This window comes from Dysidea avara, chromosome 11, assembly GCF_963678975.1.
Source record: "Dysidea avara chromosome 11, odDysAvar1.4, whole genome shotgun sequence".
In the NCBI taxonomy this organism is placed as follows: Eukaryota; Metazoa; Porifera; class Demospongiae; order Dictyoceratida; family Dysideidae; genus Dysidea; species Dysidea avara.
This window is the reverse complement of record NC_089282.1, coordinates 14,834,568-15,122,925: the sequence shown is the minus strand read 5'-3', so window position 1 is coordinate 15,122,925 and position 288,358 is coordinate 14,834,568. Positions and strand designations below refer to the sequence as shown.

At 38.2% G+C, this 288,358-nt stretch overlaps 14 protein-coding genes, 5 long non-coding RNA genes and 1 pseudogene across 26 annotated transcripts in view; 11 read left to right on the top strand and 9 right to left on the bottom strand.

Moving 5' to 3' along the window:
• LOC136238527 (probable serine/threonine-protein kinase PkwA) overlaps positions 1–664 on the bottom strand; it is a 1,152-nt gene extending 488 nt beyond the window's left edge. Inside the window, exon 1 of the mRNA XM_066029071.1 lies at positions 1–664. This exon is cut by the window's left edge and continues 488 nt beyond it. Within this exon, the coding sequence (XP_065885143.1) occupies positions 1–611 (611 nt within the window). The 5' untranslated portion in view covers positions 612–664.
• Positions 1–3,536, top strand: part of LOC136238522 (uncharacterized) — a 3,743-nt gene extending 207 nt beyond the window's left edge. The window contains exons 1-16 of the mRNA XM_066029063.1: positions 1–954; positions 1,005–1,116; positions 1,171–1,230; positions 1,280–1,381; positions 1,432–1,557; positions 1,609–1,654; positions 1,702–1,754; positions 1,832–1,994; positions 2,048–2,100; positions 2,149–2,323; positions 2,378–2,526; positions 2,580–2,689; positions 2,738–2,866; positions 2,917–3,003; positions 3,137–3,247; positions 3,295–3,536. The exon at positions 1–954 is cut by the window's left edge and continues 207 nt beyond it. Coding sequence (XP_065885135.1) covers positions 713–954; positions 1,005–1,116; positions 1,171–1,230; positions 1,280–1,381; positions 1,432–1,557; positions 1,609–1,654; positions 1,702–1,754; positions 1,832–1,994; positions 2,048–2,100; positions 2,149–2,323; positions 2,378–2,526; positions 2,580–2,597 — 1,299 coding nt within the window. The 5' untranslated portion in view covers positions 1–712 and the 3' untranslated portion in view covers positions 2,598–2,689; positions 2,738–2,866; positions 2,917–3,003; positions 3,137–3,247; positions 3,295–3,536. The remainder of the gene's footprint in view (positions 955–1,004; positions 1,117–1,170; positions 1,231–1,279; positions 1,382–1,431; positions 1,558–1,608; positions 1,655–1,701; positions 1,755–1,831; positions 1,995–2,047; positions 2,101–2,148; positions 2,324–2,377; positions 2,527–2,579; positions 2,690–2,737; positions 2,867–2,916; positions 3,004–3,136; positions 3,248–3,294) is intronic.
• Positions 3,199–4,380, bottom strand: LOC136238528 (actin maturation protease-like). The gene has a single exon (XM_066029072.1). The coding sequence runs from the start codon at positions 4,335–4,337 to the stop codon at positions 3,483–3,485; it is 855 nt and encodes a 284-aa protein (XP_065885144.1). The 5' UTR covers positions 4,338–4,380; the 3' UTR covers positions 3,199–3,482.
• LOC136238521 (protein SHQ1 homolog) lies at positions 4,361–6,650 on the top strand. Of its 2 annotated transcripts, none has more exons than XM_066029062.1 (15): positions 4,361–4,498; positions 4,543–4,610; positions 4,661–4,725; positions 4,798–4,977; positions 5,027–5,205; positions 5,253–5,362; positions 5,410–5,497; positions 5,547–5,563; positions 5,614–5,639; positions 5,689–5,742; positions 5,795–5,895; positions 5,946–5,999; positions 6,050–6,176; positions 6,234–6,350; positions 6,399–6,650. In XM_066029062.1, the coding sequence occupies exons 1-14, from the start codon at positions 4,424–4,426 to the stop codon at positions 6,302–6,304; spliced, it is 1,215 nt and encodes a 404-aa protein (XP_065885134.1). In that variant the 5' UTR covers positions 4,361–4,423; the 3' UTR covers positions 6,305–6,350; positions 6,399–6,650. The 2 variants fall into 2 exon arrangements, with proteins under 2 accessions (XP_065885134.1, XP_065885133.1); XM_066029061.1 differs by having other exon boundaries at positions 6,230–6,350.
• Positions 6,651–6,818: 168 nt separating this feature from the next.
• Positions 6,819–7,367, bottom strand: LOC136238529 (histone H4). Its single transcript, XM_066029073.1, has one exon. The coding sequence runs from the start codon at positions 7,314–7,316 to the stop codon at positions 7,005–7,007; it is 312 nt and encodes a 103-aa protein (XP_065885145.1). The 5' UTR covers positions 7,317–7,367; the 3' UTR covers positions 6,819–7,004.
• Positions 7,368–7,442: 75 nt separating this feature from the next.
• Positions 7,443–8,797, top strand: LOC136238526 (uncharacterized). Its single transcript, XM_066029070.1, has 4 exons — positions 7,443–7,610; positions 7,686–7,796; positions 7,895–7,954; positions 8,020–8,797. The coding sequence occupies exons 1-4, from the start codon at positions 7,493–7,495 to the stop codon at positions 8,670–8,672; spliced, it is 942 nt and encodes a 313-aa protein (XP_065885142.1). The 5' UTR covers positions 7,443–7,492; the 3' UTR covers positions 8,673–8,797.
• LOC136238523 (tryptophan 2,3-dioxygenase-like) lies at positions 8,683–12,729 on the bottom strand. 2 transcript variants are annotated; one of them, XM_066029065.1, is made up of 15 exons: positions 12,573–12,729; positions 12,474–12,522; positions 12,325–12,418; positions 12,199–12,266; positions 11,473–11,538; positions 11,357–11,418; positions 11,022–11,097; positions 10,941–10,975; positions 10,691–10,862; positions 10,569–10,631; positions 10,285–10,339; positions 10,174–10,231; positions 9,661–9,740; positions 9,290–9,380; positions 8,683–9,035 (listed from the first exon to the last, which is right to left on the bottom strand). In XM_066029065.1, the coding sequence occupies exons 1-15, from the start codon at positions 12,599–12,601 to the stop codon at positions 8,795–8,797; spliced, it is 1,239 nt and encodes a 412-aa protein (XP_065885137.1). In that variant the 5' UTR covers positions 12,602–12,729; the 3' UTR covers positions 8,683–8,794. The 2 variants fall into 2 exon arrangements, with proteins under 2 accessions (XP_065885137.1, XP_065885136.1); XM_066029064.1 differs by having other exon boundaries at positions 10,679–10,862; positions 12,573–12,728.
• LOC136238519 (long-chain-fatty-acid--CoA ligase ACSBG2-like) lies at positions 12,698–20,449 on the top strand. Its single transcript, XM_066029059.1, has 17 exons — positions 12,698–13,245; positions 13,301–13,389; positions 13,444–13,564; positions 13,611–13,691; positions 13,777–13,878; positions 13,928–13,975; positions 14,026–14,136; positions 14,185–14,253; positions 14,304–14,362; positions 14,415–14,537; positions 14,587–14,890; positions 16,907–17,023; positions 17,072–17,105; positions 17,154–17,293; positions 17,346–17,540; positions 20,091–20,145; positions 20,193–20,449. The coding sequence occupies exons 1-17, from the start codon at positions 12,811–12,813 to the stop codon at positions 20,267–20,269; spliced, it is 2,160 nt and encodes a 719-aa protein (XP_065885131.1). The 5' UTR covers positions 12,698–12,810; the 3' UTR covers positions 20,270–20,449.
• An 8,187-nt stretch (positions 20,450–28,636) lies between these two features.
• On the bottom strand, positions 28,637–30,037 carry LOC136238568 (uncharacterized). Of its 2 annotated transcripts, none has more exons than XR_010693039.1 (3): positions 29,942–30,037; positions 29,457–29,710; positions 28,637–29,374 (listed from the first exon to the last, which is right to left on the bottom strand). It is a non-coding gene; the product is annotated as an uncharacterized lncRNA (long non-coding RNA). The 2 variants fall into 2 exon arrangements; XR_010693038.1 differs by having other exon boundaries at positions 28,637–29,368.
• Positions 30,038–30,932: 895 nt separating this feature from the next.
• LOC136238467 (histone acetyltransferase p300-like) lies at positions 30,933–68,673 on the top strand. The gene is made up of 8 exons (XM_066028997.1): positions 30,933–30,963; positions 31,015–31,213; positions 46,517–47,274; positions 47,321–47,813; positions 47,999–48,115; positions 67,465–68,140; positions 68,192–68,243; positions 68,296–68,673. Exons 2-8 carry the CDS (start codon positions 31,162–31,164, stop codon positions 68,605–68,607), a joined length of 2,460 nt encoding a protein of 819 aa, XP_065885069.1. The 5' UTR covers positions 30,933–30,963; positions 31,015–31,161; the 3' UTR covers positions 68,608–68,673.
• Positions 49,736–51,957, bottom strand: LOC136238470 (uncharacterized). Its single transcript, XR_010692997.1, has 3 exons — positions 51,862–51,957; positions 50,558–50,629; positions 49,736–50,042 (listed from the first exon to the last, which is right to left on the bottom strand). It is a non-coding gene; the product is annotated as an uncharacterized lncRNA (long non-coding RNA).
• A 50,159-nt stretch (positions 68,674–118,832) lies between the features above and the next one.
• Positions 118,833–190,232, top strand: LOC136238465 (uncharacterized). The gene is made up of 14 exons (XM_066028994.1): positions 118,833–118,915; positions 118,971–119,103; positions 125,140–125,225; positions 125,280–125,475; positions 125,533–125,775; positions 134,256–134,360; positions 148,928–149,603; positions 149,655–149,706; positions 149,759–149,978; positions 170,491–171,035; positions 180,204–182,384; positions 182,748–182,787; positions 188,732–188,785; positions 189,892–190,232. Exons 2-14 carry the CDS (start codon positions 119,049–119,051, stop codon positions 190,164–190,166), a joined length of 4,728 nt encoding a protein of 1,575 aa, XP_065885066.1. The 5' UTR covers positions 118,833–118,915; positions 118,971–119,048; the 3' UTR covers positions 190,167–190,232.
• LOC136238472 (uncharacterized) lies at positions 160,503–161,039 on the bottom strand. The gene is made up of 3 exons (XR_010692999.1): positions 160,932–161,039; positions 160,819–160,878; positions 160,503–160,743 (listed from the first exon to the last, which is right to left on the bottom strand). It is a non-coding gene; the product is annotated as an uncharacterized lncRNA (long non-coding RNA).
• Positions 190,233–193,151: 2,919 nt separating the features above from the next.
• Positions 193,152–194,418, bottom strand: LOC136238469 (uncharacterized). Of its 2 annotated transcripts, none has more exons than XR_010692995.1 (5): positions 194,382–194,418; positions 193,827–193,888; positions 193,678–193,769; positions 193,428–193,620; positions 193,152–193,378 (listed from the first exon to the last, which is right to left on the bottom strand). It is a non-coding gene; the product is annotated as an uncharacterized lncRNA (long non-coding RNA). The 2 variants fall into 2 exon arrangements; XR_010692996.1 differs by having other exon boundaries at positions 193,436–193,620.
• Positions 194,419–197,661: 3,243 nt separating this feature from the next.
• On the top strand, positions 197,662–208,717 carry LOC136238468 (uncharacterized). Of its 2 annotated transcripts, none has more exons than XM_066029000.1 (3): positions 197,662–198,213; positions 207,553–208,075; positions 208,171–208,717. In XM_066029000.1, exons 2-3 carry the CDS (start codon positions 207,598–207,600, stop codon positions 208,641–208,643), a joined length of 951 nt encoding a protein of 316 aa, XP_065885072.1. In that variant the 5' UTR covers positions 197,662–198,213; positions 207,553–207,597; the 3' UTR covers positions 208,644–208,717. The 2 variants fall into 2 exon arrangements, with proteins under 2 accessions (XP_065885072.1, XP_065885071.1); XM_066028999.1 differs by lacking the exon at positions 197,662–198,213 and adding an exon at positions 199,747–199,979.
• A 275-nt stretch (positions 208,718–208,992) lies between these two features.
• LOC136238471 (uncharacterized) lies at positions 208,993–211,409 on the top strand. Its single transcript, XR_010692998.1, has 3 exons — positions 208,993–209,097; positions 211,065–211,159; positions 211,222–211,409. It is a non-coding gene; the product is annotated as an uncharacterized lncRNA (long non-coding RNA).
• Positions 211,410–212,347: 938 nt separating this feature from the next.
• LOC136237709 (uncharacterized) lies at positions 212,348–215,836 on the top strand. The gene is made up of 6 exons (XM_066027922.1): positions 212,348–212,493; positions 214,127–214,247; positions 214,304–214,629; positions 214,772–214,919; positions 215,165–215,369; positions 215,428–215,836. Exons 1-6 carry the CDS (start codon positions 212,348–212,350, stop codon positions 215,748–215,750), a joined length of 1,269 nt encoding a protein of 422 aa, XP_065883994.1. The 3' UTR covers positions 215,751–215,836.
• Positions 215,837–224,473: 8,637 nt separating this feature from the next.
• LOC136237708 (uncharacterized) lies at positions 224,474–226,279 on the bottom strand (annotated as a pseudogene).
• Positions 226,280–227,538: 1,259 nt separating this feature from the next.
• On the top strand, positions 227,539–255,627 carry LOC136238466 (CREB-binding protein-like). 3 transcript variants are annotated; one of them, XR_010692994.1, is made up of 22 exons: positions 227,540–227,757; positions 227,814–227,962; positions 237,997–238,127; positions 238,397–238,819; positions 238,887–239,010; positions 239,079–239,197; positions 243,663–243,749; positions 243,810–243,962; positions 244,022–244,110; positions 244,187–244,264; positions 244,418–244,474; positions 244,535–244,612; positions 244,886–244,953; positions 245,016–245,163; positions 245,222–245,362; positions 245,657–245,770; positions 245,826–245,991; positions 247,132–247,272; positions 253,305–253,442; positions 253,498–253,776; positions 254,460–255,160; positions 255,515–255,627. XR_010692994.1 is itself a non-coding variant. In XM_066028996.1 (21 exons), the coding sequence occupies exons 2-21, from the start codon at positions 227,836–227,838 to the stop codon at positions 255,102–255,104; spliced, it is 3,303 nt and encodes a 1,100-aa protein (XP_065885068.1). In that variant the 5' UTR covers positions 227,539–227,757; positions 227,814–227,835; the 3' UTR covers positions 255,105–255,449. The 3 variants fall into 3 exon arrangements, 2 of the variants coding, with proteins under 2 accessions (XP_065885068.1, XP_065885067.1); XM_066028996.1 differs by lacking the exon at positions 255,515–255,627 and having other exon boundaries at positions 227,539–227,757; positions 238,400–238,819; positions 254,460–255,449; XM_066028995.1 differs by lacking the exon at positions 255,515–255,627 and having other exon boundaries at positions 254,460–255,449.
• Positions 255,628–284,788: 29,161 nt separating this feature from the next.
• Positions 284,789–286,162, top strand: LOC136237707 (zinc finger MYM-type protein 1-like). The gene has a single exon (XM_066027921.1). It carries the CDS (start codon positions 284,789–284,791, stop codon positions 286,160–286,162), a length of 1,374 nt encoding a protein of 457 aa, XP_065883993.1.
• Positions 286,163–288,358: the final 2,196 nt, after the last annotated feature.

Genomic DNA, 288,358 nt, shown 5'->3' with positions numbered 1-288,358 from the left:
TCATGTGAAAATTGACAGGTAAGAATTCTGTTTTTTGGATCTACCAATTTGTTGATCTTTTTGCCAGAGCTGCGGTTCCAAATTCTGACACTTTTGTCATCCGAGCATGTAGCCACAGTGACATTGTCAGGACTGAAGCACACTTGAAACACAACTCCTGTGTGCCCTTCAAATTTTGTCTTTTTCGGTCTCCTTGTAGACTCCCCAATATCCCAGAGTATAGCAGTTTTGTCTTCAGAAGCTGATGCAAATTGTACTAAGCTGTCTGGTGCCCAAGAACAGTGCAAGATTGGAGCTGCATGAGTACGAAACTTTACAACATAATCTCCAGTTTTCATATGCCATACAATCAACCTGCAGTCCCTGCTGGAGGTTAAAAGCATAGTCGAGTCAGGTGAAAATGCACAAGCGGTGACATCCCCTTCGTGTCCTTTGAAGTGAAACTTTACCCGCGAAGTTTTCATTTTCCAAAGTAGGACAGTGTGGTCTGCAGAACAAGTGGCTAAAAGCTTTTCATCTGGAGAAAACGCACAAAACAAGACCGTATCTTTGTGACCTACTAAAGTTCTTGTTTTTTCAGCCTTGAATCCACGCGATTCCTGTCCTCCCATTGTTCACTGCCCCTCCCACATCACGAGGGCGTGGGCTGCTTTCGGTCGCGTGATCATGTTGTTAGCTACTAAGGTGTGAGTGTAGCAACGTTAATTTTGCGATGTCTTCGTGGACGATAGAGAAATCTGGCCTCAATCGGGACCACCGCTTTAAGGGTTTCCATAAAAGCAACTTCTCCGAGCCCACGCGTGTCAAACCAGATGCGAATCGCCACAACTATCGCCACGGCTTGGTGCAACACTTTGTTGAGCCAGGTATAGAGGCGAAGGGTGAAGGGAATCAACTCGCTTACGGCTCTGACACAAAGTACTCTTATGAGATACAAAAGAGAGCGTCATTCAGGTAGCTTTTCTTTTAACAGTGGATGTATTTAATGTGTGTGTTTGGTACAGTGAAGAATTGGAGAAGAAAAAGAAACAACAAAGAGAATTTGAAGACTTTATCGAAACTCACAAACGGCAGAAAGCGTCCAGGGAAGCTACCATAGCTGAACAGAAAAGAAAGGTTAGACCTGCATTTTAATAAGTCAATAGTTTTGAACTCACTGATCCCTCCCAGGACCTAGAAATGTTACAGAAGTACCAGCCATGGGGACAGCCCTCTGGTGGTGCACCTAGAGTGAGTATACAGTAAGAATATACTCCAAGTGTCTGCCATATATCCACAGGTTGATAATGATGGGGAGAGACACACAAGAAGACACAGAATAGAATGGGAATCAACTTCACAAACGGAGAAGAATTTTGATGAAGATTACAACCAAACATTAGTAAGCAGTTAGCAGCTGCCTGTGTTTTACCTATTGATGCTGTTTTGTAGCCTTTAGGTAAGCCGGGAGGTGGTGCACCCAGGAGAACAAACTCTGGAAAATTGCAAACTTCAATTGCTTCTGATCCGACCATAAGATTCCAACGTAACTTCAAGAAAGATGTTGATCATGTTCTGGTATGGATTACATAATTTACAGGCTATTAAATCCCTTACTGTTATTCTTAGAGATACAAAAGTCCTGAAAAAGCTCAAGAATATGCACAGTCTTTGGGTGAGGATTAAGTGTATCCATGCTGTTTTATTTGTGTGATTACATAGAGCAACAGGTGCTTGAACAGTATCCAAAAGAAAGACATCCATTTCCATACCAAGTTAGTTGGTTCATTATGAGAAATGAAACCTAATATCAAATACAATGTGTGTGGCACATGTGTCATGTGTAATTTAGGATAATGATTATCACCCTTATGGCAAGCCTGGAGGTGGTGCTCCACTACGAGGCCATAATGGAGGAAATGGATTTGTAGCAGCAACAAAGAACCAATTTGAAGGCAGTGATGAAGATACAGATGAGAAGAGACAGAAGGCATTAAGATATGCTCGCAGACTTGGTAATTGATGGAAAAATTATTTTGTAGTGTAAATAGTAAGCACTTGTACATAGAGCAACAAAGAATTGAAGCGATGACCAGGAAAACAAAGGAAGCAGATGAATTGGTAATTAATATCAACGTACTGTGAAGTTGTAAAAAGTACATCGTCTAGAAACAACCAACATCATATTATCCATGGGAGAGATCCCACCCTAGGAGAGATAGCAGTGGAAATGTGGCTAGACATCGGCAAACATTACGATCCAAGATGGCTGTCGAGTTTGATGACGAATCAACCAAAACAACCCCCAAAGCACGTCTCCCCAGAACATTTGGTATCCATGGAGGTATTAAGTAATGCACAACATGAGTGTTTTGTAACCATGAGATTTTCTTACAAGATGGAACAGTTTTGGACTCTTCAACAGTGACACATGCAGAGGAAGAAATGTTTGATCCATGGGGTAGACCAGGTGGTGGTGCCCCGATCACTAATGAAAATGGTAAAGTTGTTACAGCCTCACAACAGCACTTCAACGGTAAAAAAGAAGTAAGAAATTGCAGCATGTTTGTGTGTTAGTGTGTATACTGTATATTTTATAGCAACAAACTGGTAAGTGACACCACTTATAAGAGTACCTTAAAGTTAAGAACATGGTAATACAGAGAAGATTGCACACTCACCTCGAAACACTTCAGACGTAATCACAGAAGTAAGGAGCAATGTAATATTTTCACATCTTCACTTTTCCTTCTTGCAGAGACTAGGAATGAAGAGGCAGTTAGATGCTAACAGTCGTGAATACCACAACGAACTTGAGAGGCAGGCAGAAATGAGATACAATCAAAGACAAAGAGAAAAAGCTGAAGAACAAAGACTAGCATTAGAGGCGAGACATCTAGTTTCTAATAGCATATCATTCACCTTGTCTTTTTACAGCATGCTACAAGGGAAACACAGTTATGGGGAACCAATGCAAACCCAGATCCCATACGTAGAGTGATGGTAGATCCCACAGAGGTACAGGTAAGAAAATAAGTATTGAGAATTTGAGACATATTGTGAAGCCTCTTTTTAAAATAAAGTACTCACTAACAAATAATGATTTTGGTCTCACCATGCTAAAATTTGTACCTTACATTCTGTGTATTTCTTGTAGGTCAAAAAGGAAAAGGCAACATCTTACCATTCTGAGCTGACTGAGTTAGCCAACAGAAAATATGAGGAAAAGAAACAACTTCATAATCAAAACTTTATGGAAGACCAACAAGTAATATTTACACAATACTGTCAATACGTACACTACTATTGTTGTAGCATCATATGACATTTTCCAGTCAGTGGGGTCGTCCTGGAGGTGGGGCACCTAGGAGAGATGAACTGGGGAGACTAGATGCTGCAAGACATTTTGCCCCATTGGAAGTTAACAACTCTGTTTACAGCAAGAGACGAAGCTAACATTCACTGACATAAAATCAGCAAGCCAATCACTTGTAAAGAACATATCATTTCATTTCTGTTGTATATTTCTTCTGTAATAACACAGCTTTGCCACATAATCCTTCTACTAATCCTCCAGCAGGAATTATGCAGTCGTCCACGATGCGTGATGGTCCAGGTTCCTTCAAGTTGGCATTACTTTGTCTAATGTTGCTCAGTGACCACATTCCTAAATGACGACTCTTCCCATGCCGACACAGCAACCAGGTATTAGCCTCTGTCACAGATTCTGTGTATCTAGTGACAAGCTGCGGTATAATTTTTGTCCTGTCTAACAAATAGTACTCCCCTTTGTTGTCACAAAATGGGATGAAGTAGTCAATGTCTTTCTTACTCAATAACATCACACAGCCAACTGTCACAGCCCAGTGAGCTTTATGCCCATTTAGTTGACAAGGGGAATGATCTTTGTCAGCATCGTAAGGAAACAATAGAGATGACCCTGTTATAGTCGAAGATATGATGCTCTTAATGTTGTCAAATGTTAGCAACACTCCAGAGCATTGCAGCTGTTCCTCTGAGAGACTTAGTAATTGCTCTGCTGAAAACATTTCACCTTGTTTGGAGTAGCCCTGTTGTTGGGCTTTTAATAGTAACTCATTTGGACTGGCTGACTCTAGAACTTTACCATGAAGGAGACTACACGCCATGCTAATAGCTACCAGGCCACACATTGGACCGTCTTGCATCACTGGCTCTGAGTCGTGTAGACAAACTATGAAATGTGTGTCAGGAGAATTATTTATCGCTGTAAGAAGGTAAGGAAGTCTGTTATCAACTCCTGTAACACTAGTTCGTTTAACTGGTCGTGAAGGAGGTTGTACTTGAGCAGCATTAATAGGTGGAGGAACTGGAATCATTGTAGTCCACGATTCGAACTAAAGCGCACTTGTTCTAAATAAAGTGCACCACAATCAACGGTGCGCGTTATATTAGAAAAAGTAACATGTTGACACCTTCCTTTGATACAGAACAAAACGATGAGTTTGTGATCATCACAATAAGATGTCCCTACATTAAAGTAAGTTACCATAGCTTTAATGCATGGGTTATGTTGTATTTCAGATATCTGATGTTGATTTCCACATTTCTGGAAATGAATTCAAATTTCACTGCAATCCATACTTTCTAAGGTGATGTTAGGTGATGTTGTGTCTTAGACTGTTATAAATGCTCATTGCAGACTCAATCTTCCTGGAGAAGTTGTGGAAAACTGTCATGCAAAGGCTAGCTATGACGTAAACACTGGTAAGCTCACCTATCTCCCTGCAGTTGTGCATATATTGTCGCAGGTTTAAACTATGTGTTTGATCTATTTAGGAAGTATTGTTGTTCATCTGCCAAAGAAGAGCAGTGGAGAATTTTTTGAAGGGTTGGGACTATTAACAAAGTTGTTGTCCAGTAAAGGAGCTACCTGTAGCAGTAGTGTTGATACCAAGAAAACTAGCAGTACTGATGTCTCTAAACTGAACTACAAGCCTCTAATTGAAGTATTAGATGGTAGGAACTAGTCACTTAGCTATATTTATTAGTAATGTGTGTTTACCAGCAAGCTCAAGTGGTGATTCTAAAGGGGCTTGTGTTTGTGTTGATGATGAAGATGATGAATTTGATTGGAGCATAGAACAAACTCTACCTGAAGAGGACACCACTGTTTCTTCTCTGCTTAACAATAAAGTCCATTATGGTTTTGCTAACCAATACTCAGGGGTACTCAGTAAACTACAGGTTGGTACGTAGATTAAAGTGAGAAAATAAGTACTATTTGCCTATAGCAAGAGATGCCTAGTATTGTTGATGTACCTAGTGATCAACTGGAGGTTCATGAGAGAAGAATTGCTCGAATCACACATGAAGAATCATCTTTCAGTGAAGACCACTATATGTTAGTTGTTATACAGTCTTAGTAGTGGGTTAATATTGTAGCTATAGAGCTGATTACATGGAAAATGAACAAATTAAAATGACATTGAAATACAAGCCAGAATGGGTGACACAATTGAAACAGTGGAAAGAACAAGTACAACATATTATTTTGTTATTGAAGTATATTTGAACTTTGTACGTAGAATGATCTTATTCACAAGTGAGTTAACAATAAAGTTTTTGATTGTGGGTTACACCATCATGCTTTAGTCATACTGAGCCGGACAATACTGCAAGTAAGGTACCATCCTAAAGCTTTATTTTATGTAAGTGTATGTGACATAGTCCCATTTACAAATGAAGAAAATTTTCAATTGAAGAATCTTCCTAATCGAGAGTATATCCTTTCTGTATTTTATATCCCTTGTCAGTCGCCCTTAATTCATTTCACTCTTGTTGGACAAAGCGACATTACATTCAGTTTATCTCGGTCTTGTGGACATCATCTATTCATTTGCCTACAACTGCAGAATAAATGAAGGAGAAAGCAATGTAAGAAATAATTGTGTTGAAATGATCATTAAGGATTACTGCTATAACAGGTTGAAGCTGCATGGACAATCTGTAAACTCAGTGCTACTTTGTCGTGGCTAGAGGTACCTACCAAGTTATCTATTGGAAAATGATTTTTAGTTTAGTTTTGTAGGTATATTCAGGGTCTGTGAAAGAAGTGGTGTACTGTTGTATAAGACGGAGTCTTTGCTATCCACTGTACCGACACTGGGAACTATCACAGCTTGTCTTAGAAGACACAAGACAAATATTTCACCTGGGTAATGTATTACACTGTATTCCTGTGTTTTTTATGTGGTGCCATTTTCTGTAGGCAGACGAAAACTGTTACAATGCTTGTTATCAATTCACCAGATCCTCTCAACGTCAGAACCTTACTATATTCTGAACAATCTTTACATTACTGACTATTGTGTTTGGGTACAACATTCAAGGTATATAATTATTTTATTTCTTGATTTTTTTGTGATGGTATTTTGTAGCTCTCAGCAGATACAGAAACTTACTGAAGCACTTGATAAAGTGACTATTACAAAGTCAGAAGTTGGCTGGGAATTAGATGAACTAGAATTAGCAGCTAAACTGGTAGCACAGACATTATAGCTTTGTTTGTGATGTTTAGTGGAAAATTAAGTTGAATTGATAGCCATGTGTTACCAGAGCTCTTACTATGTCCAGTCAATGAGCTCCTGGTGGTGTGTAACCAGTACAGCATACAAATCTTTTAAATCTGAGGTGTGTTTATGAAGGTAGCAATGCAGTCTTTTGTGCAGCAAACAATGCCAAGTTATAGGGGTTGGAGGTACTACATGCATGTTAACTGCTCTACAAATGCAGTCTGACGAAGGACATCTCTACATGTGCATTACTCAATTGTGCAGCATGCTCTCCCATATCAGTACTCCTATACCTGTGGTCTTATCATGTTAAAAAAGTTACGTGTACAACATACAAATCCATAAAAAGGATTATTGAACCGTTGTATTGATACAACAGTTAATCTCAGTTCAGTCTTAAAAAGGCGGGAATATTATTTCAGAAGTGGTGGCTTTTATAAAAGCCGTTGTGGTAGTGGAAGGCTAAGCAGCCTAACCACCAAATCCGTAAAGAGTACGGCCTTGACGCTTCAGAGCGTAGACAACATCCATGGCGGTGACGGTCTTTCTCTTGGCGTGCTCAGTGTAGGTGACAGCATCACGGATGACGTTCTCCAAGAACACCTTCAGGACTCCACGGGTCTCCTCGTAGATCAAGCCGCTGATACGCTTGACACCACCACGGCGGGCCAGACGCCTGATAGCTGGCTTGGTGATTCCCTGGATGTTGTCCCTGAGAATCTTCCTGTGACGCTTGGCGCCTCCCTTTCCGAGTCCTTTTCCTCCTTTGCCTCTTCCAGACATTCTGCTTTCAGCTCTTGTTCACTGTAACAGATTGAGCTCTGCAGCGTTGTCACGGATATTTATTCAAAATAATTTCGGATGATGTAGTACACATTTCGGATGATGTAGTACACACCTATTATGCGGTTTTACGCATGCGCATTGTCTGACTACGGTTGATCCACAAAGTTGTGTTGATGGCAGAAGATAGTGCTAATCCTCCGTCATACAGCGAACTAGACGAATCTCCTTACCCCTCAACTATCTCGGATCGTAATGAAACTGAGGATCCGCCTCCGTACTCCCCTCATCGCGGTAATTATATAGATAAATCGACTTTTATCTTATGTATGATTCTAATAAATGCCCATTTATACTTAATACCTACAGGAGCACCGCCGGATTACTTCAGCATAATTACCCAGATACAAGACTTAAGAGCTGAGAATTCAAACCACTTTGTATTTTTAAGAAAGGCTGGCCTGGTTCTTCTCAATACAGGTTAGCAGCCCATATTGGCATAGATAACATTCCACACATTATCTATAACTTATTTGTTATTGTCAACTTTGTGCATACAAGGTGTATTGTTTTTACAGTGGGAAGTCTTGCACTGTTATTCGTGTTAATGGCAGTTCCAGTGACAATGCTTGTCATTGGTAAGTGTTTAGTGTAAACATTAATTATGTTGTGGTAAGTGTTATTGTGTTTCTTCTCTCCTCAGGTATTGTTTTCATAGATGACTGTCCTTATGAACCATTTATACCTATCTACTTGGTTTTAGCTGGGGTTCTTGGTATGATCAAAAATATTTCACAGATTGGTGAGAGATTGTTACTACCTGTGATAAAACGGCGGACAGATGAGCAACGTTTTAAGAGTGGATATCGTGCTTGGAAGATTGTCAACATTATATACACGTTTGTGATGTTTGCTTGGCTAATTGTGGGTAGCTATTTCATTTACAGTAATTACAGCAAGTTAAATAATTCAGGTGATTTTCGGACAGATCGATGCCATGAAGGATTCTATAAGTTTGCTTTTGGTATCACAACTGCTTGTTATATACTAGCAACTTGTTTGGTGTGTTGTGTTTGTTGTTGTGGATTGTGCCAAGTACGTGACAACCAAAGGGGGACACCAAGACAGAGACTTAACAACGAAGTGAATCACACCGACCCACCAATTACAAGTCCAGAACTCAACCCTATTTCAAATCCAATTCAGAACGGCCACTGTCCAGCCAATGAAGAAATCACTTCACCAACAGACAGTGTAAATAGCAACCACATTGTAACAAACAATAATCGTACTGGTAATGGCATTACCACAGTGACTTCACCCTCTTCTCATCATACAATAGAAACACTGGTGTGACTACAAGGAATTGTCGTGTGAGACAATAATATATTTTGTATGTATAAACAAATATACGTATAGACATTGTGCATTCTGATAAATAACATTTTATTCTAGCTTCTACATTACATCTTTTAAATTTACACTGATGTTCCAATGATTTCTTCAGGGATTTCTCGTTCTGTGCTTGACCTTGCTTTTTCTCCAATCTGTTTGAGCTCTTCAAATCTTTTCCTCATTTCTTCAACATCTCTCATGGCACTCCCAGACAGATGGATGCTTAGTTTACGCTCAAGATCGTCGGTAAGTGGTGGTCGGAATTCAAGGGGGATGAGAAAACTTGCCAAATTGAAGAGATCCACAAACACCTTATATCGATCACTGCAAGAGAACAATGATCCTCACATTGTATACAGCAATACTACCATTGTGTATCAGACAACTAGGACCAGAAGTGTCAGACTAAAGACAAACTATGGACATTACATTTCATACATCTATGGATAGACCCACTTGAAGAGATTTCACTGTAACTCATTGACTATATATAACAAGGTGGTCTTATTAAAGAGGTAATTGCTAATTAAATATTCACTACACAGAAGATGTGCATAAAATGATGCTTCAACCCTTACCTTATTGTAGAACGAAGGTAGTGGTATCCTGATGAACCTCCTGTTCCCATCTTGTTTCCAATTTGACGCTGCACCAACATCACGTGTGCATCTAAAGGAGTATATGTGTTACTAGTGGTTAGTACAGTACACTTGTTTATGCACATTGATCCCATGTATGTAGACCAAACTCAGGACACCTCTCTAAAATAGGACACTATTTTACAGGGCCTGAATTTATCTGACAAATCCTGTTATGTGGTCGGACATACTCAATAGTACTGTACAAAAACAGTGTTCAGGCATTAGCAAGAAATGGTTGGAAAATGACCATAATTTCAGGCTTTGTTTTATACAATTGTACAGTATCCAGAGGTTACTGTATAACTCACATCTCCACTTAGTCATGAGGGAGTCAATCTCCTGTAGGGATATCAGAAACTGGTAGGGCTGGTGGAAACGAGGCTCCTCTCTGTTTATAAAACAATGTATAGAAAAAAATACTAGTCACTCTAAAGTACTACCACTGTATGGCAAAAACCTAGATGCAGCTCTACCAGGACAAACCATGATATGAAAAAGAATACACCCGATGTGCTTCCACATATTTTCAGTACCACAGGATGAAACGTATGACTTAGTTCAAAATGAGTGGCAAATGTGACACCCAAATAACTGCTATATATGTATGTAACTTTTTTTTCTTTGCTGCAATGTACGTGTATACAAGGGGTAGTAATAAACTTTGACAAAATAGCCACATTAAGATTTCCTAGCCCTCTGAACAGCACTGTATCTTGTCACGCATGCGTGTATAGCTAAATTCACCATACACTTCAATTTTCCCATAAATGCACATTTGGCTTTCATATTTACATGGCAGTTTAAATATATCAGTAACTCACCGGTAAAGAAATATCATGAGTGCACCGAGCATGGCCTTGTGTGATAAATTTCTGTCACCTGTTGAAAAGGAAAAAGAAATATAAACAACTAATGTGTTCTTGGATACACACCACTTGATATCAGCTTGTTGTGGAGGTCTTCAAAAATCACACTGTCAAAGCTTTCCTAAGTTGTAATACAGTGGAAATAACACACAGCAGCACCGATAACGTATAATGTGCAATTTAGGTTCCAAGGAATTCGTAATTCTTTAGTACATAAACTATTAAACTAGAAAATCAGGACACATTTTGGTTGGTCTCAATTAGGTGTCCATTGAGTACTAAATAATTTATGAATCGCCATTTGAACTTTTAGAAGATATATAGCTACCATTACAGTGGCCATACAGTACCTTGTTCTTTGTCCATTCTTTCATCAGTTCTGCTTCAGTATCAACATCCCCACCAGCTTGTTTCTATATCAATAAATGTTGGTAGTGAACATGTGAATGCAGGTGGGTACCTGGATTGAAACCTTCTCTGCCTGTAAGAATTTTTCAACTGCTTTTTTGTACTGTTCAGGAAAGTTAAACCCATTTTCTTCTAGACCAGGTGTTCTTTCTAACCATCGTCGTACCAGCTCTAACACTGAGGGCTTTTTCTCTTCCATCTCATAAGTCTGTATTTCATCAGGATTTAAAGCAGCCCTGGTAATAATTCGATAATTATAAATCTTTAGATGTAATTACAATTATGGTAATTACATATGAATTTGAGATACTCACTTAAATCCATGCTTTCCATACTGAATACGACGGTCCTATAAATATTCTCCATGACAAAAATATCTACTACAGACAATTTACCTTTGTCAAGCCAAATCGACATTCCAGTATTCTGAACTGCAAGCTCTGAAATCCAGAGGCTGGTGCCAACAAATCTCTGAGAATAATAAGGACTAGTAAATAGATACAATGACTCATGGGCTGCACAAATGCTGTAAGACAGCTTCTTGGCTGAAAGCACTTACTAAAATGACCAGCAATATTATTGTCATGGATGGAGTGGATTTACATAGCACACACACACATGGATAAATTTTCACGTGAATTTTGTTACGTAGGCTAATATATTTACTTTGTTATATACAACCCTACAAAATACAGCAATCACATATACCATATGTGTGTATATAGACTACCTGAATTCTATAAAGTCTTGAGGTGCCATTGTTTCCAGTACTCCAACTTGCTCTACTAACAACTGGAAATATGTGTCCCATACAAATTGTACACTACATGAATGATATATTCTCACCCTTAAAATCACTATGACACGATTTAGTCTTGACACCATGATAAGCATCTTCTTTTCATCCACGATCTAAGACACACCAACAACTACTTCACTACAATTTTCAGTTACTGTCAGTGCACATGTACATATTTACTTGTTTACAGATACATTGTGCACCTGCACACACACATATGCACACATGCACACTCCGAAACTAAAACTTTTGCTTTCCTTTGTTGGTACATGGATGTGAGTGTATAATGTGTACGAGTACTTTACATGTGCAATGATTCTCACTTTCAAATAGTATCTACACAAACATTGGCTATAAGAATTTCCCATAGTCCAGTATTAAGCATGCAATAATGAGATGTGGATATCAAGATGCATTCACTCATAAACTCCGTATAGCTATGGATGATGTACGTGTATAAATTTCACAATACAGTTTGCACAGTCTCCTCCTATGGACACGAGTTGGCCATTTGTTAACTTACGGATGCTATACAGCCATTCTATATTTTTAACTCTTGATATAGTATCTTCAAGGGCACCCACATCAAAAAGCAACCGCTTTCTTTATCCCTCCAGCCAGTATATAAAACATCACTATTCAACTTAGTTCTACTGGACTTTCACAAAATGTAACTAATTCTAAAATTCTATTGTGCACAAAGTTTCAATGAAGCAGTGTCCACCAATTTGTATATGTACATAGTAAACTCCACTCTTACTAGCAACACTCACATTTTCCATCAGAAATTCACAGACTGATTCTATTTCGAACAGTATCTGCTTAAACCACAGTTCATAAGCTACACACACGTACAAAGCAAATAATTACAGACAGTATAGAAAATGTAGTGTCTATACCTTGATGTATGACAATGAATAAGTGTTCATCGTGAGCCTTCTTGCCAAGAAATTTCTCACTTAGCAACAGCTGGCTATTCAACACTTTATCCAGCTGTACCAGACACAAAACGAGGATAGAAATATTCTAGAAACTTCTCTAGGCTCACCTGTAGGTAGCTGGAGTAATGTACTTCCTCTTTGTCTTCACCTGATAACCTATTAGAAATCAGTTCAAGCCAGTAATGCTAAGGCTTGCGTTGGCTCACTCTTTAGAAAGGCCCCGTGAAAAATCCATGGTCACCTTCGAGGTCACCTTTCCGTGAGAGAGCTGGGGAGAGTCCTCTCCTGTATTTCTCTTCCAAAGTAATTCGAGAAATCCCTAGCTACTTACAAAATTAAATCAAAGTGCCACCAGTTGCTGTGCACGTGGTGCATATTTGTGTAATCCGTCTAGTTTGCTTGTTTCATCAGTGCACGCATCGGTGTGGTCAGGTTGCAGCCAGGATGAGTGAGAATGAAGAAATATCGTTAGAGTCGCGTGAGGAAGAAAAATCTTCAACGGACAAACCTGAAGAGCCAGCAGTGGCCTCGACTGAACTAGCTGACTCGACAAAAGGCAAAGGTGATGAAGACGCAAATGAAGGCACCAGCCAGCCTGATACGAAGGAAGAAGACGAGCCAACTCCTAAGGCAACTGCTAAGCAGCCAAGAAAGTTGCGCTGCCATGATCCCACTGATACCGTTGACCTTGCAATCGGAGAGTCTGGCATTACGACAAAGAAACCGGTCACAATTTCCGAATTCTTTAAGAAAACCTTTGACGAGATGCCTGATGTTAAAGCCTTGTGTTGGAAGGACAACAAGGATGATCCATGGCAGAGTATAACATATGCAGATTACAAGAAACTCATCTACAGTGTTGCCAAGTCTTTCCTTAAGGTATTGTACCATTAGACTGATGTAAAAGTAATTTATTTTTGTGTGTTATGTGTAGCTTGGACTGGAACCTTACCATGCTGTTGGTATTCTGGGCTTCAACTCTGTGGAATGGTTTGCATCTAGTATAGGAGCAGTGTTTGCTGGGTATGAAGTAGTATTAGTAACAGAGTTAGCTACTAATGTGTTTACTATCGTTAGGGGACTATCAACTGGTATATACACCACTAACACTCCAGAGGCCTGTCACTACATTTTGGAGAACTGCAAAGCTAATGTAGTAGTGGTGGAAAATCAGAAACAACTGGACAAAATTCTTGCGGTAATGTCAGCTTGTAAGTGTCTATGCCATTGTTGTTTCTACCTAGATCCGTGACAAGCTCCCTCACTTGAAGGCCATAGTTCAGTACAAGGGAGAACTCAGCAAGGACTATCCTGATACCTACACTGTATGATGTTGTATTGTTGTATGTACAATGGTAGCCTATAGGTTAGTAATAGTGTGTGATTGAGTGGTTGTGTGTCTCCTTGTAGTGGGCAAAGTTTCTGGAGCTGGGCAAGGACACAGAAGATTCTGTGATTGACGAAATCATTAACAAACAACAGCCAAACCAGTGTGCTATCCTGGTTTACACTGTAAGCTGTACTCTAATGATTTGGTACGGCTGTCTATTTCTCTCAACAGTCAGGAACTACTGGTAATCCCAAGGGAGTGATGTTAAGTCATGATAATGTGAGTTGACAGTTTATGACGACTCAAATAGTGTCACGATCATTGTATAGGTCACCTGGGTCACTGGAGCTCTTATAGATACTATTGGAATAGAGAAACTAGAGACTCATGGTGGAGAGAGATCCATCAGCTATCTGCCACTTTCCCATGTTGCTGGAGCGGTATAAACACTTTAAAGTGGTACATATATTCTATTATTTTGGTTGCAGGTTGCTGATATTTATCTTCCTGTCCCTCTTGGTGGTACAATATATTTCGCACAACCAGACGCTCTGAAAGTAAGTTTATCATATCTCCAGAATTACCGTGAAGTTCCTACTACTTGTAGGGCGGCCTTGTTGCTACTCTAAAAGATGTCCAGCCCACATTCTTCTTTGGAGTACCACGGTAAACTTAAGAGTGATAAAATTCTGTTTGTATAGAGAGCCATGTTGTTTAGAGTATGGGAGAAGATGAAGGAAAAAATGGAGGAGGTTGGCCGGAACATTACTGGATTCAAGGCAAAGGTCTCAGCTTGGGGTAGAGGAATTGGCCTGAAAGGAAACCAGAACATACAGAAGGGGTAAAGTCACCTCTTTACCTTTACCAGATAAATTTATTTTGTAGTTTAGGGAATCGCTTCCCTGGGGCTGGACTGTGGCTAATTACTTGGTATTCAAGAAGATCAAAGAAGCTCTGGGATTTTCCAAGTGCAAGCACATGATAGTTGGGGCTGCCCCAATACATCGTGAAACACTGGAATTTTTCATGAGCATGGATATGCCTATTCTGGAGCTGTACGGGATGAGTGAATGTACTGGACCACACACACTGAATGTTAAAAACTTCAAGCAATGGAGAACTGGGTCTTGTGGAAAGTGTATGAGTGGAGTTGAGACGAAGATTGATAATCCTGATGAGCATGGGGATGGAGAGGTAAGCAAATATCACCAACCTTCCACAATTCATTTCCTGTTTACTTAAGGCATGTTGAGCCTTTAAAACCCACAATCAAAACCAAACTTTGTTGACTAGGTTTTAAATACATTTAATATATGCTGAACCTTTTAGTTGTTGTAGTGAACCTCTGGTGATGATATACAAGTGACCCCTGTGATGATGTAATTTGCGTCAGAGCCACACCCACTCAATATTGCCTGCTTATTGTGTGGCCAATGATGAGCAAATCTTATACTGAGGGGTCATGTGATTAAAAATAATTATTGGTATCACACAGATGAATACTAGATGAAATTTCTAAAGGGGAATAGAGATCACTTTAAAAAGCTACAAACAAGTAAGAAGGGATTTCTGGAGTGGTATTATAAACCACAAACCCTAATTTTTGATAGAGCTGAACGATAATATCGATAGTTTGATACTCGCGATCAAAAAATCACTATTGCGATACGATAATTACAGTGTACTATTGCGATATTGCTGTAAGATTACTAGAACCATTGTTACCAAGTTTATTTAACTGTTTTGGGACTCTTTAGGCTTGCTTATTTGCGAAATGTTTGGTTGCAAGGCTATAACAAGCTGTGTAGACTTATCGGCCACCCACATACTGTAATTAGTCAATCGTATTGCGAAGGGTCTAGAATTCTACTGCTTGAGAAGCTGGCTTAGCTGTTTTATAACTACTTGGCTTGCTTTATCATGGAAAAGTTTGCTGCAAGGCTGTAACAAAAACTGTAGAAATATCAGCCGCCCATGCAATTTATTAGCTAATTAATGCACTTAGAAGAAAACAGTAATCTATGATGGTGTTAATTATGCTTAGCATGTTTATTTATGCATTGAATACTTGGAATTTGACTGAAGATCATTCAAAGTGTAATTATCGTGATATTATCGTATCGTGAATAATATCTATCGTGATAGTGAATTTTCTACTATCTCTGAGCACTAGTTTTTGACTCGATTCAAACAATGGATGGAGCATATAACTGAAACAATTCTGTTGGAAAGTCAAAATAGGATATTGTGGTTTACATTACTGTATTGTAGGAAATTTTGATGAAAGTAAAAGTTGACAAATCCACGCTTCATCAGGATTGACAAATTAACTGTTGAAAAAATTATGGATCTCTACATAAACATTTTTTGGGGTGCTTATGAATGCTTGACGGATTAAAATTTGTTAACTGATTTGTCTACTTTCTTTTGTCAAAATTTCCTGTTATACTGTACCACACAGCAATCCATTTTTCAGTCCCTTTTGAAATTTTCGATTTTTTATTTCATCTAGTTTATGTACTTTTATTGATCCAGTAATGAATTTGTTTCATTGATAATAAAGATTGTTTTGGATAGCACAATTTGGCATTCTACATACAAATTAGTGTTTTATTATACACATGAAACCAATCAAATTGCTATGTATTACCAATACCTTTAATCAAATTCAGTGAGGGCTTTGTACACTCAACTGCATTATGAGAGTGTTTATGTGGCTGATAACCTGCCCATGCACAATTATCATGGAGTGAAAAGTACCTTCAATAAGGTCTTCAGCATAGATTAAGCTTCCTGGTTTGTACCGAATTAATAGAACAGATTAAATTCACAACAAGCAGCCCTCATCAAAACCCATCTCTGAGTGCAAACTTGTATGGTTTTGTGTGTAATGGTGTTTTGATGGTAAGAAATGCCCTGTGAAAACTAAATCATCCCTGAAGAGTAGTACAGAAGCCATGTAACAGTAATGTGGTGTTAAGTCAATTTTCTTCTGGTGTGGTTAAAGGAGTGTAAAATGGCTTTGATGTTGGTCAGTTTTACTTCTGTGGAAAATCTCATTGGCAACCACATACATACTTCTCCTGAATGTTAAAACCAATTTCATATGCCTTGTTTAGCTGTGTAACTAACCTTTTTGTGTATGTGATTGTGTGAACTTCTACAGATTCCAACTAGTGGTGTGATTAAAGTTTAATATGTTGTTTGTAGATATTGTTCAGTGGTAGACATGTCTTCATGGGCTACCTTGGTATGGAAGAGAAGACAAAGGAAACTATTGATGATGAAGGATGGCTACACTCTGGAGACATTGGCCGACTAGATAAAGTGAGTGGTGTAGTTTAATGTACTGACTGCTGACTTGTGTTTAAACAGGACAACTTCTTGTACATCACTGGTCGTATCAAAGGTAACTGGTAAATGTGTGGAGGATTTGTATAGTGTGTGTTGTGTGTAGAGCTGATCATAACAGCTGGTGGAGAGAATGTTCCTCCAGTGTACATTGAGGACTGTATCAAGACTGAAGTTCCCTTCCTGAGTAATGTGATGTTGATAGGAGATAAGAGGAAATTCCTGACATGTCTACTGACACTGAAGGTGAAGACATGTTTGACCAGTATGAGGCTAGTAGTGTTGTTCCTGTACATAGTGTGTTGTGGATCCTGATACTGGAGAAGCTACAGATTCCCTTCAACCACAAGTGATCAAAATGTTTGAGGAGTTGGGTACCAACTGTACAACAGTATCACAAGTGATAGAGACAGAGGACAAGGCAGTGTTCAAGTCTATCCAGGATGGTATTGATCGTTACAACACACAACATATCATCTCTACTGCTCAAAGGGTATGGAATATCTTAAGGGCAACATTGCAGTGTATTTGTATTAAGGTCCCTGTGGACATGCACAAGTGGACCAGACATGGGTCCAAGTACATGAGTACTTATACTTAAGTATACTTAAGTACAGATTTGAAAGTACTTGTACTTAACTTAAATACTTTCTTAATTTCTCCAATGTACTTGTACTTATACTCAAGTACTTGTATGTACTTGAGTACTGCACACATTATACGTAGTTTGTACACAATGGGTGTACAATGAGAACAACAAAATTGTATGAAGCAACTTCTTGCAATTATTTTAGTGCCTTCCTCAACCTTACTATGTATCGTGTAGCCATGATTAATAATGTCATAGCATTCCGGCAAACAAAAGCAATGCTGTTATTTATTTTAAGGGTTTAAGAGAGAGAATGGTTGACAAAAACCTGAAAGTACCATGTCCCTAGGCACACTTGCATACAATACACTGAATACAGTATATATTTTGCTACAGTATATATTTTGCTACAGCAAATGTACTTGTACTTTACTTAAGTACTCCCTTGATTGCTGCTGGAGTACTTGTACTTGGAAAATTCAAAAGTACTTGTACTTTACTTAAGTACTCTTAAATGTACTTGGCCCCATGCCTGAAGTGGACCATGTTCAATAGTTCAATGTTTTAGTTAACTATCCGTTGCCATTATCACATATGTATGTACTGTACGCTTTATGTCCAGTGACTGTGGGTACTTAGGTCTCATATATTTTAGTGTTGTTTCTCAAAGAGTAAGCTACAAGAAATTTTTTGGATGACGTCACATTTGTTGTGTAAAATTCTGTGTTAGTTTCGGCAATGCTTGGCTAGAGATCAGAATTTTTGGCTTCTGTGTTTTAAGGCGTAGTTTAAAAGCTGACAAGGGAGCTATAGTATATCTATTATGTTATCAGTCTATTGGAGTAGTCACTCGAGCCATGTATAGACAAAAACAAGTAGAGTTCAATACTTTAGCACTGTGATTGGTCAGGTGTTTAATACTCTAATAGCAGGTTTGATTCAGACATAATCAAGGTCTTATTGTAGAGTTACCCTAATTGATTTATGATATAAAACAGCAATTTAAATAAGTTAAGGTTGCTGTTTGAGGCTATACAACAACATGCGATTTTGTATTGTTACTTGTACTCACGCAATGTGTAAAATGAATCCATATGCTATTTTTACATTGGAAGTGCTTCCTTTCTCTTCAGTACAAACCAAACAGGATACACTGTTTTATAACTACTTGAGATTCTTTACGAAGTGCTTAAATTGAGCTAGTCCTTGATTTTTTTTACAGTAACGCAATGGAAATGACGTTGAACAAACTTCAGCTTATAACTCACAACTCTGTGTCTAGTATTTATACACAGCTTACATAGAACTTAAGTTAGCACTAAAAGTTATTACTCCATTCACTAACCTCATATTCTCATTGCCGTAACTTGGGAAGCCATAAGGCTATGCACAAAATCTATACATAGACCTCTATGCTGACACTCTTCATTGTCACCTGATTAGAACACAGCAATATTTTCGACACAGTGTCACTTGTTGCTGGATAGCAAGCATGAGGAGTTTGTCTTTTTAATTAAGTCTTACTACCTGTCTAATAATAGCTAGTTGGTATGTGTATATTTACTTGTCTAACTTTTTGTTGTTTTGTATTTGTCATTTATTTATTTATTTGTGTGTATGTTCTTTGTTTTTGTACTTTGTATGCTTTATGTACTCTGGCATGGAACAATGGCTATGCTGAATGTCATGAGTTTAAACAAAAAATCAAACCAATCTCTAGAGAATTTATCAGCGGTTCTCCCTACAAAATTTGATGCCTTCTTGACTTTTACTCAAAATACTCAAAAACTAGTTTTATTATACAACATTATTGATATAATAACCACAAATATTATTGCTATTAACCACAATCACCAACTTTTCAAAATAACGTGTCAAAAACACTGTTATAAACTCAAAGAAGCTCTTCTTCAGACACAGTAACAGTTTCTTGCTACGCCTGGAGTTGCTCTTGGATAGCAATGCACCTTGTGATTCCAGCTGTTAACATTGTCCCCTACATATGCAGGCTTATAATAACCATACAATACTAGCATACACTATCACTTGAGAAAACAAGGTACTAACACATGTTGGCTACAATCAAAACGTGTGTTCACTTTTTGCCTTAAATAACACTTTCTTTTTAAGACCTAGTATAACTCTTGAACCAGCAGACAATCGTTCATTAATTAGCCTCTTTCTCATGTTCTCTGACACAAAACACATCCGCTTAACAGGATACTGCAAGTATGCATAGTAATGAAAATTATGATGCAATAGCTGTATGCGGTTACTAGGCTGGTGCTTAAACAGTTTCAAATTTCAGCGAACACACTTAGATATACTCTAATAAAGCAGTCAGGCAATAAAAACTACTCTAATAGAACAGTCACTTAACTGTAGTGGAAACCCCTTTTCAAAATTACTGCGTACACTAGTACACATTGCTTGACAGTCATCTATTATCTACAGGTACAAAAGTGGACACTACTGGACACTGATTTCACTATTCCTGGAGGAGAGTTAGGTACGTTTTGTGGATCATGTGAGCTAATTATCATGTGATCCACACAGGTCCCACACTAAAGCTGAAGAGACCAGTGGTAGTGAAGAAATATGCAGCAACAATTGAAGCATTTTATGCTGACTAATTGTTTTAATCTGTAAACATGTATATATGTAGTTGTGACCACGAACTAACCACCTGTGGACCACATAGCTAGTGGAGTACAGTGTGGTTATCATTTCTTATCTCCTTTACCAGTTGCTCAGTTAATATTGTAGTCATTGTATATGTAATTTGGTGAGTACTAAACTACTGTGAAACTGAACAGCACATGTAGCATGTTTATAAACAATGAACCTCGTTTGTATATTAACTATAGTATGCACAAGTTGAGCTGTATCCTGAAAAACAGTTAAAAGTGGATTTTTTCTTAAGAGAGTTGACATTTCAGCCAACCAGATGATCAGTGGTGACAGCAAAGGTGTCAACAACAGACATGTACGATTTGGCTCAATTACAAGTTCGGGAAAGCCGTAATGAACACTACTTTTATGGCTTCCCCATAGGATATGTATGGTGAAAATTTTAATTGGCTGTAAATATTATGTCAGACACTTGAACATTTTGAAATATTTTTAGTGGGTCAAGCAGTACTACAAATGAGCCGAATTTCAAGAACTTGTGTAATTGCATCCATGAGTTATTAAATGTTTTTGAGGATCCAGCTCAATGTGTACATAATACAGTGTTTGATGATTTTAATAAAGTGGAGCTTGGATATACCACAAAAATAGCAATATAAAGGCTATTATAGGGTTCTTTACAGTAGGTTTGGCTACTACAATGAGCAATGTTTTATAATTATTACTATACTATAGTGTAAAAAAATTACAAGTCAAGTAAGTTTTAAAACATGATAGTCAAACCCATTAAACTATCACACTCATGCAGATCAGTATTCTAATTGAATGGATATGGTACATACCCTGTGATGATGCTGAGATTATACTGCTACACAATAATCTTATTGGCTCTTTGCACAGCACATATAGTGAATAGGCTGCCTGTATTTATTCTGTTGATGTTTTTGTGTTGGAATTAGTAGTCCAATTTACTAAAACAAAAACAGATCACAGGTCCCAATACTAAATAGCATTGGAGTCATTTATAGATTTGTATAGTCCGTTTTGTCTTTTTGAATAAATGTTTCGGAACTGACTAAAGATGGAGTTAGTAGTTGAAACACTATTACTTTTGCTGTGTTGCTTGCTAGCTAGAATATTATATAGAGCAATTGCTGGGGAATATTCTAGAATTGAATTAAGGAGCAAGACTTAAATTAATACTCTAATAGAACAGTCAACAATAGAGCATCCATCATTACTATTTTATAAAACCAGTTAAATTGTGCCTCTTTTACCTGAACTTGCACTACTAGATATCTCACTATTGTGCCAATACCTCCTGTACCAATGTAGAAAAGTCAGTTATTTACCTATCCGTATGTGTGTGTGCATTTAATTTCTCTATCATGTGATTAAATAATCCTGGCTACCTTTCAAAATCAATTTTCTTGTTGGTTTAGCATTTGATTAAAAAATGCCTTAAAAACCAGTTTGTGTAGCTATATACTCTCCTTTAATGTCCATTATATACATGTGACGTTCAGTAACTAACATGAAGTCAAATGATCCAAAGTTAAGTTCAAAAGAGTATAAATGCGTCTTAAAATCTAGTGCTTCTGTTTACCTGTAGAGGAAAAAAAGGAAGGTAGACTAAAGCCAGCAATCCCCAGCATAGCTATACAAATTCAATATCTAATCCAAAACAGCCAAGTTGTGAAAAGGGATGTAGCCCAGCTTCCAAAAATAGGCACTCAAACTGAGTGACAGTATAATATTATAGCAGCTGCCACCTTTAACCTTATTTCATACTATTTTTGGTTGGCGGCACCCTTTTTTTTCACAGCTTGGATTAGTCATAGACAAGAACGTTTCATGAAATAAAATCTCAAAGTTTCACAGTAAAAGTACAATGAGCATTTTAGGAGTCATACTATTCTATATATGGATCTCAAAAGTTTGCAATTTCCCACCAGAAATCATCAGCTTTGCAAAAAAAACTTGTTTGAGTGCAATCACGTTTGCATGTTCATAATTATAGTGCTAGTTTTTAAAGAAATGCAATTTTAATGAATGTTCTGATGATGACTAGCCAAACAGTGTATAGATAATGTGTGCTTGCTTGTTAGTAAGAAAGTCATTGGGGTAGTAACATGGTTTTCTGGGTTCTAGGAGGTGTGATGTGATGTGTAGATGAACAGTTACATATACTGAGGTTTTGAGATGAAAGTTTATGTTAGATCATGGAAGGTGTCTTCCCTATAATAAAGAGTGCAGCCAGAGTCTACTCAAATTTCTTCTGATGTACATGTGGTGGTGTGGTTGAAGGGATGTTAAATTACTGTTCACCTATAACTTTAGCTGCTATATAATATGTCACTAATTATAACCTCCTTTGCTACCACATTGCATACTGCTCGTGATAATATACATTTTCAGTGTATAGTACCAATTTCATACACCAGTTTATGTTTGGATGTGCAATTGCACATGTCTTACATCATATCATATAGGGTTAATTATGTGTCATGACTAACCTTGTGGTATATGTAACAAGCTAGGTACTGTGTACCCCTGCAGATTTTTGGTGACTGCTTTCTGATCAGGAGCATAGCTATACTTTGGTGAAGACCAAAAAAAAAGGAGGTATCTGACTGCTGAGAATAACTGCCCTCCACTAACTATATTAATATCATCGATGAAGTACATAATTTATAGCTACATAGCTTACTACACTGCTTCTCTGAATACTGTGACTGCTTTATTAGAGTGATTGACAGTTCTATTAGAATATCTCGATCTGAATGTCTTGTGCCTTTGCAAATCAATGCAAGATATATATTTAACTGCTTGAATACACTTGACTAGTTTTTGGAAACCTCACTTATGATTTCACTGTTTTACACAAGTGGACCTAGTTAAAAAATCCAATGAGTTAATGAACTATCCCTTGCTGTTATTGCATATACATACTGTATGTGTTATAACCTCGTTGGGTTTAGTGGTAACGTAGTGCTGGGGGTGTTGTGATATCAAAGTTTTATAGTGCTGTATGATGTGTTACTGTCTAAATCTGTGTATTTCAAAGAGCAATCTACACCAAAATAATGTTGGATGATAATATGTTATGATAGTTGTGCAAAATTCTGCATGGTTGGTCAATACAGAGAATAAACTTCTGTGTATAAGGTGAAGTTTTCAGATCTTGTAAAAGCTGACATGGAAGGTACAAAGTTATACAAGAACAAACCAGCATCCTTCCAATAATTTAGTGCTTTCATGAATGATCATTAAGCTGGTACACATGCATGCAGGTGTTTGAATAATGGAGGACCACCAGCTACATGGCTCTATTCAACTACTCCAATAGAGCACACACTGATAACTATATTATAGAAATGTGTATTTATATACTGTTCCAACATTTGATGATTTATTTATTTGATAAACTGGAGCATGTGGGGTACTACAAAAGTGAAATTAGCTAGGATAGTTAGATATCTTTACAAAATGTTTTAACCACAATTTTGCCAGTTACAATACTATATAAATTTTATTTATTAACAGAAACATGCGCATTACATTTATGGGGGAAAGGTGTTGGTGCCTCAATTATATGGGGCCAAAACAGTGGGGAAATGATTACCACTAGCTAGCTTACTCAAGTGGGATTACTTGTGGCTGAGGTGGGATACGATTGATGTTGCTTCTGAATCAAATCTCATGTTGCTCGGGAATGATTTAAGCAGGTAAAAATGCACCACTTTTTGCTGGTTTCTTCTCTGAGCATGTTGCATGGATTCAATAAGTCATATCAGACAATTTCTTAGTCACTTTATATGGTCTTGTCCACTGGTTAACAAGTGTGCATGTCTGCAATATAGACACCAGTGTATTATTCTCAGGACCGCCCAGAGAAATTAAGGGGCCCAGGGCAAAGAGTTAAAGTGGGGCCCTTGACCCAAGTTGTAAGGTGAAGACCAAAAAAAAAAAAAAAAAGGTCACAACCTGCTGGCAACAATAACTACCCATCACCAACCATATCTCCTTATATATAAGCTTGCTACACTGCTCCTCTGAAGAATACTGTGACTGCTCTATTAGAGTATTTAGATCTGACTGCTCTATTAGAGTATATCGATCTTTTAAACAGGTATTCAGGGGGCCCTTCATGGGGCCTCCTGGGGCCCCTTTCAGGCTGGGGCCCGGGGAAAAATGCCCCAGTTGCCCCCCCCCCCCCCCCCCTGTGGGCGGCCCTGATTATTCTTCAGTCTCATCTGTTATAACTTATTTTTGTTGTGCTGCATGTATGCATGCAGTATATGTACTTGAATGAAAATTCAGTTATGCTCAGTATAGTTTTGTCTTAGCATTTAGCCTTCATGCTTTGCCTTAAACTTGCACTTACTGAATGGATAATGGTAACTTACAATATTAAAGATATTGTTGTATTTTACTCATATGGTTATGGGAGTCTTGACTCTTCCACACAGCATAAATTTATTTATATATTTGGATGTTACATGTAGTTTTGATGGACAGCTATTTTTGGGTTCATAGAATCAGATGTGTGTGCACTTTCACAAATTCCATTCACAATTGCGGCACATGTAACTTTAGTTTCTCTAATAAAGTAGTCATATTATACATGTATAATTAGAGTATTGGTTCATGGGATGCATTTTCTGCATGGGCCATACAACAATTATTCTGTCTATGTTGTGCTGGCTTATGTTATAATGCTTCAGGCACCAGCACAACTGGTGGGTGCCTAATACTCGGTAGCTACTTACAGTTTTTAAGAGATATGTAATGTGACTCTTCTATTAGAGTAGTTGACTGTGTTTTCAAGAATTGAGAGAATTGTTTGAACCCCTTTTGTCATACTTTAATTCACAATAATGCATGAGGTAACAAAAGAGTAGGCTGTTCTACTACATTAGCTATCTAGTAATTTGTGTGTCATTGTGTGATTGCATCAGTATTACATGCAATCACATGATCAAGAAGTATGTACCGTAGTATACAGGGGCTAAAAAAGAGGGCTAGCTAGAGTTGTGGTCAAAAAGCTAGTTGTAAATGGTGATTGGACTAGCTGTAAAACTTAAAAACAAAAATAGCCAGCTGCACCACAGAAATGAAGTATAAACACAAAGTTATTATATAGCTACTTACATGTTGTACATCTTAACTCTCACAATTTACTACAGGGATTTGTACCTCAAGACATTTTCATTTCGTTGTCTATATATACTCTTTGATTAAAAATTGCCTTACAATAACAATTATAGTTTTAAATTTCTTTCTTACAGTCCACTATAAAATAAATTGTCCAATAAAACAATTAAGCCAGTTTGCATGGACTTAGTAGTGCTGGGTGGTATTGAAAAATAGCAAACGGTATACCTTCCATAAAAAATATCATGGTATTACTAAATATCACGGTATTACTTCACGGTATTAATGGTAAAGCCATTGGTATTAAAGTAACTGCCATTTACCTCAACAAAAGCACCAAATATCCATGGTAGCTCAGCAAACCTCAGGAACAAATTACCACAAACAAACTTGTTTACATAGTTTGGTTAGCTGACTACATCAACACCTGCCTACAAACATTGTCACATGTCTGGTTACCTTCTACATATGGGATGAAACAAGCCCACAGGGAGGCCAGACCATATGGTGGTATTAAAAAAAAAACAGGCAGTATTAAAAAAAACAGGCGGTATCAAAACTGGTATGACTTAAATATCACAGATTACTAACAATACCGGTATATCGCCCAGCTCTAGTATTTAGTTATTATTTTGTCCCTTCAGCTTGCTAATTACTTAATCATTTACTTACAGATTCAATCTAGCCAGCCACTATGCCCCAGACCCCACTAGTTAGTCAGAAATCCCTACAATTTTCCTCTTTACTGGCACTTTGTCACACAAGCTCTCCCTTTACTTAAATGTTTGGACTATTATGGCAATGTGCAGCACAAACAGTATGTACCTGGTCTCAGGTTAGCTAGGGCTACTTGAAAAGATTTTAGCCACTGGAAATATCAGAAAAAATTGCTTCGGTACGATTCCAAGTAGCTACTTTTGAGTTTTGTCATGATGATATCGATGAGTTTCGGATACTGAGTATTGGTGTTTAGTAGCCAATTAGTGAGCTTCACCATGGATTTAGCTATAAACCCCAGGGGTTTATAAATCTATGGCTTCACACGCAGTGCTAAAAATTTCTCATTAAGACTGGTGGGTTAAATTAAAGAGTATATTATAGACTGAAATGTTTCATTCATGTTTGCACCCATAGTACAGTCCAGTGGCGTAGCCAGACCCGGGCAAGCCCGGGCATTAAGATATTCTGCCCTACCATCAGCTTTTCCAGTTATTAAGCACGTGAGCTTAAGAACACCGGACTCGCCGTACACCAAAAGACTGTTCTAGAATACACACACGAAGTACACCAACTTTTAAATAGATCTTTGAGATTTCACACGTATTGCAAGTTGTGTCCGAGGTTGTGTCCAGCGCTCGTCCCGAGGGTTATTTTAGGGGTTTTCCCAAGGGTTTTCCTTCTGTATTTGCAGGCAGGTAATTGCGCTGTTACACGTGATATAATTAAACACGTGTTGACATCGATCGTGGAGCATAGGCCTCGTTGTGACAGTATTTTCAGAATTCCAGCTGTTCGTCTAGCGATTAATATGAGTGCTGTGAAGCAGCTATCATTGTTTAATTTTGTCAAGCAAAAGTGCACTGCGAAGCAGGCAAAAGCCACAGAAGATCCTGGGCCTTCCTCCAAAGAAGAGTCTCAACTAATAATCGATATCAGTGAGGATACAAGCAAAGTTACTAATCAAGAGTCAGAACAGTATCAGCTAATCAACTTGAGGGAGGATCCCAAAGTTGAAGGTGAGTTTTATAATGATGATGGGATTGATGATGAGATTTATGCTGCTTTGGTGAAAACGTCTAAAAGCCCTAGCCCTTGTTGTACACCTGTTATGGTGTATAGTTCAGATGATGATGAAGAAACCAGCTTTGCAACTAGGTTCTCACCTCAATTCTCACCAGGTCCTGACGAGGTTGATGGCATGAGTATGAAAGTGCCACAATCACATCATGCAATTACATGTAGTAGCGCAGCATTGGACAAATCTTTCTCCATAGGCACAGCCACTAGTAGCACGTCTCAGTTGTTTGGGGATTACCGTGGGCCCAATAATGATACCTCCAGCACAGCTGCAACTGGCTCCACAACTGAAGTATGTAGTGCTTCATCCTTGGCCTGTACAACTACACTTGAGTTTTCTTCATGCTTGCCAAAAGATATTGCTGAAACAATAGCCTTTCCTCCAGTTCAGCCTGTTAAAGCAAAGTATCCCTCGACTATGATTTCAAAAGTACCAAGGTGCTTTACTGCAGCCTGGTATAAACAGTATGAATGGCTAGAGTATTCAGTAGAGACAGATGCTTGCTATTGCTACCCTTGTCGGTTGCTTGGTGCACAGAGTGCTATGGGTAAGAGTAGACCTGAACAAGTATTTACTTTATCTGGGTTTAAAGACTGGAAGCATGCTACTGGTAAAAAGGGAGCTCTTGTTGGTCACTCAAATAGCCTTAGCCACAAAGAAGCTATGGTGGCATGGGAACAGTACAAAATTAATTCCAAGCGTGGCACTTTGCTTCCCAACCAGGTAGACAATTCCTGGAATGTTGTTATTCAAGAAAACAAACATTACATAAAAACCATAGCAGAAGTACTGTTGCTCTGTAGCAGGCAAAACATCTCAATTCGTGGTCATAGGGAAGGGATAGAATCTTCAAATAGGGGAAACTTTCTAGAAATGTTTGAATTGATAGCAAAACATGATCCAGTAGTACGGAAAAGAATGGCTATAACAAAATCTGCAAAATATACATCACCCATGATTCAGAATGAGATATTAGGCTGTATGGGTGACATAGTCCAAGCCAAAATTTGTGCAGATGTCAAGAAGGCAGGTATGTATTCGATATTAGCAGATGAAGCGAGAGGCTGCAGCAAAGTTGAACAATTGGCCATTATTTTAAGGTATGTTGATCTAGGGTCTGCAACAGTACATGAACGGTTCCTAACATACGTTGAAGCAAGGTGTCAGAATGCAGAAAGTCTAGCTGCTCACATAATAAGCACCTTAAATGAACATAAATTAGATACAAGTGCCATAGTTTCTCAAGGTTATGATGGGGCATCTGTCATGAGTGGGTGTTGCACAGGTGTACAACAGCGTATCAAGCAAGTGGCTCCCCAGGCTGTTTATGTGCACTGTTATGCACATTGTTTGAACTTGGTTTTAGTGGACACCACTAAAATAGTATCAGAGGCCTCAGAATTTTTTGCCTTAATGGAAACATTGTATGTTTTCATGTCCACAAATAAGGTACATACATTGTACATAGAGCAGCAACATCATTTATATCCCAACAAACCACCTCGTCAATTACAAAAGTTGTCAGATACTCGTTGGGCCTGTAGGTTTCTTGCTGTTGATGCAGTCTGTAGTACATTTCGGGCTATCCTTGCAACACTGCAGAAAGTAGTTGATAGTGACGACAAAGTAAAAGTAGTTGAAGCCAAAGGAATTTTGCTCCAAGTACATTGCTTTAAATTCCTGACAACTCTTGTCACATTCAGTCGATTGCTGTTTCTCACAAAACAACTATCTGATCAACTCCAGAGTTCACAAACTGACATGGCCAAAGCAGCTGAATTGGTAGAGGGAACCATGAAAACTCTTCAACAGTTTAGAAGTGATGGAGAGTGGAGAAAGTTGTATAAATATGTCAGTGATGTGGCTTCCTCACTTAACATTGAAGTTTCCCCACTAAATAGTCGGCCCCAACGTAGCCAGCGATTGCCAAAACGGCTTGAACATGGTGTTATCCTGCAATCTGTAGGATCAAGACAGCCAGTAGAGAGTCATGAAGAGTATAAGATTTCCTTATATTATCCAGTAATTGATGCCATGATGTCTGAGCTTCACAAAAGGTTTGAGGGTAACAATCTGGCACTGATGAAAGCAATCCAGTGTTGCAGTCCAGAGTCAGTACATTTTCTTGATATAGACCACCTGGCACCTTTAACTGAAGGATATAATCTTAGTAAAGATTTTCTCACAGCAGAATGTTTAGTAGCTAAACGTACATTAGATGAAAAAGACCTCACCTCCATTAGTGATGTGCTCAAAGAAATCTATCCGTTAAAGGTTGCATTCCCTACCCTGGTTAAACTTCTTCAAATTGCTCTCACTATAGTGGTAAGCACTGCAGAGTGTGAAAGGTCATTTTCATGCCTTAAGCGTACTAAGAGCTTCTTGCGATCCACAATGTCTGAGGAGCGGTTGAATAACTTGGCTATCTTGTCCATCGAACGGGACCTGTCAGCAAATATTTCAATGGATGAAGTTATCCAGAAGTTTGCTGGGAAAGATAAAAACAGAAAAATAAAATTATCGTAAAACTTGTACTGATGACACTATTACTGTCTACCTACTTCATACATGCACAACTTTTCTTTGTAATTAATAGAACATCATCACTTTCAGTATAACAGCTGTGCTGTTTGCATTTAATATAACTTTTGTAGCCAATCATGTAATTTTATATGTACTCAGTCGTTTGATGCTATTTGCAATAATTAACTTTACTTACTCTGACTATGCATTGATGGTTTGACGTCTCTGTTGTCCTGTACAGATTCCAGAACCACGAGGTGCACCACGTAAGGCAATAAATAGAATGATGAAGATCGTGTGATCGTAAACCGCACGCCGGGGGCTGAGACATCACGAAGAGTTTTAAATTTCTGGTGTTGGATGTATGTGTGATCAATATAGAAGATATGATCGTGTCCTCATCGTAGTGCAGCAAGGGAACACGCAGAATGGAGGCTGGCTGGTAATCTGACAGCTGTAGTTTGTGAAACGATTAAATGTTAGTGAGAACACCCAAGTCACCCATTGGAAATTTTGAGTTCAATGCTTAGACATTTTAATGACGGTATGGAATAACGTCTTATTTGAACAGGTTATTTGTTCTGATCTGTTGCAGGTGCCAGGTGGTTTTACGACACTACCACGTGATAGTAAGCGCCCTGTGCTATACAACCAGGTCTGACAAGGTGTGGTCAGTACAAGGTAGCGAAGGCAACCAATGTTTTAGCGTTTATGATTAGTAAGGCTGTAGCTTCCTACACACAGATATAGGATAGCTGGATCGTACAGATAGTCATCGTAGTTTCCTGCACGCAAGGATAGTTAGATCATGCAGATAGTCATCGTAGCTAGGTGTGTTTTTTGTTGATAATATATTGATGTCCATATGAAAATGTGTATGTGTGTTGCATGCTTTGGGGTCTGCCCACCCAATGCCCGGGCATGGCTAAATCTCTAGCTACGCCACTGGTACAGTCTATTTCAGGTTGGTTGTCCACATAAGCCAAATGCAAAAATATCATTGGCTACTTTCAAGCAAGTGACTTTTAACACTTTGTTTCTCTAGTCAACCAACCGGAAATACACTGTAAACACAGTAAATAATACAAGCAATACATCACGTGATCACCTGTCCGATTCCGAATTATTCGATACCAGCCTTGATACAGAGCATTAAAAATTATAGTTATCGATATTTTATTACTTGTGGCAAGGCACTTGTTATTGTCGATATACACAGTACGTAAGCTACGTTTTTCTTTCGTTATTATAATATAGTCTGTTTTATAGTATATCCGTTAAATTCCTCGTTTATATTTTGGCGAGACTGTAGCGGTGTCTCGGGATTGGAGGTGATTGTCTATCAAGTGGTGTCACAGATACTATAGTATCTGTGGTGGTGTCGAGGAGTGGTGTTACTACTCCTACTGATTTACGATGTTGCCTCCGAAGCGTACAAAGTATGATACTGTGTTTAAACCAGAAGAAAGTAAGTAGCGATGAATAAAGGGATTTTCCCTGCTTTGTGAGTAAATTTGTGATATGGTGTTATTCACTCACTCTCTTAGTATTGTATTTCTCTGACGTCGTTTTAATGTCTGCCCTGGTATCATAGGTACTAAAAACCTAGTATCTATGCTGGCATGGCGGCATCATTGGTATGGAATTTCACAGTCACTCTAGCAGTGATTACAAACTTGTCTTCATATCGAAACATTAGTTGTCAACTCAACTGTTTGTTCTAAAAATCTGTAACGTACGAAATGACACTGTCTATTAAACATGGTGCCATAACTTCTGCCTACTTTAATTTACGGAGATCTGTAATGGCTCATCAAAATCTTGGCGATTCGAGGATAGATCCTTGTATCGCCAGATTATGTGTTCAGGTATGTAATAATACAGTGGAAAAACTGTTTCTCCCCCCCCCCCCCCCCCCCATCCGTGTGTTTTGCAATGTAATTCTGTATAATAACTCAGCTAAACACTTACTTTGGATAGATTTTTAATCAGCAAGTGTTGCCACGTAGAATGATACCAAGTTTAGCAAATTCGGTTGAGGGTAATCATGCTACTTTTGGGGGTTTTCCCACCTGAGTAATTGAATTCTCCTATAGGAAATTATACGGGTGCATATTATATTGTAATCAACAGTGAATAAATGTTACTATGGTAATGTTAGAGCATTAGTTTGGGTGGCATTGCATAGAGCTATTCAAGGGCTTTAATTTTTTGCATAATGTTCTCAAGAGGTTGTAATGCTATTGAGAGCATTCCCTTCCAAATATTCTATTCTAAATCACCATAGAACAAGAAAGTGATTTTCAACCACAAAATGATGCACATAAATTACAGCTCATTAAATCACCATTCATGATCACTGCTCTTTCCAAATCTAGTCCAGAATCTGAGGTATCTATTATGTGACACTGCTATTTATTACATGACCCTGAAATGCCCAATACTAAAATGTATGGAGCAATTTACTGCACCACATTGGTTTTGGCCATCAACATTTCTGATAATTTGGCTTCTTCTAGCATCATTGTGCTTGCAGAGAGTTATTCTACATGTATTTCACCTGGAAAGTTGCTAAATGTACACAAGGTTGGTAGTACACAATAATCAATTTCATTTTAAATAATTTTTCAATAGAAATGTATTGGACATACCCAGGGGCGTAGCCAGACTTTTGGTGATGCCAGGTAAGCTAAAGACCAAACCTACTGACTAGAGCTGGGCAATATACTGGTATTGTTAGTAATCTGCTATTTAACAGCCTGTTCTTTTTAATACTGCCATACCATCTGGACACTATGGCCTCCCTGTGGGCTAGTTTCATCCCATATTTAGACAGTAACCAGACATATGACAATGTTTGTAGGCAGGTGCTGATGTAGTCAGCTAACCAAACTATGTAAACAAGTTTGTTTGTGGTAATTTGTACCTGAGGCTTGCTGAGCTACCATGGGTATTTGGTGCTTTTGTTGAGGTAAATGGCAGTTACTATATAATACCAATGGCTTTTGCATTAATACTGTGATACTTTTTATAGAAGGTATACCGTTTGCTATTTTTCAATACCGCTCAGCACTACTACTGACAATATTTCCAAGAGCGTAGCCAGGATTTTCTTGAAGGGGGTTCGGATTTTAAGTGGAATGTTCTTGGGGGAAGGCCTGGGTGCTTCCCCCTAGACCACGTCTGAACGAAAATGATACATACACAAAATGTGCCCTTAGGCAGTAACATTAAAAGGTACTGTTTGTACATCTAACTAGCTAAAACCTACACACTGCTGTTTATGCGCCCCTATCAATGTAATGCCCGACTACCACTGATACGGGCTGAGGGTGGGGAAAGGTCGGGGATGGTGGGGGAATTGATTGCCAACATAGTAGGGATTTGTCTTCACTAAAGAAATCCACTTAGACAGCAAAAGTGTATGCTTGGAAGGAGTGTCTCGGATGCTAGCTACTACGTTCGTACCAGAATCCACTTGGATTAACTCATCACTAGACCAATGCCACACGACCGTACAAATCCCCGGTATTCCCGGGGTTTGCAGGTTGAGGGGTTTGCATTGCCAGTACTTCCCCGGTAGGTGGGGAATTGTAATTTTCAGTGATGCAAATCCCCACCTTCCCCCACCTCAGCCCGTATTAGTGGTAGTCGGGGATTACATTGATAGCAACTTCTAGAAACTATAAACCTATTGTAGCAAATACTTCACTTCCAGACAGCCAACTTCAAATTTTCTAGCACACGGGAACCCTCCACACTCGAGTCCCTTAGTTGGCAATACTTCCTCCGGGTATACATTATTCTAGGTCGGCCCTCCTGTTGATGGTCAGTAACTTTAGACTTGCTTGTACTCCAATGTATTCGAGACATCACGTGCCCGCAACATGTAACAAATAAACAAACCATACATCAGATAAATATACATTAACTATTCACAGTTTGTGCTCACCTGACACATGTATAACACGACCACTCAAGTTTATCGCAGCTGCTGCCTTGTAATATGTCTGCCTCAACCAATCAACACTCCTTCGCCATTTCCACCATGCATCATATGCGCTACTGATCATGTGATGCAATAGATCTTGATGATTTGCAGTAGTTCAGCATTAATGCAATGCGACCCTCAAGAGTAGTACAGAGGAATGCTAGTGTGCAAGTAGCTACCGGAGAGCTCCAGGGCTGTAAGATTTGATGTGATTTTTAGTTTTAAAATATTCAGCCTCTGAAGGGGGGGTTCATCCAAACCCCCTTCCTCCCTTGCTACGCCCTTGATCTCCCCTCCACCAACCACACCTCCTTATTTATAACTACATACGTAGCTTGCTACACTGCTTCTCTGAGTACTGAGACTGATTTATCTCGATCTGACTGCTCTATTAGAGTATCTCAAATTATTCACCCAAGTTCTGGCTACGCCCCTGGACATGCCTGGCCTTTTTCAAAGTATAGCAAGCAAATGTCTGCAAAATTCTTCATGTGCTTGTTGGTAATTGTGACATTCTCTTTTTGAATGCAGAATAAAGAGAAATTTATTCAAAGCCAGTTACTAGAGGATGTGTTATTGAGGATTTGAGTTGCCAGTACATTTAAAATCGGTAATTACAAACTTTGTATAGAACTTTTATAGTTCTACTGGATATGAGAAGAGCCTTTGTTATTGTTACTCAGTTATGTTAGCCAGTAGAATAAAGAGAAATTTATTCAAAGCCAGTTGCTAGAGGATGTGTTATTGAGGATTTGAGTTGCCAGTACATTTAAAATCGGTAATTACAAACTTTGTATAGAACTTTTATAGTTCTACTGGATATGAGAAGAGCCTTTGTTATTGTTACTCAGTTATGTTAGCCAGTTATGTTCACCTGTCTGGCATTGTTTACTTTGTCAGCAAGAAACTCAATTGAATTTGTTGAAGCCATAAACAGACATTTTTGTAAAGGTCTTTATGGTAAGATTAAATGTTGAGGAGTGGTTTTGCTACCACATCGCACGCGTTCGTTATTGAACACATTTCAATAAACATCTATAATTCCATATTTAATGTTGCCACAACAAATAGGTAGAATAAATACCTATACAGTAGTTGTAGTTATCATACCTCAGAGTGAATGCCCCTTCCTTTAAAAATCTAATCCGTCACTGCATTTTTCATTTACACATTGTTTATATATAAAATGAAAGCTTTTATCTTTGAAGCAATTGTGTAATGTTAGTATGACTGTATCCTTCTTCCTTGTGCAAATGCCAAACTATGGTCACTGACAGTTTTAGGTCTTAGAAGTGTTGTTATTCATTTTTCAATTTGTTGAATCAACTGAACCCATACCTTCAGAACTGTCTGAAATCTGAAGTGCTGTGGTATATATCGGCCATTTAACTAATAAATATTCTCTGAAACTGATATGATGTCACTAGACACAGACAGATGCTTAATTGTAATGCAAAAACTGATAGGTACTATATGAGGCTTAACAATTTGATAGTGACCATATATATACCGGACACGTACTTGTGCCTTTTAGCATACCTCAGTATGTACAATGCATTCTTTGTGGACTTACTAGTGTCCTTTGTGCCCCATTCATCTTTGCTGACAGCGAAAGGTGTTGATTTGGCAATAACACGTGATGGTTTCCCTTTGTAATGGAGTACTCTATTTTGATTGCAGAGGTGCTTTTTGAACAATTCTTGATTCATAATGCTGTGTAATGGGTTGAACATAGCTGACAACGAATCATAATGGATATTTCACTTTTCAGGTGATAATTGGTAGCTGGGATACGTGGTGCCATTTCTTTCGTTTAATGCAGTATGCGTGGGTTCACCAGTCATACTAGTTATTTTTAAAAATCAACAAAAAAGTACAAAAAAATTTGAAATTTTCAACTAGAGTAGGGACCATAGCACATCGATAAAATGCACTGAGACAAGCTGGAGTAGTGCACGATATTAAAACAATAAGAAGCCCTACTGTGATCAATGGAAATGCACAGTAGGGATATAGCACTTCTTATTGTTTTTTCTGTGATTTAATATCGTGCACTACAGCTTGTATCATTACTTTTTATCGATGTGCTGTGGTCCCTACTCTAGTTGAAAATTCCAATTTTTTTGTGTACTTGTTTGTTAATTTTTTGTTGTAAATAATTATTATGACTGGTGAACCCACGCATACCGCATTTGAAATGGTGCCGCGTGCCTCAGCTATATCAATTATCCTCTGAAAAGCAAAGTATCCATTACGCTTCGTTGTCAGCTATGTTCAACCTGTTACACAACATTTTGAATCAAGAACTGTTCGAAAAGCACCTCTGCAATCCACGCATACCGAAAGAAAGAAATGGTGCTGTGCACCCCAATTATCGTCTGAAAAGTGAAGTATCCATTACACTTTGTTGTTGGCTATGTTCAACCCGTTAACAGCAGTACAAATCAAGAACTGTTTGAAAGTACCTCTGCTATCAAAATAGCCACTATGACAAATATGGATGATTTCCATTACAAAGGGAAGCCATCACATGCTACCGCCAAATCAACACGTTTTGCTGTCAGCAAAGATGAATGGGACACAAAGGAGGACACTGGTAAGTCCATGAAGAATGCATTGTACATACTGCAGTATGCCAAAAGGCACCTGTCGGGCTGAAGTGACGTTGAACAGTGAAAAAATCAAGCCTGTAGCCTTAGCTGTTATCGAGTTACACTTGTCTGAAGGCATCAGTCAGTCACTAAAAAATTCCATTAAACAAATATTTTTAAAAATTTTGTAGCAACTTGTTGCGTTTTGGGTCGATCTGAAAGCTTGTTTGGGTTTAGGTTTTTCCTAACCAATACTGCACCATCGTTGTCAGGGAAAATTGAGGCTGGTTTTTGGGTGATGTTATTTCGTGGGCCATGCCTACTCCTTTGTGGTCCCTACTATACAGTACTATGATAACACAAGTACAGGTGCACACTAGTTATATTTAGGTAAGTTTTTGGTCAGTTCAAGGGGAGCTAGGATTGGAGCAAGTTAAGGAAGCATCCTGGAGAAGCTGGGCCAACCCTAGCTCGCCTCAAATTCACCAAAAACTTACAGGCAGTGAAGGACATCATTATTTTTAGCAGGCAAACTTAAGGTTAGTGTTAGGGTCTTCTTGCTATATACAGATTACTTATTGAATCACATTTATAAGATAGAAAAGTAAGGGAGCTGGGTAGTAGTTAACAGTTGTAGCACAGCTGGTACCACACTGACCATTCACACCAATGGCCCAGGCTAGAGTTTTGGTAAATTTGCCAACCTTTTTGTCATAGTTTTTTTTTAATATTGTGTATAGAACCAGATGAATAGCACTTTCCATTATTGTAAGCCCATTTTACAAAAAGCTACTGTAACGTTGTTATAGGATGTTTCACAGACTGACCAATTTCAATCACAAATAATCAAGCTATAATATTATTGTCCCTCTGACCTTGAGCCTCTTCTTTGAGTTTGTTGTTTATTATATAGTTATACAACGGCCACGAGTGCTCTACCTGATATAAACGCACGAGCCTGAGGGCCGTCAGGCCCGAAGGCAAGTGCGTTTATACAGGCAGAGCACGAGTGCACGTTGTATAACTGTTATGTACCACTCACCTAATAGGTGGGGAGAGTCTCACAAGACAGCTGTAACACTTATAAAGGCCAGGTTTCTAACATTGATTGTGGGTAGCCAAGCCGGACGTTGCGATGACGTTCCCCCTGCAGTACTGCAGCCACCTGAGATATTGAAAGCTAGTACGCTATGGGTTATATTCACTAACCTGCATTCGCTGTTCGACTCTCATCATGTAGTGCTCAGCATGCCAGCGTGATCACTCAATCGCCATATAGACTAAGTGCCAGACTAATCGCCATAGTGATTCTCTCGAGCGAAAAAAATCATCTAAATAGATGGTTTAAGGAAACAAAACCTAACTACTAAACGATACTAGTCTAATTCTTACTATTCACACTGGTTAAACTCGAATCTGGTGGCATGACAAAACTGGTTACCACAATCGAACGTAAAGGTTAGTATTATTTAGAATATATTGAGTCATTGTCGAAGTGGACCACAGTTTAATCTGGGCTAAGATGGCACCAGACTAGTAAGGTGTATAAGTACGTTTATATATATGTAGACTAGAGTTGTGGCCACCCGCGTTGGCTTTTTCGATCGCCATTGGCTGCTTGTAAACATTATACGTATTGGTGACGTTATGGCCCACAATCGACATTTACATGTCAGGCTATAAAGGAATCCGAGTGATCTGTGAAGTGTCTTTCCACCTATTAGGTGAGGTGTCGTAGTGGTCTTGGCCACCGGCACTTGTGCTATGCTGCACAAAACCGCAGCCAGTGCAATATCTGTATATTGCACTGCGGTCGGTGTATTGTAACTTATAATGCACCCGTTGCGGTTTACAAAACCGCAACCAGTGCGTTATAAGTTATAATGCACTCGCTGCGGTCTGCAGCAGTGCAATATACAATTATGGCACTGGCGGTTCCTTTGAACTGCCTACGCAGAGTGGTATATAATGTATTTGATCATGACCACACACGTGAATTAAAATATATCACTTTAGTTGATCATTTTAATTTTTAACTAAGGCTAAAAATACTGCAAATACTTGTGTAATGACTTATCTTATCATCACTAATCACTCATACATTTGGTCACACCAAAAGGTGTACAGTTACAATCACACAATGCACTAGTATTATGTAGCTATTGATGTGAGTCTAGTGTGTAATGTACAATGACACACTCGACTGTACTAGGCTGCATGCTGTTAATTTATATGAACCAGCATTCATGTATTTCTTGGAATTAACTTTATGCCTCGTTATACCTCAATTATGTCTCAATGTTGATTCATCAGAAACCTGTATCAGAAATAGAATATCAGATATTGACTTTGATGTAAAATGTGGTATTGGTTACAGATGCGACTAAATACCATATTGTGTAATGTTATACATGTGTGGCTGTGATTACTTTGTTAATAGTATCACATGGTTTGCCATGTCTAGTTTTCTTTGGCAAAATCGCAACTGATTGCAGCTAGGTCATTAAGGGGTGTGATCACAGTGTGCTATGATCGTTAACGGTGTGTGGGTCTTGTTTCACTACCTTTTATCACTTGGATCCCTACTTCAATTAATTTTTAATATACTAGTTTGTTGAGTTTTTTGTTATAGCATACAGCTATACATGTGTGACTGTTCTATTAGGGTGACTGATGTATTAGAGTATCTTGAGTCAGCCAGAGGGTGTGCCACTATTTCATAGCACTTAAATAAGTTTGCGGAATCTAAATATGCTGCTCAAGAAAGTGTTGATATGGAAAATTAATGCCTCGATATGGTTTCATTGCAACAAGAAGAAGACGATGAACCTGATTGAAGATAAAAGGAAAGACAAGGTACAGAGGGCACAAACTTGTTGAAACACCATCCCATTGGTGAGTTTGTTATTGTAGTATAAAATGGTGGCTGTGCGCTGCTTCATTTGGTTTCTAGTCTTGTGGTGGTCAGGCAGTGAGGCAGGTGGGCCGGCAGCAGGCACACACGCATGCACGCATGCATGCACGCAAGCACACATGTACGCGAAGAAGTTAGCTTTGCTCTTGTCACTCTTTCCATGTTTTCATTGCCCATGTATGCTTTAGTTGCAACTGCACCTGTACTGTAGGTTCTACTATATTTCTAGCTAGCACAGAGTAAAATTTTGGAGGGGGTACTTCAGCCCCTCATGCATCCCCCTAAACCCGCCCTTGTGGCCAACACATGGCTCTGATGATTTTGGTTAGTACAGTTATTTTAACACACCTTTTTTCAACTTGGCTGTTTGACCAGTGTAAAGTTGAATTCAAAATGTTTATCTAAATGCCAATCTTGTATAGTCTCTGGTGGTTTCTTTTAGTAGCCAGAATCAAAGAGTTAATAGAAATAAATGCCTTGGTCATAATTTGAGACAATTGTATAGAAAATGGATCAAGAACTAGTGAATTACAAGCAGTTTTCAAACAAGCTACAAATTATTGCTGCACCTAATAATGGAAACACCACTTTTAGAGCTAATTGAATATTTCTACAGGTGTTGGTAAACTATCAAGATGCAAACAGTTTTAAGTACAATTATCATCAAGTAAAGAATTAATTAAGTATATGTTACAAGCGTGTGATCCAGGTACTCTATTAGAGTAACCATAAAAACATTCAAGTATATTATGTACAAGAGCAAATTAGAACAGCTCAGCTTTTAGTGTATTTTAATTACTAGCATTTAAAGGATGTAGTGTATATAGTGGTGGCCAACTGCACACTATGATGTCAATAACTTGTAATGAAATGTCACACTCTATTATTTGACTGTTAAAAAACAACTCTTATTCTGTGAATGCTATCCCACTAGGGACCTGTGAGAAGGCTTAAAGCCAGTGAATAGCTACAGAGAGTGAGAAATATGTTACTAAAACATGAATAATGCACAAAGTCTTAATGTGGTTCCCCTCCCAAAAGTGTGAAGACTATGTGGTCCCATGCATGTTGTGATTGTGGTACAGCTCGCTAAAGTGCTATAATTCACTCGTTCTTTATCGATGTCATAAGACTGAAAATACAGCCATTGAAAAAGCTATAAAAATACAGTTAAGGGTAATAACCAAAAATAGCTATAGTGAGAACGATGCCACTTATTTTCTAATATTATTACTAACATCATCGCACTACTGGTTGCCATATATTGTACTAGTACAAAAAAATTAAAACATGGGAATAGAGATTGCTGGAAAAAGTAAAGAAACAAGAGTCAAACAAGCCAGCATATTAAACACACAGGGATCCCTATTCGGACTCAATGGATATGGTAGAGACTAAGGAAAAAGCAGTAGTTACCATATATCAGGGACAAATATAATGTTTTGCAGTAGACTGGTCATAATGTCCTGTCATGTGCAGGCTTGATTGGTTGTGGTAGGACTGAGTGGGACATTTCAATTAAGAGTTAGATTGTACATGGTTATTAATTCTGGTATCTACTGTTCACATCATTCATTACTCTTGTGAGCTACTGTAACATTGGAAACAGTGGAAATTGAAAACTGAAACTGGAAATGGAAAACTGAAATCATTCAAAACTTGTGAAATAGCTAATAGTACTCACTTCTTTACAAAGACCATCTCTATGATAAGACCACCTCATTATAGTGACCACATTATTTATACTTCATGACCACTTTAAGTATCATGTAAGGCTAACTTCATTTTCTCATTATTTAGTGACCATTTCAAAGCGATTTCAAAAAAGCTGTGGTGTATTTCATGAATTTGTGTACAAGGTCATCCATCGAGATCATATTTTTGTCTCGTATGAGGTTAACAGAATTATGGTTTAATATTAATGAGATGTTAACTCAAAAGTAGCTACACCATAATTATAGTTAGACCTAGCTGAAGTGGCTTTATTAACACGATTAGCTAGCTATATAGCTACCATCATTTTTATTTTATGATCTTGTATTGGAAACAGTAGACATCTTGTGCATTCCTCTGCCCAATGATAAGAAAATCAGTCTGGCTATACAAGGCCATAAAATAAAATATATAGCCAGCTAACCTTGTTAATAAGGCCACTTCATTATACAAAGTTTAGCCCCTAAAAGCTAGCTCTAGCTATATGGTGTAGCTAACTACTTTGAGTTAACATCTCATTTGTTTGTCTCTTTTACACTAAAGTAAAAATATGATCTTGATAGATGACCTTGTACACAAATTCATGAAATGCACCACAGCTTTTTTGAAATCACTTTGAAATATATGGTCACTAAAATAATGAGAATATGATGTTAGATACTTAAAGTGGTCATAAAGTATAAATAATGTGGTCACTATAATCAGGTGGTCTTATCATAGAGGTGGTCTTTGTAAAGATGTCATTTCACAAGTTTTGAACAATTTCAGCTTTTCAGTTTCAATTTCCACTGTTTCCAATCTCCTAGCTGTAACATTGCTGAGTAGGCCTAGTACAGTACATTCATGGCCACTGCCCTTGGGTTGTAAGAATGTAGTGTCTCCTAGCAACCAAGTGGTAGTTATGATTAGCAGTACAAGCCATAATCCAAACAGATCTATATATATAAAGCTGAAAAGCTGTCTGTCTGTCTGACGGTCATGCTGCTTACTCACCAGACTTGGTGCGAATCGACATAGTCTGTGCTGATAATGAAGTGCTCATCATCCGCCTACTCTAAGATTGTTATCACGAGTTCACGCGTGCTTCCGTTCGGTCTCTACAGCGCGTAGAAGGCCAAGGTGTAGAGAAAACTTGAGCAACATTCCTTTGAAAGCCACAGCACATACTGTTCAAGTGGTAGAACGCCTGACTAGCGTGTAAGAGGTCATGGGTTCAAATCCACGTGTTGACAGATTTTTTTCTTTCTACTCAGTACCTTTTTGTGAACACCTTTTTAAAACACGACTTTTAGCTCATCATATCTTGGCATGCAAAGCACGTATCGAGGCGGGATTTTAGCGAAATTAAACGCCCATCATCTGGCAACTCGAATGTTGTTGTAGCAAATCAATACGTGCTTTTGTTCGCTCTTTATAGGGCGATGAAGGCACTGGTGTAGGGAAGGATCACTGAAAAGTTGAGCTACATTCCTGTCAAAACCACTGATAAACAACTGTGGCGATTTGTGCACCTCCCTTAACCCCAAGTTATTATAACCAGCCAGGGTTCAATCCCCGCCTAGGTCATAACTTTTTTTTTCACTTTTGGGACCTTTTTGATGCACCTTTTTGCTCTATCTGTTCCATGCAAGTCTTCATCTACAAACTCTTATGCTCAGTTTTTCACATAATAGGGACTCTTATAGCACTTTTGGGACAGGGCAGACAAATTGCCAACATATTTGTCCATCTGTGTGTTGGTCCAGTGTGTTGTATTAGAGTAGGTAAAAACTTCTTTCACCAGTATCCAGAATATCTACATCTTTGTTTTAAGCACATAGGTGTGCACTGACATGAAAAACTGTTTGTTCAGACTTACCTCAATACTGCTGTAGTAATAGGCAGCTTGCATGATTGAACAAATACTACTGTGCATCTGAAAAATGATAATACTGGAACCATGCAGATCCATAGTTTACACCGAGGAACTGCATCTGACCTGGCACAACTGTTTCACTATCCTGCTTACATGCTTTCACTCTAAAGATTCATACATTACCTTATTGGTCAATTACACTGCAGGTGTTTCAAAACTGGGTTTTTGTATGGCAAGAGGTATATGTGTCACTGCAACATCAGAACTGAAAGTGCATAGGACAAGTTCTGAACTTTTGCTTGCCATGCAGTAACTATAACTGCAAATTGTGTTGACTTTAAATTATGCTCAAGTTCATTTCTCTTTGTGACAGTCGGTAAGGTAAACATCAAAATGTAGAAACTGAAACTGTACCGTGTGTACACAACCTGTATGTAATGTAGGGTATACTGTATACAATTGCCTTAGCTCGCATGCAGTTTAACTAATTAGCTAGCCTTGCATGCATGCTTCACTATAAATTATTATGTACTGCATAAGGATCATGTACTTTAAAGCACTATCGACATACATGCTACACAGCAAATAAAGGACACTAATATTTATGCTTGGTTCCCAATATATTAATTATTGTTGCATTAGTTCTCATGTAAAGCAGCAAAGGTTTCGTTTGTTCTATACAGCACGTTGAAGTCACTGGTAGGGAAGATGCACTGAATAATTAAACTACATTCCTGTCAAAACCACAAACAATAAACTTTAGTGTTTTGCATCATTAATGACATAAGAAAACCTCATGCTCTTTAAAAAATGTTACATCACCATGTACCCAACATAGCTACATTAGCAGTGCTGGTGTTTAATGCTTAGTCCCTCTTCGTGGCATTAAAATGTTTAATGTGGAGATGGTCCTGCACATAGGGCAGGTACCAATGCTAGTAAACTATATTCCTAAGTCTCCATCCCTTAGCTAGGACATTATGTCTGAGCAAACTAAGTTATGGTCGGACACAGAGGCTATTGGGACAACAAATGTCTGGTGACCGACTGTTATATTTGTTTCTGATCAGGGGCAGATAAGTGCTGAGAATGCTTCTATATAAATGTTTATTTGAGTCCAAATAGAGATCTCTGTGTGTTTAACATGCTGGCTTGTTTGACTCTAGTTTCTTTACTTTTTTCAGCAATCTCTATTCCCATGTTTTAATTTCTAAAATTTTTACACTAGTTTGTTTACTTTTTGTAAATCCATTTATGGATTACACAGTACTAAACATGTATATCATCATTAAGATATTATCAGAGTTAACAAATACCAGTGTACAAGTATTGTTTCCCAACAATTGAATGTACTTTGTACTATACAGCTTTGATATATCCGACCATAGGTAGTTTGTGGTCAGCAATAGTGTATGGCTTCTGATTTATATACACACTTGTGTAGCTATGCGATTACAATGAGCCTCATCCGCAATTACGAAATGTGACTTCAAATTTGACGATAGTGGGGGTACTTTTTCATGCAGTCATTGAACTGAACGTTTGTTATACTTGGAATCATTAGATTATAATGGTAAGAGGTAGTAAACGTGTTGTGACAGTGCAAAAAGGGATTGTCTGGCGAAACCAGACTAAAACTAGTAAATGACCAGCAAATATGCTCATTTGTACTGGAAGTAAGTATATATAACTCACCTTGCCCTTGTGTGAATATATGATCATTATCATAGTGAAACTCCATCTCTTCCAATACCCCGTGTACAAAGTACCCCCAATATTGCTGCCATTTTTATTTTGTGACAGATAAGGCTCATAAGTCAAGTACACAGTGATTGCTGCTCTGGTATGAACTTAACATATTGCAGTTAAAATATATCGTATAGTAAAAAACTTTGGCGAATTTGGCGTATAGTGTTTAATTCGCCAAAGGTTTTTTGCCAATTATTTTATGATCACTAGTCTGGCGTAGCACAGCCCTGTCTACACCAGACTAGATGATCACATGAGCACATTGAGTAACTAAAACTTGAGATGAAGGTCAGCTCGTACCACCACACAATAGAGATTGAGCTGACTTTGGAGATCTTCGAAATGTGTCCCACAGTTGTAGCTAAGCACTCCTTCGGGATAGCATTTCCAACCGGCTTCCCGTTCACACGTCAGCTAGTTCATCGTCTCATGATGGATTTGGCCAAACTGATACTGTGATATATGTGATAACCTCTGCTACTGAAAAGTAAATACGGTCGCTCTCGGCATCACAGGAGATAGCAAAGCCCGCACGCCTTTGCTAGCACGTCGTTAGATCAGTAGTTACAAGTACTGCTACAAAAAATAATGCTAGCTACCTACACTTACTACACTACTTAACTAATGAGTTGCTTGATGAGTTGACACCTTGTTGTTATCCTTATGTACTATAGAGTAAAAACTTTGGCGGTAAAAACTTTGACGAATATTATTTCAATCACCAAAGTTTTTTCTGCCAATTTTTTCAACAGAGGGGTTTTGTCACACTTTTTTACCACCAAAGTTTTTTACTATATGATATAGCGTTTCCAAATGAATGTGTTAACATAAATAATAGGTTGGATACTTATTAACGCATTAACATCATACATGGTGGTTACCCTTGCAGAGACTAAGGTCAGTGGTGAAGTGAACCTACAAGAAGCAAATTTGCTTGAGAATGTTATCATTGTAATATGCATTTAAAAATAGGTCATGGATATGAAGAAAGACATAGGAAGGAAAGTAATGTAGTTTTTATCCCCAAAAAGTGAACAGATTTTCCTGTAGATCAGTGAAAAAAATGAACAAAATGGCATATTCAGCTTTTTTTTTGTTCCTTTTGACTTTATATTCTCCAGTAGGCCTATACTTCTTCTAAATTAACTTTTAAGGCTTTTTGTAGTCGGGGAAGCTTTCTAAGGTGGTGTTTAGGTGAGTGTTCTATTAGGATTTGGGCAAAAACATAGGTGGTCTCTATTATGAACCACTACTGTGGTTCATGATAAACACTGGCTTATTGAAGGCAGTTCCCTTTTTGCAACTGTTTTACAAAAGAACATGTGTATACAGTGTTTTGCATGTCGGTTGTCAGTTGTATAAAAATTCTGAATGGGACTCGCATGAATACCAACCAATGATAGGCGGCCAGGCTTTTTCAAATTCTTATGAAGTTTCTGACTGACTGTTTTTCACGTGATATCACCAATGAAAGGAATTGTAACTGACAACTGTCTTGCAATCTACTGTATCTATAATGGTGGATGTAGCAGATCTTTTGTCTGTTGTGATGCCAAGGCCAACAATGACAGTGGATCATATTGTATAAGGGGCTTTTATTTGTCTAGTGTGCACACTAGCTCCACACACTATAGCATGTAAAACACCTCAAGCAAAATTCATATGAATGGTATATTACTGAAGTCTTTCTCAGATTCAATTTCAGGCAGCTTAATATTCAATCATTTCTCTGGGAAGTTCCCACAGTTGGTTTCAAAATGATTGCTTTATTAGGGTATCTCAATTATGGTGTTTGTATATAGCAAGCATTTGCTTTTAATGTATTATTGATAGAAGGCCTAGCTTGGATAGTCTGGGTTTGGGCTATGCATCACATTAGGTTAAGAACAATACTATAGTGCATATTAAAAGGAAATTAAGTTTTGGAATTGGTGATTGCATGTTTTTGTTTTGTTTAGATACTCACAACATCAATAATGTGACTTTGGGTGGACATCCGACAGGTAATGACCTAATGTATGGTGGTCGGCCTCCCATGCAACAACAGGGAATGTATGGGATGGACACAGCCCAAAGAGTTGTGGATCATGGCGGCTACTCCATGAATCATTGCATGATGTCTCAACGACAACAGATAGGTACCCTTCAGTCATCAATGCCCAGGATGATGGGGCCTACTGCAGCTTCAGTTAGTCCAAATGCATTTGTGGGAGTCAATAACAATCCCCAGATGATCAGCAGTATGAATGCTTATCCTGGAATGAATCAGTTCCCACCAGGAATGATAAACAGTTCTCAACCTCAACAACAACGACATCTTCAAAAATGGATTAGAATGTCACCAAACCCTGGTGGGATGAGAATGGGTTTTTCAAATACAGGAACCCACGTCAGACTGATCAGCCCATTCCAGTCACCTGTGAATAGTGACAATTTTAGAAAGTATAATTGGCCACCCCACTCTGGGGGTGAACAGAATCCTGCAATGATGGCAGTCCCTAAACAAAGCAGTTTCATCCCATATGAGTCACCGAACAGTGAAAGGCCTATGTTGTCACTACCACCATTGTCATCACCCAGTTATAACTCATCATCTATTTCAATTCCCTATGATAGTACATATCAGTTACTTCCCCACAGATTTAATGATGCATCTTTGCCTGGACCATCAAGTCAGTGGACTACCAGCTTAGCAGCAACCTCTACTACATCACAGGTGAGCATTACATGACAAAGTCTGTACAGATTCATATCTTATTTAGGTTGTGACAAGCACTTCTTCCACTTCAAGTCCTAACACAGAACAGCCATTAGACAGTTACCATTCTCTGACCTCCAGCATGCAGCCATTATCTGCCGGGTCTTCTCTTTTCTCCAGCAATTCTTTAACTGATAGTAGTAATAGTAGTAGTACTGTGATATCAAGTGGAACCACCACTAGTGGAATTGTTGTATCTAGTACCAGTTCAACACCAATGCAGCAACTAAAAATAGCCGATTCAGAACTTTCAAAAATGGAAAACACTACTACTGGTAGAGCTGATGGTACACTCACCAATCTTCAGCCAGATCCGGAGAAGCGCAAGCTCATACAGCAACAACTTGTTATAATCCTCCATGCTCACAAGTGCCTGAGAAGAGAGCGAGAGCAAGCAAATAACCCTGAGTACCAACCATGTAAATTGGCTCACTGCCATACAATGAAAAATGTCCTTATCCACATGAACGAATGTCCTGATGGTAAAGCATGCCAAGGTACGTTTAACTGTTAACTGTTAGACTTGGTGACTTTGTCTTATTGCTTTTCAAGTGTTTGTACACAATTGTCCAATAATTACAATTGACTTCTGGTAATATATAGATTGGGAAACCCTATTGGCTTTGAAAAATGTGGTGTGCTTTAATTGGTTACTATGTGTTTTGTTTTGTTGTCACTACAGTTCCCCATTGTGCATCATCAAGACAGATCATTTATCACTGGAAGAATTGTAGTCGACCAGACTGTCCTGTGTGTCAGCCATTGAAGGATGTAGGTGGCAATAGAAGTGAGCTAGATGGTAGGATTTTAGTATGGGAGGGTGTAGGTTGTCTACAATTATGTCTCATTTTTGCATAATGTAGTGTATAGACAGGTTAACAAGAAGGCATGGCACTATATTACATCATTTTTGCATAACGTAATCCAGATTTCTGTAGGAAAAAAGATCAGGAAATTCAATGTAGGGTTTTCGAAGTGTTTCTGAGTACTGCATTACTGCATCAAGTAATCACTACCCGAAGTACAAACCTTGTAGTCATATTTACGGGGTAACTTTTCTATACAGCTGGTTCATGAATGCGAAATTTAAATTATCTCCTAAAAAATGCTTTGACATCTGAAAGGTAATTTATTTTACCATGCCTGAGTTTGTAGATAGTTTTAGTCCTCAAACTACCCATTTTTATTGTTGCTTGATTGATAAATTCCAGTTGACATTGCATTTCTTTGCCCTACAAAAATGGCTGGTAATTTAATTTGCGCATGCGGCACATTTTTATGATCAAACCTCTTCATTAAACATGTTATATGTACGTATGTAGTGCATTTCTGTATGTGCTGAGCATGTATGTATACTCTTGATTATGGTTTGGGAAATTACTGTGTATATAACTGGCTGGAGGCAGCTCATCTCAAAAAAACCCCCAAAACTGTTGTAACTAGTTATTCCACATCATTGTATCAAGACTCACGGTAGTGAGTCGCGCGGCCAGTAAAGCAGAAACGCGTGCCGCAGACAATAAATGACGCGACCACTACGTGAGGATTTTACAGGAACGAACGTTGTCAAATTCGGCCGTCCTGTAACTCACCCGCCACTTACGCTATCCCTCTGAAACTCTAGAGTTGAACTCATCGTGTCACTAGTAACTACCACACAAGCAGTGAAGCAAATCCATGCCGATTGTTTCATGATCGAGATTGCCGACATCAAAGGGGAAGTTTCATTTATTTTTATTTATTTTTTTATCGCATGCGGTTAGACGCAACCGCAGGTGTATGCCTTGCGTTCCTTTGTGCATTCCAAACATTGATTGCCCTGCTATCGCTTCAGTATTCACTCAATCGCCTCAAGATTCACATCATCGATTTCACCATACATGATTATCCTACAGTCGTAATTTCAGCACCAAACGAAGTTTCAGTCGTCCTCAGTCGACCTAGAGGCCAAATACAAATCCCAGATTGTTGTTTTCCGCAATACTCGCTTGGCATGTAGGGCAATGTGTCTTTAAACTGTTCTAAAAGTTTCGTTTAGATTGAAACATATGTTTTCGAGAATGGCTAGTTTGAAATTTGAATTTAGTCGCCCCTACGTAATTTGCTCTCTCTAAGAATTTTACTCGGAATTTAAAGAATGACGCAGAGCACAACTGCGGTCACTGGGTATTGATGAACTGGCGCTCTATGTAGTTAATCAGTGCATAAAGCCACAAAGAAGTGTGCTGCCATAGATTATAGTCCACAGATATAATCTATGCTGCTGCATACCATCGTTCGTTTTTAACAAATTTAGTCGCCCCCACCGTGACGTAATTTGTCCTCTAAGGGCGCGGCTTAAAGAATGACACAGAGTACAACTGCAGTTACCAGTTGTTGACACAAGCTGTGAGTAATTAGCACATGTAGCTAGCCAATTGTCACCATGCATTATTGCATTTTATAGCACCCCCGGCCCACACAAATATTATACATGTAATTACAACATACAGAGGATACATGAATGCCAAACACTTTTCACAACAATAATGTAAGAATTGTACAATAATGACTGTAATATAACAGCTATGAAATGTTTTCCAGTGGCCCGCCATGGTAGCAAGTCTCACATGACGGCATGTATATTCATCCAATCCAAGCACAATGGGAGTAACACGTAAGTATGATGACAAGTTGGTATGACTCCATTTGTAGAATCCAGATGAGTGGGTGTGGCTCCAGTATGTCTAAACAGTTAACAAACATTCCTGTTGTAAATACGTGCTAGAGTTGCAATATAATAGTATAGTATTTAAATGCAACAATACATAGTCTCCATTGCATCACTATCAGACGACACTAAGTGGAGGATATTGTTGCATCTCTAGTATGTACACTCTATCAGTACAACCTGTCTTAATGGCCACCAGTATAGAAAGACAACCTCTCTTGAAAAGCCAATTCTAATTGAGAATTTATACACTGTTACCTGCTTATTGAGTGAAGGTGGCAATAAACAAGTTCCACCGTAATTTATACACATGATCTGATCTGTATATTGTCAGTGGATGAGATCCACTTGGCCAGGACAAAATGTGACCCAAATGTCCTGGATGATCCATACTCAACCCACTTATGACCCAGTGGCACAATGGAACTGAGTATAGAGAATACATTTATATTTATTTCTAAGATGTGTGGATGTGTGGATGTGTGGACACATTACAACACATTACATGTACATACAAGACATGCTACATACTGTTTTAGCATTTCAAGTCACCACATTATGTACGGACCAGTCAACAATGCTTCATAGTGCCCATCAGTAAACCTGAAGAAAAGTTACGAAAAATAAAAATTCACATAAGTACAATGAAACCTCATTAATATGGCCAGCTGTGGAACCAAAAATTTGGCCTGAATAACAAGGTGACCTTATGAATGAGGTCATAAAGTACTGCTTAGCTATATTTGGGATCTACTAGAGGTGGCCAATATAATGAGGTGGTCTTATTAAAGAGGTGGCCGCTAAGTGAGGTTTCACTGTACATACAGTTCACAATAGTGAACAATATTAATGGTTAACAATATACACTGAAACCTGCAGGTCACTTGTGGAAGATTGCTCTCTACACAAAATGACACATTCAGAGATGGATGATACAGTAACACATTGTGACTTCAATACTCGTGATGTGTCACTGCTAGGCAGCAACCATATACACAGCACTGCCAATGCACAACATCGCACTTGTTTGTACACACAATTTTGCTCAAGATTTTACAAATTGATAATTAAGGGGTGTGGAACTAGCTGCTCGCTCGAAAGACTGTGTGGAGTTGTTTCCCTTCTGTACAAGTGGCCACCAAGACAGGTCCACTGTGGATGAAAGCCAGGCATTAGATATTTCATGTGTTGAAGGCATTCCAGGGCTTCCGGTAGTCTCAAAATCTCACCACAGTTTAACTCAGGCAGTGTTGTGGTCACCACTAAACCACTGGAATGCTGTGTTATGTGAAAAATATATCCTATGGATAATGACTTCATCACTTCATCACTTCATCAGGAGCTTATAAGGACCAATAGTGAAACTTTTTACACTTTGGGCTGACAGCCAACTGCCTAAGTCTGAAGCAGTGCCTTTGGTGCTCTAATAGATTGGCTGCCCCCTTGCTGCCAGCACTCACTGTCTCATACGTTGTCACACACTAAATCCATCTCTATAGCCAGTTAGAACGGTATGCTTCTTACCTTTTTTAAGGCGCAAAATGCAGCCACCTCTTTAAAAAGCTAGGTCAGAAAATTTTTGTCCCTACGGCCTGAATAATGACCAGCTTTCACTGTACTATTAGTGATTAGTGATCATGGAGGATTATTTATTAAGATACTAAGATATACAAACACTACAACCTCTAAATATAGCAGTAAATTTTTTACCCTGGTCCAATGTCTAATAATTGCGAGAGACTCTACTGTGACAAATACATGTTTATCATGATATGTGCTAACCGCCTTTTTACAATTAAGTTTTACAACACAAATACATGTATAATTAAACTCACCAATTGTGACTAAATCCCTTCAACACGAAAAGACAAGTAATGAGACAACCTTGGAGACAACAGCCTCACAAGCCTATTCTGGTGCGCTTATTTAGTAGTAATATAAATTTTAAAGGAGTTTATTTACAACAGGACATAATTACGCGCCCCTCTATTGTCTCTGTACATACTTGTCTTTTCTTTACTATTCTCATTTCATTTCACAAGATCTCTTGGCAGGGGCGTAGCTTCTTCACTTGAATTAGTCAATGCTTGAAGTAGATCGAGATACTCTAATAGAACAGTCACATTTCTACAAGTGCCATATTTTTATATTGTAAAGTGTGTAAGTAGCTAGTAATTTAAACTATACAATCCAATGCTAAGCAGAAGTTGTAACTATGCTAAATATTGATTGCAGTGTTACAGCTATTTTGTGACTGCTCTAATAGAGTATTTTGATTGTTTTAATGCAGTACAAGATGAAAGGCAAAGTGTTATTAAGGGTTTACTAGTTAAAATGGGTGTTAGTTGACTGCAGTTGCATGCCACTAACAGGGCCGCCTAGAGAAATTAGGGGGCCCAGGAAAAGAATTAAAGAGGGGCCCAGGGGCAAGGAAGGGTCTAGACCCTGACTGCTCTATTAGAGTATATCGATCTTTCTTTAAACAGGCAATTAAGGGGCCCCTTTTGGGCTGGGGCAGGGGGGAAATACCCCCCCCATGTGGGCGGCCCTGGCCACTAAGATTACAGTTATATTTAAATATTCTGTCACTGTAATCTGGGGTTTCTGTCAAAACCATGGAAACTCACCTACTGTTATCAACAGTGCATTGCTTATTCTAACAAAAAGTATTGAAATCCCATCCAAAAATAGCTTATAGATGTAAAAAAGTGCGCGTCCAAGTAAAGCAGAGTTAACTGCGACAAAAAGTAATGATATCATAATGCGGCCATGTACGAGGTGTGCAAGTTGTAAAATTCATATTAGCTAATCAGATAATACAATGTTATTGTTAAAGTGTTAATGAGAACTATGTGCTGCTAGTTTATAAGTGTGTGAGCATCTTCATAAATGCCACACAAATTTAATTCTCAATAAAGCAATGTGTATGCTACGAACAAAGGAAAGGTGGACAAACTCAAACTATTTATTGCTATCAGAGAATCTATACACATTGCTTTATTGAGAATTAAATTTGTGTGGCATTTATGAAGATGCTCACACACTTATAAACTAGCAGCACATAGTTCTCATTAACACTTTAACAATAACATTGTATTATCTGATTAGCTAATATGAATTTTACAACTTGCACACCTCGTACATGGCCGCATTATGATATCATTACTTTTTGTCGCAGTTAACTCTGCTTTACTTGGACGCGCACTTTTTTACAGCTATAAGCTGTTTTTGGATGGGTTAGAGATTTACGTGTTAGAGTACAAGAAAAAAATAGACCGAAATGCCAGACACCTTTCCTTAAGGCTTCATAAAAAAGTGAGTCATTGTTATTACAGTGGTTATACAGCCTTCCCAAGTAGCCCAATGAATAAACTTAAGAGTTGATATTATGGTTTTGGCTAATAGAGTTAGGAAGTCTGCCTTCACAAGCCAAGATTAATGACCGGACAATGATGACAGATCAAATATATAGGTCAATTAGCCTGACAAATGTCCGGTCTCTGTGCCTGCCTGCCTGCCTGCCTGCCTGCCTGCCTGCCTGCCTGCCTGCCTGCCTGCCTGCCTGCCTGCCTGCCTGCCTGCCTGCCTGCCTGCCTGCCTGCCTGCCTGCCTGCCTGCCTGCCTGCCTGCCTGCCTGCCTGCCTGCCTGCCTGCCTGCCTGCCTGCCTGCCTGCCTGCCTGCCTGCCTGCCTGCCTGCCTGCCTGCCTGCCTGCCTGCCTGCCTGCCTGCCTGCCTGCCTGCCTGCCTGCCTGCCTGCCTGCCTGCCTGCCTGCCTGCCTGCCTGCCTGCCTGCCTGCCTGCCTGCCTGCCTGCCTGCCTGCCTGCCTGCCTGCCTGCCTGCCTGCCTGCCTGCCTGCCTGCCTGCCTGCCTGCCTGCCTGCCTGCCTGCCTGCCTGCCTGATGCTTTCAGGCAAGCGTAACTCAATAATGGCTAAGGCTATGGGCTTGATTTTTTCACTGTTTGACATCACTTCAACCTGAGACGTGCTTTTTGGCATATCACAGTATGTACAATGCACACATCATGAAATTACCTCTGTCCTCCTTTTTTCCCCTTTTCTTTTTACTGACTTCCCAAGGTGTCAATTCGTGGTAGTGTGATGCATGGCTTCTTTATGTTTGTAAACAGGAATCATCTGTATCTTCCATGCTGAGTGGATTGATTGCAGAGGTGCTTCTGATACTGTTCTTCATTTGTAATGCAATGTAGTGGGCTGAAAATAGGTGAAAGCAAAGCGTATTGGACACTTCACTTTTGAGTCAGTAGTTGATAGTTGGGGTGCACGAATCATCTGTATTTTTTGTGGTGACTGGATTGATATCAGAGGTGCTTCTCTTACTGTTCTTTGTGTAACAGGCTGAACATAGCTGAAAGCAAAACGTAATAACCACTTCACTTTCAAGTTAGTAATTGATAGCTGAGGCGCATGTTCAGACAAAACATTAACTTCTGCACCATCCTTTTCTTTGATATGGTTGGGTTGCCAGTCACAATAAACTAAACAAACAAGTATGAGGAAAAATTAGGAATTTTAAGTTCGATTAGTGTCATATAGTCGATAAAAAAGTAGGGAAACAAGGGATGTCGCCTACACCTACAGATATACTAGTGAACATTTAATCCCTAATTTAGTCCCAAAACTCTTAATTTTTCCTTTTACTTGTTGTAATGTTCCCATTTATGTAGTTTATACAATTTTTCCTGACATTTGTCTGACTTCTATTCACCAGAGAACATATTAGCATGATAAACATGTAACCCTCAATGAGCAAACTGGCCATTTTGCATTCATATGCCCATTACACAGCCATATTCACAGAGAATCATTTGTGAAGCATACCTCCAATCAATCTATGTATTTACTTTGACTGTTGGAGGCAATACAGACAATTCCCCTTTAAATTTTATCACACAGTGTGATATTGTAGTGTGTGTTTACCTGTAGTAAAACTTGGCTCAAATAAATGTCAGGTCCTAAATGGAGTCCACCAAGGTCTCTTATGAGATTACAATGGGCATAATTTGCAGAACAAAAGGCTCACTACAACTAATGAAATTGTGACATGTCAAATTGATGTCAACAGCAGCTGCTACAAGATTTTTCTGCTGGCTTACAAGTGGATTATAAGAAATAAAATCCCAGACATCTATGCAGATAAATGTTGTACTGTATAATAGAGATCACAAAGGTTTGCGTTTTCCCACCAAAAAAGATCAATAGCTTTACATTTCCTCCAAGATTACTTAGTGGGATTGGTTATATTCATACTCAAATATAACTTGTACTTGTATGATTATCAACAACACATAAAGCCATTGATGCATAATTTGTAAAGCCGTTGGTGTGCTACACACTTTTGCACTACAAGCGTAAAGAATGTGACACAAAGAAAGACAATATAGAAACTTGTATCAGGTTTCTTCGAAAAATTTAAAAAAAAACTCTAATTGGTGATGTCCGTAATTACCAAGGTGCAGATAGGCAAATATTGAGATCACTGGTGGTTTTCGAATCCTTGAAGATGCTGTATTAAGTATTACAGGTGTTTAAGTGTTTTAGACAGTAATGCGTGAGTAGAAAATAATTTAGTGTGTCAGTCCCTTATGCACTAAGGTGGTTTTAGGAATATTTCCACACATTTAATGTCTGGTAAGTAATGATAACACATTTACAAGGTAAGCACAGTAAAAACTGTTGTCAAATAATTTCAACTTGATTCCAGTAAAATTACTGTAAGCGTAAACCTTACTTCTAATTCTAAGAAACCATTCATCTAAGCTATAACATTTAAGCACTTATTATCTTCTTTTAAGCATCCACATAAATAAGTCATCTTACGTACATATGTTTCTTAGTGTTTGCATCTATTTAAAAAAAATACTGTTATTTTGTAAAAGTTGAGTGAAATTGATCCCACAATGTAATGTTATGCTTGTTGATCAGGTTTTAACATTTTGCACACTGAAGTACTGCAACGGGTTAGTTGGTTATATGCTACCTTGGCTGATCACCTTGCTAGATTTCTGCTTTATAAATGAAAATTCCAGTTTAAACCTGCCTTTGTAATTTCATTGATATACCAATAGAAGTACTAGATTTTTCTAGAACATCTATGTATGTTCTATTAGAAATTCTCAAAAAAAAAAATGTGCACTGTATTAGAGTAGTATTACAATAATATCATCAAATATTGAAGTAAATCATGTAATACAATACATTTATAAGTCTGTCTTCAATAAGTATTGTTGAGTCTGTAGAAAGAAAGGAATGTGAGTAAAACAAACCCCAAAGTTGCTGGTTTTGGGGCCTTACAAAGTACAAAAAGAAGTGAAATCCATGTAAAGCTGTGAAAAAATGACCATTTAATGATTACAAATTTTATGAGCCTTGTGGCAACCAGGTCAGCCATAATGTCAGAGTGAGTTTGCTGAGTGGAGCAACACGTGTCTTGACTATGACAAATGACACTTCAGTGCCTTGTTGGAACTAAATTACTGCTCCATATGCCTTTAAACTATCATCTGTAAAGTCATGGATTTTCTGAGTGTTGCAGTCATTATCATTGGTAAAATAGTGTCTGGAGATTGAACCATGGACTTCCTTCTTAGGTTGTCAGCAGTGTTGTTCAACTGTTCCCTTATAGGTGGTTCTAGTGATTCACATTCATTTGCCGAAGTTACTGCATCGACAGTTTAACCGGAGATAAGAAGACAAGTGAATCAAAAATCTTAGATGAAAACTGTGGCATGTTTCACTTAATAACTACAAAATCAGAATCAGAATTCAGCTGTTTTAATATGAAACACACTCGGTCTGTTGATACATTCTAGTATATGTCCAACAAGTTGACTGTCTGGCTAGACTTAGCAACTTTTCCTTGTGTGTAATGGTTTGTAACTGTGGACTGTTGGATGTCCAACTTCTCAGATTGAAGTTTGCTTCAAACGTATAAGCTCTGGCTTGTCTAAAGTATAGCACTTTCCTCTTTAGGACCTCACATTGTCTATATAATAGATTTTGCATCATGTGGCTACTGAGGTGTAAATGAAGAGTAGCACATTCAGCATGAAAGGTGAGCTTGCTGATCCAAACAGCATTGCCTTAAAACGATAAACATCAAATTTACACTCTAGGCCCTGTGGATTTGACAGCCAAAAAAGTGGGTAAATTTTCAATCATCCTCATAAAGCTTAACACTTAGGAAAGCTTTCTCAGTGCCAGTGATCAAGCCAAACTTGTGGACCCTAAAACAAAGATCATTCACCAATAATGGTCCAAGTTCTAAACAGTCATTAAGACTTAAGAAATTGTTGGACATTTGACAACTACAATCATATACCACACGTATTAGTATCATACAGTACGATAGTACTGTATATTAGGGACATCGAAGGTGTGGGGGCGATCCGTGATATAATATAACCCAAAAACCTGCCGCGATTTTTCCTCACAACGACATGACAGTATTGGTTGGGTAAAACGAAGCCCAAAAGTGTCTTCAGATCGACACGAAACGTTTCCGTCAAGTTGCTACAGAATTTTAAAAAAATTTAGTCAATGGAATTTTCTACTGCCTACCTGCCTGACACCTTCAGTCAAGCGTAGCGGAAAACTGGCTACAGCTACAGCCCTAATTCTTTCGCAGAAACATTCCTAGATCGCTTAAGAAAAAACCTTTGGTATATTGATAAACATACAATGCTTGCGCTATTGTCTTACCTTTTATCATGGCCATCAGTCAAGGTTCTACCGCTAAGTGTTAATAGACTACAGTACGGCTTCCATACCAGTGTATATTGCGTCAAACTATTCGAATACACATGGTCGCCGGTTGTACCAAAAACACATGCGTACGTCAGACTCACTGTTGATATCGATCAGAGAGAGCAACTCACGGCGAACTAGTTTATTTAGTAACAATGTTAAACTGAGTCGGGTCTGCTTTACAGATTATTCGGGTCTGACCCCACATGCTAAATTAAATGTGGACGTGTTACCACACGTCATAGCGTAGCTCTGCTTCTTTCGTGAGCCATGCCCACTTATGTAAATTACAGTTTGTAGACAAATGGTAGCCACGTCCATTCATCAGTGTGTAGGTATGCACGGATCCACACCCACTTACGTAAATTACTGTCTGTAGACATATGGTAGCCACGCCCATGTAGATGTGCACGAATCCATGTCCATTATTATCTGCAGGCTTATGTAGAGCCACGCCCACTGATCAGTTGTTATTGTATGAGTCATAATCTAGTATAATAGTAACTCAGCAGATATTTAGTGGTCATGAGCTTGCAAAAAAACTTTACAAACAAGTATAAGAAAAAATTGGAATTTTAAATTAGATTAGGGATGGTGTATAATACTGCAATAAAAAGTACTGAAACAAGCTGGATCGGAGTAGTATGTAATGTCCAAATACTGTAAAACTATAAGAAGTGAATATCCCTACTGTGCATTGAGTATACTTGTAGTAATAGAATCCTCTTGATATGATGGTGAAGTATGTAATGTGCTTGGTCATTTTGATGTTGAGCTATCTTTCTCCACAAACCCTCTTCTCTCTTGTTTTTTGATAGTGTGACCATTAGTTATCATAAGTTCTGGAGTGCTAGCTAGTTGATCCTTCATTTGCATACTTCACAGTTTGATGGTAATGGAGTATAGTCTTCTTTCCAAAGAAATTTAACTAAGTAGGAGCCATTTTCTTGACGTGTGATTGTCTTCATGTAAGTGTTCATAAATTGGTCAGAATTTTTCACTAGAAGTAATGTTCCATTGGATTCTATTGCCCAAAACCTTTCAACAGTTTGATTATCATTCTGAAGATCACTGTGAATGCCAGTGTGCATGCTTGTGACTGTATTAGAGAGGGATGAGGGAGTTAGTGGTCCTGATAGAAGATAGTCTAGTTTTGAATGTACAGCTATAGGTCCATTTCCTCATATTATTATGTGGTCTTCAACAATCTTCCAATAGTGATCAATTCCGATTGGTAGAGATATATCAAAATGACTGTTTTGCTTCATTATGGGGTAAGCTAGGTTCTAAGGTAGGGAAGCTCTCGTAACATTAAAGTTGTGTAACACTGGAGGGAGGCTGGTACTGACAGAGATACCTGTATGACTTACAGTTGTAGTATCTGTTACATACACATGCTGTATCAGCTCCAAATGCAGCTAGAGAAACATTCTCCTGTCTACTTGGTGTTAACTGCAAGGTGTTTGCCAACCTCTTGGAGATTAAAGAGCGCTGAGCACCTTTGTCAAACAAAATGTTAGCAGTATTTCTGCCTGTTTTAAATACTACCCTAGCTATAACAGTCTTCAGTAGGCAAATGGAGCCGTTGCTACTGTAGCTGCTAGTTTATACATATCACTCACTAGGAATTGACTTTGTTTCATTTGACTGTGTCTTGTGGTCATTAAGAATTTAATTGTTTTGGTTTGGTACTATCAACATTACAATACTGGTGTGATGTTTACTGTTACATTTCTGCAGTGAGTTGGGATGTGCATTTACTGACTCCATGTTTACCTGAGCAATTAAAAGATAGACTTTCTTTCTTGATATGTTCTAGGTGTTTCCCTGCACTAATGCACCACATCACGGTGGTTAGATATGTTTGTGACCTTGCAATATACATATAAGCTTCTTATTGGGTTTACCTCGATCTATGGTTGCCACCTTTAGCATGGGAGAATATCATAGGTGAAGAACTATCAGTTGGTAAATGGGTAGTAGGTGTAAACACTCTCTGTTCAAGAATTTATATCTCTCTCAACAAGGCCTCACTAAGATCCTCAATGCTCCACTCTGACCTATAATGCCAGAAATAACGGTCGACCATCAGCATTTTCCAAGCAAATTCCCATTTCAACCGACCATTTGGTGATTTGTTCGGTCGAACAGCAGCAGAAGCAAAAATAGATGTCACAATAAACACAATTAACAGTAACAATTTACCATTGCCAAATAATGATATGACTAAAACTCAATCAAGCTATAACCGGTGTCACGCCAGAATGAGTTACTCAGCGTCCCAGCAATTTTGTGCAGGGATCACATGATCATGTGTAAAGCAAGGACTGTTGTAATACTTTGGTGCACACGTTGACAGTCTGTGAAGATGAAATTGTGGCTGTGTATGTTGCTTCATGAAAAACAAAGGCATAGGGTGAAAAGAGTTTAGTATACACAGCAAAGATGCACACATTTTTGATTAACGAAATTTAGTAGGAGCCCATATAAAAATAGGCTACTAAAATGTATGTGGTGGAGTCAGAAATGTTTGTAGATGTTACATGTGATGGTTATGTCACAGTGTGCAAATTAAGGATTGTTCCTGCTGTCCACTAGTATCCTGTCTGTCACTGAAACTCATCAGCTGCTGTAAAACTTTCGTACACACTGTAAAGGGTATTCCCAATGATACAAGATCTGGAAATGACCTATATAGCAAATTTGGTTTTGCTACATAGGACATACGACCACTCAATGCTAAATGCTTATTTCTGGCACTGACCTATTGTTCTTTTCTCATTAATTTATTTTTATTATTAGTACTTGGTTGTATAACTAGGCCCGGGGCAAATACAACCAAGTACAATCACCAACGGGACAACCTACTAATGGGGCATGTTGTTAGAAGTATTGTGCTTCTGTGACAAAGTGATCTCACTCCTGGCACTGAAAGGCTTCAGGTTGAGAGTTATGTATTTTCACACACAAACTTATTAGCTGAAAACTGTGCCGGCGTTAACGTTCTCCACACAATGGCTTGCCAGGCCCAATACAAAACTACTGGTAGCTGAGTGCCAGTAAATTAATGGTGTGGCAATGGCATATTGATGTGTAACACAATACTGTACTACATACAGGAGATGCAGTTTGTACCATACAACTGTATGCAGCAATGTATTATTGGCATTGAGCACTGGAGATGGAAATAATTCAGCTAGCAAGCCAGAACAGAAGTATAAAAAATAATACAAATACACAACAATCATGTTAACATACCCTTAATCTTTTTCATCACCTGAAACGTGTCCACTGGCACCTGGCATGGCCCCTGTGGATGACAGAATGAGAAATGAAAAAATCGAGGCCATAAAAATTTCAAACACAAACTCCTCCCAAGTTTTCCCCTGATTAGCTTCAAACTCGCTAGACCAACTACCCGTCCAAATCAATGTGTCATAAGGTGGTTTTCGTGTCTATCATTATGTGCTAACCTTGGTTGCAAGATACTTATCACTGTCAATGGCCATTATAAGTTTACAATACGCATACGGCGTTCCGGTATATATGCGTTGCTAATAGAAATCAGATGACGTCTTGGTTAAACCATCTAAAAGCTTACAATGAGATAGAATCAATCACTTTGTCATGATTTAACCAATCATATCAGCGAATTTGATCATGTGATCTGCTATCATCTGACAAGCACACCCACCAATATAAAAGGAGAGTGGGTACGGCAACTCTACAAGTCCAATCAGGCTACTTGATAGAGACTACAAAAGGAAGATTTGCTGGCAATACACACTCTGCACCCTGCTGCGCTGTCCACTACAAGGATAGATGTCCTGAGGCCTACACCACTGTGTGCTAGATGAAGTATAGCTACTGTGACAAGAAGACAAGCAGGTCAGGGACTATAGACAGATGTAAAACGGAGGATTACCAGCATACCACTGCAAGGGAGAAGGAAACAGTCCAGATCACACGTATCTGCCTGAGCAATACATCCACACTTTCCCCTAATTACTAAGTAGCAGCATTGAACACCCGGCCTATCAGTGCTGACTACCTTCTTGCTTACAGCTGATTAAGTTGCATACAGCACATTACATAATTATATAAACACTTTGCTATACAATAAATAAACAACACAACTAGAGGTGTACCGATATGGGTTTTTGGCATGTACCGATATCCAATATTGATGCCACCAAAAGAAGCCGATAACCGATAGCCGATCCGATATTTGCATTACAGTTTTAAGCAAACAAAAGTGTACATTTACCTACAACATGTGCATGTATTCATTGCTATACACCTGTGGTGGTATACAGCTTGAGTTTCTATTGTGCAATCCAGACAATTAGGTACCCACAAACATTTTTATAAATACTCCCATGAAGCCTTAAACAGATATTTCTGCATTACTCCGCATTCTATAAATGGCTTGTGAGAAAGCTGGTACAGCAAGTTTCCTTGGTTATCCTGTGAACCTTCTTTTTATTACAAAGGTACTCAACTGCTTCATTTGTAAAGACCGTGATAAGCTTTACAGCAAAAAACACTAGAATAACGTATATTTGTTTTGCTTCTCGTAGCGTAGCACTTGTTGCAGAGTGAACAATAAGCCATTGGCACTAAAGTGTCACATGGATAATGTAGAAAGCCAGTGCATAATCCGGTTATGCACAAACCATTGCCACTGTATAAATATCAGTAGCAATATCGATCCTCCTGCTGTTCTGTACTGATACCGATATTGGTAAAAATTACCATATCAGTGGCCGATATTTTAGCTGATCCGATTATCGGTACACCTCTAAACACAACAGTCCGCCACGCACAGAGAATAACAAAATAGTACACACAAATAAGAATTACAATTCAAGTTCCAAACTGTCAGTACAGGCCAAGACAATGGCAGAATATTGCAAATAGCATCAGTATAATTGATATTGATCCTCTTGCTTATACACATCACTGCAGAACATAGTAATGAATATAACACAACAGTAGCTATAACAATGCAACAGTCCCATGTACACAGTACCTTGACTAGGGTGGAGAATGGAATTCAATTCAGTTACTCTAATAGAACACATACTGACAACAAATTAATAAATGGTCAGTAGAGTTGCAGATGCCATATGACCACTGATCTATTGTATGTGTAAATGCAAGTTGAATTAGAATAGCTCTTAGCAACAAATCAGTTTGCCCAGACATGATCACACTCAGATACTCTATTCTGTTAGTTTGTGCAACACCGAAGTGGAATACACATGCTCAACAACACCACTTCAACACCATCCCAATTGTGACTGGCATTTGTTTCAGTGTCACTCAAAAAAAACAAAAAAGCAACTCACCATTGTAGAATCATGCATGCACATCAAATATTGTATACTGAATCCTAAAACAAAAACAGCCTTGGGGCTGTAAAAAAAAGGGTGCTACCAAGCAAAGTAGGATCAATCAAACAAGTTTATTCAACATGACTGGTAAGAACAAGGACTGATATCAAGTTGCGGCCAAGTAGATTGGAATATTACCATGACCAATCTGTTAAACAACTGGTAAGAACAAGGACTGATATCACATTGCGGCCAAGTGAATGCAGTATTACCCATTCTCTTTGTATCTAGCTATAGCTACATAATAAAACTAGAGCAAATGCACATGCAACACACTACCAAGTGGCCAACTGACAATTTAATAACAGTTGCAAGTGTATTTGCTCTAGTTTTATTATGTAGCTATAGCTAGATACAAAGAGAATGGGTAATACTGCATTCACTTGGCCGCAACTTGATATCAGTCCTTGTTCTTACCAGTTGTTTAACAGATTGATCATGGTAATATTCCAATCTACTTGGCCGTAACTTGATATCAGTCCTTGTTCTTACCAGTCATGTTGAATACGCTTGTTTGATTGATCCTACTTTGCTTGGCAGCGCCCTTTTTTTACAGCCCCAAGGCTGTTTTTTTTTGTTTTAGGATATCACACATTTTTTGTGAGCAAGACCAAAAAAATTAATGCATAAAGCTAATAGCTAGTTTTATACAAGCCACCTTAGGGTATCACAACTGCTTCAACAGTTATATTGTGTGTACTACATTATAGCTTGGGATATGAAGTGGCAAAATCAAAGAATGTAGTTTGGTACAAGTAGGCAGGTACTTGTTGGTATTATAACCTCAGTACCGGTATGGCCTCTAGGCACCATTAAAACCATCAGTGAACCGATTGAGTAAAAGGCCATTTCTGAGCAGGTGAGAATGTGCACCAAACTTCTTATTATACTGGATTGTCCCTTGAAACGCGCAACTAAACAAATCTGTATTGTGGGCTGCGTTAGCTCAGTACTTTAGACCCATTATTAAATAACAACTGAATAATAAACACTTACGAGAATAGTATGAATGATAGCAAGTTCATTGAGTTTACTACACTGATCATGTTCACCTAGCGTTGATGCTAACAGCCGAATTAATTGCACCAAGTTCACCGACTGTAAATAAATGCTATGTAGAGGTGTCATAAATTTAAGATAGGGTTCTAAAAGACCGTAAAATAAATCAGCAATTAGTGTAGGCAACTTTATGATCATGTATGGAAATTAACTCACCATTTTTCAGAAAAACTGCAGGTCATAATCGAGCGAAACTACTCCAATGTTTAATTACACATCAAAGATTGTCCCACGGAGCGGAAGAGTGAATGAATCAAACTTTGAGAAAATTGCTTATGGTGGCTCTCACAAGAGAGGTGGAGTTCCAAGATTTGTACTGAAGAAACTTAACTAGCCAAAGAATTTATGATAGCAAATCCAAGGCTGTGGAATAATCACAGTGTAAGATATAAGAGTAAAAAAAATGGGTGGCTTGTGCTAACGAGTATGCGAAGAAGAAGGAGAAGAATACAACGTTTTTAGCAAAATTTCATGCGGTGTTACTAAAATATAACAGGGGTTAATTACTTAGTGATACGCTTATATAACAATATACCAAAGGTTTTGTTGTATCACAAGTTTTTTTTTTTACAAAAGAATAGTTTTAAGGGTAGGTTTTAGGTGTGCATTCTATTAGAGTTAGTCGTTCGTGTAAATAACTCACGGTAGTCGTGTGCCCTACTTTCCTTGGCTGCACGACTCACTACCATGAGTCTTGATCACAGGGGCGGATACAGGTGGGGCTCTTGACCCCCCTCCAAAAATTTTTAGTATACCAAGATCAAGATACTCTAATAGAGCAGTCACTCTAATAAACAGTCACAGTATCAGAGCAGTGTGTAGCGAGCTATGTAAGGATTTATATGTATTATCAGCGATAGATTCGTAGCCCCAAGTGCATCAATAACTACATGAATTATCCTTATTTTCTTGATGTTCTAATTCTATTCTCAGATTCTGATACTTGGAAATCTTCTTATCTTCCTTCTCTATAACCCGTTTATCAGCAGGAACGGACACATCAAAAAGGGTTACAAGATTCTTGACAACAGTGAGATCTGGCCTACAAGCACTAACAATATGATCACAAAAAATGTTAAAGTCCCAAAGTACGTATCTTCACTAGATCATTCTCAATAAAAGGGGCAGGATCATGATTCCACCATTGTGTACAACAATTCAAGGAATATTTGTGACATAGCAGCCAATGAAGATACTTAAGCACACGGTCATGTCTTAATTTGTACAAAGTTCCAGCAAGTTTAGAACAACCCGATACCAAATGCTTATTATTTTTTTCCCCGGGCAAAATGTGAGTACGTAATTTTTTGGGGATAAAAACTATATAATTTTCCTTCCTATGTCTTTCTTCACGTCCATGACCTATTTTTAAATGCATATTACAATGATAACGCAAATTTGCTTCTTGTAGGTTCACTTTGCCATTGATCTTCTGACTTAGTCTCTGCAAGGCTAACCAACATGTTAACAAGTATCCAATCTATTCATGTTAACACATTCATTTGGAAACCCTATATCATTACCTATATTTAACCACAGTATATTAGGTTCATACCAGAGCAACAATGTTGTTATGTACCACTGTGTACTTGACTTATTGTGATCACATAGCAGCACAAAATCAGAAGCCATACTATTATTGACCACAGCATGCTATACACTGCCTATAGTTGGATATGTCAAAGCTGTATAGTACAAAGAACATTCAATAGTAGAAACAATACACTGGTGTTTGCTAGCTCTGATAATATTAGCTGACTACTTAATAGCTACTGTACATGATAACTAACTTGATACACATGTATAGTACCGTGTAATATAAAACACCACCAGTACCTCTTATTATCATTTTAGCTATCCATAAATGGATTTATACAAGGTAAACAAGCTAGAGTAAAAATAATTATACAGTATGATAGTACTGTATAGTAGGGACCACAAAGGAGTGGGCATGGCCCATGAAAAACATCAACCAAAAACCAGCTTGACGACAATGAAGCAGTATTGGCTAGGTAAAACTAAGCCCAACCAAGTCTTCAGATTGACCCGTAATGCTTTCAACAAATTGCTATGAAATTTTAAGAAATTATATTAAACGGAATTTTCTGGTGACTGACTGAGTAACTGATGCCTTCAGACAAGCATAACTCGATAACGGCTAAGGCTACGGGCTTGATTTTTTCACTATTCAACGTCGGTTTGGCCTTTTGGCATACTGCAGTACGTACAATGCATTCTTCATGGCTTACCAGTGTCCTCCTTTGTGTCCCATTCATCTTTTCTGACAGTGAAAAGTGTCGATTTAGTGGTAGCATGTGATGACTTCCCTTGGTAACAGAAATTGTCTGTATTTTTTATAGTAGCTACTTTGATTCCAGTGGTGCTTTTTGAACAGTTCTTGATTCATAATGCTGTGTAATGGGCTGACAATGAAGCGTAATGGATACTTCACTTTTTAGGTGATAATTGATAGCTGGGTCACGCGGCGCCATTTCTTTCCTTTGATGTGGTATGCGTGGGTTCACCAGTCATGATGATTTTATTTTACAAAAAAGTTAACAAACAGGTACATGTACTCAAAAAATTTGGAATTTTCAACTAGAGTAGGGACCATAGTACATCAATAAAATGTACTGAAACAAACTGGAGTAGTGCACGATATTTAATCACAGTAAAACAATAAGAAGTGATATATCCCTACTGTGCATGGTATCTCGAGCACAGTAAGGATATAACATTTCTTATTGTTTTACTGTCATTTAATATCGTGCACTACTCCAGCACTTTTATCAATGTGCTATGGTCCCTACTCTAGTTGAAAATTCCAAATTTTTTTGTGTACTTAGTTAAAAAATTAAAACATGGGAATAGAGATCACTGAAAAAAGTAAAGAAACAAGAGTCAAACAAGCCAGCATGTTAAACACACAGAGATCTCTCAAATAAACATTTATACAGAAACATTCTTAGTACTTATCTGACCCTGATTTATGGAGAAACTACTGTTTTTTCCTTAGTTTCTACCATATCCATTGAGTCCAAGTAGAGATCTCTGTGTATTTAACATGCTGGCTTGTTTGACTCTAGTTTCTTTACTTTTTCAGTAATCTCTATTCCCATGTTTTAATTTTTAAAATTATTTTTACATACTGTACACAATTATGGCAAGACTTTTTATCCATCTCTCAATTCACTGTATGTTCTTGTTAATCCTTAGGTACAGATTTGGGTGGATATCCAATGGGTAATGACCCAAGGTATGGTGGTCCATCTTCCTTGCAACAACAGGGAATGTTTGGGATGAACACAGCCCAAAGAGCTGTGGATCATGGTGGCTACCCCATGAATCATGGCATGATGTCTCAACAACAGATGGGTTACTGCAGTACCCTTCAGTCAGCCATGACAAACCAGGGAATGATAGTGGAACCTTTCACAGCCTCAGTTAGTCCAAATGCAGTATTGGGAGTTGGTAACAATCCCCAAATGATCAGCAGTATGAACTCTCATGCTGGAATGAACCCGTACCCACCAGGAATGTTGAACAGATCTCAACCTCACCAACAACAGCATCAAAAACGATTACTGCCGCAACTACAGCAGCAACAAATCACCAGGACAGTTAGTGGCATTACTTCTCCAGTTTCAAGAACATATATCGGATCCATTAACACAAATATAAACCCAACATTATTCCAACCATCAAGTAGCAACAGCAGTTTAAAAGCATATAATCCTTCACCCAACATTGGAGGTCATCTTGTTGGGCAGATAATGGCTGACCAAAAGCAAAACAATCTCAGTCCTTATCAGTATGGTACTCCCTTTTGTGTACCCAATAATGTTACTGCCAGAGAGCCACATTTTCAGTACACACCATCACAATTACCCAGGTATTATTCTTTAACTTAAACAATTAATGTATATGCTTTTGTTTCCTATAGTAACTTTAATGATGCAACTTTACTATCAAATCAGTGGAATACTACCTCTCAGGTATGCATAGCAGTAGTAAACTTGTATTAACAGATTTTTTATTTAAATTTAGGTTGTAAATAGTGATGATGTGGCAACCACTGCTTTGACTTCAAATTCTAACTCAGAACAACTATCAGAAAGTTACAACTCTCTAACCTCCAATATGCAACCGTCATCTCCCAGTTATTTTGTGAAGCGGCAGCTGCAGCTGCAGCAGCAGTGGCAGCAGCAGCGGCAGCAGCAGCAGCGGCAGCTGCAGCAGCAGTGGCAGCAGCAGTGGCAGCAGCAGCTGCAGCAGCAGCAGCGGCAGCAACTATTGGGTGAGGCTGTTTGTGTGGCATTCTATTTCAATTTCTCCTTCATTCATTTACAATACGTATGAAAATACACACTCTGTGCATTTAGAAGTATTGTATATGTGTACCGTAAATCGGGTTATTTTCTACGATAATAAATTTTCGAGGTTAGCTACATCCATAAAAATTTAACACGCAAATATAAACAAACAGCAAAAAAATTTTCGCACATGATTTAATTTTAACTGGCATGTGAGTAATGTAATGGCTACTGCTAAAACCCACGAGGTGTTAAACTAGATGGATTTGTTTAGGTATTTAAGAGAAAATCGCGTGATGGGGGTCTACCTGATCCTACCGGGCCACTGTCTTCCCGTATACCATCTCGGGTTATTGCACAAGCAAACCATTTAGTTCAAACCACTCAGGGTTTCGGTATTGAAAAGACACGTGGCTCATATAGTAGGTAATAAACCGCTCGTATTAAACATAGCCATATTTCTGATTGAACGTACTGTCGGTTCACTCAGGGCAATCGTTAACTACAGAAATGTGTTACTGCTGCAACTCCATGAAAATATGCGTATCTTCCAATGTCTGCATGCTGCTGTGGGGTGAACCTATATGATAAAGGTGATTGTAAAGCAACGTATATTTGTGTGTTACTTATCTTGGAATGCTAACGAGTAGGAGGATGTGGCTAAAATGGTTAATAGACACTGGGCATATTCACTTCTAAAGAGAATGAATTTTGTGTGGCACAAAGCAACCACCTCTAAAAGCAAGCACACCCCATTTGATTATGCTGATCTTAAGAAATCCTTTCTGTAGTCTGTTGTAGAGACTGTTACTATGGAAGAGATTTCACCACAGCTTATATTGAATTGGGATCAAACAGGCATAAACATTGTTCCCTCATCTTGTTGAACTACAGAAGAAAGAGGTTCAAGGAGGATTGAGCTGATTGGCTTAAAAGACAAACGTCAGATTACCGCTGTCTTTTGCTGTACCATAGAAGGTGATTTTCTACCAGTACAACTAATATATAAAGGGACTACAAGTCCTAAACACAAGTTCCCAGCAGGGTGGGATATAACTCATTCAAAGAAACAATGGTCAAATGAAACCACCATGATCCAGTACATACAAAATGTCATTATACCATATGTGAACAGCGTTCGAACAGATGACAGTGAAGCAGCTCTGATAATAATGGACAATTTTAAAGGTCAAACAGCACCATCTATAACTATCCTGCTGGAAGAAAATAACATTCATGTGCGCTTGCTTCCACCAAATACAACAGACAGATTGCAGCCATTAGATGTTGCAATATACAAGCCTGCAAAAGAGTTCTATAGACAGAAATTTCAGGAGTGGTACTCTAAACAAGTTTCTTAGCAGATTGATGAGTTAGATGGTCGTGTCATGGCACTACAACCTGTAAACCTGGGTCTTCCCATAATGAGGGAGTTAGGAGCAAAGTGGATAGAGGAGATGGCCGAGTACTTCAGTCTCAATTTGTGGTCTGAGGATTCATATGCACTAGGATTTCTTTAGCACTGAAGAGGATTCTGAAGAGGATACTAGTGATGATGACTATGAGGAAGATGACGACGATAACGAAGAGGCCAGTGAAGAAGAAGAAACCAGTAAGGAAGAACAGGCTAGCGATGAAGATGAGAGTAGTGCTGAGGAAGAAGCTGGAGGAAGCATATACATTGAAGATGACAGCACTGAACAGAGTGACAGTGAGACTGAAATTTGTACTAACTATCCATGGAGGTATGGAAATGGTCGTACTGAAGCCATTGTTTTATCTAGCTGTGATGAGGACTTAAATCCTTGAAGATGGCTGTCTGCTCATATTAATACATGTTACAGGTATTAATTATCATAATCGTGTGTATGCCATTTACGCCAATAGTGCACTTATATTTTCATTTGTCACAAACATGATGAATTAAAAGCATGATAAATTTCTTAACAATAACAGTTACTACCAAGATGGTCACTATGTCACTAGAGGTGTACCGATAATCGGATCGGCTATAATATCGGCCACCGATATGGTAATTTTTACCAATATCGGTATCGGTACAGAACAGCAGGAGGACCGATATCGCTACCGATATTTATACAGGACAATAGTTTGTACATAAACTGATTGTGCATTTTCTACGTTATTCATGTGGCTCTTTAGTGCCAGTGGCTTATTGTTCACTCTGAAACAAGCGCTACGCCACGAGAAGCCATATAAATACACGCGATTCTAGTGTCTTACTGCAAAGCTTATTACAGTTTTTACAAATGAAGCAGTTATAGAGTACCTTGTAATAAAAAAAAAGGGTCACGGGATAATCAAGGAAGCTTGCTGTACCAGCTTTCTCACAAGCCATTAGAATGCGGAGTGATGTAGAAAGATCCGTATAAAGCTTCATGGGAGTATACATAAAAATGTTTGTGGGTGCCTAATTGTCTGGATTGCACAATAGAAACCCAGGCTGTATACCACCACAGGCAGAGTATAGAAATGAATACATGCACATGTTGTTGTAGGGTAGGTAAATGTACACTTTTAACTATAATGCAAATATTGGATCGAGTATCGGTTATCGGCTTCTTTTGGTGGCATCAATATCGGATATCGGTACATGCCAAAAATCCATATTGGTACACCTCTATATGTCACTACTTGAGTAGCTTCCGCAGCTTATTGATATCTTTAGGTTTAGCAGTGAAAATAGCTTACAGGGTATCTCCATCCCACCCTGTGGTAAGTCCACTGAATATCTACGTGTTCCAGTTATTGAACAAGTAATACTACCTCTTCTTCGAAGAAACATTGAACAAACATGAGACATTTTTCAAGGAACGTGTCCAATAATACTTCTGTCTTTTGTAATGGTTACTGCATATCTATCACTCTCATTTGTAGGTTCTCATGTGCAGGTAAGATTTTTTCACCAACTGTAGCAGTCCATAGTCGATAATATACGTGGTATCCACGTACACAACAGTTGACCTCAAACGTAGACATTTTGATTTAGGCTTTGGACATACAGCTATACGTGACTGATCATGTGATCAAATTGTTAGCTTTGCGTGGACTTCCTCGATGCTGTAGGTGTTGTTCCTTGCTGTGCCTGTAAATAAAGAATGGTAAAATAGTCTATCAATCAGCAATGCACAATTGATGTTAAAATATTTTCATAGATACCATGCACCCACAAAAAAATTATTTACACGAAAATTTAACTTGTGAATATTTTCATGCACGAAAATAACCCGATTTATGGTATAGTGTGGTATGATAACTCCAAGTGACATAATTGTGGCAATTAGCTGAGCATAGTAGAGCTGTGCAATACTATCGACACTACCAGGTGATATTGTGATATCATGATACCAATTGGCAATACTGTACTCCAAGATTTGGTATCGTGGGTATCGATTTTGCAATATATCTAGATAGTTGATGTTGGGTCACATTTTCAGTCAAGCTTCTTTCATAGGATCCTATTAATATGATACATAGTTTGCATCTTCATGTATTAAATTATGAGAAGGCCAAATTTTATGTGAGCATTTGGACTCAAAATGTAACTAATCATACTGGATGCAAAAGGAAGTAGCAGATTACAACTTCTGGAGATAATCATCTAAAAAATATTGCTCTTTGCTTTGTCATGTCATGCATTATTACTTGTTACTGCAAAGGAAATGTTACTTCATAATGCTTTACGTTTGTAACAAGTTACGCTCAACTCTATAGCACATTTTTAAACTGACCAAGGATGAAGGTCACAGTACAGAAATATTGAAATTGTACATCCTGCTCAGAAGAGCTGTGTGATACCACCTTAAGTTTGTATATCACAATACCACACTTAGGGTATCACAATATACTTTAGGTATCGATACACATGATATGACCTACATGAAGCTGTCAATGCAAGATACAGTGTTGCAAGTATGAAAAAGGAAGAGATTGTGTATGGCAAAGTTACCCAATAATATATTTTGTGGCTGGCCTGTCTGAGAGAAATATGTGTGTTACTTGTAGTTGTAGGCTGAGAGCTTGTATTATTTTATAGTTTGTAGTGATTAATAGTATTGTGTTATGTTTAGTGCGTATATACTAAAACTTGAAGGATAGTCCATTTAAGAGCATTCAAAGGTAAACTCATATCATTCAAATTCTGGTGGTGGGTGTCCAATGTCTGTAATTAGGTGCACATGCAGCTGGAAGTGCTACAGAACATGACATACTCCAGGTGTCAGGGACTACATCTTTATTGTTATCTAGAATATTTGCACTTATTTAATTAACAACCTGTTGTCTGTGATTAATCGATTTCAAGAGTTGGGATTATTCCATAGGAAAACAGTGAACTTGGTACTTTTAAGCAATGTAGTGTGCTACAGGCAGCCATATTACTCTCAGCAAAATGTAAACAAATTACATAATGCTCTGAGAGCAGTAACTATTACTAGCACATAAATGGATGCTATAATTGACAATTCAAATGTTTGAATGCAAGTAATACGAATGTTTTTCAATTAAAAGTTTTTAATTTATTGATCTAAGGAATACCTATTGTCATGAGAATTCTATGTACTCACTTATTGAAACACTCCTGGTTAAAGACATAAAGTGAGTGTAAAAATAGCAAAGTACAAGTTCTATTGTTCGACTATTATAACCCTAACCCTAAAGGCCATTGCTTAATACTTGAACCTGTATGAGACTCACTGAAATATTTTGGTAAATTTGATGACACTTTTGGGCTTAATTGTTCTTGGCTACACTACTGATATGAGATAAATTCTCAGCTCTGCAATTTCAAGTTACTTGTACTTTCATGGATGTATGCATACTTTCATGTTTTGTGCTTTTGTTTTGTACTATGGGTATGTTGGCAGAAAAAAGAAAACACATGCATAGCTCCATGGTCCCTTCTCAAAAACACACAATTTTGTAGTAGAGCTGCCCAGCACCCCATGTACTTCAGACATTTGTGAAATACAAGCCCTGAAAGTTGGGCTTAATTTCTTAATTTTTCCAGAGGCATAACTTTCTTCATCTTTTCACACATGTAAAAGACAGTGAATGTCATAACTTATTATAGACTAATTTCCATGAAGTTTAGCGTTCATTTAGGATGTAGTAAGGTGAAGTCACGTATACCAAGTCTGGTGTGGTTCTGATAAAACATTCACGGAACTACAGTATGGACAGTTATTTGCATAAAAGATCTATTTTTGTCATGCATGCAGGATAAACTGCTTAATATCCCTTTGGTCCCAAAGTTAATAAAAATGTTTCTTTTAATGCAAATGCCAGTATATAGTGGCTCTCATCTCATAACATGCATGCATTCAAAGGCGTAAATGGAATATCCTATGTGTCAATGGTTGGGACACATTACTCTGCAGTAAAAGACCATTATTTGCTACATTTTTTTTTTTTGTGGCGTCAAATACAGTGTGCACAACAAATACATAATGGCTACATACAAAAATCCATATATAACAGTCAAGTGTTAATAACATGTTGCTGCAGGAGTTGGCAAAGGGCAGACCATCCTTCAGTAACACCTCTTTCCCTCAAAGTCAATGGGATGGTGGCCCAAATAGAAGGAATCATGCCCAGAAGACTGTTAATAAATAAGTCCAATGAATATTTTACCAGTTGCCACAATAAAAACTGTCATCCATAACATGGTGGAAGGAGTAAGCATGGGTAACGGAAGTAAGGATAGGGCAAAATTTCTGAAGAAGTCCCTGACACCGTAAATCTAACAATTTACACAACAGGCCAATAGAGCTGGCATTATGACAAGAAGCCAGAGATGAAAAGGTAGTACCACACAACTTCTCAGCAATCTTCTGAATTAATCCAATTTATGTAGATGAGTGGCAGAAGCTCCCATAAAAGCAATGTTACTATACTCACATATTGGCCGAACAAAAGATTTAAAAGCAATAGTGAGACCACTCTGACCAAGATAATCTAGCATGAAAAATAGCACCCAATCTTTGGCGAGAACAAGCAGCCAACTGATCTATCATACAGCTCCAAGTAAGTTTATGGTCAAAATAGATCCCCAGGATTTTTAATACATCCACTTCCACGATAGAAAGGGCATCCATGAATAGTGGTGGGTGCAAATCAACATCCTTTTTAAGCGACACACAAAGTAAATGACACTTATCAGGCTCAAAATTAATATTCCACTTTTTACCCCATGTGTAAATTCTTCCCAAATCAGCATTCAGTTCATCAGCTGCAACAATCCTATCATCCTTTGAAGGTATCACTTTTATAAGAGTTGAATTGTCAACATATGAAAACAAATCACAATGAAGAACTTGAGCTGAAAGGTGACGTATATACAAATTAAACAATATAGAGAGGACCAAATGCCACCCTGAGGAACGCCTGCTATGAATGGTAGTGCTGGGTGGTATACTGGTATATTTATCGTTTACGATATTAAGTTAATACTGGCATGCATACCGGAATGTCAATCAACATACCGTCATATCATTGAGTGGTACTGTAATGCTGTGAGCAGACATCCTTAAGGGGCAATTGGAAACGGTGGAAATGGAAACGGAAAATGGAAAACGGAAATGGTCAAGTTGTTCTTATAGAGTAAAAACCTCACTTAGTGGTCACCTCTTAAAGGCCACAGACCACCTCTGTACAAAGACCACAGGTTCTAAAAATAGCTAAGGCATACTCAATGATCTAACTGATTAGACCATTTCATGATCACCTTTTATAGACCCCGTGCACACTAAGGTGTGGCACTTGATTACATCATTGAAATGACACATCCGCCAATTTTTTTAGGGCAATAACCATATCATTCCATGCTAGGATTTTTAAAAACAAGTTGATGTTGTGCTACTTCCAAAAACCAGACGCTATAGATATACAGCTGGAAATATATGTGACCCAGTCTGGAAAAACCGGTCTTATCGCCTATTTAAAAGTATCGAGAAACGCCGGTTTCAAGTGTTTAGTGTGTTGTAGCTCGCCAATGGTTGAAGCTATGTGTACCAAATTTTCACAGGTTTTACACCAATTCCTTACCTTCCAGAGCATCCACTGTGCAAGTAGCCAACAACTAAGTTTCCCGCCATTTTAGATAGTTTTTAAACCGAGGTTGATTGTATCAGGCGAGCTACAAAAGGGGTGGGAGGAAGGCGGGCAAGATGGTGTTCAAAAATTGAAAAGGAAGGCGTGGGGATGAATTAGGCCAAGTTTTGGGCTATTGAGGTCTCAAAATTGGCTAAAATGAACGGAAATTCACAGCAGAGGTACTTATTCAACACCACAGAGCTGTACAGCCACATACAGTCATCTCCAGGCTGACCAGAGCTCCATTAAGGCCCCACACCGCACGTACGGATCACCACCGGGCTTGGGAAAAGCAGCCAGCAAAACCAGACCACTCAAGTCTAACTGATTTTGATTGTGGAATTAGATAGTTTATTCATGTAGCTTTGTGTCCTGGGTGAAAAATCGAATCTGCTGACATGGGCGATAAGACTGGTTTTCTCAGACTGGGTCACATATTATAATAATGCAATTATGCATAGTTTGTAATTTCAGATTTCGTAATTGGTGGATTATTTTGTAATTCTCTAATTGCGTTGCTATGCATTGCTAAGGAAGCGAATTTCAAACAAACCGCTTTCAACAACTTAGTACGCACAGAAGATTTTTCTCAACCATTTTATAGTTCGTCTATAGTGTTTTTTCCCTGCAAATTCTCTCTACGAAACCGCAAGGCTACTCTTCATTTTCGTACATGTACATACAGGGACATGCTTTCTTTTCGAGTCAAAAAGATACGCATTTCCTAGTAGCCTAAGAGGCCTGTTACGTTGTTTTTGGTAGTTAAATACATGAAGAGCCCAATGGGAAGGTAGTTCACAAAGTTTGTAGAGAGTCACCACACCCGTATTTCAAACCGGCGAAAAGAAACCACCTCAGTGCAAACCTTGCCTATGCTCAAGTTTAATGCAGGCTTCGTTTAGTGTTTAACTTTCATAGGCTGACTGCTTTTACCACTAAAAGGATTTGCTCGCGTGGGTACGTACGGACAAACATAGATAGGTACACACACGTGTTTACGAAAACAATTTCAGTAAACCATGCGCAAGCCCACAGCCGGCCTTTGGCTGGCTGTGGGTGCACACCTAGTTTAAAAATGTAACCATACTGAAAAACAGAGAACTGCTGTTAAAAAAGTAAGTTACTAGGTAAAAGTACATAACATACTTGTTACATGGTGAGTTATCCCGCCTAGGGAAGGTTTTTGCAATAGAACGCTGGATATTTTTGCCCTCATTTCCCTCCAAAATCCCCCATAAATCATTGTGAAATTAGAAGCCATAGCAACTTTTTGTCGGACCACGCCTTTGTGCGCATGGGGCCTATAAAGACTGGCCACCTCTTTGCAAAGACCACCTCTTTACATGGCAATATTTGATAAGTTCCAAACATGTATTTAATATAAGGAGTCAATGCCAACTCCCACTATTTTGGTCCACACTTCACTCAAGTCATCTGGCTATCCGTGTTGCTAAGTTTGTATCAGAATGTATCATGCAACAATAAGTGAAGTGTACCTAGTACACTGTAACCTACTGTAGCTATCAAAGAAAAATGAGGTCTCATAAGGAGGTCACCTTGAGAGCCTAGCCTTTTTAGCTGACCTAGCTGTTTTGATAAAGTCAAAAACTATATGTTTGGAACTTAGCTATTATTACAATGTGAAGAGGTAGTGTTTGTAAAGAGGGTGGTCTTATAAAGGTGACCATGAAGTGGCCTTTTATCTATAAGTATGCCTTAGACATCTTTGAGATGTAATTGCAATGTGGCCTTTGTATGGAGGTGGTCTTTAAGAGGTGGCCACTAAACAAAGGCTAAACAAAGGGTACATTTATATAACAATTTGACCACTTCCATTTTCCATTTCCACTTTCCGTTCCCAGTTTCCATTTCCACTGTTTCCAATTGCCCTTTTAATTGAGTTTTTGCTTCTTGTAAAGTGGTGACCACATGCCCTGCCCTGAATACACTCTGTGGTTCCCTATGTTGTGGTCACCCACAATACATATAGAAAACAAATTCTGTGGTTAAGATGCAGTACCAGCCTACTTGTAACTAGTTGTGACTATCAAACGGTATGGTAGTACCGTTTAAGTAGGGATTGCAGTGAAACTTTTGCGCGCCACCCAAAATTCCGCCTTTAAAAATCACCCTAGAGACATTTTACGCGACCAAAATCACCTTTACGGAATAGTACTAGTCCATATAATACATAAAACAGCATCAAGTGCAACCAAACACTTACAGGTGGCCAGATATAAAATTTTAAAAAATCACCGAAACTCGAATTTTAGCCTCACTGCCTCACTCACTGATGACCACAGTCGCAAGGCTAGAGGCCAAACAAAGCAGTGCACGGCCACCATTTTATGCCACAATAACAAACTCACCAGTGGGATGTGCCTTTTGGGGTTCCGATGAGTGCAGGTCTTCTGTGCCTTGTCTCTTCTTTCATCTTCAATCAGGCTGCTTGTCTTTTTCATACAACAAAACCATATCGAGGCATTAATTTTCTGCATCAACACTTTCTTTAAGCAGCATAATAGACGCCACAAGATTATTTAAGGCGCTTAGACTATGCTATGCTACTGTATGGAGGTGCTGGTACTAGATAATTACCTGTATCTTCACGATAGGTCACAAAATCAAATAGTATAATAATCATGCCCATTCTTTATTGTACGCATTATCGATCTATCGACCGAAACCACAATGACACCCCCCTTTTACGCTAGGAGACGGAATAGCTAGTCAGTGACCACACACCTTCAAGTTGGAAGGCTGACTCTAATAATCGGTTGAAATCACGATGACCACGTATGCCCCGTTTGGGGCAAGCGCAAATCTTTGCAGACTGACTCAAGATACTCTAATACAGCAGTCACCTTAATAGAACAGTCACATGTTTATAGCTAGCTGTATGCTTTAACAAAAACTAAACAAACTAGTATATTAAAAATTATAAATTTAAAAATGAAGTAGGAATCCAAGCAGTAAAAAATAGTAAAACAAGTGATAAACGATAGTAGCTATTACAGCATAGCTCGGTGGGAAATCCCTACTTTGGCATTGGACACAAAATAATTGCTATACCATGCCAAAGTAGGGATTTCCCACTGAGCTATGCTGTAATAGCTACTATCGTTTATCTCTTGTTTCACTACTTTTTAGTGCTTGGATCCCTACTTCATTTATAATTTTTAATCTAGTGTATTTATAACCTGTTGACCTTTAGTAGCTTTTTCTTGTGAGATGACACCTTACCACCCTTTTTGCTTCTCTTGTCCCTTACTTTTTACTATGAATTTGATGATATACCGTAATATGTGATATTTAGTGTACATGGTATATTGTTCTCATTTTTTCAATATCGCCCAGCACTAGTGTTGTGAACCTGCAGAATTTACTAAAACCAGTTATTGGAAGGTGAATAATTGGATATTGACTGGTTATTGTCTGATTGTAAATTAGCAGACATTATGGCACTAAACATGCCTTTTGGAAGCCTTAGGGTGGTACCAAAGTGACCATCAACATCCTGCCTTACAATAACAGCTATTACAATCACATATTTACACATGCTTTGAGGTTATGTTGTGATGTTAACACTTGTCAGCAGGGGTAATTTATGGTTTACCAAGTGGGTGGGCAAAACCGATTTAAAGGCTTCTTAGCCAATAATTGGCTTGACCTAGACAATACCGGTTCGCAACACTACCCAGCACTAGTGAATGGTCTCCAGGATGAGGTGTCACCATGTGCAACAAGTCCTGTGACATAGATATGAGCACAGTAAAGAGTAAGTCTTACCCCTCATCCCCACGCTCCAGAGATGTTGTAGCAGTCCATTCCACCATACACTATCAAAGGCACCATGGATGTCCCCTTATATGTGACCGGATTTGCAAAAAGGGGTCTTCGACACACATCCAATATACCAACTGTGATGATTCATAACTTCAGATTACAATAAGCTTTTGGCTTGACATTTGGGCTGTACTGAGAACCAACATAGGTGAATTGATGGAGAAAATTTGAGATTTGTAGATGATTTGACAACTAAGTTATGGTCCTCCATATTCATATAATTGGATGTGTGTGGAAGACCCCTTTTCGCAAATCCGGTCACATATTCTGATGATTAAAGTGGTTTGGTTGGTGTACAAGGCCTTGACTAGTGTTGTTTTAGTATAGAAAAATATTTTAGTTTTAGTTTTGATTAGTTTAGCTGAGCTTACTTAGTTTTAGTTATCTTGGAGATATTTAGTTTTATAATTATTTCACTGAGGTTTTAGTCATAGTTTAGTTTTAGTTTTAATATTTCTCTATTTTATTGCAATACAAAGTAATGCTTGTTGTTTTTATTAACACTTCAGTTTCAAAGTTCTGATTAGTGAGTCTGTTTCTCTTTGTAGAGATACGTTCTCTTGCAGTAGAAAATGCACGTTCCACTGGTACAGATGATGCTGAAATATCCAGTGCCAATGTAGCCAGTTCTTTATATAATTCTTTTCGCTGTAACCAGTAAATAATAGGGCTGTCATCTTCTTGCATTACTTCACAGGTGTTAAAATATTGGTTTATCAGTTGATCAGTACAACTCATAGATGTAGTTCCTTCTTCCTGTAGACGCTTCATAATCAGTGCATTAAAATGCTTGAATTGTTTGGATGTGAGTGGTCCTTCTTTTTCATTCATGCTTACAGTGTTTGTATCTGATGATCCCAGCTGAGCAGGCAAAGTATTTAAATTAACCTGTGAGTGTGTATACAAATTAAAATTTGCATGTGTATTACAAATAACAATATGCATACTTATGCATACTAATGTTACTGCCTACTTGTTTGTCTTGTAAAATTCCCTATTCAGACTCAGAGTTATGTTGATAGTTGATTTGGTACTAAAAATAATTATTTTGTTGGTATATAGAACTTGTACAATTGCAATGTTTACCTCTGGCTGTTGTATTAAAGCTTTGATTTCCATTTTAGCTTGTTCAATTTGGTCGGTAGACAATGGCACTCTGTATAGTAGATCAAAAGAAGTATAGCTACCAGATAAACTGGATTGAACATTGGATGCTTAGTATCCTGGTACTGCATAAATCGTTTTTGAAGCTCACCTTGCAGGACTCTATAGATGCTGTTCTTACACCAGATTTTTTTTTCCATCTAAAATTTTACATTGCAAAGCACCCAAAGTTTGCATACTATACATATACCTCTCTTAGGTGAATTTCCAGTTCCATCAATACAGGAATGACAGATGAAATTGTTGCAATGTCTCCACTAACAAGTGTAGTGTAAATAGCAAATGGCTGGAGTAGATTGATTAAAATTTCCAATAATTTGTATTCGCTTGCTCCTAGATTTTCCCATGACAAGTCTTCAGTGACTGCTGTAACATGTGGATGTAAAAGGAGAAGGCATGATATCATCAAGTAGGTTGAACTCCAATGAGGTGGACTGTCACCAATTAATGTTTTTCATGACAGAGCTATTAGTTTTTCAGTAGCTCTTACTGATTTGTTAAATTTACTAATAAGTTTTTTTTTCTTTTTTAATAACTCTTGTAAATGATTTTAGTTGGTCATTGCAGCAAACTACTAACTGCAATGAATGTGAAAAACAAGAAAGCCGTTGATGGTTGTGATATGCAAGTGCATAATCACTTCATGTTCTTCAAATTCAATGATGTCTATATAATAGGTTCATCACTGGCATCATCATCAATATCAACGACTAATTCAACGCCATCGTCACTGTCAATCTCCTCAGTGACCTCATTATCTCTTGAATTGTTTTCTATCTCAATTGGTTGATCCAATGTATCAGATTGGGAAGTTGCTTCATCATCACCAGAAAAAGTGGTTCTTAAAAGCCTTGACCATGTTACTTCCATTGTCTGTTACGATCTTTCAAACTTTTTCTGCTGGTATATCCCATTCAAGGAGCACCTTCTTTTTGGTGTCACTGATATTTTCAGCATTATGTGGTCCATCAATTTGTCGAACCGCAAGTGTAGCCCTATGAACCTTTTCAAAAGCAATAAAATGGGCGGTTACTCCTAAATATGAAGAGCTCATCCCACATTTTGTCCAAATATCTGCAGTAACATGCACTTTTCTTGCATTCCTTAGATATTCCCTTTCATCTTCATTAGAATTTGATTTAGGGGTGGTCCACAATTTTCAGCTTTTTGCAAGCATACAAAGAGTACTCTTTTCTGACCCCCTCCCCCCAGCCAAAAGCGTACTGTATAAATGTTGACACATGAATGTATTGTATAGCAAAACAAACACCCAGTTACTGTAATATTGCAAAATCCATGTAGCTATGGTGTTTGTTTTGTCTTTTAGGCAACTTATCATTTAGATGCTTTTGAAGCTGATACCCTGAAGGAAATGTTCCTACACACAGCAGGCATTAATATTAACCTGATGCACATTTGCAAATGTGTACATACACATCATAGAAACAACTTGTTCTTGGCTACCTTCGATGTGTTCATACAAAACCATATCACTGCAGTAGCAACAGCAGTACTAGTCTGTAGGGTATTTTCACCATAGTCTGAGGTGGACTGGAGTCAGGAGGTGTGGGTACACTCTGCAGAGACAGGTTTTCTCTATAGGCAACCCACATCTACCACAACTATGTAGTGTGAACAAATTAGTACCCACATAATCCAGTCCCCCATACCCAATAGTATTCCTAAACCCACAACAACACCTTCTGCAGGTACGAAACAAAAGCAACAACCAGTGTAGCTAGATGCTATTCAATTGTAATCATTTATCAGTGTTAATTGCTAGACTAAGACTAAAGGGAAATAAGTAAGTACTGTTATAAAAGTATATAAAGCCTGTAGTATGTGTTATCACGCTGATAACTGTTCTTACCTGTAGTTTCAAACATGATTCAATGAGGTTTATCTTTGCCTTCAGCTTATAAAGCCTCATTTCATTGGTAGCTAGCTAGCCCTGGCACTGTTTTCCAGAGTTCGCCAAGGCACACGTGTTGGCTTGGGCCCATGCATTAACAGTATGAGCTCCCTTAGTCCACCGTTTAATTGGACACTGAATTGCATAAAGTAGCAGTAGGGCTTACTAGAGCCTTATCACTGCATTTGGATTTCTTGCCAACTCATGTGATCAACTTTTTAAAAAAGCGTACATGTGATTTTACCCCCTCCCCCCTAGCGTACGGTTTGTATGCTCACGAAACGGCTGAAAATTGTGGACCACCCCTTAGTAATAAAGTTTCTTCCAGGGACACAGTAATGAGAGTTCAATTCTATTACAAATTCTTTAAATTCAGGGCACTCTACAATTCTATTAGGAACATTAGTGGCTGCAACAAATATGGCCAATTTCTCTGTAATCCTTTTAAATTTTACGTCATCTGATGAGTAAGAAGTAGCATGTTTTAGAGCTGGCTCAATTGTTGGCTAATTTTATCCCCTTTTTTGTTAATGTCAACCTTGCTGTCTCTTCTTTTTGCTTCTTCTCTTTCATGAACTCCTCATACGCTTCCTTATGCTTCTTTTCCAAATGCATTTTTAAATTGGTAGGATTCTACTTTCACTAGCAATTAAACATCAAAATAGTAGCTACCTGAAAGTAGAGTGAAAAAGACAGCTAAGGTCGAGAGTTTGATTTAATACCTGGAAATGAAAGCAAAACAACATTAACCTTTATCAGGTGATCGTGAGTCATCAGGGCTGGAGCCCAGAGATTTTGAGTGATCAGGCTATCCATAGATTAATCTGATGTGATATTTAAGTCAGAGAGTATCTCTTTCATGTGATATTCAACTGCATGTGCCAGACATGCCAAGCTAGGGGCTTATTTTACTTTGAAATGGCATCTGGATGCTATTTTTTATTGTAACTGCTAATGCATGACATGCATGATTAATTAGTTTGATGTAATGCCATGCAGATGACTCACTGGAACTGTTGAAAAGTAATTTTAAGACAATTAACATAGATGTAATGATTCAAACCAAACAGTGTAATTAGAACAGTGGCTATATTCTATACTGAATACTCTATTAAAGTATCAAGATGAGTGTACTGTTAGAGTATATTATGGCGACTGCTATATTACAGTATCTCGATCTTTTTAGCTGCAAAGTGGTCTCCAGCCATTGCTTAATCAAACAGTACGGTAGTACTGTTTAAGTAGGGTTTGCATCAAAAGTGACGCGCGCCGCCAGAAATACTGCTCTTAAAAACCAGCTTAGAAACTTCTTACGTGACGAAAATCACCTTTACGGAATAATATTAGTCTATCTAACATCAAGTGTAGCGTTAAAAACCAGAAAACACTTACTGGGGGCTGGATATAGAATTTTTTTTAAATCGTCAAAACTCGAAATTTTGTCTGACTCACTCACTCACTCACTGACCACAGTCGCAAGCCTAGAGCCCAAACGAAGCAGCGCACGGTCACCATTTTACGCCACAACAACAAACTCACCGGTGGGATGTGCCTTTTAGGGTTCCGACGAGTGTGCGCCCTGTGCGCCTTGTCTTTTCTTTTATCTTCAATCAGGCTGCTTGTCTTCTTCATGCATCCAACGAAACCATACCGAGGCGTTAATTTTCCATATCAACACTTTCTTTAAGCAGCACAATAGACGCCCCAAAATTATTTAAGCGCTTAGGGACTACGCTACTGTACGGCCCCCGACTATACGGAGGTAACAGTACTCCACGATAGGTAACAAAGTCACGCCCATTCTTTATTCTACGTATTATCGATCTATCGATCGAGACCACGATGATCACGCCCCTTTTACACTAGCTGTATTTGTGACTACACACCCTCAAGTTGGTAGGCTGATTCGAGATACTCTAGTCTAATAATCGATCGAAACCACGATGACCACACCCCTTTTGGGGGCAAGCACATCTTCGCAGGCTCACTAGAGATACTCTAATACAGCAGTCACCCTGATAAAACAGTCACATGTTTATAGCTAGCTGTATGCTTTAACAAAAAAACTAAACAAACTAGTATATTAAAAATTATAAATTTAAAAATGAAGTAGGGTTTCAAGCTATAAAAAGTAGTGAAACAAGAGATGAACAATGGTAGCTATTACAGCATAGCTCAGTGTTAAATCCCTACTTTGGCATGGTATAACAATTATTTTGTGTTCAGTGCCAAAGTAGGAATTTAACACTGAGCTAGGCTGTAATAGCTACCATTGTTCATCTCTTGTTTCACTACTTTTTATAGCTTGAAACCCTACTTCATTTTTAAATTTATAATTTTTAATATACTAGTACTTAATCTCTTTCAATCTGAATGAAACTCATTGAAGTATTTTGATAAATTTGATGACACTTTTGGGCTTAACTCCTCTTGGCTACATAACTGCTCTGTTTAGCTACAATTTCAAGTTACTTGCACTTTCGTGGATACATGCGTACTTTCATGTTTTGTACTTTTGTTTTGTACTGTGGGTATATTGGCAGGAAAAAGAAAACACATTTTCATGCATGCGTAGCTTCATGGCCCCTTCTCAAAAGCACACGATTTTACATTATAGCTGCCTAGCACCTTCAGCACCCCACATACCAAATACAAGCCCTCCAAGTTAGGCTTAATTTCTTTGTATTTCCATGACGTACCTTTCTTCTTCGTCTTTTCATGCATGCAAAATCCAGTGAATGTCATAACTTAATTGATTGCTATATATGAAGTTAGCATTCATTTAGGATGTACTAAGGCGAAGTCACGTACCAAGTCTGGTGCAAATCTGATAAAACATTTATGGAACTATGGATGAATTGTTTGCATTAACAACCTATTAAATTTTTTTGGCATGCCTGCAAGATAAACCACTTAATAACTCTTTGGTCCCAAAGTGAATAAAAATGTTTCTTTATGAAAATGCCACTATAGTGGCTCTCACAACATTCAAAGGCATTTATTTCATGAATGGAATATCCCTAGAGTAAATGGTTTGGGACACATTACTCTGTGGTTAACGGCTATTTTGTTAAGCTTTATCAGAACATTGTAGAGTGATCAAGCATTATATAAGGTGAATCTGCATTGGAAAGAATTTTGGTTGTTTCAAAGATGATACTTATGATGATGCTACCTTTCACAGTGAATATATAAGAAATAAAGAAGGGTTAAACCAAGTGTTGTATGTCAAAGTACATATTTTATGTAAAATGTGACTGTCTCTGGGAAACCCGGTCTTATTGCACATTTTAAAGTATTGAGAAATGCCGGTTTTAAATTTTCAGATTGTTGTAGCTTGCCAATGGTGGTAGCTACCCATACCAAATTTTCACACGTTTTACAACAATTTATTACCTTCCAGATCATTCACTGAAGAAGAAGTAGTCAACAGCTAAGTTTCCTGCCATTTTAGATAGACGTTTAATCGAGGTTGGCTGTATCAGGTGAGCTCCAAAAGGAGTGGGAGGTGGGAGGCCTGGAAAGCAGTCAAGATGCCGTTTAAACATTGAAGAGGAACATGTTGGGTCAAGTGATGGGCCATTCAGGGCTCAAAACTGGCTAAAATGAAAGGAAATTTCCAGCACAGGTCATTGTCCAATACCACGGATCTGTACAGCCACACACAGCCATCTCCTGGTTGACCAGGGCTCCATCAAGACCCCAGACCACTCTTACAGCTCGCCACTATGCTTGAAAAAAGCAGCTAGCAAAAGCAGACCACTTTACTCTGGTCAACTGTGACAGTGAAATTTGATAGTGCATTATAAAGCTTTGTGTTTGTGTGAAAAAAAACAAAAACTTCTTGTCTTGGGTGATAAGACCAGTTTTCGCAGTTCCAGTCAAAAATAAGTTTTGTTTTTAAGAGGCGAAGCCTGGATTTCAGGGCCAAAGGGTAAAGGAATAACTTGAAAGAAAATCAGTCTGTGTATAGTTTAACCATCATACAGTAGCTCAAACCTTTTGTACTTTTAAAGATTTTTTTCTGAATCACTGCATGGTTAAAGACATCATAGCATCAGCTACAGTGTAACACGGTAAAAACCAACTTAGTGTAAAATCACAGGGTCAAACAACAGTCATTGTGTAGTAAAACATGCACAAATAGCATTGAAAAGTGTTGTCCATTAAGCTCAGGAACCTAAAATAATCACATGATTGAAACTGTGCTAAGTATACTTTTTGGCAAGTCATTTCCTCAACTATTTTAACTATCCTTAACGTAAATGCTGTGGACCATGGCACTTCTTGGATAACAGTGTGCCTACTAAGGCCAGTTCCAACATTCATAATGCATAGTGTTCTTTATCTGGAATCAGCAATGAATCCTGAATGTCAAAGCAACCAGAGAGGCCAGGTGGGGACACTTCCCCAACTAAGAAACCCTAAGACAATTCTACTGAATCTTCGCTGTCTACAAACAAGACAAGCGAGAAAAGGTTCAGAATCTACCTGGTGGCAAATGCTCTCACTGTGATGGATATTGTATCACTAAATGCAAAACACTTCAATGTGATTTGTGCCAAGTCTCCTGGATTCACAGTGAGTGTGAAGGCATCTCAAGTGAATTATAATAAACTAAATGATGGATCTAATAGAGATTGATCAATTCAAGCACAGCCTAGATCTCTTCATGGTAGGTTGAAGATAGTGTTGCACCGATAATCGGTTCAATAATCGGTATCGGGCTGATATTGGCTACCAGCCGATTAATCGGTTTTGATTAAATCAAAGCCAATGTTAATCTACACTGCGCTGTGTTGTATAATGATGTGGGGGAGGCTAGACATAAGTTATTTTGCATTTTAATTAAGTTATGTGTTGAAGGTTTAGCGGTGACTACAAGCCATGCCCATAATAAACTGTCAGGTTTTAGGTTTCTATGTAGTACCAGCCACTTGTCTCAATTGTATAGCAGTAGTAAAATGTACTTAAAACCTGTTTACCATGAGTAACGTTTACTTGTGGCATACATCTAACTTGACATTTTAGCCTAGAATGAGCTATATATCAATGGTTATGTTATTACGAGTCATTTAATGATGATGAGGATTAGTGCTAGTGTTATTAGTGTATATCGGATTGGTTATCGCTATCAGCTAATTCTGTTGCTTAATATCAGATATCAGAATAATCGGCTAATTTGGTTATCGGTGCAACACTGGCTGAAGGACAAGTGATTGTTGGCCATGTGCTGCAACTGTTGGCAGCTGCAATGCCATGCATGTACATGTTTTGCTACATAGTTGGCTTGATCATCAAGCTTGATATGTTCACCATACCTCAGCTTTTTAAAAGCATCCAGTCAAGATCAAGATCAGCACTTTCAACTCAGTCTGTGATAACACAATCAATAGTTTACTGCAACACACTGCTTGGCAAAGCACTTGGCTTGGCTGACTTAAAATAATTAGTTATATCTCTCATAGTCATTGTACAACATGAGCTCGAACATACAGGACGACTGTTTTTTATCTTAATCAACCGAGAAACCATTCAACCAGTATGTGTGATTCATGCAAATTAAATTATGAAAATTTTGTTTTGGCATGAAACCGTGACAATAAAATTGTGAAAATCTTGTTTTAATATGCAACTGTGAAAATTTCATACCACAATAAATTCCGTGTGTATAGTAGCTTAAGCTCTTGTGTACACATTTGTCTCTAGTAGAGCTAACATCTATTAATACACTGTTCCAGAGGTGTAGCCAGAGCATCACACAGTAAAGCAAATGTTTCTGATAATCTGCTGAAATCACTCTCAAATTAGCTTATCTGTCAAAATTTCCTTGGTGGCATGCCTCCAGACCCCCTTATGCTACTTAGGTATGCCTTCTCTCTACTTAAGTATCATTATGTAGCTAGACCCTGACATCACAAAATGTCTGGCTACGCCCCTCCAATATTCCAATTGAATATGTATTGTGGTGAAAAGTATTATGACAAGTATAAGGAAAAATTAAGAATTTTAGGTTTGATTAGAGATCATAGAAAAAAAAGTAGGGTAACAAGGAAGGTCACCTACACCTGCAGATGTACGTACTAGTGAACATTTAATCCCTAATTTAGTCTAACCCACGACTGAATTAGGGATCAAATGTTCACTAGTATATCTGCAGGTATAGGCGACCTCCCTTGTTTCCCTACTTTTTTATGATCCCTTAAATTCATAATTTTCCTTGTACTTGTTTGTTTTCTATTTTTGTAACATTATTATGAGTGGTGAACCCATGCATACCACATCAAAAGAAAGGATGGCACCAGAGTTGATGTCTTCATCTGAATGTGCACCCCACCTATCCATTACTGACTCGAAAGTGAAGTGGGCATTATGCCTCGGTTTCACCTATTTGCAGCCCGTTACACAGTGTTACAAATGAAGAACTGTATTGGAAGCACCTCTGCAATCAATCCAGTCACCACAGAAAATATGGATGATTCCCATTTACAAATATAGGAAGCCATGCATTGTGCTACCACGAATCAACACCTTGGGCTGTCAGCAAAAAGAAATGGGACACAAAGGAGGACAATGATGCATGCATTGTATGTGCTGTGGTATGCCAAAAGGCAGGCAGGCAGGCAGGCATGCAGGCAGTAGAAAGTTCCGTTGAATAATTTTTTTTTAAATTCTGTAGCAACTTGATGGAAACGTTTCAGGTCAATTTGAAGATACTTTTGGGCTTGGTTTTACCCAACCAATACTGTCATGTTGTTGTGAGGAAAAATCGTGGCAGGTTTTTGGGTTACATTATATCACGGGTCGCCCCCACACTTTTGATGTCCCTACTATACAGTACTACCGTACTGTATGATATACACCGTATTTACTCAATCTGTGCCGCACCCTCGAATAGTACTGCGGTTTGGTAGTATTCACAGTGTTTTATTCCAGTTTCTGAAATAGCTATTATACCACACCCTCAAATATACTGCACTATACTTTTGTAAATACTCATTATTAGTGCTCTTATACTTATGGTATTCATATCCATCATGATTTAAGTAAGGAATTGTCCTGGTAAACTTGAATGGCTGCCACATAATTGAAATTCCAGATATTAGTTAGTAAAACATGGTGCATGACGTTTGCTACAATGACTTGGATGAAAGAAATTTCTTGTATAGATTAAGTAAGTAGCAATGTGCTGTGAATGTATAGAATAGCTTGTAATGGCAGGTTTACAATAGTAGCAATTCACCCTCAAATAATACTGCAGAGCGGCACTAATCAAAGTGCTTTGTTCTTATTTTTGGCTAATACATAGTAGTACCTTATGGTACAAATCAAAACAGGATTAAGCAATTTTTTGTATGGTTACATAAAACTATTTTCCTTTTAAGATTAATCAGTTAATTAATTACCCATGCAGTCTTCTACTGTACATTTTCCAGATTATTGTTAGTAATTGATGTATATGCTGCAATTGCATAACATTATGTATAATGTGTTTGTTTTTTATGTATAGAATTTTCCAACAACTTTCACATTGCTGATATGATACGACATTTTGAAGTTTTGACGCAACACTTTGTGACTGAGCTACCAGTATACTCAAACACTGATACTGTTGTAGAACATTGCAGAGTATACTGTAGTGAACATTGGGATGATGAAAATATCAACTTACTTCTCAGTAGTACTGTTAAGTCAATTGCCATTTTATTTGATGCACTCAAGACATCTGTATGTTATAATTTTTTAAATCCAGGATTACTAAAATATCTAACTACCAAGTGTACACCAATAACGCAGTTAAGTATACTTGTGACAAAATATGAAGAGACTTACAATGCTGTAAAATTGCGGGACATACCATTTATTAGAGAAATCAAAGTTACTGGAGCTAATATACCAGAACAAGATCATGCATTATTAGTTTCTGCTATACTGGAACATGGAATTACTATTGGACAAGTACAGGAAATGTGCATACCAAGATACTCAAGTTTGTACAAAATTGTTACACTAGATTTTGGTATACATTTACCAGATATCTATCATTCTATTAAGGTAAACTGTTGTAGTTGTAATAACCACTCTACTTAGTTAATAAGTATGCATGTAATTGATACATACTCTGCTGTCATAAGACTTGTTAATATTTTCACACTGTTTGGTGTCCCATGCACATCATACAGTACAATAGTACTGTATAGTAAGGACCACAAAGGAGTAGGCATGGCCCACGAAATAACATTACCCAAAAACCAGCCTCAATCTTCCCTGACGACGATGAAGCAGTATTGGTTAGGTAAAACTAAGCCCAAACAAGCTTTTAGATTGACCTGGAACACTTTCAGCAAGTTGCTACGGATTTTTTTTTTTTTTAATTATTTAACAGAATGTTCTAGTGACTGACTGAATAACTGATTGATGCCTTCAGACAAGCGTTACTTGATAACAGCTAATGCTATGGGTTTGATTTTTGACTGTTTGTTGCTTCGGCCCGAGATGTACCTTTTAGCATACTGCAGTACGTACAATGCATTCTTCATTAACTTACCAGTGTGTCCCATTCATCTTTGCTGACAGCGAAAAGTGTCAACTTGGCAGTAGCAGGTGATGACTTCCCTTTGTAATGGAAATCATCCATATTTTTCATAGTGGCTATTTTGATTGCAGAGGTGCTTTTCGAACAGTTCTTGATTCGTACTGCTGTGTAACTGGTTGAACAAAGCCAACAACGAAGCATAATAGATACTTCACTCTTCAGACAATAATTGATATAGCTGGGATGCGTAGCGCATAGCTGGGGTGTGCAGCACCATTTCAGATGTGGTATGTGTGGGTTTGCCAGTCATAATAATTATTTACATAAAATGTTAATAAATAAGTACACAAAAACATTTGGAATTTTCAACTAGAGTAGGGACCATAGCACATCGATAAAAAGTACTGAGCACAGTAGGGATATAACAGGTCTTATTGATTTACTGTGATTTAATATCGTGCACTACTCCTGCTTGTTTCAGTACTTTTTATTGATGTGCTAGGTCCCTACCCTAGTTGAAAATTCCAAATTTTGAAGGTTATTGCATCTATACAACGATTTTCGGCTGATTCCTATAAGTGGTTTTCCTAGTAGGCATGGCAATTAAACATTTAACAAAACATAATCACATGATTGTTACACCCTGTTGGTTTTTGTATTGTATCTTCATGGTCATATTGTCAATTTCTTTCAAACTACCAAAAGGCACTCCTACGATAGTTAATCTAACTACAAACCAACTGATCTCTCAAAGTGGTTTACCCTGCAGGCATGACAGTATAGTGTAATCTAATTTTATGCAAATAATTGGTCATAACTCCATGATATTGATTGGATTTTCACCAACATTGGTACTGAGATTAGCTTTAATAATCCCTAATTTCAGCTAGACTGGAGCACATGTTTGTGTTTTATGGCATATTTTGTAAACTGTATGAAAAAAGAAGAAATAAATGGAGGAAACTTTGGCCACTTGTATCTTTTCAAGTTTGGTATGTGTACTCACCTACCACATCTCTACAGCAAAATATTAATTGGTTCTAATCAGTTAGGAATCACGGAGCTACATATGTGTGAAAATCAAGTTTTTTTTCTTCCTATCAATATACCCGCAATGTAGTGCACTAAATTTTTGGGCTGCACGACACACTATATGTGTCTTGATAGCTATACAAACCATATATGTATGTTCTGGACAATAGCTATCATACAGTTCTTGTTATTGAGATAAAAATGTTTCAAGTTTCTTAATTCCATTATTATGCTAATTTTTGTAAACATGTCATTTTCATGTGCACACATTGTCAAGTTCTTGCAGTTGATATACAGTGTGTATTATAAAGCTGAAAAATGGCCTGTCTATCTGTCCATCTTGCATTGCTTTGGTGTCCGACGATTATCTCGCCTACTACTGTATGTATCAGTGTGGATTTTGCATCAAACAAAGCGCTCATTCTCTAAGAATTGTCTCACTTTCAAATGAAGCTTCTGACTGCCGTCGTTCATTGTTTACAGCATGTTACATGTGAGGGTGTAGAGCAAAACTCACCCGAATTCTTTTAATAAACCACATGCAAGCCGCAAGTAAACACCTATTCCATCCAACTTACATAAACAACTTCTTAAAGACACTGTAAGCATAAGTCTATGTGGTAGAGCATGAAACTTAAAACTGACAGGGTGTGTGAGTTCAAATCCCAATTTTTTTTTTTTCCAAACCTTTATTTCCTCCAACAACGTTTTTTGTTACAACTTTTTTTTCCTGCAACAACCTTTTCTGTTGCAATTTTTTTTTCTGCAACAACCTTTTCTGTTGCAATTTTTTCCATTTTGGCAGCCTTTTTGGTAACAGCTTTTTCTATTTTCGTGCAATAAGAAAAAATAATACAGTGGAACCTGTTAATCAGGACACTTGAAAATGAGCATACCTGCACAATTGGACACTTCATAATGGCCCTAAAATATCCCTTAGCATGTATACTGACCTGAAAAATCAGGACACCATGATAATTAGAGCACTTTTGGTCAGTCCCAAAATATCCTTAACACACAGGTTTCACTGTAGAGTGGGAAAAATCATAGTTCTTACCACATTATTTAACTCTTGATAATAGTTAGTAGTAGCTTACTCTACTGTATGAAGGTGATGCCAATAGGTATAGGTTGTAGTGTAGTAAAGGGAACAGAAGGGAGTGTAGTATTGTTAACATACAAAACTCAGCCTGCACCATTACAGGTACTGTACTAACACCACATAATATGCATGTATAGTTTGTGCCTGTGTGGTAGATATATAGGTAGGCACAATATTACAGTTGTCTTTACTTATGTAGCTACACAGCTTTGCTGTTTAAAATTACCTGTATGCGTGCTCACATCATTTTAGTGTACTTGCAGGATAGCCTCATGTTACATTCACGTATATGCAACATAGCTACATGAACTTTGATGCTTGGTTTCCATTACATTATGTGGAGATGATCCAGCTTAGTGCCCAATATAAATGACAAGTTCTGCATTGTAGGGAAGGTACCAATGCTACAGTATTAAAGTGCAAATTAATGTGTCAATATAATTATTATCAAATGATGCTACATGTGTAGCCTGGATAATAGAACAGGTACCACTAGAACCGTGCACATCATTCACACTTGTGTGTTATAGCATACACGTTACTACAGTCTCCTTAGCTTAGCTACTGCAATTCTGCAGGTTCAGGAGTACCTGCATGCTTCCCATCGTTTCAGTATACTTTGCAAGATAGTGGTATAAGGCTCATTTAAAGGTGATGTCACCATGCATGCTGCAGGGCATGAATGACACTGATGTATAAAACTGAAAAAGTGGTCCAACCATCTACATTCTGTGAGATCAGACAACTATCTTGCCAGCTACTATACATATTAATGTGTTCATTGTTGCAAGCAAAGTACTCATCTGGCTTCACCAATTTTGTTAAAATGATGTTTACAACTGCTACAGTTTTCCCTCTACGATACATTGAATGCATGCAAGGGTGTAGAATAAAACTGATTGAAATTCTTTGTGTAAACCTCATAGTGAATTGCATGTGAACACCTGGGCCATTCAACTCATGTGTGCCTTTATAAGTAACATTAAAACAGTGTGTGATGTAAATAGCTTAGTGGTTGGAGCAAGTATTTTGTTATTATGAGGTGGAGAGTTTGAGCCCTTGATTCCACAGTAATGTTTTTTTCCACTTTTGCTATCTTTTGGTTACAACTTTTACTGCTTGTATATACCTTTACGTGCTAACCTTTCTTCTTGTTTTCATGGTGCAATTTTTTTTTTTTACTGTTGTGCAGTACTTTTTTCATGTTACCTTTTCTCTCACTTACTTTTCTTTCTTATCTTTAGTGTCTTAATCAGTGGCGGCAGAAGGTGGGAGCTAGAGGGGCTGAAGCCCTCCTCCCTCCCTCCCCCAAACTTTCAGATGAAAGGGGCAAATAATTACCTTGTGTGACGTTACAAGTGTATCACATGATTCAATATTGTCGTGGTTTCAGAACTGGCAGCTATGTATCATATAGTGGAAGGATTCACTATACATGATGTTGTACCTGAAAGATTTTAATTGACAATACTTTTGCAAAAGGTCCACCATATTCAATCTTGTAGTATGTATTTTTTCAAAAATTTCTGGGGGGTATGTCCCTACACTCCCATAAAGGGAGTATGCTTTGCACACTGTTGTAATCACTACAACCATGAATAAGCCTCCAGCCTCCACATGTGTCAGCTCAAACATTTTGAGCCCCTCCCCCCAACTTTTCCACTTTCCTACACCTCTGTCACTGTTAGTGTTTTACTTACAATCACCAAAAGTAAATGGCAGCTTACTGCAATCTTTAAGGAAGTTGTGCTATACACATGCACTTTGTAGAAAATTTAATGTTGAGCATTTTACTTAACGGTATCAAAGGTGTGGGCATGGCCTGTGATATGATATAATCCAAAATCCTGTCTCAATTTGTCCTCACAACAACATGACAGTATTGGTTGGGTAAAATCAAGCCCAAAAGTGTCTTCAGATCGACCCGAAACGTTTCCGTCAAGTTGCTACAGATTTTTTTTAAAGTATTGAATGGAATTTTCTACTGCCTGCCTGCCTGCCTGCCTGCCTGCCTGCCTGCCTGCCTGCCTGCCTGCCTGCCTGCCTGCCTGCCTGCCTGCCTGCCTGCCTGCCTGCCTGCCTGCCTGCCTGCCTGCCTGCCTGCCTGCCTGCCTGCCTGCCTGCCTGCCTGCCTGCCTGCCTGCCTGCCTGCCTGCCTGCCTGCCTGCCTGCCTGCCTGCCTGCCTGCCTGCCTGCCTGCCTGCCTGCCTGCCTGCCTAATGCTTTCAGTCAGGTGTGGGTGGAAAACTGGCTACAGCTACACCCCTAATTCGTTCGCAGAAATGTTTCTATTTTGCTTAAGAAAAAGCCTTTGGTATATTGATAATCATACAATGCTTGCGCTTCTTTACCATGGCCATCAGTCAAGGTTCTACCACTGAATGCTAATTGACTACAGTATGGCTTCCATCTAACTGTGTATATTGCATTAAACTATTCAAATACACGTGGTTGTTGCACCAGACCATTTGAAGACACGTGGCTAGCTGTTGATATTGATCAGTGAGAGCAAGTCGTGGCGAACTAGTAACGTGTAAGTCTTTAAATTTAGTTTTGTAACATGTTAAAACCGAGTCAGTCCCGCTTTACAGATTATCCGGGTCTGACCCCACGTGCTAAATTAATTAGTGTAACGATGTGGACGTGTAGTAACACATCGTAGCGTAGCCCTGCTTCTTTCATGAGCCATGCCCACTTATGTAAATTACTGTCTGTAGATATATGATAGTCCATTATTGCCTACAGGCTTTTGTAGAGCCACGCCCACTGATCAGTTGTTATTGTATGAGTCAAATAGTGCTGTGATTAACTCTATGTAATATTGTGACTGGTTTTGTGAAAAGCAGGTTATTTATTGGTCATGAGCTTGCAAAAAAACCTCACAAACAAGTATAAGAAAAAATTAGGAATTTAAGTGTATAGTGCTGCGATAAAAGTACTGAAACAAGCTGGATCAGAGTAGTACGTATTGTCCAAATACTGTAAAACAATAAGAAGTGAATATCCCTACTGTGCATGCATTGAGTATAGCACAGTAGGGATATTCACTTCTTATTGTTTTACAGTATTTGGACATTACGTACTACTCTGATCCAGTACTTTGTATTGCAGCACTATACACTGTCCTATACTCTAATTTAAAATTCCTAATTTTGTATAACATGTACAATTTGAGCTGAGCCCTTAGAAAATAGCGAAAAAAGAAAGCATACTGCAACTATAGAGATATGCATGCCTTAATGCAATGTTCTGCATGCAGGACATGCCCAGGTACCAGTAACAATCTATCACCTACTTGAATGCATAATCTACTCACTAGGAAAAGTTTTACATCTAAGGGCAGGCATCAAACACCAACACTTTTTAGTGCTTTTGTACTTACAATGTTCTTTTCAAGACCTCGATGTTTTTCTGTTATGAGTTCTTTCACTTGTGTTTCTCTCGTTGTGCATGTACCTTTTTCAAAGCCCCAACACTTTTTGTGCTTTTGCACTTTCAATAATCTTAGTGTCACCGGCACTGTCAATAGCTGTTCCCATATGAATACAAGACATTGTTACAGTATTACACATTTTGGATAGTGCCTACCAATCACTTCAGTATAAAGTGTAACTTACGAAGTGTATATTTAGCCAGTCACTGGTTGTGGTGCACATATTTATTTAGCCAGTGATTTGTTGTACGAAAATTAGGAATTTCTTCTATGGTTAAGAAACAAGCTTGTAGGATTAGGAACAGCACTCCTAGGATTGAAAACAGTGCTCCTAGGATTAGGATCAGTACTCCTAGGATTAGGAACAGTGCTTCTAGGGTTAGGAGGATGAGTAATTGCATTGTTTGTAACTGTTAGGTTATCAGTTAATAGGGTATAGGTTTGATATATAGCATTTTAGTAATGCAAAAACAAGAGGAGTTGGCAGCAAGCAGCAGTGATACAGTGGTAGGGCATGATGCTCCACACCTAGAAGTTGATAGTTCCAGCCCTGGTTTCGCCACCTTTTATATTTTCTTATGCATTCTCTTGTATTGTTAAGTTTTTTTAATTGCAATGACTGGCTAAGTATCAACAGCCTATAACTTAACTATTGGGTCATACATGTATGGGGCAAGTTATGAGTTTCTTTTCATGTGACAGTTGTGTAACTTTGCTGCACATTTTCTCTCATTGTACATGCATGTGTGCACTTTTTCTTTTAGCATTTGTACCTGCAGTGAATTTTATATCATTAACGTATAGGCAGGATACAGCTGTACAAGTGTATGAGAACACAAAAGTACACCTATACCATTTAGTTGAGCAGAATATAAATAGGCAGTATAGAATAATATATGCCATTCCAAAAACCATGCACATAGCCATTGTGAATAAGTGTTAGATTCTTACCATATGCATCTACAAAATTTAATGCTTTGTCAAGAAGTTATTGATAGCTGGGATATTTGCTTGTACCTGCATGGTAAACGCACATAGTTGTGTGCAATTCTACAATTACATTAACTTAGCTACAGAAGTTTTCAAGTTACTTGCGAAAAGGTAAACACAAAGGTGATTACATGCGTATTTCACGTGAGGACTTAAAATGATTTTTGATGAACGTTTGTGTATTTCGCCTATCATTCAAAGATTATCATACAATACACATCAAATTTTGCTGGCGAACTGAACTAGAATCCTTGCTTGTTCGAGATATTTGAATCACGGGTCACGTGTACGATCACGTTTCTGTTCTACGTTTTCGCAAGCGACTTGAAAACTTCTGTATATGCAGTTTCTGTTGTTTAACTTACGTGCACACTCACATCATTTCAGGATGCGCTAGTAGGATAGTGTAAGGCTCACACCTTTAAATGTGACATCATCATGCATGCTGTGTGCATGGATACCACTGGTGTTTCAAGTTAGTATCTCGGTTATTGTATATAGGATTTTTTGTTAATTTGAAGATAGTCTTGCACATAGGCGAAGTACCGATGCTAGTGTGTGTATAATTATGCATATTGTATTTAGCTGGAGAACTTTTAAATGTTTGCCAAATTCAGATTGTAAATAACTCCGTGTATATACATACCACATGCATACACTTGATAAATTATTTACATTCTTCTACTGCAAATGTGTGGTAGTCGCTTCATCTGTTGGGCTCACTGATTGACAACTTTAAAATCACAGATACATGTGGTTTTCATTATATACGGCAATCCAGCTATCACAGCAAAGTCTTTAAGAAATGTATCATAACTAATATTATAGAAAGGCATTCATATAATTCCAACAGTGCCAAGTAGACATGTTTGATATATAAGTTATCAGTATGCACTATATTGTGCTATTTTTTTAGGATGATGAAACATTCTTAAACAAAGCAAAGCAGGAGAATCAGGTTATAAACTTTCAACATATCAAGATCCTTTTAACGGGTTCAGCAGCAGCTGGTAAAACAAGTTTCTGTCGTTTACTTTTTCGATCTAAATTTTCAAGTGAGTACAGCAGTACTGAAGTAATGGAAAGCAAGCAAGCCATGTCTGTTGTAAACTTCAGTATGTTAACAGATAAGAAGGAAGAAGAAATAGTTTGGCTTAAGCTTGATCCAAAACATCAAATTACTCATTTCAAATCATTACTTAAATCCCGCTTGTTTCATTGCACTGATTCACAAGAACCTTTAGAATCACTGCTGCCTCAAGAAGCAACAGAAATGCCAATTCAGGAAAGACCAATAGTACAAATGGAAATAGCAACAGAAACACAAATGCAAGAAACAATGATTATACAATCTCAGGAAGCAACAGTTACACTACCTCAAGAAACAATAGAAACACAATGCACCTTACCAATCCATCTTGAAGCTTCTTTAGTTAATTTAAATAGTACACCTGAAGTTATTGATTTAAGTAAAGAATCACGAACTGATGTAGTCAATAAGATTTTATTAAGTGAATCACTCCCTGAAAGCTTTGCAATGCACAAAAATGAAACAGTTAAACTAATTACGGTTATAGACAGTGGAGGTCAACCTGAGTACATTCATATGTTACCTGCCATCAATAATTGTCCTACTATTAACTTTGTTGTTCATGACATGACTAAAAAACTTGATGATCTAGTGATAGTACATTACAATAGTGAACACAATAGAAACTTTATTGACTATCCTTTGCATTACTCTAATTTGGACATGATTGGACTTCTCATGTCTTTAACAACTGATTCTCTAGAACAACCTACCAAACAAACTACACGTGTAACCGCTCCTCCCAAGTCTTATGTTGGGTTCGTGGGTACCCACAAAGACAAATTAGAAAAAAGAGCCCGCAAAAGAACTATTGCAGTAATTAATGATAGATTGGCTTGTATGATTAAAGAAAGAAATTGCAATTTTGCAGTGTTGCCTGCAGATGACAACCAAGTTCTTTATCCAGTGGACAACACTACTGCCGGTGATGATAAAAGTGAAGACTTTGTTATCAAACAGCTGCGTGAAAAAGTTGAAACCTTTATGGACGAACAAGTAAAGGCAAATACAATGAGCAATCAATTACCAATCAGATGGATGATCTTAGAACTTGAATTGCAGCAGTTACAACAATTATCTAATGTGAATTACATCACTTTTCAACAGTACAAGACAATTTCCACTGAGAATGCATCAATGTTAGAGGAAGAAGTTGAAGAGTCTTTACAGTATTTTGACTTCTTAGGTGTATTGTTATGTTTTAAAGAAGTACCCAATTTATGCAATTACATATTCATCAATCACCAATGGTTGTTTGATAAACTAGCAATGATTATGCATCTTTCTCCTGAAGACATCGATTTTCATGATCACAAATTCAAAGACCTGTTTATAAATCAAAGATTATTGGCTAAATATGAATTACGTTTAATGGGATGGAAAAGTGAACTACCTCCCCAATACTTTTTTGATCTCTTAGAATATCTAAAAGTTATTGCTACTGTGAAACTAAATGACACTGAGTATTATTACATGCCATGTATCCTCTCCAGTACAAAACAATATGATGACAAGTACCGATTTCTTCAAAGTGAGCCACTGTTAGTTCAGTTCGCATCAGGATTTCTTCCAAGAGGTTTCTTTTGCTCACTTGTTGTTCATCTACTACAAGACCTACCAGATGGATGGGAACATCAATTATGTGACACTAAACATTTTAGTAATGTGGCAACGTTTAGTTTACCAGATAACTCATATTTGCGTTTACATGATAAAATATCTTACCTTGAAGTTCAAGTAAGACATTATGAAGGAGATGCTGACATGTCCTATCATCCAAAACTATTTCCTGTCTTATGTGATTACTTTTACAATGTTTGTAAAAAACTGAATTTCAATCCTGAAAAACTCCAATATGGTTTTTTGTGTCATGATGGTAAAAGTGATGATGACCACATTGCAGTTGTTAAATTTTTAAAGAGTCCATTACCAAATAAGGTGACGTGTTGCAGGAAATGTCGTCACCGAACAAAGTTAGGAAAGCTTCATAAAATTTGGTTTGAAGAAGTAAGTGATTACCATAACTTCACTCACTGTTGTACCTTTCATTCTTCCAACTATGTATTTACACATGCAGTTATGCACCTTACTGCTAAACAGCATGATTTGCATGAACTAGTGCAAGTTTTTAGCCATGGAAAAATATTCACTGATTAAGCATTTAATATTTTGTGAAGTGATGAAATTTTCTGGTTGTCAACACATTTTATTTTACATTAATGTTGCTACCTGGCACCATGCATCTGATTTTCTAGCTTCCTTTAGCTCTGATCCATGCCCTTGTGTAGATACAAAAGTCCAACAGTATTCAAAATATTAGAAGATATAAATATATGATTTGTTTACATGTTGATATTTGTTTACATGTGTGTAGCAAACTGCTGATCAATTAGCACCTCTCCTGGAATTATCAGGTATGTAAATTGTGATCTAAATTGTGATCTGTGCTACTATGTACATAAGTAGGATGTCAATATTTAGAATCAAACTATATTAACACAAACCCGGTCAGTGCTATTATAGGTAAAGAAAGTGATTAAAATTTCTATATGATCCTATGCTCTAAAACAGTGTGTACGTACTGCATAAAGCTATATAGTCCATCTTTGTAGACTGTAGTGTAGTTGATCCATGAAGAAAATAATTGTTAGCTATATAAGGGTAAGCTTCCCTATAGCTGGCTAAATTTGTACAGAGTGCTGTTTTTCCTAGTAGTGCAGAGAATAGCTTCATACATTCTTGCATAAGTATTTGTACCATATGAAATGATTAATTTGCATTGCTTGCGCATGAATTCATCTTCTGTCTTTTACCAGTTAGTGCATTTTCTAATTCGTATTTTCTTTATCTAGATATAGTTAAAGGAATGGTCAACCGAAGTTTCAACTCTAGAAGCCAAGAAATTTCGAAGTTACAGCACTACGAAGTGCTAATAGCAAAAAATCAATTTGTACAGTGACAATTAAACTACAGGCGTTTAATAAAACAATCATAACATACGGATGCAGTCCTCTACCAAGATGAAACTTACACCATCGAATTCTCCATGAACAAGCACATCCATTGCTGGGTAAGTTTTGTCTTCCACAAACCTTTCCTGCGTCCACAGAGGACCAGCGAAGGTGAAAGAACGTGAGAAAAAGCGATAGTGAACCACTCGTCCAATGCAATGCAGACTAACGATGATATCTTCTGTCTCCTTGAGAGTACTGACACGAAACAAAGATTGTGGAACTCCTCTTGTTTTTGGGATCACGATGCTACCAAGGTTTTTGGTGTTATCACTTTCCTTCATTGTGAAACAAGCGCTTTAGAATTTACGGATTTTTTTCATTTTCGCAAATATTCCACCCATTGCATTCTGCAGGCCCAGCATGCATTTGTTGCATTCTACTGTATAATTAGCTAGCTAGGCTTACACAAACATAATTATGGGACCGATCACAAATGTTTATGTGATTTAAGTGTTGTATGAAATTACTAAACTCATTAGCGAGTGTTCTCATGTGTGGCAAGTTTCTTGCGCGGCTAGTGCTTATCCACGCGATATTCCACAGGTATTGTACAGTACATTGCAAAAGAATGATCCCGCGAGAAGATACGAGCATTACTTGCATGTGCATACTCACGACGTTACCTGTGAGCTGTATTGTATATTCATGGACATCAAATCCTTACATCACTATATACCCAAGATTGAAGTAGGAATTAAATGTCCACTATATAACTTCAGGAGTAGGCAACCTCCTTTGTTTCACTACTTTTATTTCTATGATCCCTAATCGCACTTAAAATTTTGTTGCACTTATATGACTTATGAAATCAAAGCAGATATGGTTACAAGTTCTCACATCACTCAGGTATGCTCACCTAATAGGTGAAGGTAGACAAACCTAGATTCACCACATTACTATTATACAGAGGTTTGCAAACATTGATTGTGGGTTTAAATTGTGGGCACAAAAAGAAATGATTGTGGGTTTCACTGGTTGTAGTGATACCATTTTAACCAAATATCCACTTTGTGGATGCTTAAAGTAACCTAAGGTGCTAAAATAAATACTTAGACATATAGGTTGAGAATGTCTGAGGCATCTTTTCATGTGATTGAAATGTGTTGTATAGAGAAACAATCCCCACGTGGTGAAAATGATTATTTAGTGATGCCTGGCAACTGAATTATGCAATATTGACTTACTTGATTCTTTTTCCTTCCAAGCCATGCCTATAGCCTAACTAAACCAACATGTTAAACTCAAACACACCATGTTAAACTCAAACACACCATGTTAAACTCAAACACACCATGCAAAACTTTAAGCAGCTCTATATAAATAATCAAAGGGAACTGATGCTTTGTAAATGCCTCTGCATCAAAGGCAGTTGTGGTCAGGCTATATAATGATATTGCCCTAACCACAGGGCGATATCATGATATCACCCTGTGGTCCGGGCTATACATGAAATATAACCTTCTGGTTCCTTTGATCTGAGGTGTCAAAGTGTTTTATATAGAGAGAGTGTATACCCTTACTCTGGCTGCTTTCCTAGTCACTACTTTTCTGGCCTTAAGATCAACCTCTGGTGACCTGTTGTGGCAACCTAGTGATTAAACTGTTGACAGCTCAAGTGATGCACAACTGTCTGTAAAGGTGTGTGGCATTGCATTTGTTTTTTACTTCCAGCCACTTTTAGTTATTTTGAGACTGTAATGTTGACCTCCGACCTTCCACTGTTTTCCTCCTTAACTAGCTAGAGTAGATTCTATTTGTACAGCATTACAGTTATGCTTGTAATCTAAATAAATCCTCAAATCCATTACTCACAAGTGTTTTACTCACAAACCTACACAATTATATCCATTAGTACTTGTTATGCAGATACACCCTTACTTCTTTGTGCTTATATGATTGTATGTGCTTTTTTGACACCTGCTGAATTATTCTTGCATACTGCATAGCACAAAGTATATTGTGCCATAGGAAATGATCTGAGTCTGCATATACAACCCACTATGCAAAACTGGCAAAGTTTGAAGTACTTGTAGCTGTAGCTTGCAACTATGTGGATAAAAATTACACAACATAATAGAGTTATATTACATGTATAGCTATTTCCGCATTCTATATGCAAAGTATCACCAACTAATTTTACCAATTTAGTAAGCACTAATAGCTTCATTTAGTTGTTCTTCAACCCATGAAGTATTGTAGATAGAGTAGCTAAGATTGTTGCATAAGGGACAGTATATAAGTTGTGCATTTTTTGCATCACCACTCATAACATCACTGTAGAACTACATCATCCACACTTGATTAGTGCCTCAAGGGCTACCCAGTGGTACTACTGCCCGAGGGCAAAGATCATGTCATCAAGCTTTTTAAAAAGTCAAAAGATACTGAAAGTTGTGCAGTGACACATTTAAGTCATGCATCTCGTGGAGAAATTTCTGGTGATTAGAAAGTAGTAGTGTTGTTCAGCCAAGTGTTCAATGCATTGATTAGCCATGGCAGGTACTAATTATAATGATACTCCACAATTCCAGTGCTGATAATGATGCTTTCTTTGTGGCATACGTAGTTAAGTCGTGAAGTTATCTTGGGCCTAATTTAAGTTCTATACTTTACTGTGCTGTTTTTCATCACTAGATTACATTTTTTCATACAACTTACTACCCATCAAACAGGGTCAGAAGACAGGAGCTAGCATTTATGTATTTTGATGGCGTATATCATATAGAAGTGTGAATTGTACAACTATTGTGGTGTGCGACTGACAGTCCCTAACAGTAAATTAAGTGTTTGTACAATGTTTTTAATTAAAATGGGTAATGTATGTGCATATGTATATTTTTATACTTTCTAATGTTTAGCTTCCTGTCCATCAGTTAACACAAGAACACAGACTCTATTATGTTCACCAAAGATTGCAGAAAGTGAGTAGTTTTATATTATGCCCAGTACCAATGAAGCTCTTTCCCATCTAAACTTATGTAAGTAACAATAAGACCATCTCATGTTACAATCTATAGCAATTTCTTTATTAAAAGCAGGTTGAAAAACCTTTGTCTATACCTACAGACCTAAAATGAAACCTACAAATTGACAATGACTCTCATCCATACTTCAGCTAGTAGGAGGGAAGAGTGTACAAAATACCACACTCCTAATAGTACAACTATAGAATTATGTCATCACAATTTATTGCATTATAAACAGGTCAACCAATGATGAAGTGGATTAACAGAATAGTGGTACCACGGATTGCGCCACAATGGGAAGATGTTGCTTATGAATTATTAATATCCGATGACAGCATAGAAACATTTAAGTCAGATTACAAAGATACAAAATGCTGTTGTAAGAAGATGCTTAAAGCATGGATACGTGCTGATATAGGGGAACCACCAAAGACATGGAACAAACTTGTAACAGCTATTAGTAAAGTGGAAGATTTACAGAAAGCTACTGAAGAGATCAAAGAACAATTAACCATTAACTGTGATGAGATTTGTCATAATCTGTGTTTGAACTCTCAGTAAGAAAATATATTTATTTTCTATTTATTTTCTTTACATAACTGTGTGTATTTTGCTACATGATTAGTATTGTATACGTATTTTAATTGTAATATGTCATTGTTAGTATTTAATAGTGATAACAACATCTTTCACCACATGTACATGATGAACAAAAGCACATTTTTTTGTGCAAAATTTGGAATTTATGAACAGTGAATACATTTACAAAATTTAATTAAGCCTAGTGCATGTAACATCATGAAACATTCCTAAATATTATATTCTAACTTTCATTTGTAAGACTTTGACAAGCTCCTCCTGTAAGAAACATAACCAACCATAAAGGAATGCCAATCTCTAAACTCCAAGTAGGGTCACATGATGATACAATATTGCAGCTGCTTTTTTGCTTCCTTTTCTGTGGTAGAAGATTATGGGCAGTGTGATGCAAGGCAAGTGTGCGTACATACATACGTACGTACCAACTGCTCTAGTATGCATAGGCGGTGGGGACTGTTTGCAAGAAAAGATTGAGATACTCTAATAGAACAGTCAGGATCTGGATACTCTAATATAGAGCAGTCACAGTATTCAGAGAGCAGTGTAGCAAGTTACTTAGCTACGTATGTGTAGTTATAAATAAGGAGATATAATTGGTGGAGAGCAGCTATTGTCAGCAGGCTGTGACCTTTTTTTTTTTTTGGTTTTAAATTTACAGCTGCCCCTCACTCTTTGGCCTGCTCCACCGCCCCTGCTAGTATGGATACAACATGTTCTGCTGTTGTGCTCATAGTCTCCTTACTACCGACATGGTCTCCTTACTAAATGAGTACATTCTGTTTAAAATTCTTATCACAACAAAAATAGTGTTCCAATACTACATATTCTAACTCCGTCTTTATTCAGTATTGGAATAAAAAAACTCCTTATAACGAGACAAAACGAACCTCAAATCTATAAATGACTCTAATGTTATTCACTATTGGGGGCTGTGGTCTGTTTTTGTTTGAGCCAAGGTAGATTTTTGGACTATTAGTTCCAACACCAAAACATAGACGGAATAAATACAGTCAGTATTTGTGTATGAATTATGTGGTGTATGGAGAAACAAAGTATGCAAGCTATAGATCTGCCCAATTATTGTTGTTTATTGGGAATCATTATTTTGTTGAATGAATTTTGCAATTTTAGATGCAATTACAAAGTATTTTCTTGCATATTTATTCCCTAGCATAATTATGTCTGTGAACATGATAGTAGCCAGTTTTAATCATTACTGAGTTTTTAGCATCATTCTATGGTGTGAATTGCTATGCACAACACTACACAGTCATGCACAATGCCATATGATTCAAATAGAGATACAATTGTCAGTATTAAAGTGACAGTGGAAAGAAACCAGTTGCACAAGAGAAATAGGGTAGTACAGCTAATTCACTAATAAAGCATGCAGTATCACAAATAATATTATCCACTTCTCTGCTGAAAACTTGCCATCCATGCAACACATTGATCACAGTAATGATTTAACAGTCAGGTGTGTGTGTCCATGACTAACCAGTTGTAGGTACGCTTCCATTTCCCTAATTAAAAAATGTATAGTAATTGTGAACATTTTCTTGCAAATGAGGAAAGAATACTACATAGCATTCATGAGTATTTCTTCCATATCATTACTCCGAGTATTTGTGCACCAGATTTCAACCCACTGGTTACAAAGCCACAGTGTTGTGCATTTTTACATTGCACAACTTGGTATCATGAAAGGAAAAGCATTCATAATTTTACTATTTACAAAGTACATGATTGTTTTGCTTATATTGATCTATAAAAGATTAGCCATTATTAAAAACCTGCATTTTGAAAGTGACTCACTTCATCAATATTAATAATTATTTTGCTTTCAAAATTCACAATCTCATTTTTTTTTCAAAATGAGCTATATGCATGAAAATTATTACTAATTTTTGCCGGCCTCTTCGCATGTTGTGTTCTGATTTTCTTTATAGCAGTTGCTTGTCCATGAATTAGTGTAACATGTACAGATTCAGTGTACCTTGGTAATTTCATTTTCTTCTAAGTAGCTGAAAGTAAATAACATAACTATTGTATTGCTATTTACCACCATATGAATGTTACAGTTACAATATCGGCTTAAATTGTAAGCGATGTTTTTTTCCTGGGAAAAAGTTTCATGGTTAAAGTTTACCAAGTCTATTTATGGCAAAGATTGCATGGTAAAGCTTAAAATTGTAAATAACACATAATATAATTTTTAGTGAGAAACCTTTTGTGGTTTGCTTTGAAACCACCAAAATCGCAAAACTTTTCCCAGCATAACTTTCTCCATTAATTTTATGGTAACTGATTAAGGTAGCGTCTGTATTCTGCATAATACATTACAGCAAATGTAGTGAGTAGAAGTTTTATAATATTCTGGTCAACTATAGCCTTTTTGTAACTGATATAGTTGGTGGCTTTGGTGGATATTTGATATGCTTAGTTCATACAGCACTGCAAGAACCTTTAGCCTCATGTCATCTAATTGTAATCCTTTTCTTATGCCCCCTCTTACCACCCTTTGTACCAGTACAATAGATCATGTACAATGGCATCTAGAAGACTAGCTAAATGGAATTTTATATGTATACATGATATCATGTGCAACACTAGTCTGGCGGCGCCCGCCCCTTTGCATGGAGTAAGGGTCTGGTTTGCTTAGTATCTCAGAGTTGTTCTGGAGGAATTTAATTTGAATGTAATGACATAACGAAAATGGTCTTAACGGAAGTGCCTCACTCAAAATTGTGGCAGTGATATTGAACTTCCTTCGCCTTTACACAGGCGAAAGTGGATTGGTCTACTTTTATAGAATAGACATGTCTCCCTACCTAGGAAATCAGAGCGTAACCCGGGTTTTTCGCGTATCAAACAAGGCGAAAAGCCCTTCCCGAAATAACACTTTCTTCTCTTTGTTCTTTATTAGCTACCACTTTTGTTTCTTTCAGTACTGTTAGGGAATTTGATTCATTCTTCTGACGTAACATAAACAAAAATGCGCTGATTAAACGTGGAGCGTTCTGATTGGTTGCACCAGTTTTTGGTAATCCGGTACAACTCCACTATACTAAGCATACCAGACCCTTACTCTATGCGAAGGTGCGGGCGCCGCCAGACTAGTGCAACACTGCATTCTGCCATTATATACAACAGATAACGGCCTAATGTATTTCGCGGACTGGACTCACGCACTGAGCTGGAAACAACTTTTAAACAATAATCCAGGAATTACCCATCTCTTGCAACACTGGAGACACCACTATCGAGTTACAACTGCTGATACTGCTCTTCCTTACAAGTTAACAAACTAGCGCGTGCACTAATTTATTAGAATACACTTACGATACACGAGTATTAGGCCACTCCAAATAAATTCTCTGTTTCCCGTCCTGGACTCAGGCATATTTGCATGCGGGCGGGCGGTCCATTTCCATTATAAGATTGGCTAGCTTTTCAAGCCATTATTTGCCTGGCACCAGGGCCGCCCAGAGAAATTAAGGGGCCCAGGGCAAAGAGTTAAAGTGGGGCCCTTGACCCAAGTTGTAAGGTGAAGACCAAAAAAAAAAAAAAGGAAAAAAAAAAAAAAGGTCACAACCTGCTGGCAACAACAATAACTACCCATCACCAACCATATCTCCTTATCTATAAGCTTGCTACACTGCTCCTCTGAAGAATACTGTGACTGCTCTATTAGAGTATTTAGATCTGACTGCTCTATTAGAGTATATCGATCTTTTAAACAGGGATTGGGGGGGCCCTTCATGGGGCCTTCTGGGGCCCCTTTCAGGCTGGGGCCCGGGGAAAAATGCCCCAGTTGCCCCCCCCCCCCTGTGGGCGGCCCTGCCTGGCACTCCCAAAAAGGCTGCATAAAAGCATGCTTAAGCTTGTTCCTTCCTTTGTAAGTTGCAAAAATAACACAAACGTGAAGTTTGTGCTGACTTGATAGCACTGCTGACACGTGAGCTGACACTGTTTCAAGATAGCTTTTACTGAGCCTATCAGTATGCAAGAATAACCGGAAAATAATAGAAGAATACGGAATAATGGAATATTTAGAGCTGGCAGTAACCAGATGCGGGCGGTGGACGGGAAACAGAGAATTTATTTGGAGTGGCCTTAGCAGTGATAAAGTGTGATAGAGGCTATTGTTGTTAGCTTAGATGTTTTTCCTTTGTTGCTCCAGTACTTAGCACTAGTGTTAGGACTGTAGTGATGAGTCAGTTTATTTCGAGGTTTATTTGCATAGCTCCATCATCCGAGCCATCATCTCGTTGGGCGTTGCCACCTATAGCTACCCTGCTAAGAATTATTACTGAGTCATCTCTACAACCCTAGCACTAGTGCTAAAGCAATAAAGGAAAAACATCTAAGTTACAACAATAGCCTCTACCACGCTTTATCACTGCTAGTGCTCGTAAGTGTATTCTAATTAATTAGTGCACCGCTTGTTTGTTATCTTGTAAGGAAGAGCAGTATCAGCAGTTGTAACTCGATAGTGGTGTCTCCAGTGTTGCAAGAGATGGGTAATGCCTGGATTATTGTTTAAAAGTTGTTTCCAGCTCAGTGCGTGAGTCCAGTCCGTGACTGAGTCCAGTCCGCGAAATACATTAGGCCACAGATAACATCTAACATAACATGTGACCAGATTTATGAAAAGGTACCTTTTCACACAAATTTGACCCATTCTTTTAGCTTTGAAGCTTCATAACGTTTTCATCATAACATAGTTGCCTGAAGTTACTACCTTGCAATGCATAAATACAATACGTATCCCATGCCCCAGAGATTGCTTACTACACTAGCTAGGTGCTATAATATATTAAATATAATTAAATCAATAAGTGTACTTCTAATTAACATAGGTATACAAGTGATCTGCCCCAGGGGCTGATCCAGGGGAGTGCACGTGGATGCATGGGGTGGCTAATAAACATGCAACAATTAACACTCTTATAATTAGCAAGCAGTCAATCAACATTGTAGAGGCAAGGGTTCAGATCAGTATTAACTTCAAGTGTATGCAAAAATGGCTACCATAATACTGTAGCTAGTCCAGTTTATTTTTAAGCAAAACATTTTGTCAGTAAAAAATTTCATGTACAATGTACATTTTCATATGATTTGCACTAACTGAAAGTTATTTTATGTGACTGCCCTATTATAGTATTTCAATCTTCTGTAGCATTGCATGGTAACTACAGTGGAAAAAGGTAGGGTCAACCCACCGATTATGCTGGCATAATAATGAGCATAATAGGTGCCTAAAAGTATTGAGCATAATATAAGCATAATAGGCAGAAAACTTGTGCAATACCAGTGGCGTAGCTGCCTCGGTAAAAAAAAATGCTTAACTGAACAGGCTGAGCAGCTGGCCAAGTTTTGGCACCCTGAATTTTCTACTCAAACGTTGCTAGACAGTGTAGTATCGTGATTAAAGATTCTTAATCATGAACACTGTAATATCATACAGATTACAATAATCACAGCAACAGCAACTACTACAATCATTAAGCAAGTAATTTTATATCCCACGTGAGCCATGCACATGCGTATCTACCACAGACAGCATTACTGTACCACACTCAATAGTATCTATGGCAGTAGTACTATGCAGGGCTAGAACCCATGGTGACAGTCCGGCATTGGATGTATCACTTTTCAGCTACTTGAATTTGTAAAAAGATCGAGATACTCTAATAGAGCAGTCACATAGTAATATACTCTAATAGAACATCCAGTACAGATTATAGCCACTATTCTCATTACACTGCTTGGTCTAAATCATTTACAATTTTATGTTAATCAATTGATATCCATCATGCATATCATGTATTAGCAGTTACAATAAAAAACAACCTCCACATGGTATTTCAAAGCATATTATTTTCAAAATTTTCCTCAAGGGAGCATGCCCCTAGACTCCCTAGCTTGACATGCTTAGCACATGCAGTTGAACATCACATCAAAGAGATAACCTGTGACTTAAAACATCACATTAGATCGATGCTGAAAAAAGTAGTGTGCATGTCTATGACCTCCGTTGCAGTCCATGATGACCTGATCACTCAAAATATCTCTGCGGTAGTCTAATTCAGTTTTTGCATTGAGTGCAATTACACTAGTCTAATAATTGAAACAAGGTATCACTACTGGACAGTAATCTATGCTATTACCATGAAATTCCCATTATCCTGTAAAATACCCATGAAAGTTTCAGTTGATAAGTTTTTCATGGGTATTGAAATACCCATGAAATTCAGGGGTAAAATATTGGACCCATGAATGACCCATGAACGAGCCTATGAAATACATTCATAGGTTTTCCACAAGATTTTCATTGGTGTGATTTCACAGGTTTTTTATGGGTTGTACATACATACAAACCCTTGAAAACTCACGCGTTCATGGGTTTTTCATTGGTACATTATTTTGTTCCATGCATTTCATGGGTATTTCATTACCCATGAAAAATACCAACTGTAACTTTCATGGGTATTTCATGAGAATCATGGGAATTTCATGTAATAGCATGGATATATTGTCCAGTAGTGTATGCATATACTGTAGTATTAACTAAGCTGGAGCATTACTTATGACATGCAGAAAATGCTCAAACAATTTTTTCCATCCAACCAGAGAGTCAACCTGCAAATGCTCTATCACCCATGCTTGAAAGTGTGCAGTTGAGTCAGAAGCTGACCCTCTTAATTATTTCAATGTATAAACTTTGCCTCGGTAATTTTTTTTCCTGGCTACGCCACTGAATACTATAAATTCTTGCTTATCATATCACATAAAAAGATTGATATGCTCTAATAGAACATTCAGTAACTCCAATAAAACTGTCAGGTAGCTGACTGTTCTATTATAGTATATTGATATTTTCTGTGACCTGCATTTTGACAAGCAAGGATTAGTTTACAGTCTGTGCTTCAACCACTTGCTATTTTCCCATATTTAACAGTGCAAAGTTATTAGAAAAACATGGGAACTGAGAAATAAATATGAGCATAATTTGAGCATAATAGCGCTATAGGCAAATATTGAGCATTAATAGCATAATAGGTCAATTTTTGAGCAGTGCAGCATAGCATAATAGGTAAAATGAACATAATAGGCTGGTCCCTGAAAAAAGCACATTTATTGTGTTTTAGCTAATAGCTACAGTGGTAGTAGGCCACACAGTTAATGCTCTATAGCTTATTGTGTAAAGGACATTTTGTATAATTTTATTCATGCAAAAATTATTTTTAAATAAAAAATTGATTTACAGTACTATAATTCATATATAGACAAATTTTGGTTATGTTGTATATGTTGTACATTTTTTCATTGCTCAAGACTAGGCTTGCGCCAATTATGCCGGCATAATTTCGAACATAATGGGTTAGCAAAAGTTCAAGCATTATGCCAGCATAATATTCAAGAATTTTAATTAAAATTCGCAATGCGCGCATCAAAATATTTCACAACACGAACACATTGCACATCATTACTACATTTTAGCTATATCAAAAGAACCTTACAGTGCTATTAGTTTTACTATTTCTTGACTGATTATTGACACTCTGGTGATGTGATCGAGATACTCTAATAGAGCAGTCACTTACTCTAATACAGCAGTCAGGAAATGCAGATATACTCTAATAAAACAGTCAGCTCTTGAGCATAATCTTTATTTTGAGAGCATAATTTTGAGCATAATAGGCTGAATTTTTGAGCACTGCTTAAAAACATAATAGGCTATTTTCAAAGCATAATTGGCTCAAGCGTACTCAAGGCCTTCTAAGAAATTCTTGGCACCACACTGGGCACTGAATTATTAAGCCATGAAAGAATCCAAATCATCAGAACAATATATGCAAGTACTGAAGACAGATGCTATGTAGATATGAGGTGTATTCACAATGGTTGGATGCTGATAACCCAGCTTGCTCATCATTAGGCCTACTCATCGCTGCTTTGAAACAATATTGCTGTCAAGATTGTAAAGGCTAATGCTCTACAATAATATTCATCTATTAGCTCTACAATAATATTAATCTATTTTGCTCTGATTTTGGTTTCAATTATGTATGTTTTTTTTGTGATTCCTAGTACATATACTTTTTTAAAATATAAAACCAAAAAACTGTTGTTACATACACTTTGTAATCATTGCATGCATGACAGTCAGTACAAAGTTGTTTTTATTTTTATTATTAGTACTTTACAGTGGCCAGCACTGAGGGTCTGAAAGCAACATGTGCTGCAGCCAAAGTTGTTATACTACATTATTTGATTAATTATTTGTGATACAAGTTGTTATTGGACTACCTAATGTTCATGCAACTGCATGTATTTTTCCTTTGGTAACACTGACTAAATAAATTGAAGGATAATTGTTAGCTTGCAGCATGCAATTTTAAAGGAAAGGCAATACTTTGTTCCCTTGGAAATTAAAAAATTCCTGAATTTTCAGTCAATAAGTTTAATTTTAAAAATAATAAACAGCCTAAACAGTCATGTACTCAATCTTTTTCACGATATCCAGTTTCACAAACAGAAACTCACAGAATGGATCCATCTATGATGATGCTTTTAAAATTTAATTATGCCAGCATTTTATTATATAGTCAGTGCATGGGTGCCTAGTTTTAGCTAAGACATCATAAATTATGTGACTGCATGTGTAGACAAAAGTACAATAGGCTAGGAATGTGGGCATGAACTATTTATAACAGGTCATATTAGATAGGTAATGAATGTATGGGATACAGTTGATGCGCAGGGAACAAACTATAATGCCTCTTAATTTTATGCCTCATGTTTGAGCCATTAATAATAATTATTGATTTACTGAAAGCAACTCAGAGACACATCAAGAGAGGGACACAACCTTTCCTCTTTTCCCTATCATATAGTTGGTCATGATCATATATCACATCATACCTGATCACACATAACATGACAGACTGGTCATGATATCCAAATGAATGACTACTTGGGATGCACATATACTACACACAATTAGTGACAGCTGTGAAATAATGAGTCATAACTATATAAAGCAACTTTTCCGAGCTTGCACAACCATGCATAATTTTCATTTCAAGCTTTGGTCTTGCTGGCCTGGAAGCAACATATTAATAGTGTGTAATAATGGTACTGGAAATTGCAGTGTATAACACTGCAATTAGATGTTAAACTGTATTGGCTATTATTTGTTCATCTTGATTATTTACACAAGGAACTGAAAACATGTCCAACCAATATTTCTATTTTTCCAGACTTCATTGATACCTTCTCATGAGATTGACCTTGAAACTCCATTAGTAGCTATGGTGTAATAGTTACATAAAAATGAGACTAAATTTTAAAGTTGATACACAGTGCCATAGGCAGTGGAGATGGGGGGGGAGCAGGGGGCCATGAGCCCCCCACTTTTTTGGGACACTGTTTGCAAGAAAAGATCGAGATACTCTAATAGAACAGTTAGGATCTGGATACTCTAATAGAGCAGTCACAGTATTCAGAGAAGCAGTGTAGCAAATTACTTAGCTAAGTATGTGTAGTTATAAATAAAAAGATATAATTGGTGGAGAGCAGCTATTGTCAGCAGACTGTGACCATTTTTATTTTATTTTTTTTGTATTCAACTTACAGCTGGCCTGGCCCCCTCACTCTCTGGCCTGCTCCACCGCCCCTGCACAGTGCACAGGAAGTCTGTATGACTGGATTTTGCAGATCATAGTAAAGTCAACAGTATTAATATTTGGCAATATTTTTGACTGAAAATAATGCCACATTATTTAAGTGATTCACAATGCTTGTAAAGCATTGTGAATCACCTAAGTGTAATAATGATGAAATGACACCATTATTCCAGAACAGTTGTAATAGCTGTCATATAAGGGCATAGCCAGTAACTAAAAATATATTCTTTACATTAAGAGCAGTAAGGAGAAGGATGCAGCTATACATGATCATTAATCTTGTGTTTGAAATACCTTAATTTAGCGGTACATTAAATTTAGCAATTTTAGAGTTTGGTTTTTTGCTAATTGATTACATCAAGTCACGAATTTAAAAAAAATTATATGGTAAATTCATCAATATACAAGATCGCTAAATTCAGTGTATTGCTTGGCTTAAGGTATAGTTAGTGTGCTTTACAGTCTCATGCATGGCTCAAACTATAACATCCAAACAGTAACAATGAAGAGAGGGCTTGAGAGGGCAGGCATACACTCACCATGCAGTGTGTAGAATACGCATATGTAGAATTTTCCAGCTAGGGGGTCTGGAGTGATGCTTCCTCTGGAAATTTTTGGAATATAGCTATCACAGGATTGAATCTGGAAGCTATTTTAACCAAATTCTCTATTGTACTGAAAGATTGTGGGGGTACAGCAATTTTAGAAATACATAACTACACCTTTAAAACAGTGTTTACTCTAGGATTTCTCCGGGAATCAGGAATTAGGGAGTAACCAGGTGAAAGTCTGTTATAGTTATTAAAGTTCACTGTATTAAAAACAAACAAACAAAAAAAAAAATTGAAATAGTTGCCAAACTGGTTAGTCATTTAAGGGTGTGTTATGAGTGATGCTTTAGATTTTTGTGATTGGGTGAAGCCATCTCGTAAGGTCAGTTGATGCATGAGGATATATACACCCATGTGCAAATGTACATATTTTATTCAATTAGTAATGCACTACATATCAAGTGTTGAATCTTTACAATTTGTGTGCATGAGATCAGTATTGACCATCACTGTACGTATGATACCACAAAGATTACAAGATCTGCATGGATGAATGTCTTCCAAGAAATAATTTAAAACTTGGGGTGTTTGAAAATACTTACCGGCATTTTCATGGTTATAGCAAAACAAGAAGTTTTTAAATCAGGCTTCTGATATTATATCTGGAGTATTTGTGCTGGCTGTGCATGCTAAGCAGAAATTTGTACAAAATTACACGTTCTGAGATTGAATTTAAGGACAATTTTGAGAGCTAAGCATGCTATTTTTTCTATACTGGACGAATAGTTATCACTATATGCATGAACTTTTGTTAGTTGTATACTAGGAGATTTTTATTGATCTGATATGGAATCTGAGAGCACTTTTAAGGTTGCATTGTGTTTGCAATTTTTAACCTGGAAAATTTTCACGTACTGAGATTGAATATGAGAGCATTTTTGATAAGTTTAGTGTCATTTTAAAACAAGCTTAGTAGTAGTAGTCACTCACAATTTTAGGGGGTGAGTATGAGATTTTAGTGGGGGACTTCCCCCCTAACAGCCCTAGAATAAACACTGCCTTTAAATGCTAAGGCAATACATAATAGTGGATTGTCAAAGCCATACACAGGATTGGATCTTAAGGTCACTGTAGAGATTTAAAATGCACACAAAAATAACTTTAACTTTGTAGTGTATATAGCCACAGACTGTTCTGTTACTGACTTTTTCAAGTATATGGCCCCATCACCATATTAATTTTTTACAACCAGAGTTGAAAGTCACTTACATATACTTGGCCACAACTAACCCCTTATAATGTGACAGCATAAATGCTGTGGTATCATTTGAGCTTATAAAGTTGAGAGCATGGAACTTTGGTACTGATAAAGCAAAAACAAACAGTTCCCGGTTTATTAAACTGGCTCCAACGGAAGTCACCACTGCTCGTGAGGGTTTAGGCACCTTATTGTGACACGGCAAAAATAGTTCAAGACTCAGCGGTAAAGAGAATAAAATTCGGCAGACTCAGTCGTACTGACTGGTACGTACAGTATTCAGCCCATCCAAGCTCACCGCTATAGCTACTAGTAGTCAGTGTGTAAGAAGTTGAAGACTTGAGAGGAGGAGAGGAAAGCCACCTATAGCTTAAACATGGCGTACATATCATGTCCGTCTGCCTTCAATTGACGTTAGCAGCCGGACACAACCCTGGTAAGGTCAGTAGCCTGTATCATTGCCACGATCTTTTTACATAATTACATGCAGATTCACTGGAATTAACTAGTAAGATGTATCGTCTGCAGTTAACAAGAATCTTTGATACAGTGTACATTGTGTCACGGTGTCTTCAACTTCATCCACTTTCCAAGTTGTTCTTGACCTGTAAGGAGATAATGTTTATAGTTACGTAAGCACATATTTACTTTTTTAGCATAAAGTCACTGAGAACATAGAATTTTTACAACATCCAGTAAGTGTGTTAACATACAGTGACTGTGCATCAATTTGTAAACATATATTACAGGTGCCACAAGAAATCAGTGAACAAATAGACAAACAAAATGATGAACTCCAGGTAGCAAAACAGTGCTGTTTTGCATGATAGCAACTGTGCCTTTTTAGTTTACACTACCAATGCTGCTGGTCTGGCAGAATCGTTTTTACAACTTTGTTGGCAACCGTGTGTGACGTACCTTCAGCCATAAAGGTAACAAGTATATGATTGTTGAATATTTCTTTACTATACTGCTATTTACTACAGCTGATAACATGTCGTGTGGCAGGAAGTAACTCCAGTGAAGTGGCAGTGAAGCGTCGCTTGCTGATGATGAAGCCTTGCTACTAACCTCTTTTTTTCAGTGACTTTCCAATATTATAAAGCTGGATATTGTAAATATTTTGTTACAGTTTTACTGTATGTCTTCAACATCATTTGAGATTTTATACGGAGTTATTTGCAGAATTTCATGGAGTAAAGGAAACACCTTGCATGCTTATGTGAACTCTCCTAGAACTCCCTACAATAGATTTTTCAAAGGGTTCCTGTTACTCCTTTGCGGGGTGTTAGTTACTCTCCACAAGAATATACTGGGGTGTTAAATCCTCCCTACACTGGGAACTCCCCTAGGGGAGTAATAGTTACTCCTTATTTTTAACAGTGTAGTTATGATGTAATAGTTACATAAAAAATAATTTTAAAGTTGACACACATGCAGTGCACAGGAAGGCTGTAAGGCTGGATTTTGCAGATGAAGTCAAAATAATTATATTGTGCTGGCAATGTGTTGTTGCTAATTAAAGTTACCCAAAAGTAATATTAAAAGCACTTTGGGTCTGTTGAACTGCATTGTCCGCATGCATACGTACTTGCGTGGACAATAATAGTCTCAGAATCCACTCCCGAAGTAATAAAGTAAGCATGATGTAAACCCATGATTTTGCATGTGCAAGAGAAACCGGTTAGTAGTTAGTACATGCATGGTCTCCACCATACATTGCACACAGTCAGGAACAGGGGCGCTGCCATTAGCCACCTACCAAACAAGTGGTGTGTTACCAGGGAGGATAGCGCACCGGCATAGTTGTTTGCGGAATGTTTGCAAAGCGCCAATCGAAAAACGTGATCCATCAACTTTGAAATGCGTCACCACAACTTTGATAGGTCACGTTTCTGGTGACTTCCTGTATTGCAAAGATTGCGCATTCCTTGTACACACACTTTGGTGCTGGCTGATTACTTAATGTAATTAATCACGTGAACAAGGAGGTCGTGGCACTTCTCATGTTTATTTGTTTATTTGTGTGATGGTCTCGGAGTTGATACAAACGTAAGTCACATTTTCTTTACTAAGTTAATATTAATAGTCTCCTTCTCTTTTACAGTTTATACTTCCCGATATTGTGGCCGGAGATCTTGACTTGACTGGCAGTGACGCGGTGAGAGATAATCGGCTGCGTTTCATGATGTTGCCTCCGAAACGTACAAAGTATGACACAGTATTTCAACCAGAAGAAAGTAAGTCACAGCGGGGGTTTCTGTTGAAAGATACCAAGAGGGAGTTTCCCGAAAACATGAACACGCCACGCTATGTCACGCCTAGGCTTGGCTATGTTGTGGACTCACGGTTATAGCGCAGTTTCAAAACCATGGTAACCTATGGGTAAACACCTCGAAGAGGCTCTGCCTTCTGTGTACACCCTCCAGTGCCTAACTGATAAAGTAGATAATAACAACCAAAAGTTACGCAATGGACCACACCCTAATCGCTTGCACCAGACTGTTTGATGTTTCAAGTTGAATTCCTCGCTAAATTCATGCCAAGACTTATTACAACGTGAGTAAAATAGATGCCAGTGATGGTGGTTAAAACTAGGGGAAACTTACAGTATAGGTTTTTATCTAGTACCACAGCAGCGTACAGCCACATTCAACTATCCCAGGATTAGCCAGAGCTCCTGAAAGACACGAGACTGGCTGATGGTGTACTACCATTCTGAGGTAAAACACCAGCAAAAGAAGACTCTTAGTGGTGAATTTTACTAGAGTTAAGTTTTATTGTTGAAATCAACCATCAGTTAAAGTTTAGCGGTCTTATTTTGCTGGCTGCTTTTTCACACGAAGTGGCGGTCCCGGCACATGAGCGATTTTGATGGGACTCAGGCTAACTCGGGGATGGCAGGATGTTGGCTGTACGATGCTGTGGTGCTGGATGAAGACCTGTACTGTAAGTTTCTCCTTGCTTTAGCAAGTTTTAAGTGGTGAATAGCCCGTAACTTGGCCTAATCCCATCTATACGCATTTCTCCTTCCTACGAAACTGCCCTGTTGGGTTGTAGCACAGACCTTTTAAATGCCTGATATCTCTTCTACATAGCTTATTCTATCACTGTTATCTATTACTTTCGTATTTGGTAAGTCTTGGCATGATTTTAATGAAGAATTCAACTTCGGCCATTACCAGCCAGGTACAAATACATGGTGACCATTTCGTTACCATGGTTTTGAAACTGCTCTATTTGTAATGTTTTGTGTTATGCAACTTAGTCAAACATTCTACTAGTAGAATTTCATGCCATAGCATACCGAGAGGAATGATTTGTAGTGTACCAATCTGTCTGGATTGGACTTTGATCTATACTGTGTACTCGCAAAATATTTGAAACCACCCTGTAAAATGGCAACTCGGCATGAGTGGAAAACCATACTATTAATTTTGCTCTTGTGTATTTGTTAAAGCTACTAAAGTAAAATCTCTCTAATCGAACACCTCCTCTATAGATGATGGCCTGCAATGCAGCCAAAAGTTGAGCCATCATGTGTGTCTTACAAGATTGTTTTCCAGACTCCACTGGTCATTTAAGCAAAAGTAAAATGCTGGTGATTCAGTACTGGGTGCTTGTACTGTAACAGTTCCCTCTGGTAGCAGCTGCTCGGGTAGAAAAAACAGTGTTCTGTGACAAAACAGAGTTGGGTAAATACTAACAGTTACTGTGATTCACTGTGATTCACTGTGCACTTTGTGATCAAACATATATGTCTACTTAAAGATTATTGTTTTACTGTGATTATAAAAATATAAATATCTGTTTAGTTAAATGTAGTGAAATTCACAAATTGTTCTGCAATTGTTTGTAGTACGCAGGTGCAACTTGTAGTCCTTTTAATCATCATTTGGCATGTAGCTGGCTCAGGAGTCATAACTCACTTTCACTGATCAGTAAAACTCAATATGTTAGCCTACTTTATAGTCATTTGCTAAGCAGCGCCATCCTTCAAGCACTTTGCATGTTGATGTCACTGTGTTAAATACAGTGAGATGGTATTCCTACCATCATGAATTCTATGGTGGAAGTAACACAATTCCTCAAATTGATTATCCGGATTTAATTGCTGTGTGCAAAGGATCTAGTTAATGCACCACAGAGTTTGACCAGAGGGAGGGCTCAAGTTGGCTCAGAGCCCTAAAACCACTCTTTCCAGAACTGGATCCTTTCAAGGTGAGTCTCAGAGTTTTTAGAGAACAATTCCACCTTCGTTACTTCCTTGTTGCGTATATGTGACCTGGTTTGACAATATCACCTATTTACAAGTATTGAAGTAAGCCGGTTTTAAGTTTTCAAAGTGTTGTAGCTCGCCAATGGCTTTAGTTATGTATGTAAAATTTTTACACGTTTCTTACCAATTCCTTACCTTTAATACCATCCAGCGAACAAGTAGCCAACAGCCAAGTTTCCCACCATTTTAGATAGTTTTTTTTACCTAGGTTGGCCGTGGCTCAGCTATAACAGGCAAGCATTACAATGGGTAGTGGTGGGGGCAGTGGGAGGGAAAGGGGTTAACGAAAGGAAATGGAAGAGGAAGGGATGAATAAGACCAAGTTATGGGCCATTCAGGGCTCAAACCTGACTATAATGAAAGTAAATGAACAGTACTAGTCTTTATCCAACACCATGGAGTTGTACAGCTACACACAGCCATCTACTTGTTTGCCAGAGCTCCATTTAGGTCCAAGACCGCCCGTACAGTTCGCCACTGGGCTTGGAAAAAGCATCCAGCATAAGCAGACCAGTTAACCCAGGCTGGTTGTGACAGTGAAATCTGATAATGTGTTCATGTAGCTTTGTGTTTGTGACAAAAAAAATCAAACCTGCTGTTGTGGGCAATAAGGCTGATTTTGCCAGACTGAGTCACATACATGTCAACAACTGGAGGACATTGTGATCAATTCACTCATGTCAAGCTTCACGTTTTTTCCCTACAAAAATGGTGGACAAAATTCACATGATTTTTAGGTTACATAAGGTAACCACGCCTTCCTGCTAAACTTGTCTAGAACTCTAATCCAGAACACCCCTGTGATGTGACACTGGCTGTTTGCTGCATCAGTTTGTCTGTTTGATATTGCTTGATAATCCAACATCCCACACAGTTTTTCTAGTATCAGAAAGTTTCACTGTAGTTGTTCAGCGTAAGCGACTCACCTCTGCTTGTCTACAGTTTTTGTGGAATCATAATCTCTTTATTCAACGCCATTTTAAAGTAAAGTGCATTTGTACAGGTATTGTATTATTATCTCATATTAATTATATGGCAGCGTCATAATGGGTGATAACCAAGTTATAACCCAGTACATATGTATAGAAGGAAAAGCCATTGACTCTAGACAGTCAAATAAACTAGATAAGCTTTATTTATTGCTCTTACATACCCTGTAGCTATAGGTACTGGTCATGGTGCAGGTTTAAAATCATAAAATTCGTTAAAAGTAATGTGACTTGTATTATTGCAAGTGCTCAAAAACTTCAACTACAGTTGGGACCATAATACATCAATAAAAAGTATTGAAACAAGTTGGAGTAGTGCATGATACTTCTGATATATACATACAGTGTATATTCATGTTGCTGCCTACTCATTAAAGTCTTTAAGGCAATGATCCTACACTATTAATTTTAAATGCTTGTCAGACATTCCATTCTCAATGATGTTGTCATATGTGACCATCTCAGCAAAAACCCGACTTGTTCGCACAAGCATGCGTATTGAGAAAAGCGAAATTTAAAAATAATTTGTAAAATTACGCATGCTACAAAGAAAAATACGCAAGTTTTTATTGGGCCAGTATTCGAAGAAGGAAGACTCAAATCGATTAAAACTATATACCATCTTATTCGCCTACTCATGGAGAGTTCAAAAATCTTTATTTCGTTTCTGTAGCTTTAATGGTATGCATGCCACATGCGTTTGTTTATGATGCGGTAAACGTAAACAAGATCGTCATCGTTTCTTCTACCAAACCACTTTCATATTCATATGCGCAAGTGTCTACAGGACTAACACTATACCTTGGCTGATGTGCTGCTCCATAGTGAACATTTTAAGCTAGATTGCAACATTGTAGACTAATCCAAACGGACGTTATGACTGCGAATGTAAATGCCTGTAATTTATTTTCATAGTTGCTGTACAAATCGATTATCTTACTCTTCCTACTGTCTTGTGCTATAATTTCAAAACTACACACCACAGAAGGCTGAAACTTTGGTGATCCATTCCTTGGGCAGTGCTAATAATGCTGAGTAAATAAAAAAAATTATTTAATTGTGCGAACAAGTCGGGTTTTTGTTGAGAAGGTCACATATAGTACTGTATGGTAGGGAGTCTAGGGACCCCCCAAAATCACATCCACAACTTTGGAATAAGTCTTATCCATCAAATCTTGAGTTGGAAACATGACAATATTCCTAGAAGCACCAATACTGAAATTATTAAATGTAGTTTATATTTTTATCCCGCCTGACTGTGATTGAAAACCTAAAGGCCTATTGTTGCATTCTACAACCTCCACTTTATACAACAATAATAAACTTACTCTTGGCATGTGCATTTCAAGGTTTACTAAATATCCTCTTGCCTTTTACCGTTTATTTCTAATTCTTCTCATTGTCATCTTCATTCAAGACAACCATACTGAGGCATGAATTTTTCACACCGACACTTAAGCCACTTCAATTGGTAGTTCGTATGTTTCTAGTCTGCCACTTGCATCCCTTTCTGAGACTGAAATTTCAGAAATACATGAGAACATGCCCATGTCACTATAAAAAAAACAACCCAAAAAACAGATTTCATGAATGCATATCGGGCTGTAACAATGGACAAATTTCATAATAACGAAAAAATCAACCGTTGCCCTTAGCAACCTAAATTTTACATCATTTGTAGGTGTCAATGTTTTAAGTCACCTCTCCAAGTTGATGATAAAAGTCATGAGATATGACATTTCAAAGTTGCAATTTTCCTATACATTGTCAATGAGAGGGGCAACAGTTGCCCCTTCTCGGTAATTACACAAATCGTGGGATTTAAGAATGTCATATCTTATGACCTATATACACTATCTATTTAAACATTGGAAAAATTATTGTTGACATTCACACCTACAAATTATGTAAAATTGAGATATATGGACTTTTGAATTTTTGGTTTTTGCATGCGTTGAAATACTTGATTTTTGTGATTGCCCAGAAGGGGCAACTGTAGCCCTCTCACATAAATATGTATGGGAAAATCACAAATTTCAAATTGTCATATCTTATGACTTATATATGCTATCCTTTCAAAATTTGGAGAAGTTACTTTAGACATTATCACCTAAAAATAATGGAAAATTCAGGTTGCTAGGGGCAGCAGTTATTATTGTATGTTATAAAGCCTTATTATGGAATTTGTCCATTGTGCTATATGTAACTGTTCAAATGCATACAGTATTTGTCAATGAAAATCTGCAAAAAAATGGGTGCAGTACATTGATTGATATACTCTAATAGAACAGTCAGTGTATCTGAAAAATACTATAATTAAGTAGTCACTTCGTTGGGCTGAATTCTGCTTGCCAACATATAAAGTTAGGACCAGAAACATAATTATCAATTGGAATGGCCTCACCTATATAGCCACAGAGTATGGAGACCATATCTGTTAACAGTCCCTTTACTTGAACACGATGACCACGCATCCTTATTGGTCTACACTGTAGCTGTAATTATGACAAATAAAGAATAGTAACCATGTCCTTTGGTAGGCAAGAGGCTGACTTGAGATACCCTAATACAGCAGTCACCCTATAATACAACAGTCATGTATGGTATTTGTCGATAAACATAGTGACACAAGAGGTGAGTGATGGTATTACAGCATATCTCATTGGTAAAATCCCTACATCGACATTCATAACATGCCAATGCAGGGATTAGAACAACGTATGTTGCAATGCCATCTCTTGTTTCACTACTATTTTTTTTGCTTGGATCCCTAGTTCATTTTTAAATTAATAAGTTAGTATTATATTGTCTCACTAACCAGGTATGGCTTTTTTTTACTGTTGATCGTTTACCCAATAACGAATAAACCAGCCTCGAGTATCTATTCTGCACTACTCTTAGCATAGTAACCACAAGAAATGACTAATTTATAGTGTATGAACAGGAATTCATATCATTATCATAGTTGAGTCCATTATCAGCGATGGCTAATGATATATTTGTTTTAGAAACACCAAATCAGAAAATCAGCAAAACTGATCCAGCAACTAGTCCAAAAGATTCATCGATTGCTTTACAATCATCCTCTCAGCAGGTTACCATGTATACACATATTTTATACACTCATCTATATTTCATTTGTCTTTAGGCTGTGAATAGTGATGGAGTGACCAGCACTTCAAATCCTAACTCAGAACAACCATCACATGGCTCTTACCATTTTCTGACCTCCAGTATGCAGCCATTATCTACCAGTTCTTCTCTCACTTCCACCTATCCTTTTGCCATCTCTACTGGTGGTAGTAATGCTATGATGTCAAGTGGGATTACAGGAATTGCTAATAGTATGTTGTCTAATACCACTTCAGCACCAATGCAACAACCAAACATCTCCATTTCAGAACTTCCACGTATGAAGGGAGCTACTGCTGGTGGAACAGGTGGTGGACCCACTAATCCTCATGAGAGACACAAGCTTATACAACAACAACTTGCTTTATTGTTGCATGCTCACAATTGTCAGAGACGAGAGCGAGAACAAGCAAATAACCCTGAGTACCAACCATGTAGATTAGCCCACTGTTATACAATGAAGAGTGTCCTCAACCACATGACAGAGTGTCGTGATAATAAAGAATGCAAAGGTATGTTAAATTATGTATAACTGTTGTAACATGGAGTTTTTGTCTTACTGTCAATGCATGGTTGGGTTTTAATGTATAATTATTTACTGAATGCAAAGCAAGTATATGATATTTAAGACAGTGCCACGCAAATGTTGGTCATGGAATGTGCTGCACTGCTACTTTTAGTATATGGATACATGTATCACTCATTTATCTATGTACTGTTGTTGCAATCGTATTATGATACAGTGGGTGTGCAATGATTGTGACAAGAAGTTTACAAAGTAATCCATATTGGAAGGCTGCAATTATTTTACTATGTACATATTTGCTTCAAGTATTGATTACTCACTTGGAATTATCTGCAAGTATAACTTCAAAAGAACCTTGCATGGGCGGATCAAACCAAATAAAAGGTTCTATAAGAGCCACACAGAACACAACTGTTTTATATTGGCAGAGTTTATGATAAGAAATTTCTGTTGTCCTGCCACAATGTCCTGACAAATCAGAATTGGCCAGACAGTTGCCTAAATTGACTGGACATGTGGAAGATTATTAGTATGGCCTATTTGTGTCCACTATAACATAGCAGAAGGACCTTACATTATTGTTATTATGTCACATGCCTGATGCAGCTATTATGTCTTTACAGTACACCAGAGGGTTGGCATTGGTACATAGTGGTCACTCCCTTGAGTTGTAACAATGTATAATGTATATTATCTCCTAGCAACCAAGTGACTGTTATTACTAATAGAATCAACAGACATGGCAGCTCAGCCCTTAGGCTCCCTCCTTGTGCTTTGATGGGACACTGTGTCCAGATAAATTGCAGTATGGTCAGACATCTATGTAATTTGACCGGATTTTGTCTGGTGTCCAGATGTTATCATAAGCTTTGTATTGGGCAGTTATAAAACACCCCACTTCGGGCATCTGGATTCAGTGGAATGGAATGGTGGAATGGAATGGAATGGAACGGTACTTAGGTAATTTCAATTAGTGGTCACCTCTTTAAAAAGACCACCTTCTAACAACGACCACCTCTTTACAAAGACCGTTTTACTTTAATATCTGAATTGTTGTTTTAGAGCCCTATAAGACAGTCTTATTGATGAATTGTGTGCCACATGTTATGTCTAGAAAAGCCAGTGATATCTGATTTATGATACAATACAGTAATAGCTATATACCCCATACAAAAACAGCTTGGCTATACAAAAAAATATGTGTCCATGAAACTAAAAGCAACTGGCAACTAAAGGAGCTAATATCTAGAAATGAATGTCAATATATACTGGAAACTAAGTATAATTAATTTACAATAATCTTGGTCCTTTATCATTGACTTGTGCAGTCTGACTGTATTCCTAATTAATTCCCTGTAAATCTAATAGGCTAGTAAATTGGTACCTTTCTCAATAGTCCGGCATTGTAGAGGAGAAAAAAGGCGGCTAAATTACTAGCCAATTAGGGTTACAGGGAATTAATTAGGAATGCAGCAAGACTGTACGAGTCAATGATAAAGGACCAAATTTTTATAAATTATAGCGAGTTATTTGTCAGTATTTCTTGGCTTCACCCAAATAATAGCTCCTTTAGTTGTCAGTTACTTTTGGTTTGATGGGGACGTCACTTTTATACAGCCAAACTGTTTTTGCATGGGGTATATTGCTGTATTACAAATCAGATAACACTCTGACTTTTCTAGGCATGTGGCGCACAACTGATCAATAAGACCATTCTATGGGGATACACTCTAAAACAACAAGATAGCAGCATTTTAAACATTAAAGTAAAACGGTCTTTATAAAGAGGTGGTCTTTGTTAGAAAGTGGTCTTTATAAAGTGGTGACCACCAATTGAAATTACCAAAGTACCGTTCCATTCCAGTCCAGTCCACCATTCCAGTCAACCATTCCAGTCCACCATTCCATTCCACTGAATCCAGACGCCCCACAGTTCTGTATCAGGTAGTTATATAAATGCCAGGCCTATTAGCAGGCTAATAGCCTACTTTGAGTGATTAATCTCCCAATTCTGGCCAGTGCAACCAACCAACCAACCAAGCCAATAACCTATGCTGCGCTGGCTGACTAGTCAACCCAACCAGTAAAAGATGAAGCATTGATAGACATACTTGAAGATTTCGATGATGGTTGCTTGTGGTCAGCAGCAATGAACATTCTTACTACGTTTTATTTACATAAACGGATGAATCCTAGGAGTATCACAGAAATATGCTTATTAAGTACTACAATCAAAAACTTTTAGTCATTAAGAAGATGGACTAAACTCATTGATGTCTGCAAAATGATCAATTCAGGTGCAGCACAGGCACAATGGCTATTCTACCAATGATAAGACTACTCCGTTAGTTTCTAATTGTTTCATTTACCTTGTGTGTATCTCAAGTTGACAGTTCTCTATACCAGCAAGAGTTTGTAATGGTGTAGGGAGAAGGTCGATCTACGCTATACCCTGTGAAAAATGAGCTCGTAAAGTCCTATGGCATCGTTTAAATAACTCAGTGATTTGTGTTGATTGGTAAGTACAGTGGGCGCACGCATATAGCTATGTTGAGCTGAGACTGAAGCTACAGAGTGAAAGAACAGTGTGCTCAAGAAAAGTATGGCACAATGCACTGAGGAACTCAGTACAAAGAGAAAGACACGACCAGTTAACTTGGAAAACCATAGATATCAACTTCGCATTTGAGACGTCTTAATTTTAGATTCATCACGGTCGCCATTCCATGCCTTGACAGTTCTGATAGTGAAAGTGACACATCTAGATGAGGTTTTAGCCATAGGGATTCAATGCAGACCACTCGACAAAACTAAGAAGGTGTTAAATCTGGACAATCAACAGCGGTCAGATTTATGAGAGGACACGAAAGTAATCGGGCTACTTTTGGGCTCATTTTTCTTTGGGTATAGCAAAGTTCGATACTCTCCCTAACATATTATAAACTCTTGATACCAGTGAAAGACTCTTGCCCACTCCTTTACGTGCTATATTTGACATAATTGTGACCGGATTTGTGAAAAGGGGCCTTCCACACACATCTAATTTACCAACTTTGACGATCCATAAAATTGAAATACAACAAGTTATTGACCTGAAATTTGGTCAGTTGTGAGTGCCAACATAGCTTAATGAGTAGGGAAAATTTCGGATTAGTGCGTTTCTTAAACACAAAGCTATGGCCTTCCAAGTTCATGGAATTAGATGTGTGTGGAAGACCCCTTTTTGTAAATCCGGTCACATATAGCAATTGCAGCAGTGCTCTAACTATTAGTGCCAATACCGATTAGTGTACAACTACTTCAGTTATGGCTACATTATTGACAGGCTGTATATGAAGGCATTGAATCTGCACTAGCATGGCTGCAGGTGTAGATGACCTCCCTTATTTCATTGCTACTATACTCAAACAATTTCTAATTTTTCCTTACAATTGTAAAACGTAGGAGTAGTAGTAGTGTAGTAAGTATTAACACTACTATAACTGTAATACTAATAAAATGTGTATAGCCATGAAAAGGTGACTGCATGCTGAACCAACACATACTGTATCAAATGAAAAAATGAAAGCCCATGGTGGTGGCCAGTAGGGCTGAGCGATACTACCGTTTTAGCGATATATCGCGATAGTTTGAAAGTATCGATATCGCGATATTTTGTTATTAACTATTGTGATACCATGCCTGTACATTATTGTCATTGAAAATCCATTTGTTATGCAGTACTTGGCTAAGAATCCTTGTAAATGATAAAGTCCACCCATCTGGTTTCCCCTGCAGAGAGGTGTGAACACCATAACAACCTCAAAGCATGTGTTACAATAACTGTTACTGTAAACAAGGATGATAGTGGCTAGTTTGCTATCACCTATAAGGACTTCCTGCAGGAATGCTGAGCAATACACTATGTGGCACCAGCTATGATTGACTTAATTTTAAGTATCGTGAACTATTCAGTATCGTGAATAGTGGCTTTAATATCGATCGTGATACTAAAATGGCAGTATCGCTTAGCTCTAGTGGCCAGACATGATAAAATCAATTTAGCAACTTAATGGGTGTACCAACTATTACTTACTAAATGTAATATGGCTATTCCACTTTGTTTTCAATTATGTTCCACCTGTTATACAGCATTCCAACCAAAGAACAACAATGCAAGAAGTGCTTCTGCAATCAGTCCAGCCACTACGGAAATTGCAACAAAGTGCACATCCCGATTATCAGTTACCAGTGAAGTGACCATGTAGGATATGTTCTATCCATTATACAGTGTTACAAATGAAGAACCTTGCAAGAAATGCTTTTGCACTGATTTCAGTCACTACAGAAGTTAAGGATGATTCTCATGATAGCCAGCTGCACTGAAGCCATCTTACATCAGTTACTGCAAAATCAACACCTATGTGGTAGTGGAGACTGGAGAAAGAAATGGGACACAAATGGAGGACAAGTCCATGTTTCATGTGCTGTAGCTGCTGCAAATGGTGAAAAGGCACACCTTAGGCCAAAGTGATGCCGAACAGTGAATAAATCAACCCATACCCTTAACCATAATTGTTGGCTGGAGGCATCAGTTAGTCAGTCAGTGGAAAATTCAGTTAACTGGGGTTCACACTGAAGGCTTTTTGGGTCTAATTCTGCCAGACCAATACTGCTAAGCTGTCATGAAGGAAAAATGAGGCTGGTTTTAGGATATAATTATTTATATCATTGACCAGATAAGCCTAAACCTTCATGATCTCTACTATATACTATGATTAAGTATTAATAGTATCATGTACCTCCTGGAATCTTGGCTACCTTTTAATAAAGCAGTCACCTAAAATCACCTAAGAAAGCAGACTTGTTTATGAAACAATATACTCAGAAGAGTTCATTTACTTTTTTTTTTTTTTTTTTTTTGCCATTTTCTTGAATATATAATTATTTTGTGTCTGTAACAGTGCAACATATGGTGTAGTCTGGTGACAGCCACATTCAGTACCTGTGCAGATGGAATGCAATTAAATTTGAAAATACGTGCGAAACGTTTGGACAATGACAGCTACTGTACTTGTACTTGAATGACGTCTATTTCCTCTACAAACCTTTACATTTGTGCTGGTTGTAGAAAAGACATAAGAAGCTCGCCATAATCAGTGGCCAAATCGGAATAACGTCATAGAATGTTGTTAATTGGTCACTAAGCGATCTGATTGGACGCACCAGTTTTTCGTAAGGCTGGCACAGGTACTGAATGCGGCTGTCACCAGACCCTCGCGTTACACGCGCGGGTCGGCTACGCCAGACTATATATGGTGTGCATGAATGCACACGAACACAGACAACACATTAAAACACACACACTGTACAGATACACTTACTAGTCTGCTATGAGCTACATACTTTACTAGTCTGCTATGAGCTACATACTTCAAATACACTGTGCTCAACCTTCTTACCATACTGTGTGAGACTCATCACCCTGCAATCCTGAAGTGCCATCTAGTCTTGTACTGGATTGATCTACAACACATACGTACATTGTAATAATTAATACAACAAACTATACATTTCACACAATGTAATTACTGGTCAATATACATGTATGGACGTGAGTGAAATGATTAGACAGTTTAGGGTTACAAGATGCTTTCTAAGATCAGTGACTGAAGTGTGGCTACCATTGAAGGTGCAGTGTTTAACCAAAGAAATACGGTATGATGGTAACCAGAAAGTGTTAAGTACTGAGCAGCATTCAAGCTGGCGCTTTTACGAAATTTCAAATAAAGATCAAATGAATACTCACACAACCGCAAATCATTTAGAGCAGCAAAGTGTGATTGGAAAGAATAACGTAATGGCAATAATATTTTGAGTATGTAAGTTTGTTTCACTACCATAACTATAATGTATCTTCTCGCATTAGCATCAAACTTTTGTCACTCATTCTTTTCAACACTCAGCACAGAGTGTACAATTTCAACAAGTGTTTGATTCATCCTTTCAACTACACCATTCTGTTTAGGATAGCACAGTAATTCATGCTGCACTTGTTTGCTTACGGTAAATGATAAAGTCTGTAAATGTGTATTCCCCTTCTTTGTCAGTCTGTAGAGCATTGAGGTTGTGTCTACTCCAAGTTTCTACCAAAGCTTTCCATTCAAAAATACTTGATCCATGCTGTAAAGATATATACCCACATATACCGAGTAAAGGAATGCGACGATTTTATGCTTACATAATTTTGGGAATAATAGGGAAGTGTGGAAATCAGGAATTACGCTGGTATTAGCAATTATAAAGTTTAATGATAAGAAACCTGCTATTTGTACAATTGAAAGAATTGGGATACACTAATAGAACAGTGAGAATTGCTAATAGAACAATTACACAACTCTAATATAGCGGTCACATAGAATGGTTAAATGAAATACTCTAATATAATAACTAGCTGAAAGAGTAAAAAACCATTTGAAGCTAACATCAATGAAAATGGGACAAAGATGGTGGCATAATGTTAAGTAGTGTAATGGGAATTTCTCAAAAGCATACTAGGTGATTTTTAGTGCTGCTTAAAGAATGATGCTCAATTTCATGAACAATAATAACTAGTTTCATCCGTAACTGAATGTGGTCATAATGAAAGTGAGACCTCCACCTACAGTAACAATTGTGTTTGAGTCTTCTCACAAACATCCTTGTAAACATGTGTAAATGGTTTCTTGACTGTTTTATGTACCAATACTGTATTTGAAAATTGATTCTTATGAAGTTTTTTTTCTAAAATCCCAATGCATGACTGATCGAAAATTATCTGTCTAGATGAACCATAAGCAAAACCATCTACAAGTTTCTGCAGATCACTGATCTTTGGATCTGCCAAGTGCAACATGTACATGTTTTGCATGCTGGAAAACATTTCACTTTAAAAATTACTTTGCATTAGCACTCTATCATATGTATGTACTAACCAGAAGCTGCCTTCTCAGCACAATGGCCTGCCAAGCAATCATCACAGTACCTGTAAACAACTATGAGCACAACTATGAAACACTTGTGTAAAACTAAGCAACCTGTTCTATGTATGCCTACAATGGTTAATGATTATTTTGTCCATTCATTGTGAGACTACACGACTCTTCTGTAGTGCACATGTTAGGCTAGTGTTTGATAGAAATGATATGCCACTTGAAATGCCAGCATAAATGCATTATTGTAGCTTTGTCCCTTTGTTCATCAATGATCATATTCCCATTTTTGTAGGCTTTTCGGGAACATTGATTATTGGATAGGGTTAGAGCTCTTCAGTATATGCCCCACCCTAATGAAGTGCAATAGATGATAATGCGTGAAAAGAGATGCACATTAGCACAAAAACAGACATATTTACGAATACAATGAGGACACAGCACTTAGAAGCGTAAAGGTAATGTGGTAACAACCCAACAGGTTAATGTTGAGCTGCATGTTCCTCTAAAAACCAGGGTTTTTGATAAGTATTTCAATTCTGAGCCAAACTTGCCCAACCCAGACATCTACTGCCTCACCAGTAGTATACCACTGGACCAATCAGCTTATGTTTGATGTGTATTAGTCACAAAGCTAAACTAGTGCTGAGAAAATTGGAGCAGAGGTCATGAATTGTGTGGGTCATTTTGTGTTCACACTGGGCCAATGGAATGCCATATTGCCTTACCAAATACCCTGTTAAAAATCATACCATTAATGCTCTCAATAATACTCCCCTCATATAAGCATTGATTTATTGTTTAGTTTATATTTATTTTCAGCATTTCATTGTTATTCAATGTATTTTGTAATTCTTCAATATATTTTGTAATTCATTAATCACCGTCGTTTCATTGCTAAGGAAACGTAACTCAAATATCTGCATAATTAGGTTCATGAAACACACTCAGAGGAACAAGGACATTATGACATTATCTCAAGGTGTCATTAGTGACTGTTTAACTTGACTTTCATAGTTAAATTATTGTATCTGTGTTCTTAAACCAGGTATGTGCCAACAGTGGCCAGCTAACGGTGCATTCCTGGTTTTGTAAAATTGTTTTCCAAAAATGTGTGTGAGTGTGTGCAGAATGCTTTTATGTCTGTCCGCACCCACAGTTATTTGGCAAAGAAGCTTATACGAGTTTGAAACATTGAAACTAATTTCTGAATATGGTGTAAACAGCTTTCCTAATAGGATGTACAATGTTGTAACAACTGAAAAACAAAAGTGCAGCCTTGAAGGCTACCAGGAATTGTGTATCATTTAGAGTCAAAAGAGGGTAGGTCTCTAGTATATGCATGAAAAGAAAAGACCCAAGGTTTTGCTAATTAGTATATTCAACATGTTCATAATTTGTGGAAGTAGCAGTTTTTAGGAATATCGTATTTGGGGAGATTCCTGCATTTAGTAATGATTTGAAAATGTGGTGTGCTTTAATTGGCTAAAGTTTATCTGTTTTTCTATCACTACAGTTCCCAATTGTGCAAAATCAAGACAGATCATTCAACACTGGAAGAACTGTACTCAACCAGATTGTCCTGTGTGTCAGCCATTGAAGGGTAAAGGTAGCAATAGAGGTGAGTTAAATGATAGGGGTTTTAGTATGGATGGTGTATATGTGACCATATCAACAAAAATCCACATATTTTATACCAATGTACGTACCTTTCTAGTAAATGTACTGAAAAACAATGTGTGAAATAATGCATGCTATAAGGATTTAATTATGAAAATTGCTGCACTGCTAAGTTGAAATCTATATGTTCATCTGCTCATGGAGAGTAAGAATATTCTACAGCCTAAATGGGATACATTTTAGTTATGTATGTTACAGGTAGAAAAAGAATTATATTGCTATTATTTCTTCACTTGATATTCCTTCCTACATGTTTTTATATGTGCAAATATTAGTTACAAATATTAAGTTACTAACTTATATGTTATGTTACTTTTCCATCAAGACAACTTAAGTATATAAACAACATTCATGTTTTCACACAGTGTGCATTACTAGTAGTAGTCATGTGATGCACATCAGTCACACGTACATGCAGCACCATTATAAATGAAAGGTTATTGGATTAAGGTGATGAATTAATAGTAGAGTGGATAGTAATTGTCAGTAAAAGCCATTTATAATGCATTACTTGTTCATTGTTACTCGTAGTATAACTTTGTGGTAAAGTTTTCACTTCTGGCTATCATTATTACTTTTTTTGTTACTAGTAACAAGTTATTTGTTTCCAAAAGTAACTTAAGTTATATCACTGCATTTCAAAAAGTAACATGTTGTATTACTCAGACTCGTGAATTGTAATCAAGATGCACGGTAGTATGTCATGCGGCCAAGAAAGCCAGCATTCCACCACACCGTGAGTATACTGACAGGAAGAAAGAAAATAGCTTTTTCCCTTGTGCACAGCTCCATGGCCTCTGCTCCAAAGCACACCATTTTGCATTATAGTTGTCTGCTAAGTCAGGTAGGCCACACAGCAAATTGGATTTATTCGCAACAACCATTTGCAAGATATGGGCATTCAAAGTTTCAATTAAATTTCTTAAGTTTTTTTTTCTTGTTATACCATATGGGGCTACAGGGGCTTCAATTTCTTTTCACACAGTTTGCAAAAATTTCTATAAAACGTAAGATTTAATGTGTAATTCAATTGTCTCGATCTTGAAGAGCGTATAAAGGTGAATTCACGTACCAAGTTTGCTGTGAATCTGGTGAATATCCAAGGAATTATTAGCATTTATTCACATAAACAATCAAACTTCTGTCACAGAAACCAAGTATGAGAACAACTTGAAAATTGTTGTGTACATAGACTGATCATCATAGCAGTGCCTTTTGATGGTTTAAAAAGCAATAGAGCTACCGTTTCAAAGTTATAAAGCAAAAACCAAACAAGTGTAAAATTGCGTGATCAAGATACTCTAATAGAGCAGTCACTGTGGGGTAAAAAAAGGGTGCACAAAATGAAAAAAACTTACCTGAGTTTGAACCAGAGACCTCCATACATAACACCCACATCCTTAAACACTGAACCGCTGCTATCTTGGCTGATCACCTTGCTAAATTTCTGCTTTATAAATGAAAATTCCAGTTTAAACCTGCCTTTGTAATTTCATTGATATACCAATAGAAGTACTAGATTTTTCTAGAACATCTATGTATGTTCTATTAGAAGTTCTCAAAAAAAATGTACACTCTATTAGAGTAGTATTACAATAATATTATCAAATATTGAAGTAAATCATGTAATACAATACATTTATAAGTCTGTCTTCAATAAGTATTGTTGAGTCTGTAGAAAGAAAGGAATGTGAGTAAAACAAATCCCAAAGTTGCTGGTTTTGGGGCCTTACAAAGTACAAAAAGAAGTGAAATCCATGTAAAGCTGTGAAAAAATGACCATTTAATGATTACAAATTTTATGAGCCTTGTGGCAACCAGGTCAGCCATAATGTCAGAGTGAGTTTGCTGAGTGGAGCAACACGTGTCTTGACTATGACAAATAACACTTCAGTGCCTTGTTGGAACTAAATTACTGCTCCATATGCCTTTAAACTATCATCTGTAAAGTCATGGATTTTCTGAGTGTTGCAGTCATTATCATTGGTAAAATAGTGTCTGGAGATTGAACCATGGACTTCCTTCTTAGGTTGTCAGCAGTGCTGTTCAACTGTTCCCTTATAGGTGGTTCTAGTGATTCACATTCATTTGCCGAAGTTACTGCATCGACAGTTTAACCGGAGATAAGAAGACAAATGAATCAAAAATCTTAGATGAAAACTGTGGCATGTTTCACTTAATAACTACAAAATCAGAATCAGAATTCAGCTGTTTTAATATGAAACACACTCGGTCTGTTGATACATTCTAGTATATGTCCAACAAGTTGACTGTCTGGCTAGACTCAGCAACTTCTCCTTGTGTGTAATGGTTTGTAACTGTGGACTGATGGATGTCCAACTTCTCAGATTGAAGTTTGCTTCAAACGTATAAGCTCTGGCTTGTCTAAAGTATAGCACTTTCCTCTTTAGGACCTCACATTGTCTATATAATAGATTTTGCATCATGTGGCTACTGAGGTGTAAATGAAGAGTAGCACATTCAGCATGAAAGGTGAGCTTGCTGATCCAAACAGCATTGCCTTAAAACGATAAACATCAAATTTACATTCTAGGCCCTGTGGATTTGACAGCCAAAAAAGCGGGTAAATTTTCAATCATCCTCATAAAGCTTAACACTTAGGAAAGCTTTCTCAGTGTCAGTGATCAAGCCAAACTTGTGGACCCTAAAACAAAGATCATTCACCAATAATGGTCCAAGTTCTAAACAGTCATTAAGACTTAAGAAATTGTTGGACATTTGACAACTACAATCATATACCACACGTATTAGTATCATACAGTACGATAGTACTGTATATTAGGGACATCGAAGGTGTGGGGGCGATCCGTGATATAATATAACCCAAAAACCTGCCGCGATTTTTCCTCACAACGACATGACAGTATTGGTTGGGTAAAACGAAGCCCAAAAGTGTCTTCAGATCGACACGAAACGTTTCCGTCAAGTTGCTACAGAATTTAAAAAAAATTTAGTCAATGGAATTTTCTACTGCCTACCTGCCTGACACCTTCAGTCAAGCGTAGCGGAAAACTGGCTACAGCTACAGCCCTAATTCTTTCGCAGAAACATTCCTAGATCGCTTAAGAAAAAACCTTTGGTATATTGATAAACATACAATGCTTGTGCTATTGTCTTACCTTTTATCATGGCCATCAGTCAAGGTTCTACCGCTGAGTGTTAATAGACTACAGTACGGCTTCCATACCAGTGTATATTGCGTCAAACTATTCGAATACACATGGTCGCCAGTTGTACCAAAAACACACGCGTACGTCAGACTCACTGTTGATATCGATCAGAGAGAGCAACTCACGGCGAACTAGTTTATTTAGTAACAATGTTAAACTGAGTCGGGTCTGCTTTACAGATTATTCGGGTCTGACCCCACATGCTAAATTAAATGTGGACGTGTTACCACACGTCATAGCGTAGCTCTGCTTCTTTCGTGAGCCATGCCCACTTATGTAAATTACAGTTTGTAGACAAATGGTAGCCACGTCCATTCATCAGTGTGTAGGTATGCACGAATCCACACCCACTTAGGTAAATTACTGTCTGTAGACATATGGTAGCCACGCCCATGTAGATGTGCACGAATCCATGTCCATTATTGTCTGCAGGCTTATGTAGAGCCACGCCCACTGATCAGTTGTTATTGTATGAGTCACAATCTAGTATAATAGTGCTGTGGGTAACTCAGCAGATATTTAGTGGTCATGAGCTTGCAAAAAAACTTCACAAACAAGTATAAGAAAAAATTGGAATTTTAAATTAGATTAGGGATGGTGTATAATACTACAATAAAAAGTACTGAAACAAGCTGGATCGGAGTAGTACGTAATGTCCAAATACTGTAAAACTATAAGAAGTGAATATCCCTACTGTGCATTGAGTATACTTGTAGTAATAGAATCCTCTTGATATGATGGTGAGGTATGTAATGTGCTTGGTTATTTTGATGTTGAGCTATCTTTCTCCACAAACCCTCTTCTCTCTTGTTTTTTGATAGTGTGACCATTAGTTATCATAAGTTCTGGAGTGCTAGCTAGTTGATCCTTCATTTGCATACTTCATAGTTTGATGGTAATGGAGCATAGTCTTCTTTCCAAAGAAATTTAACTAAGTAGGAGCCATTTTCTTGACGTGTGATTGTCTTCATGTAAGTGTTCATAAATTGGTCAGAATTTTTCACTAGAAGTAATGTTCCATTGGATTCTATTGCCCAAAGCCTTTCAACAGTTTGATTATCATTCTGAAGATCACTGTGAATACCAGTGTGCATGCTTGTGACTGTATTAGAGAGGGATGAGGGAGTTAGTGGTCCTGATAGAAGATAGTCTAGTTTTGAATGTACAGCTATAGGTCCATTTCCTCATATTATTATATGGTCTTCAACAATCTTCCAATAGTGATCAATTCCGATTGGTAGAGATATATCAAAATGACTGTTTTGCTTCATTATGGGGTAAGCTAGGTTCTAAGGTAGGGAAGCTCTTGTAACATTAAAGTTGTGTAACACTGGAGGGAGGCTGGTACTGACAAAGATACCTGTATGACTTACAGTTGTAGTATCTGTTACATACACATGCTGTATCAGCTCCAAATGCAGCTAGAGAAACATTCTCCTGTCTACTTGGTGTTAACTGCAAGGTGTTTGCCAACCTCTTGGAGATTAAAGAGCACTGAGCACCTTTGTCAAACAAAATGTTAGCAGTATTTCTGCCTGTTTTAAAAACTACCCTAGCTATAGCAGTCTTCAGTAGGCAAATGGAGCTGTTGCTACTGTGGCTGCTAGTTTATACATATCACTCACTAGGAATTGACTTTGTTTCATTTGACTGTGTCTTGTGGTCATTAAGAATTTAATTGTTTTGGTTTGGTACTATCAACATTACAATACTGATGTGATGTTTACTGTTACATTTCTGCAGTGAGTTGGGATGTGCATTTACTGACTCCATGTTTACCTGAGCAATTAAAAGATAGACTTTCTTTCTTGATATGTTCTAGGTGTTTCCCTGCACTAATGCACCACATCACGGTGGTTAGATATGTTGTGACCTTGCAATATACATATAAGCTTCTTATTGGGTTTACCTCGATCTATGGTTGCCACCTTTAGCATGGGAGAATATCATAGGTGAAGAACTATCAGTTGGTAAATGGGTAGTAGGTGTAAACACTCTCTGTTCAAGAATTTATATCTCTCTCAACAAGGCCTCACTAAGATCCTCAATGCTCCACTCTGACCTATAATGCCAGAAATAACGGTCGACCATCAGCATTTTCCAAGCAAATTCCCATTTCAACCGACCATTTGGTGATTTGCTCGGTCGAACAGCAGCAGAAGCAAAAATAGATGTCACAATAAACACAATTAACAGTAACAATTTACCATTGCCAAATAATGATATGAATAAAACTCAATCAAGCTATAACCAGTGTCACGCCAGAATGAGTTACTCAGCGTCCCAGCAATTTTGTGCAGGGATCACATGATCATGTGTAAAGCAAGGACTGTTGTAATACTTTGGTGCACACGTTGACAGTCTGTGAAGATGAAATTGTAGCTGTGTACGTTGCTTCATAAAAAACAAAGGCATAGGGTGAAAAGAGTTTAGTATACACAGCAAAGATGCACACATTTTTGATTAACGAAATTTAGTAGGAGCCCATATAAAAATAGGCTACTAAAATGTATGTGGTGGAGTCAGAAATGTTTGTAGGTGTTACATGTGATGGTTATGTCACAGTGTGCAAATTAAGGATTGTTCCTGCTGTCCACTAGTATCCTGTCTGTCACTGAAACTCATCAGCTGCTGTAAAACTTTCATACACACTGTAAAGGGTATTCCCAATGATACAAGATCTGGATATGACCTACATAGCAAATTTGGTTTTGCTACATAGGACATACGACCACTCAATGCTAAATGCTTATTTCTGGCACTGACCTATTGTTCTTTTCTCTTGCTAAGTCATTAATTTATTTTTATTATTAGTGCTTGGTTGTATAACTAGGCCCGGGGCAAATACAACCAAGTACAATCACCAACGGGACAACCTACTAATGGGGCATGTTGTTAGAAGTATTGTGCTTCTGTGACAAAGCGATCTCACTCCTGGCACTGAAAGGCTTCAGGTTGAGAGTTATGTATTTTCACACACAAACTTATTAGCTGAAAACTGTGCCGGCATTAACGTTCTCCACACAATGGCTTGCCAGGCCCAATACAAAACTACTGGTAGCTGAGTGCCAGTAAATTAATGGTGTGGCAATGGCATAATGATGTGTAACACAATACTGTACTACATACAGGAGATGCAGTTTGTACCATAGAACTGTATGCAGCAATGTATTATTGGCATTGAGCACTGGAGATGGAAATAATTCAGCTAGCAAGCCAGAACAGAAGTATACAAAATAATACAAATACACAACAATCATGTTAACATACCCTTAATCTTGTTCATCACCTGAAACGTGTCCACTGGCACCTGGCATGGCCCCTGTGGATGACAGAATGAGAAATGAAAAAATCGAGGCCATAAAAATTTCAAACACAAACTCCTCCCAAGTTTTTCCCTGATTAGCTTCAAACTCGCTAGACCAACTACCCGTCCAAATCAATGTGTCATAAGGTGGTTTTCGTGTCTATCATTATGTGCTAACCTTGGTTGCAAGATACTTATCACTGTCAATGGCCATTATAAGTTTACAATACGCATACGGTGTTCCGGTATATATGCGTTGCTAATAGAAATCAGATGACGTCTTGGTTAAACTATCTAAAAGAATGCGTATGCCAGAATGACAGAATGAGAAATGAAAAAATCGACAGAATGAGAAATGAAAAAATCGAGGCCATAAAAATTTCAAACACAAACTCCTCCCAAGTTTTTCCCTGATTAGCTTCAAACTCGCTAGACCAACTACCCGTCCAAATCAATGTGTCATAAGGTGGTTTTCGTGTCTATCATTATGTGCTAACCTTGGTTGCAAGATACTTATCACTGTCAATGGCCATTATAAGTTTACAATACGCATACGGTGTTCCGGTATATATGCGTTGCTAATAGAAATCAGATGACGTCTTGGTTAAACTATCTAAAAGCTTACAATGAGATAGAATCAATCACTTTTTCATGATTTAACCAATCATATCAGCAAATTTGATCATGTGATCTGCTATCATCCGACAAGCACACCCACCAATATAAAAGGAGAGTGGGTGCGGCAAGTCTACAAGTGCAATCAGGCTACTTGATAGAGACTACAAAAGGAAGATTTGCTGGCAATACACACTCTGCACCCTGCACCCTGCTACGCTGTCCACTACAAGGATAGATGTCCTGAGGCCTACACCACTGTGTGCTAGATGAAGTATAGCTACTGTGACAAGAAGACAAGCAGGTCAGGGACTATAGACAGACGTAAAACGGAGGATTACCAGCACACCACTGCAAGGGAGAAGGAAACAGTCCAGATCACACGTATCTGCCTGAGCAATACATCCACACTTTCCCCTAATTACTAAGTAGCAGCATTGAACACCCGGCCTATCAGTGCTGACTACCTTCTTGCTTACAGCTGATTAAGTTGCATACAGCACATTACATAATTATATAAACACTTTGCTATGCAATAAATAAACAACACAACTAGAGGTGTACCGATATGGGTTTTTGGCATGTACCGATATCCAATATTGATGCCACCAAAAGAAGCCGATAACCGATAGCCGATCCGATATTTGCATTACAGTTTTAAGCGAACAAAAGTGTACATTTACCTACAACATGTGCATGTATTCATTGCTATACACCTGTGGTGGTATACAGCTTGGGTTTCTATTGTGCAATCCAGACAATTAGGTACCCACAAACATTTTTATGAATACTCCCATGAAGCCTTAAACAGATATTTCTGCATTACTCCACATTCTATAAATAGCTTGTGAGAAAGCTGGTACAGCAAGTTTCCTTGGTTATCCTGTGAACCTTCTTTTTATTACAAAGGTACTCAACTGCTTCATTTGTAAAGACCGTGATAAGTTTTACAGCAAAAAAACACTAGAATAACATATATTTGTTTGGCTTCTCATAGCGTAGCGCTTGTTGCAGAGTGAACAATAAGCCATTGGCACTAAAGAGCCACATGGATAATGTAGAAAACCAGTGCATAATCCGGTTATGCACAAACCATTGCCACTGTATAAATATCAGTAGCGATATCGATCCTCCTGCTATTCTGTACTGATACCGATATTGGTAAAAATTACCATATCGGTGGCCGATATTTTAGCTGATCCGATTATCGGTACACCTCTAAACACAACAGTCCGCCACGCACAGAGAATACCAAAATAGTACACACAAATAAGAATTACAATTCAAGTTCCAAACTGTTGGTACAGGCCAAGACAATGGCAGAATATTGCAAATACGTAGCATCAGTATACTTGATATTGATCCTCTTGCTTATACACATCACCGCAGAACGTAGTAATGAATATAACACAACAGTAGCTATAACAATGTAACAGTCCCATGTACACAGTATCTTGACTAGGGTGGAGAATGGAACTCAATTCAGTTACTCTAATAGAACACATACTGACAACAAATTAATAAATGGTCAGTAGAGTTACAGATGCCTTATGACCACTGATCTACTGTATGTGTAAATGCAAGTTGAATTAGAATAGCTCTTAGCAACAAATCAGTTTGCCCTGACATGATCACACTCAGATACTCTATTCTGTTAGTTTGTGCAACACCGAAGTGGAATACACATACTCAACAACACCACTTCAACACCATCCCAATTGTGACTGGCATTTGTTTCAGTGTCACTCAAAAAAACAAAAAAAGCAATGCACCATTGTAGAATCATGCATGCACATCAAATATTGTATACTGAATCCTAAAACAAAAACAGCCTTGGGGCTGTAAAAAAAAGGGTGCTGCCAAGCAAAGTAGGATCAATCAAACAAGCTTATTCAACATGACTGGTAAGAACAAGGACTGATATCAAGTTGTGGCCAAGTAGATTGGAGTATTACCATGACCAATCTGTTAAACAACTGGTAAGAACAAGGACTGATATCACATTGCGGCCAAGTAAATGCAGTATTACCCATTCTCTTTGTATCTAGCTATAGCTACATAATAAAACTAGAGCAAATACACATGCAACACACTACCAAGTGGCCAACTGACAATTTAATAACAGTTGCAAGTGTATTTGCTCTAGTTTTATTATGTAGCTATAGCTAGATACAAAGAGAATGGGTAATACTGCATTCACTTGGCCGCAACTTGATATCAGTCCTTGTTCTTACCAGTTGTTTAACTGATTGATCATGGTAATATTCCAATCTACTTGGCTGTAACTTGATATCAGTCCTTGTTCTTACCAGTCATGTTGAATACGCTTGTTTGATTGATCTTACTTTGCTTGGCAGCGCCCTTTTTTTACAGCCCCAAGGCTGTTTTTTTGTTTTAGGATATCACACATTTTTTGTGAGCAAGACCAAAAAAATTAATGCACAAAGCTAATAGCTAGTTTTATACAAGCCACCTTATATCACAACAGCTTCAACAGTTATATTGTGTGTACTACATTATAGCTTGGGACACGAAGTGGCAAAACCAAAGAATGTAGTTTGGTACAAGTAGGCAGGTACTTGTTGGTATTGTAACCTCAGTACCGGTATGGCTTCTAGGCACCATTAAAACCATCAGTGAACCGATTGAGTATAAGGCCATTTCCGGGCAGGTGAGAATGTGCCCCAAACTTCTTATTATACTGGATTGTCCTTTGAAATGCACAACTAAACAAAGCTGTATTGTGGGCTGCGTTAGCTCAGTACTTTAGACCCATTATTAAACAACAACTGAATAACAAACACGAGAATAGCATGAATGATAGCAAGTTCATTGAGTTTACTGCACTGATCATGTTCACCTAGCGTTGATGCTAACAGCTGAATTTGCACCGAGTTCACTGACTGTAAATAAATGCTATGTAGAGGTGTCTTAAATTTAAGATAGGGTCCGGACCTTTTCCCGGGGTTTTGTTGAAACATTGTGCAATTTCCATTTCATCTCCTTTAGCATATTTATTTAACCTTTCCATGCGCACTGGCTCTTTACCAAGGGATTGGGTGACAGCAAATGTAGTTCCAGTGTTCAAGCGTGACAAAAAGAATTTTGTTAGTAACTATCGACCCATAAGTCTTACTTCGTTAATTGTTAAGACAATGGAATGGATAATTTTTGGCAAGGTATCAGAGGTTTTACATGCAAACAAGGTACTCAGTTCTCACCAGTATGGATTTCGTAAATCACACTCCACATCTCACCTCCTGCTTGAGGCTGTTAACGACTGGACACAAACTCTGGAACAGCGTGGCACCTGTCATTGTTTGTTTTTGGACTTTGCGAAGGCCTTTGACAGTGTGCCACACCAGCGATTGTTGCTTAAACTGGAGAGAATAGGTATAACAGGTGATCTATTACTTTGGATAAATCATTTCTTAACCACTCGGTTTCAGAGGGTTGTTGTCAATGGGAAAGCATCTAACTGGCTTCCAGTTATATCAGGTGTTCCGCAAGGATCTGTTTTGGGCCCTTTATTATTCATTTTGTATATAGATGATATCAGATCTGTCGTCAAGTCCTCATCTTTGAGACTTTTGCTGATGATGTTTCTATCTATGTCAAAGTTTCCTCTGTTGATGACTGCTTACAGCTCCAAGAGGATTTGTCATGTACTTACAAGTGGGCAGTTCAGTGGCAATTGACCTTGAACCCTTGTAAGTGTGAAGCCATCAGTATCACTAACAAAAGATCACCAATATCTTTTACTTATCATATTGGACAGCAACCAATCAGTTGGACATCAAAAGTCAAATATTTAGGTATTTTAATTCAATCCAAGCTTCATTGGTCAGATCACTGTAGAAAAATAGCCCACAAAGCCTCTCTCTGCTTAAATCGCCTTCGCCGAGCCATGTTTAGCTGCACAGCTGCTACTAAATCGTTAGCTTACAAGGACCTTGTTTAGAATATGGCTGTTCGAACGTCTGGTCTCCACATACATCCAAAGATGTTAATGTACTTGAAAGTGTTCAGCGTAGGGCAGCACGTTGGATTCAGAGTAAGTATGATCCTAATGTTCATAAGTGGACCAAGAGCAGTGATGTTTGTTTAAAAGAGCTCAGATGGCCTACATTAGCACTTCGTCAGTATTATGCTATACTAATGTTATATTCTATTTTTCATAATTTGATACCTATTACATTTACCAGACACTTTGAACTTAATACTCTTCCTACCAGATCCCATCCTTTGACACTGATATCCAAATCCTCAATAATAAATGCTTACAGGTATTCATTCTTTGTCAACACACTTTTTCTCTGGAACAGAATCCCTTATGACATCATATCTACTTCCTCAGCCATGTCTTTTAAATTAAAACTTCGTCGATTCTTATTTTCTATGTAATTGTACTACTTTGTCTTGTTTTTGTATTTATGTTTATTGTACGCTTATGGTGGCTCTCGCAAGAGAGGTGGAGTTCCAAGATTTGTACTGAAGAAATTTAACTAGCCAAAGAACTTGTGATAGCAAATCCAAGGCTGTGGAATAATCACAGTGTAAGATATAAGAGTAAAAAAAAAATGGGTGGCTTGCGCTAACTAGTATGCAAAGAAGAAGGAGAAGAATACGATGTTTTCAGCAAAATTTCATGCAGTGTTACTAAAATATAACAGGGGTTAATTACTTAGTGATACGCTTAAATAACAATATGCCAAAGGTTTTTGTTGTATCACAAGTTTTTTTTTACAAAAGAATAGTTTTAAAGGTAGGTTTTAGGTGTGCGTTCTATTAGAGTTAGTCGTTCGTGCAAATAACTCACGGTAGTCGCGTGCCCTACTTTCCTTGGCCGCGCGACTCACTACCGTGAGTCTTGATCACAGGGGCGGATACAGGTGGGGCTCTTGACCCCCTTCCAAAAACTTTTAGTATACCAAGATCGAGATACTCTAATAGAGCAGTCACTCTAATAAACAGTCACAGTATCAGAGCAGTGTGTAGTGAGCTATGTAAGGATTTATATGTATTATCAGTGATAGATTTGTAGCCCCAAGAGCATCAATAACTACACGAATTATCCTTATTTTCTTTTTCCACAGGTGTTCTAATTCTATTGTCAGATTCTGATGCTTGGAAATCTTCTTATCTTCCTTCTCTATAACCCGTTTATCAGCAGGAACGGACACATCAAAAAGGGTTACAAGATTCTTGACAACAGTGAGATCTGGCCTACGAGCACTAACAATATGATCACAATAAATGTTAAAGTCCCAAAGTACGTATCTTCACTAGATCATTCAATAATAGGGGCAGGATCATGATTCCACCATTAAGTACAGCAATTCAAGGAATATTTGTGACATAGCAGCCAATGAAGATACTTAAGCACACGGTCATGTCTTAATTTGTACAAAGTTCCAGCAAGTTTAGAACAACCCGATACCAAATGCTTATTATTTATTTCCACAGGGCAAAATGTGAGTACGTAATTTTTTGGGGATAAAAACTATATAATTTTCCTTCCTATGTCTTTCTTCACGTTCATGACCTATTTTTAAATGAATATTACAATGATAACGCAAATTTGCTTCTTGTAGGTTCACTTTGCCATTGATCTTCTGACTTAGTCTCTGCAAGGCTAACCAACATGTTAATAAGTATCCAATCTATTCATGTTAACACATTCATTTGGAAACCCTAGATCATTACCTATATTTAACCTACAGTATATTAGGTTCATACCAGAGCGACAATGTTGTTGTGTACCACTGTGTACTTGACTTATTGTGATCACATAGCAGCACAAATCAGAAGCCATACTATTATTGACCACAGCATGCTATACACTGCCTATAGTTGGATATGTCAAAGCTGTATAGTACAAAGAACATTCAATAGTAGAAACAATACACTGGTGTTTGCTATCTCTGATAATATTAGCTGACTACTTAATAGCTACTGTACATGATGACTAACTTGATACACATGTATAGTACCGTGTAATATCAAGCACCACCAGTACCTCTTATCATTTTAGCTATCCATAAATGGATTTATACAAGGTAAACAAGCTAGAGTAAAAATAATTATACAGTATGATAGTACTGTATAGTAGGGACCACAAAGGAGTGGGCATGGCCCATGAAAAACATCAACCAAAAACCAGCTTGACGACAATGAAACAGTATTGGCTAGGTAAAACTAAGCCCAACCAAGTCTTCAGATTGACCCGTAATGCTTTCAACAAATTGCTATGAAATTTTAAGAAATTATATTAAACGGAATTTTCTGGTGACTGACTGAGTAACTGATGCCTTCAGACAAGCATAACTCGATAACAGCTAAGGCTACGGGCTTGATTTTTTCACTATTCAACGTCGGTTTGGCCTTTTGGCATACTGCAGTACGTACAATGCATTCTTCATGGCTTACCAGTGTCCTCCTTTGTGTCCCATTCATCTTTTCTGACAGTGAAAAGTGTTGATTTAGCGGTAGCATGTGATGACTTCCCTTGGTAACAGAAATCGTCTGTATTTTTCATAGTAGCTACTTTGATTCCAGAGGTGCTTTTTGAACAGTTCTTGATTCATAATGCTGTGTAATGGGCTGACAATGAAGCATAATGGATACTTCACTTTTTAGGTGATAATTGATAGCTGGGTCACGCGGCACCATTTCTTTCCTTTGATGTGGTATGCGTGGGTTCACCAGTCATGATGATTTTATTTTACAAAAAAGTTAACAAACAGGTACATGTACACAAAAAAATTGGAATTTTCAACTAGAGTAGGGACCATAGTACATCAATAAAATGTACTGAAACAAACTGGAGTAGTGCACGATATTTAATCACAGTAAAACAATAAGAAGTGTTATATCCCTACTGTGCATGGTATCTCAAGCACAGTAAGGATGTAACATTTCTTATTGTTTACTGTCATTTAATATCGTGCACTACTCCAGCACTTTTATCAATGTGCTATGGTCCCTACTCTAGTTGAAAATTCCAAATTTTTTTCTGTACTTAGTTAAAAAATTAAAACATGGGAATAGAGATCGCTGAAAAAAGTAAAGAAACAAGAGTCAAACAAGCCAGCATGTTAAACATACAGAGATCTCTCAAATAAACATTTATACAGAAACATTCTTAGTACTTATCTGACCCTGATTTATGGAGAAACTACTGTTTTTCCCTTAGTTTCTACCATATCCATTGAGTCCAAGTAGAGATCTCTGTGTATTTAACATGCTGGCTTGTTTGACTCTAGTTTCTTTACTTTTTCAGTAATCTCTATTCCCATGTTTTAATTTTTTAAATTATTTTTACATACTGTACACAATTATGGCAAGACTTTTCATCCATCTCTCAATTCACTGTATGTTCTTGTTAATCCTTAGGTACAGATTTGGGTGGATATCCAATGGGTAATGACCCAAGGTATGGTGGTCCATCTCCCTTGCAACAACAGGGAATGTTTGGGATGAACACAGCCCAAAGAGCTGTGGATCATGGTGGCTACCCCATGAATCATGGCATGATGTCTCAACAACAGATGGGTTACCGCAGTACCCTTCAGTCGGCCATGACAAACCAGGGAATGATAGTGGAACCTTTCACAGCCTCAGTTAGTCCAAATGCAGTATTGGGAGTTGGTAACAATCCCCAAATGATCAGCAGTATGAACTCTCATGCTGGAATGAACCAGTACCCATCAGGAATGATGAACAGATCTCAACCTCACCAACAACAGCATCAAAAACGATTACTGCCGCAACTACAGCAGCAACAAATCACCAGGACAGTTAGTGGCATTACTTCTCCAGTTTCAGGAACATATATCGGATCCATTAACACAAATATAAACCCAACCTTATTCCAACCATCAAGCAGCAACAGCAGTTTAAAAGCATATAATCCTTCACCCAACATTGGAGGTCATCTTGTTGGGCAGATAATGGCTGACCAAAAGCAAAACAATCTCAGTCCTTATCAGTATGGTACTCCCTTTTGTGTACCCAATAATGTTACTGCCAGAGAGCCACATTTTCAGTACACACCATCACAATTACCCAGGTATTATTCTTTAACTTAAACAATTAATGTATATGCTTTTGTTTCCTATAGTAACTTTAATGATGCAACTTTACTATCAAATCAGTGGAATACTACCTCTCAGGTATGCATAGCAGTAGTAAACTTGTATTAACAGATTGTTTATTTAAATTTAGGTTGTAAATAGTGATGAAGTGGCAACCACTGCTTTGACTTCAAATTCTGACTCAGAACAACTATCAGAAAGCTACAACTCTCTAACCTCCAATATGCAACCGTCATCTCCCAGTTATTTTATGAAGTATCAGCAGCAGCAGTGGCAGCTGCAGCAGCGGCTGCGACAGGTGCAGCGGCAGCGGCTGCAGCGGCAGCAGCTGCAGCTGCAGCAACTATTGGGTGAGGCTGTTTGTGTGGCATTCTATTTCAATTTCTCCTTCATTCATTTACAATACGTATGAAAATACACACTCTGTGCATTTAGAAGTATTGTATATGTGTACCGTAAATCGGGTTATTTTCTGCGATAATAAATTTTCGAGGTTAGCTACATCCATGAAAATTTAACACGCAAATATAAACAAACAGCAATTTTTTTTTGCACATGATTTAATTTTAATTGGCATGTGAAAAATGTAATGGCTACTGCTAAAACCCATGAGGTGTTAAACTAGATGGATTTGTTTAGGTATTTTAAGAGAAAATCGCGTGATGAGGGTCTACCTGATCCTACCGGGCCACTGTCTTCCCGTATACCATCTCGGGTTATTGCGCGAGCAAACCATTTAGTTCAAACCACTCAGGGTTTCGGTAGTGAAAAGACACGTGGCTCATATAGTAGGTAATAAACCGCTCATATTAAACATAGCCATATTTCTGATTGAACGTACTGTCGGTTCACTCAGGGCAATCGTTAACTACAGAAACGTGTTGCTGCTGTAACTCCATGAAAATATGCGTATCTTCCAATGTCTGCATGCTGCTGTGGGGTGAACCTATATGATAAAGGTGATTGTAAAACAACGTATATTTGTGTGTTACTTATCTTGGAATGCTAACGAGTAGGAGGATGTGGCTAAAATGGTTAATAGACACTGGGCATATTCACTTCTAAAGAGAATGAATTTTGTGTGGCACAAAGCAACCACCTCTAAAAGCAAGCACACCCCATCTGATTATGCTGATCTTAAGAAATCCTTTCTGTAGTCTGTTGTAGAGACTGTTACTATGGAAGAGATTTCACCACAGCTTATATTGAATTGGGATCAAACAGGCATAAACATTGTTCCCTCATCTTGTTGAACTACAGAAGAAAGAGATTCAAGGAGGATTGAGCTGATTGGCTTAAAAGACAAACGTCAGATCACCGCTGTCTTTTGCTGTACCATAGAAGGTGATTTTCTACCAGTACAACTAATATATAAAGGGACTACAAGTCCTAAACACAAGTTCCCAGCAGGGTGGGATATAACTCATTCAAAGAAACACTGGTCTAATGAAATCACCATGATCCAGTACATACAAAATGTCATTATACCATATGTGAACAGCGTTCGAACAGATGACAATGAAGCAGCTCTGATAATAATGGACAATTTTAAAGGTCAAACAGCACCATCTATAACTAGCCTGCTGGAAGAAAATAACATTCATGTGTGCTTGCTTCCACCAAATACAACAGACAGATTGCAGCCATTAGATGTTGCAGTATACAAGTCTGCAAAAGAGTTCTATAGACAGAAATTTCAGGAGTGGTACTCTAAACAAGTTTCTTAGCAGATTGATGAGTTAGATGGTTGTGTCATGGCACTACAACCTGTAAACCTGGGTCTTCCCATAATGAGGGAGTTAGGAGCAAAGTGGATAGAGGAGATGGCCGAGTACTTCAGTCTCAATTTGTGGTCCGAGGATTCATATGCACTAGGATTTCTTTAGCACTTGATGGGATCAGCATTGAAGAGGATTCTGAAGAGGATACTAGTGATCGTGACTATGAGGAAGATGACGATGATAATGAAGAGGCCAGTGAAGAAGAAGAGACCAGTGAGGAAGAATAGGTTAGCGATGAAGATGAGAGTAGTGATGAGGAAGAAGCTGGAGGAAGCATATACATTGAAGATGACAGCACTGAACAGTGATAGTGAGACTGAAATTTGTACTAACTATCCATGGAGGTATGGAAATGGTCGTACTGAAGCCATCGTTTTATCTAGTTGTGATGAGGACTCAAATCCTTGAAGATGGCTGTCTGCTCATATTAACACATGTTACAGGTATTAATTATCATAATCGTGTGTATGCCATTTACGCCAATAGTGCACTTATATTTTCATTTGTCACAAACATGATGAATTAAAAGCACGTTAAATTTCTTAACAATAACAATTACTACCAAGATGGTCACTGCTAGACTACGTACGTCACTACTTGAGTAGCTTCCGCAGCTTATTGATATCTTTAGGTTTAGCAGTGAAAAAAAGCTTACAGGGTATCTCCATCCCACCCTGTGCTAAGTCCACTGAATATCTACGTGTTCCAGTTATTGGACAAGTAATACTACCTCTTCTTTGAAGAAACATTGAACAAGCATGAGACATTTTTCGAGGAACGTGTCCAATAATACTTCTGTCTTTTGTAATGGCTACTGCATATCTATCACTCTCATTTGTAGGTTCTCGTGTACAGGTAAGATTTTCACCAACTGTAGCAGTCCATAGTCGATGATATACATGATATACACGTACACAACAGTTGACCTCAAACGTAGACATTTTGATTTAAGCTTTGGACATACAGCTATATGTGACTGATCACGTGATCAACTTGTTAGCTTTGTGTGGACTTCCTCGCTGCCGTAGATGTTGTTCCTTGCTGTGCCTGTAAAGAAAGAACGGTAAAATAGTCTATCAATCAGCAATGCACAATTGATGTTAAAATATTTTCATAGGTACCAGGCACCCACGAAAAATTATTTACACGAAAATTTAACTTGTGAATATTTTCATGCACGAAAATAACCCAATTTACAGTATAGTGTGGTATGATAACTCCAAGTGACATAATTGTGGCAATTAGCTGAGTATAGTAGAGCTGTGCAATACTATCGACACTACCAGGTGATATCGTGACACCAATTGGCAATACTGTACTCCAAGATTTGGTATCGTGGATATCGCTTTTGCAATATATCTAGATAGTTGATGATGTTAATATGATACATAGTTTGCATTTTCGTGTATTAAATTATGAAAAGGCCAAATTTTATGTGCACATTTGGACTCAAAATGCAACTAATCATACTGGATGTAAAAAGAAGTAGCAGATTACAATTTCTGGAGGTAATGATCTAAAAAATATTGCTCTTTGCTTTGTCATGTAATGAATGCATCATTACTTGTTACTGCAAAGGAAATGTTACTTCATAATGCTTTACGTTTGTAACAAGTTACGCTCAACTCTATAGCACATTTTTAAACTGACCAAGGATGAAGGTCACAGTACAGAAATATTGAAATTGTACACCCTGCTCAGAAGAGCTGTGTGATACCACCTTAAGTTTGCATATCACAATACCACACTTAGGGTATCACAATATACTTTTGGTATCAATACACATGATATGACCTACATGAAGCTGGCAGTGCAAGAGACAGTGTTGCAAGTATGAAAAAGAGGAGATTTTGTATGGCAAAGTTACCCAATAATATATTTTGTGGATGGCCTGTGTGAGAGAAATGTGTGTGTTACTTGTAGTTGTAGGCTGAGAGCTTGTATTATTTTATAGTTTGTAGTGATTAATAGTATTGTGTTATGTTTAGTGCATATATACTAAAACTTGAAGGTTAGTCCATTTAAGAGCATTCAAAAGTAAACTCATATCATTCAAATTCTGGTGGTGGGTGTCCAATGTCTGTAATTAGGTGCACATGCAGCTGGAAGTGCTACAGAACATGACATACTCCAGGTGTCAGGGACTACATCTGTATTGCTATTTAGAATATTTGCACTTATTTAATTAACAACCTGTTGTCTGTGATTAATCGATTTCGAGAGTTGGGATTATTCCATAAGAAAACAGTGTACTTGGTACTTTTAAGCAATGTAGTGTGCTACAGGCAGCCATATTACTCTCAGCAAAATGTAAACAAATTACATAATGCTCTGAGAGCAGTAACTATTACTAGCACATAAATGGATGCTATATTTGACAATTCAAATGTTTGAATGCAAGTAGTACGAATGTTTTTCAATTAAAAGTTTTTAATTTATTGATCTAAGGAATACCTATTGTCATGAGAATTCTATGCACTCACTTACTGAAACACTCCTGCATACAGTGAGTGTAAAAATAGCAAAGTACAAGTTCTATTGTTCAACTATTATAACCCTAACCCTAAAGGCCATTGCTTAATACTTGAACCTGTATGAGACTCACTGAAATATTTTGGTAAATTTGATGACACTTTTGGGCTTAATCGCTCTTGGCTACATTACTGATATGAGATAAATTCTCAGCTCTGCAATTTCAAGTTACTTGTACTTTCATGGATGTATGCATACTTTCGTGTTTTGTGCTTTTGTTTTGTACTATGGGTATGTTGGCAGAAAAACAAAAACACATGCGTAGCTCCATGGTCCCTTCTCAAAAGCACACAATTTTGTAGTAGAGCTGCCCAGCATCCCACGTACTTCAGGCATTTGTGATATACGAGCCCTGAAAGTTAGGCTTAATTTCTTAGTTTTTCCAGAGGCGTAACTTTCTTCATCTTTTCACACATGTAAAAGACAGTGAATGTCATAACTTATTATAGACTAATTTCCATGAAGTTTAGCGTTCATTTAGGATGTAGTAAGGTGAAGTCATGTATACCAAGTCTGGTGTGGTTCTGATAAAACATTCACGGAACTACAGTATGGACAGTTATTTGCATAAAAGATCTATTTTTGTCATGCATGCAGGATAAACTGCTTAATATCCCTTTGGTCCCAAAGTTAATAAAAATGTTTCTTTTAATGCAAATGCCAGTATATAGTGGCTCTCATCTCACAACATGCATGCATTCAAAGGCGTAAATGGAATATCCTATGCGTAAATGGTTGGGACACATTACTCTGCAGTAAAAGACCATTATTTGCTACATTTTTTTTTTTTGCAGCATCAAATACAGTGTGCACAACAAATACATAATGGCTACATACAAAAATCCATATATATAACAGTCAAGTGTTAATAACATGTTGCTGCAGGAGTTGGCAAAGGGCAGACCATCCTTCAGTAACATCTCTTTCCCTCAAAGTCAATGGGATGGTGGCCCAAATAGAAGGAATCATGCCCAGAAGACTGTTAATAAATAAGTCCAATGAATATTTTACCAGTCACCACAATAGAAACTGTCATCCATAACATGGTGGAAGGAGTAAGCATGGGTAACGGAAGTAAGGATAGGGCAAAATTTCTGAAGAGGTCCCTGACACCGTAAATCTAACAATTTACACAACAGGCCAATAGAGCTGGCATTATGACAAGAAGCCAGAGATGGAAAGGTGGTACCACACAACTTCTCAGCCATCTTCTGAATTAATCCAATTTATGTAGATGAGTGGCAGAAGCTCCCATAAAAGCAATGTTACCATACTCACGTATTGGCCGAACAAAAGATTTAAAAGCAATAGTGAGACCACTCTGACCAAGATAATCTAACATGAAAAATAGCACCCAATCTTTGGCGAGAACAAGCAGCCAACTGATCTATCATACAGCTCCAAGTAAGCTTATGGTCAAAATAGATCCCCAGGATTTTTAATACATCCACTTCCGCGATAGAAAGGGCATCCATGAATAGTGGTGGGTGCAAATCAACATCCTTTGTAAGCGACACACAAAGTAAATGACACTTATCAGGCTCAAAATTAATATTCCACTTTTTGCCCCATGTGTAAATTCTTCCCAAATCAGCATTCAGTTTATCAGCTGCAACAATCCTATCATCCTTTGAAGGTATCACTTTTATAAGAGTTGAATTGTCAGCATATGAAAACAAATCACAATGAAGAACTTGAGCTGAAAGGTGACGTATATACAAATTAAACAATATAGAGAGGACCAAATGCCACCCTGAGGAACACCTGCTATGAATGGTAGTGCTGGGCGGTATACTGGTATATTTATCGTTTACGATATTAAGTTAATACCGGCATACATACCGGAATGTCAATCAACATACGGTCATATCATTGAGTGGTACTGTAATGCTGTGAGCAGACATCCTTAAGGGGCAATTGGAAACGGTGGAAATGGAAACGGAAAATGGAAAACGGAAATGGTCAAGTTGTTCTAATAGAGTAAAAACCTCACTTAGTGGTCACCTCTTAAAGGCCACAGACCACCTCTGTACAAAGACCACAGGTTCTAAAAATAGCTAAGGCATAATCAATGATCTAACTGATTAGACCATTTCATCATCACCTTTTATAGACCCCATGCACACTAAGGTGTGGCACTTTATTACATCATTGAAATGGCACATCTGCCAATTTTTTGAAGGCAATAACCATATCATTTCATGCTAGGATTTTTAAAAACAAGTTGATGTTGTGCTACTTCCAAAAACCAGACGCTATAGATATAAAAGCTGGAAATATATGTGACCCAGTCTGGGAAAACCGGTCTTATCGCCAGTATCGAGAAACGCCGGTTTTAAGTGTTTAGTGTGTTGTAGCTTGCCAATGGTTGAAGCTATGTGTACCTAATTTTCACAGGTTTTACACCAATTCCTTACCTTCCAGAACATCCACTGTGCAAGTAGCCAACAACTAAGTTTCCCTCCATTTTAGATAGTTTTTAAACCGAGGTTGACTGTATCAGGCGAGCTACAAAAGGGGTGGGAAGCGGGGGGCCTGGAAGTCGGGCAAGATGGTGTTCAAAAATTGAAAAGGAAGGTGTGGGGATGAATTAGGCCAAGTTTTGGGCCATTGCGGTCTCAAAATTGGCTAAAATGAAAGGAAATTCACAGCAGAGGTACTTATTCAACACCACAGAGCTGTACAGCCACATACAGTCATCTCCAGGCTGACCAGAGCTCCATTAAGGCCCCACACCACACGTACGGATCGCCACCGGGCTTGGGAAAAGCAGCCAGCAAAACCAGACCACTCAAGTCTAGCTGATTTGATTGTGGAATTAGATAGTTTATTCATGTAGCTTTGTGTCCTGGGTGAAAAATCGAATCTGCTGACATGGGCGATAAGACTAGTTTTCTCAGACTGGGTCACATATTGTAATAATGCAATTATGCATAGTTTGTAATTTCGGATTTCATAATTGGTGGATTATTTTGTAATTCTCTAATTGCGTTGTTATTCATTGCTAAGGAAGCGAATTTCAAACAAATCGCTTTCAACAACTTAGTACGCACAGAAGATTCTTCTCAACCATTTTATAGTTCATCTGTAGTGTTTTTTCCCTGCAAATTCTCTCTACGAAACCACAAGGCTACTCTTCATTTTCATACATGTACATATAGGGACATGCCCCCTTTTCGAGTCAAAAAGATACGCATTTCCTAGTAGCCTAAGAGGCCTGTTACGTTGTTTTTGGTAATTAAATATATACATGAAGAGCCCAATGGGAAGGTAGTTCACGAAGTTTGTAGAGAGTCGCTACACCCGTATTTCAAACCGGCAAAAAGAAATCACCTCAGTGCAAACCTTGCCTATGCTCAAATTTAATGCTGGCTTCGTTTAGTGTTTAACTTTCATAGGCTGACTGCTTTTACCACTAAAAGGATTTGCTCTCGTGGGTATGTATGGACAAACATAGATAGGTACACACACGTGTTTACGAAAACAATTTCAGTAAACCATGCGCAAGCCCACAGCCGGCCTTTGGCTGGCTGTGGGTGCGCACCTAGTTTAAAAATGTAACCATACTGAAAAACAGAGAAGTGCTGTTAAAAAAGTAAGTTACTAGGTAAAAGTACATAACATACTTGTTACATGGTGAGTTATCCCGCCTAGGGAAGGTTTTTGCAATAGAACGCTGGATATTTTTGCCCTCATTTCCCTCCAAAATCCCCCATAAATCATCGTGAATTTATAAGCCATAACAACTTTTTGTCGGACCACGCCTTTGTGCGCATGGGGCCTATAAAGACTGGCCACCTCTTTGCAAAGACTACCTCTTTACATGGCAATATTTGATAAGTTCCAAACATGTATTTCATATAAGGAGTCAATGCCAACTCCGTCCACACTTCACTCAAGTCATCTGGCTATCCGTGTTGCTAAGTTTGTATCAGAATGTATCATGCAAAAATAAGTGAAGTGTACCTAGTACACTGTAACCTACTGTAGCTATCAAAGAAAAATAAGGTCTCATAAGGAGGTCACCTTGAGAGCCTAGCCTTTTTAGCTGACCTAGCTGTTTTGATAAGGTGGTCTTATAAAGGTGACCATAAAGTGGCCTTTTATCTATAAGTATGCCTTAGACATCTTTAAGATGTAATTGCAATGTGGCCTTTGTATGGAGGTGGTCTTTGTAAGATGGTGGTCTTTAAGAGGTGGCCACTAAACAAAGGGTTTACACTAGGGTACATTTATATAACAATTTGACCACTTCCATTTTCCATTTCCACTTTCCGTTCCCAGTTTCCATTTCCACTGTTTCCAATTTCCCTTTTAATTGAGTTTTTGCTTCTTGTAAAGTGGTGACCACATGCCCTGCCCTGAATACACTCTGTGGTTGCCTATGTTGTGGTCACCCACAATACATATAGTAAACAAATTCTGTGGTTAAGATGCAGTACCAGCCTACTTGTAACTAGTTGTGACTATCAAACGGTACGGTAGTACTGTTTAAGTAGGGATTGCAGTGAAACTTTTGCACACCACACAAAATTCCACTTTTAAAAATCACCCTAGAGACATTTTACGCGACCAAAATCACCTGTACGGAATAGTACTAGTCCATATAATACATAAAACAGCATCAAGTGCAACAAAACACTTACAGGTGGCCAGATATAAAATTTTTAAAAATCGCCAAAACTCGAGTTTTAGCCTCACTGCCTCACTCACTGACTGACCACAGTCGCAAGGCTAGAGGCCAAACAAAGCAGTGCACGGCCACCATTTTACGCCACAATAACAAACTCACCAGTGGGATGTGCCTTTTGGGGTTCCGATGAGTGCAGGTCTTCTGTGCCTTGTCTCTTCTTTCACCTTCAATCAGGCTGCTTGTCTTTTTCATACAACGAAACCATATCGAGGCATTAATTTTCTGCATCAACACTTTCTTTAAGCAGCATAATAGACGCCGCAAGATTATTTAAGGTGCTTAGACTATGCTATGCTACTGTATGGAGGTGCTGGTACTAGATAGTTACCTGTATCTTCACGATCGGTCACAAGATCAAATAGTATAAAATCATGCCCATTTTTTATTGTACGCATTATCGATCTATCGACCGAAACCACGATGACACCCCCTTTTACGCTAGGTGACGGAATAGCTAGTCAGTAACCACACACCTTCAAGTTGGAAGACTGACTCTTATAATCGATTGAAATTACGATGACCATGTATACCCCGTTTGGGGCAAGCGCAAATCTTTGCAGACTGACTCGAGATACTCTAATACAGCAGTCACCCTAATAGAACAGTCACATGTTTATAGCTAGCTGTATGCTTTAACAAAAACTAAACAAACTAGTATATTAAAAATTATAAATTTAAAAGTGAAGTAGGGATCCAAACAGTAAAAATAGTGAAACAAGAGATAAACGATAGTAGCTATTACAGCATAGCTCGGTGGGAAATCCCTACTTTGGCATTGGACACAAAATAATTGCTATACCATGTCAAAGTAGGGATTTCCCACTGAGCTATGCTGTAATAGCTACTATCGTTTATCTCTTGTTTCACTACTTTTTAGCACTTGGATCCCTACTTCATTTATAATTTTTAATCTAATGTATTTATAACCTGTTGACCTTTAGTAGCTTTTTCTTGTGAGATGACACCTTGCCACCCTTTTTACTTCTCTTGTCCCTTACTTTTTACTGTGAATTTGATGATATACTGTAATATCGTGATATTTAGTGTACATGATATATTATTCTCATTTTTTCAATATCGCCCAGCACTACTGAATGGTCTCCAGGATGAGGTGTCACCATGTGCAACAAGTCCTGTGACATAGATATGAGCACAGTAAAGAGTAAGTCTTACCCCTCATCCCCACGCTCCAGAGATGTTGTAGCAGTCCATTCCACCATACACTATCAAAGGCACCACGGATGTCCTATATGTGACCGGATTTGCAAAAAGTGGTTTTTGACACACATCCAATGTAACAACTGTGATGATTCATAACTTCAGATTACAATAAGCTTTTGGCTTGACATTTGGGCTGTACTGAGAACCAACATAGGTGAATTGATGGAGAAAATTTGAGATTTGTAGATGATTTGACAACTAAGTTATGGTCCTCCAAATTCATATAATTGGATGTGTGTGGAAGACCCCTTTTCGCAAATCCGGTCACATATTCTGATGATTAAAGGGGTTTGGTTGGTGTACAAGGCCTTGACTAGTGTTGTTTTAGTATAGAAAAATATTTTAGTTTTAGTTTTGATTAGTTTAGCTGAGCTTAGTTATCTTGGAGATATTTAGTTTTATAATTAGTTCACTGAGGTTTTAGTTATACGTAGTTTAGTTTTAGTTTTAATATTTCTCTATTTTATTGCAATACAAAGTAATGCTTGTTGTTTTTATTAATACTTCTGTTTCAAAGTTCTGATTAGTGAGTCTGTTTCTCTTTGTAGAGATATGTTCTCTTGCAGTAGAAAATACACGTTACACTGGTGCAGATGGTGCTGAAATATCCAGCGCCAATGTAGCCAGTTCTTTATATAATTCTTTTCGCTGTAACCAGTAAATAATAGGGCTGTCATCTTCTTGCATTACTTCACAGGTATTAAAATATTGGTTTATCAGTTGATCAGTACAACTCATAGATGTAGTTCCTTCTTCCTGTAGAAGCTTCATAATCAGTGCATTAAAATGCTTGAATTGTTTGGATGGGGGTGGTCCTTCTTTTTCATTCATGCTTACAGTGTTTGTGTCTGATGGTCCCAGCTGAGCAGGCAAAGCATTTGAATTAACCTGTGAGTGTGTATGAAAATTAAAATGTGCATGTATATTACAAATAACAATATGCATACTAGTGTTACTGCCTACCTGTTTGTCTTGTAAAATTCCCTATTCAGACTCAGAGTTATGTTGATAGTTGATTTGGTACTAAAAATAATTATTTTGTTGGTATATAGAACTTGTACAATTGCAATGTTTACCTCTGGCTGTTGTATTAAAGCTTTGATTTCCATTTTAGCTTGTTCAATTTGGTCGGTAGACAATAGCACTCTGTATCATAGATCCAAAGAAGTAGCTACCAGATAAACTGTATTGAACTTTGGATGCTTAGTATCCTGGTACTGCATAAATTGTTTTTGAAGTTCACCTTGCAGGACTCTATAGATACTGTTCTTACACCAGATTGTTTTTCCATCTAAAACTTTACATTGCAAAGCACTCAAAGTTTGCATACTATACATATACCTCTCTTAGGTGAATTTCCAGTTCCATCAATACAGGAATGACAGATGAAATTGTTGCAATGTCTCCACTAACAAGTGTAGTGTAAATAGCAAATGGCTGGAGTAGATTGATTAAAATTTCCAATAATTTGTATTCGCTTGCTCCTAGATTATCCCATGACAAGTCTTCAGTGACTGCTGTAACATGTGGATGTAAAAGGAGAAAACGTGATATCATCAAGTAGGTTGAACTCCAACGAGTTGGACTGTCACCAATTAATTTTTTTCATGACAGAGCTATTAGTTTTTCAGTAGCTCTTACTGATTTGTTAAATTTACTAACAAGTTTTTTTTTCTTTTTTAACAACTCTTGTAAATGATTTTAGTTGGTCATTGCAGCAAACTACTAACTGTAATGAATGTAAAAAACAAGAAAGCCGTTGATGGTTGTGATATGCAAGTGCATAATCAAGGTCACTTTCATGTTCTTCAAATTCAATGATGTCTGTAATAGATTCATCACTGGCATCATCATCAATGTCAACGACTGATTCAACACCATCGTCACTGTCAATCTCTTCAGTGACCTCATTATCTCTTGAATTGTTTTCTATCTCAATTGGTTGATCCAGTGTATCAGATTGGGAAGTTGCTTCATCATCACCAGAAAAAGTGGTTCTTTAAAAGCCTTGACCATGTTACTTCCATTGTCTGTTACTATCTTTCAAACCTTTTCTGCTGGTATATCCCATTCAAGGAGCACCTTCTTTTTGGTGTCACTGATATTTTCAGCATTATGTGGTCCATCAATTTGTCGAACCGCAAGTGTAGCCCTATGAACCTTTTCAAAAGCAATAAAATGGGCGGTTACTCCTAAATATGAAGAGCTCATCTCACGTTTTGTCCAAATATCTGCAGTAACATGCACTTTTCTTGCATTCCTTAGATATTCCCTTTCATCTTCATTAGAATTTGATTTAGGGGTGGTCCACAATTTTCAGCTTTTTGCAAGTGTACAAAGAGTACTCTTTTCTGACCCCCTCCCCCCCAGCCAAAAGCGTACTGTATAAATGTTGACACATGAATGTATTGTATAGCAGAACAAACACCCAGATACTGTAATATTGCAAAATCCATGTAGCTATGGTGTTTGTTTTGTCTTTTAAGCAACTTATCATTTAGATGCTTTTGAAGCTGATACCCTGAAGGAAATGTTCCTACACACAGCAGGCATTAGTATTAACCTGATGCACATTTGCAAATGTGTACATACACATCATAGAAACAACTTGTTCTTGGCTACCTTCGATGTGTTCATACACAACCATATCACTGGCATTAGCAACAGCAGTACTAGTCTGTAGGGTATTTTCACCATAGTCTGAGGTGGACTGGAGTCAGGAGATGTGGGTACACTCTGCAGAGACAGGTTTTCTCTATGGGCAACCCACAACTACCACAACTATGTAGTGTGAACAAATTAGTACCCACATAATCCAGCCCCCCATACCCAATAGTATTCCTAAACCCACAACAACACCTTCTGCAGGTACGAAACAAAAGCAACAACCAGTGTAGCTAGATGCTATTCAATTGTAATCATTTATCAGTGTTAATTGCTAGACTAAGACTAAAGGGAAATAAGTAAGTACTGTTATAAAAGTATATAAAGCCTGTAGTATGTGTTATCACGCTGATAACTGTTCTTACCTGTAGTTTGAAACATGATTCAATGAAGTTTATCTTTGCCTTCAGCTTATAAAGCCTCATTTCATTGGTAGCTAGCTAGCCCTGGCACTGTTTTCCAGAGTTCGCCAAAGCACACGTGTTGGCTTGGGCCATTGCATTAACAGCATGAGCTCCCTTAGTCCACCGTTTAGTTGGACACTGAATTGCATACAGTAGCAGTAGGGTTTACTAGAGCCTTATCACTACATTTGGATTTCTTTCCAAACTCATGTGATCAGCTTTGTTAAAGAGCGTACATGTGATTTTACCCCCTCCCCCCTAGCGTACGCTCACGAAACGGCTGAAAATTGTGGACCACTCCTTAGTAATATAATTTCTTCCTGGGACACAGTAATGAGAGTTCAATTCTATTACAAATTCTTAAAATTCAGGGCACTCTACAATTCTATTAGGAACATTAGTGGCTGCAACGAATATGGCCAATTTCTCTGTAATCCTTTTACATCTGATGAGTAAGAAGTAGCATGTTTTAGAGCTGGCTCAATTGTTGGCTGATTTTATCCCCCTTTTTGTTAATGTCAACCTTGCTGTCTCTTCTTTTTGCTTCTTCTCTTTCATGAACTCCTCATACGCTTCCTTATGCTTCTTTTCCAAATGCATTTTTAAATTGGTAGGATTCTACTTTCACTAGCAATTAAACATCAAAATAGTAGCTACCTGAAAGTAGAGTGAAAAAGACAGTTAAGGTCGAGAGTTTGATTTTATACCTGGAAATGAAAGCAAAACAACATCAACCTTTATCAGGTGATCGTGAGTCATCAGGGCTGGAGCCCAGAGATTTTGAGTGATCAGGCTATCCATAGATTAATCTGATGTGATATTTAAGTCAGAGATTATCTCTTTCATGTGATATTCAACTGCATGTGCCAGACATGCCAAGCTAGGGGCATATTTTACTTTGAAATGGCATCTGGATGCTATTTTTTATTGTGAAATGGCATCTGGATGCTATTTTTTATTGTAACTGCTAATGCATGACATGCATGATCAATTAGCTCAATGTAATGCCATGCAGATGACTCACTGGAACTGTTGAAAAGTAATTTTAAGACAATTAACATAGATGTAATGATTCAAACCAAACAGTGTAATTAGAACAGTGGCTATATTCTATACTGAATACTCTATTAAAGTATCAAGATGAGTGTTTTGTTAGAGTATATTATGGCGACTGCTATATTACAGTATCTCGATCTTTTTAGCTGCAAAGTGGTCTCCAGCCATTGCTTAATCAAACAGTACGGTAGTACTGTTTAAGTAGGGTTTGCATCAAAAGTGACGCACGCCGCCAAAAATACCGCCCTTAAAAACCAGCTTAGAAACTTCTTACGAGACGGAAATCACCTTTACAGAATAATATTAGTCCATCTAACATCAAATGTAGCATTAAAAACAAGGAAACACTTACTGGCAGCCGGATATAGAATTTTTTTAAAATCGTCAAAACTCGAAATTTTGTCTCACTCACTCACTCACTGACAACAGTCGCAAGCCTAGAGCCCAAACAAAGCAGCGCACAGTCACCATTTTACGCCACAACAACAAACTCACCAGTGGGATGTGCCTTTTGGGGTTCCAACGATTGTGCACCCTGTGTGCCTTGTCTTTTCTTTTATCTTCAATCAGGCTGCTTGTCTTCTTCTTCATCCAACGAAACCATACCGAGGCGTTAGTTTTCCATATCAACACTTTCTTTAAGCAGCACAATAGACGCCACAAAATTATTTAAGTGCTTAGACCACGCTACTGTACGGCCCCCAACTATACGGAGGTAACAGTACTCCACGATAGGTAACAAGGTCACGCCCATTCTTTATTCTACGTATTATCGATCTATCGATTGAGACCACGATGACCACGCCCCTTTTACGCTAGCTGTATTTGTGACTACACACCTTCAAGTTGGTAGGCTGATTCGAGATACTCTAGTCTAATAATCGATCGAAACCACGATGACCACACCCCTTTTGGGGGCAAGCACATCTTCGCAGGCTCACTAGGGATACTCTAATACAGCAGTCACCCTAATAAAACAGTCACATGTTTATAGCTAGCTGTATGCTTTAACAAAAAAACTAAACAAACTAGTATATTAAAAATTATAAATTTAAAAATGAAGTAGGGTTTCAAGCTATAAAAAGTAGTGAAACAAGAGATGAACAATGGTAGCTATTACAACATAGCTCAGTGTTAAATCCCTACTTTGGCATGGTATAACAATTATTGTGTTCAATGCCAAAGTAGGGATTTAACACTGAGCTATGCTGTAATAGCTACCATTGTTCATCTCTTGTTTCACTACTTTTTATAGCTTGAAACCCTACTTCATTTTTAAATTTATAATTTTTAATATACTAGTACTTAATCTCTTTCAATCTGAATGAAACTCATTGAAGCATTTTGATAAATTTGATGACACTTTTGGGCTTAACTCCTCTTGGCTACATAACTGCTCTGTTTAGCTACAGTTTCAAGTTACTTGCACTTTCGTGGGATACATGCGTACTTTCATGTTTTGTACTTTTGTTTTGTACTGTGGGTATATTGGCAGGAAAAAGAAAACAAATTTTCATACATGCGTAGCTTCATGGCCCCTTCTCAAAAGCACACGATTTTACATTATAGCTGCCTAGCACCTTCAGCACCCCACATACCAAATACAAGCCCTCAAAGTTAGGCTTAATTTCTTTGTATTTCCATGGCATACCTTTCTTCTTCGTCTTTTCATTCATGAAAAATCCAGTGAATGTCATAACTTAATTGATTGCTATATATGAAGTTAGCATTCATTTAGGATGTACTAAGCCGAAGTCACGTACCAAGTCTGGTGCGAATCTGATAAAACATTTATGGAACTATGGATGAATTGTTTGCATTAAAAACCTATTTTTTGTCATGCCTGCAAGATAAACCACTTAATAATCCTTTGGTCCCAAAGTGAATAAAAAAATGTTTCTTTATGAAAATGCCACTATAGTGGCTCTCATAGCATGCATGCATTCAAAGGCATTTATTTCATGAATGGAATATCCCTAGAGTAAATAGTTTGGGACACATTACTCTGTGGTAAACGGCTATTTTCTTAAGCTTTATCAGAACACTGTAGCATGATCAAGCATGATATAAGGTGAATCTGCATTGGAAAGAATTTTGGTTGTTTCTAAGATGATACTTATGATGATGCTACCTTTCACAGTGAATATATAAGAAATAAAGAAGGGTTAAGCCAAGTGTTGTATGTCAAAGTACATATTTTATGTAAAATGTGACTGTCTCTGGGAAACCCGGTCTTATTGCACATTTTAAAGTATTGAGAAATGCCGGTTTTAAATTTTCAGATTGTTGTAGCTTGCCAATGGTGGTAGCTACCCATACCAAATTTTCACACGTTTTACAAGAAGTAGTCAATAGCTAAGTTTCCTGCCATTTTAGATAGGCGTTTAATCGAGGTTGGCTGTATCAGGTGAGCTCCAAAAGGAGTGGAAGGTGGGAGGCCTGGAAAGCAGGAAAGATGCTGTTTAAACATTGAAGAGAAACATGTTGGGTCAAGTGATGGGCCATTCAGGGCTCAAAACTGGCTAAAATGAAAGGAAATTTCCAGCACAGGTCATTGTCCAATACCACGGATCTGTACAGCCACACACAGCCATCTCCTGGTTGGCCAGGGCTCCATCAAGACCCCAGACCACTCTTACAGCTCGCCACTATGCTTGAAAAAGCAGCTAGCAAAAGCAGACCATTTTACTCTGGTCAACTGTGACAGTGAAATTTGTTAGTGCATTATAAAGCTTTGTGTTTGTATGAAAAAAAAAAAACTTCCTGTCTTGGGTGATAAGACCAGTTTTCACAGATCCAGTCAAAAATAAGTTTTGTTTTTAAGAAGCGAAGCCTGGCATTCAGGGCCAAAGGATAAAGGAATAACTTGAAAGAAAATCAGTCTGTGTATAGTTTAACCATCATACAGTAGCTCAAACCTTTTGTAATTTTAAAGAATTTTTTCTGAATCACTGCATGGTTAAAGAAATCATAGCGTCAGCTACAGTGTAACACGGTAAAAACAAAGTTAGTGTAAAATCACAGGGTCAAACAACAGTCATTGTGTAGTAAAACATGCACAAATAGCATTGAAAAGTGTTGTCCATTAAGCTCAGGAACCTAAAATAATCACATGATTGAAACTGTGCTAAGTATACTTTTTGGCAAGTCATTTCCTCAACTATTTTAACTATCCTTAACGTAAATGCTGTGGACCATGGCACTTCTTGGATAACAGAGTGCCTACTAAGGCCAGTTCCAACATTCATAATGCATAGTGTTCTTTATATGGAATCAGCAATGAATCCTGAATGTCAAAGCAACCAGAGAGGCCAGGTGGGGACACTTCCCCAACTAAGAAACCCTAAGACAATTCTACTGAATCTTCGCTGTCTACAAACAAGACAAGCGAGAAAAGGTTCAGAATCTACCTGGTGGCAAATGCTCTCACTGTGATGGATATTGTATCACTAAATGCAAAGCACTTCAATGTGATTTGTGCCAAGTCTCCTGGATTCACAGTGAGTGTGAAGGCATCTCAAGTGAATTATAATAAACTAAATGATGGATCTAATAGTGATTGATCAATTCAAGCACAGCCTAGACCTCTTCATGGTAGGCTGAAGATAATGTTGCACCGATAATCAGTTCAATAATCGGTATCGGGCTGATATTGGCTACCAGCCGATTAATCGGTTTTGATTAAATCAAAGCCAATGTTAATCTACACTGCGCTGTGTTGTATAATGATGTGGGGGAGGCTAGACATAAGTTATTTTGCATTTTAATTAAGTTACGTGTTGATGGTTTAGCGGCGACTACAAGCCATGCCCATAGTAAACTGTCAGGTTTTAGGTTTCTATGTACTACCAGCCACTTGTCTCAATTGTATAGCAGTAGTAAAATGTACTTAAAACCTGTTTACCATGAGTAACGTTTACTTGTGGCATACATCTAACTTTACATTTTAGCCTAGAATGAGCTGTATATCAATGGTTATGTTATTACGAGTCATTTAATGATGATAAGGATTAGTGCTAGTGTTATTAGTGTATATCGGATTGGTTATCGCTATCAGCTAATTCTGTTGCTTAATATCAGATATCAGAATAATCGGCTAATTTGATTATTGGTGCAACACTAGCTGAAGGACAAGTGATTGTTGGCCATGTGCTGCAACTGTTGGCAGCTGCAATGCCATGCATGTACATGTTTTGCTACATAGTTTGCTTGATCATCAAGCTTGATATGTTCACCATACCTCAGCTTTTTAAAAGCATCCAGTCAAGATCAAGATCAGCACTTTCAACTCAGTCTGTGATAACACAATCAATAGGTGACTGCAACACACTGCTTGGCAAAGCACTTGGCTTGGCTGACTTAAAATAATTAGTTATATCTCTCATAGTCATTGTGCAACATGAGCTCGAACATACAAGACGACTGTTTTTTGTCTTAATCAACCAAGAAACCATTCAACCAGTATGTGTGATTCATGCAAATTAAATTGTGAAAATTTTGTTTTGGCATGAAACCGTGACAATATAATTGTGAAAATCTTGTTTTAATATGCAACTGAAAATTTCATACCACAATAAATTCCGTGTGTATAGTAGCTTAAGCTCTTGTGTACAAATTTGTCTCTAGTAGAGCTAACATCTATTAATACACTGTTCCAGAGGTGTAGCCAGAGCATCACACAGTAAAACAAATGTTTCTGATAATCTGCTGAAATCACTCTCAAATTAGCTTATCTGTCAAAATTTCCTTGGTGGCATGCCCCCAGACCCCCTTATGCTACTTAGGTATGCCTTCTCTCTACTTAAGTATCATTATGTAGCTAGGCCCTGACATCACAAAATGTCTGGCTACGCCCCTCCAATATTCCAATTGAATATGTATTGTGGTGAAAAGTATTATGACAAGTATAAGGAAAAATTAAGAATTTTAGGTTTGATTAGAGATCATAGAAAAAAAAGTAGGGTATCAAGGAAGGTCACCTACACCTGCAGATGTACGTACTAGTGAACATTTAATCCCTAATTTAGTCTAACCCATGACTGAATTAGGGATCAAATGTTCACTAGTATATCTGCAGGTATAGGCGACCTCCCTTGTTTCCCTACTTTTTTATGATCCCTTAAATTCATAATTTTCCTTGTACTTGTTTGTTTTCTATTTTGTAACATTATTATGAGTGGTGAACCCATGCATACCACATCAAAAGAAAGGATGGCACCAGAGTCGATGTCTTCATCTGAATGTGCACCTCACCTATCCATTACTGACTCGAAAGTGAAGTGGGCATTATGCCTCGGTTTCACCTATTTGCAGCCCGTTACACAGTGTTACAAATGAAGAACTGTATTGGAAGCACCTCTGCAATCAATCCAGTCACCACAAAAAATATGGATGATTCCCATTTACAAATATAGGAAGCCATGCATTGTGCTACCACGAATCAACACCTTGGGCTGTCAGCAAAAAGAAATGGGACACAAAGGAGGACAATGATGCATACATTGTATGTGCTGTGGTATGCCAAAAGGCAGGCAGGCAGGCAGGCAGGCAGGCAGGCAGGCAGGCAGGCAGGCAGGCAGGCAGGCAGGCAGGCAGGCAGGCAGGCAGGCAGGCAGGCAGGCAGGCAGGCAGGCAGGCAGTAGAAAGTTCCGTTGAATAATTTTTTAAAAATTCTGTAGCAACTTGATGGAAACGTTTCAGGTCAATTTGAAGACACTTTTGGGCTTGGTTTTACCCAACCAATACTGTCATGTCGTTGTGAGGAAAAATCGTGGCAGGTTTTTGGGTTACATTATATCACGGATCGCCCCCACTCCTTTGATGTCCCTACTATACAGTACTACCGTACTGTATGATATACACCGTATTTACTTAATCTGTGCCGCACCCTCGAATAGTACTGCGGTTTGGTAGTATTCACAGTGTTTTATTCCAGTTTCTGAAATAGCTATTATACCACACCCTCAAATATACTGCACTATACTTTTGTAAATACTCATTACTAGTGCTCTTATACTTATAGTATTCATATCCATCATGATTTAAGTAAGGCATTGTCCTGGTAAACTTGAATGGCTGCCACATAATTGAAATTCCAGATATTAGTTAGTAAAACATGGTGCATAACGTTTGCTACAATGACTTGGATGAAAGAAATTTCTTGTATAGATTAAGTAAGTAGCAATGTGCTGTGAATGTATAGAATAGCTTGTAATGGCAGGTTTATAATAGTAGCAATTCACCCTCAAATAATACTGCAGAGCGGCACTAATTAAAGTGCTTTGTTCTTATTTTTTGGCTAATACATAATAGTACCTTATGGTACAAATCAAAACAGTGATTAAGCAATTTTTTGTATGGTTACATAAAACTATTTTCCTTTTAAGATTAATCAGTTAATTAATTACCCATGCAGTCTTCTACTGTACATTTTCCAAATTATTGTTAGTAATTGATGTATATGCTGCAATTGCATAACATTATGTATAATGTGTTTGTTTTTTATGTATAGAATTTTCCAACAACTTTCACATTGCTAATATGATACGGCATTTTGAAGTTTTGACACAATACTTTGTGACTGTGCTATCACTATACTCAAACACTGATACTGTTATAGAACATTGCAGAGTATACTGTAATGAACATTGGGATGATGAAAATATCAACTTACTTCTCAGTAGTACTGTTAAGTCACATACCATTTTATTTGATGCACTCAAGACATCTGTATGTTATAATTTTTTAAATCCAGGATTACTAAAATATCTAGCTACCAAGTGTGTACCAATAACGCAGTTAAGTACACAAGTGACAGAATATGAAGAGACTTATAATGATGTAAAATTGCGGGACATACCATTTATTAGAGAAATCAAAGTTACTGGAGCTAATATACCAGAACAAGATCATGCATTATTAGTTTCTGCTATACTGGAACATGGAATTACTATTGGACAAGTACAGGAAATGTGCATACCAAGATACTCAAGGTTGTACAAAATTGTTACACTAGATTTTGGTATACATTTACCAGATATCTATCATTCTATTAAGGTAAACTGTTGTAGTAGTAATAACCACTCTACTTAGTTAATAAGTGTGCGTGTAATTGATACATACTCTGCTGTCATAAGACTTGTTAATATTTTCACACTGTTTGGTGTCCCATGCACATCATACAGTACAATAGTACTGTATAGTAAGGACCACAAAGGAGTAGGCGTGGCCCACGAAATAACATTACCCAAAAACCAGCCTCAATTTTCCCTGACGACGATGAAGCAGTATTGGTTAGGTAAAAAACTAAGCCCAAACAAGCTTTTAGATTGACCTGGAACACTTTCAGCAAGTAGTTACGGAATTTTTTTTTTTTTAATTATTTAACAGAATTTTCTAGTGACTGACTGAATAACTGATTGATGCCTTCAGACAAGCGTTACTTGATAACGGCTAAGGCTACAGGTTTGATTTTTGACTGTTTGTTGCTTCGGCCCGAGATGTACCTTTTAGCATACCGCAGTACGTACAATGCATTCTTCATTAACTTACCAGTGTCCTCCTTTGTGTCCCATTCATCTTTGCTGACAGCGAAAAGTGTCAACTTGGCAGTAGCACGTGATGACTTCCCTTCGTAATGGAAATCATCCATATTTTTCATAGTGGCTATTTTGATTGCAGAGGTGCTTTTCGAACAGTTCTTGATTCGTATTGCTGTGTAACCGGTTGAACAAAGCCAACAACAAAGCATAATAGATACTTCACTTTTCAGACAATAATTGATATAGCTGGGATGTGTAGCGCATAGCTGGGGTGTGCAGCACCATTTCAGATGTGGTATGTGTGGGTTTGCCAGTCATAATAATTATTTACATAAAATGTTAATAAACAAGTACACAAAAACATTTGGAATTTTCAACTAGAGTAGGGACCATAGCACATCGATAAAAAGTACTGAGCACAGTAGGGATATAACAGGTCTTATTGATTTACTGTGATTTAATATCGTGCACTACTCCTGCTTGTTTCAGTACTTTTTATCGATGTGCTATGGTCCCTACCCTAGTTGAAAATTCCAAATTTTGAAGGTTATTGCATCTATACAACGATTTTCGGCTGATTCCTATAAGTGGTTTGCCTAGTAGGCATGGCAGTTAACAAAACATAATCACATGATTGTTACACACTGTTGGTTTTTGTATTGTATCTTCATGGTCGTATTGTCGATTTCTTTCAAACTACCAAAAGGCACTCCTACGATGGTTAATCGTTAATCTAACTACAAACCAACTGATCTCTCAAAGTGGTTTACCCTGCAGGCATGACAGAAGTATAATCTAATTTTATGCAAATAATTGGTCATGACTCCATGATATTGATTGGATTTTCACCAACATTGGTACTGAGATTAGCTTTAATAATCCCTAATTTCAGCTAGACTGGAGCACATGTTTGTGTTTTATGGCATATTTTGTAAACTGTATGAAAAAAGAAGAAATAAATGGAGGAAACTTTGGCCACTTGTATCTTTTCAAGTTTGGTATGTGTACTCACCTACCACATCTCTACAGCAAAATATTAATTGGTTCTAATCAGTTAGGGATCACGGAGCTACATATGTGTGAAAATCAAGTTTTTTCTTCCTATCAATATACCCACAATGTAGTGCACCAAATTTTTGGGCTGCACGACACACTACTATGTGTCTTGATAGCTATACAAACCATATATGTATGCTCTGGACAATAGCTATCATACAGTTCTTGTTATTGAGATAAAAATGTTTCAAGTTTCTTAATTTCATTATTATACTAATTTTTGTAAACATGTCATTTTCACGTGCACACATTGTCAAGTTCTTGCAGTTGATATACAGTGTGTATTATAAAGCTGAAAAATGTCTATCTGTCCATCTTGCATTGCTTTGGCGTACGACGATTATCTCGCCTACTACTGTATGTATCAGTGTGGATTTTGCATCAAACAAAGCGCTCATTCTCTAAGAATTGTCTCACTTTCAAATGAAGCTTCTGACTGCCGTCGTTCATTGTTTACAGCATGTTACATGTGAGGGTGTAGAGCAAAACTCACCCGAATTCTTTTGATAAACCACATGCAAGCCGCAAGTAAACACCTATTCCATCCAACTTACATAAACAACTTTTTAAAGACACTGTAAGCATAAATCTATGTGGTAGAGCATGAAACTTAAAACTGACAGGGTGTGTGAGTTCAAATCCTAATTTTTTATTTTTGCCAAACCTTTATTTCCTCCAACAACCTTTTTTGTTACAACTTTTTTTTTCCTGCAACAACCTTTTCTGTTGCAATTTTTTTCATTTTGGCAGCCTTTTTGGTAACAGCTTTTTCTATTTTCGTGCAATAAGAAAAAATAATACAGTGGAACCTGTTAATCAGGACACTTGAAAATGAGGATACCTGCACAATTGGACACTTGATAATGGCCCTAAAATATCCCTTAGCATGTATACTGACCTGAAAAATCAGGACACCATGATAATTAGAGCACTTTTGGTCAGTCCCAAAGTATCCTTAACACACAAGTTTCACTGTAGAGTGGGAAAAAACATAGTTCTTACCACATTATTTAACTCTTGATAATAGTTAGTAGTAGCTTACTCTACTGTATGAAGGTGATGCCAATAGGTATAGGTTGTAGTGTAGTAAAGGGAACAGAAGGGAGTGTAGTATTGTTAACATACAAAACTCAGCCTGAACCATTACAGGTACTGTACTAACACCACATAATATGCATGTATAGTTTGTGCCTGTGTGGTAGATATATAGGTAGGCACAATATTACAGTTGTCTTTACTTATGTAGCTACACAGCTTTGCTGTTTAAAATTACCTGTATGCATGCTCACATCATTTCAGTGTACTTGCAGGATAGCCTCATGTTACATTCACGTATATGCAACATAGCTACATGAACTTTGATGCTTGGTTTCCATTACACTATGTGGAGATGATCCAGCTTAGTGCCCAATATAAATGACAAGTTCTGCATTGTAGGGAAGATACCAATGCTACAGTATTAAAGTGCAAATTAATGTGTCAATACAATTATTATCAAATGATGCTACATGTGTAGCCTGCATAATAGGACAGGTACCACTAGAACCGTGCACATCATTCACACTTGTGTGTTATAGCATACACGTTACTACAGTCTCCTTAGCTTAGCTACTGCAATTCTGCAGGTTCAGGAGTACCTGCATGCTTCCCATCGTTCAGTATACTTTGCAAGATAGTGGTATAAGGCTCATTTAAAGGTGATGTCACCATGCATGCTGCAGGGCATGAATGGCACTGATGTATAAAACTGAAAAAGTGGTCCAACTGTCTACATTCTGTGAGATCAGACAGCTATCTTGCCAGTAGGGTTGGGCGATATACCGGTATGACGGTATGACGGTAACAAGGCGATATTACAGCTGGCAATAACCAGTACCGCCTTGTTTTTGAAAAACCGCCATACTGGTATAAACGGTTATTGCGATATCATAGCGAGAATACAGTTGCAACTACACACTTACACATGTTAACAACGCCATATTGTACTTGTCAAGTAGTATTTCAGCCTCCTTGTACTAGCACACAAGCCTAACTCATGCTCTACTACACGAAGCGACGCACTAATTATTAGAATACATGCGAGGCGAGGCACGTGTACTGGATGCAGCACTACTGTAATTGTGGGATAAAAATTCTGGCTTTACATTAGTAAGCCTTAGTAAATTATCTGCTTGCTATATACATAGAAATTAGCTATGCCTCCTTCAAATTTATATGCACTCCATGCTCTATAAGGTAGGCTGGTATTTCCAAACTCCTTGTGGTTGTGCTAGCTGGTAAACAAAGTGCACCCATGCAAATATACTGTGTAAATGGTTTTGAGTGTACTTGCTATAGTTCATTTCAATACCGTGATATTTGTAATAATTGTGATATAAGCTCCACAATAACCGTGGGAGGAAATTTTCAATTTCGCCCAACCCTACTTGCCAGCTACTACACATATTAATGTGTTCATTGTTGCAAGCAAAGTACTCATCTGGCTTCACCAATTTTGTTAAAACGACGTTTACAACTGCTACAGTTTTCCCTCTACGATACATTGAATGCATGCAAGGATGTAGAATAAAACTGATTGAAATTCTTTGTGTAAACCTCATAGTGAATTGCATGTGAACACCTGGGCCATTCAACTCATGTGTGCCTTTATAAGTAGCTTTTACTAACATTAAAACAGTGTGTGATGTATATAGCTTAGTGGTTGGAGCAAGCATTTTGTTATTATGAGGTGGAGAGTTTGAGCCCTTGATTCCACAGTAATGTTTTTTTCCACTTTTGCTATCTTTTGGTTACAACTTTTACTGTTTGTTTGTATATACCTTTACGTGCTAACCTTTCTTCTTGTTTTCATGGTGCAATTTTTTTTTTTTTTTTTTTACTGTTGTGCAATACCTTTTTCATGTTACCTTTTCTCTCACTTACTTTTCTTTCTTATCTTTAGTGTCTTAATCAGTGGCGGCAGAAGGTGGGAGCTAGAGGGGCTGAAGCTCCCCCCCCCCCCCAACTTTCAGATGAAAGGGGCAAAGCTCCTCCAATAATTACCTTGTGTGACATTACAAGTGTATCACATGATTCAATATCGTCGTGGCTTCAAAACTGGCAGCTATGTATCATATAGTGGAAGGATTCATTATACATGATGTTGTACCTGAAAGATTTTAATTGACAATACTTTTGCAAAAGGTCCACCATATTCAATCTTGTAGTATGTATTTTTCAAAAATTTCTTGGGGATATGTCCCTACATTCCCATTAAGGGAGTATGCTTTGCACACTGTTGTAATCACTACAACCATGAATAAGCCTCCAGCCTCCATCCTCCACATGTGTCAGCTCAAAATTTTTGAGCCCCTTCCCCCAACTTTTCCACCTTCCTACACCTCTGTCACTGTTAGTGTTTTACTTACAATCACCAAAAGTAAATGACAGCTTACCGCAATCTTTAAGGAAGTTGTGCTATACACATGCACTTGGTAGAAAATTTAATGTTGAGCATTTTACTTACCGGTATCGAAGGTGTGGGCATGGCCTGTGATATGATATAATTCAAAATCCTACCTCGATTTTTCCTCACAACAACATGACAGTATTGGTTGGGTAAAATCAAGCCCAAAAGTATCTTCAGATCGACCCGAAACGTTTCCGTCAAGTTGCTACAGATTTTTTTTTTTAATTATTGAACGGAATTTTCTGCCTGCCTGCCTGCCTGCCTGCCTGCCTGCCTGCCTGCCTGCCTGCCTGCCTGCCTGCCTGCCTGCCTGCCTGCCTGCCTGCCTGCCTGCCTGCCTGCCTGCCTGCCTGCCTGCCTGCCTGCCTGCCTGCCTGCCTGCCTGCCTGCCTGCCTGCCTGCCTGCCTGCCTGCCTGCCTGCCTGCCTGCCTGCCTGCCTGCCTGCCTAATACTTTCAGTCAAGTGTGATGGAAAACTGGCTACAGCTACAGCCCTAATTCGTTTGCAGAAATGTTTCTATTTTGCTTAAGAAAAAACCTTTTGGTATATTGATAATCATACAATGCTTGCGCTTCTTTACCATGGCCATCAGTCAAGGTTCTACCACTGAATGCTAATTGACTACAGTACGGCTTCCATCTACCTGTGTATATTGCATCAAACTATTCGAATACACGTGGTTGTTACACCAGACTATTTGAAGACACATGGCTAGCTGTTGATATTGATCAGTGAGAGCAAGTCGTGGCGAACTAGTAATGTGTAAGTCTGTAAATTTAGTTTTGTAACAATGTTAAAACCGAGTCAGTCCCACTTTACAGATTATCTGGGTCTGACCCCATGTGCTAAATTAATTAGTGTAACGATGTGGACGTGTAGTAGTAACACATCATAACGTAGCCCTGCTTCTTTCATGAGCCATGCCCACTTATGTAAATTACTGTCTGTAGATATATGATAGCTACACCCATTCATCAGTCTGTAGGTATGCATGAGTCCACGTCCATTATTACCTGCAGGCTTATGTAGAGCCACGCCCACTGATCAGTTGTTATTGTATGAGTCAAATAGTACTGTGATTAACTCTATAATTATAATATTGTGACTGGTTTTGTGAAAAGCAGGCTATTTATTGGTCATGAGCTTGCAAAAAAACCTCACAAACAAGTATAAGGAAAAATTAGGAATTTTAAATTAGAGTAGGGACAGTGTATAGTGCTACGATAAAAAGTACTGAAACAAGCTGGATCAGAGTAGTACATATTGTCCAAATACTGTAAAACAATAAGAAGTGAATATCCCTACTGTACATACATTGAGTGTAGCACAGTAGGGATATTCACTTCTTATTGTTTTACAGTATTTGGACATTACGTACTACTCTGATCCAGCTTGTTTCAGTACTTTGTATTGCAGCACTATACACTGTCCCTACTCTAATTTAAAATTCCTAATTTTGTATAACATGTACAATTTGAGCTGAGCCCTTAGAAAATAGCGAAAAAGAAAGCATACTGCAACTATAGAGATATGCATGCCTTAATGCAATGTTCTGCATGCAGGACATGCCCAGGTACCAGTGACAATCTATCACCTACTTGAATGCATAGTCTACTCACTAGGAAAAGTTTTACATCTAAGGGCAGGCATCAAACAGCAACACTTTTTAGTGCTTTTGTACTTACAATGTTCTTTTCAAAACATCGATGTTTTTCTGTTATGAGTTCTTTCACTTGTGCTTCTCTAGTTGTGCATGTACCTTTTTCAAAGCCCCAACACTTTTTGTGTTTTTGCACTTTCAATAATCTTAGTGTCACCGGCACTGTCAATAGCTGTTCCCATATGCATACAAGACATTGTTACAGTATTACACATTTTGGATAGTGCCTACCAATCACTTCAGTATAAAGTGTAACTTACGAAGTGTATATTTAGCCAGTCACTGGTTGTGGTGCACATATTTATTTAGCCAGTGATTTGTTGTACGAAAATTAGGAATTTCTTCTATGGTTAAGAAACAAGTTTGTAGAATTAGGAACAGCACTCCTAGGATTGGAAACAGTGCTCCTAGGATTAGGAACAGTACTCCTAGGATTAGGATCAGTGCTTCTAGGGTTAGGAGGATGAGTAATTGCATCGTTTGTAACTGTTAGGTTATCAGTTACAGGTTTTTGCAATTGAATTCGGCGACTTTGCAATTGAATTCGTCCCGTTTGCAATTGAATTCGTCCCGTTTGCAATTGAATTCGTCCCGTTTGCAATTGAGTTCGTCGCTTTTGCAATTGAATTCGTCCCGTTTGCAATTGAATTCGTCGGTTTTGCAATTGAGTTCGTCGCTTTTGCAATTGAATTCATCCCGTTTGCAATTGAATTTGTCGCTTTTGCAATTGAATTCGTCGCTTTTGCAGTTAAATTCGTCCGTAACAAGAATGGCAGCTGGAGTAAACACGAAAACATGATGTAGCAGTTGCTACAAGAACTTGTTCAAGTACAACGGTAGTAAACAACTCTTTATAAGGCAATAATTCTTCCTCTATAGCCTATCCAGCAACATTCCAAACTCTACTACGCCAATCGCGATGGGTGTGGTCACTCACGAGCAAGTTAATTAACTTGTCAGACAGCTATCAACTTCGCGTACTACCAGCTCCAATTACTTTCTAGTATCTCAAGTGTAACTCTCCAAGGCATAAATAGTTCATCTCTTAATGAACGGGTTGGTTTCTTGGAGCCGTTTTGTTCATGATGAATTGTAATGCAAACGCGACGAATTCTATTGCAAAACCGACTAATTCAACTGCAAAACCGACGAATTCAATTGCAAACGGGACGAATTCAATTGCAAACGCGACGAATTCAATTGCAAACGGGACGAATTCAATTGCAATACCGACGAATTCAATTGCAAACGGGACGAATTCAATCACAAAGGCGACGAATTCAATTGCAAAAACCTGTAATAGGGTATGGGTTTGATATATAGCATTTTAGTAATGCAAAAACAAGAGGAGTTGGCAGCAAGCAGCAGTGATACAGTGGTAGGGCATGATGCTCCACACCTAGAAGTTGATGGTTCCAACTCTGGTTTCGCCACCTTTTATATTTTCTTATGCATTCTCTTGTATTGATAAGTTTTTTTAATTGCAATGACTGGCTAAGTATCAACAGCCTATAACTTAACTATTGGGTCATACATGTATGGGCCAAGTTATGAGTTTCTTTTCATGTGACAGTTGTGTAACTTTGCTGCACATTTTCTCTCATTGTACATGCATGTGTGCACTTTTTCTTTTAGCATTTGTACCTGCAGTGAATTTTATATCATTAAAGTATAGGCAGGATACAGCTGTACAAGTGTATGAGAACACAAAAGTACACCTATACCATTTAGTTGAGCAGAATATAAATAGGCAGTATAGAATAATATATGCCATTCCAAAAACCATGCACATAGCCATTGTGAATAAGTGTTAGATTCTTACCATATGCATCTACAAAATTTAATAAGAAGTTATTGATAGCTGGGATATTTGCTTGTACCTGCATGGTAAACACACATAGTTGTGTGCAATTCTACAATTACATTAACTTAGCTATACGCAGTTTCTGCTGTTTAACTTACATGCACACTCACATCATTTCAAGATGCTAGTAGGATAGTGTAAGGCTCACACCTTTAAATGTGACATCATCATGTATGCTGTGTGCATAGATACCACTGATGTTTCAAGTTAGTATCTCGGTTATTGTATATAGGATTTTTTGTTAATTTGAAGGTAGTCTTGCACATAGGCGAAGTACCGATGCTATAATGTGTGTAATTATGCATATTGTATTTAGCTGGAGAACTTTTAAATGTTTGCCAAATTCAGATTGTAAATAACTTCGTGTATATACATACCACATGCATACACTTGATAAATTAATTACATTCTTCTACTGCAAATGTGTGGTTGTCGCTTCATCTGTTGGGCTCACTGATTGACAACTTTAAAATCACAGATACATGTGGTTTTCATTATATATGGCAATCCAGCTATCACAGCAAAGTCTTTAAGAAATGTATCATAACTAATATTATAGAAAGGCATTCATATAATTCCAACAGTGCCAAGTAGACATGTTTGAAATCTGTTATATAAATTATTAGTATGCACTATAGTGTGCTATTTTTTTAGGATGACGAAACATTCTTAAACAAAGCAAAGCAGGAGAATCAGGTTATAAACTTTCAACATATCAAGATCCTTTTAACGGGTTCAGCAGCAGCTGGTAAAACAAGTTTCTGTCGTTTACTTTTTCGATCTAAATTTTCAAGTGAGTACAGCAGTACTGAAGTAATGGAAAGCAAGCAAGCCATGTCTGTTGTAAACTTCAGTATGTTAACAGATAAGAAGGAAGAAGAAATAGTTTGGCTTAAGCTTGATCCAAAACATCAAATTACTCATTTCAAATCATTACTTACATCCCGCTTGTTTCATTGCACTGATTCACAAGAACCTTTAGAAACACTGCTGCCTCAAGAAGCAACAGAAATGCCAATTCAGGAAAGACCAATAGTACAAATGGAAATAGCAACAGAAACACAAATGCAAGAAACAATGATTACACAATCTCAGGAAGCAACAGTTACACTACCTCAAGAAACAATAGAAACACAATACACCTTACCAATCCATCTTGAAGCTTCTTCAGTCAATTTAAATAGTACACCTGAAGTTATTGATTTAGCTAATGAATCACGAACTGATGTAGTCAGTAAGATTTTATTAAGTGAATCACTCCCTGAAAGCTTTGCAATGCACAAAAATGAAACAGTTAAACTAATTACGGTTATAGACAGTGGAGGTCAACCTGAGTACATTCATATGTTACCTGCCATCAACAATTGTCCTACTATTAACTTTGTTGTTCATGACATGACTAAAAAGCTTGATGATCCAGTGATAGTACATTACAATAGTGAACACAATAGAAACTTTATTGACTATCCTTTGCATTACTCCAATTTGGACATGATTGGACTTCTCATGTCTTTAACAACTGATTCTCTAGAACAACCTACCAAACAAACTACACGTGTAACTGCTCCTCCCAAGTCTTATGTTGGGTTTGTGGGTACCCACAAAGACAAATTAGAAAAAAGAGCCCGCAAAAGAACTATTGCAGCAATTAATGATAGATTGGCTTGTATGATTAAAGAAAGAAATTGCAAGTTTGCAGTGTTGCCTGCAGATGACAATCAAGTTCTTTATCCAGTGGACAACACTACTGCTGGTAATGATAAAAGTGAAGACTTTGTTATCAAACAGCTGCGTGAAAAAGTTGAAACCTTTATGGATGAGCAAGTAAAGGCAAATACAATGAGCAATCAATTACCAATCAGATGGATGATCATAGAACTTGAATTGCAGCAGTTACAACAAGTATCTAATGTGAATTACATCACTTTTCAACAGTACAAGACAATATCCACTGAGAAAGCATCAATGGTAGAGGAAGAAGTTGAAGAGTCTTTACAGTATTTTGACTTCTTAGGTGTATTGTTGTGTTTTAAAGAAGTACTCAATTTGAGCAATTACATATTCATCAATCACCAATGGTTGTTTGATAAACTAGCAATGATTATGCATCTGTCTCCTGAAGACATCGATTTTCGTGATCACAAATTCAAAGACCTGTTTATAAATCAAAGATTATTGGCTAAATATGAATTACGTTTAATGGGATGGAAAAGTGAACTACCTCCACAGTACTTTTTCGATCTCTTAGATTATCTAAAAGTCATTGCTACTGTGAGACTAAATGACACAGAGTATTATTACATGCCATGTATCCTCTCCAGTACAGCACAATATGTTGACAAGTATCGATTTCTTCAAAGTGAGCCATTATTAGTTCAGTTCTCATCAGGATTTCTTCCAAGAGGTTTCTTTTGCTCACTTGTTGTTCATCTACTACAAGACCTGCCAGATGGATGGGATCACCAGTTATGTGACACTAAACATTTTAGTAATGTGGCAACGTTTAGTTTACCAGATAACTCATATTTGCGTTTACATGATAAAATATCTTACCTTGAAGTTCAAGTAAGACATTATGAAGGGTATGCTAACATATCCTATCATCCAAAATTGTTTCCAGTCCTATGTGATTACTTTTACAATGTTTGTACAAAACTGAATTTCAATCCTGAAAAACTCCAGTATGGTTTTTTGTGTCATGATGGTAAAAGTGATGATGACCACATTGCAGTTGTGAAGTTTTTAAAGAGTCCACTACCAAATGAGGTGACGTGTTGCAGGAAATGTCCTCACCGGACAAAGTTAGGAAAGCTTCATAAAATTTGGTTTGAACAAGTAAGTGATTACTATAACTTCACTCACTGTTGTACCTTTCATTCTTCCAACTACATATTTACACATGCAGTTATGCACCTTACTGCTAAACAGCATGATTTGCATGAACTAGTGCAAGTTTTTAGCCATGGAAAAATATTCACTGATTAAGCATTTAATATTTTGTGAAGTAATAAAGTTTTCTGGTTGTCAGCGCATTCTATTTTACACTAATGCTGCTACCTGGCACCATGCATCTGATTTTCAAGCTTCCTTTAGTTTTGATCCATGCCCTTGTGTATATACAAAAGTCCAATGGTGTTCAAAATATTAGAAGATATATATGATTTGTTTGCATGTTGATATCTATTTACATGTGTGTAGCAAACTGCTGATCAATTACTACCTATCCTGGAATTATCAGGTATGTATGCTACTATAAGTAGGATGTCATGTTCAAATAATTATTTAGAATCAAACTATATTAACACAAATCCAGTCAGTGTTATTATAGGTCAAGAAAGTGATTAAAATTTGCTACATGACCATATGCTCTAAAACAGTGTCTACATACTGCATATATAGTTCATCTTTGTGGACTGTAGCGTACTTGATCCATGAAGGAAATGATTATTAGCTATATAAGGGTAAACTTCCTTATTATAGCTGGCTAAATTTGTACAGAGTGCTGTTTTTCCTAGTAGTGCAGAGAATAGCTTCATACATTCTTGCATAAGTATTTGTACCATATGAAGTGATTGATTTGCATTGCTTATGCATGAATTCATCTTCTGTCTTTTACCAGTGACTGAATATACTTGTGCTCTCAAATGGTAATAACCATGTATGCATTACTTGCAAGGCCCAAAAATTATGTTATTCTCTTTTAGCTGCCTGTCTTATTGGTCATGTAAAAATGAATCCACACAAAAACAGCCAAGCTGTGAAAAAATGATGCGGCCTTAAAATGCCTGGGTGAAAAAAGTTGTGAAATCAAAGGTGGCGGCCAAGAAATGGCTGCAATGATGTTAATGCTAATAAATTTTAACAATGCACACAGCCATTATTAAAATTTTTAGCATTAACATCATTGCAGCCATTTCTTGGCCGCCACCTTTGATTTCACAACTTTTTTCACCCAGGCATTTTAACCCTTAAACACGCAAAGGCCATTATAGTGGCCCTCACGCATGGCAGTAAACAAAGCGCTGTAACTTCCGAACCATTGTCCCTATGGCTACGCAACTGCCATCATTTAATTCGTGATGTAATAGCGAATGAAATGATATGTAGGGTTTTACCCTACACTGAAACATAGGGCCAAAACTCGCCATGAAACTAACTTTTTACGAAATGAACACGTAAAACTGTTTACATACCTTTGGAAAAAGACTTGTATCTCCTTCCCAGTTCATTCTGTTGTTCTGCAATAAACGCCGATCGATTCGCCATTCAATTATGCCTCAGGCCATATATGGGTCACGTGACTCAGCCAATTACAAATATGGCTGCCACCAGAAGGAATACGAAATCGCGAAAAGTTAAGACGCTGTTCTTCATCGCTTCATAACAAGTGAGCGCCTGTTGTTACAGTGGTTATTTAAACTTCCCCTGATAGCCTATTGAATAAATTTTCTGTTTATATAAGGTGTTAGGCTAATTCAGTTTAGCAAACTCTCACCACTTTCAATATAAAACCAATTTTGGTAAACACGCATTTCTCAAAACCTGCGTGCGCGTTTAAAGGTTAAGGCCGCACCATTTTTTCACAGCTTGGCTGTTTTTGTGTGGATTTCACTCCTTTTTGTACTTTATAAGGCCCCAAAACCAGCCTATGGCTGACTTTGAGGTTTGTTTTTACTCACATTTCTTCTTTTGTATGTAGATACAATGATGATTATTGAAGACAGACTTATAAATGCATTTCATTGCATGATTTAATTCAATATTTGATAATATTATTGTAATACTCTAATAGAGTGCACATTTTTTGAGGACTTCTAATAGAACATACTCGGAATGTTCTAGAACAATCTAATACTTCTATTGGTAGATCTATGAAATTACAAACGTTTGATTATAAGAAGATTTCAACTAGAAATTTCATTTATAAAGCAGAAATTAAGTGAGGTAATCAGTCAAGGTAGCAGCGGTTCAGTGGTTAAGGATGCAGGTGTTAGGTATGGAGATCCCTGGTTCGAACTGTGGTAAGTTTTTTTCGACATTTTTTGCACACCTTTTTTACCCCGTGGTGACTGCTCTATTAGAGTATCTCCATCCCGCGATTTTACACTTTGCTTTATAACTTTGTCGCTGTAACCCTATTGCTATTCAAACTATCAAAAGGCACTGCTACGATGATCAGCCTATCTACACACCAATTTTCAAGTTATTTCTATACTTGGTTTACCCTGTAGCTGTGACAGAAGTTTGATCTATTTTTACGTGAATAAACGTCCATAACTCCTTGAATATTACTCAGATTTACAACAAACTTGGTACGTGAATCCATCGTTATACGTTCTTCATTTGTACCAAAGATCGAGGCAATCGAGTTACACGTTTGCATTTTATAGCAATTTTTGCAAAGTGTGCGAAAATAAATTGAAGCCGCATAAGAAGAAGAAAAAAATGAAGAAATTAAAATGAAATTTTGGACGCCCATATCTCGCAAATGGCTGTTGCGAATTTAATCAAATTTGCTGTGTGGCGTACCCTACCTGGGGGACAGCTATAATGCAAAAATAGTGTGCTTTGGAGAAGCACACTATTCACAACTCAAAGTGCATATAGGCACTATAGATTGTCCATGCACCCTTATATTGGCTATTTTTCTACCACCTTTTCTAGCTGTTATCCCGTAGTAACAGTTAATGGCTTAGCTTGGTTGTTGTTTGTTAAAGTGGAAAGAAAGTTAATTGTGTCATCTTATTTTACTCAATTCCAAGCCACCTACATGTGGATATTTTTTGAGGCTGTATATATGTTGACTACTGGCTTTATCTTCCATAATAATTTTGCTCACCCACTGCTCCATGGAGTGAGTGGTACAACACCACTGACACAACTATCTAAAGTAGCGAAGCATATATGTGACTGTCGCTGAGAAAACTGGTCTTATTGCCTATTTTCAAGTGTCAACAAACTTATTGCTGGTTTTAAGCGTTTATAGAGTGTTGTATAGCACACTAATGGTTGAAGCTACAGTACATACCGCTCAAATGCAATGTCGTCTCGCTAGAGTGCAAGCAATTAAAAAACTTGCTAACTAAAGGGTGTGGCACTCATTTTACTCGCGAGTACTCGTCCTGTTCAGTAGTAAATTTCCCACCATTTTAGTTTGCTATTTACTCAATGTTGACTCTATCAAGAAAGGGTTGGTGGGTGGGAATGGAGGGTGAAAGATTGTTTACAAAATGAAAGGAATGTAAGGGTGAAAGATTGTTTACAAAATGAAAGGAGTGTGTAGGGCCCAGTTGTGGACCATTCAGGGCTCAAGACTGGTTAAAATGAATGCATTACAGATTTTTATTCAACACTATGGAGTTTTACTGTCACATATAACCACACCCAGCTCCATGCATCAAGGCACTAGACCACTAGTACAGCTTGCTTGGAAAAATCAGCTAGGAAAAGCAGGCCTGTGACAGTGATATTCGATAGTGTATAGATTTATGTAACACTTTCACACCTCAGATCAAAGGAGCCGTCCAGGCTACAATTCGTATGTAGCCCAGCTAGCCGGGCTACATAACTGGGCAGTAATTATATAGATGTTGAGGCCGAAGTCGATTGTGGAGATCGATTAATATTCACGTGATTAGGCTGCACAACTTGGATTTTGCCATGAAAACCACTCAGGCAGAGAGTGTTTTGTTATCCTTGCCATCCTACAAATTGAAAAACGTTGGGCTAAGGTGAGAAGTAGTGCTATAGCTTATTCACTGATCATTTCCACATGTTTTCAAATACAGACACTCCCCCCCATCATGAAACTGCCACTCTGCACGGACTATCCTCTCTACAAGCAAGCTTACCTATCCGGGCCTTTAGTGAACTCCATCTTTTTCCATAAACGATTCAATAGCACTGATTAAAGCATTAAACTTGCATAGCCGAAATTTGCCATGATATCTCTAGGGTATGTCCGTTTATCATAACCAAATGTAACCAGAACGTACTAGCTGCTGACCCATATTCGAAAATTTTAGGTATGCATATATAATACATCCAGTGGCTGCACTCGTATTGGCTTGGGTGATTGATTGCCCTGTACAGGATATCAGCCTGATAAGTGTTACAGTATGCATACTCTGTATGTGGTGTGATTTTCATCTGCACAGTCAAAATACATACAATTGCAAGCTATACTGCTACTTAAATACTTCAAACTGCTATTTTACAAAATATAATTACAGATTTTCTGCTTACAGTCGGTCACATGTACTGTATAGTGTCAGATCACTTCATACTGCACAATGAACTTTGTGCTAGTAGTATCATGCTTTTAGCAGTTGTCAATAGAGCATAATTGTATGACAAGAGCAGGGGCGGATCCAGGGGGGGGGTTCAAAGTGTTCCATGGAACCTCCCTTTTGAAAGAGCCTCTCTTATTCAAGATACTCTAATAGAGCAGTCACAGTATTCTTAAGGGGAGCAATGTACCAGGCTACATGTGGAGTTCACTATACATAAAGAAATATAGTTGGTGAGTGTATCTATGGTGAGGGGCAGCTATTGTCAGCAGGTGATGACTTTTTTAAATTTATTTATTTTGGTCTTCGACTTACAGCTAGGCTTAAGTTGCAATTCCAGAGTGGAACCCCCTTTTAAAAAGTCTGGATCCGTCCCTGAATAGTGCATCTGCATTAACAAGTAATGTGTATTGGTCATGATTATTATGCAGAAGTTTTGCAAGTAAAAACTTGTGAGCAATGAAAGTTTGTTCTGTAATTTACAGTATGTAGACAATTTTAGATTAATTTAAGTTAGCCACCCCTTATAAATCCTGGATCCACCTCTAGCTTATGAAATTGATCATGTACATGGAGCTTTCAAAATATTGTATAACTACATACACGATATCATGATGTACAACACGCTTTGTGTCACTGCATGCAGTGTCATTTCCCCAAAGTTACGGAAAACATCTTCCATATTTTGCTGCACTGCCAATTCTTTCATGTACTATCTGCCTTTAATAGCACATTAGAACGATCACTATATACACTACTCTAATCAGGTTACTGTGCAACCCAAAACATATGACTGCATTTCGTTGGACAGCACTTTGCAATTGTAGCACATGCTCAACATAGAAATTTTGTTCAAGCCGGTATGGATACCAGCTACAGCTTATAAGCTAGTTTGGAGACAACTACATGCAGCTCATTGCTGGGGTGTGTTGACCTTGACCAGCTTTATATTTCACTTGATGTGCAACCAGTTTTATAAAGCAATTTAACTCACTTGTACATACATGCCAATTTGGTCACAATATAATCAGGTTGAAGTAGGGCTGAAACAAACACTGTAAATACTCGAGTATTTGTTAAGGAGTTTGGTACTCGGATAGTAAAATTGGTACTCAAGTATTCATTAAGGTCACATGATCCAGCTCACGTGATGCATTTGCCATCAGGGAGTGACACAATGAAGGATATAGAGTTTGGTTGGCATGATTTCTTGTCAGGAACACTTAACATCAGTACTTTAATGCAGTGTGTATCATTGTTGTTAATTGAAAAAGCTGTAAACTGCTTAAGTCAGTATATAAAAAACAAGTCAATTGGGTATGACTACAATTAGCTAGTATTTGTGTGTACTCGATTGTTAACTACACCTGTATAGAGAGTACTCAAATACTAAATAACCATGATTGTCTCAGCCCTACTTTGAGCTGAAGTTACTATTTACAAAGTGTTGCAGTGGTTATCTTGCAATGTACAGATATGATATGATATCGTATCCCCCAGGTATTCTTGCTAAACTGGGTGCTAAAATATATTCACCATATGTATAAGAAAATCAGTAAAAATATTTCTAAGTAACATAATTAGATATATTATACAATGTGGCCTGCCTGGTTCTACTTATGATTAGAAAAGTGGAGACTATACACTAGACAGGTTTTCTATAAAGTGTGTTCAATGCATAATTTTATTGCATGCATACATACAGCATATGAAAGAATAATGTTTGGTTTACTGTATATGTGTTTATGAAGCACTTGCATGGCTAAGGTGTCAATAAGTGCATTTATAGAATTCAATACTTCATATTTAGTTCTTTGATTCAGTAAATGCTTAACACTACATATAACTAGCAGCATGTTATCAGTCAACTCATGTGTATGCTTTGGTTAATAGATGTTGTACCATCAGCAAGCACTTTGTCTACTGTAACCAGTATCGTACATTTAGGTAAGATTATTAGTACCATATTTCCTCAAATTATGGCCAGCCTCGTATAAACACCTGGTACTGTTTAGTCGCCGGGGGTATACAGCATCATAACAAAAATAAATGCCGGGTCTCGGATAAATGCCAAAACGTCTAGTGCAGTCATTATTTTCTGGTGGTGTTATAAACAATGAAGTAAAGAATGTTTTATAGAGTTTCTTTTAAGCTTGAATCTGAAATATGCTGAGGGAAACATCAAGGAGAGTCCAGGAGAGTACAACACCAAGGTATGAAGTTGACTCGTGAATGCGCATGCTGATCAGGTATAAACACTGGTCTCGTATAGTCACCAGTCTTAGCCAGGGTAATAAGTTGCTTGAAAGAAATAAATGCCCAGGCCATAATTTGAGACAATACGGTAATTACACAGTAGTTATATATGTGGTGTTTGTTATAGTATATCACAAACATCTTAGTTATTGACACGATGCTGAGGACAAGTGTCAATAACTTAAATGAATACGGTGATACAACTTTAGCTTATGTAAAGTTTCAGTCTCCTGTTATATAGCTGGGTCTGCATGTTGTATGTTTGTAACACATCTGTATCACTGCCTTATTGGTATAGTTTTTTATGTATAGGATATAAACTACTGCATGCAGTTCCTGACATGTATTAAAATATTTTATTAGCTTCTGTACTCACTGTGTTATGCATGCATTATAGTGAAAGGACTTGTTTATATATAGCATATGTATGCATGCATCTGTAGCTGTATACTGTCTATTACATACAAATGTATAACAAGTTGAATCAGTGCCAAATAAGAAAGTACGAAGTTCATGTTTTCTTCATAAACTAGCACAAACTTGCATAATTTGACTTTTGCCCATGTAAAACAGTGAGGAGAGCTAAACTGTAGTGTTTAATATGTATGCACTCTTAGTATAGTGATTTTAATTTGCAGTCAACATTATGGAAGCAACGATTAAAAGTACAGAGAAATTGTGACCGAGCTATCATCTAGTACATATTTGATAATTCAGTATTTCATAGTTAATTCTGTAACTAAAATTTGATTGTAATCTCCTATTATTGTATGATACTTGTATGCAATTTTCTGCAGATGGTATTTGCACAAGACCTTCTTCTAGGAAATTATTGCAGTTAAAACCTAACTTGGCACCACACTGGATGGAACTAGGCACTGAATTATTAAACCATGAAAGAATCCAAATCATCAGAACAACATATGCAAGCACTGAAGACAGATACTATGAGGTGTACTCACAATGGTTGGATACTGATAGCACAGCTTGTTACTGTAAGCTCATCGCTGCTTTGAAACAATATGATCACAATAATGCTGTTGAGATTGTAAAAGCCAAAGCACTACAATAACATTAATTTTATCTATAGTTTGTTTTGTTTTTTGATTTCCTTACTGATGAATTGTTTTTATAGTTATATATACACTGAGGAGAGTATCCTACTCTCATATACCCCTGTAGAAGGGTGTATCGCGGAGTTATGACATAGCACTTCTGAGTTTGACCATTTTTCTTTGTATAATTAATGATGTCATTAATTAAACATGATATTGATTGAATGTGTGCCTAACAACTTTGTTAGCAACCAAATTAACTCCAGCTCTAAATGTTTCTCACTGAACTACAATTGTTCCTTCCTTCATGGATTCATACTGCTTCATAGGCATTTCTTGCAAAGCCATTCGAGAATACAGCTATTCTGAGCGTTACGAGTGTGGAATGGTACCGATTCTTACACTTCTATGGCTGCTCATACATTACAAACTGCAACGTCTTGTCATTACATCATAACTTCATGATACTCCCTTCTACAGGGGTATATAAGAGTAGGATACTCCCCTCAGTGTATAATGAACTCTTGCTTGTACATATAATATTATAGTCTTTAAAACTCCAACATGCACTCAGTAATTATTGTACACATGACAGTTGGTATACAATAGTTATGACACAAATTGTTATTGAACTACTATGCCATGCATGCACTCATATCCAATGGCTATACGGTGAAACTGACACCTGCATATATAATCCTGAATCCTCTCTAATCCAACCGAAATGTCATTTACCAACACTTGTAAACCTCTGTAATATGACACCTCTACTCCAAAATTCGACACAATTTGATTCCCTAGACTAGGAAATACATTGTTTTTGACCTTTATAATCCAACAGAGAATAATAGCAGCATTAAAAACAATCGCAGAAATTTTTTAAAGCAACCAAAGCATTTAATTGATTGACACAAGTTGATGTTGTGCTACTTAGGGACCCGCCAATTATGCTGGCATATATAATAATGAGCATAATGCTAGCATAATAGGCACAACACTTGTGCATTCCCATAAATTCTTGCTTATCAAAACACGTATCACAGAAAAAGATCGATATACTGTAATAGAACAGTCAGAGAATAATCAAATAACTGACTGTTCTATTAGAGTATATCGATCTCTTTTGTGACATGCAATTTGTGACCTGATCTTGGAAAACCTACCTTTTTGGCACGTGGGTCAATTTTCTGTTTTATAGCTAAAATGAGGTACTAGGTACTCATCTATCTTGTGTTAAAATTTCAGCTTAATATCTTTAAGCATTCCTGAGATATGGCCAATTTTCTGTCCTGTACATTACAAACTAACTTTTATGGTAATGTATTGAGCTCTGTGGGTGATTAAGGGTGACAAATGGTGACAAATCACTTTGTTTGCTAATAATTCCATTCTTATCATCTAAAATATTTTAAAAGACATTTCTGATAGTTTAATGAAGTATTCTTGGTACTTTTCTGCAATTAAATGTCATGTATCATTGTCTAAGACTAAGTTTTAGCCATTCCAGCACCTGAACAAATCACCCAATTTGTAAGTTACTCGTTGTCCCACGCATGTGAAATTACTACATGGTCTGATATAATCATCCATATCCCCTAGGAAAAAGAAGCTATGGGTGTGAAACTTCACAGCAAGAAGGTTTAATAGTTGCTTTATCCAAATGTGCAAAAAAATTAATTTAAAAAAATTAATATTGTTGAAATTTTCATTTGAGTTTTCCCAAAAAGTTAGCTTGTGCTCAAAAGGTAGGTTTTCCAAGATCCGGTCACATTTGACAAACAAGGATTTAGAGCTGTGCTTCAGCAACATACTGTTTTCCCATAAAGTGCAAATTTACTAGAGAAACATGGGAACTGAGGTATAATTATTGAGCATAATTTGAGCACAATAGGTAAATATTGAGCATTAATTTAAGTAGTTTTGTTCCAGTATTATGAATTCTGTTAGATGCAGGGATCACTCCGCCATCCAAATACTATATCTATGCAAAGCATAAAACTTTAGCGCTTGGCGCGCGCAGCGCGCCAAGCGCTAAAGTTTTATGCTTTGCATAGATATAGTATTTGGAAGTTGGAATTAATGAATTCCAATTTGCAAAGTTTATATTTTTAAGTGCTTCCAGCTTTTAATGCGATGGTTACGGTGGTTGCTGTGGCTTATAGGCGATAATTGAAGCCATTGTATACAGACCTTACTGTAAGATTTTCTAGGTTTTCTGTGTGGGTATTGTTTAAAGGAAGCATGCTAAATGCATTATCTACATTACACAGCTACAAGATACAGGCTTTGAGCTGCAGCACTAGCTCCTGCTAAACGTCGAACTATCCTAATAGAACAGTCAGTACAATTATTCATAAAAATGAAGTCATTGTGATTAATGATTTGGCTATAGCTATAACCACAAAATAATATGTTTGGAAGCATGATCATGAAGGCTTGCAATTGCAAGATGTGAAGACAGAGACTAGTCATCTAATCAGCGCTACATTGCTTGCAGTAGCCCAACACTTGCAGCTTCCTGTCAGGATAACTATGCAATTTAAGCGAGGTGGTTTTCAGTGTACATGTAGGACTGTTCAATTTATTGGACCATGTCTTCTCACTGACCAAAGATATATACTGCTGCTCCTGTGTCAAGTTCCATCACTAGGTGATTGCCATTCAGTTATTAAACAGGCACTTTGTAGCTTTCAGGAACTGTTGATGAGACTGAATGTACGTGGATTATGTCGGCAGTGGAATCTTCATCTGAAGGCTCAGTGTTCAGCGGTCGGAGGTCATCATTGTTAATGTGATCCACTCCATCCATTGCATTTGCCAGACTTTGTTTCTGAGGACTCTTTCTTATGACTGTTGTGACTCTGCTGTGTCCTCCTCTTTCCAGGAGCTTTGCTTCTGCCAGCTTTAGCAATGTGGTCTGTGCGAAAGCGCTTGCAATTGTTGCAAACCAACTAAACTACTCCTCGCCATTTGTTACAATTTAAGTTAACGAACAAGATGTATGAATAGATAGTTAACACAGAGCCATAACATGTACAAATTCTAAATATTATATTACAAGCACACATACAGAATATATTGTAAATCAGTTACACACACTTACATCAATAGAAGATTACATCATATGCAATTACAACATTTAAATGTATACAATCACATTGACTATCCTAATGTGTGTGTTACTTTAATTTTAGTTGTCAGTGAAAATCTGGTTTTCCATCTTTTAAACCTAAACGTTAAGATCAGAATACACATAAAACTTGTTTTATGTTGCTTACCCACATACCAGTTGGTCAGATGTAAGGCATAACTACTTGTGGTGTCTCCTCTTCATTGACCTCTCCTTCTCTTATTGACCCCTGCCTCGCACTTGCCTTTTATTTGTCACTTGACATACTAGCAGAGAGTTGATGACGAATAGCGGGCATGTCATCCTACAAATGTTTCAGCAGAGTGACTTTGACTGTTCGTCTAGAGTATTTATGATAGCAAGTGTTTCACAAAATTAATAGTCACTGTATGTGTTACCTCCTTTTTATCCATACTGCTGTCCTGAGATCGACACCATAACCATGAAAATCTTGTTTGAACTTTCTTTGGGCATAAGGTTCTTGTACAAACTAAATGCAGTAAAGACATTACCACAAAGTGCATACTGACACAATGCTATAACATACCGATGGAAGTGGTTGTTGAAATAGTAAAATAGATTGGTGTAGCCAAATGCCAACTGTAATACCTAACACAAAACAGAATTTTTCATACTGTATGTGGCAAGATGTTATACATACATAATATAAAGAACTTCGTGTGGGAGGATCATGCTCATGCACATTACGGGATACTAAGTATTGCAAGATCTAGAGGCTCCCTGCTATCAGACACCCTGCTATCAGACATCCAGAATGTACCCAGGTATCTTGGGATACTAAGTATTATAGGATCTAGAAGCTTCCCACTATCAGACATCCTGGGATGTACTCAGGTATCTCGGCATACTTAGTATTGTAGGATCTAGTGGATCCATGCTATGAGACGTCCTGGGATATACTCAGGTATCTCGGGATACTAAGTATAATGACTTCAGACACACTGATATGAATATTTAAAGTATCCTTTTAGAACTTCATGAGGTGACAAAGTTGCACTAGTTCAAAAGCAGCTCTCAAGATGCATGCTCAACCTCCTCTGGTCCCAGGTCATTGACCATCCCTTCATATTCCCATGCTCACCTGAGCGGTGACCTTCAACTCCTTCACTTTAGTTTAAAAGTATTAGTGTAACTCCTTCACAAAAGTGCACTCTTGTAAGATAGGGTATAGCTACTGTAGATAATGTATATAGGTTTCATCACTTTTGCAGGATTTTATCACTAAAAGCTTGATATATCGGTCATTATGTGATGTATAAGGGTCATTTGTCAATTTAAATATAATGTACCTTGAATAACACCTTCTATGAAATTTTTGAGCCTGGTGGGTGGGTCCTCGCGAAAATAGGTTTTACGTCAATTTTTACAGTAATTCCCCTTTGAAGCATTGTTTTCATGTTTAAATGGTGTGAGATGTCGTAAATGTCACAAAGGAGCTTTAAAATGTGTAACAGAACATGTGGGTGTGTCTTGTGGTCAGAATATGGACTTGAAATTGGGAGCAGATTTCACAGCTATTATTTCCGACTGGATATCAGTTCTGATGTTTGAAACTTATTTAATGGGTAAAGGTACTGTGTGTCTACGCATGCGTGAAAAATTGTGGTCAAGGAGGAGTTTCATTTTGAGATATCGATTTCCGTAAAAATTGCTAGATCTTCCATTCTATCAAGTTACCTTTCAATAGAACACTCCCACAACACATCAAATATGTACACCATACACCGACCAACTACCTGACAACATGTTACTATGTGGTTCTGGTCACAAAACATAACCATCGGCATTTCCAAGTACTGCAAGTACTGATGTTCTATTTGGTTATGAGCAGAGCAGAACTTGGTCTCCTGTCCACCTTATTTGGATGCTATGGGAAGCCATATGAGGCAACTACACAATTTTTTTACAACTTTCACATATATATACAGAAACGAATGTTGTGTGGTGCACTTAATGATAGCTTAATTTACCCAAGCATATTGTATGTTACAAAGGTATGTTTCTTATGTGAAGTCATATAGTTTCATTTGATTAACCATCGTGATTATTATATATACAAGTAGATCGATCACTATTAAGTATTATAATGCACATCGTACTGTTTTTTTTTTAATCACTTAATATTATAAGAAGTACGTACGAATGTATTATGCATCACTACACTATTATGTCACAATATTGATAATGAACAGATCTGGTGATGACAAACTTGGCACGACCACTGCATCAATACACCTCCATCGAAGAGACACTACTTCAAAGTTATTTAGTGTGCAACGGATTAGGTAAAACAAGTAAGTGTAAAAGAGGGACTCACTATGTACGATAGCACATCCACTCAATAGCACACTCAATCATTGTGTCATGGAGAAGTGGTAGATACAAAAAAGGCTTGGTTGATACCAACATTTCGTTGCTACGTATATGGAATACGTTCAGAAGCAACGACATGCTTGTAACAAGCAACCCTAAGTGATGAAACTCATCTGTAAGTAAAAGAGATATAAATAATATAGTCCACTGGAGTGTATGCATGTGTGTGTTGTGTGTGTGTAGATATGTGTGCGCATGTGTGTAGTGTGTGTGTGCATGCGTGAATGTAGTGTGGTATGTGTAGTGCATGTGTGTGTGTGTGTGTGTGTGTGTGTGTGTGTGTGTGTGTGTGTGTGTGTAGTGTGTATGTGTACATGTACATGTATAGTGTGCGTGTGTGTAATATGTGTGTCTTTCTAGTTGGGTGTGTGTTATGTGCGTGTGATGTGGTGTGGTGTGTGTTGGGTCATGTAAGTGTGTATACAGTATGTATGCATGAATTTGTGTCTGTAGTATGTGTACATGCAAGTGTCTCTAGATATTAATGTGTACCAAAAATTAAATTTTACAATAGCTCATACACTGTATTCTAACATGTATGTTATATGTTACAATAATATATGTACCTTTCAATATAGTTGCTGCTTGAAATCATTGTAGCACTGTCAGACATACACATATTTATCAGATAATTTTTTTTTACAGCAATGAATCTGTAATAAGGAGTGACAAAGCCACGTGAAATCCTGACACACAATAACACAATAGTGTGATATAGTGAGGGGAAGGGCATCACGACACACAATAACATAGTGAGGGTAGGGGCATCACAACACACAATATTACAATAGTGTAACATAGTAAGGGGAGGGGCATCACAACACACAGTAATACAGTAGTGTAACATAGTGAGGGTAGGGGCATCACAACACATAATAATACAATATTGTAACATAGTGAGGGTAGGGGCATCACGACACACAATAATACAATAGTGTAACATAGTGAGGGCAGGGGCATCACGACACACAATAATACAATAGTGTAACATAGTGAGGGTAGGGGCATCACGACAGACAATAATACAATGGTGTAACATAGTGAGGGTAGGGGCATCACGACAGACAATAATACAATAGAGTAACATAGTGAGGGTAGGGGCATCACAAAACACAATAATACAATAGTGTAACATAGTGAGGGTAGGGGCATCACGACACACAATAATATAATAGTGTAACATAGTGAGGGTAGGGGCATCACGACACACAGTAATACAATAGACAATAATACAATAGTGTATCACAACACACAATAATACAATAGTGTAACATAGTGAGGGTAGGGGCATCACAACACAAAATAATACAATAGTGTAACATAGTGAGGGTAGGGGCATTACGACAGACAATAATACAATAGTGTAACATAGTGAGGGGAGGGGTATCACAACACACAAAAGTACAATAGCGTAACATAGTGAGGGGAGGGGCATCACAACGCACAATAATACAATAGCGTAACATAGTGAGGGGAGGGGTATCATAGCTTCACAACTTAGGGGTGGGAGACATATACACAAAATCATATGGTACTACTGTGTTTTATTGAGTACTTTATGGTTGCATGCATGTCCACTAGGCCAAGCCGTAGAAAATTTCTATGATGTATTATGTGGCCATTGCAAAGTGGCATTAATTTAGTGCAGTGTGAAACGTGTCTATTTTAACAAGTAGTGTTACATAAAAAATCTGACTGGTTATTGGCAAACCATATATCGTCCGCATTTTTGCATATCGCTATCAGATCGTCACCAAAACAGACATGTTTAAGTGCAACAAATAATGTTTGCAAATGCATTTTCTGCAATGCAATTATCTTTGGCTGATTGCAAAATTCTAGCTTCACTTTGATTTTCACCTTGACCAAGGATGAACACTAGAGTACAGGATATATTGGAGTGCCACCTTGATATAGGCCTGTCAAGGCTAAAATTAATTTATTGCTAAAGCTATAGAACTTTGTTACGATCAAGGGTGTAGGCAGTGGGGGATTCGGATGAACCCCCCTTTCAGAAGCAGAATTTCTTAAAAATTAAAAATCACACCAAATCTTACAGCCCTGTAGCTCTCCGGTAGCTATTTGCCCACTGGTGCTCCTTTGTACTACTCTTGAGGGTCACATCACATTAATGCTGAACCATATCTATTGCATCACATGATCAATTGTGTACGTGATGCATGGTTGAAATGGCGTTAGTGAAATGGCGAAGGACTGTTCTATGGTTTATTACAAGGCAGAACTTGAGTGGTCGTGTTATACATGTGTCAGGTTAGCACAAACTGTGAATTGTTGATGTATATTTACCTGATGAATGATTTGTTTATTTGGTAAATGTTGTGGGCACATGATGTCTCCAACATACTGGAGTACAAGCCATGTCTGAAGTTATTGACCATCAACAGCTGGATCAGCTGAGAGCTGAGAATAATGTTTAGCTGGAAAAAAGTATTGCCAACTAAGGGACTCGAGTGTGGAGGGCTTCCGTGCACTAGGAAATTGAAGTTGGCTGTCAGTATGCTGTCTGGAAGTAAAGATAAGTTAGTTTTACAATAGGCTTATAGTTTCTATAGCTGCATAAACAGCAGTGTGTAGGTTTTAGCTAGTTAGATGCACAAACAGCACCTTTTAATCTTACTGCCTAAGGGCATATTTTGTGTATGCACTATTTTAGTAACATGGTCTAGGGGAAGCACCCAGGCCTTCCTCTTAAGACATTCCACTTTAAATCCGAACCTCCTTCAAAAAAATCCTGGCTACGCCCCTGATGATGCTTACAATAAAACCTAATAGTACACATTTAAACAGTATGCTTAGTAAGGACAAGCTCTCAGCTCAAAAGTTATATACAATTATTGATACATTTAGAACAATTTAAATGTACTTTACAAAAATGTACTAAATTTAAGAGTCAAGCGCAACTTTTAGTGAAAGTCAGAAGTCAAAGCATATTTTTTGAGGTTGACCACTTTGACTGAGGATGAACATAGGAGTACAGGATATGTTGGTGTGGCACCCCCTCACTGTTTATATATATATAACTAGGCACTAAGGTGTTTTAGTGTTACGAAAACACTCTCCAACAAATCTGTGTGACACTATCTTTCAAGTTAAGCGCAAGAGTGCTGTCTTAAAACATCATATTGCATCTTAGCTACCTGTCACTTGATGCAGTGATTATTCAAACATTTATAAGTATTCTCCACTAATTTGCAGTGGTGTTTTAGTAGATCAAAATATCAAGGTAGTGTTACTTGTAATATTGTAGAATGAATAGACCGTATTCCAAATGATGTCACACGGATTTTCTATTTGGGGGATTCTTATATTTTCGAGTATTATCACCAATGGCGATCGAGATTTCAAAGATTGATATAGAAGCTAACAAACTAGATATCGAGGCGAAATTACCAGGTTTGGTTATTACAGCAAAGAAACAATAGTTTTTCTTCTAAACTTTGAAAACCAGCTGAAAATTTTTAACCTGGCATTAGAGAATAGATTTTATACCCTTATAATTGTACCTGTTAGTTTTAGGTCAATATCTTCTTCCAGGGTTGAACAGCGATTTGAATATTATTAAGCCCCATTGGAACTCTCACTCGAAATTGTTAGAATACCCCAAATAGCTACAGCCATTTTATTTTGTGACGTCATTTGGAATACGGTCTATTGTGGCACTGTTCAAGTGTGATGGTACAGCATTTAATCAAGAAAAAATTTCCTGACCTTATACTTTATGTATAATTGACACATTTAATTCAGCAGGTGGCTACATTAGGCAGGTCACAATTGACATTCTTCATAAGAATGGTCAGCTAGACATATTCTGGGACCATCACATAGTGTTATGTGCCATCCCTCCCCATTGTTAAATAGACTACCGACTACCCAGCTTGCCAGTGCTAGGACAGCCGTGTATCATCCCCATACCTTTCGCGTTCCAGTCAAAATGTAGCACGCGCTTCTTTTCTCCCGTTAGCATACGCAAATACATGTCTTATCACCATTCGCCACTATATACTCCTCTGACAGCAACCTCTCGTCCACTGTTGTCACAAAGTACGGCATGAAAAAAGGGCGGATTGTCGTTTGATAAAACATTTTAAATCGATCGATGGAACAAAAATAAGATGGCGTTGAGAGAATGCTGAAACTTTACTAAGGAAAAGCCAGTCGTGTTTCATTGTCAGCTGAAAGTAAATCACCGATAAACACCTCTGCTGTGATAATGATTTGTTTAAACCCAGACTCGAATAGATTTGACGTCACCAGGTGGATCTACCAGCAACTTCAAGCCAAAATGGTATGTTTTTTTTAAAATTCATAGCCAGGTGTTAACCCCTCGTAATCGCTACACTTTATGCAGAAGTATGGTATATACGGTGTGCTTTAGGTCCTACACCCAGACCCAAAGGTGTAACCCTCGCGTATGGAAAGTTCCCCAATGGGTGCCTATTGTGAAGTATAGTGGCGGATTACAGCGACTACAGTTTCAGTGCCACGTGTAGTTGTGGTTTCATCTGTCTTAAAGTATTAGAAACACGCGTGCGCATATATCATGCAGCTAAATAATATTAAATTACAATAGCATAATTGTCTGTCAATCAATACTTGACATCCTCCGGGGGGGCAAGTAAGGAGTGAGTCCATTGTTGCACCTTCTGACGTCCCTGTAAGGCGGCCTGGCGAGGTGTTCTACACTGCTGAGGTTGTGGGGTTGGTGTTGTGGATTTCTCTTCAGTGATATGATGTGAAGTAGGTAGCTCTGCTGCTGTAACTTCCAAGGGATACAACTTGGCTATTGGCCGATTCGTTCTCCCAGTAGGTGTTCTCACAGTGGCTGAACGAATGAGTCCGTCAGCTCCTTTATTTACATATTCTATTATAGCCAGCTTCCACTGCACTCTGGGGGTATCACCATGAATAAGAACAATGTCTCCCACCTTCACTGTCTGTGTATTGGATCCTGTTGTTCGATGAAACTCACGCAAGGCTGTCAAGTATTCCATCTTCCACCTGCTCCAAAAGTGTGACAGTAGTAAGGCCTGGGCTTTCGCACTTCCTCTTATGTCTGTAGTCTCACCATAAGTTGGGTCATTCAGTTCATCATCCTGGACAACATAGTGTGGCAGAGAAACAATTGGTCTGCCATGTAACAGATGAGAGGGTGTAATTGGTTCAATGTCATCAGTATCCGATGATACATATGTAAGGGGACGGCTGTTAAGAATGGCTTCCACTTCAACTACCATGGTCTGGAGGCTCTCTAAGGTAGCATGAGTTCGACCCAGTACCTTCTTCAACGTTGACTTAGTGAGTCCTATAAGCCGTTCCCAAAATCCTCCAAACCATGGAGCTCTCTTTGGGATGAAGTGCCACTTAATTCCTCTTCTGGCTAGATCTTCTGCTAATGCTGCAGATGTGAGTAGCTTCTGCAGCTCCTCCGCCGCGGCTTGGTATGTGGACGCATTATCTGAGAGCATCAATCGAGGTAGTGATCTCCGGCTGACAAATCTGCGGAATGCCTGTAAAAAACACTGCAAGGTTAAATCACACACAATTTCAAGATGTATTGCTCTGGATACCGCACAGGTGAAAAGGCAAATATAAACCTTCTGCTCTCCAGTGTTGCTGCGGACATACAGAGCACCTGTAAAATCCACACCAGTAACCTCAAAGGGGCGTGAGGCATTCACCCGGTCCTTGACAAGTGGTGGGGGATCTGGAGTAGCATAAGGTTTACCTGCAGCTCTCTTGCAGATGACACACTTGTGAAGCAGTGATCGTACACGTTGCCTGCCTGAGGGTATCCAGTAGCGTTGGCGTATCAATGTTAAGGTTGCATTGACACCACTGTGGTGTAGTTGTGTGTGTGCCTGCAGTATCACTAGGTTAGTGAAGTGGTGCTTCGATGGCAGAAGGTACGGGAATCTTGCTTGTTCAGACAACGGGGCATTGTGTATTCGCCCACCACACCTAAGTAACATGTCCTTGTCTAAGAACAGTCTCAGCTGTCGCACCAGTGAAAGTCGCAAGGACTGTGACTGTAAGTTCTGGATTTCTTCTGAGAAATGTTCGTGTTGAACAGCATAGATCCACTTCACACTAGCTAGTGAAAGTTCTGCTGGTGACAAATGCATGGCTGTATTGGAGGATGTGTGCATGGCATTGTTAATGAACCTTAGAGTGTACGCAGTGACTGCTAGCAGCTTGGATAGAGTGCTGAAGTTGTTGATGTCAATGATTCTTGCCACTGAAGCCGGTAGATTCTTATGAGGCCTAGTTTGGTCACTGTGCACATGGTCAATGCATCCTAGTTCTAAGCAGGTGAGCAGAACCTCTGTAGGGTCCCAGGCTGGCCAGACAGACTGTGTAGGCAGCCATGTTGGGCCATGTACCCAGAGATGTGAAGACTTGAGTTGCTCAGCTGTAATGCCTCTAGTTAGGAGATCAGCTGGGTTGTCTGCTGAGGGGCAGTACTTCCAGTTGGTGGATACTACACGGATCTCTTCAACCCTGTGATTTACAAATGGTTGTAGTGGCTTATGGCTGGATATCCAATGTAGGACAATCTGGCTGTCCGACCAAAGCTGCACAGCACATTCAAGGTTCAAGGCTGCCTTGACAAGGGAGCTAAGTTTAGCTGCAAGCACAGCAGCCTTCAACTCAAGCCTTGGCAAGGTTAGTTGCTTCAGTGGAGCTGCCCTTGTTTTTGACATAACTAGTGAGGGTAGGTTTTGGCCCTGTTGAATGTATGCTACAGCTCCATAAGCCTTAAGACTGGCGTCCGCAAACACATGAAGGTAAGTGGGCATGCTCTGAGTTGTTGATAGTGATGCAGCATACTGACGGCGAAATGATAGTGTTGTGGCACCTCTGATGTTATCTGCAATTTCCATCCATCTGGCACAAAGATTGTCATTCAATCTGATGTCCCAGCCAATGTGCTCCTGCCACAGTTGTTGAAGAAATAGTTTGGCAGAAATCGTGACTGGTGTTATCAAGCCAAGTGGATCAAAGATAGTCGAGGACCATCGTAAGACTTCTCGTTTGGTGAGAGCAGGTGAATTGCTAGTGCCTGTACATGGCGATAGATGGATTGAATCTGTCTGAGTATTCCAGAGCATACCAAGCACCTTCACCGGGTTGTTGTGTTCAGCAACCTTATGTCGCAATGCGGTAGTCTGGAGGAGTGAGCAGTTTGATGCCCATGAACGCAAATTGAAACCAGCACTGCTTAATGCTGATCGAGATTCAGTGAAGTACTCAATGGCAGCTTCCTCACTTTCGCATCCAGACACCAAGTTGTCCACATACAAGTTGTGGAGCAAGTCCTTGGATGTGGTATTAGCATTCTGTGTTAGATGGAATTTCAGGGTGGCATTGAGCATAAACGGGGAACTGGTGGCTCCAAACAACACCACTCTGAATCGGTAAGTAACAAAGGAGCTACTAGCATTGTTGGGATCCGACAACCATAGAAATCTCGTGTAATCCCGGTCAGTCTCATCTAGGAATACATGGAGAAATGCTTTCTCAATGTCTGCTGAGAAGGTAAAGGGGTGTTGTCGGAACCGCAAAAGGATAGCGCTGAGATCGTTAAGGAAGGGGGGACCTGCATGGAGACAATCATTTAAACTAGGGGAATCACGGGACTGCTTACAGCTACAGTCATACACTATCCTTATTGGGGTAGTGGCTGACTCCTTCCTTACCGGATGGTGTGGGATGTAGTGTACGCTGTTGCTACAATCAGCATCAGCCACTTGTTCAATGAAGCCCTTCCGTTCTTGCTCAGCGATGATGGTACCATACTGTGTCAACAGTTCTGATGATTTAGCCAATCTGTGAGCCATGGATCGGGTTCGTCTAGAGCACACTGAAAAATTAGAGGGCAGAGGGGGATGATTTTCCTTCCATGGAAAACGTAAGCTGTAGGCTCCATCTGACCGCACCCTAATGTGTGTCTTCATGTACAGTTGAAGAAAGTTGTCATTCAGGTGTCCCTTGGCAGTATCACTGGACTCTGAATTCCAGAAACATGGATTCTCACCTATAGGGTAACTAGTACAATGGAAAATTGCAACATGAAGGTTAGTCGTTGCTACAGGCTGCGGCAACTGGAGTGGGCCAGACAGAAGGTAGCCAAGCTTTGACTGAACGGCAGTTGGTCCATTGCCCCGGACTGTGTGGTCTTGTATGAAATGCCAGTAATAGTCTGCCCCAATAAGAACAGATATGTCAAAGTTCTCATCTCCAGTTACCGGGTGAGCCAGTGGAAGATTCTGTAAATGAGGAATAGCATGTAAGTGAGTGCGTACTGAGTTTCGGATTGGTGCAGCAAGTTGTGGGACAATCAGAACAGAAATCTGTATACGAGTGCCATTTAGGGCATGTACAAACATAGTAGCTACTGCAAGGGTTCTGGATGGGGAAACTTGTGCTCCAAATGAAGACACTGAAATGGTCTCATGGCTAGTTGGTAATAGATGAAGCTCATCAGCCAGCTGTTGTGTGATGAAGGAACGCTGTGCCCCTTCATCAAACAAAATGTGGCCTTCAGCAGTGGTGGTGTATGATGACACTTCTGCGATAGCCGTTTTCAACAAGCAGACACTTGTGTAGAGGGCAGTCAGGGGATTAGAAGCCAATGTGGTAAGGCCTGAAGTTTGTTCTGTTGCGGGAGGCTGCGTTATAAGTGTGGATTGAGTACTGGTTGGTGGGGGTTTACTGTCAGCAGGAAAGCATCGACAAAGGCTGGTATGGTGACGCTTCTTGCACTCCCTACATGTGAATCGTGAGTTACATTGGGATGCCTTGTGTTGCGCAAGACAATTAAAACACAAGTTGTCCCGTTTCACTATAGCCAGCCTTTGCTTAGGGTCAACCACCACATCACAATTGTTTGCTTTATGGCTTCTCTTACAGAATGGACATTCTGGAAGCTTTTTCTGCTGACTGTCTCGGGGATGGGGAAATTTGTCAATGCGAGTGTTAAATGAGGCAGTGGGGGGTGGGGTGCTGTCATGCATGCTGGGTCTTCCACTGTGTTGCTGACTCATGTCAAGGATCTGAATTTCCTTAAGTAAGCCACTCATAACATCATCAATAGACCATTCAGAATCATGATGGTCACGAGCCATGTGTTTCTTTATTTCAACTGGGAGCTTGTTTAACACTGAAGGTGTCAACATGGTGCCATAAGACTCTGAAGTCTTGCCTAACGATGACAAAGCTCTCATATGCTGTTCTAGGGTATCATAGAAGGCCTGTAAGCTAGCTAGGGAGTTAGATGGTTTCCAAAGGCTTAGTAAAGCATCCATGTGAGCCTTAATGATTTTGTAAGGTTGACCATATCGAGCCTTGAGTAGATCAACCGAATGGGCATAATTAGCATCTGTGAGTGGGAACCCGGCGATGATACGAGCAGCATCCCCTTGCACTTGTGTACGCAAGTAATTAAACTTTTGTACCCCACTAAGACCTTCATTTGCATTAATCGCTGCATCAAACGAATCCCAAAACATTTGCCATTCGAGTGGGTCACCGCTAAATGTTGGCAGAGATTGTTTTGGGAGTCGAGTGACAGCTTGGGGAACTCTACCTGTGTTACTTAGTTGATGTATGTTTGTACTCACGTGTGTAGGTCGTGCTGATGCTACATAGGGATTGGCTGAATCGTCCTGGCTGCTTGTCGCTGACAGGAGTTGGATGGGTGGGGACGAGATCGGGAGTGGTACAGGTGGAGGAGGACGCTGGGATTCAGGTGGCGGCAGGCCAGCCTTGCGAATGAACTCTGTCAGATATGCTAGACGTTCTTCTAACGTCATCTGATAGGTGTCAGCATTGGTGATTTCCTCCTCGAACTCTAGTTCACCTTCGATCTTGTCCGCAATGGCGATGTCCAACTCCGCAATCTGTTCTTTCTTCGCCTTAAGTTGGGTGAGCGTTGTTTCAGCCAATAGCTTCTTCCCTTCGGAGACAGATTGGGTACTGACGCCTTCGAGATCGGTAGAAAGCATGTCTTCCACTTTCGCGAGCAACTTCGTTGTACTGGCCTTGATCCCTCGGCGTTTGAGATTAAGGCGCTCCATCACTAGTGTTTCGTCACAGCACCAATGTGAAGTATAGTGGCGGATTACAGCGACTACAGTTTCAGTGCCACGTGTAGTTGTGGTTTCATCTGTCTTAAAGTATTAGAAACACGCGTGCGCATATATCATGCAGCTAAATAATATTAAATTACAATAGCATAATTGTCTGTCAATCAATACTTGACACCTATACTTTGGCCATCGATTTTTTTAAATAGCTCATGACCTAGGATTTCCGGTAGCGCCCTCTGCAGGGTAATTCGATCGGATTCAGTAGCCCTATCAGCCATATGGTTAAGCAAATGCAGTTTATCTGATGCCTGTCACAGCACGTAGGCTATTTATACCTTGTGTGCAGTAGCTAATAGACCTCTACTAGACCTCAAACCATACTCATATCAAAACTCGTGTCAAATTAACCCATACATTACAATTTTCCGTAAAATATTATTATGCGTAAAATCAATGTACAGCAGCCTATGGAGATAAGTTAGTTTTAAGTTACATTATTCATCATAACTCTGGTTCTGAAGGCGGTATCAAAATTGTTCGGCCGCCATTACACACGCATAACACTCCTCTATCCGATGATAACAAAATTTATTCGAAGCTAAAGTGTTTACAGCTTGCAAATTTACAACAAATGATGGTAAGTAGCAACTTACGCAATACAAAATCCATTGGAGAGCAAATCACGAATTTCGCGTTCTAATTAAATAGCGGCATAACGCCATCACCATGGCGATTACGAATTTTGTTCGGCCGGAATCGGATAGAGCAATTCATAAGGAAATGAATGATATCAAGTTTTATGGTATTCGATCGTGTCTAGTGCTTGCAATTATTGAATATACAAAATGATGTAAAATGTATGGAGTTTGTATTGGAGAAATTGAAAAAGTGATCCATCCATCCTGAGACCTTTGAAAAAATCAGTGTTTAATCAGTCCATTTCATGATCTAAGGGCAGAAAACAAACAAAGGACACTGTTAATGTACAATATTGCTGATAAAATGATTATTGGCTGTAAATTTGATTTAGTCATTTTTGCCATTCTGACTTTACAAATCCCAATAGCATGTTTTGATATGTTTCAAATACAATACACATTATGCTCCTTCTTTGTTCAACCTGTAACATTCTTTGTTAGTTACTGGATTTGACACTTAAGTATGCTTAGCTATATATTCCGGCACAGTATAGAAACTTGTGGTTAGTGGGTACTAGAAGAAAGAACTAAACTGGCAAGCAGCCATATAGTTCTTAATTACCTAGCTAAACCTCTATGTCAGAGTAGCTAGCTAACTACGTGTCAAATCTAGTATCTAATAAAGAATGCTACAGGTCGAACAAAGAAGGAGCATAATGTGTATTGTATTTGAAAGTATGGTTTGAGGTCTAGTAGAGGTAGCTAGTAGCTACTGCACACAAGGTATAAATAGCCTACGTGCTGTGACAGGCATCAGATAAACTGCATTTGCGTAACCATATGGCTGATAGGGCTACTCAATCTGATCGAATTACCCTGCAGAAGGGAGAACAGCAAGCTGATGTGTTCATGCATCAAGTGACTACTGAAAATCTCCGCCGCTTGTTTCAGGTTAGCTATAGCTAGCTAACAGAGGGACGTGGATCTACCTTGCAGGATTGCTATGGCTAGCTATATCATAGCTATACGTACAGTGTATAATGGTGTTTTTTATTTTTTATATATATTTTTTGTTTTAAACTAGCTATAGCTAAGTACTTCATAGATTGCATTTTTTTCCTTTCACATACAGGTTGACCCTTCAGTCGTCTTCTTGAAGGACAGTATTGACGAATCGATGTATTTTCCAAGTGAGAATGGGACCTTTAACCTGTCTCAAGAAGGTGTGATGCCCTTTTCAACTCTACTGGTGGAAGGCAGGAACTTGACAGAGGGCCGTACCAGGACCCCAACTGGGACCCCATCTTCCCATGTCCAGTCTTTAAGCAGCAGCAACAGCAGTATACCCGGGACCAATCCACCTGTACATGTACTTGCATCGTCCACTCCCTACCAGGGGTCATCTAACTTTATGTTCAGATCGGTGGTGGCAAGGCGTCCTCCACCATCTTCCACTGTGAAACTGGTGCAAGCCAAGCTAACAAAGAACGGCAGGACAATAAGGTTTCATGATAAAGCCCAGATATTTGTGAATATCACAGAATCTACAGCTCACACTGAGTTTATATTGGCTGCGATACAACAAAAGTGGGGATCGGATCACGTTATTGTGACAAATAATGGCCTAAAAATTGAAAATTCATCTGCCACTCAAGGTAGCTAGCTGTATGTAAAAGCAATGTGCATATACTGTACACAGTAACAATACAGGACTTGTGGTTTACCGTATGTATAACTTTATCATTTTCAGGGTTAGCTTTCTGGACGGCACCCAGAAGGAAATTATATGCCATGACACAGAGGGATCTCAATATGATTCAAGATGATGCTGACGATGACATTGACGAAGAGCTGGCACCTCGTGCTGCCAAAAGGATCAAAAATGAACTGAGGGATATGAGGGATGAGTTTAGAGGCTTAAGATCAATCATTGAAAGGACATTGCCAATCTCATTAAGGGACAAATTGAAAGATATATTAAAATGTTGTATATGTCAGGTGGTCCCGATAAGGCCACCGATGGTTGTATCAATGTGCTGCAAGTCAATCGTAGGATGTGAACAATGTGTTCAGCAGTTGCTGGCAACCAGTCGTTCAGCAAATTGCCCGCTGTGCAGGGACACGGACTTTGAGACTGTCAAAGTTCTCGGTCTTGATGGCTTGATTACTGCTGTAAGCAGTTACTTAGAAGATGAGACTGACACTGCTGGAGATGAGAGTTGACCAAAGTTAAACTGTATAGCTAGCTAGTAGTTTGTTGTAACCTTCTTCATTATTATAATTACAGGTATATTTCACTTGAATTAATATTTGTTATTGTAGTCATTGTAGCTATCTAGCTACATTGCTCATATTATTTATTATTTGTATTGTAAGTGATCACATGCAATCTTTAAATTGACATTAAATTTAAAACAAACAAGTTGAAAGTCAAGGAGAGGATGGGGATGGGGTTTAGAGAAACTAAAATAAAACTAGATGATATCTGGCTGTATATGACTGTTGACATGAAAGTGCTTATAATACAGGTTACGTAGCAACGCGCATGATCAACCAAGTCTCACGATCACGTGACAAATTCAAAATTATAGCGGTTTTCACGAGTGATCCGGCATGACTGGAGAAGAAGCAGTGAAGATTTGCAACAGACATGGACCATGGGCTATGAAATACACTAGTAAGTGTTCCGTATTCTACAGTATATGCATATACATGCACGCATGTTCCCAAGCTACGTAGCTAGCTAACCAACCAGGACTGAAGGCTGCAGAGCTCAGTTGCCGTGTCATGTGTATCTATAGCTAGCTAGCTAAGTACAAATGTGAATTTATTTGTCAAATCCCCTAGTGTCAAGGGAGAAAGGCTACGTAAAGTAAAAAACAAGTGGAAAAAAAATTTTAGATGGAAGATATTCAAAACAATTAGACCAGACCTCAAACAATGGAAGTGACCAGTGCTAATTATAACCAGTGCTACCACATTGGCTTCTAAAATAAATTGCCAGAACAACAACAACAACAACAAAAAACCACTCCTTTTTCTATTATGCAATCCATGTGGTACATAAATATAACTTCTATTGTTCAACCAACCATTGTACCATTTAACCAGTGTGGTTTTGTTTCATTTGGGATTACCATATGTGTGCATCGAACCACTGGACTGAACTATACTATGACCACCCTTCTATTTCCATTCTGCAATCCATGTGGTACATATATATTTTATTTAATTTCGATTGTTTAACAATTGCAGTGTGATTGTGCCATGTATCATGTGTGTGTGTGTGTGTGTGTGTGTGTGTGTGTGTGTGTGTGTGTGTGTGTGTGTGTGTGTGTGTGTGTGTGTGTGTGTGCGTGCAAGTACGGCAAACATGTGGAGAGTGTGTGAAAAAGGGGGGGGGGGAATCATGACTAGCACAAGTAAAGTACCGGTGGAGGAGAGGGATATATAGTTTGTGCAGTACATCAAAAGGTGCATACAACCACTTTATGGCTATAATTATATGATCGTTTTACAATCATATCGCTTCATATGTCCAAACAATTTCAAATCTAGCCAGGCTTGTAGTCAGTGTAGCTATACGGCCAGACCATATGACAATTATATGATATTTTTATTAATTAATTTAAAAATAATTTTCCTTTGTCTTCCCCAGCATATCATCTGCTATATAGTTATTAGCCAGTTGATTTATTTTTGTTTATTCATTTTTTTGTTTAAAAAAAAAAATTATCGATTTGACAGTTATGGTACAGCTACAAGCTAACAATACATGCAGTTGATATATAGATGGCTAGATTGTGGTGTAGATGAAATGTACAAGTCGTGCATGTTGTCTCAGTCGAAATTAAAGCAGGCAGGATACTTTTTTTTTTTAGATGGAAGACATGCAAAACAATTAGACCAAGCCTCAAACAATGGAAGTGACCAGTGCTAATTATAACCATTGCTACCACATTGGCTTCTAAATTAAACAGCCAGACACACACACACAAAAAAACCACTCCTTTTTCTATTATGCAATCCATGTGGTACATAAATATAACTTCTATTGTTCAACCAACCATTGTACCATTTAACCAGTGTGGTTTTGTTTCATTTGGGATTACCATATGTGTGCATCGAACCACTGGACTGAACTATACTATGACCACCCTTCTATTTCCATTCTGCAATCCATGTGGTACATATATATTTTATTTAATTTCGATTGTTTAACAATTGCAGTGTGATTGTGCCATGTATCATGTGTGTGTGTGTGTGTGTGTGTGTGTGTGTGTGTGTGTGTGTGTGTGTGTGTGTGTGCATGCGTGCGTGTGTGTGTATGTGTGTGTGTGTGTGTGTGCATGTGTGTGTGTGTGTGTGTGTGTGTGTGTGTATCATGATCATGTAGCTGCTAGACAAATAATAGGGGCACATGACACCTCACTAGCCAATATGACTATAACCCTGGGCATTGGGGAGGAGGCATTGGTAGTTTATGTAACATGACCCAGGCACTCAGTATTCCCAGAGTGCCTTTGCACTGATACTCTATAGCACCATGTAACTATAGATTCCCTGTAGACATAATTAAACATTACATTATATTTGTTTTATTCTTCTAGATGAATTAACAATATTACTTTATTTTTTTTATAGATAGCTAATTAACCATAAGATTACAACCTGCTCATGGATTGCTTTACATTGTATCAAGAGAAAATTAAAGTGTAGCTGTACAGAAGGAGACCAAAGTGAGTAGTAGTGATTAGCATACGGGCTGTGTTTTATTTGCTTATGCTTGCTGTTGTTACAGGCTACTGGCCTAAAACACATGGATACAATTAACTCACATGGATGCAATTAACTGTAGTTATAATTATATATAGCTAATGATGTTAAAAATATTACCATTTTTTTGTTGTGTGTGTATGTGTGTGTATGTGTACATATGTGTGTGTACAGATGTATACAGTTTCACTGTAGCTACATAAGAAGCTAATTGAAGTGTATTTTTTGTTGCACCTATAAATGTCAAGCCCCACCCCCAGTAGGGTGGATATAGTGGGGATTTGATGAAGTGGAAAGTCAAATTCCCCTACCTAGCTGGGACGAATTATATAATTATTAGATCAAATCCCACATATAGTCCCATGCACCATGTGACGAAGGGGATTTAACACAAAAAAGTACTTGTGCTGCCCAACCCCCACATATCCCGTACTGGCTTGGTGGGAGTGGGGTTGACATTGATAGGTCAGTGCATGATTACGTGATTCAGTACTGATGTAGCAAGTATTGAAATGCTCAGTGCAGGCCTCCAGTAGCAATATAATTATACTAACTGCAATTAGCTACTTAGCTCTATTGTTATGTGAAGATTAGATCTTATCTAGCTAGCTATCATTGCTTGTTAATTAATCTCAACTAGAGGGGATGCGCTAATTATAATGTACAGATAGTTAGGCCAATGAAACTTGATTACTATAGTTTCTCGCTCAGATTTTTGAAATTTTGATGCAGGCGGGCGGTTTTTATTCATTATTCATTATTGCCTACTCAGGGTGTGCTGAGATCAGAAACCTTCATATTGTCACTAAAGTGTTGTAAAATTGCATGGATAACACTTCTCATTTGAATAAAAAGAATATTAGTACTCCTGGCATGCCTATAATAAAGTGACTTCTTTATTAGAGTAAAAGTGACTGCTCTATTAGAGTATTTCGATCTAAATTGCCAATAATGAAATTCCATGCGGGTGCTAGTGAAGGGATGTGGGCGGTGACGCGAAACTACTAATCAAGTTTCATTGGCCTTAGTTAGCCTCAGGGCCAGCCGCTTACATTTATTGTATAGACGCGAGAGGCGCAGTTCAACAATAGCTAATTGGTTGGCACCATGTAAATAAGTAGCTACAGGTATATAGCCTCGAATATATAGCCATGGCTGGGATACGCTTGCTGGATGAGTTGGAAGAGTTCATAAGGGAGAAAATAGAGAAGGAGCGATGGACCCACAAACGTATGAGTCTTCACCTGCAATACAAATATCCTAGCAGGAAAGGACTGAGTGTTCGCTCATTGGAGAGGTTTGTATACATATAGCTAGCTAAGTAGCTTGGTACATGAACCTACTGTATATAGCTACAAACAGCTGCAAGCCCGTTGCAGAGTCAGAACTGTATTATATATATAGTTACTTACAGTTGCAAAAAGAGCTCACTAGTGCTGCATACGTAGGTAATAGCTATGGGTATATAACTATAGATAGGCATTCCAGACTGATTTTAAAATTTTGGTAAAACGAACTTTTTATATGCTCAATAGATAGAGTATTGATTGCCGATCTCAGAAATATATAGTTTGTTGGGTTGGAATTAGCTACTTTGGCATGCACAGTGCTTAAAAACTGAAAAAAGGTACATTTTTTCTCCAGGGCTCCCCATACATTTTACAGGGGAAGATGGCACAATTGAATCAGGAAGCCATTTAGCAATCTGGACTATCTTGAAACTGCAGTTGCTTCTAGCTGCAAGTTTGTACATGTAATGAGAGTAACTTCAGGTCTTATTGGATCTCAGCGATCTTTGTATGCTTTGTGGTGAGCAAATATGTTTCACCTACTGCACACTTCTCAATACAATGGTGTATGCCCATAGGCAAGTGGCTATCTCAAGTTGGTAAAAACATCAAGTTAACAACTTATAAAGGTAAACAACTAAAGTGGAGGTGCCACAATGATGCAACAATACTTAAGGTGGAGTTGTGGTTTCAATTATGGCATTGTTATGCCGACTTTGAAGTGGTTTATACTTTTGAACTGATGACACAACCATCAGAAAATTGCTCTGGAGCTGAAAATCGCTAACCCTAGCGAAGTAACTACGCACTTTAAAGTAAGCACCAGTGACTACCTTCCACCCGACCGTACGTTTTTTAAAGTTTTAAAGTATTCTACATACATTACAAGGCTTGAAAAGATTACAAAACAACACAAAACTTACTTATATGTAACGCGCACGATAAAACTAAGATTTCCATGATGATCAGCGTGTGGACAAATCCCACAGCGATTTTCACCCTCATTGGAGCTCGGACGACGGAGCAATCCCAAGTTCAACACGAGTTGTCATTTCGTGCCAGGGTTCTATTGGGGAATATACGGAGAATTTTTTTATTAAAAAATCTCGGATACTGGAATGCCTACTATAGATAATATAACTAGCTATATAAAGGGTCCGTGCTGCTGCATTCAGTTTTCAACAATAATTAATTGCATCATGTTTGATTGAGACGGGCTAACAAGCTAGATTACCGCGTAAGTAGCTAGTAATTTTTTTTCACCTACTTGTCCACATGTGTTTGTGTAGCTTGTATGTATACATGCATGCATGCTCTACAGTGAATATCACCAGTCTAGCCCCACATTGAAGCGCAAACATTAGGTACTATATTGTATACCAGACCAGACGATCACCATTATTATGATCATGAATAGTCTAACTAATACATGCACTGATTCCAATTATTACTGGCTAAGTAATTTAAGACTGAGAATCATATATGTGTAGTAATTCACTACCAGTTTATTTAATAGTATAGCTACATTGCTATATAATGCATGGCAAAATTTTAGAGACTCAAATGTAGGCTTCATTCAATGTACACTGTAGCTATATATAGGGTTTGCATATATGTTTATGAATAATCAGCATACAAAAGTAATATAGTCCTTAGATTGGTTCATCCTATATATAGGTTCTGCCGTGAAAGGAACATTCACAAAACAAGCCGGCTGACAAAACCTGAGTTAGATGAGGTCGTAGCCGCTGCTGTCAGTGAGGTACAACATGATATAACCATTTATTTAAAACCATACTATGTGTTATATACATATAGGTGGGTCCTGTGTATGGACGCAGAACATTTACAGGGGTATTGGCATCAAGGGGAATCAGAACAGGAGAAAAGAGAGTTGGCGAATCATTGAGATATGTCTCACCTGTGTACTGCCATGCCCGTACAAACTCCACTGCCAGGATGACAAATCCTACAACATACAGGGCAGATTATTTTGGTCACAAACTACACATCGACCAAAATGAAAAAAATGTTATGTTTGGTGTGACCCACATATGTGCAGTGGATGGCTTTAGCCGGAAAATTGTGGCATTTAGCACTATGCCTATTAAAAACAACAGTGTGATTTATGATACAGTGTACAGGTACTTCATTACTTGTAGCAACTACACTAGCACTGCATTACTACCCACACATTCATCCATAATGTTAACAGTGATTATTAAAATTCTATGAAGTATTGTTAGAATCACATTTCTTTTAATTATTAGCATTTGAATTGTTTAGGCAAACCATATGCCAGTATGGTATGTGGGATCAGATCAGGGTTGACCATGGAAGGGAGTGGTATCTTATGTTGTACATCCAAGAACACCTGGCAGGATATAGACGAAACCCTTCTGGACCACCTCACCTGCAGACATCCTCTACTCAAGTGAGATTGTATTTGTCACATTATCATGATGTAACAAGAATAACCTATAGTGGACTACTGATGTTTAGCAGCAGCTATTGTAGTTGGATAAGCAGGGTAAACCCCCAAATTAAAAAAAAAACAATATATTAATGCTGACTAGATGACATTCTAAAACAATGATATAAGAGTGGGACACACATACAATAACTGTTGTTTCATTTCATGTGATGTTCATACTGATTTGCTTTGGTGTCTTGTAATAGAATCATGTGATCGAAAGGATATGGGTAGAGGTCAACGGAAGGGTCAACTACCCCATAAAGGCCGCTCTAATAGAAATGCAAGAAAATGGCGATTTCAACCTGGAAGACAATCACATTAAACATTGCGTCTCCTGGTACACTTTACACGTCAGCCAAGTTGGGACTACAATGTTTGTGACAGCCTGGAACGAGCATCGCATATCAGGTATATTTCACTATAGATAGCTAGCTACTTTATGAAATTTTTATCACCGTTACTTTAGGTACAAACAAAGGCATCCCGAATGTGATGATGGCACGAAATAATCAGACCAAGCAAATTGATAACACTCTGGTTCCAGCAGCAGATGAAGCTGTTAGAATGTACGAAGAAAACGGAGGACATATAACTATATTCAATGAGTTTGGACAAGACCCTTTAAGAGGAAGACAAGAGTTAATAACCATTAGAAAGGAACGATTTGCTGAGCAATGGCCAAGCTTTGGCAATATTTTTCATTCACTTGTAAATGGTGACAATACAATGTTCCATGATGGACTGCTATGTTTTATTAATATAAGCATGCAACTAACAGCACAGCTGTGAGAGAGTTTTACATGCAATTGTATTTTATTGTTAACTTTATTTACTTCATTTCTATTTATCTGTTGCTAAGATATATCATGTTATGGTTATTGACACTTGTATTTTGCATGTTTGATGCTTGCATAAATGGTTTCTTCTCTGTATAGTAGGCTAGTTATCAGTTTTTTTTTGCATAAAAACAACACTTGAAGTGATATACCAATATTCTGTTGTAGGGATTAAACCTCAAAATAATGTTGGTGAAGAGCATAACAAAGTTTCCACAATAAATCCTATTACTTCTGGGTTCCCAACTATACAACATTATGGTGTATAATTTCATTTATATAATGAGAAGTTACTGTACAAGACTTAGAATTGAGCATAAAAGTACAAATTTAATTTAATTATCGCTTAAACTGTTCTTATAAATGGGAGGGATGTTTATGATACTGTATTGCCGCTTGATTTGGTAACTGGCTATTCCACGTAAGAATGGTTGAAAGAGAGAATCAATATTAATATTTGTATCAGTCTATAGCCTGGTAGCTGGCTAAATGAATCTGCATGAATGGCGTCGAGAGATGTTATTATGGTTTAATGGTAAATTGTGCTGACTATATGCAAGTATATGGATGATTCTGTACAACATTATCAGTTTCATCTTATCTCTTCTTCAATATAAAATGGGCCAAATGCAATCTAGCTGTTGTAAGATGCTTGTAACACACTCGTATATCTAGTAGCAGTTAACAGTAAACCTAGCTGATCTTCTCTGGATATTATTTAGATAGTCTGGTGACCAGACAGTGCTGGTGTACTCTAAAGTCTGTTGTGGGAGTGGGTGGAGGGTGTGTACTGATTTTAAGCAATATGAGATGAGCTATTGTCACAGTTACATTTAAATGTGTTGTGAATTGATTGACGGTTGATAGCTAACTGCTAAAGCATAACCCCTGCTGTGAACTCACCAACATTGACAAAATAACAAATTGTATATACAGTGTAGAACACGACAAAATAAATATTGTATTGGAATGATTTTATTGGAGTGGTTGGGGGCATATTAAATAAAGGTATAGGCACATATATATGGGATATTTTGTTATAGTGTGCGCCCCCTTTTTTTATTACATGAACATCAGACCATCCATCTGTGCATGTCTGTCACTCTGTTATGTAATGTGTTTATCTTCACTATTAAGGGGGAGGCTATAGCTAGTGATTTGAAATGACAAATCCTTGGATATCAAACTCTAGTTTAGATCTAGAAGAGCTAAAGTGAAAACTACCTTCGTGAATGTGAGAATATGTATTTACGCATAATATTGCCTATACACTATAGGGAATATTGTTGCTAATGGGGTATGCAAAACTTGTCCAACATTAACGTACAGTAGTATGTTAAAGCAGCATGCCATGACTATACATGGATTTTAAAGAACAGTATACACAGGCATATAATTAAATTTTTTTTGGAAAGTTTGGGGTTTTAACAGCTTGACCACAAACCACACCAACATAACATACATAAAGTGGAATGCAGAGGGTAATGATGATACACTCAATAACACATGCAGCTAATGGATTTGCCAGTAAAGTGTGGGAATTAATTCAGCTAGGGTGACACGAGTGATGTGATTCATAATCTGATCAACAAGCCTCCATGCAATTCCTCACTGCATGCAGTCTGCAGTTACAAGGACGTATTAAGACACTTGGTACTTGGTAGCTGCCCGCTGTACAGTGCACTGCTATAGCAGAGTTCTATGATTCCTCCTGAAGCAGTGACAAATTGGTAGTTCCACAAAAGTTGCGATGTCTACTCTTCCTCCACAAACTGCGACCACAAGGACGTATTAAGACACACTCACACACACACACACACATGCACATACTGATTGTTACCGAACAAATGTCACAGAAATTAACATCTAGTGATAATTGTATTAAAAGTGACATCATCTGTAAGAATGTTGTATTAGAGAGTATATACCTGTATTTACCTTAATGGAGTATACGTATATGTGGAGTACCAAACTAACGTATGTATATAACGTATAGTGAACATAACGTATAGTGAACATAACGTATAGTGAAATACTATAATTGTGATGGTGACAACCCACAGCCTTAATAGTAATGCCTGCAGGAGTGATCTTAATTGAAACTGTACGTGTGCTTTATAATGACATGAATATGGTTATGCAGGGCTGTGTGATTAATACATACATATGTACAATACAATAGTGATATTGACGTTATTCACACCTTTAAAAACTTTAGATAAATATTGACCCCCTGTACATGTGATTTAATAAATTTGACGTCCGCCATATATGGGGTTTTAAGGAGGGAATCATGAACTGCCAACATCCAACTGCAAGGTGTACATGCATAATTCAAAGACGATTGCTGGTCCAATATCACAACAATGTCATTTTATTAAGTTCTGTGATTACAAGTGTATGAACGACATTACCCTGCTTGCAGCATCATGTAAGAACGACACAGAGCATATCAATGAATCATGTGAAAGTACATACAATATGAATACGTTTACAAATGTGTGTGCATCTATGATTTTCATTGTTCATGTTCTAATTACAGAGTTCCTACAACTAGTATTGCAAATGTTGAGTGTAGTTTGGTTACATTGTGCATACTATTACATGGAGCTTGTAAAGTTTAACACGGTTTGTATATACATGGTGGGCCGGGAAAAAAATTACATAAAAGTGCTGATATCTACATTCTTGTAAACATTAAATGGCATTCTAAATTATCACCTGTTGTTAGAACTATTTAGGAATCAATGCTTCTTATCAAACTGCATGCATGGTTCCATTCATACTTAAACAACACACCCCAGTGTGTTTCTATGGACTATACGCGTCTGCCTTTAATTCTGGTGTACTATATATATGGAAGCATATAATGGACGGTAATGATTTACCATCTGTCATTACCTTACAATTGCATCTAATTGCAGAAGATACAGAGTACTTCAGACAAATTAATTCTCTGGGTGCATGGTGTGGAGATTTGGTTGGTTTTTTTACACCCCTTCTGAGATATTTGTCCCTTTTCACTTAAAGTGATTTAGCTCTAAGATTTTCACTTAGGCGCCTGGGCTATGGGTAAATACTTCGTACAGGCTCTACCTTCTGTGTACTCCCTCCAGAAAACAAAATTTGTTTGTTAGTATACTTTACATTGGCCAGCACTGAAGGTCTGACTGCAAAATATTCTACATCCTTAGCTACATAACGTAACCTAAACTGTACTTGGGACACTGAACTACTTTTAGACCGAAAATAACTGGGAAAACAATGGACGATTGGTATTATAAAAATAACAATAGAACACTGTGCACTTGGGGCCCACTACTCAGGGGATTAGGTTATAAAAAAAGAATAATTATAGAAATGCATTTAATCTTTGCATCTTTATTAGAATTTAGTAGGCCTAACAGGCTTCGAATCCATATCTCATCATCTCAAAAGTAGCCGTGACCCATACTTATACAGAGCCTAGTTCAATTATTGTAGACAAAATAATAGAATAGAGAGAGTTGGATTAGCAAGTATTTGTCATCATCAGCACTTCGGCAGGGGTTCTGTACTGTCCATTCAGCTATCTCTTCAAGTCCTCTTATCATTGCCACATTCATAGATACAATTTTGCCTTCTATAGTGATTTAAGGATGTTCAGGATGTTCGTATGGTCCATGGATTATACCAACAGTTGGTCATACAATGTGATAATTACATCCGTGAATAGTTTATAAAAAGTCATAGTCCCTAACTTATACATGTAGCTACTTTAATATAATAATATATGTTAAAAAATGAATGACCTGTTGGATTGTTCTTGGTCTCCATTGTACGATATGGAAGTCAAGCTGGTCTTCATCCCAGAATTCGGAATGAATAAGTTACTGTGTTCAAATGAGGTGACGGACTTGTCTTGGTCCAAGGAATGTCCCAAGAATATCACTTGCTTTTACTAGAAACTTTTATCACTTGTATCCTACATACTACCAAAATACTACTTCAATTTCTTTACTTTCTTTATATAGCTATATGGTGAGTGTTCTATTAGGATACTATGCATGCTTGACTGTTGCAATTGGGTAAATAGGGTGACTGATTGTCAGTGTATTTCAAGTGGACCTTACACAACTGATCTGTACATCATTACATGGAGTGGGGTTTCTCTGTGTCTCTTTATTCTTACCAGTCACCAATGCCAAGGAGATGAGGTCAACTTGTGATTGTGCTGCGTAAGCATTAATTGATTATCAAAAGATGTGGTCATCTTGCTCCTAGCTGGTTGATACAAGATTCACAAGTTCTGAGGCATACTGCGTGTGCATAAATAATGTAGTGGCAATCTTAATATTGAACACAGTAAGGCTTTGTTACCGAAGCTAAATATTCAGCATTATAAATATATATATATGCAGGGCTGGAAGGTATATCCCACAGGCAGAATACGGTGACCATATACTGTGTTGTTTAAATTCTAGCCTTGTTGTGATCATATAGAGGCTTGTAGATAAAAATTTTGTAAGATGCTTCTATGGTGTAGTTTTAAGGGGATGTCCATTTGGAAGGGGGGTGGTGGGGTGTTACTTTAGGGAGTCACTACTATACAGTACACTGAGACCTCATTTAGTGACCACTTCTGCAATTAGATCATGCAAGTTATAGTTAAATCATTAAACTCAGTGACTGGTCATTTACGAATATACCGACTGTTCTATTAGGGTAGTTCGATCTTTAGCAAGGGCTACCTGTATAATATAGATATATAATGTAGATAATACATTTAGCATGCTTCCTTAAAGCAATAGCCACAAGGAAACCATATCGTAGAGAGTAAATCTTACAGTAATGTCTGTATACAATGGCTTCAATTATCGCCTATAAGCCACAGCAACCACCGTAACCATCGCATTAAAAGCTGGAAGCACTTAAAAATATAAACTTTGCAAATTGTAGTGTTGGGCGATATATCGATATTATATCGTATCGTTTGATTTTTTGCTGATATCGAAAAGTATCGATATATTTTTAAGAATCCGATATTTCGATACGATACATCACGTGATCTGAATTTACTTTTAAAATGTATTTTAGCTTATTTAATTGTTAATTGTAGCTTTCCATTACCTTCAGCAATTTTCAAATCACTATTACTCTTGTGTATGTGGGCGGGGAATCTCCATTGTGTATAGCTATAGCTACCTACTATCAAATTATGTAAGAAAACTGGCAATTTACATGAACAAATAATGTTACAATATCGTATCGAAAAGTATCAATATCGGTCAATTTTAGTCAATATCGTATCGATATCGTATCGTTCTGAAAATCTTGATATCGCCCATCACTAGCAAATTGGAATTCATTAATTCCAACTTCCAAATACTATATCTATGCAAAGCATAAAACTTTAGCGCTTGGCGCGCTGCGCGCGCCAAGCGCTAAAGTTTTATGCTTTGCATAGATATAGTATTTGGATGGCGGAAAGATCCCTGCATCCTGTTAGTATAGTATTGGTATTAGTATTGACCTTAATTTTCAATGATAGTAAAGTACTAGTAATACTTTTGGTATGTAAATTTTCAAAAGTAAGTATTGTAAAGTATTTACTACCAAAAGCTTGATTTGGTGAAGTATAGTTTACCAAAAGTTTTAGTAAGTATAACTATATCTAACCAGTTAATAACAGTTATCTACAGAGTTCTTAGAACAAATATTTCTGTCTAACTTATTAATCTGATTCTCCTTTCACTGTTAGCATCCCCACCAGTTGATAAAATGTGTATTTTGGGGCAGTTGAGACTGGTACTGCTAAAATATCAGGCTGCTAAGGAGCTAATGCTTCAGTTTCCCAACCCAGTAATCTTAACTGATCCATTCTATGCTCTTCAATGGTTATACTGATATGCTTACTCCCAAATTCCTAACAGTTACAATATACTCCAACAGTTGCAGTTACCACTAAAATTATATACTGTATATTAACTTCAATACTGATAGACCAGACAGCATGAGCAAAGCAGTGGTGGATACAGGGGTTGCATTGGTTTCCATCGAAACCCCTTTGAAAATTATGTGCACCCCAAATTTATTTACAATTCATCGTGTATGTGTGTGTGTGTGTGTGTGTGTGTGTGTGTGTGTGTGTGTGTGTGTGTGTGTGTGTGTGTGTGTGTGTGTGTGATAAAATCGCCACGAGTTATACATATTGTCAAGTCTATTATTTACTTTTGATATTGTATTATATAAAGACTTCTCTACTGGCAACACTTCATACTTTTACTTTGAAATTACAATTACAATGTTTATTAGCATGTAGTGACCTTTCCTTTTTTGGTCTTCAACTCACAGCTAGGCTGAAGTTGAGTAGAACCGGAAACCTCCTTTCTAAATTTCTAGGCAAAGTGTTTATTGAAATCTAAGCACAAAGAACACTCTAAGGCTTGCATACTTGTACATTGGAAAGAAATCTTGAAAAGTTATAGCTATACTGTAAATAATGTAAGAACTCAGCTGAAATACTGATAAAAATGAATGACAATACTTACTAAATTTTGGTGCAGAAACTGTAAGTAAATGGTAAGTATTTAGTATCTAACCATCCCTATACTTAAGTACTGAGTATCTCTTTAGTAAATTATCCAATATGTGGTATAGTATTAGTAAGTAATACTAACAGAAAAATGGCTATACTTTTCCAAAAGTAAGTATTAGTAAAAGTATACTGGAACAACACTGAATTTAAGCATAATAAGCAAAATTTTGAGCAGTACAGTATAGCATAATAGGTAAAATAATGAGCATAATCGGTTGGTCCCTAGTGCTACTTCTAAAAACTAAGCGCCATGCAACTGGCTAACTCATCTAGATCTGAAATTAACCAACTATATTATATGTATTATATATTCCAGAGGGGTGATTTAATTTTTCTACACAAAATTCTGAACGACTACTTCAGCTCTGACTTTACTAACCTATACACCTACTCCACTGCTACTACTACCAGGGGGCACCAGTCTAAACTGTTTAAGCAACATTCAAGATTATTATGCAGGTCACCTTACTTTATGAACAAAGTGATTAATGATTGGAACAGTTTACCTACCTCTATTGTAGAAAGTAGCTCAATCAACACATTTAAATTGGTGTTAGATAATTATTTTTTAGATTTAATTTTGATGCATTGATCGGGTTTACAGGCTTTGCATGCCTTTACCCGTATAAAATCATAATAATCATAGGTGCAATAATACGTAATTAATTTATTGTAATTCCCGTATTTTGTAATTCTTCAAGTACGTTGCTATGCACTGCTAAGGAAGCACTTGTTAGACCAGTTACAGTATACTGTACACAACAAACCTCTTTTATTAACACATGCACAGGATTTTTTTTGGAGTGTCTGTCCACTGGTATACCAGTGGATGTAAGAGCCACCTGTAGGCCTGTGGGAATTATGCTCCAAATTTCCATCATTATTCTATGCTGAATTTCCCTAAAATTTCATCAATATGTTCATTTTTATTCTTTTTATCACTGCTTGAAGGTTCTTAGTTTACTAATTTGTTAAGATGCTTTACTGTCGTTGTACTGATAGTAAAATGTCAGTAACTTTTAGTATATGGAACATAATTGTTTTACTAAGTTTTAAACTCTCAGTAAACATCAGTGAATGCAGGTTTACTGAAAAACTACTAAAATAACAAACAATTAACTGTTCCATATACTGGGGATATACCACTCTAGTAAACTAAGAAACTTCAAGCAGTGTATGCTTCTGATTTTATCACTTAATTCTCTACTGAATTACAGTATATATTCAATAAACCATAGCAAAACAGTCTAACACATGCAAAAAGGTCTAGATCTAGCAAAACACTGCATAGCTAGAGTTGTCCTTATTAATGCTGCAGTATAATGATTGTCGAACTTTACCTATGAGCAAATTAGGCATGAGGCTATTATGCTTCAAAAAATGAGCATTATGCTTTTGAGCAGTGCTCGAAAAATCACCTATTATATTTTTGATAATTACCCATTTATTCCCAAAATTATTATGCCACCATAATATAATTGGCTAATAATGCCAGTTTATTGTTGTATCAGACCATTTTCATTGATATTTAAACTTCAAATAGTCTTGAATTCTTTAGCTGGTTGCTGCATTAGAGTATTTCATTTCAACGTGACTGCTTTATTAGAGTAAACAATATGCAGTGACTATTTTGTTTCTGACTGCTCCATTAGATAGAGTATCTCGATCTTTTTTACGGAATTGTGCAGTCTGCAGATTTTCCTACTGTTAAAGCTTCATAATCAATTCAAAATGCTAGCATAATTCCTGATTCCCACACATACCTATCATATGCCCGAAATTATGCCGGCATAATGGAGTTGAAAGAAGACTTCAGCAGTGAAAAGACTCATTCAGATGCTGCTGATACTCGGCTGATAATGGTTGCAATGTATCAGTTGTTTTCTGTTACTTAGTTTGTTTGGTGTTAGTTGAATGTGCTGATATTCATGTATTAGCTATTCTCATTTATTCTAGAATAATTCCAGCATAGCTTCTGCAATCAAAATTCCCAAACTTATCTGGCATAATTCCCACAGGCCTAGTGCCCCGAGCATAGTTCGACTTTAGGGGACACTTTACGGCTATAGTAATGCCCCGGGATCATCGATAAAACACAATCACAACAGCTTTCTTATCACACAGTACACTGTATGTTTGAGGGGTGGGGTAAAAGCGGGACGGGGACCGGGACGGGGACGAAAGGGGGTAAAAGCTTTCCGAGGTGGTTTCTTAGGGAACTTGGATCCACAGTATCCCATGTCATCTCCTGGAACTGGAAAGATTCTCTGAACATTGGATGGACATTGGATGGACATTGGATGGATTCACCTTCACTGTCATTGACATCTGTAATATGGAAATACAAGAATATGTACACATCTATTGGAAATACTATAAACTTACTATTAGCAGCAACCTGGTCAAAATCTCTTTTTCTTGGAGGTTTCCTACCAGAAGGTCTTTCTTTGTTCTTCTGTCTCACCCTCTGAGTAAGCAGTGTCATATTAGGCTTGGTGTGGTCACTGATGTCCTGCCCTATCATTAGCTTGCAGGCAATTATGTGGTAACATTTTTTCACTGAAGGACAGGAGCAAGTCTCTTTTGGAAACAGTCGGACAGCATACGGTGTCTCATTATCTGCACCTCTTACAATCCAACATCTCATTTCAGTCAAACCAACTCGCTTGTCATGAACTGCTTCTCGTGCCAATGCTAGCTGACTGTTTAGCTTGCAAGTGGCTTTGTCACTGGATACTGAAGCAGTAGTGTCATCACGAAAAGAGCAAGGGCTGGCTTCTTCATAAGATGGTAAAATTCTATCCCTGGCTTTGGCCACAATTTCTTTGGGGTCTATTGCTTTTGGCAAGAATGGCATTAGACTGGCATCTCGCTGCAAGTAAGCGAGTTCTTCTTTCAATTTGCCATGAACCACAAAGATGGTAAGCCCTAATAATTTCTCGCTGGTAATAGCTTGAAAGATGAAATAGAGATACACAGATAACATCAAGGGGAACTTGTTTCCATTGCTGCAGATTGTGGAGAACAGCATTCATGGATTCAGATGGATTATTTGTTAGCCCATTCTCTGGATCAGAAACCCCCATTTCTCTAAGTTTCCAAATGGATGAATGCTCCTTAAACGCTGGCAAAAGCTTTTGTTCAAAATATCTCAGAACAGTTGGATTCGTAAAGGAAGCCTTGGTGATGCTCCAGGAACTGTCGAAATCATCTTCATTTTCTTCAATCATCAAAGCTTTGAAACTGTTGGCGTAATAACTAATCTCAGATGGCTTACAATTGGCTGAATTCTTCAAGTAAAAATGCAAATCACGTTCTAGATGGTTCCAACAAAAAACATTCAGACACATTGGAAACACATCAGAAAAATCAAATTCTCGATCAGTAACCATTAGAATCTTCTTTGAAGCAAGCAGAGGTAGTGACTTTCTTATGGTTTTCATAAACAGCATGTGGTCTTCCTGAAACCTCCTGGAATCGATAAAGAAAGCCACTGGTGTGATAGGATCTTTCTTGAAAATAGCATTTCGGAAAACTAGAGTAGACAGATAGAAATCTCCCATGTTGAAAACAGTGTCATAATGCAGGGTTACAGGGGTCGTGGAAACTTTCAGAAGCATCTCTAAATTCTCCAAGAGAGGATGTGGTACCATGTGAACACAGACTGTTGGGTACACTTGAAAATTTCAAAGAAATTTTTGGGGCTCTCCCTTACGATCTTTCAGTTGCAGCTGGAAACATAGTTGGTATGTGTTGTAAATACCATCATGTGAAATCCGGAACTGGCGATTCTCATCTTTCTGGAAGTTTTTGATTTGATTCTGGTCTCTAGGTGTGTTGATGACATGTCTAGGCCCACCTTCATCTTCATTGACTAACTGTTGATAAACTTTCTGTGCTGACATCATTGGTCCTTTATTAGTAACCTGCAAAATTTTGAACATAATAGGCAGGTCCCTAACTATTTCATGCTTAACTATTACACTATACCTTTTCCTTAATGTGGAGTGCTGACCGTACAAATGGTTTGGTACTTTTCTTGCTGTTCCTGTGTGCACATGGTACAAATGCATTGTGATCTCCCAGATAGTGAATTAAATAGCTTGAGCCAATACCCCAATATTCCAACCGCTTGAAGGAGTTATCACCAGTTTGCTTTTCTATCCCTGCTACATCAATAACTCCAGTCTTCTTCTTCACAGAATAATTCCCACGGTCAAAAGTCCTAGTGCCTTTATGGACCCATCTATATTGGTCACATCTGTGTAGATAAAGAGGTAATTTTAGCACAGTATAATATACACAAACAATATAGGTATAGGCAAGAGTTAATAATAACTCTTGATATAATTCTATATGTTCATGATTGCATAGCTCACTATACCTTAGCTTCTTTTTGTTGCTCTCCCATTGAGATTCATCTGGGCCTAAATCAAACAATATCAGTGTTCCTCCTCGGGGTTGCACGGGTGGCTTGACAGAGGTGTTCAAAAAATCTTTGTAGTTGGTTCCAGCTCCTTCTAAATAGGATACAATCTCCTCCATTTCGAGGGCACCATTGGCATCATTTGAAATCACTGTGCAGTCATCTGTGTCGTGATTCGAGCCATCTTCTGAGTTATCCATAAAGAGATTAGTCTCAGCAGATACTAAGTAGCTCAAACTGATTTAAGTCACCGTTACAATAAGTCTGTCTTGTAAGTTTGAGTATAATGTAGCTAAATCTCTCAAGCTTTATTATAAATAGCACCTCTGAAGTAAAGAATGCTGCTCTCAGCTATGGCTTATTGCAGAAATCTCTCAGTGACACGTGAGCACAGCTACGTCAACATGGCTTCGTCCCCGTCCCCGTCCCGCTTTTACCCCCTTTCGTCCCCGTCCCCGTCCCGCTTTTACCCCACCCCTATGTTTGATCGCGTTTTATCCATGATCCGGCTGCTGATCTCATTGGCTACTTTCAAGCACGTGACTTTTAATATACTTTGTTTCTCTAGTGTAAAACCCGAAGGCAAGGTAATTCACCAAGTCTGAGGAGAGTCGTCACACGCTTAAATACATGTACTCGATCGGTGGTAGTCTCGTGCCCAGACCCCACCCACTGCGTTGAGCAGACTTTCAAATGGGTGGGTCTGGGCACGAGACTAGGGGGTGGGAGCGTGGGCGCTTACAGTATTTAAAGCGCCGCCAGACGAGTGACGATTGAATTGTTGGAGGCTGAGCATGGTCTGATGACTGTAACTGGTTGACAAGAAAAATCCCGAATCATTGGAGAAGTTTGAGCACAGAAATCCAGAAGTTAATCAATTTCTTGTTTACTACACTTGGTAGTTTTGTCTATGTCGCGCCGGCTCTCCACTGCCTAACTCAAGGCCTAACTTAACTGGTAATGCTGGTAAAAGTATTAAAGCACTGTTATAAATATATGTTTTCACTTTGCAGAAAACTTAGTGCGACCTATTCCATGATGAGCAGCCGTGTTACTCCTGGAAAAAGGAAAAGCAAGGCTCGGACAAAAACAACCGAAAGCGAAGATAGCACAGTGGCCTCTGAAGGTGCTAAGCGTCTGAAGCTTGATGAGACGAAAACAGGTATCATATCAAGGTTATTGTAAACTCAAGTGGTTAATATATTTTGTCTGAAGTCAAAATAAGTCAAAGAAGTCCAGGGGGTCCTTCACATACAAAATCCATCTTCGAAATTTCAGAATACGGAAATTTGCCAACCAAATTTGTAATTTCTGGATAAATTTCTACCAAATTTCCAAATTTCCGAATTTCTGGCTTGGAAATTCTTGGGTACTACGAAGTTGTAGCTTGAGTTGTAGTATATTCCGTGCTTTAGGCTACTGTATTATGGTTTCAGTATTATGGTTTCAGTATTATGGTTTCAGTATTATGGTTTCAGTATTATGGTTATTGTATTATGGTTTCATTCCAAAATGTTATACGGACGTCAGAGTTTTTAACCCACTTGCACCATCCAACAGTGGAACCACCCTTCAGTCATGTTACAGGAAACACGAAATAACAAAGAAGAGAGCTTATGAGTTGCAAATCGGTGAAGTGGAATACAGTTCTTTTACCCCTCTAGTGTTCTCTGTTCCGGGGGAATGAGCCATGAAGCCAGTGTATTTTACAAGCGATTGGCGAGTTTATTGTCTGACAAATGGAATGACTCTTATGCCACAGTACTAGGATGGATTAGATGTAGATTGTCATTTTGTTTGCTGCGTTCAGCAATCCAGTGCATTAGAGGAGTGTGATCTTCGCAAGGTCATTATGCACCTATCAATGTATTGCCCCACCACCCCCCCCTCCTTCGGGAATAAGTGGGGCTTTACAGGGGGAATTGACACGAAACTGCTGCCCCACTACGGGGCATTTGACGATCGTTCAGTAAGCACCCAAATATCTTTTTGTTGTAACTTCCTTCGCTATGTCAAATCCCGCGTTGCAACTGGGGCCAACAGTGGGGATTTGACACGATAGGTCTGCCCTACTATGGGGCATTTGACATTCGGCTGTGTCAAATCCCCACTATAGCCCCATATATGCCTGAGGGGGGAGAGTGGGACAATACATTGATAGGTGCATTACATCAAAAGTGCTCCTGTGGTCTTGGTGCAATCAGAGACTCAGTTTTTGATTTAATTGTTTAACTGTTTATTTGTATGTTCCAATCTTACTTTCTTTATATCTTCAAAAAAAAAGTATGGGTTCAAGCCGAGCCAAACAGTTCACTAGCGGTCTGGTAAGCCGTCGGGACTCTATCATGGTTGGGATGAGGTAGGAATTTGAATAAAACACTCACCAGTAATCCACGGACACACCAAAACGACTTGCACTGTGGCCTTTGCACCGTGGGAATCGAATCATCTCGAAAGTATACAACAAATTTACGAAGCAGATTACGGACAAGTATAATCTAGATGTCGCTATACGTCTTCTATTGATAGTGACCCCTCTTCCTTGCATCTGGCCTCGTGTATATACACATATAAATCCATGCAATATAACTTACACTAATGAAATAATCAAAATTCAATGCCAAACATTATAAAAATTTTAATCGTATGGATTTATGTATTTAAAATTTCAGTTAATATTTCTGAATTCTCAACAAAAATTTCTATATTTCTAATAAAAATTGCCAAATTTCTATGGTCATCGACGACATTTCTGGAAGTGAAGGACCCCTCGAAGAAGTCGCATGAACTAAGTGAACCAATAAAGCCCAGCCAGAAAAAAAGCAATTTGTTTCAACCCACACGTTAATGAGAACTCTTAAGGTGGCCCAAAATTTCACTAGTGTATAACTTAATTTATACCTAAAAAGCTGTTGTGATAGCCTGTGCATGCGATGCTTTAGTGTACAAAGGTTTGGAAATACGACGCCTTTATTATGCTAATATAAATCTAAAGTTTCAAGCTGATTTTTTAACCATGTGGGCATGTGCCTGTTGACTACAACATGGGCTGACAACCCTATCAAGTCCGAATCATGAAAATGCGAAGTATACTATTGTAGAGTACTGAATGCCTATACCAAATTTTGATGGTCTGTGGTGCATAATTTTGAAGTTGTTTAATGAGAAAGCAAATGGTGTGACTAGTCAGGGTGCGCTCTGTATAACAGTAATCATGCGATGGCAACTTGTGCTAAGTATTTGCATTAACCAGAGTTGTGACAAGCTAATGTTTTTAAAGCTTGGATAACATTAGTTGGTAGCTGGGTGTTCTGATGGAGCTTGTTCTGTGTCCACTGACACGCTTCGCTGTGGTCTATGGATTACTTCACGCATTACCACAAATATGCAACCGGGAATTTCAGTTCCGTTTAAAAATTATACTGTTTGCGTGATGACATCAAACAAAGTGATAACATCATCACACAAAAATTCTTGTTTTCAAACAGAACTGAAATCCCTGGTATCCAGTTAACTTTGTGTGGCTTCTCTTAATCAATTCAGCACCACTAAGCAAACCAAAAACCCCAACAAAACTTATGGTGACAGGGCTCAAACCCAGGACTCCCAAGCAATATCCTAACCACTGGCACTGCCAGCTATCATCCACCCTTATGTGTGTGACTGAAGTGACCTATATACTGAAGTAACAAAGGTGAAGAAGGAACTACCTAACCCTAATGCTAACATGAGGTTTTCCTGTTAAGTTTAGTGATATCTTTCACTGTCTGTATGAAGGTAAGTTTATGGTGAGTTTTAGGCAAGCTAGGGTTGGCCTGACTTTGCTGGGACACTCGCTTTGCTTGCTACTCACCTTGAACTCACTTTACTTTCATACAACTAGTGTGTTTTGAGTAAAAACGATAATACTGCCGGTAAAATAGCCTTTTCATGTTCAAAACTGGTGCCAGCACAATATCCACTACCTAGATGATATATACCATATTTATCCGTAGTAAAGCCGGGCTCAAGTAAACGCCTGGCTCAAATTTTGTCCCAAGCTACAAAATACACAACTGAGTCCATATAGATGCCAGGGTGCCAAAAACTAGGCTATGATTCTAATAAATGCTGGAGTCGTGTGCTGTACAAGAGTCTAAATGTGACCGGATCTGTGAAAACCCGACATAATGGCGCATTTTTCAAATTCTTTATTATTGAATATGTATAATCCACTTAGCCAAATGTATGCTCTGGCCAAGTTTCAGCCCCATATGGCAACAACTTTTGAAGTTACAGCCCTACAAAGTAGCAACAACAGAAAGATTGATTTGTACAGCAAGTATTGGGAAAATAAATTACATGCGTTTACAAAAACGGCTTTAACTTAGAAATACAATGCAGTACAGTGTTGCAAGTTGCACCATTGTGTTCGCCATGAATAGGGGAGTCCTTTACTGGGTAAGTTGTTTCTTCTATTACCATTCTTTACTGCATACAGAGATGAAATCAGTGAAGAAAAATTGATTGCGTACGATCGTTTCGATGTCACATAAAACAACACCCATAACTTACGTATCCTTTAGTCTACTGCAACAAAACAAAGATTTTTGAACTCCTCTTGAGTAGGCAAATAAGATGATATCCAGGTTTTTATCATAGGACCCTTCCTTCACAAAAAACAAAGTGTTTAAAAAAATTACGATTTTTTTTTTGATTATGCAAATATTTTTCCCATTGCAAATCAATGGCTTATACTGAAAATTTAGGCTTGCGCCATTATGTCGGGTTTTCGCAGATCCGGTCACAAATACTGGATAAACACACTTCACCTTGTATTTCATTGTTGCAAAGTGAGGATTTCAAACTGTAAGTTGATTTTATAAGTACTCTCAGCACCACTTTGTTCACAGTCACCCTTTGCCTTGTGTGCTCTAAGAAATAAATGCCTGGGCCTGAATAGGCGCCAGGCTTATCTACATGCCGGGTCCAAAATCACTTATAGGAAATAAACGCCTAGGCTTTTATATGGATAAATACGGTGTATATATATACGTACCCGGGATTGGAAACAGAGACTTTTGAGATCCAATTACTTGTGTGCATAAAGCAGTCCGTGTGGGAGTGGCACCTTCAAAGTAGTGCCCAATTTTAAAGTGTTTGTTTTGCCAGAAAATGAAGAAGCTTAATATCCAAGTTGAGATATGCTTAAAGCCTCCCTGTACTTGCTAGTCAATGGTTACTTAGTCGCCCACCAGGGCTAGAGGTGCGTACCTAGCAAATTTGCTGTTGTATCGTGTCAAAACCATTTGAGCCAGTGCACTCAACAGAGTCTAGGGTGTCTACAGTGTAGTAGGAGTACTCTACCCCCTGAAGCAGTGTATATAAGATTAGAATTTGGTTTCCAAGTCGTACTTAGCTAGGTAACTATTACCCTTATTAAGTGCTTTACCTGTGTACAAGAATATGGTAAAAATCTAGGACACTTGTGGTCCAAACTATTTATAAATCTGACAATTTCTGAAGTAAGAATGGTAGACAATTCCTTATAGAGTGGTACTGCTCAGCTCTCTAACCTGAGTGATTGTTCAGCTTGTCAACATCTTTACTTGAGATATATGCTAAAAACACAGTTTCAACATTTGATATGTAATCCATGGAGTATCGAGACAAATTTGCTAGCCCAGTCTGTGTATAATGTTGTGCATGTTTCTGTGTTGTAACAGGATGTCAGTTGTGTGTACATGAAAGAGCTATAATGAATGTTGTATTAGAGTATATTATTAGCATACAACTGCTATCTCTTCACAACAACTAAGTATAGACAAGACTATGTCTGACTGCACTGCTGGCTAAGTGCAATCTTCCATCATGCTAATATGTTGCAACATACACTGTTGTCATGTGTTGTCATGTGGTACTAAGTCATATTTGTCATTATATAGTCAAGTGGAGTAACAGTTTTTCCATATACTGAACTTAGTAAGTAGAAACATCACCTTTTCCCTTTAAATATGGTCAACTTTTCTGCTACAAAAAAATCTGATCACAATATCTTGGGATAAATCACAGCAACAAAACAAAGTCATTGTGTTCCCTGTCAAATGGTAGAAAGACACTTCGCTGGAAGAGTTTCGTTGACTTGATAAAACAGACTACACAAAAATTAGCTAATGCAACACTTATATCTTACAGTGTACAATAGACACTGTCTTAGCATAGAAAGGCCAACTCTAAAAAGGCAAAAAATGTTTCCAAATAAGGCACCTTCAACTGTATAAAGCAACTACCTATATATTAAGGCCAAGAAATTTTGGTATAAATGTGACTAAACTTAGATAGGTTCCTCAATATCATGTACTCTGTACTCACAATGTTAGAGGGAGATTGCAGTAATTGCATACCGCATTTGTGACTACTACAATGCTACATTCAAACAAGCCAGTATGTTCTTCAACAACAAGTTGATGTATTTATTTGCATTAGCTCAACATGAAATACTACAGTGGAAATTCTCATAAATGACCCTCTGAATAAAAGCCACCATATGGACAGTCTCACAGTTTCTGAAGTCTCTACAGACCTGTACCAACACACAATAAAGCCATCAGAGCAGGAAGTATGTACACTCTACTCTGACAAATGTTCTCTGGTGTATGCAGATATGATAATCTAATCCAAAACAGCCAAGCTGTAAAAAAAGAGTGCGGCCCTGAGAAAGGCTACGGTGAAAAAAGATGTGAAATCCAAGGTGGCGGCCAAGAAATGGCTGTGATGGTAGGTTAATGGTAAAAAATTTAATAACAACAATTCAGGTGAATTTGGTGCCGCTTGGTCTTGGCACAAAATTCACCTGAATTGTTGTTATTAAAATTTTTACCATTAACCTACCATCACAGCCATTTCTTGGCCTCCACCTTGGATTTCACATCTTTTTTCACCATAGCCTTTCTCAGGGCCGCATTCTTTTTTTACAGCTTGGCTATTTTGGATTAGATTTCACTTCTTTTTGTATTTGTATACCCCAAAGCCGGCCTATGGCCGGCTTTAGGGCTTTTTAACCTATCATTTTTTTTCTTTACCACAGGAAGGAGAAAAGATGAAGCAGGGTAATTTCTTTGTAGCTGAACTGTCTACAAGGTGATTCTTCTAGCTGATCTCTCTACTGGATGACTTGTTTGTAGCTGAACTCTCTACAGGGTGATTTGTTTGTAGCTGAACTCTCTACAAGGTATCTTCTTCTAGCTGATCTTTCTACAGGGCGATTTGTTTGTAGCTGAATTCTCTACAGAGTGATTTGTTTGCAGCTGAACTCTCTACATGGTAGTTTCTTTGTAACTGAACTCTCTACAATGTAACTTCTTCTAGCTGAACTCTCTACAGGGTGATTTGTTTCTAGTTGAACTCTCTACAGGTGATTTGTTTGCAGCTGAACCCTCTTACATGGTGGTGTCTTTGTAGCTGAACTCTCTACAAGGTGACTTCTTCTAGCTGATCTCTCTACAGGATGACTTGTTTCTAACTGAACTCTCTACAGGGTGATCTGTTCATAGCGGAACTTTCTACTGGGTGATTTGATTGCAGCTGAACTCTTTACATGATGGTTTCTTTGTAACCGAACTCTCTACAAGGTAACTTCTTCTAGCTGATCTCTCTACAGGGCAATTTGTTTGTAGCTGAATTCTCTATAGGGTGATTTGTTTGCAGCTGAACTCTCTACATGATGGTTTCTGTGTAGCTGAACTCTTTATTAGGTAACTTCTTCTAGCTGATCTGACTACAGGGTGACTTGTTTGTAGCTGAATTCCCTACAGAATAACTTACAATGTAATATAATTGAGTAAATTATAAACACAGCTGAATGCTTTATTAGGGTGACTGTTCTATTAGAGTATCTCGATATCGCATTTGCTACACGTAGTTGCCTTTCGAATCATAACTCAGTGGTTCGTAATCCGATTCTTCTGTACTACTGCAAGGACTTTCTATTATGATTATTCCAGCTACATACTGATTTTCAGCTCATTACTCTAAGCGGTTTGCCTGGTAGACACAAAAACTAATAGTTTTTTAATTCATAAAAATCGATCGCGTAATTGTGACGCAGGTTGGGTTTTGTGTCATATCTCGATGGCCTTTAACTGGATTCCTTTCAAACCACGAAAAGACACTCCTACGATGGTTGCTCCATCTACATATCAATTTTCAACTGATTCCTCTAGGGAGTTTACCCTGTAGGCGTGACAGACCTTCGACCTTATTTTACGCAAATAATCGGTCATAACTCTGTGAATGTTTATCGGATTCCTACCAAAGTTGGTATGGAGATCCGCCTTAATGAGCCCTTAAGTGTGTCAAATTTCAGCCCAATCCAAGCACGCATTCGTGTTTTATGGCGAATTTTGCAAAGTGTGCGAAATGAAGAAGATGAAGAAAAACGAAGAAATTAAAACGAAATTTTGTTCGCTTGTATCTTGGAAATGGCTGAAGCGATTTTCTTCAAATTTGGTATGTAGACTCCCCTAACTGGGCGGCACGGCAGCTTCATTTTTCTTCTGAAACACTTCGCTGGCTGATGCTAAGTCAAATGGCATATGAGTGAAGCGATAGCGACCAAAATGAGTGCTGAAGGTGCATAACATTGAACTGTAATTGTCAAGTTCAACCTGCCAGTACCCATCTTTCAGGTCAAATGTAGAGAAGACCTTTTTTCCAGCAAGTTTGCTTGATATTTCCTGTGCAGTAGGTATTCTGTAATGCTCTCTTTTGATCACTTTATTGAGATCTCGGGGATCAAGGCAAAGGCGGAGTGTCCCATTCTTCTTTTCTACAATAACCAAGTTGTGCACCCAGTCGGTGGGCTCATCAACTTTCTGCAGCACACCACATTTCAAGTTGGCATCAAGGGAACGCTTTAACTTGTCACGTAGCGAATGTGGTACTCTTCTAGCTTGGTGTATTACTGGGATGGCATTCTCTTTTAGGGTAATGCGATATTTTCCAATATTTCCAAGGCCTTTGAATATGTCTGGAAATTCGACTTGAATCATCTCCTTCGACAAATCAGGGACCTGAATGGTATGTACCCTCTGAACCAGACCTAAACTAGTACAGTCCTTGAGCCCTAATATGGGTTGAACTTCTTTAGAGACGACAAAAAATCTAACAGCAGAAGTAGCAAACTTCCCTCTACATTCAAGGACACATGTGCCAATTGGTGCGAGTAAAGAGCCTCCATAAGCAGATAGTTTTGTTGTTGTGTTAGAAAGCATAGGCTTATCTCTCAGACAGTTAAATACCTTCAGTGGAAGTACACTAGCTTCTGCACCCGTGTCCAGCTTGAATGTGATCTTATTTCCAAGGACACTGATTGTTGAGAGCCACATGGATTCTGAGATTCCGTGAACTTTAAGTGCGTCAGTGACTAGTAATGGCTCGCCATCTGAGTCTTCAGTATCAGTTGATTTCTGACTTTCAACTACAGCATGTAATTTCTTTTTTGACTTTGTTTGAGGAGTGGTCTTTGGTCTAGATGGAGGAGTCTGATTTTTGCTGCGGCAGACACAAGCAAAATGATTATACTTGTTACATATGGAGCATCGTTGGCCATAGGCTGGACACTCTCTAGGCTTGTGTTTACGTCCACATTGACCACAAGACACTTGCACCGTGTCAGTTGATTTTTTGTTGGATCCATTGTCAATCATTTCTCTTATGTGTCGTTGTGAAGATTCCGTCCTCTGGGCTAATGCGACAATTTTGCCTAAAGAGATGTCGGCCTCACGCAGTAAACGCTCTTTAAGATTATCGTCTCGTAGGCCAAATACAAATTTGTCTCGTACCATTTCATTCTTGACAGCAGCTGGCCATCCTTCCTTGTCATAATCACAATAATCAGCTTGCAACCTGAGTCTTGTGATATATATAGGCATCAACTGTTTCACCTTCGTCTTGCTGCAGATTCCAGAATTTATGACGTTCATACAGGACATTCTTCTGTTGCTGGCAATAATCACGAAACGCCTTTTGGGCTTTGTCGAATTTCATTTTATCTCCGTCTTCCGCCCACTGAAGTGTTTTATAAATTTCTCTAGCGTACTTGCCAGCATGAGTGAGCATAATGCCAATCTTCACCGCGTCAGATTTCTCGCCACATTCGGATCCCTCAATAAACCACTTTAATTGTTCTTCAAATTTCTGCCAATTTCATGCAGCGTTTCCATCAAAAGAAACTGGGTCCGGTGGTTTGCACAAGCTGCCTGCCATGCCATTGCATAACAGTTTCAAGAGAAAATGAACAAATAGCACAGCATTAACTTCGCTAAAATGACAGAGACATCAAGCACTTCTGACACCATGTGGTACTCACGAGACTAACTGATTCTTATTATTTCACATCATACAAGTATACGATATGCCACAAGAGTATAACATGGGCTCAGATCCTGCTCTCTGGACTGGAGGTAGTGCTGGTCCCATGCCAGGAATGGGTGGAGCCAATATGGGGGATCCCCTTATCCAATGAACCCCGGTACCCTGTATAATGTTTCGGGAAGAATGGATATGGTGGGCTACAATCAACAGCAGAAGACCCCAAATATGAGTATTTAAATATATTGTGCATAGAAATATGAGAGGAACACAAGTACACTAATCACAATACTAATAATTTGGTTAAGCATGAAGTATCTGGTAAAATTAACTGGTTAGTGCATACAGTCAAAATAGCTTTTTTCAACTATAAAAAATTTCAAAGCAAGTTCATGTGTGGTTGTCAGAATTCATTTCATGTTTGTTGGCTCTCTGATCCACATCATGCAGGGTTACAGTGCCAGATCAGTTATTCTCCAGACAATCAGCTTAGGAAACCACCTTCATGACTTCGCAACAAAAACATTGTTTTAGCTTTACTTTGGTCATTAAAACATAAATTGTGACCGGATCTGTGAAAAGGGGTCTTATAACCTTTCCAAATTTCCAAGTATGACGAGTCATAAATTGAGCTCGTTATGTGTTTAACCTTGTCTTAAAGCTACATCCATGTTAGGAGTGTAAAGTGACCAAATTTCAGGCTGGTACCATACACACAAGTCAATTTATGGATTGCCAAGTACTTGCAATTGGAGTGTTCTATTTAATGCCCACTTAGATTATGAAAATGGAAATTTTATGTAGATCGATTATTATATTGAATGCATCATATTTTAATTTCTGTAGTGATCCCTTCTTCTCCAGCAACACAAATGGATGCTTTTCTTCAAAGCCTCAGTTCACCAAATCGTCCACCACCCAGCGTTCCACCCCCATCTGTGCCAGGAGTGCCTCCACCACCAGCAAACCGTCCAGAGGTATTCTATTTAATGCACATTTCATGATGCCATGACAATAGGGAATACCTACCTACACTGGATGAATGAAATGCTTTCTCTGGGGAATGGTCATGGTTGTAGTAATTTTCTCTATTCAAAAAGGTTTTGATGTCCTATAGCATTGATACATTAATAGCACATACTATTCAATACATTTACAACCATTACCTCAATTTTATTCACAATTTAGTTTGCTGTCTACATTGTTAACATCTAGAAAGGCATTAAAATCACTTGCTTGTTTACAGCAGACTAAAGCTGGTGGTGACTTTGCTCAGAAACTTCAGAATATCAGAGGGGGTGACCTTAATGGTAGCAAAGAACAGTTAATGTCAGAAATGTCAGTACCTTCAGTTGGCAAACAGCAGCCACCATCAGTGAAAGACATGGGTGGGAAATCCGCTGCCAACTATTCAGGGAAGAATTCAGACTTGTCTACAATGGAAGCCAGTTCTTCTGATGCAGCCAGTAGTGTGGCTGCTACAAGTACGACACACTGTAGCGGAAATGGACTGGGTGGAAAGCCTGCTTTGGTTTCATCACCAAGCCAACAACAGTTGCCTAACTCTTCAGTGGTGAAGCGAGCGGTGAGGCAAGAAATGGATATGACATCATCTTTCACACCCTCACGGCATAATTCTGTCTCATCAGTAGCCAATACTCCTGCAGAAGTAAGCTCAAACTAGTAGTGCTCACAGAAGCTTATTCAATGTTTTTTTTTGTGGCTTTGTTTATTAGGTGAAGCAGGAAGCAGCAGTGAAGACAGAGTCAGCATCTCCAGCTCCCCACATGTCACCAGCTCTAAAACGAGCATCATCGGCAGGCGTACCCATCAAGATTGATGTCAAGTTTCCTAAAAAAGGTATGAAACAATTAATCCTCTTTATATCATCTGATCTGGGTATTGACTCAATGCTGGTGTTTTTATAGAATTTTCACCAGAAAACTTGCTTGATGCCTTGTCTCCAGTCTTAGATATGTTGTATGACCAGTTTCCCGACTGTATACCATTCAGACAACCAATGGATCCAATCCTACTACAAATACCTGTGAGTATCACTATATAACATGTTGTGCTTGTCCATGCATGAAATATTTTACTAGTATTTGTGTATGATGTTAAAATTCTTACAAAATTGAAACTACATATTTAGTTTTGTGGTACTGTTTTTGAACAAGATTTATAGTACTGAAACAACAACTTTATTGCTGTTGAGACAAGGACAAGACCTCAGTGTTGTTGCTATACAATTCACCATCTAAAATAGGAAGGTGAACTTAGCTGTTGAGAAAGAAAACTGACCACATACCATTGATCTGTGAGACTGAAATATACAATAGCCCAATGAAAAGGACAGAAATATTTATTTGAACTTTAATGCTGTCTGAAACATTGTGTTATTTTGTACACTAGTGTTGGTGGTTGATGCGATTTTGTTGTAGCTTGTTTCTGGATGCTGTAGTTGTGGAAAAGTAATCATGTTATTCTGGTGTCACTGTTTAGCCCTGAACAAAATTTTACACAATGAATGCCTAAATGTGGCAATCTTCATCAATTACAACCATATACTTTCACTGTATGGGTAAAACCCTAGGTACATATTAATCAAGACACACGGTAGTGTGTCGTGCGGCCCAAGAATCCGGCGTGCCACCCGTGAGTATATTAACAGGAAGAAAGAAAACGCAATTTTCACATCTATGTAGCTCTGAGATCTCTTATCCAATTGGAACCAAATTTGCTACAGATGTGCTGGCCAGCTAGGGGAGTCTACACACCAAATTTGAAGAAAATTGCTCCAGCCATTTCCGAGATACGAGCGAACAAAATTTCGTTTTAATTTCTTCGTTTTTTTCTTCTTCTACTTCTTCATTTCGCACACTTCGGAAAATCCGCCATAAAACACGAATTCGTGCTCGGATCGGACTGAAATTTGGCACACTTAAAGAGCTCATTAAGGCAGATTCCCGTACCAACTTTGGTAGGAATCCGATGAACATTCACAGAGTTATGACCGATTATTTGCGTAAAATAAGGTCGAAGGTCTGTCACTCCTACAGGGTAAACTACTTTGAGGAATCAGTTGAAAATTGATATGTAGATGGAGCAACCATCGTAGGAGTGCCTTTTTGTGGTTTGAAAGGAATCGGGATAAAGACCATGGAGATATGACACAAAACCCGACCTGTGTCAAAATTATGCAATCGATTTTATGAATAAAAAAACTATTAGTTTTCGTGTCTACCAGGCAAACCGCTAGAGCAACGAGTTGAAAATCAGTATGTAGCTGGAATAATCATCATAGAAAGTCCTTGCAGTAGTACAGAAGAATCGGATTACAAACCACTGAGTTATGATTCGAAAGACAACTACATGTAACAAATGCAAGATCGAGATACTCTAATAGAACAGTCACCCTAATAAAGTATTCAGCTGCATTTATAATTTACTCAATTGTATTACATTGCAAGTTATTCTGTAGGGAATTCAGCTACAAACAAGTCACCCTGTAGTCAGATCAGCCAGAAGAAGGTACCTAATAGAGAGTTCAGCTACAAAGAAACCATCATGTAGAGAGTTCAGCTCAAAAAAATTGCTCTGTAGAGAGATCAGCTAGAAGAAGTTACCTTGTAGAGAGTTCAGTTACAAAGAAACAATCATGCAAAGAGTTTAGCTGCAAACAAATCACCCAGTAGAAAGTTTCGCTATGAACAGATCACACTGTAGAGAGTTCAGTTAGAAACAAGTCATCTTGTAGAGAGATCAGCTAGAAGAAGTCACATTGTAGAGAGTTCAGCTATAAAGAAACTACCATGTAGAGAGTTCAGCTGCAAACAAATCACCCCGTAGAGAACTCAGCTACAAACAAATATGCCCTGTAGAAAGATCAGCTAGAAGAAGTTACCTTGTAGGGAGTTCAGCTACGAACACACCACCCTGTAGAGAGTTCAGCTACAAACAAATCACCCTGTAGAGAGTTCAGTTACAAAGAAACCACCATGTAGAGAGTTCAGCTGCAAAAAAATCAATCACTCTGTAGAGAGTTCAGCTAGAAGAAGTCACCATGTAGAGAGTTCAGCTGCAAACAAATCACCTGTAGAGAGTTCAGCTAGAAACAAGTCACCCTATAGAGAGATCAGCTAGAAACAAGTCACCCTGTAGAGAGTTCAGCTAGAAGAAGTCACATTGTAGAGAGTTCAGCTACAATGAAACTCCCATGTAGAGAGTTCAGCTGCAAACAAATCACCCTGTAGAGAACTAAATATGCCCTGTTAAAATATCAGCTAGAAGAAGTTACCTTGTAGAGAGTTCAGCTACAAACAAATCACCTGTAGAGAGTTCAGCTGCAAACAAATCACCTGTAGAGAGTTCAGCTAGAAACAAGTCACCCTGTAGAGAGATCAGCTAGAAACAAGTCACCCTGTAGAGAGTTCAGCTAGAAGAAGTCACATTGTAGAGAGTTCAGCTACAAAGAAACCACCATGTAGAGAGTTCAGCTGCAAACAAATCACCCTGTAGAAAGTTCAGCTATGAACAGATCACCCTGTAGAGAGATCAGCTAGAAACAAGTCACCCTGTAGAGAGTTCAGCTAGAAGAAGTTACCTTGTAGAGAGTTCAGCTACAAAGAAACCACCATGTAGAGAGTTCAGCTGCAAACAAATCACCCAGTAGAAAGTTCAGCTATGAACAGATCATCCTGTAGAGAGTTCAGTTAGAAACAAGTCATCCTGTAGAGAGATCACCTAGAAGTATCACCTTATAGAGAGTTCAGCTACAAACAAATCACCTGTAGGGATTTCAACTACAAACAAATCACCATGTAGAGAGTTCAGCTACGAAGAAATCATCATGTAGAGAGTTCAGCTGCAAACAAATCATTCTGTAGAGAGTTCAGCTATGAAAAGATCACCCTGTAGAGAGTTCAGATATAAGAAGTCACCTTTTAGAGAGTTCAGCTACAAAGCAACCACCATGTAGAGAGTTCAGCTGCAAACAAATCACCCTGTAGAGAATTCAGCTACAAACAAATCATCCTGTAGAGAGACCAGCTAGAAACAAGTCACCCTGTAGACAGATCAGCTAGAAGAAATTACCTTGTAGAGAGTTCAGCTGCAAACAAACAACCCTGTAGAGAATTCAACTACAAACAGATAACCCTGCAGTGAGTTCAGCTAGAGTCAAGTCACCCTGTAGAGAGAATCCTGTAAAGAGTTCATCTACGTACAAGCAGATCACCCTGTAGAGAGTTCACCTACATTTCAGGTCACCCAGTAGAGAGATCAGCTGCAAATTATCCTGTGGGGATTAATTGACATGTACTAAATATATGCAAGAGTTCATAATAATTATAATGAACTCTTGATATATGCATTATATATATAATTTGTACATTTACTGATAAAATCAGAATGAGTTAAAGTATTTATAAAATCTGCTTCATCTTTTTCTTTTTCCTGTGGTAAAGAAAAATATATAGGTTAAAAAGCCCCAAAGCTGGCCATAGGCCGGCTTTGGGGTATAAAAATACAAAAAGAAGTGAAATCTAATCAAAAACAGCCAAGCTGTAAAAAAAGGAGTGCGGCCCTTGAAAAGGCTATGGTGAAAAAAGATTTGAAATCCAAGGTGGCGGCCAAGAAATGGCTGTGATGGTAGGTTAATGGTAAAAATTTTAATAACGACAATTCAGGTGAATTTTGTGCCAATTGACCAAGCGGCACCAAATTCACCTGAATTGTCGTTATTAAAATTTTTACCATTAACCTACCATCACAGCCATTTCTTGGCCGCCACCTTGGATTTCACATCTTTTTTCACCATAGCCTTTTCAAGGGCCGCACTCCTTTTTTTACAGCTTGGCTGTTTTTGATTAGATCCTAGTTACACCACAAATTGCAACAATGATCCAAAAAGTTACAGTACTTGTTTGTGGCTACTTGACTAATCCAGAAACATTAGTGTAATATACTTACATGTTTTTCACAACCTGGACAAAGTTTTGTAATTTGTTTTATGTGTGTGATGGTTAAATTTGTTGCTTTTGATGTGGGTAAATACGTTAAAAGTTTATTTTAAGGAGTGCTTCAAATTGTGCGGTTTACCACCAAAGTTTGAGCGTGTTGGTATACAATGCCATAGTTCACTTCTCATTAACTCTGTTCTGCATCCCAGATGTTTCGTCAGCATAGTGATGATGTAAACTATACCACCATAAGCCACAATTGAGGTGCTTTCATCATGATGGCCAGTATACATGCTAAGTGTGCACTGTTGTCAATCAATAATACTACCATCCACGCCTCCTTTCATAGCATAGTGTAAACTATTTACACTAAAGGTGACAAGAAGCTTTTATATTGTCACTTTTGGATAACCTTCTATAGTGAAAACTATAAATTTTGTACCTGGTTAGCTAGTGTACTAAAGAAGTGATAGAAAATTTGCCAGCGTAAGTTTAATCATGCGTGGATTGTGTAGGGGTGACTTGAGCGCATTATATGTACATGTTGTACAGGACTACTTTGATATCATCAAAAAGCCTATTGACTTGTCGACTATCAGCAAGAGGCTAGAAGAAGGCTTCTATAAGACACCATGGGAGGTATGAATGTTTACCATAGCTGCTTTTGTGCATTTATATACCTTTTTTGTATGTGTTTAGTTTTGTGAGGACATTTGGTTGATGTTTGACAACTGTTGGACTTATAATAAAAAGAATACTCGTGTCTATAAGATGGGCATGAAGTTGTCAGAAGTGTTCGATGTGCATATTGATGAAGCCATGGTAAAGTTAGGCTACTGTTGTGGACGACGGGTAAGTATAGATGGTGTGTGAGTAAACATGACCTATGTGTTATCTCTCTTATTGTATAGTATGGGTTTAGTCCACAAGTGCTCTACTGTTACAGTAGAAATGTCTGTCCCATTTCTTGGGACACCACTTATTGGAGCTATCAAAACAGGTGTGTGTAAAGTGTTGTGTTGTATTTGGTTAGCAATGGGGACGGAATGGCTAGTGACTGTTGTTTGTTGTTGTAGGTATGTATTCTGTACTAAGTGCTTTAGTGAGATACAAGGAGATACGGTTACAGTTGGGGAAGATCTCAATAGCTCCAGGTACAGGGTGTATGTGTGTGTTTGTTACTAACTATGCATACAAGTGTGTACATACATGCACGCATGCACACACACACTCAAATTGCGAACAAGCACATACTACTACTACACACACACACTATATGTTTTACACTTGTTACTTTGTTCTTGTAGCCAAATTGAAAAAAGTTTATTTATTGAAATGAAAAACAATTCCATTGAGAAAGAACCGTAAGCCCATGCTATCATTTATATTGCCATTATTTATACCAACCCTTTCTACCTTACCAGAATGGTCAGCTGTGTTCACTGTGGCCGCAGGATGCATCGGATCTGTGTGCTCTACTTTGAACCACTCTGGCCAGAAGGGTAAGAGATGAACTGCATTAGACACATGAAAATCACAGCTACAACTTGACTTGTTTGATTGGCTTAGCCAGCATGCATCCAGCATTGTAACACTGAAATATACCAGTGACCCAGATATTTCATGTGATGTCACCTTGACATTTGTACTCAAGTCCTGAAAGTTTATAATTTTGGTGGTTTGTCCATATCTTTATGTATGGATCAATGAAGCTGTACAATAGTAAAGGCTTTATAGTGTGGTGTTACTTTGTAATATCCTTTTTTTTGTTGCAGCTATCATTGTCGTACTTGTGCCAAGAAGCTAGGAATTCCTAAGAAGGAGAACAAATTTTCTGCTAAGCGTAAGTTCTTCACAACAAAAAGTTTATATGAATATAAACCATTTTTGTTACTGATAATACAGGGCTAGCTCCTACTCGACTGGGCACATTTTTAGAAGATCGTGTAAACAACTTTTTACATCAGGCAAACGTCACTACAGGAGAGATCACCATTCGATTAGTATCAAACACTGAAAAGACATTAGAAACAAGATCAGGCATGAATAACAGGTGAGTCTTTTCTCTCTATTTGTGGTATTATTGGCTTACTGTTTATTATCTTTTAAAGATTTGGGAGTGACTTTCCAGCTCAGTTTCCTTTTAAAGCCAAGGTCATGTTTGTTTTCCAAGAATGTGATGGAGTTGATTTGTGTATATTTGGCATGCACGTCCAGGAGTATGGCTCTGAGTGTCCCAGCCCCAACTCAAGGTACACATACACGCACATGCACACACACATGTGAAAAGAAGGATGTCATCACTATCATATAGTATGATTATACCAGCACAAATAAGAGCATCCTTGTTCTGAGAAGGTTTGACAGGCCATGCAGCCAATCCCCTGTGGGTTTCTAGTGGGCTGTGCTATGTCTCATGGTGCAGTTTGGGCATTTAAATGTCCTCGTCTTTAGCTTTTGGCTTCCAACTCACACACACGCACACACTACATACATACACGTTTAGACTTGCACTGTTATATTAATTGAGTTTGTATTCCTTGTAGACGTGTGTATATATCCTACTTGGACAGTGTACACTATTTCCAGCCTAAACAATACCGTACATTAGTGTATCATGAGATTCTCATTGGTTATTTGGAGCATGTGAAGATCCAAGGGTACGTAGGTTGCATGGCTTTTGAAAAACAGTTGTAAATAATTTTCCATCTGTAGTTATGAGACAGTACACATTTGGGCCTGTCCTCCTGATGAAGATGATGATTACATTTATCACTGTCATCCACCAGAACAGAAGTACCCAAAGCCTCGTAGGTTGCAGGAATGGTGCCGTAAAATTATAGAAAGAGCAAAGGCTGAAAAAGTTGTCTATGACTGGAAGGTACATGTGCATGTGTGCATGTGTGCATGCATACGTAGCGTGTATGTGTGTGAGTGCATGTGTGTGTGCCAGTGTGTGTGTGTGTGTGTGTGTGTGTGTGTGTGTGTGTGTGTGTGTGTGTGTGTGTGTGTGTGTGTGTGTGTGTGTGTGTGTGTGTGTGTGTGTGTGTGTGTGTGTGTTAGTGCTGAGCGATAGTAAAATTTTACTATCACGATAGTTACTCATTAAATATCGCGATAGTGAATGCTATCCCGATAGTTTATGAAACACTTTGCTCTTAACAAAGTCTTCGTTGTATAGCTATGATTTGCAGTCATATAGAAAGTTATTTTGTATGCACAGGACATTTGTTAATTAACTGCATGGGCGGCTGATTAATATGGACTTTTGGTAAAGCTTTTACAGGCCACTCCTTTGTAAGAAAGCTGGTAATACCAACTGTAAAACTGTATAGAAGGGTTGTTAATACCATTTTAATGCAGATCTGAGCTTATCATAACTATCACGCACGATAACGATAGTGATTTACTATCGTGATATATCGCACTATCGATACTATTGCTCAGCCCTAGTGTGTGTGTGTGTGTGTGAGGCAGCATAGCCAAGTGGCTAGAGCATTGACCTGGTAATCGAAAGGTTCTAGGTTTGATGCCTGGTTATGCCAATTTGGTGTTGTTGTTTCCTTGAGCAAGATACTTTACTCACATTGCTCCAGTCTACCCAGCTGTATATTGGAGACCTGGTGGCCTATTATCATCTGGGGAAGCAGCCCACCGAGCTATATCATCAATGGGTACCTGGTGTTTACTGGGGAAGCAAGTCATAGTCTCACTTAGTGGTGTTGGGGTTGTTGTGAAACTTTGGGGTCCACTACCTCTCTCCGTGAGATCTGGACAGTCCTCCTGCGGGTTACTAGCCCTGCCCCAGGAGGATTTGCCAGCACAAGGCTGAAGTACCTAAGTAGTGCACAGGTACCCCAGTACTGGTTTGCTGGGTGGCAATAGGTTTGTTTCAAATGACTGCTGTAGGCTTTACTTTTGTGTGTGTGTGTGTGTGTGTGCGTGTGCGTGTGTGTATGTGTGCGTGCATGCATGTGTGTGTGTGTGTATGTGTGTATATGTTGCTTACTGTTTATTTTAGGACATGCATCAACAGTCAATAGATGATGAACTTACAAGTGTTACAGAGCTGCCATACTTTGAGGGGGACTTCTGGCCCAACGTCATTGAGGAGAAAATTAAGGAGTTGGACCAAGAAGAGAGGGCTCAAGCATCTGAAGAAGTAAGTAAAAACTGAGTGATGCCTTGTTAGCTTGCAATCCTTTTTATGGTCAATAAATGTAGCAATATCATCAAACAGTATGGTAGTACTGTTTAAGTAGGGATTCCCCCAAAAATGACGCATGCCACCTAAAATTCTGCCTTTAAAAATCATCCTAGAGACATCTTACGCCATGGAAATTATCTTTACGGAATAATATTAGTCCATCTAACATAAAATACAGCATTAAAACTAGTTTTGTTCCAGTACCAGCTTGTTATTTCAGTTCCAGTTCCAGTTCTAGAATCATAAACCTTTGGAATTACAGTTCCAGTTCTAGTCTAGAACTATAACTGTTAGAATTACAGTTCCAGTTCGAGTTCTGGAACCATAACCTTTAGAATTATAGTTCCAGTTCCAGTTCTGGAACCATAGCTTTTAGAATTACAGTTCCAGTTCTAGTTCTAGGACTACAACCTTTAAGATTACAGTTGCAGTTTTTAGTTCTGCGTAATTAGTTTAGTGCTCCATTTCTAAAACAATGCACAGTGTGCACTAAACTATGGGTTTTGATTTGATTGTGTTATATATCTAGGCAGTAGGGCTGAGCGATACTACCGTTTTAACGATATATCGCGATATTTTGAAAGTATCGATATCGCGATATTTTGTTATTAACTATTGTGATACCATGCCTGCACATTACTGTCATTAAAAATCCATTTGTTATGCAGTATTTGGCTAAGAATCCTTGTAAATGATAAAGTCCACCCATCTGGTTTCCCCTGCAGAGAGGTGTGAACACCATAACAACCTCAAAGCATGTGTTACAATAACTGTTACTGTAAACAAGGATGATAGTGGCTAGTTTTCTATCACCTATAAGGACTTCCTGCAGGAATGCTGAGCAATATGCTATGTGGCACCAGCTATGATTGACTTATTTGTAAATATCGTGAACTATTCAGTATCGTGAATAGTGGCTTTAGTATCGATCGTGATACTAAAATGGCAGTATCGCTCAGCCCTACTAGGCAGAGCAACTACTGCAAAACCAACTATACATGCAAGGCATTGATCCAAGGCTTTGATTATGAGGGATGATTTGAAGTTATTTATCAAACATTAAACTAGATATGAACACATTTCAGAATGACAGAAACACCTAGGTAGTGAGAATTATTGGTTTCACTTCAGTGTTGCATTGGGTGTATACAATCACTGGACTGGATCGTGGACTAGACAAGTGGACAGACCACATGAACTGGACCAGTGGACAGCCATGGACTGGACTAGTGGATAGACCATGGACTGGACAAGCTTCTTTCTTTTTATTGCAAGTATTTAGGAAACTGGTTGTAACTACAGTATTTTTTCCACAGCGGCACTAAATTTAGACTAACATGTAGGTGGACCTGTCAACCTACAGTTTGTATATGGAAAAGCAAGATCGACAGATAAACTATAGCTACTTAATTTTGCTTACTCGAATGCCCATAACTTGTGTTAGAGGATACATAATAATATTAAATGTTAAGAACAAGAAGGATGGTGGACGTACACACACACACAGAGCTAAGAGTTTAACTGTAAATGGAAGTATTTAATACTTCAATTTTTAACAGCTATTCTGTATGTGTTTAAATTCCTGCTCAAAACATTAACACAAGTTGTTATTTGTAAACAACCCTAGAAAAATGAACAAGTAATGTAGGTGGGAAAAGTCAAAAGGTTTATTTGCATATTCTATACATGTGTTGAAATATCATTTCTTTTATAGCAGTATAGCTAGCTAAGTTCAATATCTCAAAAGCATGGAAGTTAAAAGCCAAAATTGTCCTCAGAAACAAGAAAGAATTAACTCTAAAAATGGTAATGGTTTCTACAAGCCTGAATATTTATATAAGGCAAGAGTCCAGTTGTCCAGTCCTCCAGTTCAGCCCAGTGTTTCTAGTTATATAACCTTTTGCATCATTGAATACTTATCAGTTCTTGCTTTTATCAGCACACTAATTGTAGTCGTGTAATGAGTATCGTATTTGCTATTTTTATTGATAATAACTAAATGATTATGACCAATATTAGTTCCAGTACTTGATAAATTTTCATTTTAGTTCCAGTTTTAGTTCCAGTATTTAGGAAAATTAATTATTGTTCTAGTTCCAGTTCCAGTATTGAGGAAAGTAAAATTATTGTTCCAGTTCCAGTTCTAGTTCTAGAACTGGAACTAAAATAAAATTGCTGGTACTGGAATTACTTTTAGTTCCAGTACTCAGTACTGGAACAACACTAATTAAAACAAGAAAATGCTTACCGGTGACCGGGTATAGAATTTTTTTTTTAAAAACCTCCAAAACTTGAAATTTTGTCTCACTCACTAACTGACCACAGTCGCAAACCTAGAACCCAAACAAAGCAACACACTGTCACCATTTGTGACTGGGCCTGCAAAAATAGGGCACGTGGGCACATGATTTTTTCCTACTTTTTCAAACTTTTATCAGTCATAACTTTTTGTTCCATTATGTTATGGTATTGCAATTTTGAGCTCTTAGTAAGCATTTAGTTGGCTTTATGACGAAAGTTACAGAATACAAACATTTTGTTCCAGTACGGAGATACAACTTGTAGAGTGATGGGGTGTAATTTGTGCCCACTTGCCCTATTTTCACAGGCCGGTCACATTTTACGCCACAACAACAAACTCACTGGTGGGATGTGCCTTTTGGGGTTCCGACGAGTGTACGTCCTGTGCGCCTTGTCTTTCCTTTTATCTTCAATTAGGTTGGTTGTCTTCTTCAAGCATCGAAACTGTGCTGAAGCATTAATTTTCCATGTCAACACCTTTCTGTAGACACCACAAAATTATTTCAGAAAGTGGTTATGCTGCTGAAAAAGCGGAGCGCTTATAATTTTCCACGTGAAATCTATGGTGAAACATTAAAGCTGCTGAGTTGTCACTTCGACTTTTCCCAACGCCTGGACTGCAATTGACAAAGAAATTTGTTACTTAATAGACGGACTGGTACTTGATGGCTTGTTCCTGTGAGCACACTGACTCAGCCAGACGGCAAGATCAGCAAGTGATTGGAAAGTCAAGACTTGAGTGGAAATTGTATTACTTCATCCTGTTAGTTGAGACTAAGCTCCAGACAACTAAGATGGCCTGTTCATTCGAACAATTCTGGCCCAGGTGATTAGAATGCGGACCATCATACTGAGACAAGTCATAGATCTGAGCACCACTGCTACTATGATCAAAGGTAGGCTATACATGCTACTATGGGCCTATGCGCTTCCAATTTTAGCACAGTACGTACTTTAATAAGCTGTACAGGAACTTAATAGCTAGCTCACAAGTTACACTGTAACTAGCTGTGCTACAACAAAAAACTAAACAAACCAGTATTTAAAAAAAAAAATGAAGTAGGGATCTATGCAATAAAAAGTAGTAAAACAATATATGAATGACGGTATTACAGCATAGCTCAATGGGAAAGTCCCTACTTTGGCACATTAGCTATAATTTTGCTCAATACCAAAGTAGGGACTTTCCCACCGAGCTATGCTGTAACACCATCATTCATCTCTTGTTTCACTACTTTTTATTGCATAGATCCCTACTTCATTTTTAAATTAACTATTTTTGAAAATACTGGTTAATTTATATAACAAAATTAGAAGTTAAAGCATTGTTGTTTTTGACTGTATCACCTACTGTTGGGTGTTGGCATATTCTAATGATGTGATGCTTTCAGTACTTGTAGATAACTTTGTTCTACAGTTTTATCTGTTGTAACAAACCTTCTAATAAGTATCCACTGATTTTTGATTAAGGGTCTCTGTTTGTTTGAGCATGAATAAACATGGTACTGTCTGTCACAAAAAAGATACCGTGCATGTGAAGTACAATTCTAGGGGCTAAAGGATATTCTGGATACAGTATTAACTATTGATATACAAGACTTATATTGAGTATTATCACTTGTGCAATGGATCTTTGGTTAATCCTAACCACTACCATCACACAAACAAAGTTGAAAATGTCTGATCAATGTAGTATTTCATGAATGTTGTATTAGAATAACTGTATGTTTTATTAGAGTATTTAAAATGTATGTTAATACCAATTTATCCATGCACTGATTCAGGAAATATGTGACCGGATTTGCAAAAAGGGGTCTTCCACACACATCCAATTTACCAACCTTGATGACTCATACCTTCAGATTGGAAATGGATATTGACTTGAAATATGTGACCGGATCTGTGAAAACCTGACACAATCGTGCATTTTTCAAATTCCTGTTTATTCCATATTTTAAAATGTTTTTATCAAGGCTTTACAGCACAAGTGCTGAAGGTCTGTAGGACACCTGGTCCTATATTTATAATCTACTTAGGCAAGTTACCCCCTGGCAAAGTTTCAGCCTCATATGCCAATAACTTTAGGAGTTACAGCCCTACAAAGTAGCAACAACAGAAAACTTGATTTGTACAGCAAGTATCGGGAAAATAAATTACAGGCACCTACAAAAATGATTGTAACTTACCAACAAATTGAGGTACGGAGCTACAATGTTCACTATCATATTTGCCATGAACAGGGGAATCAATTATTGGGTAAGTTTGTCCTTTACTCACCCTTCTTCACTGCATACAAAGGCAAAATTCACAAAGAAAAATTGATTGCATACAATCACTTCGACATGATGTAAACAAACACTCAATAACTTCTGTATCCTTGGGTCTACTGCAACGAAACAAAGATATTCCAACTTCTCTTGAGCAGGCGAATAAGATGATATCCAGGTTTTATTGTTAGTCCCTCACTTCACTAAGAAAGAGGCGTTCAAAAAATTTATAGAATATTTCAATAATACACAAGTATTTCACCGATTGTATTCAATGCTTTATACTGTAAATTTAGGCTTGCGCGATTGTATTGGGTTTTTGCAGATTTGGTCACATATTGCCTGTAGTGAGCACCAACATAGCTTAGTGGATGGAGAAATTTTCAAGGAAATACGTTTCTTTATCACTAAGTTATGGTCTTCCATGTCCATAGAATTGGATGTGAATGGAATATCCCTTTTCACAAATCCAGTCACATATATTTAGAGAGGGGAGGTACCAGGTTTGGTCTCGTATGTGAGCATTAATTTAGCAACATATGTGAGCAACATACTAAGTGATGGGAATATTGTCAATAGTTTATAGTTGTACTGTTTCCCACTTTTTAAGGCTTAACTGATATCTGATATTTTGTTACCAACAATCAACTGATTGATACCTGATTGTTGGGCTCCACAATTTACATATGTGTATAATGCACTAAAGTTAAGCCAATGCTATTAGGTTGTACATATACCACAAGTTGAAGTTGCTAATGAGACAAGCGGGATAGGGCTCCAACTATCCTCACTGTTGTTAAGGATTTGGCTTGTGGTCCCCACAAATCATCAAAAATATACCTGAGTACATCCAGAGCCTTTGATATTAGCCCTCCTGCAGTACTGCAGCTGAATTAGTTAATAATCTGCTAACCACATCTCACTACAACTGATTTCCGATTATGGCAAAAATGGCCAATGATCCACTTCTACTGATTACTGATCTGATATTCAGTAGTACAATACTACAATAGTTGTATAGTGGGAGAACACACTGTATAGTAGTGCACATTGTACACTCTGCAAGTAGCTGCTAGGGAGGGCCAGGAGGCATATCCCAAGGAACTTTGCCTACCTGATATTCAATCTAGAAGCAGTTTTGATTGAATGAAGGACTTGTACAGCTGAGTACTATTTCAGTTATGTAAATGCATGTCTATGTAAATAGTTTATGGGCAAGCATGGTGGGTCTCTGGATAAGCCCATGTCATCATCTAAACACTTATCATTGTTGGTGAACACAGGGCTTTAAATAAGTGATGCAACACATGGCCATAACTCACAACCAAATAACATAAGGTACTGAAAAGTATCATAAAATGATTTCTTAAATGCTAAAGGAGGCTCTGTTATGTATTAATGAATGGTTGGGCATTACAGGGTAGAGGATCAAAGGAGGCAATGAGTAAGACAGTGACCAGCAAGGAAAGTGAAATGTTCTCCAAAAGGGCTGCAACTTCAGCTAAAAGCTGTTATCTTTCACAACGAATATTTCACATAGTGAAAAAACACAAGGAGGTGAGTGATTACAAAGGAGATTCAAGTTATCATAATGTAGCTGCTTTTGATTTAGGCATTTTTTGTCATCTACTTACAAACACCAAACAATGAAGTGCTACCAAGCACTGTTGATCCTGACCCTGTCATGGTTTGTGATCTAATGGAGGGAAGAGACTCTTTCCTGACCATGGCTTGTGAACGGCACTTAGAGTTCTCATCGTTGAGAAGAACCAAGTACTCTACAATGGTCATGTTGTATGAGCTTCATAACCAGGGATCAGCTGGGTTTGTGTACAAATGTAATGCTTGTCACATGCATGTGGAGACAAGATACCATTGCTCTGAATGCGAGGTATGCTTATGGTGTATATGCACTAGTATTTACGTATGATATGAAAATAAAGATCCCCCTGGCTCCACCCAAAACATTGCTGTTAAAGAGCAGCATAGTGGAATAGTCTTGGTGTATCTAACTTATGCACCAATATTGAATTTAAAAAAAAATAATCATAATACCCAGTTTTTGGTCTGGCTACCTGCCATCCAGTCTGCCTGTCAGCTTGACCACAATCAAAAGACTAGGGTAGGGGGTGGACACAATGTCATGATAATTGTGTGACATGTGCATACTTAGCATTTTTGGCATAGGGTATAGTCCAAGTAAACTATGAAGTTTAGCATTGGATTTATTGTCAGAAATGGTAATTCACTAGTGTAGAAATTGTCCAATGACCCTACAAGAATTACCTTGGTCACTGGACAGTCTGAATTTTGTCCACGTTGTAGCTATCCATATGGGTGATTTTCTAATATTCATTCACATATTGACAATTTGGGAGCTATGCCTCTATACTATACTATACTATTACTTAAGTTAAATGCACTAGTTTATATACACGGGGGTGTGTGTGTGTACATGCTTTTGTTTGTATGTGGTATAGTGTGTCGTGCATACGTGTGTGTCTCTGTAGTGTGGTATCTGTCACTTCTATTGATCATGTCTACATGATTTAAACCATTCTGTGTTTGTTGTAGGACTTTGATTTGTGTGTGACTTGTTATCGAGAGAAGGGTCACGAACACAAGATGGAGATGCTTGGTCTTGGATTAGAGTTTGAGGGCGACTCTGAACCACAGCAACCCCAGAATCCTCATGAAGCAAGAAAGCAATCAATTCAGAAGTGCATCCAATCACTTGTGCACGCTTGTCAGTGTCGTGACATGTCATGCAAACTGCAGAGTTGTATAAAGATGAAGAGAGTGATACGACACACACGAGACTGCAGACTACGAAACAATGGAAACTGTTCCATCTGCAAACAATTTGTGGCTCTCTGTTTGTATCATGCACGAAACTGTAAAGAAGCTTGTTGTTCAGTACCACTGTGCCGCAATATCAAACAGAAACTAGAGAAACAACATAGAGAGCAACAGATTCATCAAGATCATCTGATTATGCGTAGGATGGTTAAGATGAGAGCATATTCTGGTGCCTCTTCACCTTTTGCTCATGTTGCAGCATCACCCACCCCAAATACACCTCATAGAGCACAACTAAAGTCTCCATCCGCATCTCCCCACCCCTCAGATACACCAGCATCACCAAAGCCACAGCAGCAGATGCAGGGTGACTTAATGACTAAACAAGATCAGCTACTGAAGTTAGCTGAAACACTATAATCCATGACATTGTACTACTTCAATGTTTTGCTTCATTTTTCATTGTTTTTTTCAAGGTACTTATACAGAACTGTCATTGCAATTTTTTTCTACTATACATCAGTGACTATTTTCCTAATAGCACTTTGTTTAACAGAGGTTGCCACTACAAGCCACTGTTAAAAAAAATTCTATGTATTTTGTGTGCCAAACATAAACTCATTTTTTTGTCTGATTTTTATGCACAGCAAACATTTTATAGACAGGCAAAAGCAAACAGAAACAGTGCTTGTTTTCTGTCCCTTCCCTTTACACAGCTATGTATGTGTTATATTTAGATTAAAGATCATTTTTATATGTACTAAATATTATATCATGTCAGTATGTGTTACACTGTAGTAAATTTTAATTGTCATTTTTCTTTAATGTAGTTTTGATGAATTGATATAGTGTTGATGTAGTCAATGTATTCAAACATGTAGGAAACTAGGTGTGGATGTCATGAGTGTTTTATACAATTTGATGTCAGAATTTCTGCATTATAATGGTCCATTAAGGACATAATTATAAATAAACTTAGTGAGGGTGGCTCCAAATATGGACATCTTAAGAGATACAATCAATTTATAGTTGTGTGGGCAGTAACAATACAAAAGTCATCATAAATGCCTTGATTTTCACAAATTTGTCTTACAATATTTTTTTATTTATCTTGTGACATGTTTCTGCACCAAAGTGTGAGGCATTATTCCTTACGGTTACTGAGAAGAAGTGAACTCTGTACTTTTGTATTTTCTCTATAAAAATTAATATAAAAATTTAGAAATCTGTCTTACAAAAATATAGGTTTTAGGAACTTCCACTGTAAAATTAGGGGCAGTAGGTAAACCAAATTTCTAAGTGTTAAAACATAATACTGTAGCTAATAAAACAAACATTATGCTCCCCCAAATTTAGGTGGTAAGAAATTAAGAAGTTTTATTTTAAAAATAGTTGATAGATTGTCAGCTGGGGTTATTCTTGATTGTTTGTAGGGGTTCATGTTTTGGTCATTTCTAACATCCGAGGAGTCACACATTTTTATAGTGACATAGAAAGAGAAACTGTAGATGTGCACGTGGACTGAATATCTAGCTGTACAGGCTTGCCAGTTTTATAATGCTTAACATTAATTCGAGCTCATTAGCATTGATATGTATATCAATTCAATGCTAGGATAAATAATATCCTTGTAGGTCCTAGAGTCCATAGGATCGATTGTACATGTGTACATCCATGTGTGTCCTACAGCTATAAAGACTATAGTTTATATTACATAGTTACGAGATAACACAAATGGGATTGTATGTGTTGTACGTCCATTACTTTATGTATATAGTTAAGTAACTTATCGTAATTGTATATATTTTTATAGTTTATTATTGTAATTGTACATATGTATATAATTAAGTAACTTGTCGTAATTGTACATACTTATATAGTTAAGTAACTAATTGAAATTGTACACATGTAATTGCACATCAGCATTATACCCCTGGAGGGTCCTGCTGATTAACAATAAATAAATAAATAATACTCCATTATCATCCATCATTTAGGATAACAATATTGAGTTTAATAGTGTAATTACTTGTAGCTTCCTTCTTGGCTGGTTATAAAATCATACTCAAAGTTATATATAAATTATACTTGTTGTGCACAGTTCTCTATTCTATGCAAGGCCACACAAAATATTTTTGTTGCATGGGAGTGTTTCCTACCAACTCCCAACATGGAAGTACCAGACCAGGCTTTTTTTCTGTGTAGTGTTAACTAATTAAGATTGCAGATGATAATTCCTTCTCCAAAACATGGGTAGGCCTGCATCAAATATGCCAGCATAATAAAAAGTGTAATAGGCTGGAGTATTATGCATGCCCAGGGCTGCCCAGAGAAATTAAGGGGCCCAGGGCAAAGAGTTAAAGTGGGGCCCAGGGGCAAGGAGGTTTCCATTCTTCATCCAAGCTGAAAGTTGAAGACCAAAAAAAAGAAAAGTCATTACATGCTCACAATGACAATAGCTACCCCTCACCAACCATATCTCCTTATTTATAAACTTGCTACACTGCTCCTCTGAAGAATACTGTGACTGCTCTATTAGAGTATCTAGATCTGACTGCTCTTAGAGTATATCGATCTCAGGTATTCAAGGGGCCTTCGTGGGGCATCCTGGGGCCCCTTTCAGGCTGGGGCCCGGGGCAAAATGTCCCAGTCCCCCCACCCCCCCATGGGCGGCCCTGGTTATGCCAACATAATGCTGGCATATTAGGCCACTCCAATTTGTGGTCATCTGAAGTTTAGTTTTAGACGAGGTCATACCTATTTGAAAAATGGTTGCTCAGTCGGATTTTTAAAGGAAAAGTTAGGGTCGGTAGGTCGAAAAAAAACCTATAAAAAACCATCATATTTTTTTTAAAAGGCTGTTGCTATTGTTCCGGCAGTCATGTGAATAAAAATAAAACTAAGGTCTTCAAACGAAAAAAAAGAAAAACACAAAATGCCTTGAGCAGGAATCAAACCCAGGACCTCCAGTGCTTGAGCCCAGAGTCCTACCCATATCATTGTGCTACGTGGCTCCCAGCTACCCAACTCCTTTAGGCCCCTATTTGGTGATTATTAGTTTCTCATCCACCGCCCGCATCCTTCTTAAGCTACCGCATGGTAAGCCATTATTTACTCTGCGCATGCTCAGAAGAACACGTGATACCAAACTGTTATAATTTTTGTTGATGAACGCTACAATTCGCTATATATCACCAGGAGAACTGTTAGCAAATTGCTGCAGTGCCAGTTGCAATCGTGCTCTATCGACTTCATCAAAGCAGGCTTTCAGTTGACTGTCGAAAAACAGTTGGCGATCACGAAAAGTAGAATCAGCTGGTGAAGGAAATGTTTGTAGTAAGAAAGAAAGACAATTTGGTCAAGGTCTGTACATCGGTGTGTTAATATTCTACAATAATGGCATAATGGTAATACCCTCCCGCCCGCATCATAATAATTAGAAAGGCTGGATGAGAAACTAATAATCACCGAATAGGGACCTTAGTTTCTACCTTATATGTCTCCGGGTGGAGTAACTTCTATATAGTATATATTGAAGGTGAAGAAGAAACTAATGCTGAACCCGACCCTAACCTAACACTAGAGCTACTTTTCGCGTCCCCTGAAGTTGAATGCTCGGGGCAACCTACTAGACGCATTCCCTAAAGTTGAATGCTCGGGGCAACCTACTAGACGCGTTCCCTAAAGTCGAATACTCGGGGCAACCTACTAGACGTGTGCCCTAAAGTCGAATACTCGGGGCATAGCATACAACTATTGTGCTTGATAGTGAGAAATCTAGCTTTTTTTTTTTTTTTTGAGTCAGCAGATTTGCGAGTTTGTAATCGGTGGGGACTATTCTACGGAACGGAACGGAACGGAACGGAACGGAATGATGGACTAAACCACGGAACGGAACGCTTTCTCAAATTGAATCTTGCAACTTACCATTGCTGAAACTTCCCTTATAAGTTAGCAGTGGCATCTCCAGTGGGTGATTAAACATAAAATAAAAAGAATTAACGGATCGATTGTGGGTTTTTGTTGGTTGTCATTAGTAATGAAGTATTATTGTGTGATGAGCTGTATCAGTGATGTTCATCCATACGGAAGGGAACTTTATGTGAGCTGTTTTTCTTATTTAGACTTTAGAAAACAGTCTGGGCCGGTCTTTCAAGTCATAAGTCAGTGTATGAATAAAGCAAGCAGGAAGATACTGGTAACAGGAAAGAGCCAGCTGAATTAAAACTTGAAGAATTTTGTGTAGTGTGTGAGGAGCAAATATTTTGGCAGACCGCAAGGAGGGTATATTCTGCAAACATCACTGAAGTGTATGCATGGAGTTATTTATATATTAACAGCTGGTGCAGTGGACTAATGCCGTATTCAATAGTGAGCTGATTTTATCTGTTGCACAATTCAAGGATGTGTCTGACTGCTACCCTTGAATCAGGCTAAATGCCAAAACTCCAAGATCAGCCAAATCTCTATTATTAGCCGCATGTGAAACCATGCCCGTAGCCACCAGGCAAGCGTGATTTGGACCAGGATGTGTGTGTAATTTCAATGTATCTAGTCAGACCTGAAATGGAACACTCACATTAATTACATACCACCTAAGAATCCTAGGATTTCTTAAGTGTAACATTTCACATGCTTCACTTCAAACAAAACAGGTTAAATTTGTTCGTCTATTTTCAAGTGATTCCCAGTCCAGCTGGTCCATGAAATTACAATGGGATCACATGTATTTGTTACAGTGCGGGCTGTCCTGTGTTGGATCTACTCTAGAGTTGAAATTTCAAGGTAGACTCACTGCCAATGTACTGACACTAGTACTGTTGTAGCATGTTTAAGTGGAGGACAAATGAAATAGTAATGCTAGATTATTTATGTATACAAATTTTTCATAATGAAATTGATATCCCATTTTGATTTGTACTTCCACTTTGCAACATATTCAAGAACAAGAATCTACCACACTTAATTTCCAGCCACTGTCATTAATTAACCTAGTCTGTAATTCACCTTACTGTAGTGATTTTATTGATTCATCTGTATGTTTTCTTCATTTTCCTTTGAAGTTGTACCAAGAGTTCATAATAAGGTGGAGAGTGTCTAACTTGAATGCATTCACCAAACACCCTGCTTAAAGTAACACCTCGGCCTTATTTCAGAACAAAGGCTTTACCTTCTTCAGCAACACTAATCAACAGTTTTCTATCCCCCAGTAAAGGTGTTGATTTGATGAAAGGTGAACTTTACGCAGGGTGTTTGTACAGGCCATACTGAGAGTTAGACACTCTCCCATACAAATCAGTATTACGAACTATTGGTTGTACAGTATAGGTAAACAAAGATAAGTTTCTCTCCCATCTTATTCTAGGATTTCTATTGACAAGGAAAATTCAATTATTTGTATACAGGATCAAAATTGAGAAAATATAAAGAAAATGAATTAATATTATATAGTCAGTTTGCTTTTGGATATTTAATGTCTCCAACCACAACAAAAATTCGATGAATCCATGCATCTCATCACTGGTCGTCTGAACATTCTGAAAGTGATACCTCACTCAATCAACTATATATTCTGTTTATTAGACTGAATAAAGTCATGATTACCTAAACAATCACTTAATTAATGTTTTATAATTATCCTATTCCATTTTCCTGGAGGTTCCACTGATAAAATGCAATGATAGCAGTTAGCCAAGCTGCAAGTTGATTCAGAAAGCATTCCATTCTGTAAAATAGACCCCATCCAGAATTCAACTCAGTACTCAGGCTGAGATATCTGACAATAGTCCACTACTCTGTTAATGAATCATTGATGTTCACACAATATAGCCTCCTTGAGGTATCTGAATGTTTGCTCCTCACACACTGCACAAAATTCCTTTAGATTCTGCTTAGACTGAGTTGATTCAGCTTGTCACCATACTTGTTTCCTTTGTAGTGTAGCTATACACATACTGATTTATGCCGATTAGAAAGGCTGGGCCTCAGACTGTACATTCTAAAGTCAAGTAAGTAAAAATAACTCACATACTAGTAAAAACAAGTCATGCATTAAGTTCCCTACTTGATATATCCGAAGATGAACATACTGAGTCAGCTATTCCCACAATTAGTACTTCGTTACTAATGACAACTAACAAGAACCCACAATCGATCCTTAAATTCGTTTTATCTTTTTTGGGGTACGTTTGATTACCTGCTGGAAGTGCCACTGATATCTTGTACAGCAATGGTAAGCTGCAAGCTTCAATCTGAGAAAGCATTCCGTTCCGCAGTTTAGTCCATCATTCCGTTCCGTTCCGTAGAATAGACCCCACCTTTGTAATCCTTGCTCTCTTTCCTAACTTCTACGCAGAATCGCCGGATTTCGTTTTGTTTTATCGTCTTGGGTGAAATAGAGTGTGCTTTGTTTCGCCAGTCGGAGTTACCCAAGGATGCTGAAGAGCCAGGGTCGACTTCCGCGTCTCTTCCCCCGGCCGTAAAACGCCACAGGGGCAAGCGAGCACTTAGTGTATCACCAACAAAACGGCAAGAACGTCTAGTAGGTGGTCTCCCTGGGGGATGTTGCATTAAATGTGAGCAAGAACTGGCTTGGAGCAGATAGTAAGGCGATCCAGTGTCCTCTGTGGTTCATGGATACACTCTCAATGCGAAAATGTATCCGACGAAGTTTACAAGAACCTGAATGCTGTGCTTGGTAATCTTCACAATTTTGTTTACTATTGTGATACAAATAACTGCATTAGCAGAATCAAGCAACTACTATTTGATTTCTTCAAACGCGACCATCAAGATAGCTTTCAGTCAGTCGAAACTAAAGTGATCTCAGCTATAAAAGAAACCATCCCAGCATGTATCAGTAATCTCCACAATGAAGTAAAGGCCAAAATATGTGACATCACCACTCAAATAAATGGTCTACCTGCTAACAATCACCAACTTCAAGAGCAGATCAAATCCATCACTACCTCTATGAATGATCTGCACAAACAGTCTTATGCAGCAGCTGTTCAATCTTCACCATCTAACACGCTGGAAGCCTCGGCTGCCCATCCCAGCTCCAGCCAAGCACAACCACCTAGTCCTGATGCACTTAGAAATGCAGTGTCATCAGTCATTAATGAGGAAAAAGAAAAGCAAAAATGCAGACTAAACTTGATAGTTTATAATATGGCAGAGTCTAATGCTGATCAACCACAAACACGAAAAGAACAAGATATTGCAAAATTTCAAGACATACTATCCTCTCAACTCGAGGTTTGAGCTCACATTTCCAATGCTATCAGACTGGGAAAGAAGGGAAGTTCCAAACCTAGACTTCTGAAGATAACTGTAGAATCTGATGAAGAAAAAGCTGCAATACTATGAAACCTTAAAAGACTCAGAGCATCCTCTACCCCAGAACAACTGAAACGGATATTTATCACACCTGACCTCACCCCAAGGGAACGAGAAGTAAACAAAGTACTGCGGTCTGAGTTAGCTCAGCGCAATCAATCAGGAAACCAGTACAAAATAAAAAACGGCTGAATTGTGCAGAGGAGGAAATAGAACCCCTCTGCACAGCTGAATCTTTTCGCAAATTTATTTTTGATATCTTAAATTCTACAAATCCCCTGAAATTTGCTCCCATAATTCACTTATATTAGATTCACAGAGATCTACAGACACAAACTCAAGTAATGACTTACAAACCACTCTTAACCTAGCCATTCTGAATAGCCAAAGTGTAGTAAACAAGAAAGCATTACTTGCCGTTTTCATTAAAGATCATGACCCAGATATTCTAGCTATAGCCGAAACATGGTTATCACCAAACATTCTTTCTGCTGAGATCTCCCTCCTCATTACAATGTCACAAGAAAAGACAGAACAGATGGCTATAGTGGAGTACTTATAGCCTACAGAAACACTCTTGCCTGCTATGAGCTAAACTATGCCTCTTATGTTGAGTGTAGATTTGTTCTAAACAATCAGGCACTGATAGTTTGCTCAATATACAGACCACCAAACAGAGACACTGAATACATGGAAAACCTTTGTCAAGCACTACAAAACATTTTCCTAACCAACCCAGACACTCCAGTCTGGATTGCTGGTGATATAAACTTACCCAATGTAGACTGGGAAAGTCTTGGTATTATCAATCACTTACCCTATCAACCTTTGTGAAAAATTTACTGAATTCACATTAAACAACGGCTTCACACAAGTAGTACAATCTCCAACAAGAGGAGAGAACATTTTGGACATATTTCTAACAAACAGGCCCTCTCTAGTAAACCACTGCGATATCACTGCTGGAATCAGTGATCACGAAGCCATCATTGTTCAATCATCAATCATAGCCACTCTACAACCAATGCGACGAAATATCTATTTATGGTCTAAAATAGACATTCAAGGTATGAAAAACACTGCTTTAAATCTCTGCAATGCATTCTTAGAAAATAATTCTGTATCTACTAGGGCTGAGCGATACTACCGTTTTAGCGATATATCGCGATATTTTGAAAGTATCAATATTGCGATATTTTGTTATTAACTATCGTGATACCATGCCTGTACATTACTGTCATTAAAAATCCATTTGTTATGCAGTACTAGGCTAAGAATCCTTGGAAATGATAAAGTCCACCCATCTGGTTTCCCCTGCAGAGAGGTGTGAACACCATAACAATTTCAAAGCATGTGTTAAAATAACTGTTACTGTAAACAAGGATGATAGTGACTAGTTTTCTATCACCTATAAGGACTTCCTGCAGGAATGCTGAGCAATATGCTATGTAGCACCAGCTATGATTGACTTATTTGTAAGTATCGTGAACTATTCAGTATCGTGAATAGTGGCTTTAGTATCGATCGTGATACTAAAATGGCAGTATCGCTCAGCCCTAGTATCTACCAACATTGATGTGCTATGGGAACAATTCAAAGCTGTATGCTCAGAATACCTTAACTATGTTCCAACCAAATTCATAAATTTGAACAGCAAAAGAAACCTTGGATATCTCAACACATTCGGCGCTTATCCCGCAAGAATCAGCGATTGTACAACCTAGCAAAGTCATCACAATCACCCAACCACTGGCAAGCTTATTACAAATTAAAGAAAGAAGTCTCTAACACATGTCGCACTGCTTACAACAATTATGTGTTATCCCTAGTCGAGAATGGACACATCACAAAAAAAACTATGGTCTTATATTAAAAGCCAAAGAAAGGATAACAGCGGTATCCCACCACTATCACAAAATGGTACAGTGCATACAGACCAACCTCAAAAGGCAGAAATTCTCAATAACTATTTTTCATCTGTTTTCAGAGACAAAAAGTCAGCACCACCAACCTTAGAAGAATCTCTTATCTCAGATATTGCTCCAATCACTATTGACATGCATGGAGTAAAGAATTTATTAGATAACTCACAAAGCCACTGGCCCAGACAATATACCTACACGCCTACTGAAACAACTCAGCCCAGAGCTCTCTCCAATCCTCACATTGATTTTTCAAGCCTCTCTACAACAATGCCAAGTACCAGCAGATTGGAAAACAGCTAACATCATCCCTGTTCATAAAAAAGGCAACCGTAGCATTCCTAGTAACTACCGCCCAATATCTTTAACCAGTGTTTGTTGTAAGCTCCTTGAACACATCATCTATACACACATATTTTCTCAATTTAACAAACATCAAGTACTATGCGATAACCAACATGGATTTAGACAAGGGAGATCCTGCGAAACTCAACTGCTCTTAACCATCAATGACTTGGCAAAAAACCTAGACAATAACTTACAAACTGATGTAATTTTTTTAGACTTCGCCAAAGCTTTTGACAAAGTTGACCATTCCTGTTTAATTCATAAACTTGATCACTATGGTATACGAGGTAACATTCTATCTTGACTGGAAAACTTTTTAACTCAAAGAACACAGCGTGTCATCATAGACGATCATCACAGCTCTACAACCAACGTCACTTCAGGAGTACCTCAAGGCTCTGTCCTAGCTCCTTTACTGTTCCTATGTTTTATAAATGATCTGCCAGAGGGCATAAAAAGCAAAATAAAATTGTATGCCGATGATGTACTTTTGTATTCAACAATTTCAACACCAGATGACTGTCACCAGTTACAAGCTGACTTAAACACCCTGGGCTAAAAAGTGGAACATGATATTTAACCCTTCCAAAAGCGAGTTTCTTAGAGTTACTAATAAAGCAAATCCCATTCACATGTCTTACTACTTACAAAATGAAAAGATTAAAGAAGTACCTCATGCTAAATATCTAGGAGTTACTATAGATTAACACCTAACGTGGAATGAGCATATAAGACAGATTACAGCAAAGGTTAACAATGTTAAGAGCTTTCTCCAACGAAATTTAAAATCATGCCCTGTCAACATCAAAGTCACCTGTTACCAAAGTATGGTAAGGTCAATTCTTGACTACGCATCAACCATTTGGTCACCATACACGCAGAAAAACATTCAAACCCTAGAGTCTGTGCAAAGGAGGTCTGCTAGATTTGTATTCAACGATTACTCACCTTATAACAGTGTATCCAACATGCTTACTAATCTTGGCTGGAGCCCTCTTGCTGATAGGCGAAATGAACATAGATTAATAATGCTATTCAAAATAATTCATCATATTGTAGACATTAATGCTGACGATTTACTCCCACCTCGCCCTTGTATCCACTCTACACGCGGACATTCAAAGAGATTCTTACAGTTACCAGCAAGAACTAATGCTTACTCAAACTCTTTTCTTCCAAGCAGTATTAAGCTATGGAACTCTTTACCAGATGATGTTGTAATTGTTACAGACCTCAACCATTTCAAACAAGGAATAACAGGACTGTTATCTTAATTCTTAATTTTTGTAATGTAACTACTTTGTGCATATATGCTCCCCCGGGAGGCCTGCACAGTAATAAAACTTAATTAGTGGACTGCCGGAACAATAGCACCGGCTGACAAAATATTTCCGGCTGCCGAAACAATAGCAACTTCGTTTTAGCCGCCATTTCGGCTACAAGTCTGCCCAACATAACAATTACGTAATTTTTTTTGGTCTTTTATAAAAAGAGGGTCGGTCGGGTCCGAGCACAACTTTTCAAATAGGTATGGCCTGAGGGCGGGCGGAATTCAGCAACAAAGCAATAATGAAGTGACTGCTCAATTAGAGTATTTTTGTGATTTTCTGACTGTTTTATTATAGAGTAGCTATATTGATCTGTACTATGTACTATGCTCATTTCTTGCAGGTTTTCACTGATAAAAGACATCAGTATATAGTGACACGCAAGCAATTAAATTTAGCATGTTTGTAGCAGCCCAATATTTGTTTCTGAAATTCAGGCTGATGCGGGAATATTCCCCCTGTATTTCTGAAATTTCATTTTCTGCAAAAAAGGATGCGGGCAGTGGACCAGAAACATAATTACCAATTGGAGTGGCCTTAGGTAGATATTTCAAACTCTGGAGCTTAATTCCATGAAAATAGATCGCGGATAATCCCTAATATAAGGTCCGCAACGTGAAATTTCGACCTCCAAGAATCAACTACCAAACCGGCACCCACAAATGCTAGGCTAGATACCACTTAGAAAATGCCAGATTGGCGTTATTTTTCATTTACGTCTTGTCATGCAAATCGGCGAATATGCTTACAAATTACGAGATATTTTGCTATATCTTCAAGGAAATGTTTTTTTAAAGCTACAATACGCGCTCTCAACCTTTCTTACTAACTGTACTAAACTAAAACCATCAGTGGCTGCATTGTCTGGAACAATTTCCAGCCGCAGCATCGCGAAATTGAAATTTCGGACTCAAAAAGTTTCGATGTCACTGGAGCACACAGTAGCGATACCAAAGTAACCCTCCCATGTCAAACTGGTCTGACATGGGTCCAACTACTACCACACCAAATATCATCGAATTCCAAAATTGTTTGCCATCTGGCTGAGCTCGACGGCCGTGTCAAAAATGCCGATTTTATTCACTGACGGGAACCTTTGCTAGCCAGATGTGCTAGTTTATTTCTCAAAAACTTGCTAGACCCATAGCCAGTAGTTTCATTCATAGGGTTGGTCTGGCAGCTCTTCAAGCGACCTCAAAAAACGCCAAATGCCTATATCCACGAATTTTGCCGATATCGACCATTTTACAATGTGTTAAAGAAATCTTGTACACCAAACGTGATGCTTTTCCTCTCCAAAGTCATGCTGCATCCTTGTTTAGATATATTCGTCCATAGGGTGGCACTGGGGGCTCTCTTATCTAGGCCAAAATCCATCAAAATGCCCATCTCACCATTTGTCACCAGATTTAAAAAGTTTTACAAATCAAACATTTTGGTTCATCTCTCTACATCCTTGCTGGACCATTCAATCACCTTCGTCTGTGTAGGCAGCTTTCTTCAGTCTCTTGAAAACGCCAGAGCACACCAATTGGGCGCAACCATTAATACCAGTTAACGCTTAGCTATTTTGTTTCATTGGTTCCACGCAAGAATGACAGGAAAACCAGCAGAAATGTAATAGAGCGAAAATGGAGTTCTAGCTCTAAATATTGTACTCTACATGTTTATACAAATGATTACCGAAGTGCAAATTCCGATTATCAAAAACCACAATCGAAATTTCCATTCGTGTAGAGTTCCGAAGGGTGGATATTTAAAACTAGACTAACTCCAGTTGGGTTATGTAATATTTCTGCTGGATTTTCGTGGAATCAATGAAACAAAATAAGTAGTAAGTAGTGTTGATGGTTGCGCCGCGGCCCAATATAGGTGTGCTCTGACATTTTCAAGAAACTGAAGAAAGGTGCCTACACAGACGAAGGTGATTGAAACGTCCAGTAAAGATATAGAGAGGCAAACCAGCATGTTTGATTTGTAAAACTTCCTAAAACTGATGACAAATGGTGAGATGGGCATTTTGATGGATTTTGGCCTAGATAAGAGAGCCGCCATTGCCACCCTATGGACGAATATAACTAAACAAGGATGCAGCATGACTTTAGAGGGGCAAAGCATCACGTTTGGTGTGCAAAATTTCTTTAACGCATTGTAAATTGGTCGATATCGGCAAAATTCGTGGATATAGGCATTTGGCGGTTTTTGAGGTCGCCTGAAGAGCTGCCAGACCAATCCTATGAATGAAAGCTCCAGGCTATGAGTCTAGCAAGTTTTTGAGAAATAAACTAGCACATCTGACCAGCAAAAGTTCCCGTCAATGAATAAAATCGGCATTTTTGACGAATTTTTGACAGCCGCCTAGCTCAGCCAGATGGCAAACAATTTTGGAATTCGATGATATTTGGTGTGGTAGTATTTGGACCCATACCAGACCAGTTTTACCTGGGAGGGTTACTTTGGTATCGCTACTGTGTTCTCCAGTGACATCGAAACTTTTTACAAGTCCGAAATTTCATTTTCGCGATGTTGCGGCTGGAAATTGCTCCAGACAATTTTATTTTTTATTTATTTATTTATTTTTATTTATTTATTATTTTTTTAGACAATGCAGCCACTGATGGTTTTAGTTTAGAATACAGTTAGTAAGAAAGGTTGAGAGCGCGTATTGTAGCTTTAAAAAAGGGCTGTTGCTATTGTTCCGGCAGTCACGTGGATAAAAATAAAACTTCCCCAAAAAAGGTCCTCAAACGAAAAAAAAGAAAAACACAAAATTCCTTGAGCGGGAATCGAACCCAGGACCTCCAGTGCTTGAGCCCAGAGTCCTACCCATTGTGCTACGTGGCTCCCAGCTACCCAACTGCCTTAGTTTCTATCTTATATGTCTCCGAGTGGAGTAACTTCTATATCAAGACACACGGTAGTGTGTCGTGCGGCCCAAGAAGTCGGCGCGTAACACCCGTGAGTATATTGACAGGAAGAAAGAAAACGCAATTTTCGCACCTCCGTAGCTCTGTGCTTCCTTGATGAAACAAGACGATTTTTGCTGTGGACATGCCCCCCAACTGCAGCACTCCACATTCCAAATTTGAGCGAAATCGCTTCGCGCGTTCCCGAGATATGCGACTTCACAAATTGGCTCAGTTTCTTCGTTTTTTTTCCTCTTCTTCTTATTTTTCTTTTTCTTGTCGCACACTTACAAAAACTGCTATAAAACTCGAACGCCATATCCGATCGCCTTGAAATTTGGCAAACAGAAGGGGGATATAAGGGCGCATCTCGGTACCAACTTTGGCTGGAATACGATAAACAGGCAAAGAGTTATGAGCGATTATTCACGAAAAATAACACCAATATGTTGTCACGCCTACAGGGTAAACCGCGTATGGGAAGAAGCTGAAAATCGGTGGGTGAATAGGTTAACTATTGAACCTCAAACCTTTTGTGGTTTGAAAGAAATCAAGCTAAAAAACAGGAAGATACAACAAAAAAACCAACAGTGTGTAACAATTACGCAATCGAGATTAGCTATAAAAAAAAACGACTACTTGCCACGCCTACCAGATAAACCGCTTGGGGTAATGCTTTGAAAATCGTTGTACAGATGGAGTAATCATCTTAGAAAGGCTCATCAATGGTGTAGAAGAATCAGACTTAAAGCCACGGAGTTATAACACGAAATCCAACTTGGTGCAGCAAGTGCGAGATCGAGATACTCTAATAGAACAGTCATCCTAATAGAGCAGTCACCCTGAAGAGAATTCAAGAGATCAGCTAGAAATAAGAAACCTGTATAGAGATCAGCTACACACAAGTCACCCTGTAGAGAGATCAGCTAGAAGAAGTTACCTTGTAGGGAGTTCATGCAACTGTGGAAAGAGATAGTTCAGCTAGAAAAAATCACCTTGTAGAATTCAGCTACAAAGAAACCACCATGTAGAGAGTTCAGCTACAAACAAATCGCCCTGTGGAGAGATCAATAGAAGAGGTTACCTTGCAGAGAGTTCAGCTACAAAGAAACCATCATGTAGAGAGTTCAGCTACAAACAAATCTCCCTGTAGAGAGATTAGCTAGAAGAAGTTACCTTGTAGAGAGTTCAGCTACAAAAAAACCATCATGTAGAGAGTTCAGCTACAAACAAATCTCCCTATAGAGAGATCAGCTAGAAGAAGTTACCTTGTAGAGAGTTCAGCTTCAAACAAATCACCCTGTAGAAAGATCAGCTAGAAGAGGTCACCTTGTAGAGAGTTCAGTTACAAAGAAACCACCATGTAGAGAGCTCAGCTACAAACTAGTGACCTTGTAGAGACATCAGCTAGAAGAAGTTACTTTGTAGAGAGTTCAGCTACAAAGAAACCATTCTTTAAAGAGCTCAGCTGCAAACAAATCACTTGTACAGAATTCAGCTACAAATAAATCACCCTGTAGAAAGATGAGCTAGAAAAAGTTACTTTGTAGAGAGTTCAGTTACAAAGAAACCACCATGTAGAGAATTCAGCTACAAACTAGTGGCCCTGTAAAGACATCAGCTAGAAGAAGTTACCTTGAGAGAGTTCAGCTACAGAGAAACCATCATTTAGAGAGTTCAGTTTCAAACAAATCACCTGTAGAGAGTTCAGCTACAAACAAATCTCCCTGTAGAGAGATCAGTTAGAAGAAGTTATCTTGTAGATAGTTCAGCTACAAGCAAATCACCCTGTAGAGAAATCAGCTAGAAGAAGTTAACTTGTAGAGAGTTCAGCTACAAAGAAACCATCATTTAGAGAGTTCAGTTTCAAACAAATTACCTGTAGAGAGTTCAGCTACAAACAAATCTCCCTGTAGAGAGATCAGCTAGAATAAGTTACCTTGTAGAGAGTTCAGCTACAAACAAATCATCCTGTAGAAAGATCAGCTAGAAGAAGTCACTTTGTAGAAAGTTTAGTTACAAAGAAACCACCATGTAGAGAGTTCAGCTACAAACTAGTCACCTTGTAGAGACATCAGCTAGAAAAGTTACCTTGTAGAGAGTTCAGCTACAAAGAAACCATTCTGTTTAGAGCTCAGCTGCAAACAAATCACCTGTACAGAATTCAGCTACAAACAAATCACCCTGTAGAGAGATCAGCTAGAAGAAATTACCTTGTACATAGTTCAGCTACAAAGAAACCACCAAGTAGAGAGTTCAGCTGCAAAGAAATCACCCTGTAGAAAATTCAGCTACAAACAAATTGCCCTGTAGAAAGATCAGTTAGAAGAAGTTACCTTTTAGAGAGTTCACCTACAAAGAAACCATTCTGTAAAGAGCTCAGCTGCAAACAAATCACCTGTACAGAATTCAGCTACAAACAAATCACCCTGTAGAGAGATCAGCTAGAAGAAGTTACCTTTATAGATCGTTCAGCTACAAACAAATCACACTGTAGAGAGATCAGCTAGAAGAAGTTACCTTGTAGATCGTTCAGCTACAAACAAATCACCCTGTAGAGAGATCAGCTAGAAGAAGTTACCTTGTAGATCGTTCAGCTACAAACAAATCACCCTGTAGAGAGATCAGCTAGAAGAAATTACTTTGTAGAGAGTTCAGCTACAAAGAAACCACCATGTAGAGAGTTCAACTGCAAAGAAATCACCCTGTATAAAATTCTGCCACAAACAAATTGCCCTGTAGAAAGATCAGTTAGAAGAAGTTACCTTGTAGATCGTTCAGCTACAAACAGATCTCCCTGTAGAGAGATCAGCTAGAAGAAATTACCTTGTAGAGAGGTCAGCTACAAAGAAACCATTCTGTAAAGAGCTCAGCTGCAAAGAAATCACCTGTACAGAATTCAGCTACAAACAAAATCACCCTGTAGAGAGATCAGCTAGAAGAAGTTACCTTGTAGAGAGTTCAGCTACAAAGAAACCACCATGTAGAGAGTTCAGCTGCAAAGAAATCACCCTGTATAAAATTCTGCCACGAAGAAATTGCCCTGTAGAAAGATCAGTTAGAAGAAGTTACCTTGTAGAGAGTTCAGCTACAAAGAAACAAATCACCTGTACAGAATTCAGCTACAAACAAATCACCCTGTAGAGAGATCAGCTAGAAGAAATTATTTTTGTAGAGAGTTCAGCTACAAAGAAACCACCATGTAGAGAGTTCAGCTGCAAAGAAATCACCTTGTAGAAAATGCAGCCACAAACAAATTGCCCTGTAGAAAGATCAGTTAGAAGAAGTTACCTTTTAGAGAGTTCAGCTATAAAGAAACCACCCTGTAGAGAGATCAGCTAGAAGAAGTTACCTTGTAGATCGTTCAGCTACAAACAAATCACCCTGTAGAGAGATCAACTAGAAGAAGTTACCTTGTAGATCGTTCAGCTACAAACAAATCACCCTGTAGAGAGATCAGCTAGAAGAAGTTATATACCTTGTAGAGAGTTCAGCTACAAAGAAACCACCATGTAGAGAGTTCAACCGCAAAGAAATCACCCTGTATAAAATTCTGCCACAAACAAATTGCCCTGTAGAAAGATCAGTTAGAAGAAGCTACCTTTTAGAGAGTTCAGCTACAAAGAAACCATTCTGTAAAGAGCTCAGCTGCAAACAAATCACCTGTAGAGAGATCAGCTAGAAGAAGTTACCTTGTAGATAGTTCAGCTACACGCAAATCACCCTGTAGAGAGATCAGCTAGAAGAAGTTACCTTGTAGATAGTTCAGCTACAAACGAATCTCCCTGTAGAGAGATCAGCTAGAAGAAATTACCTTGTAGAGAGTTCAGCTACAAAGAAACCATCATGTAGAGAGTTCAGCTGCAAAGAAATCACCACTGCCCAAATTTCAAGGCAATAGCTCTTTCCAATCTGAAGTTATCAATTGTCAAAGTTGGCAAATTGTGTGTGGAAGGCCCTTTTTCGCAAATCCAGTCACATATGTATTATATATATAATTTGTACATTTACTGATAAAATATTTAAAGTACATCTTTTCTTCTTCCTGTAGTAAAGAAAAAAAACATAGGTTAAAAAAGTCCCGAAGCTGGCCGTAGGCCGGCTTTGGGGTATACAAATACAAAAAGAAATGAAATCTAATCCAAAACAGCCAAGCTGTAAAAAAAAGTGTGCGGCCCTCAGAAAGGCTATGGTGAAAAAAGATGTGAAATCCAAGGTGGCGGCCAAGAAATGGCTGTGATGGTAGGTTAATGGTAAAAATTTTAATAACGACAATTCAGGTGAATTTTTGTGCCGCTTCACAAAATTTACCTGAATTGTCATTATTAAAATTTTTACCATTAACCCACCATCACAGCCATTTCTTGGCCGCCACCTTGGATTTCACATCTTTTTTCACCATAGCCTTTCTGAGGGCCGCACACTTTTTTTTACAGCTTGGCTGTTTTGGATTAGATAGTATATATTGATGGTGAAGAAGAAACTAAAGCTGAACCCGACCCTAACCCTAACACTAGAGCTACTTTTCGCGTCCCCTAAAGTTGCCGGAATGCTCGGGGCAACCCACTAGGCGCATTCCCTAGAGTTGAATGCTCGGGGCAACCTACTAGACGTGTGCCCTAAAGTCGAATACTCGGGGCATAGCATTATTATTATTATTATTTAAAACCCTGCATGCCTACACTTCTGATAACGCACAACCACATACACACACACATACACACATGCATCTTATGACTCTGTTCTTATAAACCATTATCAAATCTGCCAGCAACTGCATTCCCAGACCACAGAATCTTTGAGCCACAATAATTTGAAAACCATGCATCTGGCTATAGTGTATAACACCTCTGTGTATTTATACGTATCCTGTGTATAGCTACATGCTTATTGAGAAGTGCAAAGCACTCATGGATGCTGTCTATTTTACATACAAGCTTTATCATTGTCACAGGATAACTACTGCAATAATTACAACAAATTACAGTATGCATTATATAATACTGCATAGTACTGGTAGTAAGTGAGCATAATATACTGTAAAATGTATGATAGTTCAAAATTAATGAAGAGCTACATTACATGTAACAGCAAGGCTTGACATCGCTAAACTTCACTAAACACACATCTATAGGAGTCATCGATATCATACCACCTGTCAGTACTAGCAGCATCATGATTATACTGAGAGGTATTGTCTAGTGGTGGTGAGTGGTATGGACCATGTTGGGGACGTTGCATCACAAATGCAGTATAGTGACCTCCATGTAGTGTACCTCCATGATGTACCACCATGCACTCCATAGAGACCATACAATATCTCATTGTCTTTATCAGCCATTGTCTGTGTAACAAGAACATTAAATATATTTTTGCTATGCATGGCTATCCTACCATTCACAAACACAAAGCAAAGAGCCAGAAGTCTGCAAAAGAATTTGGATGTATATACACACATATATTATGTGTGCATGTACACACGCACACCCTACTTACAGTACCTGAATACAATCACTAGCGCAATATGGAGCCATGTTAAGGACAAGAGGGAGAGAGACATGTCAACCAGATTGACATCATAAAATCTTATATTAAATCTGAAGGATCAATAATGGTATAGTAGATTAGACTTTGCTTGCTCACATGACACTCAACCATATCCCTTTTAGCTATGGGTGTAAACATAAAAATATATAGCTCCTAGGGTGGATCTAGGATTGGGGTGCACCATGACCAGGAGTATTTGACTGCTCTATTAGAGTATCTCAATCTTTTGTATAGAATTTTTATTTATTTTTGGGGGGGGGGGAATGTCCCCTGTGCCCCCCTCTGGATCTGCTAATGTTACACTATATACATGTACACATATTAGTTAACATCATTAGCTAGTGGGCTACCTACCTATACATCAACTTCAATAGTTACATACTATTTGAGCCCTATTGACATTTGAACTTGTTTCAATGTAAGATATCCAGTTTGGTAAACTTACACAAGGACTGTTTCAACAACCATAACTTACACTAACAGCACAAATGAAATCTTTTCTTTTCGGTAATGTAAAACTGTCCTATCAGGTTGTTCGTCAGAAATTACCCCCCTCCCCCTTAACGTCATTATGACATTAAGCATATGCCAAAATCAGTTTGGAGATACTCCCTAATTTCCACTAGCTTCCTGCTATAGTACTGTACATAGTAAAACTTCAGAGAGATGATGTCCTTCAGTACTCCAATTAGCACCCCCCTTTAAATCCACCCTTGAATTTAAAGATCACTTGTAATAATAAGCATTGCAATGTTATGAACATTTTGTACAATATTATCATAAATGTTCATATGAATGTACATTCATAATTATTACCATGGCTAAATAGTATATTTGGAGGAATGTGTTTCCAGACTGCTAGCCTTAAATGTATTGCATCATAAACTATCAAACAGGTTTTATGACACAAAAACACGTTCTGTTGTGTTCAAAAGCATGAACAACGGTGTTTATATCTTCCAGTCCTGTGTTTTACACAAGCAACAACCATAATACATTTTTTTTTGTCCTGTATAAAAAGATGGCATCTGTTGTGTGCACTTGATTTTAGCATAATTATAACGACCCACAACCCACATTGTACATGACTTTTCTCACTTGTGTATATACAATATAATACAGCCTTAAATCCTCTGTACTATCACCATTTGCACATTATAGTAAGTTATGTCCACCAAAATACTACTATTAAAAGCTATCATATGTATACATGTAGACAGATTGAAGTAAGACTGGTGTGCTATGCACAAAACTGTTGGTACTGCTATATTCTTTTACAGTCCACTAAATACTGGCTTGGCAAGTGGTTTCCCTTCCTAACTGATTTTCTTTGTGATTAATGTAGATGCATGCATGCTTATTAATTTTATTTTTGTACTCAATGACATCTACACTCCCTTGCTATGCCCACAGGTGTTACTCTCTTGGTCACATGTGACCAAAGACTTATCTACTAGTTTACTGTATCTCAGTAATCAAATATATACCAGGGGCATAGGAAGCATGGGTACCATGGGTGTTTGGGCACCCATAAATATTTTCAGTTGCATAACTAATGGGTGTCAGCACACGTATATATCACTGAAAAGATCAAGATACTCTAATAGAGCAGTCACAGTCGTGACCTTTTTTTTTTGTCTTCAGCTTTAACACAGGGCACCAATAAGTTAAATATCTTCCTACGCCCCTGTATACTTATGTAGTCTATTTTGAAGTTCATATTATGTGCTATTATGCATAGTTGTGTTACAAACGGTAGCTATAGTGCTTGTGTAAATTATAACTGTAAATGTTACCCATCCAAAAACAGCTTATAGCTGTAAAAAAAGTGTGCGTCCAAGTAAAGCAGAGTTAACTGCGACAAAAAGTAATGATATCATAATGCGGCCATGTGCGAGGTGTGCAAGTTGTAAAATTAATATTAGCTAATCAGATAATACAATGTTATTGTTAAAGTGTTAATGAGAACTATGTGATGCTGCTAGTTTTTAAGTGTGTGAGCATCTTCATAAATGCCACACAAATGTGATTCTCAATAAAGCAATGTGTATAGATTCTCTGATAGCAATAAATAGTTTGAGTTTGGCCGCCTTTCCTTTGTTCGTATTAGTAGCATTGCTGTAAACAGGAAAGGCGGCCAAACTCAACTATTTATTGCTATCAGAGAATCTATACATATTGTTTTATTGAGAATCAAATTTGTGTGGCATTTATGAAGATGCTCACACACTTAAAAACTAGCAGCATCACATAGTTCTCATTAACATTGTATTATCTGATTAGCTAATATTAATTTTACATCTTGCACACCTCGTACATGGTCGCATTATGATATCATTACTTTTTGTCACAGTTAACTCTGCTTTACTTGGACGCGCACTTTTTTTACAGCTATAAGCTGTTTTTGGATGGGGTTTCAATACTTTTTGTTAGAATAAGCATACACTGTTGATAACAGTAGGTGAGTGTCCATGGTTTTGACAGAAATCCCAGATTACAGTGACAAAATATTAAAATATAATTGTAATTTTAGTGGCCAGGGCCGCCCACATGGGGGGTGGAGGGGGGTAACTGAGGCATTTTGCCCCCAACCTCAGCCTGAAAGGGGTCCAGGAGGCCCCCATCGGACCCCCTTGAATACCTGTTTAAATAATAGAGCAGTCAGAATCTAGATACTCTAATAGAGCAGTCACAGTATTCTTCAGAGGCCAATGTACAGATAGTGAGAGTTAAAATTTCCTTTTTTTCATAATAATTCTTTTATAGATGCTGCATCAGAGGATACCAATGACATGGATTCTGACCAGGGCCGCCCAGAGAAATTAGGGGGCCCAGGGCAAAGAGTTAAAGAAGGGCCCAGGGGAAAAGTAGAAGAAGAAGAAAACGAAGAAATTAAAACGAAATTGTGTTCGCTCGTATCTCGGAAATGGCTGGAGCGATTTTCTTCAACTTTGATATGTAGACTCCCCTAACTGGCTGGCACTTCTGTAGCAAATTTGGTTCCAATCGGATTAGGGATCACAGAGCTACATAGGTGTGAAAATTGCGTTTTCTTTCTTCCTGTTAATATACTCACGGTGTGGCGCGCCGGCTTCTTGGGCCGCACGACACACTATCGTGTGTCTTGATTATATCATCATACAAACAGGTCAACCAATGATGAAGTGGATTAACAGACTAGTGGTACCAAGGATTGCACCACATTGGGAAGAAGTTGCTTATGAATTATTAATTCCTGATGAAAGCATTGAAACATTTAAGTCAGACTCCAAGGGAGATACCAAAGGCTGCTGTTTGAAAATGCTTAGAGCATGGCTACACACTGGTATAGGTGAATCACCAAAGATATGGAACACACTTATGACAGCTATCGATAAAGTGGAAAACTTAAAAAGAGCTACAGAAGAGATAAAAGAACAATTGACTGCAAATTGTGATGAGATTTGTCGTAATCTGTGTTTGAACTCTCAGTAAAATTATTTTGCAGTATTGCTCTCTGCATAGTTGTACGTATATATTGTTGCATAATTATGATGTAATGTAAGCATATGCATTTCTGTTTGTTTTACTCTAGTAATGATAACATCTATCACATGTATGTGATGCTGTATATAAAGACACAAGCTTTTGCCGTGCGAATTTCAGACCTGCATGTACATCATGTGTGTTTTCTGAAATCCAGCTCATCTATTCTAAATCTCCCCCTCCACTTTCATCTGTGAGATTTACATAATAGTCCCTCCTGTAAGTCACAAACCTGCCTTAAACTCATATTGCCAATACCTGGAATCAGAGTAGTATAATGTATAAGCATACCAGGGTCACCTGATCGTGAGTGATGCATTAATACCATAACAGTACTAATTTAGTGTGGAGAATCACTGGAGATTATAAGGACATGTAGTGGAACAGGTTGCATCTGCACCAGTGCAGCTATGTAAATGCACACACACACACACACACACACACACACACACACACACACACACACACACACACACACACACACACACACACACACACACACACACACACACACACACACACACACACACACACACACACACACACACACACACACACTTACAATGGTGATATCATATTCAACGTTTAAGTTTTTATTTATTGTTTGTGCACACACAGAAGATAAGTTGTTGCATCAGCATGAGCATTTTTAGCATGGAGCAGTTAGTTCTACTAACCAACTCAATAATGGCTTGTGATGCAGGAAAAATCAGTATGGTGACAGGCAGCAACTGGCCATTTGTGTCTTTATAGTAATGCAGGTCAAAAGGCTGTTGATGCATGACAGTGGCACCTGATTTTGTAAATGTACAGTTTATGTGCCCTTCTAGTGTGGTGGCAACTTGTTTCTCTCTACAAGTTGTTTGCAGAACGTATGCCATCTTAAATCTCTCTAAGCCATATATAAACTCTTATACCTGTAGAACGTAAAAAGTCATCCATTTTATTGGTATTGAGTACCATAGATATTGTATCAATATGGAAAGTTTTGGGAAAGGAAAAGCCACAAGCTTTACCTATCTATATTTTCCATGCATTCACTGGAACTGACAATTCCATGCATTCACTGGGTCAAACTGACTATGTTGGGCAGGAATAAGTAAATAGAGTGGTTTTAGCAGTACATGAAAGCTGCCTGATGTGGACTTTCCAGAATACTGCTGGAATGACCAATTTAGGGCAAACGTACAAAAGAAGTGAAAGAGAGATGCTTTCTTGCTTGAATTACTTCCAAAGTGTATTCGGATTCCCAGTATACCTACCATGATGGACCATGAAAGATGGCCACCACCGCTCCAATATATGCAAACATTGCATCACCAACATGAAAACTAGTGGACCTGTCAACCTATTTCAGCCACCAGATGAACTACCTTATTGGCCATATCCAGGTGACAGAGGTCTTTTCCCTGTACTACAAAAGACAGAGATCTTTTTTCCTGTTATAGCTTATAGAGTTTGTATGGCCAGAACCAAAACATCTGTATATCTGGAGCAAATTAACACAACTTCTGCATTTGGATATGGTTTTGATGCTTTTCCTGCCAGACAGATCATGATTGTGTCAGCCTCTTCATGATTGCTGTCTTCAAAGTTTGCATCTGTTTTGACCTGATGTTGAATAGCCAAGGTGAATATGTTTCACAATTGAGTATTACTTGTACAAGGTGTACTATCAGATCAGTTTTTGTTTGTCCATGTGTGAGTGGAACATGTGTGATGTCTGTATCATCTTCAGTCTTGTACTGTACAGGAGTTTGCCTGGTGGAATCTCTCTCTCTAGTTTTCTCTTTCAATGAGTCAGGTTTGTACTTAGACCAATATAACTTCACTAAATCCTGCTGACAAACTTGTCATTAAAACTCCCAGCTTTTTCCTCTTCTATTTTTTTGTCATTCTCTGGACAAAAAAAAACCATTCCATGGACAATGGCAGTCTTTGGATCAATTAAAGATGTTGATAAGCAATCATTGTGCTCACTGGAAGGAAAAATTTTATTGGTATCAACAGCACTTGCTAATTTTTTTCAAGGTGTTTGACTTGTAACAACATTGATCCATCTGGTGCAGATAGGGCTTTTGGCATCATGGTGAAATCATGGTTGCCGATTGCATTGGTCAATGTCCCTGTTTGGTCCACCAGACGACCATATATATACAGGGTTTTGCATGGTCTCTTTCATATCATGATCAACTGTCTGATCATGGATCTTTACAGTTTGCTCCTTGCTGCCAGACATATGTATATACATTTATGTATTTGTTGTTCTGCTTTTTGACTGGTGCCCAAAGACTATAATGTCTCCATTGATACTTTCTGCTTCATAAAGCTTCTGGCAAATTTCATCAGCATTTAAGATCTGTGGAATATATTCTTATGGTACATCATTTGTGATAAAATTGTATACCTGGCTTTCAGCAGCAAATTGAGATTACTATAGCCATAGGCGGCGGAAAGGGGGGAGGGCTAGGGGGCTGAAGCCCCCCCCTCAGAATGATATCACACCGAAATTATCTTTCTTGGAGTGGGGCTGAAAACCGTGATAAAGATCGAGATACTCTAATAGAGCAGTCACTCTAATAAAGTAGTCAGTGTGTAGCGAGCTATGTAAGGATTTTTATGTAGTTTATCAGCTAAAAATGGTAGCTGATGAGGTGGAAAGCTCTTGTCAGTTGGTCGTGACCTTTTTTTTTTTTTTTTTTTGGTCTCACCTTACCAAACTATAGAAATAAGTCTGGGTCAGCCCAGCCCCCCCTCATATCAACTACTTGCTCCGCCGCTGGACTTGAATGAAGGTGAGTCAGGTACATCAGAATCAGATACAGAGAGTTATCCTGAGTCATCATGTGGACAAATTAGTGTACTGTCATCTGATTCACCTTGTTGTTCTCAGTCTATTGCAAATGCAGAAACAAATAATGATTTAAACGATCCTTCTTTACCTCTGCCAAGTAATGAGACTGAAAGAAATGCACGTATCAGGAAAGGCCCTTACCAACTTCGACTGAATAATTACACTGTAACAAGACACATTGGAAAGGCAAGAAGTTTCTGTCAACGATGGTATGATTTTTATAACTGGTTGGAATATTCTCCTATCACCAACAAAATGTATTGCTTTTTTTGCCGTATATTTGCTCACAAAGTAATGGGCCCTGGCAATACAGGCGCAATCGATCCAGCATTTGCGACAAATGGGACTCAAGCTCAACGATGGAAAAAAGCTAGAAGTGCTCTATCAAAGCACCAAAGTTGTTTTGTGCACAAACAATCTGCTTTGTTCCACGCCGATTTTCTAAAATATATTCCAATTAAGGCCACTCCAAATAAGACTGTAGCTTCCCGTCCTGAGGTTTTCGTTTTTCAGTGCGGGCGGGAGGCTTATTATCATTATTCATTATTAAAGATTCGACTGCTCTATTAGAGTATCTCGATATTGAGAGGATTTCAAGATCATGAAAATGACCTTTTTGCAAGCTAGCAACCATTAGAACCGTTCGTTTTAGGTTTCATTGTGCTTTTTAGCAATGCAGAATAAAAGGCTCCATGAGAAGTTTCCAGAAAACAGCACAGGAAGTGGTTTTGGAAAAATAATGACAATAATGACCATTTAATGCGGGTGCCCAGACACATACCATTAAGGAGAGGAAGTTTCCATAACACGGAGTTAGGATATTACTGTATACTGCTGTACTCTAAATGATGCACATTTTCAGTAGAATTACACAGTTAGGCCGTTAACTCATTGGAGTGATTGGAGTGATCTAAGTGATTGGAGTGATCTGAGTGATTGGAGTGATCGGAGTGATTGGAGTGATCTGAGTGATTGGAGTGATCTGAGTGATTGGAGTGATCTGAGTGATTGGAGTGATCTGAGTGATTGGAGTGATTGGAGTGATCTGAGTGATTGGAGTGATCTGAGTGATCTGAGTGATCTGAGTGATTGGAGTGATCTGAGTGATTGGAGTGATCTGAGTGATTGGAGTGATCTGAGTGATTGGAGTGATCTGAGTGATTGGAGTGATCTGAGTGATTGGAGTGATTGGAGTGATCTGAGTGATTGGAGTGATCTGAGTGATCTGAGTGATCTGAGTGATTGGAGTGATCTGAGTGATTGGAGTGATCTGAGTGATTGGAGTGATCTGAGTGATTGGAGTGATCTGAGTGATTGGAGTGATCTGAGTGATTCGAGTGATTGGAGTGATCTGAGTGATTGGAGTGATCTGAGTGATTGGAGTGATCTGAGTGATTGGAGTGATCTGAGTGATTGGAGTGATCTGAGTGATTGGAGTGATCTGAGTGATTGGAGTGATCTGAGTGATTGAAGTGATCTGAGTGATTGGAGTGATCTGAGTGATCTGAGTGTTTGGAGTGATCTGAGTGATTGGAGTAATCTGAGTGATTGGAGTGATCTGAGTGATCTGAGTGATTGGAGTGATCGGAGTGATTGGAGTGATCTGAGTGATCTGAGTGATTGGAGTGATCTGAGTGATTGGAGTGATCTGAGTGATTGGAGTGATCTCAGTGATCTGAGTGCTCTGAGTGATTGGAGTGATCGGAGTGATTGGAGTGATTTGAGTGATTCGAGTGATTGGAGTGATCTGAGTGATTGGAGTGATCTGAGTGATTGGAGTGATCGGAGTGATTGGAGTGATCTGAGTGATTGGAGTGATCTGAGTGATTGGAGTGATCTGAGTGATCTGAGTGATTGGAGTGATTGGAGTGATCTGAGTGATTGAAGTGATCTGAGTGATTGGAGTGATCTGAGTGATCTGAGTGTTTGGAGTGATCTGAGTGATTGGAGTAATCTGAGTGATTGGAGTGATCTGAGTGATCTGAGTGATTGGAGTGATCGGAGTGATTGGAGTGATCTGAGTGATCTGAGTGATTGGAGTGATCTGAGTGATTGGAGTGATTGGAGTGATCTGAGTGATTGGAGTGATCTCAGTGATCTGAGTGCTCTGAGTGATTGGAGTGATCGGAGTGATTGGAGTGATTTGAGTGATTGGAGTGATCTGAGTGATTGGAGTGATCTGAGTGATTGGAGTGATCTGAGTGATTCGAGTGATTGGAGTGATCTGAGTGATTGGAGTGATCGGAGTGATTGGAGTGATCTGAGTGATTCGAGTGATCTGAGTGATTGGAGTGATTGGAGTGATCGGAGTGATTGGAGTGATTGGAGTGATCTGAGTGATTGGAGTGATCTGAGTGATCTGAGTGAATCTGAGTGATTGAGTGATCTGATTGAGTGATTGGAGTGATCTGAGTGATTGGAGTGATCTGAGGGATGGAGTGATCTGAGTGATTGGAGTGATCTGAGTGATTGGAGTGATCTGAGTAATCTGAGTGTTTGGAGTGATCTGAGTGATTGGAGTGATCTGAGTGATTGGAGTGATCTGAGTGATTGGAGTGATCTGAGTGATTGGAGTGATCTGAGTGATTGGAGTGATCTGAGTGATTGGAGTGATCTGAGTGATTGGATTGATCTGAGTGATTGGAGTGATCTGAGTGATTGGAGTGATCTGAGTGATCTGAGTGATTGGAGTGATCTGAGTGATTGGAGTGATCTGAGTGATCACTCCAATCACTCAATCAGATCGCTCAATCACTCAGATCACTCCAATCACTCAGATCACTCAGATCAATCCAATCACTCCGATCACTCCAATCACTCAGATCACTCCTATCACTCAGATCACTCCAATCACTCAGATCACTCCAATCACTCAGATCACTCCAATCACTCAGATCACTCCAATCACTCAGATCACTCCAATCACTCAGATCACTCAGATCACTCCAATCACTCAGATCACTCAGATCACTCCAATCACTCAGATCACTCAGATCACTCCAATCACTCAGATCACTCAGATCACTCCAATCACTCAGATCACTCAGATCACTCCGATCACTCAGATCACTCCAATCACTCCGACCACTCAGATCACTCCAATCACTCAGATCACTCCAATCACTCAGATCACTCCAAACACTCAGATCACTCCAATCACTCCGATCACTCTAATCACTCCAATCACTCAGATCACTCAGATCACTCAGATCACTCCAATCACTCAGATCACTCCAATCACTCAGATCACTCCAATCACTCAGATCACTCAGATCACTCAGATCACTCCAATCACTAAGATCACTCAAATCACTCAGATCACTCCAATCACTTAGATCACTCCAATCACTCAGATCACTCCAAACACTCAGATCACTCAGATCACTCCAATCACTCAGATCACTCAGATCACTCCAATCACTCAGATCACTCCAATCACTCAGATCACTCCAATCACTCAGATCACTCAAATCACTCGGATCACTCCAATCACTCTGATCACTCAGATCACTCCAATCACTCCAATCACTCCAATCACTCCAATCACTCAGATCACTCAGATCACTCCAATCACTCAGATCACTCAGATCACTCCAATCACTCAGATCACTCCAATCACTCAGATCACTCCAATCACTCAGATCACTCCAATCACTCAGATCACTCAGATCACTCAGATCACTCAGATCACTCCAATCACTAAGATCACTCAAATCACTCAGATCACTCCAATCACTTAGATCACTCCAATCACTCAGATCACTCAGATCACTCCAATCACTCAGATCACTCAGATCACTCCAATCACTCAGATCACTCCAATCACTCCGATCACTCCAATCACTCAGATCACTCAGATCACTCCAATCACTCAGATCACTCCAATCACTCAGATCACTCCAATCACTCCAATCACTGAGATCACTCCAATCACTCAGATCACTCAGATCACTCCAATCACTCAGATCACTCCAAACACTCAGATCACTCCAATCACTCAGATCACTCCAATCACTCCGATCACTCCAATCACTCAGAGCACTCAGATCACTGAGATCACTCCAATCACTCCAATCACTCAGATCACTCCAATCACTCCAATCACTCAGATCACTCAGATCACTCCAATCACTCAGATCACTCAGATCACTCAGATCACTCAGATCACTCCAATCACTCAGATCACTCCAATCACTCTGATCACTCCAATGAGTTAACTGCCTAACTGTGTAATGCTACTGAAAATGTGCATCATTTAGAGTACAGCAGTATACAGTAATATCCTAACTCCGTGTTATGGAAACTTCCTCTCCTTAATGGTATGTGCCCAGACGTGATGTGGGCGGAGGACGGGAAACTACACTCTCATTTGGAGTGGCCTAATCTTCAGTTGGATAAAGTTGCTGCAGAAAATGTTTCTAGGCTGGAAAAGCAGCAGGAATGTAACAGAAACATTTTGTATTGTATAACAGATGTTGTGTTGCTTTTAGCAAAAACAGGTCATCCTTTACGTGGCCATCGGGAACACAGTGACTCAAACAATAAAGGATTGTTTTTAGAAGTTACAGAACTACTAGCAAAATATGATATCGTTTTAAAGAACCATTTTGAGAAAGGCCCACGAAATGCTATGTATACATCCATGATGATTCAAAGTGACTTAATAGCTGCAATTTATGAAAACATGATCGCTCTTATTAAGGAAGAATTATCTGCAGCTAATTGCTTTAGTGTTATGATGGATGAGTCTAGTGATCTGAGTCATAAAGAACAGGTATCAGTTGTTGTAAGGTATGTAGATAAGGATTACATAATTCAGGAACGTTTAGTTGACATTGAACATACTGATAGCACAGACTCTGAAACTCTGTTTCAAATTTTACTAAAAAGCCTTTCTAAAGTTGGTTTAAACATTGACAAATTAATAGGCCAATGCTATGATGGAGCAAGCAGCATGCGTGGTGTAAATGCTGGAGTGCAGGCCAAAGTTAAAGCAGCTCAACCTAAAGCTATTTATAGTCACTGTTATGCCCACTGTGTTAATCTGGTACTTGTGGAAGCTACATCCACTAATCAGTATACCAGAAATTTTTTTGGTGTGTTGCAAAATCTTTACAATTTCCTTGAAGCTAGTCCACATAGACACAGTAAACTTGAATCACTGATGTTTGAGTTAAAATCTAAACCACGGATTAAATGTCTCAAAAAATTATCAGACACAAGGTGGGCTTGTAGGAGTGATGCTATTCAAGCTGTATATGAAAACTTTACAGCTGTTAAAAAGGCATTAGAAGAAATTGAAGAGCAAAGCTCGAATGGCCGAGTTGCTGCAGATGCTGGCGGACTTGTGTTTTCAATAATGAAGTTTGAGTTCTGCATATGCCTTGTAGTTTTAAAGGATATTCTTTTCAAATGCCGCACTGTTAGTGATTATCTTCAAAGAGAAGATATTGATATAGTCAGTGCTTTACAAGTTGTAGATACAACAGTCAAAACCATAAAAGAAATGCGAAATGAAGCTAAGTTCAAGTTATTCTACGATGAAGCTACTGAATTTGCTGACAATGTCGGAATAGAGATTTCTGAGCCTAGAGCAAGAAAAATTAGTCATCGTTTAGATGCAAATTGGTCTGTGGAACATACACCTGCCACTTATCAAGACAGGCTGCGTGTTTGTTTCTTTTATGAAGTCTTAGATATAAAGGTTTAATCAAGAATCAAGAATTTACTTGTCATCGTTGGGGGATTTACAAAAACGAAAGCTTTCAACGGATTCTCTATTTGCTGAAATATCAGCTCATTTTTCATTGGATCTAGCTTCCTTAAAATATGAAAGCTCACTTTTTGTTAATGATTGTGCTATTGATGCCACAAAACCTTACAAAATGCTTAAACAGTTAGCAGAGCATAACAGAACAAATGTCTACATAGAATTAACGTCTTTGTTAGTTAAACTGTGCACTATACCCTTTACAAGTGCTTCCTGTGAAAGAGCCTTTTCCAAACTTGTGCTACTTAAATCTAAACTCAGAACTACAGAGCGGTTAGTGGGTCTCATGCTTCCTTTTGTTGAATAAGACATTGCTGAGAAACTGAGTCCTCCAAATATTTTATAACAATTTGCAGGGAGTGGAAATCGAAGACTTGATTTTGGTTTTTAATTGTTAGCTACACTTTGTATATTTTTATATTTTTACGTGGACATGCAGAATGCCATTCACATTACCTATAAGGTTCACCTCAATCACTTGGTTATGTACTATAATAGTCTAATGTAAGGATGCAAATACAGTAAAGAACTAGTATCTGAGGTTCGTATATATAGCTATGTACATATAGTGACCATTTCTATGACTGACTTTAAAAAATGCATCCTTCTAAAGTAAATGTTTCAAAATTTCCTGCCACCAGACCCCTAGCAGGAGCATACATTAATTAAGGTGAGCATGTGCCCCCCCTGTTTGACAACTCTAGAATCGCCAGTGTAGGGAAAATTAATGCCTCGATATGGTTTCATTGCAACAACAACAAGGCGATGAACCTGATTGAAGATAAAAGAAAAGACAAGGCACAGAGGGCACAAACTCCCAAAAGGCACATCCCACTGGTGAGCTTATTATTGTAGTGTAAATGGTGGCTGTGCACTGCTTCATTTAGCCTCTAGCCTTGCAACTGTGGTCAGGCAGGCGAGGCAGGCATGGCACGCAGGCAGGTAGGCAAGGCAAGACAGGCAGGCAGGCAAAGCAGGCAAGGCACGCAGGCAGGCAAGGCATGCAAGCAGGCAAGGCAAGGCAAGGCAGGCAGGCCATAAATTGCATTATGCCATGTTTTATATGCAACCTGTGTAATTCAATATTGGTGTATCTGTAAGAATTTATAATTTCTAATCTTGTGTTATACAGTATTACCTTGCTGTGTGATAATTATTATTATTATAGTAATTGCAAGACTTCCTATAGCAAGTATGAATCCTATGAGCAAAATAATAATGACATAGCTACACATTATCAACATCATATCTGTAATCACAATTACCATGCGAGTCCACATTTTCTACCAACCAATTTCACTTTTGATATCTTCATATTATTGTACAAGCTACATACTGGAAGCTAAAAAAACCTCTGATTACCCAGAAATACAAGTAGCAATGATACCATGCGATAAACCTCTTACAATAATTACAATAATTATTAACCCTTCTTTTAGGTAAAGTAAGTTGTACATACAATTCATTATCGGTGTATTTGGTGATTACAGATAGGAGTATCACTATCTCCGCTGCATTGGTTCCATCTATGTCATGAAACTGTATCTTGCACAGTTTATCCTACATAATTTTGTGTACAAAGTAGCTTCAATCACTCTTTCAATTTTAACTCTGTGTGTGTACATTATATAGGTGAACCAATGATGAAGTGGGTTAAGAAAATAGTGGTACCACGGATAGCACCAAAATGGGAGGATGTTGCTTATGAACTGTTAATTCCTTATAGCAACATAGAAAAACTCAAGTCAGATAGCAAGGGAGATGTCAAAGGCTGTTGCTTCGATATGCTCAAGGCATGGGTACATGCACACTAGTGTTGGAAGACCACCCAAGACATGGAATAAACTTGTGGCAGCCATAAGTCAAGTTGAAGAACTAAAGAGTGCTACAGAAGAGATCAAAGAGCATATGGCAATGAAGTGTAGTGAGATTTACAGTGACCTATGTTCAGACTGTCAGTAACTTCATCATGTAAATACGATAAATATACATAGGTAGACAATTATGACTAACAATAAATAGTTGTACTTAGACTATATAGTGATACCAAGCATACCCAACTATCAACACAGTTGTAGCTATTCATATACATGATACAGTAGTGACAGTACTAGTACTGTATAGTACATCAATTCC

Bases quoted from the DNA above. Each gene is read 5' to 3' on its own strand.
- LOC136238528 (XM_066029072.1), bottom strand. From the start codon at position 4,337: ATGATTCCAGTTCCTCCACCTATTAATGCTGCTCAAGTACAACCTCCT.
- LOC136238466 (XM_066028995.1), top strand. From the start codon at position 227,836: ATGATGAGCAGCCGTGTTACTCCTGGAAAAAGGAAAAGCAAGGCTCGG. The intron at 243,750-243,809 runs GTATGAATGTTT...GTATGTGTTTAG, and splicing joins TCTATAAGACACCATGGGAG to TTTTGTGAGGACATTTGGTT. The intron at 245,164-245,221 runs GTGAGTCTTTTC...TATCTTTTAAAG, and splicing joins AGATCAGGCATGAATAACAG to ATTTGGGAGTGACTTTCCAG.
- LOC136238465 (XM_066028994.1), top strand. From the start codon at position 119,049: ATGATGTTGCCTCCGAAACGTACAAAGTATGACACAGTATTTCAACCA. The intron at 125,226-125,279 runs GTTACCATGTAT...ATTTGTCTTTAG, and splicing joins TACAATCATCCTCTCAGCAG to GCTGTGAATAGTGATGGAGT. The intron at 149,604-149,654 runs GTATTATTCTTT...TGTTTCCTATAG, and splicing joins ACACCATCACAATTACCCAG to TAACTTTAATGATGCAACTT.
- LOC136237707 (XM_066027921.1), top strand. From the start codon at position 284,789: ATGTGGGCGGAGGACGGGAAACTACACTCTCATTTGGAGTGGCCTAAT.
- LOC136238526 (XM_066029070.1), top strand. From the start codon at position 7,493: ATGGCAGAAGATAGTGCTAATCCTCCGTCATACAGCGAACTAGACGAA. The intron at 7,611-7,685 runs GTAATTATATAG...TAATACCTACAG, and splicing joins TCCGTACTCCCCTCATCGCG to GAGCACCGCCGGATTACTTC. The intron at 7,797-7,894 runs GTTAGCAGCCCA...TTGTTTTTACAG, and splicing joins CCTGGTTCTTCTCAATACAG to TGGGAAGTCTTGCACTGTTA.
- LOC136238523 (XM_066029064.1), bottom strand. From the start codon at position 12,601: ATGGATTTTTCACGGGGCCTTTCTAAAGA. The intron at 12,523-12,572 runs GTGAGCCAACGC...GATTTCTAATAG, and splicing joins TCACGGGGCCTTTCTAAAGA to GTTATCAGGTGAAGACAAAG. The intron at 11,539-12,198 runs GTGAGTGTTGCT...GGTGTGTCTTAG, and splicing joins GTGAATTTCTGATGGAAAAT to ATCGTGGATGAAAAGAAGAT.
- LOC136238468 (XM_066028999.1), top strand. From the start codon at position 199,905: ATGATTTGTTTAAACCCAGACTCGAATAGATTTGACGTCACCAGGTGG. The intron at 199,980-207,552 runs GTATGTTTTTTT...TTTCACATACAG, and splicing joins AGCAACTTCAAGCCAAAATG to GTTGACCCTTCAGTCGTCTT. The intron at 208,076-208,170 runs GTAGCTAGCTGT...TATCATTTTCAG, and splicing joins AAATTCATCTGCCACTCAAG to GGTTAGCTTTCTGGACGGCA.
- LOC136238521 (XM_066029061.1), top strand. From the start codon at position 4,424: ATGTTGACACCTTCCTTTGATACAGAACAAAACGATGAGTTTGTGATC. The intron at 4,499-4,542 runs GTAAGTTACCAT...GTTGTATTTCAG, and splicing joins TAAGATGTCCCTACATTAAA to ATATCTGATGTTGATTTCCA. The intron at 5,896-5,945 runs GTAAGAAATAAT...CTGCTATAACAG, and splicing joins TAAATGAAGGAGAAAGCAAT to GTTGAAGCTGCATGGACAAT.
- LOC136238467 (XM_066028997.1), top strand. From the start codon at position 31,162: ATGTTGCCTCCGAAGCGTACAAAGTATGATACTGTGTTTAAACCAGAA. The intron at 47,275-47,320 runs GTGAGCATTACA...TATCTTATTTAG, and splicing joins CAACCTCTACTACATCACAG to GTTGTGACAAGCACTTCTTC. The intron at 68,141-68,191 runs GTATTATTCTTT...TGTTTCCTATAG, and splicing joins ACACCATCACAATTACCCAG to TAACTTTAATGATGCAACTT.
- LOC136238519 (XM_066029059.1), top strand. From the start codon at position 12,811: ATGAGTGAGAATGAAGAAATATCGTTAGAGTCGCGTGAGGAAGAAAAA. The intron at 13,390-13,443 runs GTATGAAGTAGT...TACTATCGTTAG, and splicing joins ATAGGAGCAGTGTTTGCTGG to GGGACTATCAACTGGTATAT. The intron at 20,146-20,192 runs GTACGTTTTGTG...TGATCCACACAG, and splicing joins TATTCCTGGAGGAGAGTTAG to GTCCCACACTAAAGCTGAAG.
- LOC136237709 (XM_066027922.1), top strand. From the start codon at position 212,348: ATGGCTGGGATACGCTTGCTGGATGAGTTGGAAGAGTTCATAAGGGAG. The intron at 212,494-214,126 runs GTTTGTATACAT...AGCATACAAAAG, and splicing joins AGTGTTCGCTCATTGGAGAG to TAATATAGTCCTTAGATTGG. The intron at 214,920-215,164 runs GTGAGATTGTAT...GTCTTGTAATAG, and splicing joins TGCAGACATCCTCTACTCAA to AATCATGTGATCGAAAGGAT.
- LOC136238529 (XM_066029073.1), bottom strand. From the start codon at position 7,316: ATGTCTGGAAGAGGCAAAGGAGGAAAAGGACTCGGAAAGGGAGGCGCC.